Source organism: Furipterus horrens, unplaced genomic scaffold, assembly GCF_987537825.1.
Source record: "Furipterus horrens unplaced genomic scaffold, mFurHor1.1.pri manual_scaffold_3, whole genome shotgun sequence".
In the NCBI taxonomy this organism is placed as follows: Eukaryota; Metazoa; Chordata; class Mammalia; order Chiroptera; family Furipteridae; genus Furipterus; species Furipterus horrens.
Window position 1 is genome coordinate 144,890,289 of NW_028327173.1, and position 288,358 is coordinate 145,178,646.

The 288,358-nt window shown below is 38.1% G+C and overlaps 1 protein-coding gene and 1 non-coding gene across 2 annotated transcripts; both read left to right on the forward strand.

Annotated features, from left to right (window-relative positions):
- The first annotated feature begins 112,757 nt into the window (after positions 1 to 112,757).
- On the forward strand, positions 112,758 to 233,697 carry TMCO5A (transmembrane and coiled-coil domains 5A). Its single transcript, XM_090268337.1, has 10 exons — positions 112,758 to 112,855; positions 135,571 to 135,720; positions 136,145 to 136,268; positions 136,659 to 136,709; positions 137,431 to 137,502; positions 139,464 to 139,520; positions 139,962 to 140,021; positions 140,461 to 140,525; positions 141,583 to 141,640; positions 233,650 to 233,697. Exons 1-10 carry the CDS (start codon positions 112,758 to 112,760, stop codon positions 233,695 to 233,697), a joined length of 783 nt encoding a protein of 260 aa, XP_090124463.1.
- Positions 143,440 to 143,543, forward strand: LOC150016251 (small nucleolar RNA U13). The gene has a single exon (XR_016510375.1). It is a non-coding gene; the product is annotated as a small nucleolar RNA U13 (small nucleolar RNA).
- Positions 233,698 to 288,358: the final 54,661 nt, after the last annotated feature.

Sequence of the window (288,358 nt, forward strand, 5' to 3'; positions counted from 1 at the left end):
AGACTAATGATACATAGTTGGTGCATGAAGACATAAGCCAAGTTACTTCTATTTCTACCCATGGATTAAAGTACATTCTCTTATAACCTATTTTTGTATATTCATTTTCCCATTCTTTGGCAAAATCTATGAAGCAATCAGGTGAACAGCAAGTACATGAAAGAAAATACCTAAAATAAACTCTAAAGAATACATAGTCATATGTGAAGAGAAAGCAGGCTTGAATGTCAAGACATTTTCAGTGTGCTAGAGTGAAAAGTTGAGCCCCCAGATCATCTTTTCTTTTTCGATAGCATAATTCACATTTAGCTGCTTAAAGGTTCTTTTCATTATGAATCATCCTAACTCCCAAATCCAGCCAACCTTTCAAGTACTTTAATAATTGTTCTCAGTTTAGGAATCAAAATAAGTCTAATTAAAATTATAAGAGCCTTTCTAACCTTAAGAGCTGAGATTTTAAAGAAAATCTTTAGTGTGTTTATATTGTCATTCATTTTTTGTACCCAATTTTCTGTCTTCACTGGTTAGACAATTAACCAGTATTCATGTTTGTGAAATACTGAGAAGCATGAAATTTACATAAGTAAAATAAATTAACACAGTTAAACAATACGATATTGCCTCCTGACATCACCATTTTCAGATGTCATCAACAAGTAATCAAGATACCAAGTCGGCATAGGCATTGTTCCTTAATAATTGCTTAGATTGTCATAGATTTGCTAATCATTACAATATTATTCAGAAGTTTGTTTTTAATCCAGTGAACATATTGCTAATGACTGAAACATCTTAACGGCATCATCTTTTCTAACAGCAGCAAAATGGCAGGGAATTGTTTTTTTTTAGTTTTTAGAAAAAGAATTATGTGGGATTCAAATATGTCATTCAATTTCTATGTCTAGAAGACTCTAGGAACAGATTATGTGATTAACTGGACGCTGGGGTAGAGGGAGGTCTGTGTTTGGAATTCCACGATTCATTTTGAAAGCCCTTATGCACATATTCATACGGCTGTTGGGTGCCTTGTTCCAGTCTGCATTTTCCAGCAAGTTTCCTTCTCTCTCCTTTCTTCCATACCAAGCACCACCAAGGCAGAGCACTGGGATGTCTCAGTACCAAGAGAAATGATCACTGTTTCAAATCCATCTTTATGCAACCACAGGGGGCTCAGGCTTCAATTTAGTAAGGCAATGCAGAATTTTGAATTGAGAACTTATTTAATGAGATTTCAAATAAACAAAACCTCCCAAGCAGGTGAAGAACAGAAGGAAAATCAGGGAAATATCACTTCCATTAAAAATGGGCCATTTCAAGCTGTTGAAATGGGGGGAATTTGAGAATTAGATATGTCTTTATCCTTTACAATTCTAGCAATCCACATGCTTAATTACTTTAGATGACCTTTCAAGAGATGACAACAGTATTGTTTCTTGTGCATTCTGACCACCTTTGTTGCATTGGGACCTGTGAGGCTAATACCCACTCAGTAAGGTCCAGAAAAATTCTCTGGGCTTCTTTAAGAAAAATCTCCTAAATCAACACTGTATCAAAGCTACCAAATCTGGGGAAAACCTGACTAACTTTATGCAAATACATCCCAATGGCACCCATGCCAAGTACCTCTTACCTCTTTGCCTAGGGACTTCTCAGTTGACAGGACCTCTTAACACCCATGCATACAGGGCCCAGAATTGTATGGGAATCAATGTCACTTAGGATAAATTTTTGACTAGTGAAGATAGGAGCCAATGAAATAATGAATTCTACTTTTTTTTTTCTTTTCTCCTTTCCACACTATTTCCCATGGACTGTCTTGAGACACAGACTTTACACAGCCTCTCAGAGGATAGTTCCATCTGCACTTTCTAAGAGAAGTGGCTAGTTTAAAATGCACCCTTACATTAACCATTTCTCCTCCTCTGCCTCGCTCCTCTGGCTCCTCTGACTGCCCCTTGGATGACACCTCTATTAAAGCAATAGCACAGAAGCCTTTGCCTCAAACTCTGCTTTCCAAGGACCCACCCAGGCAATATGAAAACTTGCTCAGTCTCATTTGTAATCACTGAACTACCACAATGAGATGCCAAACACGTTGATTAGATTAGAAAAAAAAATTAACTTTCTGACAATACTGTTAGCAGGAATGTGGAAAAACAGAAACTCACTTGCTCTTAGTAGGAGTGAATATTGGTTGCAATTTGAAATATTACTTGACATTATCCACTAAAAGTGAATATTTGCCTATCTTAGAATTGAGCATTTCAGCTCCTGGTTATATACCCTGGAAATACACCAGATTTACCATCAAGCTCAACGAATTTAAGCTTCAAGGCCTGTCACTGGCATGGATCCCCTCCAAGAGTTCATACCTAATTTTGGGCTCTCTCTCTCTCTCTCTCTCTCTCTCTCTCTCTCTCTCTCTCTCTGTGTGTGTGTGTGTGTGTGTGTGTGTGCATGTTAAAGCAAATCCTTTAAACTGTATGAGCTTAAGACTCTAAAAAGTCTGGACCCACCCTTGCCTGATAAAATTGTTCAAGGCACAAGTATAAGAAGGAACATTGTTTCTAACAGTTCCAAACAAGACACAACCCAAATGAGCATCAACTATTGAATGACATGTCAGAGAACTCTGATTGGGAAAAGGGATTTATTTTAAGAATTCAACCTTATATAATTGTGGCACAAGCCAGGGAAATAAAGATCCAGAAGGAGAAGTTGGAGGATCAGAGGAGTCTAAGTATCACACATTCTGGAAAATGGACTTTATAGCTTACCCAAATTAGCACATCACAATCAAACACAAATGGAAAAATTATGAAATATACATGCAATGGACTACACTAATTATGAATAAAGTCCAGCTACATATACAACATGGATGAATCTTACAAACTGAATGTTCACAGAAAGAAATATGATACATCACAAGTTTCATTCGAACAAGAATTCATAGTGTATGATTTCACTTATGTAAGGTTCATAAAAGGGCTAAACTCAATGTAATGCAGGAGCTCCAAACTGGGGAGCTGTACTGCATTTGAGTTCTTGATATTCTGAAAAGAAAACCACCCAAAGGACCAGCAGATGTGGACATGCTATTTTATTACTCATGTTATAGGGGGCACTGAAGGCAGCAGGTCAGTGAGGCAAGACCTCACTTCCCAGAGTCCAAGCCTTGTTTTTAAGAAGTCCCAGACAAAGGAGGTACATGTCCTATGCATGACGCTGAACTATAGTACTTCAGTGTGTACAGCAGAAAGAAAACGTTAAGAAGCAGTCACGGGACAAGAAACCGCTCACAAAAGGAGATAAGGAGGGAGTTACAATCCATTTCCAAAACAATACATATTCCTCTGGCCAGTCTTCTATCACAGGTGGTGGAAGGGGCCATGTCTTGAGCTACCCCACACTCAGCTACATTGCCTTAAGCATACATAAGTGATAAAACAAAAGATAAAAGCAAGGAATCAATTATTGTGAGAGTGAGAATAACAATTACCTTTTTAGGAGAGGGCTGGTTATGATCTGGAAGGGATTCTGGAAAACTGGCATCATTCTATGTTTTAATCATGGTGTTTGTAACACAGCTTTGTTTTTAGTTATTCATTAATTTTGCACTTCTATTATATGCATTTTTACATGTATAATTCATGGAATTTAAGAAAAAACATTTAATAAACTGATCTTTCCCATTGTCTCCTTCAGTCACTGTAGGATCAGGTAACTGCACATCATTGAGTCTGAGAGGAATATGGAGGGAAAAGAGGGAGTGTTCCCTTGCAGAAGGTCCAGCAGTGGGGTCCTCACTCACAGTTCTGCTTTCAGCAGTTATGATGAATTCCAGACAGGTTGCTGTGCCTGGATTTGTAGCCTTATGAATACTATTTATTACTAACTTTACAGATTTAATGTTTGTGTCCCCCCCCCCAAATTCCTCTGTTGAAGCCCAGTCCCCAATGTGATGGTATTTGGAGGAATGGCCTTTGGGAGGTGACTAGATCATGAGGGTGGAGCCCTCATAAATGAAATTACTGCCCTTATAAAAGAGACCCCAGAGAGCTCTCTCACCTTTTATACCATCTGAAGACAGAGAAAAGAAGCTATGTATGAACCAGGCAACAAGTCTTCACCAGACACCAACTCTGCCAGTGCACTGATCTTGGACTCCCCAGCCTCCAGGTAGTGAGAAATACATTTCTGTTCTTTTTAAGCCACACAGTCTATGGTATTTTGCTACTGCAGCCCAAACCAACTAAGACACTATATTATTCTTCAAAACATGAAAGCAGTTAAAATGCTTCCTTCAAATAAACCAAGGATTGAAGAAAATAAAATAATACAGGGACATGTGAACAAAGAGAAAATAGCAGCAATGGTGTTTCTTCTAATATGAGCCTTTTGCAGCCTCAATACAAGGTAAAATCTATACTGATCAGCCCCAAGACTTTGCAACATTATCAAGAATATAATTTGATGAAGATTTAAATTAATAATTATTTCCAATGAAGCTTGCCCTAAGAGCATATTGCACATGAATTAAAATATCTAAACTACTAACACTTTCTGTTGACATTGAGCAAGTTAATTAACCTCTCCTAAGGCCTGAGTGCCCTATAAAATTAGCGATAAAAAGAGTACCTATATCCTATGTGAAAATTAAATGGGTTAAGCCATGTAAAATGGTTAGGATAGTACCTGGGAAATAGTAAACATTCAACATGTATCTTTTTTAAAACTGGTTTTGGTTTTGGGGGGTTGTTGTTTTCAAGGAGTCCATAAAGACCCTGAAGAAGGTAAGAATAGATGTTATAGAATAGTAGTTCAAAATACCCCGCAGAAAGGGAAAAAGTTTAAATCTAATCTTTATTTTCTGAGAAACTATAAAATCTACACGAAGGAAATCAAGTCCCTTAGACATTTAAGCGTGAAACAAAAGGAAAAAAAAAAGTTGTCTTATAGATATTTAGTCTCAATAGTCTCAACATCTGGTATTAAAAGCCAATAATTTCAACTTTTAAAAAAAGCACAAAATACTTTTTATATAAAAGCACCAACGGTAGTAAACTACATACAGTAGTCCCTCTCTATATCGCAGTTCACTTATCTCGGCCTCGCTGTATCGCAGGAATTTTCAAAATATTATATTTAATTATTTATCGCAGATTTTTTGCTATATCATGGCATTTTGTGGTACTGTATACATATGTTGTTAAAGTTACGTAGGTTTAAGAGTGTAGAATATGTTTAAGAACATAAGTAGTGTTTATAAAAGTGTGGAAAAGGTTAATAAGGGAGTGGGAAAGGTTAATAAGGGACTGGGAGTGGTTTATAAGTGTGTGGGAAGGGTTTATAAAGCCATAAAATATATATAAATACTAAAATAAATGTAAGGTTCCTACTTCGCAGATTTTCACCTATCACGGGGGGCGCAACTAGAATGTAATACCCACGATAAGTGAGGGAATACTTAATACACTTATGGGTAAACCTACCTATCTTCAGTAATAGTCTCTGATATAAACCCTATTTGCTTTCAGCTTAAAAATGGTACTATTTTTAAAGCAAGAATAAATTTTATTTGTTTTAAATATGAAAAGAATTTTTTTATTTACAAGATACAAAAACAAAACATTTTAGTAACACAATTTAGCCAAGAAATAGCTTTCAATGAAGAAACATATGCTTTTCAATGGGAAAAAAAATACTGATTTGAATTCCATTCAATTAGCTTAAAATGTTATCAGGAAAAGGGCATTTACATACATTACTAATGGAAAAAAATAAAGCATGTCAGCCAAATGAATGAGTAAGTGAGACTGTAAAAACCTAGGTCAACTTCAGATTTTGCCGGCCTAAATCTTATCATGAACTCTGTAAAAAGGATAAGGCATCATCTGCACATCGATGGCAATTTCAAGCAGAAGGAACAGCAACTATTAACTTAACATGGACAGCTTCTCCCCATTATCAAACAGGATAAAAAACTGGCCAAGTGACTAGTAGAGTTCGCTGAAAAAAGAATCACCTTCTGCATGTCAGTGGTACATACAAAAATTAAGGTTTTAGAGTCCAAGAACACTATACTTAGCAACTCAGCTGCTTAACTTGGAACATTTTTTAACCTCTATAAAATCTTAGTTTCCTCATCTCTAAAATACTATAGCCCTAATGTGTTGGATTATTGTACTTAGTACCTACCACTGTGCGTGTTCAATAGATGCCATGTCTTTCTTGAGGCCAGCAATTGTAACTAGCCAGCAATTAGGTCCCACACCTCTTAAATGAAGAACTGAGCTTATTTTAGGTCATTTCTGACCCCAATCTATTCTTTCATTGATACACATGGATAACTAACAGTGATTCATGTTAAAGTGAGTTAAATGTCTCATCTCTGTAGGACCTGCACAATATCCTGTCTTTATACTGACCATTTTCCTCCAGAACAGAGACTATTCAACCCCTATCAATTCACTGAATTTAACCACCCTTGACGTTCAATAATAAACCTAAAAATAATTGATCTATAATTTCAGTTTAAATGATCTGACATAGCCAGGCTACTTTTAAATGACAGCAAATGGGATTTTTTAATGGAAATATTGATAGGCCCTTAAGTGAATTGGGGAGTTGAGGACAATGGCAATGATATTGCACTAATAAACCTAATGCCATGGAGATTGTCTTTTTAAAAAATGTGTCTTTTCTTTATCACAGCATAATACCTAGCTTGACAACAGAAATGTCAACAGTTAGGGCTCTATTCTTCAAACCGTCATGCTCTATTAATGCTGTTTTTCAGTGGGATTTACTTTGTCAAGGAAAGAAGGACCAAAGAGGAAAGTCTATGGTCTTCCTATTCACTAAATCCCTTTCTCACTGATGCACAAATGACTGACTACTCCCAATGCCACAGAAAGAATGAAAGTTGAAAACAGGCTAAAATCGTCTAGGGAACAGGAGGAAAAAGCTAGCCTTGTATAAGCAAAGTCATGCTTAGACAAGAAGAAAAAGAAAACAGAGTAGGTGATAGGAATGCCAAGGGGTGCCCCCTGGGCTGTGTTTGTGCTCTTTCAGTTGTGGGGAACAGAAGAGAGACTCTTCACGATACAAATATAATTGAATACTATTAGTTAGGGCTACAGATAGTGCCTTAACTGGGTTCCAAAGAATCCCGTGCAGTTTAGTGCCTTTAATCCAAACAGAAGGAGGAAAATAAACTATTTGGCAGGCAGAAACATATAGGGATGTAAAGTGAGGTTAAGGGGGAGTTAAAGGGATTGCTGATGGGGGCTCTTTGTTGTAATCAGAGGGCATCAAGAGCAAAGAGGATGCAGAATGTAGTTTTGTTTAGCTTGGATTTAATTGTGAAATTTGGGTACAGAAGAGATTTTGGTGTACTTTTTGCATTTAGATAAGCAATAATCTAATAAACTTATATATGAAATGGACAGATAAACAAGTTCTAAATAAGGGTCCAGAGCTCATAAATGACTTGAAAGTTTAACTGAGTCAAAGAATCTGTTGCGTCACCCATCTGTATAGTAGCTCCGTGTCCCCAGACTATATTTGTACACACTTTCAATTTTCACAAAACTCTCATGAGACAAACTCAGCAGGATTTATCATCTCCATTTTACACATGATGAGAACTGAGAGTCCCTGAGGGTAGGAACTTGCCCAGAGCGACACAACCAGAAAATAGTGCCTATTGTTGGGCTCTGTGTCTATGCCCAAGACTCTCTCTACAGGAGATACTGCATTGCAAAAAAATTGTAAAAAATTATTTAGCAATGAAAAAATCCATATGCCAAGGAAGACAACTCCCCTACTATTTTTTAACTTGGTCACACAGCAATCTCTACTCTAATTATGAAATTTATCTAACTTCTATCCCAAATAAGTGTTGTAAGAAATAAACATACAAATTAGATCTTTTATAGCAAATTACTATAGAAATGAGAAATTACCCCTATGTTAATGTTATTATGTCTTATTTTTCTGTGTAAATGGTTGGACAAATTATGCTTTTTATCTACCTTCCATTTACTACTGAGAATTAGAAAATGTCCAGAAAGCATTTGAATAATTGCTACAGTGGCCAAATCCTAACATCTGTGGTTTTTAATATGCACTTATGACAAACTTCATTAGGATTGAACAATAACAGAATGTGTGATCTTTCTAGATATTTTTCAATATTCTATAGCAAAGGTTATATTCATCAAATAAAAGGCCAAGAGAGTTTTACTTCTAGCTGATGAGACAACCAGGATTTGAGGAACCATAATACTGGAGAGAAGAAAATTTCAGTGATGTAAGCCCATATTCTACCATGCTTCTTTTCTCCTTAGGGAATTTTCCAGATCTTTGCCCAGAGAGAGAATAAGAAGTTAAATGGAAGATTCATTGCTTAGCGCCAAAGAAGCCAGAAGAGCTTTGGGCATCACTGGGCTGGCGAGACAACAATTGGGGTTATGAAGGACTAAATCCCAGATAAGGGAGGCTCAAAGAAGTAAGCCTAGCACTCTACACTATTTTTCCCATTTCCTGCCCACCAGCCTTCCTCCAGTTTATTTGCTGATCAAACGGAAAAGAACAGAAACTAATGAACCAAAGAGAAACCAACTAAAAAGCAGAGTAGAATTTTTTTTAATTGTACGGTGTAGTATAGGAGGCAAAAATAGAAAATCAAAACCCAACAATGAAAAGGGATTCCAATAAAGGCACTGTATTCTCAGTTACCATATCCTAGGTAAACTCAGGGAAAACCAAGCCTTAGAAGACTGAAAATTATCCTTGAATTACATCAGTCCCTCACTGTATTTATGACTTGCTCATACTTTACCTGTCTGCCAGGGTCTGAGATAAATGTACTCTACAAAAAGAAAATGTTGAGACTCTCTAAAAGCATTCACTCAAAGCATTCATAATTTCATCAAAAATAACCAAGCCTCTAAAGAAATAGGATGAAGAAAGGAGAAAATACAGACAATAAAAATAGACCCATAGGTGATTCAAATATTATGAACACTGATTTTTAGATAACTGTGATTAATGTAGTCAAGAAAATAGCTAACAAAAATAGATTTTCGCAAAAGAACAGGAATCTATAAGTATAATCTAATGGAAATTCTAGTACTGGAAAATATAGTAACTGAAAATAAGAATTCAATAGATGGATTTAAAACAGTTAAAGAGCGAATGAATAAGTACGAAGATAAATCAGTAACATAGAGAACAAAAAGCATGAAAAATACAGACACAAAAAAGTGGGATACCAGGCTGGGGGTGGAGGGAATCTAGCAAACCTATAATTAGAACCTAAGAAAGAGACCAAAAAATAAAAAATAAAAATATAAGAACCAACAGCAAAAAAAGAGCAACTATGAAATCTCTAGTTATTTATAAATTAAACAATATATGAGGCCTGTCCATAAAGTCCAGCCATTGTTAATATAATAAGAACAGTTTGTGCAACATAGATGTAACCTGGCAGCCAAGGAGAATGGACTGGAATTTGTGCATACGTGAACAATGACAACTTCACTGTACTAGTCAGAGGGGGCAGTAGATGTCCAATGAGTGAGCATGTGTACTGTACTACCATCAAATTCAAAACAAGCAAGTAGAGCAATGAATCTGCATCATATTTTGCCTTAAGCTTGAACATTCCTCAGTGGGGACTATTCAGATAATTTAGAAGGCCACAGCTCTGGGGAACTGGTGATTGACAGCTTCATCATGATAATGCACCTGCTCATGCATCACGTCTCATTCAGAGATTTTTGGTAAAACATCATCAACTCACTCAGATGGCTCAGCCCTCCCTACAGCCCAGATTTGGTGCCCTGAAACTTCTGGCTTTTTCCAAAACTAAAATCACTTTTGAAAGGGATGAGATTTCAGACCATGGATGAGATTCAGGGAAACATTATGGGGTAGTTGATGGTGATTGGGAGAACTATGTGAGACCCCAAGGTGCCTACTTTGAAGGGAACTGAGGCAATATTGTCCTATCTACAATGTTTCTTATATCTTGTATCTTCTTCAATAAATGTCTTTATTTTTTATATTATGTGATTGGATACCTTCTGGACAGACCTTGTACTTTTATATCACTCATGGTCAAAGAAGAAATCATAATGGAAATTAGAAAATTATCTGAACTGAATGAAATTGGGATGAGGCTACAGCTATCTTTAGAAGAAAATGTAAAGCCTTACAATGTATATTTTTCAATAGAAGAAAGGCTGATATTAATAAACTAAGTACACAGCACTACCAAAGCACAGCAAGTTAAATCAAAAGATAAAAGTAGATATTAATGAAGTTAGAAATAAACTCAAAATACAGAAAAATCAACAAAAATAACATTTGATTCTTTCAAATGAAAACAAAAAAGTTAAACTCCCTAATAACACTGATCAAGAAAAAAGATAATGTACTGTTTATCAAAGTCATATAATTAAAAGGGGATGCCACTATTAGACTATAGGATATCTTAAAAGAATATAAATAATATTCTAAAGTATTTTGTGTAAGTTAATTTGACAATTTGGATAAAATAGACAAAATCCCAGGAAAACACACTTACCAAAAATAACACAGAGAGAAATGTTTTCTAAATTTTTTCTATATCTAAAAATATTAAATCCTTAATTAAAGACACCTAGAAGGAAAACTCCAGACTTCACTGTGCATTCTATCAAACATTTAAAGATATAATAATATAAAATTTACACAAACATGTTCATAAATGAGCAAAAAGTCCCCATGATACTTTCCTAACTCATTTTATCATCCCATAACAATCTTGTTGGAAAAATTTGATGTTAAAAGAAAAGTACAAGACTTCTGGCCAAGACGGAGGCCTAGATAGACACGCTGGGTCTCCCTCGACAACTAAGAAAGAATACAACTACCTCAAAACTAGAGACAACCAGAAGTTCCAGAAAATCAAGCTGCATGGAAGTCTAACAAATAAAGATACAAAGAAGAAATACTCACTTAGACAGGTAGGAGGGGTAGAGCCCAGGCGGAGAGGATGCACTGTGGTGGCAGGGGTGGCGGCAGTGTTGACGGCAATGGCAGGCTGGCAGAAAGCACAGTCACACATTTTAAAAAGTGGGGAGGGACACCTGGGGAGTGTTCCCAGATCCTCACCAGACCCCACAGTTTACAGTCCCAGCGCCAGGGAAAATAAAGCCTCATTGCTTCTGACTATGCAAACCACTGTGGGTAGGGGCAGAGGAAGGAGCTTCCAGTGTCTCAGCAGAGTCTGATTGTTTAAAGGGACCCCTCAGTCCTAGAACATCTGCAGACCCACCTACTCTGGGAACAATGGCCAGAGCAACAGCTAGAGAGGTGCCAGCCCCATACGAAAGTGCCTGGAAAAGGGGCGAGTGCTGAGCAAGTGGCATTATTCCCTCTCAGACCCCTCCCCTTCATGTAGCGCCACAACAGGGTGAAACGGATCACCCTGTACTGACGAATAACTAAGGCTCCGCCCCTTACAACATAATGGGAGCAGCAGCTCTGCCTAAGACACAGAGACAAACAAACACAAGAGCCTGTCAAGATGAGAAGATAGAGAAGTATGGCCCAAAAGGTGGAACGGATCAAGGTTCCAATGGGAGAACTAAGCAATGAGGAGATAGTCAACCTAACAGATGCAGAATTCAAACCACTGGTGATAAAGATGCTCACAGGCTTGGCAGATATGCTTGAGTATGGCAAATGCATAAGGGAAGAAATAAAGGCAATGCTAAATGAAATGAAGGAAAACCCACACAAAACCAATGGTGAAGTGAAGGAAACCGGGTTCAAATCAATGATTTGGAATATAAGGAACAAAAAACAGTCAACCGATACAGAATGAGGAAACAAAAATTGAAAAAGAAATGGGGAGAGGCTTAGGAACCTCTGGGACAATTTTAAATGTGCCAACATCTGAATCATACGGGTGCCAGACGGAGAAGAGGAAGAGCAAGAAATTAAAACTTAGGTGAAAAAATAATGAACGAAAGCTTTCCAAATTTGATGAAGGAAATGGACATACAAGCCCAGGAAGCACAGAGACTCCCAAACAAGCTAGACCCAAGGAGGACCACACCAAGATATATCATAATTAAAATGCCAAATGTTCAAGATAAAGAAAGAATCTTAAAAGCAGAAAGAGAAAAGCAGAGAGTTACCTACAAATGGGGTGCATATAAGAATCTCAGCTGGTTTCTCAAAAGAAACATTGCAGGCAAGAAGGGACTGGCAAGAAATATGCAGTGTGATGAAAAACAAGGACCTACAACCAAGATTACTCTATCCAGCAAAGCTATCGTTTAGAATGGAAGGGTAAATGAAGTATTTCTCAGACATGATAAAGCTAAAAGAGTTCATTATTACCAAGCCATTATTATATGAAGTGTTAAAGGGACTTATTTAAGAAAAAGAAGATCAAAACTATGAACACTAAAATGACAACAAACTTACAACTATCAACAACTGAATCTAAAAAATAAAAACAAAACCCAACTAAGCAAACCAGAATAGGAACAGAATCATAGGTATGGGGATCACTTGGAGGGTTATCGGCTGGGAGGGGGAAAGGGGAGAAATGGGGAAATGGTACAGGGATTAAGAAGCATAACTGGTTGGTACAAAATAGACAGGGGGAAGCCAGAGAACTTATATGTACAACCCATGGACATGAACTAAGGGGGGTAGGTTGCTAGGGGAAGGTGGGTACTGGGCAGAGAGGAGCAAAGGGGAAAAATTGGAACTACTGTAACATCATAATAAATAAAATACACTTTTTTGAAAAATACAACTATCAATAATACATATAAATTTTGTTAAATCTAGGAAAAAATAAAAAATTGAATCCAGTAAGAATTATCTAAATATGACCAAATGGTGATTATTCCAGAAAAAATAAGTTTAGTTAGTTTGTTTTTTTTTAATGTGTATACTTCTAGCCAAGATGGTGGCATAGGTAGATATGGTTCCCCTTATCCCTTGCACAGCCACAAGAAGAATTACATCTACCTAAAAACCAAAAATAACCAGAGCAACCACAAAATCAAACAACATGGAAGTCCAACAAAACAATTTAAAGAAGTAATACTCACCCAGACAGGTAGAAGGGTCACAGCCAGGGACCCAGGGCAGAAAAGACATGGAGTGGTGGTGGCAGCAGTGGCAGCAAGGCGGTGGCTATGGCCGGTCAGCAGTATGAGCAGTCACATGTTATAAAAGTCAGGAGGAACACCTTGGGAGTGATCCCAGCTCCACGCCAGACCACACAGCTCACAGTTTCAGTGCCAGGAAAATAAAGCCTCATTGCTTCTGTCTATGAAAACCAGTGAGGGCTGGGGCAGCTGAAGAAACTGCCAGTCACTCAGCAGACTCTGTTTAGAGGGTCTCCATGGTCCTAGAACATCCACAAACCCACCCACTCTGGGAACCACAACCAAGGCAACAGCTAGAGGGTCGCTAGTTGCATACAGGAAGCAGGTGAAGTGACTAGAAAAGGGGTGAGTTCCAAGCAAGCAGCATTGTTCCCTCTCTGACCGCTCCCTTACATACAGTGCCACAGGCTGTGAAACCAGTCACTCAGAACGGATGAATACCTAAGGCTCTGCCCCTTACAATATAACAGGTCTGACAGCTCCACCTAATACACAGAGGCAAACACAGGGGGCTGTCAAGTTGAGGAGACAAAGAAGTGTGGCTTTAAAAAAGGAGCAGATAAAGATTCCAGTGGGAGAACTAAGCGAGGAGGAGAAAGCCGACCTTACAACTAAGCAAAGAGGAGAAAGTCAACCTTACAGACACAGAGTTCAAGACACTGGTGATAATAATGGTCACAGAAATCGTTAGGTATGGCAAATGCATAAGGAAAGTGAAGGTACCCTAAGTGAATGAAGAAAATTCACACAAAACCAGTAGTGAAGGGAAGGAAACCAGGATTAAAATCAACGATTTAGAACATAAGAAATAAACAGTTAACCAGTACAGAATGAAGAAACAAGAATTGAAAGAAAAAAAAAGGAGAGGCTTAGGAACTTCTGGGACATCTTTAAACATGCCAACAACTGAATCATAGGTGTGCCAGGAGAAGAAGAAGAGCAAGAAATTGAAAATTTATTTGAAAAAAATAATGAAGAAAAACCTCCTTAATTTGGTGAAGGAAATAGACATACAACCCCAGGAAGCACATAGAGTTCCAAACAAGCTAGACCCAAAGAGGACCACACCAAGACACATCACAATAAAAATGCTAAATGTTAAAGATAAAGAGAGAATCTTAAAAGCAACAAAAGAAGAGAGTTACCCACAAAGGAGTTGCCATAAGACTGTCAGCTGATTTCTCAAAAGAAACTTTGCAGGTAAGAAAGAATTGGCAAGAAGTATTCAAAGTAATGAAAAGCAAGGACCTACAATCAAGATTACTCTATCCAACAAAGCTATCATTTCAAACGGAAGGGCAGATAAAGGCTTCCCAGACAAGATAAAGCTAAAGGAGTTCATCATCACTAAACCCTTACTATATGAAATGTTAAAGAAACACATTTAAGAAAAAGGAGATCAAAACTATGAAAATTAAAATGACAACAAACTCACAACTATCAACAAATGTATCTAAGAAACAAAGACAAACTAAGCAAACAGCTAGAACAGGAACAGAAGCATAGATATAGGGGTTATTTGAAGGGTTATCAACTGGGAGGGGAAGGTGGAGAATGAGGGGAAAGGTGCAGGGATCAAGAAGCATAACTGGTAGGTACACAACAGCCAGGGGAACATTAAGAATTATAAAGTAAATGGAGAAGCCAGAGAACTTACATGCATGATCCATGGACATGAACTAAGGATGGGGGATTGCTGGAAGGGAGGGAGGTACTAGGCAGAGGGGGCAAAGGAGAAAAAATTGGGACAACTGTAGTAGCATAATCAATAAAATTTACTTTAAAAGAAGTATAGTTAACCAACATAAATGAAGAATTAAGAAAAAAAGATGTTATCATATTTGCAACAAAAAAAGTAGATAAAATTTATCATCCATTCATGATAACAGTCATGCAATACTTTACATCTGACATTTTTGAAGATTTTATTTATTTATTTATTTATTTATTTATTTATTTATTTATTTATTTTAGGGGGGTAAGGGAGGGAGAGAGAAGGAGAGAAATACAAATGTATGAGAGAAACAGCAATTGGCTGCCTCTTGCATGTCCCCAACTGGGGACCCTGCCCACAGCCCAAGTATGTACTCTGACCAGGAATTGAATCAGCAACATTTCAGTTCACACTCCAGCACTCAATCCACTAAGCCACACTAGTCAGGGCTAAATCTGATTTTTAAAATGAGAGAGCTTTTCTATTTTTAACTATCAAAAAGTTTATTTTTAAATTTAGCATTAAAATTGTTACCCAGACCAAATGACTTCTAACTTTATATTTACATATATTTTTAGAGTAGTTTTATGTTCACACAAATATTAAACAGAAAGTAGAGTTCCCATATATCCACTGCCCCTACACATACACAGCTTCTCTCACTATCAACATCCAGCATCAAAGTGGTGCCTTTGTTCCAGTTGATGTAACTACATTGGCATGCAATTATCACCCAAAGTCCATAGTTTCCATTAGGGTTTACTCTTGGTGTTGTATATTCTATGGATTTTGACAAAAGTATAGTGACATGTATACACCACTATAATATCATACAGAATAGTTTCAATGTCCTAAAAAATCTTCTGTGCTCTACCTATTTATTGCTTCCTCCTCATTAACCCCTGGAAAACACTGATTTTTTTAAAATGTTACTGTCTTCATCCCTCTGCCTTTTCCAGAATGTCATATAGTTGGAATTGCACAGTAAGTAGCCTTTTAGATTTTTTTCACTTAGTAATATGTATTTAAGTTTTTTCCATGTCTGCAGGACTGATAGCTCATTTCTTTTTAGCACAGAATAACATTCCATTGTCTGGATGTACTACAATTTATTTATCCTTTCACCTACTGAAAGACATTTTGGCTATTTCCAAGTTTTGGTAAAAGATGCTCTATAAGCATCTTTTGCAGCTTTTTTTGTAGATATGTTTTTAATTCCTTTCAATACATACCAAAAAACACAATTGCCGGGTTGTGTAATAAAAGTATGTTTAGTTTTGTGAGAAACTGTCAAACTGTCTTCCAAAGTGATTATATCATTTTGCATTCCCACCAGCAATAAATTAAAATTAATGTTATTCCAAATCCTCACTAGTATTTGATGTTTTATGTTTTTGATTTTCACCATTTAATAGATAGGTAGTGGTATCCAATTATTGTTTTAATTTGTAATTCCCTAATGACATGTTGAGCATAAAAGGGAATTTTTTATATTATAAAGAATACCTACAAAACCATACACATCTGTAATAATGGAAAACTATTGCAATATTTTCTTGTGATATTGGGAATAAGATGAAGATGTCTGCCATCACTAATTCTATTCAAATTTTACTAAGAATTCCAGCAGTAAATATGGCAACATATAAGCTATTAGAATTGCTAATTGAGTTTAACGAGAGCCTTGATTCAATGTTAATATACAAAAAATGTTTTATAGCAGTAATAAAATTAGAAAAAAATTTATTGAGAACTTTATGGAAAATCTAAGTAATTGGAAAGATATATTATTCAAGAGATTGAAAGATCTAATACTGAAAAAGTGTCAATTCTCCTAAAATTGATCTGTAGAGTTATTATCTCAAACAACTTCTCACAAGTTTCTGTATGAGTGTGTGGTGAGGGGTATAACTTATAAGTTGATTCTAAAATGTATACAGATGTACAAAGGACCAAAAATAGTGAATAGTGAAAACAATTTTGAAGACTAAAAACAAAACAAAAGGGTGTATATTAAAATATATCAAAAATTATTGTAAAACTATAGTAATTAAGTATTGTGATATTGGCTTGAAGAAATATATATAGAATAGTGAAATATGACAGAAAGCCTGGGAACATATTCATAGATATGTGGTCATTTGAACTATGACAAAGATTACATTGAAGGCAATGGGGAAAGGATAGTCTCTTAAATCATCGTTATTGAATTAAATAACTGTCTATATAGGAAAAAATATTGATCCCTACCTCACACTATACCTAAAACTCAATTCCAGATTGATGGTAGATTTAAATATGAAAGTAAAAACAACAATCCCTCCAGAAGAAAACAGAATATTTTGAGAATGGCAAATATTTTTAACCAATGCACAAAATACTAATCATAAAAGGAAAAAATCAATAAATTTGACTATATCATTAAAAGTAAGAATTTCTGTTCATCAAAAGACATACTTTTGATCCCAAAACACCAATTTGAAATAATAGATGTACCTCTATGTTCATTACAGCATTATTTACAATCTTCAGGATCTGGAAACAGCCCAAGTGCCCATCAGTATATGAATAGATTAAAAAGTTGTGGTACATTTACACATGGCTGCAAAAAAGAAGGAAATCTTGTCTTTTGCAATGGCATGATGGACTTGGAAGCAAGTCAATGAAAAACAAATAACACATGATCTCACTTATATGTGGAATCTAATGAGCAAAATTAACCAATGAACAAAATAGACACAGAGGCATGGATACATGGAAAAAACTGACTGCTGTCAGAGGGGAGGGGGAAGTTGGGGAGTGGAAAAAAGAAGGTGAAGGGATTAACCAAAGAATATATATATATATAACCCATAGACACAGACAACAGTGTGGTGATGACCAGAGCAAATGGAGGGTGGGGGCTGAGTGGAGGTGGGCAAAGTGAGGAGAAGGGAATGTGGATATGTAACAGTGTCAACCATAAAAGTAAAGTAAAAAAAAAAAAAAAAGTATCATTTTGAAGAGGCAAGTAACAAAGTAGAAGTATATGTAATATATACCTGACAAATAAATTGCATCCAAAATATATAAATAACTTCAACAAATTGATAAGAAAATAAAAGTCAACAGAGAAAAAAATGGCAAGATTTAAAAGACACTTCACAAAAGAATACTGAAATGGCCAGTAAATTCATTAAAAGTATTCAACATCTTTAGTCATTAGGAAAGAAAACTAAAAATGCAATAATAAAAGACTAAAATTTAAAAGCTGACTATACCAAACGTTGATGAGAATATGGAATAACAGGAATGTTCATAAATTGGTGTTATCTCTTCAGAGGCGGATTAAGGTTGGTTGAGACCCCGGGTGCAAAAGAAAACATTGGACCCCTTAAAAAAAAGAGACAGGGAAAATAAAAATACATATTAGTCATATTTTTAAATAAATAAAAAATATTATGTACTATTAATTACTTTATTAATTATTTATAAACTATGAAAATGCAGGTACTGATGTAACAACAGGAATTAATTTTATCTTAATATAATTTCAACAATATAAATTAATTTTATTTTAATATAATTTCAACTTACCTGAATATTTATTTATACACACAGAAAACTATTTTTAAAACCGTAAATGAAACAAATACATATCCACAAACTAATTTGCATTTTTTTGTATTTGCATATATCGTAAATCTGCACTGCAGGAGAACCTTTGTAAGTACAAAATAGCAAATACGATTCTATTGCTCCTATGAGTGACAGTGCAGCCGCACTGGGCCTATGCAGCATAGTATGTGTACAGTATGCAGAGTGGTAATGAAAATAAGTGAATATAAACATACAATCAGGTTTTACTGCCGATTGTAAACTTGTACCTAATTAAAATTGCACATATGAAACCAAACTTGGTGTCATTAGAAAAAAGTGTAAATCAGGGGTTTTGCAGGGCCATTTAGAAGTCAGGGCCCAGGGCAAGCGCCCAGTGCGCCCAGTGCACCCACCATTAAATCCACCTCTGTTCTCTTTGGGAAATTGTTTGCCAGTATCTACTAAAGATAAACATAAATATATCCTATGGCTCAACAATTTCAGCCTTACACATACAAGGTCTGTCCTGAAAGCATCCTCCCATGTATTATGAAAAATAGACATTTACTGAAGAAAATACAAGATACAAGAAACATTGTACATAGGACAATGACACCTCAGTCCCCTTCAAAGTTATGACCTTTTTGAGGAAATCTGGCTCATTGGTAGCAGTTTGAATCAAATCATTAGCAACTGCAACACAGTGTTCCTTCTGCTCTGGTAGCAGAAGCCATGGAACAAATTTTGCCATGATGCATTTCACGCCAAGATCCTACATCAAAATCTCAGACACAGTAGTTTTGGGGATCTCCAGATCAGCCTCTAAATCTCCCACTGTCAGTCACCAATCTTTGTTGATTGTAGCCATACATGTTCAACATTCTCAGGTGTTCTGCTTGTTGCAGACCTTCCCGAATATGGATCACTTTCAACATATCCTCAACCATCTTTGAAGCATTTGTGCCACAATTCTATTTGTTCTGCACCCAATGCATCATTCCCGAAAGCCTTCTGAATCATCCAAATAGTTTCCACAGAGGAATATTCAAGCTCAATGCATAATATTATGCAGATTTGTTGCTCTACTCGCTCAGTCATTTTGAATGTGATGGCCACAGAGTACACATGCTCACTCAATGGCATCTACTACCCCTACTGACTAGTACAGTGAAGTCATCATTGTTCACACATGCAATTCTAGTCCACTCTCCTTGGCTGCCAGGTTACATCAATGTTGCACACTGTTCTCATTATATTAACAATGGTTGGGCTTTTTCTGGACACACCGTGTGTGTGTGTGTATGTATGTGTGCACGTGTGTGTGTGTGTATGTATCCAACAGAAATGCATCAACATACATTTTCAAATGTCCAAAGTAGCACTAAATAGTCCAAACTGGAAACAACCCAAATGTCTGTCAATAGGAGAGTGGACAAAAAATTTGTGTATGTGTATGCATTTCAATACCATATGGCATTGAGAATGAACCTACTATTGCTACTCAAAACAAAATGGGTGTAGCAACATTATATATCTCAGAAATGTTAAGAGAAAGGATCCAGACTGACAATGGCACATATTATATATAATTCCATATATAGTTAAAAACAGGTCAAACAAATTATTATGGCATCAGAAAGTTTCTGCTTAACTACAGGAGTATGTAATGAAGAAAGAGGAAGTAAGGAAGATATTTTTGAGGAATGCTAATAATTATTTCTTGAACTGAGTGGCAGTTACATGAGTGCGTTCACTTTGTGAAACAATTTGTCACTTGATAGTTTTTCTGTATGTAGTTTACAGTTCAGTAAAAACTACTTAAAATAGTCATAATAGGCTTATAGGAATATTTAGTTATAAGTAAGCAACTAATTTAAATTACAAAAAGAGGGATAAATACATTGTCTTTTAAATGGATTGAGTTTAAGCACTTAAAATTCCTAAAGATCAAAGCCAAGGTTATGTTTATAAATAATCTAGATGAGCGAGTATCTCATGAAATCCCCATGCTTGTAGACAATACTGGTATCCTTCAGACTGCAGAAAATCTAGTCAATGGGGATAAACTGCAGGATGATGTAAAAGGCTTTGAAAGTGAGCTGAATAATAGTAAATGTGTTTCACTGCGGTCAGTTAAATAGTGATGCAGGGAATAAAAATAATATAAAGATGTCTTATTCAACTTTAGATATGCATCATAACATACAATAAAGAGCATTTATATATAGTCAGTACTAAAAGTCATTGCTGATGAATGAAGGATTAAATGAATGAATAAATAATGGGCTTAGACTAAGCTACCAGTTTGAACTCAGGAAAACGTCAAGGCTATTTCCTAAAGAAACAGACCTAATGTGCTAATGGATTTTGGGTAATATTCCCAACAACAAGAAAGAATTTAACTTTAAAATAGAAAACACTGTTCAACTGAAGTTCTTCAAATAGACAAACAGGACCTCCAATATAGGACTAGGACCTCCAAGAGGAGAGTGGATACAAATGTCTGGCTTCTAAAGATGAAGGTAGGTCAGGAATATAACTAAAGGCCATATGATTATCACTACTATAAAGTATTAGAACATGGATATTAATGTCTGTTATGGGTTAGTTTTATGTATCAAATTAGGTAGGCTATAGGATCCAGTTATTTAATCAGAGACTAATCCAGGGGTTGCTGTGAAGATGTTTTGTAGAGATCATTAACATCCACAATCAGCTGACTGAGTGATAACCCTTGACAATGTGGTTGTGACTCATCCAATCAATTGGAAGGCCTTCAAAGGAAAAACTAAATTTTCCTAGAGAAAAAACTCTGCCTCAAGACTGCATTGTCAACTCCTGCTGAGTTTCCAGTCTGCTGGACTGCCCTACAGTTTTGGACTTGCCAGACCACACAACTGCATGATCCAATTCCTTAAAATAAGTCTTGGGGGAGAATGTCTATATCAATGGAGAGACAGATAGAAATGGAGACAAAGACAGAGACAGAGATAAAAAAGAGATAGAGATAATTTTCTATTGGTTCTGCTTCTCTGAAGAACTTACCTGATACAATGCCAAAGCACATCCATGCCCAAAGCACATCAGTTGAAATGAGATAAATAGGAACAAAAGAATAGGAAAATTAATTGTTGGCAGAGAGAATAACACATAAGATAATTTGAGGACAGAGCACGGTTCCTCTGATGATCTTAACTAAGGCTAGTGTGAAGAGAATTAAAAGAACAAGAGAGAAAGGAGTGTAAAATGAGTGTGGGTAGGTAGATGGGAGTCAGGATTATCCAATTCTAGGGGCCACTCTAACTCCTGTTCATTCTTCTGATCTCAACTCAAACATCACCTCTTTCAGGAAGCCTTTCCTGATTCTCTAAGCTCACACTAATTCTTCTATTGTGCTCTCTGAGAGGATGTCATACTTTTTCCTTCCTGGTTGTTACCACAGTTTATTATCATATGTGGATTATTAAGCAGGATCTCCCTATCTAGACCATGAAGTTCATGAGAGTTCAATATATGAATGCCTTGCTCAGGGCCTGAAACATTGTAGATACTCAAAGAATACTTGCTGCATGACTTAATAGATGTTCCTATTTATAATAGTAACATATTTCTGATTCACTTTATATGCAAGATTCAAGAATTTTACCACAGAATAAGGTAATACTCAAATTTTAGTAAGAGTTCTTGAGTTAAATCAACTACCAAGCATAATCTAGTTAGACAAAATGCACATTGAGCTGCCACCTTATGCTGAAAATGATATTGATTACAAAAACTTAAATAAGCTTTTGACAGCTTCCTGATCTCCAGAAGAGTATAATGGCAATATCCAGTTTATTTATAAGACATTTGAATACTGAGAAAATAATATTTAAATCAATAGAAAATGAAATGCATATATAGTGAAACAATCACAGATTGAATTCAGAAATAAAGACAAAAAGAATAGAGTTTGGAGCTAAACAGCTTGGGTTTGAACCTCTGCCACTTCTTAGCTGTGAAAACTGGTCTCAGAGTTTTTGTCTATAAAATGGGAAACCATTACTTATTTCATTTGTTTGCTGCAAAGTTTACAAAATCAATATACATAAAGCTCTCAGAACATTGCCTGATGCCTAGTAACTGCCATAGATGTGATTTTGTAGTAGTAGTTTAAGTTATTAATGTAGAAACTACACTGAAAGAATCATTAGAATGTTGTAAGGTAAATCAAGAAACGCTTTAAAACTTGGGACTTTTAAGTTGTGTTTTCATGGAAGGGTGAGTTAAGAACTAGAGATGAGATGGTGGATACTTCCTGATGGATAAAAGTTTTGATGGTGGTGATTTAAAAATATCAAAAGTTAAAATATTTTTCTTTTAGTTTATTGATTCAGTGACCTTTTCCCTGTAAGGCCTGAGTGTCTGTCTGTCTTGGGAATATTAGAAACGATACACAGGAAATGCAAAGAGAAAACTAATAGTTACCCTCTGGTATGCAATAAAACAGTAGGCTTAAGGCTAGTCTATTGTCTTAGGAATTTTTTCCCTCAAATTATATAATTTTCATTGAGCTGATCATCCTCCTCCCTGGTCTCCCTGCTTTCCACTGTGTTTTAGGGACCAGCTCTCTAATGCAAAGAAGAGTACTCCCCCATATTTCCTTTCCTCTGAGTCCCAGAACCCTCACACTTCTGTAAAGCAGAAGAAATCCAATCTTTCTTCATTAAAAAATAATCTTTGCCAAGAACCGTGAGATTCTCCCTTAAATTGTTTAAGAGGAGTCAACATCCCAGTCTGAACTACTGGCCCTCAGATGTTTTACCCAATGTCAAAAACAGTGAATGCCAAATTCATTAAGAGGTTTGTGCCTAAAACAAGAGAGCTCTCTATAGTAACCCCTTGCAGAATTGAGAAAGCACCTCCTCCCAAAATAAATTCATGTTCTTCATTTAGAACAATTAGAGGCCAGTTTCTTAAGTATGGGAATAGCCACTTCTCCTCCTCACCTCGTCATCAAAGGTGTGGGAATAGGCAGCTCGGGTCTGGTGATTATTCAGCCTTGAAAGGAAGAAGTGGCTAGAAATCATAAAGATTAACTGCAATCACACAGCTCTTTTTTTAATGAAGTCTATACAAGCATATATACCCAAAACCAGGCTTTACCTATGATGGCTTTTAACCCACAAATAAAAAGAGTACCTTTGGTCTTGGCCACATGGCTCAGTTGGTTGGAGCATTGTTCATGCACCAAAAGGTTGCTGGTTCGGTACCCAGTCAGGGCACATACCTGGGTCGCAGGCTCGATCCCTGGTTGGGGCACATAGAAGAGGCAACCAATTGATGTATGTTGGTGTGTTCTTACTGCTGAAGGAGCGGAAGGACAACAAACAAACCCCTTTATAATTATGGATGAACTTTCCCCACCTCTCTTCAGATTCTCCCATAATTAATCAAGATTAAAATCACTGGGATCTCTTCTTTGTCCATTGATAAATGGCTTAAGTATGTGCTGCCTGTTGCTAATGGCTAAAGTGGAATTTCTGAGTCAATCTTCCAAAAATAAAAATGATGAAGAATTCATCACCTGCCTGTCCCCACTTTCCTATTGTTTCCCATGCCTGGTTGTGCAGGGGCAACAACCCCAAATTCAATAACTCCCTGCCAGCTGCAGTCTTCATATCTTGCTCTCCATCTCCCAAGGCCAGGCAGATGTGCCACTGGGTAATTCAATGCCCAAAATGTCACCTATTATCCCCCTGTGGGCAGCAGATAAAAATGGATTCATTTGAATTATGAAGCAGTCAAAAAAATGCAAAAGATGCAGAATTGGAGATATATGGGAAACAGGTTGAATGCTTACTTGGAAAATATTTGCAAACATAAAATGAATAGACAGCAGTTCAATTACATGAAAAGCTCTCTAAATAAGGGACTCTATCCATCAATCAATCAAGAAGCATTCCTGTGTAACCCACTAATGTTCCTAGTGAATTGCAGCATAGGCTATGAGGGTATAAAACTAATGCTTAAAGAGCTAACATAGAAATAAGTGCTCAATTATGTAGCTGACTATAAGTTTAACAGGATTTCAGAGACAGTGAAGTGGCTATTGTCTCTCTCAGCTACATCCCTTTAACAACCTGACCCCAGCCCAGCAGATTGTACTGGCGAGACATAAAGTATTTTAGCAAATATTTTAACTTTCATATTTTAGTTCCCTCTTGTTGGGTGCTGGTCTCAGCTTGCCCATCACCAGCTGTTACTTGTTCACTAGGCCTCTTCTGCCCAGATCTCCAGCTTGTTTACATTACCTACAGCTAGTCCCTATCTTCATTTTTGAATTCAGATTCTATTCTCTCCTCTGATGAGTATTCCCTTAGACAAATAACTTGGTAAAGAGCCTCATTTGCCCACATTTGTTCAAACTCCTACACTTTTCTCACCCATTCTGGTCATGACTCAACCCTATGGGTGGGAAGCAGATTTTATTTCACTAGCCTCTCATCCTTAGGGCACATAGAACAGTGAAGTATAGAAGTATGTGAGTGTCCTGAGTATTCTAGTTCTCTTGGTTAAAGCCCTGTCCAAGAATACCTTCTCTGGGCAAAAACAGACCTCTTTCAGGACACTGAGTGTGGCTGACTGATATGCATACACACAACTCATTTTTGCCAACAAGGCACAATGCCACATCTGGCCACACTTTCAACAACTACACCTAAACAATTTTTAGAAAATCTGGATGTGCTGCCTTGGTTTCTCACTTACTTAGATAATTTTATGACCAGCTAATTTCCCAACTGAATCAGACCAAGAAGCATTTTTGATCTTCTGGACATGACCTAAATATATTGAAGTGCTAGATGGGAGCCTACTCCTTCAAATACTCAACCTGCTGCAGCAGCTCTGAGGTGGTCAAGCCTTGACGAGGCTGTATCTCCACGGGAGAATAACATACACTCTCAGAGGAGGAGGATGAATGGGAAGGCCAAGAAATACTTGAACCTATTTATTACATTCAGCCCTTTAGCTTCCCAATGTCCAAACAATGCATCACCACCTAAGGAAGAACATCGTTTACAACCTCTTACAAAAGAGGGTGAGGAATGGCATGGTGTTCCTGGATCTGGGTTTTATACCCATATACTCATTCATAGGACCTGACCTCCAGATCCTTTGGCAGAGATAGATCTAAGTTAACAGCAACATGTTATCCTGATGTAAAATCAAACTGTTCCTTTTTTAAATTGTGTTTCCAAAATTATATTCCTGAGCTATAGCATCCTTTTCCATTACAAGATGTGGCTGATGCCTACAAAAGTGGCTCAGATTACCTTCCCACATACAACCCACCTCCAGCCCTTAGTAACAAAGTGTTGGGTTCTCTGGGTCTACTCTACCCACTTTGAGTGAGAGGCGAAAGGGATAGAGAATTCTTTGGTCCAGATCCCCACAGCTCAAAGATTAGCCAGAAATCTCAAAAATTCTAAAATGTGAATTATAGAACAAATATGTGAGTAGTAGATGGGAGCAGAAGTTGAGAAAGAATCAGGCCCATTAATGGGTCACTTGCCAGCTGAAATGTAATGAAATTTACAGAAAAGAGAAAAAAAAACAGATTAGCGTAAAAGAATAAGGTTATTGAAAGTGGAAGAGGAAGACACAGACCCAAGTCGGGTTCAGTTCCTCTGGTAGTGGAGCACTAGACTAAACACCTAGTGACCCTGTGAATGGAATCTATATAGCCTCCTTGAAGCCAACATCACATCTGTTAGATGTTCTATTATTGGATTTCTATGAGATGGGTACCTGTTTTTTATATCCAGGACATCTAATATACAATTCACATTTTTTAAGTAATAGGTCCCTAAGCAATTACATATCTCCCTTGGTTTTATGCTTCAGAGATTTCTTTTATCTGTTTATCATATATGTTGCAAATCTAGCCCTCCTTCTGACTCATCTGTATTAGTCTGCTAGGACTGCCATAATAAAATATCATAGACTGAGTGACTTAAATAACATAAATTTATTTTCTCACAGTTCTGGAGGCTGGAAGTCCGAGACCAAGGTGTTATTAGATTTGGTTTCTCCTGAGGCCTCTCTCCTTGACTTCCTCTCTCCTTACATAGCCTTTCTTCTGTGGGCCTGAACTCCTGGCATCACTTCCTCTTCTTATAGTGATACCAGTCCTATTAGATTAGGGCCCATTATTTAACCTTAATTACCTCCTTTTAGGCCCTGTCTCCAAATATAGTCACATTGGGGGGTGGGGGCAGAAACAATTAGTTAGAGTGGCAACTGTTTTACCTCAAAAAGCTCCCAGACAAGGGTCTTACATGCTTTGTTTTGACTATCAAGGTAGTTCTAGAACACCAAACACTGTCTAGAGATTTTCTAGTCAAAACAATGGAGTTGAAGGATCTGTGGGCTTCCTAGGAGTTTGGAGGACCCATACCCTCAACAACATGGTTGAAGCACTTGTATATTCTAGGGACCTAGACCCCTGTCCCAGTACCTTGTCCAGAAGTCCCAGTCCTGGAGGTCATACTACCTGTGGAATCCCTGTCAGGAGAATGTCAGCCACACCAGCCCAGCCAGATCTACTAAGTCATGTCCTATATAGTCAACAGTTCTTACTCTTTGAGTTAGCAATAGTTGGTGGAATATCAGAATAGCATCTAGAACATTGTACGTGCCCAGGACATTCTTGAATGAACAAATAAGTGAATAAACATATCCATTTGGATATCTGGTGGCACTCTATCAAGTACAGTGCTATCGAATATCTCTGCATTGGTAACTTATAGTTGGTGTCTGTTCTGACAAGTGGAGCTCATGACCATGAGTTGCTAAATACTTCTAATATCACTTTTGCTTAATCCTGAAAAAGAAAATGGGAGTATTGGGGGTAAATTTGAGGATTTCAGGGCTGATCAAGAAAAAGACAGGACTATAAGTTAGCAGTATTATTACACAGTAAGGTTTATTGGGTAGTGCTTAGATAGAGTTACATGAAAGAAGCCCTCTTCCTTCTAAGGGGAGAGCAGCACAGGGCCAACAGCCAGAAGGGAAAGAGAGCAAGGGGACTCCTTTGGGAGAGGGGACTGGAAATGAGGCTCAGGTATCTAGGTGGTGTCACGCTGCAGTCTCTGGGCCAGAGAGCTCTTTATAAAAAACAGCAGTGCTCTGGAATCTTTTTTTTTTTTAATTTATTTTATTTTTTGGCTTTTCAATTACAGTTGTCCCATTTCCCCCCCATTGCTCCTCAACACACGGCCCACCCCTTCTCCCGCAATCATATCCCTCCCCGTTGTCCATGTCCATGAGTCATTTATACACGTTCGTTGACTAAACCCTTCCCTTACTTATCCCCATTCTATCACTTCCCCCTCCCCACTATTGACTGTTATTCTGTTCCTTGTCCTATTTAGTTCGTTTGTTTATGTTGTTCTTTAGTTTCCTATATTAGGTGATATCATATGGTATTTTTCTTTCTTTGCCTGGCTTATTTCACTAAGCATAATTCTCTCTAGTTCCTTCCATGTTGTTGCAAATGGCAGGAGTTTCTTCTTTCTTTCTGCTACACAGTATTCCATTGTGTAAATGTACCACAATTTTTTGATCCACTCATCTACAGATGGGCACTTAGGCTGTTTCCAGCACTTAGCTATTGTAAACAGTGCTGCTATGAACATAGGGGTGCATAAGTTCTTTTGAATTAGGGTTTTAGGATTTTTCAGGTCTAATTCTAGCAGTGGAATTGCTGCAGGTTCAAAAGGCAGTTCCATTTTTAGTTTTTTGAGGTAATTCCATATTGTTTTCCATAGTGCCTGCACTAGTCTGCATTTCCACCAGCAGTGCACTAGGGTTCCCGTTTCTCCACATCCTCGCCAGCACTTGTTGTTTGTTGATTTGTTGATGATGGCCATTATGACAGGTATAAAGTGGTATCTCAGTGTGGTTTTTATTTGCATCTCTCTGACAGCTAGTGATCTTAAGCATTTTTTCATGTGTGTATGGACTTCCTGTATGTCCTCTTCGGAGAAGTGTTTGTTCAGTCCCTTTGACAATTTTTTAATTGGGTTGTCTGTTTTCTTGATGTTGAGTCATATAAGCTCTTTATATATTTTGGAGATCAGTCCCCTGTCTGAGATATCATTGGCAAATATGTTTTCCCATATGGTTTTTTTACTTCTCATCATGCTGATGTTTTCTTTTGCTGAGCAGAAACTCTAGTTTGATGTAGTCCCATCTGTTTATTTTTTTTCTTTATTTCTCTTGCCTTAGGAGATGTATCCGTGAAAATATTGTTACGTGGGATATCTGAAATTTTCCTGCCTATGTTTTCCTCTAGGATTTTTATGGTGTCACAGCTTACATTTAAGTCTTTGATCCATCTTGAGTTTATTCTCATGTGTTGTGTAAGGTGGTGGTCTAGTTTCATTTTTTTGCACGTCCCTGTCCAGTTCTCCCAGCACCACTTGTTGAAGAGGCTCTTCTCACTCCATTTTATGTTCCTTCTTCCTTTATCAAATATTAGTTGACCGTATAGTCCTGGATTTATTTCTGGACTCTCCATTCTGTTCCACTGATCTATATGTCTGTTCTTATGCCAGTACCAGACTGTTTTGATCACAGTGGTTTTGTAGTATTGTTTGATGTCTGGTATTGTGATTCCTCCTGCTGTGTTCTTCTATCTCAAGATTGCTTTTGCTATTCAGGGTCTTTTTTGGTTCCATATGAATTTTTGGAGTATTTGTTTTAGGACTGTGAAATATGTCTTTAGTATTTTAATAGGGATTACATCGACTCTGTAAATTGCTTTGGGTAGTATGGCCATTTTGATGATGTTGATTCTTCCCATCCAAGAACATAGTATTTGCTTCCATTTATTTGTATCTTCCTTAATTTCTTTCTTCAATGTTACGTAATTTTCAGAGTGCAGGTCTTTTATCTCTTTGGTTAAGTTTATTCCTAGGTACTTTATTTTTCATGTTTTTATAGTAAATGGTATTTTCTTTTTTTGTCTCTGTCTCTCATATTTTATTGTTGGTATACAGAAATGCCTTCGATTTCTGTATATTTATTTTGTACCTTGCTATTTTGTCAAATTCACTTATTATATCGAGTAGTATTTTAGTAGAGTATAGGTTTTCTATGTATACTATCATGTCATCTGCATATAGTGATAGTTTTATTTCTTCTTTCCCAATTTGGATGCTTTTTATTTTTTTATTTTTTTATTTTTTTGTCTGATTGCTGTGGCTAGGACTTCCAACACTATGTTGAACAGGAGTGGAGAGAGTGGACATCCTTGTCTTGTTCCTGATTTCAGGGGGAATGCTTTCAGAGTTTGTCCATTGAGTATGATGTTGGCTTCAGGCTTCTCATATATACCCTTAATTATGTTAAGGTATGCTCCCTCTATTCCCATTTTGCTGAGAGTTTTCATCATAAATGGGTGTTGTACTTTATCAAATGCTTTTTCTGCATCTATTGACACGATCATGTAATTTTTGTCTTTCGTTTTGTTTAGGTGATGTATTATATTTATTGATCTGTAAATATTAAACCATCCTTGCATTCCTGGAGTGAATCCCACTTGATCGTGGTGTATGATCTTTTTGATGTATTGCTGGATCCTGTTTGCCAATATTTTGTTGAGGATTTTTAGCATCTATGTTCATCAGTGATATTGCCCCATAGTTTTCTTTCTTTGTTGTATCTTGACCTAATTTTGGAATTAGGGTAATACTGGCTTCGTAGAAAGAGTTTAGGATTTTTTGGAATAGTTTGAGGACAGTAGGAGTTAGTTCTTCCCTAAATGTTTTGTAAAATTTGCCTGTGAAGCCATCCGGTCCAGGGTTTTTGTGTGCCAGGAGATTTTTGATTACTGTTTTAATTTCCTTCTTAGTTATTGGCCTGTTGAGACCTTCTACTTCTTCTTGATTCAGTTTTGGAAGGTTATATGTTTCTAGAAATTTGTCTATTTCTTCTTGGTTGTCAAATTTCTTGCCATACAGTTGTTTGTAGTAATTTCTTACAATTGTTTGTATTTCTGTGGAATCAGTCGTGATTTCTCCTTTTTTGTTTCTGATGTTGTTTATTTGGGTCTTCTCTCTTTTTTTCTTGATGAGCCTGGCTAAAGGCTTGTCGATTTTGTTTATTTTTTTAAAGAATCAGCTCCTAGTTTTGTTGATCTTTTGAATTGTTTGTTTGGTCTCTATGTCATTCAATTCTACTCTGATCTTGATGATTTCCTTTTTTCTTCTTGCCCTAGGCTTTGTTTGTTGTTGTTGCTCTAGTTCTTGTAGCTTTAGGGTTAGATTTTTTATTTGAAATTCTTCTATCCTTTTCAGATATGCCTGTATTGATATGAACTTCCCTCTTAGGACTGCTTTTTCTGTATCCCATAGGTTTGGGGCTGTTGTGTGTTCATTATCATTAGTTTTCAGAAATTTCTTGATTTCTTCTTTGATGTCATTGTTAACCAATTCATTATTTAATAGCATGTTGTTCATTTTCCATGAGTTTGGATGTCTTTGATTTTTTTTTCTCTGAGGTTGATTTTTAATTTCAAGGCATTGTGGTCTGAAAAGATGCTTGATATAATTTCAATTTTCTTGAATTTGTTGAGGCTTGTTTTGTGTCCTATCATGTGGTCTATCTTTGAAAATGTTCCATGTGCATTTGAAAAGAATGTATATTTTGCTTCTTTGTGGTGAAACGTTCTATATATATCAGTTAAGTCCATGTTGTTTAGTGTGTTGTTCAATGCCTTTATATCCTTGATGTTTCTTTTCTTCAAAGATCTGTATATTGTTGATAATGGAGTGTTAAAGGCCCCTACTATGAGTGTGTTGCTGTTAATATCCTTCTTGTGGTCTTCTAGTATTTGCTTTATGTATTTGGGTGCTCCTATGTTGGGTGCATATATGTTTATCAGTGTTATATCTTCTTGATGGATTGTTCTCTTAAGTATTATGAAATGTCCTTCTTTATCTCTTTTTATTGCCCTTGCTTTGAAATCCATTTTGTCTGATATGAGTACTGCTACCCTAGCTTTTTTTCCATGTCATTTGCTTGGAATACTTTTTTATATCCCTTTACTTTCAGTCTGTGTAAATCTTTTGTTTTGAGGTGTGTTTCTTGTAGACAGCAAATATGTGGGTCCCGTTTTCTTATCCATTCTGTTACCTTATGTCTTTTAATTGGAGCATTTAATCAATTTACATTTAAGGTTATTACTGACATGTATTTATTCATTTCCCTTTGTACCTGGGTACCTCTCCTCTTTTTTTCTTCTTTTTCTTAAAACATTCCTTTTAGCATCTCTTGCAATGCTGGTTTGGTGGAGATGTATTCTTTTAGTCTTCCTTTGTCTGGGAAACTCCTTATTTCACCTTCCAGTTTGAATGAGAGCCTTGCTGGGTAGAGTATTCTTGGTTGTAGGCCTTTGTTTTTCATTGCTTGAAATATTTTTGACCATTCCCTTCTGGCTTGTCGTGTTTCTGTGGAGAAATTGGTCGATAGCCTTATCGGAGCTCCCTTGTATGTTATTTGCTGTTTTTCTCTTGCTGCTTTTAGGATTCTCTCTTTGTCTTGGAATGTTGCCATTTTAATTATGATGTGCCTTGGAGTGGGTTTTTTTGGGGTTCCTCATCATTGGGACTCTCTGTGCTTCTTGCACTTGCATAACTTTTTCTCTCATTAGGTTGGGAAAATTTTCTGTCATTACTTCTATCAACTTTTCTATTCCTCACTCCTCTTCTTCTCCCTCTTTTATTCCAATAATCCTGATATTATTTTTTCTCATGCTATCCTGTAATTCCCTTACATCTTGTTCATATTCTTTCTATCTTTTTTCATTTCGTTGTATTGTCTGGGAATTTTTTTCTACATCATCCTCTAACTCACTGATCTGATCCTCTGCTTTGTTTAGCCTGCTTTTGATTGATTCTACTGTGTTTTTCAGTTCAGAGATTGTATTCTTCATTTCTTCCTCATTCTTGTTAATAGCTTCTATATCCTTTTTTATGCTGGTGTAGTTCTCCATAAGTTCCCTGTAATTTTATTGGAGCTGTTGGTAACTTCCTTGGAGGTTGTCGTAGTTCTTTTTGAGGTTGTTGAGTATATTGAGCTTCTTCACCACCATTGTTTTGAATTCCATGTCTGACATTTGGGCTATGTCTATTCCATCTACCTCTTTTCCTGGGGATTCCTCTTTTCTTTTTATTGAGAGGTTGTTTCTGCATCTTACCATGTTGGATTCTTCTTGTTTGTTTTTGTTCTTTGGATTTGTCTGCTTTGACTTCCCACCTTTGTGGTATGAGATTCTTTAGAAGTGATCTGGGGGTTTCAGTGGTGCAGTCTCTTTGATCTCCTGAGCCTGATGTTCTTGGGATATCCTTTATGTTGTTTGTTTATGCTGTCTGGTTATATTTCAAATGCTCTTTGGTAGGATCTTCCCTCTGGCTAGTTGATTGAGAGTCGCTCTGCCCACTCTGTCTTGTGTTCTTTTGTGGAGATGCTGTTAAAAATATAAACACACAGCCCAGGCAGAAAACCCTCAACCTCAAAAATATCCCCCACCCTCTATCCTGCTATCGTCAGCAAATGAGCCAGTATTAATATAAATGTAGAGATATTAGGGCTTTTATACTATCAGGAAAATAGATAAGAGTTGTTTTAAAGAGGGAAAATATTATTTTTGAGAGAGGGTTTGATAGATTAATAGTAGTAGCAAGTAGTGTTGAGACTATGCAAGACAGTAGGTAATATTTACATTGTATGTTAATACTAAAAGAAAAAGAGGGAATAATGCAGAATATAGTAAGAAAGTGGAATTGTATAGTACTAGATTTATATAGCAGTTATATTCTATATATTTAGTGTAAGAGGCTAAATTAGACAGACAAACAAACAAAAATTAAAGAGGAAGGATGAGAAGGAGAGATGATATGAAACAAATTAAAGAGTTAGTTTTTTAATTAAAAAATAAATAAATAACAGTAAAAATTAAAATTAAAAATAAGAAATTTTTAAAAATTTAAAATAAAATAAAATAGAAATAAAAAAACTAAAATAGAAATAAAACTTTTTAAAAACTACAAAAGGAAAATTTTTACTCAGTTCAGCCTTTGTGTATCGTCTTCTATTTCTGGATCCACAGCTGGTCTAATGAGGTGGGCCAGAAGTTTCTGTTCCTTGTAGCAGTGGTGTGCACCCACGGTGGCCGGCATTCGTTTGTTGCCTGTTGGAGCCGGCCGGGGTGCTTGTGGGTGCGCGTGCAAGGTAGCCTTCCCACTAGCCTCAGGCCTGCTGAGTCATGCCCCGGGAGTCAGTCTCTCGCTTCTTGGGGCAGAGCCCCGGACACCCGTGCACGGTGGAAGTGAGCATCTGTGAGTCGCCGCTGCCTGCTGTTCCCCCGCCGCAGCCACCCATCGTTTCTGCACCCGCCTGGGTGGGCACGAGCAGAGCCCACGCAAGTGGTCTGCTCTCCGGCCTGGTGCCCACTGGGGCTGGCCAGGGGTGTCTGCACATGGTCTTCTACATGCCCAGCGGGTCCTCCCTGCGCCCGTTGGGGCACTGATCTTATGTCTGTTGGGGTGTGTCTGAGGGGCACCTGGATGCATGGCCCCAGGCGCCTGGGCCAGTGAATGAGGGCACTTCCCTGTGTGCGCCCGCGTGACCCAAGGGGAGGGTTGGGGAGTGGGTGAGCACACTTCTGCACCTGCGCTCCTCAAGAATGTCCTATCACCCATGACCTTTCTTCCCCTCTCCACAGTACACAGGAGAAAAATATAAAGGAAAATCACGTTCTCACATGCACAGCAGTACGTTGTTTCTTGTCTTTCAGCGCCAGATGCCACCTGGCCCATTCCTGGCTCTGCCAGCAGGCAGAGATCCACCCTCCTCTCAATTCCTCTCTAGGGAAGTCTGTGGTCACCAAAAAGCCTTTGTGTATTTCCAGCCACAGCTCGGGGAGCCAACCCAGTCATAAATCCTGTCTTGTCCCTTTTTCTTCTGCTATCTTCACCAAACAGGTCATTCCCAGATGGTTTTCTCTAATCCAGCAGTGCCAAGGCTCAACTCCTGCCAGTGTCCAGCTGCTCACTGAGATGTTCTGTCTGCAATTAGTCCAAACTACGGATGAGTGTCAGGAGCCAAAAAAGTGCAGCCTCCGCTCACTCTTCTGTCATCTTCCTGGATCTTCTGGGATCTTTTATAGCTACATTGGTCTCATCTATGGTTGGCAGATATTGGATTTAACTTTGTGAGACATGTGCTCTAAATGACTTAAAATATGCTTGTTTGAGTGATATTTAAATCAACTAGATAAGTAATATTTTGAACTTTGCACTGGAAGGCTTTGAGCTAACTCCTGGCCTGCTATGAAGAACGAAACAGCATAGAGGTTGATATACAAGGGCAATATGTATACAATATACCTCTTTAGCCCATTTATATCTTAGTATTCTATAACAACAACAAAATCATGTGTCACTATTTTCTCAGGCCCTCTGCAGAGCGATCTATCTCTCATTCTACAAAGAGATAGACATCAAAGGAGATAGGGTTTCCCTATAAGCCATAGAGAGATAAGTTCTGGTAGTTGAATGAGGATGGTGAGGAATTTCGGATGGCTATAATGAGAAGAATTCAGACTCTCTGGATTATCCTACACCTCTGTGAAATGGACTGGTCCTATGATCTGCTTTAATCATGAACCCCTTTTTATATCCCAGTTTTATATGGACCCTTTTAGGACACTTCAGGATAAGAACAACCTCTTCCTTGCATACCATCAATGTCAGATTGATAACTAGATGAAATGTGTAAACTGTACATTGCAAAAGCATCTCAAAGGCAGCTTTTTCTCAAGTCAGGATTAGCTTAACCCAGTCATTCATCACTTTACTTAGAGTGTACCATTTTACTGAGATCATGGGTCTCTCTCTCTCTCTCTCTCTCTCTCTCTCTCTCTCTCTCTCTCTCTCTCTCTCTCTCTCTCTCACACACATACACACACACACACACACATATCATTTCTTCCTTGCTCTCATCCACCACTTCCATTTCAAATCCAGAATATCTGGAAAAGCTTCACTCAAAACAAGAGGACTTTCCTATTTTCTTCTGATAAGTTACATAGACTTCAAGTTTCTATCTATCAAGCTTAGTACTCTAAGAGAAGTCATTCAGCTAGCAGCCTATTGCAACAGAGCTTATCAACTTGAACATGAATTCCTGAGCCAGGGGATCGATCTTCTTTAGTATCCCCCTTCCCTACCATCTTTCACCCACCCATCCCCATATCTTATTACTCCCTGTTATGCCCAGCCTGAAAGGAAGTATCATTATAGATCTGGTGTCTGCCCCCGTGATTAGGGAGGGGGAACCATAACACTTGTTGTGGGCCACCTTATACTCTATTTTAGGATGATTTTATTGCCATGTTCTAACAGAACCTTCTTTCTTGTGAGAAATTAGCCAGAGGGATCCTTTGTTTGGTGAGTCAATAAATTCTGATTAGTTTAAGGTAGTTTGAGTTGTGTTTCTGTAACTTACAACTTAAGAGTCATGAAATATTTACCCAGAAACAGAGAGGCCTGTAGCTTGTACAATGAGTGATACAGTGACCATTGGAGAACATATGGAAGTTCCAACCATCATAAATATATTTCCAGCTAACAGCAACATAGCCTTCTGTTACACACTAAGACCACCTTAGTCTGGTCTTGTTGGTAGGGGGAGATAGAAAGTTGATAAACAATCTCTTGAGATGCCCACTCTTACTTCCTCAGGAATGCTAAACTACAGGTAAAAGGGACATGCCAGGAGATACTTAGCAATCATGAAATTAGTCCTCATTTTGCCCACATATAACTTTCTCTGTTTTTTCTTTGGTTGTTTGGTTGATTGTTTATTTGTTTACCAATTATCAACTCTGTTTCATTTTTTTTTACCTCCTACTTGATGACTCCATGGTCAATTGTTAAATTTCAAAATCTGACTTCATTTCCTGAACCCCTCCGCAAAAAAAATTATTTCTTCTTCATCCCCCATTTATCTATCAGGCCTCCTACAAGTTACTTATGATATATTGGGTAATGTATATAAGGTATAACTCAGTTCCAAGTCCTTTAGTAAGAAAAGAGTCTTGGTGAAAGAGTTGGTCTTAGAGCTGGCTCTTAAGTAATGGCTAAATCAGACACGGGAGAGGAATAGGAGAAACCCAAGTTAAGGAATGGCATGAACACAGGCTCTAAGCTCAGAATAAACTGTTCAATTAGATCAGAGACTATCTAATGAAAACAGTTTTCACAGAGAGAGACTAAACTCTAGAAAAACATAGAGGCAGAGTAATTTGGACTTAATTCAGGATTCACTGAAAGCTCTTATTCTAGGGACACTCTAGAAATTTCAATTCATCACAGTAGCACAAAAAAATGGCATAGAATACCCTGATCTCAACCTTTAGAGAATGCTGTAAATATCATGACTATACCCAGGTACACACACAGGAAAACACAAAAGCTGGGGCCTCAAACAAAAGTCTGATTAGTTCCAGAGGCCTTTTCTTAACTTAAGAATGTTGCTTGGGAATGCATTATCCCCAAGAGAGTATTACCCCCTGCAAAGAACTTAAGCCTGGGAAAGTTTGAGCTATCCTTCATATTGCATCAGCCATTTTTTTAAGCTCTTACAGTTAGTGTTACTACAATGCCAAACATTTAGATGATATTTGGAAAATTATATTTAGGGCCCAGCAATTCCTAGACTTCTCAGATGCTTTCAAATTAAAGATCAATTGAAAACCACAGTCATGCATTCCAAATGTCAGTGATCTAATGAGCCATGGGTAAAGCAATATGTCATTATTTTTATAGTAAAAGAAAAGAAATAGACATTTTAAAACCCTTTCATTTTCTTCTTTTTGAACTTTTCTTTTTTCTAGAACTGGACATTGGTAGGTTCCAAAATTGCCAGGGACTTTTCTCTTCAAATGCAAGGAAGAAATGTTCGGATATAACATTTTTTGTGTGTCAGCACCTCCTGGTTTCCTATTACACACAGGGAAAGGACAAGTATAGACATTATGTAAGAACGTCAGAGAGAAAAGTCATTGAGGACAGAGAAAAAGAATGCTCACCTTAAATGAACCTAGACACTCACAGAGGTGCTATATGAGAGGAAAACAATTAAGATAAAAAGGTCAAGAGGAGAATAAAAATCTGTAATAAATTTTTATTGAAAATAAAATTCTGAACAAAGAGGCAAACAATCTGTTTTAGTCAGCATAAACTAGGTTATGCTGTGGTAATAAATAACTCCAAAACCCTGTAGGCATAACCCAACAAAAGTTAATGTTTTCCTCATGAAAAATCCACTACAGGTATTGGTGCCTCCCCAGAGCTTCTTCAAATGATTGACTTCATAGTGTTAATCCTACTCTTATAATTCAAGGCCTTCTCCACAATCACCAAGGCATGGAAGAAGTAGTTTGAGGTGTGTATGATAGCTTTTCAATTCTTCAATCCAGAAATGACACATTTCACTCTGCCCAACACTCTGTTGCCAGAACTAGTCATCAAGCTCTATCCAACAGCCAGGAGGCCCAGAAATATAGGGTACCAACATCATTTGTGTAAGAGAGTGGTCAGTGGACAGCCAAAGCAAAAAGAAGAAGAGGAAATGGAAAGAAAATGGAGGTAAATGAAAGTTATAGAAGGAAGAAGAAGAAGAAGAAGAAGAAGAAGAAGAAGAAGAAGAAGAAGAAATGTAATTTAACTATACACTTAGAACCAATAATCTCTCAATTTTGAATTCTAATCTCAACTCTACCCTATCCCAAGCCTTAGGATTCTTAGCCATGTAAAGAGAATTTATTGAGATAAATGTGCAAAGCAACTTGAAAAAATAACTATTCTAGAGAGCAAAGTTCTACATAGCTCAGTGGATTGAGCATCGGCCTGCGAGCTAAGTGTCGCTGGTTCGATCTTCCAGTCAGGGCACATCAGAGAAGGAAAACTCTGACTCCAAAAAACCTCCGCTGCCTTGCGGCATACCTCTTCAGGGGAAAGGCTAAGGGAGTAAACCCCGACAGAAAATCCGGAGCCGGAGTCCCTAAGGCGGTTTGACGTTGTAGTCAACACCGGCAACTCCTGCGGCGCACCTGAAGCCAAGCTGTATTGACTCCGTCTTTCCCTTGGACCCTTCAGCTGCGAAGAGAGGGGGGGTCTGCTGCATGGGCAACAGCAGACCCTCCATATCACCCTGCCCAGGCTCTGTAGCTTCAGCGTCATCGCAAGATGTCGATTCAACACGGGAGGAGACAGATACCATGTCACTCCCAAGTCGGACTGCACAGCCATTCTCGGCGGTGCAGATAGACTCTTAAGAAGCTACACCATCGTCTCTCGAGACGGACGGCTGCCGACGACGACGATATGTATATAAGACAAACATAAGACATAGGAGCTAAAAGTCTCATAGAAATAAAGAATATTCTTTATTTTCTATATAGATGCTATAAAGATACTTGAAAACATGATCTACATTTCTACCTATAGGCACCAAAACATTTAACTAAACGTTCTAAAGAACATCTCTGCTTAAGAAACCACAGATTTGACATAGACATCCTTGTGAAGGAGTCACAGCCACTGTTAGAACTCAAGTCTGCAAGTCTGTGGTAGTAACTAAGTCCTGTCACTATGACAGCTCTGTAACTTAATTTTCTCATGTATAAAATAGAATTAATACCATCATCATCTACCTGCAATAAGAAAATTTTTTGAGAAGCTCAGAGTGCTCTAAAAAATGAGCACTAACCAGAAAGTTGCCATATTCCCAAGGTGGCAGTGGCACCTACAGGTTTCTTCAAAGAGTACCCTTGCTTCTGAGAAAATTTTTAGGTCACGTGGTCGCAAAGCCATTTAATTTTTTGGTATTATTTCCTAAGTGGGAACAATCTGATAATATTACATGGTGCCTATTCAAAACGCTGTATATCCTTGCAGAAGATTTCTGGTTTTTTGAAGTCCAAAGTTATCTTGTTAAAATTAAATATATGTGTGTGTGTGTGTTTGCATGCATACATATATACAAACATTTATTGTTGGTGTATTTGCATATATGTTCTTTTCTCTATGCCCCTCCTTACCTCATTTACCTTCTTCACTGGAATCCAGCCTAGGGGACATGCAAAATGAATACAGGCCATATGAATTCAGCAGCCTCATGTATTTGGATGCTCAAAAGCAGCAGTCATCTATCAAAGAAAGTGTATTGGACTAAATGGAGAGATTTTTAATAAGAGGCAAAGGGGTGCACTTTACCTAATAAAAAGAGCATAGAGAGACCCTGGCTGTGGCTAATGTGCATAAAAAATTCAGCCTGTCAGATCCTCACTTTTCTAATTCAGTAATCTAAATAATTTATTTGACATTTTAGCTCAAGATGACCTTTCTTAGGAAAAAATTACTGTTTTAAACTTTTAGCAAGTGCAACCCCAGCCACAGAATCCCTATTGAAGTCTGCATTTTCCTAAATGAGCAAAGGTTAATCTGACAGTGCTCAAACACATTGCTGACCCTTTTAAACAGCTCACAAAATGTCATTTAATTTTTTAATCTAATTTCAATTATATTGTAATATTTGAGTTGAGTATTTGGTGGGTGTGGGGATGTGAGAAGTTGTAGGTAAATAATTCATTTTAAATAAAACAGGTACTAGACAGGGTCATGCACCCCTCCATGGCTTGAATACATATCTAAAATAAAATCATGCACAATATATAATAATATCACATGCAATTTCCCTGAAGGATTAACAAGTAGGCATTAAGATGGCTGATTCTCTAGAGAAACAATATGAGAATCCAGGGTTCTCAAAGGTGCTGTGTGATTGAGGCAATTAGCCTTTAAGTTAAGCTACTCAAAGGAAACTCATGCCCTAAGCTTCCCAGTGTCTAATTTATCCTCAGATTCGATTCTGGGACAACTCTGAATCAACGCAGGAGATCAGGAGGGTGACAGATGTCATAGACACCTCACTTTCTTATCCACTCCACAAGCAATAAGTGAAATCTCAACTTTTTCTCTCAAAAGCCATTCCTTAGCTTGCTAACAAGTCAGAAAAACAAAAAAAAAAAAGGTAAAATTGTTAATGGATGACTGGATCTTCCTCTGTACAATAAACTATCATTTCATCATTCCATGCTAGAAAGCTTCTTTAGGACATTTAGAAATGCTTAACACTTTGTTTACCAGGCTTTCTTCCTACCCACACCAAAGGATAATAGAATTTGATCTAATTTGACAAACATCCTGTTTTCTACAAAACCAGTCATTGTCATTTTTTAAGTAATGTCCTCATTGGAACACCGGGTGGTTTAAAAATCCAAAACATTTTCATTGGCAGCTGTGCCAATGATCTGAGTAGAATAAGCTGATGTGAACATCAAACCAAAAAATGAAAGCTCAGCTCCATTACTTCTTCATTATTATCGCCTCTTTTGATATAGCATCCCCCAGAGAATCTGAAGCTTCTTATTTTCATTATTCTGAAATACCATATTTCCCTTAATCAAAAATATCTATGAACCACACTCTTATAGAAGTAGTCTCAAAAATTTTTGTATCTAACAACCTACACGAAGATGAACCAGTTCCCTGCCCCTCCCCCTTGTTTCAAAACTGATACCGAACTTGCCTCCAAAGACACGTTTAGATGATAAGAAACACTAACACAAATACAGTGGTGCCTAGATATTCATTGTTAATTTGTTCCAGAACTGGCATCAGGTGACAAAACTGACCGGTGCCGAAACTGACGAGTACCTGAGTACCTAACGTGACTCGAACTAGTTCTAGTAAGTGCCACGAGTCTGGAGCAAGTGCCAAGGGCTGAAATATTTTTTTCTCATCAAAGTGCAATGAGTACAGGGTGTGACAACTTCTGAAGCTGATGAGATGTTTGCTCATCAGTTTTACTTTAAAATATACCTTTTTATAGGCACTATCATCAATGAGAACTATGTGAAGTCTAGCATACTATGGTGTTTCCTAAATAAAAAATAATCCATTTCTGTTATTTTAATTATATTCATCCGAAGGGTTCTCATCTCAAGGTGTGCCTCAGAATCGCTCTGGGAGCACTGTAAGAAACCACAAGCTGGGGACCCCCTCCCAAGTCCTATTGAATCACAATCTGTGGAAGTGGGCCCACACTCATGTATTTTTAAATAACTATTCAGATTTTTTTCTGCTTACCTATGCCTGGTTAAAAATCGATAACCAGGTAGTAAGTTTTGACATGGGTTATCTAGTGTAATTAAAATAGTGAAAGAGTAGGGAGCCTGAAGAAGAGAATTCCCACCATGCCTTAGTTAAGAGATAATCATTAAAAGTATCTGAATTATTTAAATAACATACAATACGAAAGTCCTGTGTAAAAATATATTCAAAACAATGCCTTATGATTTTAGTCACTGTTATAAAATATATCATATCCTTGGCTCTGATCATTGTTTGGAGTATCCACTATAGAAATTGCTGTTACCAGAAATTGCTGGCACTCACTTCATAGTAACACACAGCCAGTTTAGAGAATATAGTACCACACTGCCACACCACTCATGGAAGAGTAATGTAAGAAATTTTGCTAGGAATTACCATTGGATTCCCTACTCCAGATTTCTGGGTTCTGATTAAAGTACAAATGGAATAGACGTAAAGCTTGGAGAGAAAGCACAGAACATCAAAAGCTAGTTCCTAATATCTACCCCTTTTTCCCCTCACTCTTCTAGGAGATTATAGAAAATTCTTTTCATTTCAACATCTCAGATTCCAAGAGTCCAACAAGTCTCTCAATGTTGGATCCATAGAACACAAGTTCTGCAAAATATTTCTAGGATCAAAAAGGTTTGGGAGGCCCAGGCAGAGTAACTCAGTTGGTTAGTGTCATCCAGATACACCAAGGCGGGGGGTTCAATCTCCAGTCAGGGCACATGCAAGAATGAACCAAAGAATACATAGCTAAGTGGAGCAACAAATGAGTCTCTCACTCTCTCTTGCTCTCTCTCAAATAAATAAAATCAAATAAGTTTGGAGATCCAAATACATGTTAGCATAGTAAGTCTTTGGGAAACTTTTACTATAGAAATAAAACCTCTTTAATCAGGCTTTTCCTTTTTGTGAAAGAGGATCATTATTTCATATGATGCACTAACACCAATGAGAATATCCACAAAACACACTTTGAGAAACACATGAACGACTATGAATCAAACAAGACCAGGTTTTTGCTCTTCTACCTCTGTGAGTTTTTTAGAGCTCAATAGAATTAAAATAGGTGGCAAGGTCAGCAGTAAATAAATGTATCTGTATCTTCTTTTGGAATGTTGAAAACAGCTTGAAGACATAATTAATGAAATGAGAGAAAGAGGAGGTGAAAGAATATGCGCCTGAACAGGTATGCTATAGATTGAGAGTACAAATCCAGGAATCCTTTTGCTTTTGAAAGCTCAACAGCATCCTAATGTAATTAACTGTTGTTCCTTTCTTCTTAACTTTGTGTAAACTTGCTTACTATGCTTAAGGTAAGATAGAAAACAATTTAATTACAATGTGCAAGTTTCCGCAACCCATGACATAAACATAGTCATTAACATTAACATTCAGATCTCAGTATACCTGCAAGCTCCATTCATCCAGGTCCCACTCCCTGATGGCAATAACAAAGTATTACATTTTTCAGTGAGCTACTCATTATTGAGGGCTTTATTGCCTGCTTCTGGGCTAAAATCTTTACCTATATTATCTGAAATATTTAAGTTAAATCTTCAGAAAACTTCCCAATGAGGTAAGTATTATATAATCATCATTTTTCAGATGAGAGACTGAGACTTAGGGAAGTTCAATAACTTGTCCCCGTACTTGGGAGAGCGGTGGTTGCAGTTCAGTACTCTGTGCCTTTGAAGTACTCCACTCCACAGCTGAGAAGCACAATATTGGTCTTTGTGTTTTCCTGAATTGGCCCTGGCAAACCAAACCTGGAGTCCTGACTAGAATATTGAAAGCAGGCACTCCATCACCAGCACCTCCAATAAGTCTGCCATGGCCACCACAGCCACCGCAACCACCATCCACACAGCCACCACTGCCACCATCCACACAGCCACCATCCACACAGCCACCACAGCCACCTCCCACACAGCCACCACAGCCACCATCCACACAGCCACCACTGCCTGCATGCTGATTCCTGCTGAAGGGCCAGTGATAGTTTGTGCAATAAGAACACTCGCTCCTGCCTTGCTTCTGTGTGATGATGAGCTGGAGCTTCGTCAGTGTCCCAGCGTTCCTCCAGATCTCTATGAGACAGACAGATCTTTTTTTTCTCTTAGACAAGTCTTGCCATTCCTGCCACCAGCCAATCTGCAGCTGCTGCCTCGCCACCAATCAAAATGGAATCCTCTACTCTCTAAGCCTACCAAAGGCCAGAGGGAAAGAGCACCACTGTCCTTTTTGTGTTGAAGAGAAGGGAGAATGAAGACAACTTCCCTTCCCTATTGCTGGGTATGCTCATTCCAGAAGGGGCTAAGTGGCCTCGTCTCAACATCTTCTGGTGTTTAGAGAAAGAGCATGTTCAACAAGCACACACATCCCTTTCATCTATCAGTGCACAAATACCTGATGGGAGGATGGTTACACAAATTCCATGGAAGCTGAACACTGCCCCCCAAATTGCACTTAGCCCTGAAGCCCTGGTGCTAATTTAGGCTCCTGCAGACAGCACCTCTCACTATGTAACAAGTGGTCCTTTTCTTTCCTCTCACCTTTCCCCTAAAGCATGACTTCATCTAGTCCCTCTTCCCACCTCTCCCTACCCTGAACCATCAGAACATACTTGCCCTTTAATATGATTCCGAGCTGTTCTGTCCCCACCCCATCCCTAACCTCTATCATTCAAGTCTTCCCCAGACCCCTACCAATAAACTTCATAAACCCCCAGATAAATAAATGGCTACTGAGTCCCTTTGAGGGAAAGATGTCACCACTATTCAGATGCCCATTAAGACTGAGGCTGTCTCTTGATTCCATCCAGTCCCAACTCTTTCCCCAGGACTTGTGCTTTTTTTCTAGCTTCTTCCTCTCAGCCAGCAGAGGTTTATTATGCCCGTGGTTTTCTCTCCCACTTTCCTTTCCTTTTCAAATTCCACTCTCCATCTTTCCTCCTAACCATCATTTGCTCAGGTACTTCCAATAACCAGGCACCTAAAATCCAGGCATCTAAAATTGTTATTTCAATCCCCATTCTTAGTATTTAATATACCCACTGGCTACTTTTCCTTCTTTTTTAATCCTCACCCAAGAATATGTTTTTAGATTTGGGAGAGAGAGAGAGATAGAGACAGAGAGAGAAACATTGATTGGTTGCTTCCTGTACATGCCCCAACTAGGGGCTGAACCCACAACTTAGATACATGCCCTGATCAGGATCAAATCCACAACATTTTGGTGCATGGGACCATGCTCCAACCAACTGAGCCACTCAGCCAGGACCCCAATGGCTACTTTTCAATCCTAAATTTTCTTTTGAGCAACACTGCTGACCACTCCTTCTGTATTGATGACTCCCCCACACACTCTTCCTTCTCTCTCTTCTAGGCCATTTACCTTTTTGTCTGGTTATTTTCTTGCTCCTCTGACAAATGATCCCACTCTAATTTTTTTTGCAGGCTTTCATACTCTGCCTACTCCTGAAGCAGTGAGACTTCACCTTTTTATTACTCCATACACTCTCCTTGAAAAAATCTTGTCTAGTTCAAGGTTTCATTTACCACATATCACCCACATCTCTGTGTCCCACTCCATTGTCTCCCTTGAGCTCCAGACCCAAAATTCCAATAGTCAATTGAACAAGTAAGTGCATCTGGGTGCCCAATAGACACTTAAATTCTACTTGTTCAAAATAAAACTGTCTTCTCTATCTACTCTGCCTTATGTATTTATTTTAATGAAAAGCACCACCATCTACACAATTACCCACGAAGGAAAACTGGGAGTCCTTCTTCACCTTCTGTGTCACCACGTCATGTCAATCCATTTTCTCTCTCTCAAATCTGTTATGTCCATGTCATTCTCACTGCCACAGTTTGAGCACTCATAATTTTCTATCTTCCCCTGTTTCACACTTAAATAGCATTTGCCTGCAAGTATGGTCCCATATATTTATTCTGAACTGAATTCAATTCTTCAATGTGCCATTTTCTTTAACACTTCCATTACTTCACCTCCTTCTGTCCTTCTATTCAAAATTCACTCAGTAAAATACTATTTATTCTTAAAAACTTAAAACTTCAAATGTAAGTTCCTCCATGAAGTGATTCCTGACTTTACAATCCAGAGTTGTCTTCCTCCCTCATTCTGCCATAGTCCACTAAATACATACCTCTGTTAACAGAGATGTTTTCCCTGGTTGGCTACTCTGTCTTTACATATCTCCTCCAGTGGACAGTAAGTGTTTCAAGGGTATAAGAGAGGCTGTGTTCTATTTACCTTCACTTCCTCCAAACTTAACACAGTGCTTTTTCATAGTAGGTTTTTAGTGATTGCTGAATGATGATATGTCTGCTGTGCTTTAAAACAGGTGATGATGAGGGGTTTTGATCATTCCTGAGTTGGTTTCTCAGCCAGCCCTCTTCCTTTGTCTCACCCCTTTCATTGAGGTTCTGCATATTTTTTTTTCTAACGAGAAAATGTAGTGTGATTCTGTAAATGTTTTCTCGCTGTTGCATTTTTCAGACTATTTTCTTCCTTTGTTTTGGAGGTCTGAATCTGCCTTTCTTAACTAGGTAGGGCTTTCTAGTTGGGGGAGCAGCATGGAAAGGGTACACTCCTATGGGAAGAATTCTGGGCAACAAATGGTCAGGTGCTTGGGTTCTCTCACTCAGACTCTGCCATTGATTGTATGACCCAGATTCGGTCAATGACTGTCTCAGAGTCTTGATTTAATCAACTGAAAATAAATAAATAGGTAGACAATTCAGTTATGTCCAAGATCCCTCTCATCTCTGAGGCTTTAAATACAAGCCAGAATTAGCCAGAAAAGAAGGGGGAACTGAGGGACAGTCTAGCATAACACTCAAACCTGGATTCAAAACCTGGCTCTGTCAATTACCAGCCGTCCCCTTAAGTAGGCCATCTAACTTCTCTAAACATCAGTTTCCTTGTTCATAAGATATAAATAATAAACGTTCTCCCATCATAGGGGTATGTGAGGATTAAATTAGTTGATACATGGACAGCATTTAGAATAGCACCAATGCATGAAAAGGACTTAGCAAATAAAAGACAGACCGAGAATGAACCTAAATTGGACTTCTCAGTTTGTTACTTAAATGTTGACTAGCTGTAACCTTAGGACTCCCTACATCTTAAAAGTCAACAAACCTGTGAGTACCAAGATAGTCTGCATTTTATACCTCATATCTGCTGTTTCTGCCAAAGAACCAACCATTCTACTAACTGCTGATACAGAGAAATCTGGCATTTCTTGAAAATGGTGAAAATGGCAGGTAGGAGATTAAGGTTCTAGAAGTTCTTCTTGACACCTATCCTTTACCAACCCCAATGAGGCCTTGAAATAATCTATAATTGGTCTTCCTCAATTCTGGGGAAAGGAGTTAGAGAAGACAGCACTTAGGGAAAAGAGTTGATGCTTTCTCTCTTCCCGGAGAGGAGGCAGATCATCATAAGCCTGCTTGTAATCAGGAGATAAGAGTGAAAAGAAAGGTATATCTAAAAAAAGGAAATTTCTCATTTTGATGGCATCCTTTAGGCTACGACTACCATCTTCTCATTCAACATTTTTCCTTTTCTTCCAAGCCAATCTCTTTTAATGAGCTTTCTAAGAAGGACCTGCACCTCAGTCTTAACAGACCAACAGGTAATAGAAATGGGTGGGATTAAATCCCAGACTGAGAGGCTTAGAGTTAAGAACCTCTCACCTCCATGAAAGGGCTGACTCTCACCCTTCAGAGAAAAAATAAAATTACGTACCATCTCTCATACATCAGGCTGGTTCAATACTTAACTGCTCCATCTGATGCGTGGTATGACAGGTAAAGTAAAGGAGAAACCTAGCACTGTTCAGGACGTCCTGAGAACAAGTCGTGCAGCTGGCAATGGGATCCCCTAATCATTGTTAGGGAAAGAGCAGATGGGGCTCTTGACATATGCAAGTCTGGCCTACATCAGCAGGATAGATTTTTGGCTACAGATTGCCACTCATCCGAATTAGTAATAGAGAACTTAGGAGACGATGGAGCAATGCCGTTAGTCCTGGCTGCCGTTATTATTTTTAATATGCCTTTGTTTACCCTTATTTCCTTTTAAGAAAAAGGAAAGTCCATGTAAGAGTTCATAATTTTCTATCCTAAACTGGCTATAGATAAAGTGGCACACCTGAATGGCACCCCATTCCAAGAGGCTTGGCTTCCTGGGCTAGCAGACCCTGCCAGGCAGCAGCTCCTCCTCTGAGTCCAGCAGGAACAGTGGGAGTGGACTCAGAGACGGGGGCCCTCACCTGCCCACAATGAGGCAACCTTTAAAAGGAAAAGTAAGCAGCCCAATTTCTTTTTTTCTTTTTTTCTTCAAGGCAATGTGAGAGGTTTTGATCTTTCCTGGGCTTGTTTCTCAGCCAGCCCTCTTCCTTTGTCTCACCCCTTTCATTGAGGTTCCACAGTTTTGTGGGGTTTTTTTTTTTTTTTTTTTTTTTTTTTTTGGTGTGTGTGTGTTTTTTTTCTAACCAGAAAATGTAGTGTGATTCTGTAAATGTTTTCTTGCTGTTGTACTTTTCAGACTATTTTCTTCCTTGTTTTTTGGGGGCCTGAATCTGCCTTTGGTCACACTATCTGCTCCTCTATGGTCACCTCGGAGAAGATTAACCCTTTCATTAAAAAAGCCCAGCTAGGGTCAAACTGTCGCCTGGCTAGGGACTCTTACATCCCTTTGATCTCCCAGCTATGGAGAAATTATTAGCAAATTCTAAGCCTTCCCATGTGATTTGTTTTTGTAAATTTGTAGAAATTATTCCTAATCCTATTACGTGGCCTAGGGCAAACCTGCATTAAATATAGGAGACTTTTTGTTATGTGGCAGATGGATAATAAAGGAATGCTGAATGCGGCTCCATTCCAAGTTATGGGAATCTGGACACTTCATCAGCATTCTCTTAATCCTCTGCCATGGCTCCGCCTTTGATGAATGCTCTCATTTATGACCACTGATGCCGCTCACTTAATTTCAGAGAAGAAAAATAATACCTAGCTGTTAATGTGAATATTTGAGTTTATGGCTGTACAATGAATAATTGTGACATTATCAAAGGAACATCTCCTTATACATTATTCAGCTGTATAGACCACATTAACCAGAGATTGGAAACTTGCAATTTTGCATCTTCCATCTTCTTTGGAACGGAGACACCACACAGACAAAAGTCAGTGTCTCAAACCAAATTCTACCTGACAATGCATATCAGCCTGCACTATATTTTGCTCATTGTGGTGCCAATCTCCTATCTCACCAATGACATTTTTTCAAAGAAGGAGGGGATTTCCTAGAGACTCGACCCCATGCAACTTCCATAGTTTATTATAGAATAGGAAAATGTAGTCCTGGTTCCTGCTTCAGTACTGATGCCATGGAGGGTGTCTTGAGAGTTAGACTGAAAATTAAGACAGCACACCTTTACTGCTTATATTTATATAAACTGGGGGTCTTTTCAATGTATGTTTTCACTTAGAAAGCAGGAGAGAATGTCTGCAAGCCATCCATGAATCACTGGGTCTTTGCTGGGTTCAGCCAGGCAGAGATCATGCTGGTACCATTAGGAAGGATCACGCAGAATCACTGGCTTCTCTGTTACAGAGATAGATGGGCCTCGGCTGCTTCTGCATTTACGCCTTTGTTTCTCGGGAACTAGGGGGTGAGGAGCCCGAGAAAGGAGATAAAGAACAGGATGGAATATTTTCATTGTAAAAACCCCAATAAACAGTGTTTTTAACTAAGATATATGTATAGGATGTGCACAAGGATCTTGTTTGAAAATACCAGGAATATTTTATAAAAGAGTAAATTTTACTTTATACAGCAAAAAATACCTGTATCAGGCTAAAAATGGTACCGCTGAGCCACTGACTTTTTTTTTTAAGTACTTCAATTTTAATTTTATTTCAATAATGCTTGGTAAATAGACTTTGGGGTTAAGATCAGATTTCCCTAAAGATGCTTCCTGAGTTGCTATTTGGACAAACCTCGTGAGATCAGTTATAGTCATTGATGGCAAAACGCCTGCACATGGGCCTGTGAGAGTTGGGAGGTGCAGTCAGCTAAATGAAATCAGCAGTATGTGCCATTTTTTCAGTTTTAGTAGGCGATAAGCTAAATGTTTTCATATTCCGCTGGTTTCCACACAATACTCAATTTATTGGCACCAACCATTAACTGGAAGATTGTAGAGAAAAACTGTTTTAGCCCATTTTCTAAAAATTCATTATAGAAATACACTCAAGTGCCAGAGCAGGAGTAAACAGGAAGTTATATTCAAACTTTGTATGATTTAGGAATGCATAGTATAAGCAATACACAAGACTTCCAGGCAGTTAACAGAGGGGCTCTGGCTGGTCTTCATTTTACTATTACGTGAAATTAATGAAGTGAATAGTAAATCTGAACTTCGTTGGCAGACAAGGCTTTCTCACCCAGGCCTCCTAACGCTGATGTTGACACCACTGAGAATCAGGTGTGGCCTCTCCAAACCTGGAAAAGAAGCAAATTAAACAAAGACCCTCAGCTGAGGAAACTGCAAAGTTATTTCTGTAATGGGTGACTTAGTAAATGCCCTCAGCCCACAACTCACCATTTTGCCTGTGTTGGGTATCATCTTCAATAGCTAAAATGCCTGTAAAAACAATTCTAACATCGATCCTACCAGCATTGATAAGTGGCCATTCTGGATTTTATTTCTCAGAAAAATAATGGAAAAAGAAATCTTAGATGGAACAGCATATCTACTGTATTAAGAACCAATAAATACTGCATCTGGTGCCAACTTAACATAAACGTCTTATGTCTTATCGGAACTATCTTATTAACTAATCAAGAGAGAGAGGGAGAGCTGCCCTGTGCCAATGGGTCTTCAGGATGTGCTGTTTCAAAAAATACTAATGCCAGTGTCCCACCTTAAATCTACTAAATTCGATTTTCAGGAGTGGAAACCATGCGTTTGAATTTTTTTGTAAGTTCCATAGGGGTGATTCTGATTCACAGCTATAGTTGATAACTGCTCCTCTATAATAATAGATATTGCATTTAATAAATGCATTGTGGCAAAGGAAAAAGGACATCAGCTTTGAAGGAAGACAATCCTAGATTCATATTGCAACAAATTACTTTAGCTCTTTAAGTCTCAGTTTCCACTGCTGTAAAATGGGGATAATTCCCTTCACCTCACAGAGTTACTGTAAAGCTACTATTACAGATCTGGAACATGGTGGGCGCTCAAAATAGTTGTGACTTTTGAGTAAAGTTGAGCTAACTCCCTATTGCATCAGGAGGAGGCAGAAGAAAGGAGGAGGAAGGGGGATCGAGTTTGCCAAACTCACTTATGGAAAGTAAGCGGGCTTTATTGTCCAAATAATTTGCTATTAACTTTTATTCTGAAAATGGAAGGGCTTTTCAAACTAGCCCCAACTCTTTTTTTCTTCCAAAAAATGACAGTTTTATGAAAAAACTAACTAACCTAGAATTTGTTCCAATGTTACTGTTACTTACAGTGGGCAGGGAAGCAAGAGGGAAAGAAAACATCTTAACAATTCTTCTAAGACCTTTATCTCCCTCTGAGGAAAATTTAAAAGAATAAGTTAAAGCCCAATGAGACATCAGAGGTGAAGGCTGCACATATATATTTTTTCATATAAAAAGAAAATGCTCTGTGCTGTGGAATTGGGGTTGCATGTCACAATCGGAGGAGCCTGTCTGGGCAAAAAAATAATAATAATAAATCATACATCCACACACATGTACATATACACAAACATACAAACAAACATAGCACGGTAATAGAGAGAAATACTTTCTTCCCCAAACCAGTCTGGCATGCATCGTATTTAGGACCCTGGCGTGAAGCAAAGCCCATCTCCTGGACTCACTGATGGTTTTATAAAGGTAGAGCAGCCACTACAGAACTCAGGCTCACAGACCAACATTTTCTGCTTTAATCTACTGTGCCTGGTGTCAGTTTTCTTTTATGCAAACACATCTACAGCAAATGGTTTGGGAAGCTCACCATCTATATCATGTGCAATGAATTATACTTTCCTGAAATGTTGCCTTGCTAAAATATGCTAAGAAAGCTGTGAACAATATTTACAAATAGTTCAGACGTCACAACAAAACACCCACTACTCATGCATTCTTACATTTCACTATAATAAGTGTGGTAATAGAGAATATCGCTCTTAAAGATTAGAAAACTATTTTTATGGAGACATAGTTGAGAGAAATTCTTTAAATTTATAGAAAACTTTTTGTATTTTTTTCCTTCCTAAAGAGTCTGCTCCCTCAACTATCAAAACAGCAGCCTCAATTTTGCTTGTTTCTAGCATCTCATTACACAGCAGGCTGTTGGTACTTATTTTATTTTGGTACATCCTGACAAAGCAAAAAACTTTGTTTTTTGCTTTTATACACTACTGGCATGTTTAAAAATTGATGCAAATTAACAAATGCTATGTCACTTCAGAGAAGAATTAAAGAGTTGCCTTGCATATGAGCCAAGTGACCTGACTGTTGTTTAATCTGGGAGGCTAGTGTCAAGGTAGTGCCATTGGGAAACAGGGGAGTTAAGTAAAGAGAAGGGCCTATATTATAGCTTAGTTTTCCTTCCTCTAGTATCCATGTTATTTCAAAACAAGACAAGCAAGAGAAGGAGCTTTCAAAGTAAAATGCAGGATACTAGGGTAAGATGCTGTTCCGAGAAAAGTATCAACAATTTATAATGTGAAAAGTGTCAAAAGTAAGATATTTCAATATCAGGCATTTTAAAAATGAAATAGATACTTCTATGACATATCATAGAGATCAGGAAAAGTGCTCCACCAAAGAAGTACAAAAAGTTTTCCAATGTTGATTTTGTTCATAAAGCAACACTGTATTTCAATATTGTGGTGCTTACAAAAATCTGAAGTCCAGCTACTTATCCTATGTTTCTCTAACACTGAGAATCAGCCACATATTATGTAAGTAGTATTTATTAAAAAATGATGATGAAAATATACAGAGAATTACTTTTTTTAATCCAGGAAATCGAGTATTTTTAAAATAAAGCATGTGATTCATTGATTCATTTACAGCTACTTATGTACAAAAACCTCTCTTCTTGGGTCTGCTTTCCAAATGCCACCATTGGGTTTTTGTCACTTTATTACATTAACCCTGTATTTACATTCTCAAGTTGGGACCTGAAAAAGAAAACCCTCCATTCTTAATTCCCCCTGATGTAAGCACCATCCTCTCAGCTGCATCCTCTCAGTAAGGAAAACAGAATCAGGTGAAAAATAAATGTTTACCTACCATCAAAATACCTTTCAAGTCCAATACACATTTTTGTTCTTTTAATGCTAACTCAAATATGCAGGCACTGTGGCAAGGGGTGCTTTAAAATATAGCTAGACAGACTGATTAAAACGCACTGCTTTCTCTCTGCCAAATTCCTGCCTATGGGGAGCAATTAAATGTGCCGTCCGCACATTCGAATACTGAATAAGAAGTGAATCTTGCATCTCTGCCACTTAGACAAGTATCATTTCAATGGAAAGATTTATCAACAACTCACAGGCAGTTTGGGGTTTTGTTTTGTTTGTCAAACAGCACAAGTCTTCACACTGCATCTGGACTCTGTTACAAAGTCACACAGGGACCGGAAACCCAGGAGAAGGGCACTCATTTGGCCAATGAACGAGCAAATAAACCCAAACATCAAGGAGGCAGCTTTGAACAAATAAACCACTCTGTGCTAGACGGAACACATATAACATTACCCAGGAATGTAACCAAACAGCAGAAGAGCTACTTTATTGTGGCTTCTTTGCAGTTAGAGAAGTCAAATGTAATTGCAGAAGCCCATAATTAAATTTTTTAATGTGAATTTATTCCACCAAATGCCACATGAAATCACCAAAGTTTTCTTGGATGACAAAAGAACCCAGCATTTAAAAATATTTGAAAATAATAATAGGGTTACAAATTAGTTGGAAAACAAAACGATTCTAGAAGATTTGGTGCTGACATTTTTATTTTTAGGTTTAAAACTTCTTTGGGCTCCATTGATTATTTCATGTGTGTAGGTTTGTGATTGCCAGAGAGATAAATGGTTGATGGCTGTTATTACACTGCCCCAGTTATGACACTTCAACCAGACTGCCTGGCTTCAGTGATCTTTTGGGTATGGCATTTCAGCTTTGGCTTGGGTCCCCATCATCCTCCGAGGCAGAGACCAGGCAATGATCTTTCTGGGACCTGACTAAATGCCTAGTTAACTGCAAGGTTACTCACACTGGAGCAGGTCACAAAGAAATGCTCAAGCCCCAGATGTCTTTCTTCTTGCCTCAAACAAAGCAGATGTCTTAGATTTTGCAAGGCTGTGTGTAATCTATTTTGGCTTTGCAATTAAGAAACTATATATTTACCATGTCTTTGGACATTTTGTCCTTGTTGTTTCAAGGGGAATCTTTCTTTCAAGTGTATATAAATCAAATAACATTTGAAACTTTGTAAGTAACGGATGCTTCTCCAAGAAGATTTAGGATAAAATGTGGGAAGGAAAACTTTTTCTAATTTACCGATCAGTTTATTCAGATCACAGATATCACAAGATTATCAAGTGTTGTGTTGTTAATAAAAGGCAGATCTGTTAATATGACTGAAATCATTACTGAGCATTTTTATTTTGATATCTATTTTCAAGACTTACAAGCAGATGAATTCACACTAGGCTGAGAACTGGCAGACAGATTAATATGACAGAGCTTTGTTCTTAATGAATTTTGATGTTTCTGTTTCACTATATAAAAACATTTTAGCATGATCTTAAAAGAAATATCTTAGTTTCCTGGGAATAAAGAAAAATGAATGATAAAAAGTTACCTTAATTGACGTTAAGAATATTTGAATAAAACTCAATAGTTATGTAGGTTTTAAGTACATACATACACACATATATATATAACAAATATAAATGTGGGTATCATATTCTAAAAGGAGTTATATCAATTCAAGTAATTTGATATGTCTTCACAGGATCTATCCAAACCCCACTTACAGGTTTCTTTAAATATGTTTTTTTTATTTCATTCTTCATTAGTTCCAAACATCGCAGCCTAGCTGTTAAGTAACACTGTCTTTAAAGCATTATAAATATTCATTTTTAGACAATAAAGTCTTTAAAAATCCTCTCAAAGAATTTCAAGCTATTGCAAATGGGTAAATCGCCACACACCTAGCCTGTATTTGCATAGTTAAATTATGTATTACAACTGTGGAGTCTTTTACTTCTATTACGTAAAGGCCCACACTGCACTGTTTCCATGAATCTTTGCTTTAGGGCTGCAACATTATCATAATAAAGTCAAATGTCCTATGTGCTACTGTAGGTGCTCCATTTTTACCTGGGAGGGAATTGGATAAAAAAGCAAAAAGTATCAGCCCTGGAATCTGAATTCCTTTCACTTGGAGGCTTATGTCATCTTCTTCATGGTAATTGAATTGCTCTGGTTCTCTGGATTACTTTTAACAGACTTTCTCTGATTTGCATAACAGCAAAAGTAAAAGCACTTTTCAAATAAACTTAATATACATTATATTGCTGTCGTTTTTTAACTTTGCTTTTCTTTTTTCTCTAAAAATGCACTGAAGTGCTTTAAAGCTTTCTAGACTATCAATTCTGGGATAAAGTTTTAATAAAGAGAAGTTATGCCACCCTGATGTGTCAGTCGCAGGGCTATAGTCATTCTTTTTTAAATTTAAAACATTGCTAAAACACAAGCTTATTAGAAGTTAAGACTTTAGCCAGTTTTTGTGATTTCCTGCATATTTATGAGGTTCATTTGGGGGTGGGGTTATCTTTAACATGATGCAATCACTAAAAGTATCAGCTGAGGTTTCTGGCTGTCTCTGTAAATGTCTAATATCACAATAGGTTGATGAGAGAAACAAAATTTTCAACTAAAGAGAAGTCTACTTGTATAAAATCTCAAATTTCTAAAATATAAAATAATCCATAGAACATAATTGTCCTTTAACGTAATATATTTGAATCTTTGTTAAATTGTCGGTGGTGAAACAATTTTTTTTAATTTACTAATTCTTTGCTTCCGTTTAGTGTTTGTGTTTGTCTTTGTCTTTAAGTAAATGCATAAGGAGGAGTTTTGTATTTTTCCTTGATGACAGACTTGACTTTTACTTCTGGTGTTCTAAGAAATCAAAGGCAAGTTAGAGTACAATAAGGAATTACAATAAGGAATTAAAATGTGATCAATTGAATAATACCTGTGAAATCTGAACAAAGTGGAACTCTGAATTGCATCCCCAAGTATTTAAATAAGCTATTACAAAAGGAGTGTTAGAAATCATTATATTGTGTGATTTCTTGTGAATAATGGAGATGCTCTCCATCAGGTACTTCTATTTAAATGGAATAGATGTTTGAGAGAGAGAGTGTTCAGCCATTGTAACCTTCCAGATCACTAGTACTAGTACTGTTATAACTTCATCTTTTGAAAAGGAGACATATACAAAAACGAAATTCACAAAGTAATAAAAAAGAAGTGCAATTTAAATCTATCCTCCATCTCTGTCATTTGAGTGGATCATTTCTGCTATATAAGGACGCTGATGAAGACTTTCAAGCATCCTTAGTCTGAGAATTCTCCTGTCAGAGCTAAACAACATTATGGCACTCTTAAGGGTAATATGTCTCCTCCAATTCAGAATGCCACGTGTTGACACTGCTCTCAGAAGTTCTCAAAGAAATTAAAGATAAGTTTACTATATAAACAGACTACCAACACCTTTATATTAATTGCATTTGCCATCTCCCAAAAATCATTTCACGTGGTCATCTACAGGGTAATATAACTGACCACTATCCATTTAAAATAATCTAAATACAATCTATGTTGCATAGAATTAAAATCATATTTGGTGGCAATATTTATCAATAGGGTTCATAGCTAATCGTACTGGATGGCTCCCATTTCCCCATTTATAAATAACATTTCCAACTAGGGATGAAAGCTGGAGGAGGTATTTCAGATATTTCTCTGTTGGATTCTGTTTCTCCATAGGATTAGAAGGGGCACTGGGCAGAGTGTCAGGGGGCTGGTGGAAATCCTGCCGTCACCTCTGTGTGTGTCCACACAAAGCCCTGCATGTCTGTGGATCTCAGTCACTTTTTAAATAAAAAATGTCTGGATGATCTAGAAAGCTCTCTCCTCTCCTGTAACGAGGAAATGTTAGCAGGAGGATGTCTCCAGCAGACAGTGAGGGGTGTAAGCAGAGAGAATGTCATTACACAGGGAGTGGGTCTTCAGAAACGGTGCTTTCCCAAAGTCAGGGTGCCTCAGCCGCAGTCCAGTAGCATGTCGCTGTCACGTAAAAGACAAAATATGCAAACTTTTCATCTAAGTGAATAGAAATACACCAGGATTATTTAAAGTCATTTAGATGTTTTACCAGAATATTGTCACTTTTAATTTGTTATGTTTTAAATAACTTTTAGTAAGAATTCTGCATAGTTGCTCTGATGGCTTGCAGATCTAAAATTGTGCACACACCAAAAAAATAAAGCACACGTGAAAAGAGTCTTTTGTTGCTGTTGTTGTTTTCATAAATGAAGGAACATAAAGTGTCCTTTAAATAAGTATTGACAGGCCTCTCTTCCGAATACCATAGTTCAGATGCAAAGAACTTTTCCACAAGTGCTTTTTATTTGGCTGTGTGGTGGTAAAATGCTAGCTGGTGTTTACAGAGAATTTATGTGCTCGTTCCTGGGATATGAATTATAAGAGAGAAGTAGTAAATGCATTATATGAGGGAAGTGTTAAATTCCCCTTCTCACTTCTTAAGGGAATACGTGATGTCTGATAACTTAGTCCTCTATTCACTATACCTGAGAAATCAGAGTGTGAGAATCCAAACAGCCTCACCCCATCTGGGGCAAAGGGGTCACTGTTGCCAAAACGTGGAACTTGCCAATTTTGACTTCACACCCCACGCTTCTTTTCTTCTTTTTAAATTCTCCAGTCACTGCCGTGAACCATAAACCTCCCAGAGCAACTCAATGTTTTCTTGAAAATAACGATGCTATTAGAACACAATAAACACAGAAACAAATGAATAAAGGCAAAATGACAGAGAGTTTTGAATCATCATGTCTAGGTGGCAGAAAAATACTCTCATCCTTGAAACATACAAAACAATTTGAAGTTTGCAGGAAATATTTTTCATAATTTTCTTTGAAATTCTTTTTCATTTTACCTAAAATTATGTCTCTTAATAAAATTTTTAAAGATAAACACACATTTAGACAGAGTGGACAAACATAAAGCTGGTAAACCCTCATCACGGTTAGTCTTTATATCTCTGCATGTTTACATCTTGTAGCTAAATACCAGTTCAAGATTCTTTGACATCATGCTTAAATTATTCCATTTATTCTCATTTAGTGAAATCTGAATATATAAATTATCCACAAGATGCGCCCAGTTTCTTTCCCATTTCTCTAATTATGAATGCAGTGGTGCCTATTTAGCATGCAGTGCCTGCTTGATCTGAACTTGCCAGTGTATTTTAGATAACTCCGTCAGCTGCACAGCCAGGCTAGTTCAAAGAGAGCAAGAAGCCCTCGCATCCAAATGAAATCTATATTTGGTAATTCTTAAAATATCATTTTTCCGTGGCTTTGTAGTGCATATTGCTTACTCAGATAACATGCATGCCTTTCCCGTGAGGTACTTTTTTGAAATGTGATCATGGGTCACTTTATGTTCAACTTACTTTACCTCCACATAGGATGAGTAATGCCAGATAAAGTGCTGTCATTTAAAGCATTTTTATGAAGGGGGTTGGGAGAGAAAGCCTTTCAGCAGTGTTGTCGAGCTCTTTTGTTGAACCAGGTGGGACATTCATATGAATAGATTCTCTTCAGACCTCGACTTCAGCCACAGCACACCTGGTCTATGTTTGGAAAAGAAAGTCTCTCTTGTTTGGCTACACAGTCAGCTACAAAGAGCCAAAACAGCCTTAATTTATCCATTAAGAATAGAGGTCCATATTTAAGAGTCATCAGCAATAAAGGAAAACACACTGGATCATTTCAAGTGCATGCTAATTATTTAATGTAATAAATGGAGCAACTCTAATTATCTCCCGAGGAAATGATTTCACACTAAAACAATGGGAATGAAGAGGTTACTTCAGGAGCATAATACACAGCTGAAAATTACTCATGTGAATCTGGAGAGAGAGAGAGAGAGAGAGAGAGAGAGAGAAACTTTTCCCTCACGTATTCCTAAGACAGTGTTTCCTAAATTCTATGGGATAAAGTAAATGGGGTTCAAGATATGTGAAACCAGCCCTGCAGTGTTCTTGTTTTATAACCCCAAACAAAGCTTCTACCAGGCTCGAGATCAGTGTGTATCACAACTGCTTTGAAAGCTGCTTCATAATAAGAGGGTATCTGACTCAAACACAGCAAAACAATCGAATTAGTCTGTAGACCACTGTAGCCTCACCACTTTCTTTTTGCCTCCTCACCCCAAGTGATCAATCTGCCACTTACACCAACCATTACAAAAGGAGTTCCAGTGAGATGCTTGGAAGTGTATTTTAAATGTCTCGATCTGTTGCGACCAATGGTATTTTTTAAATTTTAAATATAATGCTTTTTGTAAAAAGAAAAAACCTGCTTAGGTGTGTTTCACTTTTCTTTTTAACATTGTAAAATTAAGACAAAAATGTAATGGAGAATTTTGGAAAAATAAAAGTTTTAATGATGTGGTTGATTCCCAGGCAAAAGACAGGTTTCACCCTAAGATTTACATGGTTTGCTAAATTCCATGTTTCCATTGCCTCGTTGCTCTATTTCCTTTGATGAGGCCCACAAAGTAAGCACCATCCTTTTAGGCCCTTAAAAAACATATTCACATTAAATAGAATAACTACAATGGGTGAGCACACAATTCCCTCAGCAATGATTTTGACTTCTTTCAAATCCTTCCCTTAAGCAAACACAAATCTAAAAAACAACAGCCAAAATATATCACAGAAACTTGATTTCTGGATAATCCTCCCCCCCCCCCCGATTTCTCATTCCCTTGCTTTTGGGCACATTAGAAGAATTTCCCTCTTCAGAGGTAATTGTGAATATAATCAGTGTAAATAAACTTACAGCTCTGTTTCTGTTTTGGTCATATTCAAACGCATGTTGAATAAAGAATCAAGTTGTTGTTAGGTTAGAATTCATAAACAAATTAGAGAACATAAAACAACTACACAAAATAGGAAACAACCCAATGCAAGACTGATTAATTCTCTCATCAGTGTGAAAAAGCCTGAGTGGATATCATAATTTTGAGGGAGCAGATTTGCATTTATTTAAAACTGACATTTATATTTCATAAAAGGGACTGCTTTGGCTTTCTCTTTACCCTAGGATTGCTGCTCTTTGCGTCCATGAAAACAACTGGTATCAGGTATGAAGTTAATTGGAATCAACTGCTCCTGTCTTGGGAGGCACACACCGGAATGTGTACCACTCAGGCTCGGCTTACCATAATATTCTCTATGGAATAGTTGACCACAGGATTCTCATTCACAAACAGCCAGGTTAAACAGTTAAATGCTAGCAAATCCTGCATAGCCCTGTGGGAAATTTCACTTTAATCCCGAACTTATAAGAGGACAATCAAAGCCCAAAGCCTGGTAACAAATCTGATCCTCTGTTGCAATCTGCGTCCTCATGGGAAGCAGAGAGGTGCTCTCTGTACAAGCCCGAGATGGATAAATACCTAAATGATGAGATAGATGGGGAATGCAGAAGAGGCGTCTGGCCTCAGCCATTCGCTTCCAATTCCATATTACACTGTGAGAGGCAATTCTTGTGCAGCTCAGGAGCAGCCAGTCCTGATTACTAGAAGTTGAAGTGTGGCTTAAGGAATGATTAATGACAGTGTCGGGAGAAAAACAAAGCACAATGAGAGTTATCTCTAATCCACCTGCTTGCAGATGCTATAGTAAGGGAATGAAAATGGCCCCAGTGAGCCCTGATGATAAAAAAATCAAACTAGAAAGGTGCAAAGCTGTAGATATGTATTAATCTGATATATAAAAACTAGGTCTTAGCTTGAATAAAGCATTAGGCATGAATGGAGCCCCATAGGTGATAGATACTGGGCCATAGTGGACTTCACATTGTCTGTATTTTTTAAATCAAACAGAACTGTTCCCTTCAGTATTGCCTTTGACATTAATAGGTTGGTATTTGAAAAGTCACAGTTCACTAGATGAGCAGGCTTGTGCGTGCAAGCTCATTAAACAAACCCCCTTTCCTTGTTGTTCTTAAAAAATATGGTGACACCATACCACCACCTTGTGGTGTGTCCGTGCATGTGCATGTCACCCCTAGGGAGAGGCCTAAAATTCAATCACATTTTCCAAACATATCAATCCAGGTGGAAGGTAATTATTAGATCGATGGTATAATTTATAAGCAAGTGCATTTATAAGCAGCTTTCACCTAAGACAACACATTGCCAATAAGATCGTTGGAGTTGCATAACGTATTTTTGAATGCAGTATGAGCTCTCGGCCTGGTCATTCCAATTTACCTCTGTTCTAATTTTAGGCCACCAGCACAGGAAAGACCAGAAGACATCAAATGTCCGTCTCTCTGAGTAAAATGACCAGGAAGCCCTTCACCTACCCACTCCCCTCCAAATAGTTACTGATTTCCAAAGTTTAACGTAGCCAAATAAAAAAACACTTAAAGTTTTCATAATTTTTCTATTTCTGGAAAAGATTTTAGAAAAGTATATGTGCTTTCTTCTAAAACAAAGGCTGTTTTGCTCATGTCTCCACATATATATCAACAGAACTGTAAGGACCTTTATACGCTGAATTTTCCTCTTCAGTTTGTTGATTCACCATGCGTTAGCCCTTTCAGGTGAACCTAATTCCATGGATGCAATAGCATTCAGTAGTTCTATTTGGGATGCAGTCATTCCTGTTAAAGTTAATATGGATGATTCCCTGATTCATGTGGCCTCTGGAGGCCAACTTTTATTCCTGGGTTTGGGAGAGCTGATTCTGCTTTTGTCCAACCTACTAAATACCTATTTCATTCTCTCCCCTTTAATCTAACTAGCAACAAGTTAACTGTTAATTCATATTTCATGCAAGTTTTTTTTAATATTGAAAGTCTAATGAAGATTTAGTATTCCGTTTTTTAACAAGGCTGACATTACTGTTGAAAGAAAGCAAATACATTATTTTAATTAATACCAATTCATAAGTGCTCCTGATTTATACATTAAACAAAGAGAGAAAGTGTCTTGTCATACACTACAATTGATTCTGCATTCACCCATCATTTACGCCGAGCCCGGTTCCCCCCTTCTTCCATGGGAAATGCATGATAGAAGCTGCCATGTAGAACTGTGTGTCTCTCACGCACAGTTAATGCCATTCTGTGATCACCTCGCCCCTTATTTCCTCATGACGAGCTTCAAGTCAGCTCTAGCCAACTGTGCTTGTCTCCGCCTGACATCTCCCACTACCAAGTAAGCAGCCTCTATTGTTTTAAGCTTAATTCTTTTGTGTATAGCATAGCCTTTCAATAATCGCAAAAGCCTGATAATATGTGTGTTATAAAGCCATAATGTTAGGCCAAAAGGAGGTAATTAATAACAGCAGTTTAATGTAGCTGGGAACAAGAGTAGGCTTACACACCAGAACATCTTCAGCCATTTAGCTAAGTACAGAAATAGCAAGGTGACAAGGCCCAGAACAGAGAAACAAGTACCCTGCTTTGCGTGTAGAACGTTAGGACAATTCCAGAATTTTGGAAGATGTTCTGATTCTATCAGACCGCCATTCAACTAAATATCATCCATAAACTAAATTCTGTGCAGTTTTCTTTTTCTTCCCTTCAGTTCACTCAATTGCAGCAAATAATCTTCTTTTAAAGTCAAAATTGTGTTTTCCTCTTGCGAAGTCCCTACCCCACAGTAGGCGCTGCTCTCATTCTGCTTCCTTACCTCTTCCTAATCCCGCCCCCACGCATGCACTCTGTCAAGTTACTTATGACAATTGGGGGGGGCGGGGGGAGACACTAGCGCACTTCACATTCAGAGCTTTGAATAAAAAATATTTTTCTCTGAGAGCTCCTGCTAATCCCTGCCCCAGAAAGACCCCAGAAATAAAGGCAGAGCCCGGAAGATACCCTGTGGGTGGGCCAGTGGGAGGGGGAGGAGCCCCAGTACTTAACGTAGAAATGTTTTTAAGCCAAAGAACGGATTTCATTTCTTCTTAATTGTTGGGCTGCGGTACAAGCCAGTAATTATTTTGTCCCTAGTACCTCGACAGAAAAAAAAAAAAGAAAAAAAACCACTACCCTAATGCTTCAAGCCTGAATCACTCCGACTGATAATGCTGGCTGCTGTGTCCGGGGAGAAGACATTCCAAGGCCCCAAGTCAGGATGTTAATCCCATCTCGTTTTTAAGAGAAGAAATCCTAAATCATTTGCCAAGAGCAAGACAATTGGGACCATGAGAGAGGACCTGACCCGAAATACCACACAAATTCCTCTCCAGTCAAACCCAGTCCCTTCATTCAATCAGTTTAAATCTAAAGGTATGTGTGTGTTTCTGGACTGTCCTGAGGCTCCATCCGCTGGCTTCCTCCCCCAGTTTCCTGAGAGGTAGAAATGGCATGAACATTCTATGCACATATTTGTTGCTCTGCAGGGTCAGCTAGGACTGGGAAAGAGCTTCAGAAATCAACTTTCAAGTGCAAGCTCAACCCCAACAGGAATGCAAGTTACATTTATGCTCTATAAAATTGGGCATCTCCCAATTTACTTATCCTGCCATGATTATTTATCTGGCATTATATTGCAGCAGTAACCCAGGGAGTTGCTTCGTACTTAATCTGTTACCACTCTTGTTTTGCAGTAACTCTGTAAATAACTTGTGTCACTATTCTATGTCCCATTTCCAGATGGAAGATAAGACGTTATTTCTGCTTCAGTGCAAAATCTTAACAGCTGATGTAAGGAGGTGTTCAGATTCCTATCTAAATTACATGCCAGACATTCTGCATTAACATTGTTAGGTGGGTTATTTATCTACAGCCAGAATATATTTCCAAGATATCAAATGATGACTTATAAGCTATCTTCAATGGTGTGATGTGCATGCCTAGAGCAATATAAGAAAAATTTTAAAACACTTCTACTGAAGATCTTAGCTTAAAAAAAAAGTAGATTCAACATTGTTCTATTTACCTTAATTAGTACAAATCCTAGCCATATTTGTTTATAACACTGTGTTAGTGATTATATGAAACAGTTATGAAGCTGTCTACAAGGCCACTGGGTATGCAAGGAAAACTACATGGTCATTACTACCCAGTAGAGGGCAAACACATTATATTTTATTGCTAATTTGGAACAAGTCCCCATAATTTGGTGTTTAAAGATTGTGCATGGCTTATGAGCATAAAGTTGTTGAATAAATGTACCATGGTATGTTTTTAGCTTCTGTGGATATTTTAATTGAATAATAGTCTCCTTCATGTATAGCTTAATAAAATGCATTGTATATTTGGGAATTCAAACAAGGTATATTATTTGGAAAATAAATCAAAAGAATCTGCTTATGCCATCTAAAACTCCCACACGTGGCTAGAATCTAGGGACTGGGAGAATTTTTAAAAGCTACATTCAGGTGGACAAATATTTTTGTAAAATTATCTTCATTCTCCCTTTGTTAAGAACAAAGCTCTAAGCCTCCTCTACTCCACTCCAAGGTTTTCTTTCTCCCGAAGTAGAAGATAGTTTGGGCCAGTGTTGTGTTATTCCATTAGTTTATGTTTTAAGACTAAGATGAGATATTTCTGTGTTATAAATTATTTATAAACACAAGAACAAAGGGCGGCTGTCAGGGCTGCTGCTACTTTGAGAAAATAAAAAAGAAGTGATGAATTTATGGGGAATCCAATTTGATAAAGAGGGAGGAGATGCAACGGCTAATTATTAACATCCATCTGCAATCCAAGAACTGAGAGTCTAGAATAAGATGGATACATTTACATCTGTCTGTCACCAAGAGAAATCTCACTAATGGTATTCCACACTGTCACCAAACTCTCCCCATCCAGTTTAGAGAGCCTTAGTGACGTGTGATGATATTTTAATCAACAGCAGAGGATGGAAGAGACGCAAAGAACTTCAGAAATAGACATTCAATAACAACTTCACTTCCTCCTGCACTCGTTCTTTGCTTTTCAGAAACAGAACATTTAAAAAAAAAAAAAAAGTAGTGTGGCCTTTATCTTTGTACCTCACTGATACGTGGGCCAGCACGTTTTGAAAACTTTTTAATTTACACAGCTACAAGCCACACCCCCACTGATATGAAGTCCAGTGTAGAGGCAGAGGTACAGTAAAGAATGACCAGTAAAAAAAAAAAAAAAAAAGGTTTATGATGTGAGAAATGCACATATATTTTATTTTATTTTGACACTGAGCCTACCTCTCGTCTTCTGGACATTGCTTTCATCAGCAGTAGGGAACTGAAAATGGCATGCTTTTGAAAACTCAGGATCCTGAGCAGCTCGCTGCCTTCTTTTCTTGAAAGAAGTAGAAGGGAAGGATAAATATATTAAGAATTTGTCAAGTAAAAAGAAATGCTTCTTGCCTGTGTGCAGCTTACTGATGGGGGGATGGGGAGGGGTATATGGAATGAGCCTTTCTTTCCTGAACATTAGTTTAAGTCTGTAAGACCCTTGAAAAGGGTCACAATTTCAACTTTGCCCTTGTCATCTTATTTTCAGTAGCAAGGACATCTGTACTTGGGAGGTTTCAAATCACCTTTGAAAAATTTAGGGCACTATTTTTATCTGTCACCCTTCTACACGCAAGCCTTGGGCTGGTTCCCATATCTGCTATTCATAGATTTGGCCGTTTTCAGCCTGGATTTTTGATATGTTGTCCATCATGTGATTTTTCCCAGTTGGTCTGAATTAGCCAGCCAGGGTATGGGAAGAGGCATTTTTTCCAATTCTCTTACTTTGTCACATATTTTTACATCAGGCAGGAGGAAAGAGTGGTGTGGCTCTTTTCAAAATTTTGGAGATGCTAATTTATTTATAGTCTTCTGCATTGCGGACCTTCAGCGAAGGAACTAAGGCTTTCTGACAAGATCACACAGCTGTTAGTCCAAGCCAGATTTGTTTTTCCTCTAAACATCATTGCATTTTTTTATTGAAATTTTCCCAGTTAATAAAGCTGCTTTACAAATTTTCATGAACTTTAAAGGATTTGGGAATCATGGATTTAAGAAAATACATATGACTATCCATTTCTAAGATTTCTATAAATGTTTCATTTAGTATTTAATGTTGGAAATAATGACTGTCCACAGGAAGCTATGACTAATATCAGAGACAAAGACAAAAAAAAAAGCTGACTACAACTTCTGTTTTTTTCTGCCAGGACACTACCTCAAATATGGGACAGATGGAAAGATTGATATATATATTGCAATTTCTACCAAGTAGATTTTAATCAAATCATTTTCAAACATTGTATAATAATCTCTAAAATGTTTATGTTTAAAAGGTATTTTCCCTCATGTTCAATTATTATTAAAGTCATTGGTTTTTACCAGGGAAGTTAAATGCTGGAAATAAGCCTGGAAATTTCTATAGAGTTCTATACAATGGAAAGCTGGCTATGAATTTAATGGGGTCACATGGTGAATTGGAATAAATGGGCCTATTTTAAATAGCAATTTTGTTAGAAAGGTACAGAAAGGTCAGCCAATACATCAATCTAAATTAAACCTTTGAGAACTGTTCACTTCTCATTTTTCTCCAAATACTTTTCAGTTATCTGGAATGTGTGTAGGGATGTATAGAAATTCCAGAAGAATTTAAGTCAACATGGTTTACCAGATGGCAGAGTTAGACCAGGGAGCTTAAGGACCAGAGGCTCAGGAAATACTGTAGAAGGAAGAGACCTGTGTAGGGACACATGCTCTGGAGAAGTGGCGCAAGATAGGAGTGGTGGGAATTGAGCCCTGCCTTCCAAAGGAACACAGTTCCTACTCTTCAAACCCATGAAACTACGTACAACAAAAAAAGAAAGTAATTGAGATCTTGGGCAAGAAATGAAAGGAATGAAAGTAGATTAGAAGAAAGCACTGAGGAGGGAGGGAAGATTACTTTGTGGGGTCAGTGCCCCAAAACATGGCAACTGAAATCAGTATCCCTTTATCTGAAGAGCAAAGGTCCAGAGGCATATCTCAGGGGCTTACTTCCACTTACATGTGTAATTCAGATACTGAAGTTTTGATAATACCTTCATGAGCTCAGAGAGAAGCAAGAGAACCTACTGGAAAAGAAGGGGTGTTAGCATGAGGAGCAGAAAATCTGCCTCTAGCACCACCACCTAGCTGATGACTTGAGCAAACCACTTCACATTTCTGGGCCTTTGTTTCTTCATCATCTGTATAAAGAATTTGGATAGCAGTCTTCTTGTAAGATATCTTATTACTGTAGGCTGCATTAGGTCATCCAGAAAAAAAAAAAAAAAAACTAAAGAAAAACCACCTGCTTTAGCTCTTAAAATAATATGTTTCTAAGGCTAGGAATACTTTAATATCTCTCTCTCTCTCTCTCTCTCTCTCTCTCTCTCTCTCTCTCTCTCTCTCTCTCTCTCTCTTTCTCTCTCTCTCTCTCCTCCCACCCTTCTCCCTGCCTACCCTGTACATACACATGCACACTTGAAAAATAAACTAACCTGGACAAAATTCTTTTGGGTGTGAATTATACCATGTATTACAGAAAAGTAAAAAGTGAATCTTTCATTTTTTCTATTTTCTCTTATCAAGACACATAAGTTTTACAAAATAAAATCATATTCAAAGACTGACAAATCTTCCACTAAGTTTCTTTCATCTAGTTTTGAGAGACCCAATCAGTTTTTCAACAACTTAACTGTAGGTCTGCAGAAGGCATTGGATTCTCAATATAGTAGACAGCACAGTAAATGCTTGATGAAGGTACTTCAGATCCTGAAAATAGGAATGACATAAAGGGAAACACATTCTTGCAAAGAATTACTGCAATTTATTAAAATTAATATTAAGAAACTAAGATAAATTTGTTAAGCTTTTTATCAAAAAACTTTATTCAAGTTACTAGTATTACATTTTTACATTTGCTTCTCTCCACAACACGCATTGAGCTTACCTGCTCCATGTCCCCAGCACCTCTGCCTTTGCTCATACTCTTCCTGCACTTCCCCCACCCCCAGGCTGTGTTCTTTACTGAGTCTCCTCTTCCCCACCTCCAGATTCTCTTTAGCCTCCAGGTGCAGCTCCTGCATAGGGTAAACATATCTCTAGTTGCTCCTAGGACAGTACTAGTTTATGTGAATATTAATGGCTCTCCCTTTTGCTTTCTAATTTGGACAATAAATTTTATAGTCACTGTGCCAGTTACTGATGTATCGCTTCTTAGCTCCAAATACACCCTGGTTTGCTCTCCTTTGTAACAGTGGGACTGGACCCTGTAAACATTCTCCTTTGCCATATGCCTCGGTTTATCAGTCAAAGGCATGGAAGGAATTAGACCAAAGGACCTCACTTTCTGATTCTGGTTCTTTTCTTCTCTCTCCTACCACACAGTGATCAGCGGATGGCTGTCTGGCCAGTGGTGTAGAGAGACCCTCCAGCAAATCTATCCGCACCCAAGCAGGTGCCTTCTCCATGAGTTTTGGTGGCAACCAAGACACCGTTTCCTGCTCACCAGCACCTCAGCAAACTTCTTCACCATCCAGGTGACAAAAGAAAATTCACAGACTCAGTTTCTGCTTCTTCCAGAAGAACTAATCAATTAAGGCAATAGGCAAACATCTAACTGCCACCACCCTGGGATATTTGTCCTGAAATTTACAAAGGTAAAGAAAATTTCTAAGACCTAATACTAAAGTAAGTCAATGTTAACAAAACAGCACCCCTTGGATTCAGGAAATATAATGTGATTTAAAAAATAGATAAAACAAGTGTTTCTAATGATACACAAACCTAGAATTCAAAATCAAAACCATCTGATAGATTCAATGAGAAGACATTTTCTAGAGTGTGGAATTACAAATACATGTGCTTGCCTAGCTCGTTGATTGTACATACTTTTAAACCATTGTATTGCAATTTCTCTTAAGCCAGGCTAGTATTTTAGCTTGGTAAGTTACACCTAGCATTCGATAAGAAAATATTGATTGGAGAAGAGACATGCCAAGTAGCACTGAAATTTATTAAGATGAGAATCTTCCAGTTTTTAGTCTAAACTGCTTTTGTAAAGTCAAATTGGGTCCCCCAAATCCTCACCTTGCTGCCGTCATGCTTGGCCATGTGACTTGCTTGGGACATACATAGGAAAGCAGAATGAAGGTATCAATTCCAAGACAGGCCTTTTTGGAGCCAGTGTGTGATTGGTCATTTCCTCTTTCCCTGGGCCATGAAACTGTCCCTGTGTTCACAATGGCCGTCCCTTCAACCTGGATCCTAAACCAATGATAACATGGAGCAGTCAACTCACGGGTACATGCAAACAGTAAATCTCTGTAGTTCTAAACCATGGAAAATGTCACATTGTTACCACAGCATAACCTAATTTATTCTAATTTCAGACAGCAGTGGATCTTTGGAATTGAGAAGAAAGTGTCAAAGAAATAGGTGAAGAGCCTGAAAGACAGGGAGAATAAGTGGTACCCAGGGACATCAGAGGCACTTTGCCAAACACATCTTCACAACACAAGTCCAGACACCCTGTTCTTAATTACCGTACTTTATCCTGTCTCCTAAGTTGCTAATTTTATTACATATTTGGGAACCCTCTATACCTCTATCACTCTAATTAAAGCACAAAATATTTTAAAGTCTATATAATATATAAACCAAATATGTAAGGGATAGATTGGCAATAATAACAAGAGAATTAAGGCAATCAAGTACAAAATCCAATAGAGAATGTAAAAAATTTGACAGTATGTTCATACCCAGAGTTATCAACCCACCAAGGCAAAGTAAGATAGGTTTATATTTTTCCACAAAATATGTAGAGTTGTGTTTATAATTGAGTATAATAATGATGACAGATGGATTATATTGAACAAATTAAAAGTATGTCTCCCTTATCTATAAAGTGGAGAAACTATTAAGCCATTTAGTATATATAAAATACTATTGTAAATATGTATAATGATACACAGAAGCCTCTATTATTTGGCACAATAGGGTACTTAGTGCTTAAACTAACTGAGTATTTGTCTTCTGTAGTTTTCCAATTTCTAAAAATAATAATAAAACAAAACAAAACAAGTTCACCTAACACCAAAACTATGTTGAATACAATTCATTTTTGTGAAGATTCATATGGCACCACAATCTTGCAATGCCTCATGATCATCATTTATTATGACCCTACTAACAAAGGGAAGATGTGGCAATTATATCTTTTGAGATCATAAAGACCATAGAAGACCCAGATATAAGTCCTCACTCTGTCGCTTATTAAAAAGTGGTCCATATACTCTGTTTTCCCAGAATGGTCCCAGTTTGTGCTGTTGAACTGACATACTTGCTAATGCTACTCTCTTCCAATCTCAAAACTATCCTCATTGAATAATAAATGATATGGACACCTTACTTACATCTGACCTTGAAGATTCATTCAAGGATTTGAAAACCTGGTTTCCTCAACTGCAAACTAAGGATCAGATTGAGACAATATACACAAAAGGGATTTGCAAGCTCAAGGACTACATACATGTAAGGTATGATCACCTTTACTGGAAACGCTTTGTCAATAGAGTATCAAATAATAAGGTATGCTGTCTTAAGAAAACACTGTATGTCTCAGTGGATTGAATTCCAGCCTGCGAACCAAAAGGTCACTGGTTTGATTCCCAGTCAGGGCACATGTCTGGGTTGTGGGCCTGGTCCCCAGTTGGGAACATGTGAGAGGCAGCTGCGCATTGATGTTTTTCTTCCGTCTCTTTCACCCTCCCTTTCCCTCTCTCTAAAAATAAATTTAAAAAACAAAAAAATAAAGAAAACATGAGCACTTTTTACTTCCTTCCTTCCTTCACTCATTTGAAAAATATTCTTTGGGTTACTAGTATAAACCAGGGGCTGGACTTGTCACTGGGGCAGAATTGGAAAAAAAATTGGTCCTTACTTGCTCATAGATTTTACACTAGTGTGTTTGTGAAATTAACCCTGTAAGAAAAGTCCAAGTGAATAAAGGTATACTTACTGTTTCCTTTCAACTGGGAAGACAACAAACACACAGAAAGGTGGGGTTCTTAGTCCATTTTGGAAACAAGATAAAACGCAAGAATCCTGTTTCACATTCATGGTATGGCCAGTTAATGATTTTGTTTTTAAAACATTAATGGAATTTCTGGTAGCATCCTTGATCTTACCTCACCAGATCTCCTAGTTCATCCTGGCCTCTAGGCAGAATTGCCCTTAAAGGCAAAACAAAAATAAGGCTAATCTTTGCAATTATGAACAAAGTTGGTCAGTCATGTTTATACTGGCTCCACAAACCAATGTTTGGGATGTTATTTTCAAGCTTAATGGTCTCATATTCAGAACATGAGTTGCCATAGCCCTAAAGAATTCAAAACAGTCTAACTTTCTCAGGTGCAAAATGGAAGACTTCTAGGGGAAATAAATAAAAAGAAGAAAGATTTCTATAGTCAAATGTCCAAGTTAATCATAACTGAACAATGTTTTGGCAGCGGATCTATAAAGGTAAGTCTTCTGTGTGAAGATAAATATTAGTCTTTTTTTCTGCTACATTCTGTGGCTATCAAGACAGCAGCTCCTTTTAACACTACTACTACACTATAAATACAAAGATTATAAGTCACTAATATAGATGCACCTACATAAATGTGTGTTGTAAGTTTCAAAATACCAAAGCCAGAGACTAGCAGCATCTTCCACATCTCTTCCAGGTTCCAAAATATTTTAATCATTTTTGTCTGGGAGTCAGGAAATATCCTGACAAATCTGAGCTCTGTACCTGTTTTGATGCAGCTGTGACAGCCGTTCAGAGAGCTCCAAGTGCCCTCTTTTGGCCTTCAGAGAGAATTACAATCCCCTTCTATTGTCAAGAGAGCCCTATGGAAAAAAGTGTGCATACAACAAAGCCCTTTACTTATGAGAAAACCACAATGAAGACCAAACAAGTGGAAGTTGCTTCTAGTCAAAGTATTTCTGCTTTCAGAAAGTCTCATTATATGAGTTTCAATTATACATCCCTCTCAACCCTGGTTGGCAGGCACAGCCCACTCTTAACCATTTTAAAAAAGACATCCTTAAGCACTCTTAAAATATCTTGAAAAATATACTAAACTAAGTATTTTTTCAAGCAATCTTCACATCAACTTCACAACTCTGATTAATTCTTCTGCTAAGTATGGTGAATGGTTGTTGGAAATGCTTGCTTGATAAATTACAGTAAAATATTTTAATGTAATGTGTACCTCAGATATTATTAAATGTGACTTTCTGAAATTCCAAAGGACAAAGTTGGCTGTATGTTCCATCTACAGCCTAAATCACACACCATAATACAAGTCCACAATAACTACCTATATGACCAAATTAAGTTTTATTAACATTGTCTCAAAAGAAATTTGAAGATGCATTTGGGCACCCTTCAATCAGAAAGGGCCATTCTTTGTCATGAGTTGGCATTTACTGAGCACCTGTCAGATCTAGAGCACCATGGCAGTTACTTGACTGGAAAGGGAATAGATGGTGCGTAGCACCATGGTCCCCAACCAGAGCAACTCTAGGTCCACTTAACTGATTTACTCACTTACTGGTGAACATTTATAGAAAGTAATTGAAACACAAGCTCAACTAGAGACACCCCAATTTAAATGACTAGATTAAAACCAATTGTAGCAAAATAGTAATAAATGGCACACGCAAGCCTACTCAATATCTGTACAGAGAAAGTATATTTTAAAATAATAAACCTTTTGAATTATATTTGTTGGAAGGGGTAAGAAGAAAATATAAATCACCTCTGCCTTTCCCTAGTTCAAAAAAACTTTATAAAATAACTAAAATAAGAATGTTGCGTTCAATTAAGAGCTGTTGCAAAGGATCAAAAGTAAAGTGTCTGGATAACAACATCTATAGGGTAATATGAGGTTGGTGCAAAAGTAATGTTTGACGTTTTTAAAAGAAAGTTTTAGATAGGATTTATTAAATGTGTGCCTCTTCTTATAATTTTTTGATGTCACAGTGACTAATGTATATCTTATTTTTTCAGATTATTGAAGTATTGTTCATAATCATCCATGATATTTGCACCCATGTACAAGACCACATTAGAAATGTTTTACTCTATGAGTTTCTTAAAGGTGCCAATGCAAGTACAGCAGCAAAGGCTAGTCAGAGCGCTTATAGGGATGATGCAGTGACTGAAAGAAGTTCCAGGAGGTGGTTTTCCCATTTCCAAAGTGGGGATTTCAGTTTGAAAAATGAGCCAAAATAGGGTAGTCAAAAAAAAACTTGATTCTGAAGTGTTGGAAGCTGTTGTTATGGAAACCACCATCATTACTGTTACAGAAACAGGGGAGTCCAAAAATCCCTGGAGTTTGAGGCTGAGGGATGGGGAGAAAGAAGCAGCTTTCAGAATGTCTCCATGTGCCTGAGGCTGATGGCTGGTGTCTTTCATTATGTAAAATTGCTTGGATGCTTCCAAGGCCTCGGGTGGATGGGAAGAGTCTTGAACCAGGTGATGGTATGAAAAGCACACAGAGCCTACGTGGGGTTCTGTGAATGGTCAGAACTATTGGCAACACCCACTGCGTCAGAGGACGCAGTCAGGGATATATAGGCAGCTTCGAACACTTTAGGGAGGGCACACTCTGGGGCTTTCTCCCTAGCTGGTGGGTGTTCGCAGAGGTGCTCTGGAGAAGGAGAGGAGATCCACATGGTTTACAGAAAGAAGACAGTTTGCAAGGAGGCTGAGAATTCAGGTGGTCCTGCATTGAGAGCTGGAAGGCACCACAGCACAGAAAGGACCTCCCCAATCAGATTGAGTGATTGGCAGCTGCTGGTAAAGCTGAACTGTGCCTAGGAAGTAGGGAAACGGTGTTTCTGACCTCCCTAAAACTGGCTAGGTTCGGTAGAGGGGAGGCAAGGATATGTGTAACTGTTAAATAAACAATTTTCTTTTCACTCAACTATAATATTCAGAGTTATAATTCTGGCAGTGGGCAATCGAACCCCTAACTAAAGAGCCCGTGGGTTTGTTTTCGAGTGGAACAGCCCAGGGATTCTGTAACAATTTGGTGACCCAGATGGGACTCTGTAACAATTTGGCGACCACGAAGGGACTCTGTATCATTACCTCTAGGGAACTTGCAGAACAATTTAGCATAGCCCATACAACCATGCTACGCCAACTGAAAAGGATCGGAAAGGTTTCAGTAGTTGGAAAATGGGTCCCACACGAACTGTCTCCAGAGAATCTGCAACAGCATGTTGCTTGTTGTGAATCATTGCTTTTGCAACACCTTCAGGCACCATTTTTAGGAAGGCTTGTTACAGGTGATGAGAAGCGGACCCTTTACTATAACGTTAAACACTGCCAATTGTGGATCAGTCAAGGAGGAAGAAGAGTTCAACAACCAAGAGGAGGACTTCATCCAAAGAAGATCATATTGAGTGTATGGTGGGATATGGAAGGAATTGTCCATTATGAACTGTTAGACAACAATAAAGCAATTACTGCTAATCTTTTCCGTGAACAACTTCGTTGTTTGAAAGCAGCTTTGAACCAAAAGCGAACCTCCTTAGTCAACAGAAAGGGTGTCATCTTCCATCACGATAATGCTCATCCTCACACAGCTTGACTCACCAAAAATTTCTTAAAAGAGCTTGGTTGGGAAATATTGCTTCATCCTCCATATTGTCCTGACCTTGCTCCTTCTAATTATCACTTGTTTCGGGGACTATAGAACCATTTTTATGGTCTTAGGTTGACATCAAGAGAAGAGGTTGAAAATTAGTTGGATTCATATTTTGCTTCAAAACCTAAAGAATTTTACAAGCGTGGCATTTATAAGCTAGTTAAAGGATGGGATGAGGTTCTAGAAAGCAAAAAAAGTTGTTAATGAATAAATATTTTCATAATTATGGGCTTTTTCTTTTTTTTATTTTATATTTTATTGTTTTCTTATTACAATAGTTCCACTTTTTCCCTCATTGCTACCCCCCACCCATCCCACCCCTTCTCCCACGGTCCATCCCAACCCTATTGTCCATGTTCATGGGTTATTTATATTAGTTCCTTTGCTAAACCCTTCCCCTACTTAACGCCTTCCCTCCCTACCCCTCCCCCCTGATAACTGTTACTCTGTTTCTTGTTCAACTTTGTTCATTTATTTGTGTTGTTCATTAGTCTCCTGTATTGGGTGATAGCATATGATATTTTTCTTTCATTGCCTGGCTTATTTTGCTAACCATAATTCTCTCTAGTTCCATCTATGTTGTCGCTAATGGCAGGAGTTCCTTCTTTCTTTCTGCTGCATAGTATTCCATTGTGTAAATGTACCACAGTTTTTAATCCACTCATCTACAGATGGGCACTTGGGTTGTTTCCAGCACTTGGCTATTGTAAACAGTGCTGCTATGAACATAGAGGTGCATAAATTCTTTTGAATTGGGGTTTCAGAATTCTTCAGGTATAATCCTAGTAGTGGAATCGCTGGTTCAAAAGGCAGTTCCATTTTTAGTTTTTTGAGGAAATTGGCTTTTTCATTTTTAAAATAGACCTCAAAATTGGACATTATTTTTGCACCAACCTTATATATAAATAGAACAAATGCCTTTGCCAGAAATAAAACATTCATTAGAAAAGTAAATTTTTAAATCCAAAATTTTACCTCTTTTTTCTCTACTAACATTTGAAGAACTGATGACTAAATTGCAATGTGACATAGTAATATGATCTAATGGGACAAAGGTAATTAATTAGTGGAGGTTTTACACATTTATTTTTTTAAATCCCCAATAGATAAGAAGTAGAGAGATTTGTAAATGGGGAATACTAGTCTTTAAGGCAACTGTAAACTTTAATTTTAAGTCTTAGCTTTAAAGTAAATCATTAATAAAAATGACTTTTCACTGCACAGTATATAAAACTTTGATATCTATTATGTCCATGCATATGTATATAAATATAGACCTGTATGTATAAATGTACTTGAATATATATGTATACCATACATAACCACAAAACATATTGCTTGGGAAATATTTAAATTAAGAAACAATCTGATGAATCTCTTTTGCAGAAACTATCTGCTGAGATCTGTGGATCCTTTCTGAGAATATTTTTAAGTGTATATAATAAACTACAGAAAAGAACAAAAATTATACTCATATTTAAGTACATTATAATATTTTAAAATAAAAAATTATGATAAAATAGCATATGTACTTTTTTACTTTATTAAATATAAATATCTAGTGATGAATTTAATAGCCATCATAATTAGAATGTAGTGATAAGCATAAATGACATTTTGAGTGGTCTGCAACAACTATAATATGCTATTAAAATTATCTACAATATCTCAACAAACAACAAGTATTGGCAAGGATGTGAAGAAAAGGGAACCCTCATGCACTGGTGGTGGGACTACAGATTGGTGCTGCCACTGTGGAAAACAGTGTGGAGGCTTAAAATTAAAAATGGAATTGCCTTATGACTCAGTGATTCCATTTATGGGTATTTATCCAAAGAAATCCAAAACATTAATTTGAGAGAATATATGCACCCCTATGTTCATTACAGTCTTATTTACAATAGCCAAGATATGGAAGCAACCCATGGGCCCATCAATAGACAAGTGGATAAAAAGTTATGGTACATATATATGATGGAATATCAGCAATTAAAAAAAGAAATGAAATCAGATGGCAGGAGATCCAAGATGGTAGACAGGTAAGTGGAAGCTACATTAACCTCCTCTCAGGACCAATCTGGAATTACAACTAATTGTAGAGAAATCATCTGGAATAGCCAACTGAAAAATAGCTGGAGAGAAGGCTTATAACCATGGACAGACAGAAGAAACCACTTCACCACAACCTGTCTGGTAGAAAGTGCGAAGGAGGCACAAGAGGGCTGGCTGGGCTCCAATGGGTGGCAGCTGAAGTGCTGGAGGTAAATTTCAACAGCCAGGGGGTTTCCCCTGAGAACTGTGGGGCCTGAACCCCAAGCTGGGCTCCCCAGCCTATAGTACCAGACCCAAAAAGGAACCCAGATGACATCCAGCTGTGAAAAGCAATGAGGTTTCTGTCTGCCAGGGAGAGATGGCTGGAGATGCAAAGAGCCTCTTAAAGGACCAACGTATAAAATTTCATTCACAGCTACTTATCCTGGGCTCTGGCAAAGAGGGTGCAGAGTAGACTAGATATGCTTGAGGAGATCTGGGGATGGTGGCTTTGGGGAGAGAACTGAGGGAGCAACCAATAGGATTCCTGTACTGAGTCATTCCCCATACTTCAGGAACCATCTTGCTCAGGCAGAGCAGTCCCCATCAAGTGGCAATCAGCCTGAGGGGAAGTAATAGCCTACCCACAGGAATTATTCTGCCCTACCCTGTGTTCTTAAGCCTGACTGCTGATTACAGATTGACTAGGTTAACAACTGAAGAAGATAGCCACAGACTGTGTATAGCTGGTAGTCTTGAACAGGCTGCGTAGGGCCAGACTGGGACACCATCTGACACCACCAGGGGTGGACTCAGAGAGAAGACAGTGCACCTGTACAACAGCATACAAGATGTGGTGGGCAGAGTGTCTCTCAATCAGCCAGCCAGAGGGAAGGATCCACTAAAGAACAACACAACAACCAAAATCCAATTACAGCCAGAGAGCCCACATATGTTGCTTGAAGTGTTTCCCAAAAGCGTTAAGTTCAGGAAATCAAGGAGACTGCACTACTGAATCCCATATGTCTCCTCATACTGAAGATCATACCATAAAGACAGGGAGTCAAAGCAGATTAATCTAAGAAGCAGAATCAAACAAGAAGAGTCACCTAATTTGGGGAGACAAAGAAACAACCCCCAATCAAAAGAAAAGGAGGAATCCCCAGGGTATTAATTGAAATAGAGGCAAGCAAACTATTACACAATTAGTTCAAAAATTTTTTTATAAGGATGTTGATGAGCTCAGTGAGAACTACAAGTAACTTGAGGGAATCTAAAAGGAACATACCGTGAACTACAGGATGAAAAAGGACATAGAAACTATCAATAAGAGCCAGGAAGAAATGAAAAATACAATATCTGAAATGAAGAACACAGTAGAAGGAATTTAAAACAGGCTTGATAAAGCAGAAGATCAAATCAGTGAGCTGGAGGACAATGTAGAAAAAAATTCCCGGAGCAACAAAATGAAAAAAAAAAAACTCACAAAGAACAAAGAGGATTTAAGGGAGCTACAGGACAATATGAATGTAATAATATGCATATCATAGGGATACCAGAAGGAGAAGGAGAGGAGCAAGGGATAGAAAACCTGTTTGAAAAAGTAGTGACAGAAAGCTTCCCTAACATGATGAGAGAAAAAGTCATGTAAGTCCAGGAAGCACAGAGGTTCCCATCAAGATGAACAGAAAAAGGTCCACTCCAAGACACATCATAATTAAAATAGAAAAATTTAAAGACAAAGAGAGAATCTTAAAGGCAGCTAGGGAGAAATAGCAAGTCAGATACAAGGGAGCACCAATAGGCTATCAGCTGATTACTCACCAGAAACACTACAAGTCAGAAGAGAATGGGAAGAAATATTCCAAGTAATGAAAGACAAAGACCTGCAACCAACACTGCTCTCCCCAGCAAGGTTCTCATTTAAAATGGAAGGTGAAATAAGCAGTATCCTAGACAAAAAAGAAAAAGAAAAGCTAAAAGAATACATCTCTACCAAAACAGCATTGCAAGAGCTGCTAAAAGGGCTGCTTTTAGAAGATGAAGAAAAAGAGAGAGAGAGAGTAATACAGGTACAAAGGGAAAAAATGACAATGAACAAGTACCTATCAATAATAACCTTAAATGTAAATGGATTAAATGGTTTAATCAAAAGACATAAAGTAGCTGAATGGATAAAAAAAACATGACCCGCATATGTGATGGCTACAAGAGACCCACGTCAGAACAAAAGATCTACATAAACTGAAAGTGAAGAGATAGAAAAAAATATTCCAAGCAAACAAACATGAAAAAATACTGGGGTAGCAATACTTATATCAGACAAAACAGATTTCAAAATAAAGGCCATAAAAAGAGACAAAGAAGGACACTTCATAACACTTAAGGGGACAGTCCATCAAGGAGATATAACCCTTGTAAACATATATGTCCCCAACATAGTAGCACCCAAATACATAAGGAAACTCTTGGAAGACTTCAAGAAAGATATCAACAGCAACACACTCATAGCAGGAGATTTTAACACCCCATTGTCAACAATAAATAGATCTTCCAAGCAAAGAATCAACAAGGATAGTGTGGCGTTGAACAACACTCTAGATCAAATGGACTTAATTGATATATACAGAACCTTTTACCCCAAAGAAGCAGAATATTCATTTTTTAAATGCATATGGAACATTTTCCTTTTTTTAAGTATATTTTATTGATTATGTTGCTACAGTAGTTTCAATTTTTTCCCCTTTGCTCCCCTCTTCCCACTACCAGCCTTCCTCTAGCTATTCCACCCCCCTTAGATCATGTCCATGGGTCGTGCATATAAGTTCTTTGTCTTCACCCTTCCCTATATTATTCTTAACTTATCCCTGTCTATTTTGTACCAACCGATTATGCTTCTTAATCTCTGCACCATATCCCCATTTCTCCCCCTCCCTCCTCCCAGATGACAACCCTCCAAGTGACCCCCATACCTATGATTCTGTTCCTATTCTGGTTTGCTTATTTGGATTTTGTTTTTATTTTTTAGATTCAGTTGTTGATAATTGTGAGTTTGTTGTCATTTTAGTGTTCATATTTTACATCATCTTTTTCTTAGGTAAATCCCTTTGACATTTCATATAATAATGGCTTGGTGATGATGAACTCTTTTAGCTTTACCTTTTCTGGGTAGCACTTCATCTGCCCTTCCATTCTAAATAATAGCTTTGATGGACAGAGTAATCTTGGTTGAAGTCCTTGCTTTTTATCACATTGAATACTGCTTGCCAGTCTCTTCTTGCCTGCAAACTGTCTTTTGAGAAATCAGTAGATAGTCTTATAGGCACCCCTGTGAAGGCAACTCTTCACTTCTCTCTTGCTGCTTTTAGGATTCTCTCTTTACCTTTCACACTTGGCTTTTTAATCATGATGTGTCTTGATGTGGTCCCCTCTGGGTCCAGCTTGCCTGGAACTCTCCATGCTTCCTGGACTTGTATGTCTACTTCCTTCACAAAATTTGGGAAGTTTTCCTCTATTATTTTTTCACATAAGTTTTCAACTTCTTGCTCTTCCTCTTCTCCTTCTGGCACCCCTGTGATTCGGATGTTGGCACATTTAAAGTTGTCCCAGAGGATCCCAAGCCTCTCCTCATTTTTTTCAGTCCTGTGTCCTCATTCTGTACTGGTTGACTGGTTTTTTCTTCCTTATATTCCAAATCATTGATTTGAACCCCGGTTTCCTTCCCTTCACCATTGGTTTTGTGTGGATTTTCCTTCGTTTCACTTAGCATAACCTTCACTTCTTTTATGCGTTTGCCATTCTCAAGCATATCTTTCAAGCCTGTAAGCATCTTTATCACCAGTGTTTGATTGGCTATCTCCTCAGCACTTAGTTCTCCCAGTGGAACCTTGATGTGTTTCCCCTTTGGGACCATACTTCTCTGTCTTCTCATCTTGAAAGGCTCCTGTGTTTGTTTGCCTCTGTGACTTAGGTAGAGCTGTCGCTCCTGTTATGTTGTAAGGGGAGGAGCCTTAGGGATTCGTCAGCACAGAGCGACCTGTTTTACCACGTTGTGGCGCTGTATGTGGGGGAGGGTTCTGAGAGGGAACAATGCCGCTTGCCCAGCACTCGCCCCTTTTCCAGGCACCTCTCCCACTTCCATATGGGACTGTTGTCTCTATAGCAGTTGCCCTGGCTGTCATTCCCAGATTGGATGGGTCTGCGGACATTCTAGGACCGTGGGGCCCTTTAGACAAGTAGACTCTGCTAAGAGACCAGCATTTTCTGCCTCCACTCCAACCTCCACAGTCAGAAGCAATGAGGCTTGATTTTCCCTAGCTCTGGGACTGTCAGCTTTGCAGTCCAGTGAGGAGCTGGGAATACTGCCCAGGTGTCCCTCCTGAGTTTTAAAACATGTAACTGTGTTTTTTGCTGGCCTGCTGCTGCCACCACCACACTACATCCTCTCTGTCCCAGTGCTGGCCCTGCTACCTGTGTGGATGAGTATTTCTTCTTTATATCTTTGTTTGTTGGACTTCCATTCAGTTTGATTTTCTGGAACTTCTGGTTCTTTCTAGTTTTAACATAGTTGTATTCCTTCTTAGTCGTGGAGGGAGATGCAGCATGTCTGTCTATGTCTCCATCTTGGATGGATGTCAGAACATTTTCTTTTTTAAAGTATATTTTATTGATTACGCTATTGAAGTTGCCCCAATTATTTCCTTTGCCCCCTCTACCTGGTACCCTGCTTCCCTCCAGCAATCCACTCACTTAGTTCATGTCCATGGGTCATGCATATAAGTTCTTTGGTTCTCCATTTTCTATACTATTCTTAACATCTCCCTGTCTACGTTGTACCTGCCAATTATGCTTCTTACTCATGAACTTTTTACCCCATTCTCCCCTTCCCCCTACCAGCTGATGACCCTCCAAATGATCTCCATATCTATGGTTTTATAACTTTTCTAGTTGTTGCTTAGTTTCTTTTGTGTTTTTGTGTGTTTGTTTGTTTTTTAGATTCAGTTGTTGATAGTTGTGTTTGTTGTTATTTTACTGTTTGTAGTTATGATCTTCTTCTTTTTCTTAAATAAGCCCCTTTAATATTTCATATAATAAGGGCTTGGTGATGATGAACTCCTTTAGCTTTACCTTGTCTGGGAAGCACTTCATCTGCCCTTTCATTCTCAATGATAGCTTTGCTGGATAGAGTAATCTTGGTTGTATATGGTTCCTTGCTTTTCATCACTTCAAATACTTCTTGTCAGCAAAGTTTCTTTTGAGAAATCAGCTGAGAGTCTGATGGGAACTCCTTTGTAGGTAACTCTTCTTTTCTCTTACTTCTTTTAAGACTCTCTCTTTATCTTTAACCATTGGCATTTTAATTATTATGTGTCTTGATGTGGTCTTCTTTAGATCCACCTTGTTTGGGACTCTCTGTGCTTCCTGGACCTGTATGTCTATTTCCATCACCAAATTAGGGAAGTTTTATTTCATTTTTTTTAATAAGTTTTCAATTTCTTGCTCTTCCTCTTCTCCTTCTGATATCCCTATGATTCAGATATTGGCACTTTTGGAGATGTCCCAGAGTCTTCTTATTCTCTCCTCATTTAAAAAAAAATTTTTTTTTTTCTTCTTGCTGTTCTGGTTGACTGTTTATTTCTTCCTTATGTTCCAAATCATTAATTTGAATCCTGACTTCCTTACCTCCACTGTTGGTTCCCTGTGGATTTTTCTTTATTTCACTTAGTGTAACCTTCATTTCTTCCTCTATTTTTCCCCCATATTCAAGCAGTTCTCTGAGCATCCTTATAACCAGTGTTTTCAACTCTGCATCTGATAGATTGACTACCTCCATTTTGTTTAATTCTCTTTCTGGGGTTTTGTTATGTTCCTTCATTTGAGCTATATTTCTTTGTCTCCTCAACTTGTCAGCCTCCCTGTGTTTGTTTCTGTGTATTACATAGAGCTGCTTTGACTCACTGTCTTGGCATACCTGTTATGTTGTATGGGGTGGAGACTTTGGTGATCACCAGGGCACAGCAACCAGCTTCACTGCTTTGTGACTCTATATGTGGGAGCAGGGTCAGAGAGGGGACAATACCACTGACTGGCAGCTGGATGCTTGCTCAGAACTCGCCCCATTTCCAGTCACTTCACTCACTTCCCATATGTGACTGGCACCCCTCCAGCTGTTGCCCTGGTGGTGGTTTCCAGAGTGGGTGGGACTGTGTGGTCCCTTTAAATGGACATGCCTTAGAGGCCAGCAGTTTCTTCCACTGCCCCAACCCACACTGGTTTTACAACTAGAAGTTATGAGGCTTTTTTCCTGGAGCTGGGACCCTGGACTGTGCAGTCTGGCCTGGGGCTAGGATAGCTAATTCCCATGGTGTTCCTCTTGATTTTTATCCATCTCAGGTGAATGTGGGACCCCCATTACACTGGCTGCTGGCACTATCTCATTGCCACCCTACTGCGTCCTCTCCTCCCCAGCTCCACCCCTTCTACCTGTCTGTATGAATATGGTTTTTTTAATTTCTTGGTTGTCAGGCTTCCATAAAGTTTGATTTTCTGGCAGTTTTGGATGTTTTTTGTTTTGAGGTTAGTTTTGATCCTTTTTATGGTTGTGCAAGGAGGTGAAGCATGTCTACCTATGCCTCCATTGTGACTGGAAATCTGCATGGAACATTTTCAAAGGTTGACCACATGGTAGGACACAAAATGAGCCTCAACAAATTCAAGAAAATTGAAATCATATAAAACATCTTCTCATATCACAGTGGCTTGAAATTTGAAATCAACCTCAAGGAAAAAACTTAAAAACATTCAAATACATGGAGACTGAATAACATGTTATTAAACAATGAATCGGTTAACAGTGAGGTCAAGGAAGAAGTCAAAAAGTTTCTGGAAGCAATTTAAAATGAACACAGAACAGCTCAAAAATTCTGGCAAACAGTGAAGGCAGTCCAGAAAAGGAAGTTCATAATAATACAAGCCTACCTAAAAAATATAGAAATTTTTCAAATAAAGAACCTAATCTTACATGGATAAGAACTAGAAGAACAACAATGAACAACACCCAGAGCAAGTAGAAGGAAGGAAATAGTCATGATCAGAGCAGAATTAAATGACATAGAGACTTAACAAACAATTCAAAGGGTCAATAAATCCAGGAACTGGTTCTTTGAAAAGATAAACAAAATCAAGAAGCCTTTAATCAGGCTTACCAAGAAAAAAAAAAGAGAGAGAGAGAGAGAAGACACAAATAAATAAAGTCAGAAATGAAAGAAAGAGGAGAAATCACAACCGATACCACAGAAATACAAAGGATTGTAAGAAATTACTATGAACGACTATATGTCAAGAAATTTGACATCTTGGATGAAATGGACAAATTTCTATAAACATATAATCTTCCAAAACTGAATCAAGAAGTAGAAAGCCTGAATAGACTGGTAACAACCAGTAAAATTGAAGCAATAATTTGAAAACTCCCAGCACACAAAAGCCCTGGACCAGATGGTTTAACAGGTGAATTTTACAAAACATTTAGGAAAGAGCTAACTCTGATCCTTCTCAAACTACTCCAGAAAATTCAAGAAGAGGGAAGACTCCCAAACTCTTTCTATGAGACCAGTATTACCCTAATTCCAAAACCAGGTAAAAACACAAAACAAAATTACAGGCCAAAATTGCCAATGAACATGGGTGCTAAAATCCTCAATAAAATATTGGCAAACCAGATCCAGTAATAATTTTAAAAGGTCTTATACCATGATCAAGTGGGATTCATCTCAGGGATGCAAGAATGGTATAATATTAGCAAATCAATAAACATAATACACCACATAAACAAAATGAAAGACAAAAATCATATGATCATATCAATAGATGCTAAAAAGCATTTGATAAAATCCAGCACCCATTTATGGTAAAAATGCTTAGCAAAATAGGAATAGGGGGAGCATACCTGAACATAATAAAGGCCATATTCGAGAAACCTACAGCCAATATCATATTCAATGGGCAAAAACTAAAACTTTTCTCCTAAGATCAGGCACAAGACAAAGGTGCCCACTTTCTCCACTTCTATTCAACATAGTATGGGAAGTTCTAGCCACAGCAATCAGATAAGGAAAAAGAAAAAAGGCATCCAAATTGGAAAAGAGGAAGTAAAACTGTCATTATTTGCAGATAACATGATAGTGTACAAAGAAAACCCTATAGACTCTGCCAAAAATCTAGACCTAATAAGCAAGTGTGGAAATATAATGGGATACAAATTCAATATTCAGAATTGAAGATATTTTTGTACACCAACAATGAAATATCAGAAAGAGAAACAAGGGGGGAAAATCCCATTTATTACAGCAAAACAAAAAAAATAAATAAATAAACTACCTAAGAAAAAACTTAACCGAGGAGGTAAAAGACCTGCACTTGGAAAACTACAGAACACTGAAGTAATAAATTAAGGAAGATACAAATAAGTGGAAGCATATATTGTGTTCATGGATTAGAAAAATTAACATCATTAAAATGTCCATACTACCCAAAGCGATCTATAAATTAGTGCAATCCCAATTAAAATACCAATGACATATTTCACCGATCTAGAACAAACATTTTAAAAACTTATATGGAACCAAAAACAACCCCAAATTGCCTCAGCAATCTTGAGAAAGAAGAACAAAGCAGGAAGAATCACAATACCTGATATCAAACTATATTACAAGGCCACTGAAATCAAGACAATCTGATCCTCGCATAAGAACAGACACATAGATCAATTGAACAGAATAAAGAGCCCAGAAATAAACTCAGGTCTCTATGGTCAACTAATATTTGACAAAGGGGACAGGAGCATAAAATGGAGTAAAAATACCCTCTTCAACAAATGGTGTTGGGAGGACTGGAATGGTACATCAAAAAAAATGAGACTAGACCTCTAACTTACACCATACACCAGAATAAACTCAAAATGGATAAAAGACTTAAACATAAGCTGTGACACCACAAAAGTCCTAGAGGAAAACATAGGCAACAAAATTTCAGATATCCCACATAGCAATGTTTTCACTGATATATCTCCTAGGGCAAAAAAAATAAAGAAAAACATCAACAACTGAGCCTATGTCAAATTAAAAAGCTTCTGCACAGCTAAAGAAAACATCATCAAAATGAAAAGTGAACTAACCATAATGGAAAACATATTTGCCAATGATACTTCAGACAAGGAATTGATCTCCAAAATATATAAAGAACCTATACAACTCAACACCAGTAAGACAAACAATCCAATTAAAAAATGGGCAAAGACCTGAACAGACACTTCTCCAAGGAGGACATACAGAGGGCCCATAGGCATATGAAAGAATGCTCAACATCACTAGCCATCAGAGAGATGCAAATAAAAACCACAATGAGATACCACCTCACACCAGTCAGAATGGCCATCATCAACAAATCAACAAACAACAAGTGCTGGCGAGGATGTGGAGAAAAGGGAACCCTAGTGCACTGTTGGTGGGAATGCAGACTGGTGCAGCCACTATGGAAAACAGTATGGAATTTCCTCAAAAAACTATAAATGGAACTGCCTTTAGATCCAGTGATTCCACTGCTGGGATTATATCCAAAGAATCCTGAAACACCAATTCAAAAGAACCTATGCATGCCAATGTTCACAGCAGCACTATACACAGTAGCCAAAAGCTGGAAACAACCTAAGTCCCCATCAGTAGATGAGTGGATCAAAAAACTGTGGTACATTTACACAATGGAATACTATGCAGCATAAAGAAAGAAGGAACTCCTACCTTTTGTGACAGCATAGATGGAACTGGAGAGTACTATGCTAAATGAAATAAGCCAGGCAGTGAAAGACAAATACCATATGATCTCACCTATAGGAGAAATCTAATGAACAGAACAAACAAATGAGCAAACTAGAACCAGAGACATGAAAACAAAGAACAGAATGATAGTGCTTATTGATTTTAGAGGGAGAGAGAGAGGAAGGGAGAGAGAAAGAGAAATGCCAATTTGAGACAGAAACATCAAACAGAGGCCTCCCATATGCCTTGACTGAAGATTAAATCCACAACCTAAGTATGTGCCCTGAATGGAATCAAACCCATAATCTTTTGATTTGCAGGACAATGCTCCAACCAACCGAGGCACCCAACCAGGGTATGAGAGTGTATTAATCATAGATGGTACCTAGAACCTAAATAGTAATATATTTTTAAATATTAATAACAGAACTTCATTATATATAATATTGAACAGAACTTTACAGTTTACAGGATTTTCAATATGCATTTTTTAAGTATAGAGACTATATATTTATAGTTTATTTTCCCCCAGTCATTACTACCCACTTTCTCTGCATTTTACCTGATCATAAATTTTATCTATTTTATCTATTTTTATTTAAATCATATATAGAACAAGAGAAAAAGAGCAAGCCAGCTAAATATAGTGGGTGTATATATACAAAATTTTATTATCCGTATTTTTCAGGTAAAGAAACTGAAACTTGGAGAGCTTAATAAATATGTCCAAGGCTACACATCTCACTAAATTATAAAGCTGAGGTGCATATAGAGATGATCTGGCACATGCCCTGTCTACCAAACCACACTTTTTTTCTGTGATATGTCATCTGAGCTAGTGTAATGCTTTGTCCAAAATGTTAATCAGTATCAAATATCACTTGTGTTGTCCTTATTTGTACAAAGCTGTCCCTCCAGCTGCAGTATAAACTCTTTGAGGTTTCATATGTGTCCATGAGATGGCCAGTCAGATTGGCCTCTCTGCATTTAGCCCTGGGAGAAGCCCATGTCTGGACAGCAGTATTCATCTTGGCAGACTGCATGGCTGTGTGCATGCACACACTTAGAAGTCAATCTCTCCACCTACTGCTCCTCCCAGTCTATAAGCACTTACCCAAGTTCATTAGCATGTACACCAGGCTAGTGTCCAAAGGAATTGCTGGACTGAATTTAGGAATTGGGGCTATCTTATCCTAGTGCAGCTCCTGGCATACAGTGGATGTTCAGTAAGAATAGCTAAATTACTTAAAATGATTGAAATATTTAAAATAAAGGATCCATGGACTGGAACATGGACATTTACATTATACCCAATATTTTTGATATTCTGATAATAACAGCCCTAGCAAGATTTCATTTATCGTGACATCATAAAGCTCCCTTTAAAATCCAGATGGATCAGGTTGTTTCCCAGCACAAGCATTCAGGCCAAATGAGGGAAGCTCCAGCAAAACCCCTCAGAAGACTCAACACACAGCCTCGCATGGAGTTTGGAGGACAAAGACTGGAGGCTGATACTAGTCTAGAAAGAGGGCAGAAAATGCGGCCTTTTGTGACTAAAGAGAAGAGAAGTCTTTGGCAGGACCAACCTGCACTTCCAGAGTTTACAATACAAAAGAGCCAAATGCTTCCTTTGAGCCAGAACAGATGCCAAGGGAAGTTTTGGGACTTGAGTTACCATCAACAGACCATGCCCAAGAGGCCACCCTCTAGGATTAGGTGACTCCAACAAAAGAACTGGGACCAGGGTCAGCCAGAGAGTAATATCTCCTCTGCCAGGGAACAACAGGAGTATCTAGGAACCAAAAAAAAAGTCTTCCATCAGACACTCAGATGGCCACAAAGTCATGAACTAATTAATAAAGACTTTTACTTCTCCTTCCCTACCTCTCCCTCACCTCATCCTGACCTTATGTGAGTAAGACAAAGGGGAATACACAGGCAAAGGTAGATTACACGTCCTCTTTCCCTACAGCAAGTTTCTGAGCCTGAGTCAGTCTGGGAAACATGAGGTTTGAAGCTGAAAGAGGATCCTTAAATTCAGTATGATAGATTGAATATTTGACTTGCCAGATACTGGACTTCCAAGTTGAGCACTCTTTGTGTGCATTGTGCTTCTTACCCACAGCAATTTCCTCTTCACAGACCACACAGTGTAGAGCTTAGGAGCTCTGGCTAAGGAGGCAGACAGCTGTGACCTTGGGCAAGTTAGTTAACCTGTGTAGGCCTCAGGCTGCTCACATACAGAGAGAGAATAACAGTAGCACTACTGGATCAGGTTGTTGTGGAAAATGTGGCAGTTCTGCGAAGCAGTAGAAGATTCATGCATCAAAATGTATTGAATATACTGTATTCACTTCCTAGGGCTGCAATAACAAAGTCCACGACTAGGTGGCTTAGAACAACAGAAATGTATTGTTTCATGGTACAGATTTTTAAGCCAGGTTTGAGAGCCACTGCTCTAGTCTAGATGAATATTAACCCCAACAGGTATGGATTGGTAAGAGCAACCTCTCTCACTATTCTGAGACCTTTCAACGTGACCTTGCTCTGCTCCATGGAATCATTTTTATCTAACATGAGTATGAACATTATATTAATTTCTCCTGTATAAAGACAATCAAGTGATTTCAATACTGGAACGAAAAGTTCAGCTCTTGCTGCCTTGGAAAATGACCAATAATACGTCCTGCAAAAAGGTTAAAATGTCAAATGACGTTGCTTTAACATTTGAGTGTGACTTCAAATGTTAATATATGCAGATCTTTCCTCTGCCCTTAGAAGGTCAAATACTCACAACAGTCATAAAATCTGCACTGCCCTATCCTCCCAGGATTTCTGAACCTGCAGAAATAAATTATAAAATTTTTTAAATTCCCTATTAAAGGAACTGTATAGTCTAAGAAAAAGGAAGACTTCATGAAAGCACAGCTAAACAGAAAAACATATCCCCGTTATCACATTGATACCTGGTACTTGTGCCATGCTTCACAATTTACAAAATTTTTTTGTATCTGTCAGTTGATCTTCACAACAGCTGTATTTGGTGATAATTATTCATATTTCCATTTTTGAAATAAGGAAATAGTGATTTCAAGAGGTCACGTGGGCTCATTCAATTTTAATGGCACAGATAAAACCTGAACTCAGGTCTTTCTTATTCAGGAAATTTTGATTCTTTTCATCTTCCTTTCCCAGGATGTGGGATGCTACCTACAATAAAACTTCCTTCCCAGACCAAATGAATGCAAAGTCTATTTTTAAATTCTATCAATTATTATATCACTCATAAGTCAGAAAGGATGAGTTTATTCACTAAAATAGTATTTTTCACAAATGTCCAGATTACTGGACATTTTCTATACTTTTGTTAACAACAGTTTAAAACCAGCAACTCTGCAGTAGAACCAGTTTGAGGCAGATTCTTTAAATGCTAGACAGCATTTCTAATAACCTGTTTTTCTCAGTATTGTCTCTACTGTAAGTCGAGTAAACTAATAACTGAAAAATCTAACCAAACATACATGAATGCAATCACTCCTAGGAGACAATTCTATGTCCGATAAAGAGGTACATGACTAAATTAAAAAGAGCTCTCTAGCATTTCATCTAAAAATCTGAACAGACAAACAATATAGTAATGGTAGCCCACATAAAAGGGAGTACTTTGAGTAATAGTGATGAATATGAAATGCCCCATTTTAAATAACATCTGTAGCTCTTTGTAATCAATAATAATAAAATGACTCCCTATTTTGTGTTCTCATGTAGAGACTAAGGTACAAATAGCCCTCAGAGTGACAAGATGGCAGGGGCACCCTCTTCTTTAATATTAATCCTTAAAATAGTGGTCAATTTTTACAGAATCAAACAGTCAAATGAAGCCTGTACAGAATAACAGACCAGGGGCAACAGAAAAGCAGATGTTTTGGTGAGAAGACAGGCTATAAATGTTGATTTCCCAAGATTGTTTATCTCATTGAAAGCAGGAGTGTCTATCTTATTGAAAGAAAGATCTAATTGAATGAAAGAGTTTTTTAAATAGTGGGCCATTAATTAGGCAGCATGGGGTAAAGACGGGATTCAGTAATGTAGGAGGCTTCTGGGACCCACAGGCTGCACTCATCGATTCTGTCACAGTGCCAGAGAAATGAGAGAACCGACTGTTTTGCCTCCTCTGGAAACCTACCTGATACATTTGGAAGTGGCTTCCCCATGCATTGCCTCTGTTCAAATCATCCCATAATTACTCTGGCACTGTAAGCTGCAAACTTGGCGGGCTCTGAGAGATATCAGATGTTTTTCTCATGCTTGCTGAACCTCTTTTAGACAAATTTTGCATTGTTTTTTGTGTCAGTTTTATCGTGGAACATCATGTTGCCATCTGGGAAGAAAAACAACATGGTAGAGGAGCAGCTGGTGAATGGCAATGGCCAAATAAACATTGGCAGGCACCCGCCATTAGGTGAGATAAGAGGGATGGGCGGCCGCCAACACAGACAATCCCCTCACCATTGGAATATCTTTCACTGTCCCCTTCTCTCTTATCTTCATTCATATTCCTGGCAATTTTTCATTCAGAGGCTCTAGCTCTCCAAGTGTCAGGTAGGTATTGAGCTTTCCCTTCTTTGTCATAGAGGAACAAAACAAATCTATAAAGTGCCCCACGAGGTGAATTTTTCCCCTGGTCAGGACAATGGGCTTGGCGAGCAAGGGGAAATCTTTTGATACCTTAGCAGAAAGGCTCCCTTTAGGAAGGAGAGGGTACCAAAACTCCCACCAAGCTTTTCAACCAATTTGATGGCCTTTATTTTGGTCACAGCCAACATCACTGGTATTCATGGCTTTCAAACCCTTTAATCTTTTAAGGACCTTATATGTGTAGTCAATCAAGGTAAATAATACTAACATGTCTTTGGGAGCAGAACAGAAATAGGAAGTAAGTCATATTTGATTAACGAAGTTATCCCTCATGCCTTCTTGTTTCTAAGATGTAATTTTTTCCATTGTAACATTTCTAGAATTGCATTTCTATATGCATAGAATAAATGTCTAGAAAGATATCTAACAACATCCAAGCAGCAGAATAAGTTGTGAAGTACCAATAGTCATTATTGCCTGCACATGTGTGAATGGTGAACATTTGAAGGTGGACATTCATCCAAACATCTCAGTTGTGTTAATTCCATTGTAAAAATCAACATTATTGAATTTTTAACTTAAATTAGGGTTCCAAGTTTTGGCTTAAAATATCTTCAGAAAGTTACATTGAATACACCATTAAATTTTTTTAATGTTTAGTTTACAGTATTTGTTTTATACAGGCAACATGATCAAAGGCAATGAAAATTATTAAATCACTCAAAATAACTTTAAATTTGTTTCACTAGTGGCAATTGGAATGTTGAGCATATATAAGGTCTGTCTGGGAAAAGTCCAGCCATTGTTAAGATAACTAGAACGGTTTGTGTAACATTGATGTAACCTGAGAACCAAGGAGAGTGGGTTGGAATGTGCATGTGTGAACAATGATGACTTCATTGTACTAGTCAGTGGGGGAGACTAGACACCATTGAGTGAGCATGTGTACTGTGTGGCCATTGCATTCAAAATGACTGAGTGAGTAGAGCAACCAATATGCATCAGATTTTGTGTTAAGCTTGAACATTCCTCCATGGAAACTATTCAGATGATTCAGAAGGCCATAGCTATAAATAACTGGTGATTGGCAGCTTCATTACAACAACATACCCATTCATACATCACGTCTCATGCAGTTTTTTGGTGAAACAACAAATCACCCGGGTGACTCAGCCCCACTACAGCCCAGACTTGGCACCTTGCAACTTCTGGCTTTTCCCAAAACTAAAATCACCTTTTGAAGGGAAGAGATTTCAAACCCTTGATGAGATTCAGGAAAATATGATGGGGCAGCCGATGGCAATTGGGAGAACTGTGTGAGATACCTAGGTGCCTACTTTGAAGGGGACTGAGGTGATATTGTCCTATGTACAGTGTTTCTTGTATCTTGTATCTTCTTCAATAAATGTCTCTATTTTTCATATTACATCGCTGAATACCTTCTGGACAAGCCTCATATGTCATGGAGACTGACATTTAAGATAGAACATCTATCTGGCAGAAACCTTTTATTGACTTTCAATATATAATTTAATTAAGGTAAAATTATATATATGAAATAATTAAATTGTATATACTTTAATTAATTATATATAATGTATACAATATAATGTATAAATATAATATACAGTATAATTAATATGTAATTATATATAATGTAATTAATGTTGCATATAGTTTCTCTTAATTCCATTATATATTGAATATATATTCAATAATACATATGTGAAACACAGACCTAATTCTTGTATTATTATTATTCATTAATTATTGTATTATTTTCCGTATGAGCAACTGTAAACCTACTTTTGCCTACCCCTGTATTATGTATATATAAATTCAACCAGAAAGAAAGTGGAAATGCAAACAAAACTCTGGTACTCTTTATAAGATTATATTCCAAGTCTTAAAAAGGATGAGATTACAAGCAAGAAGACTAATGTACAACTATGACATTTATGAAGGCCAGTGGCTGAGAACCTTAGAATGCTGGAGTAAAAAAGGCTTAAACACAAATTTTGATTGTGATAATCATGAAAATAGCATAAAATTATATGCATCATTGATTATAAAAACATCATATATAAAGCCTATGCATAGTTAATATCAATATATTGTTTCTTCCACCACTAGCAGCAAAAAAAGTCAATGGGATATTAGAGGAAATAGGCTGACTTTCATAATTGTTGGAATCATCTTATTTATTTCTTTGTTTTGAAGTGTAAGGTCCTAAACTTCCACAGCTCAGTTATGACAGAACTCAAGCTAGAAATTATGAGCAAGACTGGGGCAGGGGGGGGGGGGGGCTTCATGAAAGGGAGAATGAGAGAATGTCAAATGAAAGGCTTTGACCTAATAGATAAGCCAAATTAGGACCAACCAGTAACTTCCCTTAAATGACATTAGAACAAGTTCTCTGAAAGAGTCTTCACTACTAAATCAATGCTCATTTATATGTCTATGGTTAAACATGACCAAGAAGATTACTGGAAAAATCTATCAGACAAATATATAAAGAAAACCTCCTAAAAGTTTGTTTAGATTCACTCCAATATTATTCATGAAAAAGTCAGTCACTCTGAATACTTTTATAAATAATATAATTTAGCCAGTTTTTTTGGTCAATGTACTATTCATTCTTTTGACATCTGTCAGGTACATATATGACAATTGTTATTACCCTGAGTTGCACTCCAGTGAGTTTGTATTAGTCTCTCATTATATCATTAATTCAGAAACTTTGAGATTGTAATCCATTACTCCATAGTCCTTAGTCTATGAACTCCATAAGATTTTAGCCTACAGACTATTAACATTTATAAGAAATTTTGTCCTAAAGCAGCAGGGAAATATTTTCTAAAGTAAACCCGTCATTGGCAAACAGAAGCACTTCCTATATTCTTGAGCATCACTATGTCTGTCACACTAGACTCTGTAGCGGTGACGAAAATGGTTATTCCTGACTCATTTTGCCAATGAAGAAATTTAATTTTAAAAATGGTAAATAGCCCTGGTCGGGTGACTCAATTTGTTGGAGTGTAGTCCTGTACACCAAAAGGCTGTGGATTTGATTCCTGGTCAGGGCACATAACCAGGTTGCAGTTTCAACCCCTGGTTGGGACATGTATGGGAGGCAACCATTGATGTTTCTTTCTCACATCAATATTTCTCTCTATCTCTCTCAAAATCAATATATCCTCAGATGAGGGTTAATATATATGTTAAATTAATTAATTCATTAATTAATATGAATGTACATATTAAATAACTTGCCTCAAGATCAAGCATTGAAAACATAGAGACTCTATCTCAAAGGCCTGTGACCTTAACCACCACGCTGTGATGCAGGTGTTTAATAAGTAAGTACCCAATTAGAACCTGTACTATAACTTTAAAGTCAGTAAATGTAGTTCAGGTAAGCTTCCTGGAAGAGCTGGAAAATGAATAGGATCTTGAAGAGTCAGTAAGCTTGGTTAAGATAAATTTTGTCAAAGCAAATAAACAAGACTCGTCGGCAGCCGTCCGTCTCGAGAGACGATGGTGTAGCTTCTTAAGAGTCTATCTGCACCGCCGAGAATGGCTGTGCAGTCCGACTCGGGAGTGACACGGTATCTGTCTCCTCCCGTGTTGAATCGACATCTTGCGATGACGCTGGAGTGTCCTCTCCAGTGAAGCTGAAGCTACAGAGCCTGGGCAGGGTGATATGGAGGGTCTGCTGTTGCCCATGCAGCAGACCCCCCCTCTCTTCGCAGCTGAAGGGTCCAAGGGAAAGACGGAGTCAATACAGCTTGGCTTCAGGTGCGCCGCAGGAGTTGCCGGTGTTGACTACAACGTCAAACCGCCTTAGGGACTCCGGCTCCGGATTTTCTGTCGGGGTTTACTCCCCTAGCCTTTCCCCTGAAGAGGTATGCCGCAAGGCAGCGGAGGTTTTTTGGAGTCAGAGTTTTCCTTCTCTGATGTGCCCTGACTGGAAGATCGAACCAGCGACACTTAGCTCGCAGGCGGACGCTCAATCCACTGAGCCAAACCAGCCAGGAAATAAACAAGACTAAAAAGCAACTATTAGATGACAAGGAAGGGAAACTCGGGAGAGAATAAGTGGAATTTTGTAGAAGGCCTAAAGGAGAAGCAATTGGAATTGCAATTACATGCTGGCCAAGGCAGTGCAAATCAATTTGTAAAGGATGGATGTCCCCATTGGAAAGCTTCCAGGGAGACACAGCAGTATGGACAGGAAGTAGCAACCCCCTCTTGATGACTAAGTCAGAGCCTTCCTGAGAAGGGCAATAGCCTCACCACTCAGTGGGGCCCAGATGACAGAATGTAAGAAGGCAACAGAGCTAATATGATCATTGCAGGATAAATTAAAGCATATAATCACATAGATATTTTTCACCCCAAAAGACAGGATCTTGTCACTTAACAGGATCAATGAAGAAAGAAGCATATCCCTGGCCACTGAGAAGCACCCAGAGCTGATGAATTTCTGACTTGTTAAGAGGGAGATGGTTTTGACACAGATACATGCTTATCTTCTGACTGACCAGAAGGTCTCTGCTAACAACAGAATTCCATAGGAATAATGTGAAATGCAATGATTAAGTACCCCAAATTCCATGAATGCAGCACTATGGCTATGTAAGTTAAAGCTCAGGCTTCCCAGATTTAAGATCTTTATGGTAGGAAAAACTTGTCATCAACATTAGAAAAGGGACACACTAAGTTTGAAAAACTGGCAACATTGCACACTTTCAAAGCCAAGACTGGGATGGGGGTAGGGGTACTGGAGAGGGAAGAGTCCCTGCCACAAAGTGGGCATAGGTCGGAACCCTATAGGTGACAGAACCTGTTAAATATGGAAGGATCATTTCTCAGGGTTAGGCATCACCCTCTCTCAGGCAAATGACCCTCGAAGCAACAGGTTCATGACATCTAACCGACGTCACTCTCTGAAGCATGAGTGCCATTAATCGTCTGATTTGGAAAAAGCAAGCGAAGCTTGCTTGAAAAGGAGCTGCCTACTTAATTTGCCTTGAGCTCCAGAGAAGACAGCATGTTTTGTAACACACAGCCCCCACCATATTTTAAGGCAGTAGCAATGTTTAGATTCTCTGACCCTATGCACCCCCTTTCCTACTCTCTCCTTCCTTTCAATTGTTTTTTAATTACAGCTCCAGGGGCCCATGTGCACAGGCAGCTGCTTCTGGGTGAAAATACTCTATTGTGGTAGGTAAAACTACTGGCTCCAGGTATTTGTATTCCCTCTCATTCAAGCTACCTACAATTTACTTGCCCCACCAAATATCAAAGCATATTATATAGCTACTATAACTAAAATGCTGTGGTGCCCATGTAAGAATTGCCCGAAAAAGTTAATAGATGACTTAGAAATAGAAAGTAGTGTTTACTAAAATTTATATATTGTAAATGTGATAACTCAAATCAGTTTCACCAATAAATGGTATTGAAATGTTTAGTTAACTATTATAGGCTTTTAAATTTATTTAATTCCTAGTCTACTTGAAATATAAGTACAAAGATTGAAAGTAAGAAGTGATTTAATCAATTCTGTAACTTTTTAAGCTTTGAAATTAAATAAGAATTACAGAAAAAAAAAAGCTAAATTTGACATGATACTTTGAATCAGAAGCTTTCCAATAGGGACTTCGATCCTTTACGTTTCTTTAGGCAAACTGTGCTCCCTCTCGGCTTATTTGGGTCTACCTTCAGTTCCCCAAAAATGGTTGAGTGAGGGAAGTGTGCAGCCCATCCTGTATTCTATATCCTTGGGTAGAGTGACTATTTGGAAATGGGAACATGGTCATGTCTACCCAGTGAGACTCAATTCAAGAGATTGTACTAAAATGGCTGAGAAAGAGAATCCTTCACAGGGGTGACTGAGGGGTCTGAATCCCTCTCTCTGCGTGGTCATCTACCACAAATAGAAAAAGTCTGCTTGAATGAGGTCACTCCAGAGGAAATCTGAGTTGAGCGATGGACAGACCCTGAGTCTGGATAATGCTATTAAGCACCTGAACTGAGCTTTACCTACAGACAGTTCTCTGAAGCCTTCAATGAACCAGTAAATTCCCATTTTTATTCAGCTATCTTGAATTGGCTTTCTGTCTCTTGTAACCAACAAAAGCATTAAAACTCAAAACCAAGGAGGCAGGAAATAGAATATAATAATGCATAAGGGTAGTGATTTTATGAGTATTTTAATTACTCATAAAAATTAATAAGTCTTTTACCTCAGAGAAAATTAGCAATTTAATAAGAGGATAAAATGGTTAATAAAAACAAAAATTTAAAAATATACCATATTAGTAATCAAAGAAATGCAATTTCACCTGTCACCAAAGGGCTGTAACAATCATCCCGAAATGGAAGCAAAGGTGAGATAAGAGAAGCACTGCTTGTGGGAGCCCAAGTCTGTACAGACACTGTTGTTTCAAGGGGCTTCCCACATGAAATACGAAACTGGCTTGTGTGCATCACGTGTAGGCCGCTCCAGATGGGCACTTCTATTCAGCAAGGGAACTTACATATCAGGCTTGCTTTGATGACTTCTCAGTCACCCCAGTGAGGGATTCTCTTTCCCAGTCATTGGAGTACAATCTCTTGAACTGAGTCTCACTGGGTAGACATGGCCATGTGCCCATTCCTACAATAGTCATTCTGCCCAAGGATATGGAATGCAGGATGGCCCACACACTTGCCTCACTAATACACCTCCACATTCACTGGACAGAAACTTAAAGTTTATGTAGGGGCTTTAACTGGGCTCCATCATGTGTATTGTCTAGATGGTCTCAACAATACATTGCTCTCTCAAGGCTGCATCCTTGAAAATCCACTGTAAGAACAATAGATAGTACATACATTTCAAGAACAGGAAGAGGTTAGGAGCCTTCAATTGCCCAGGTTCAGCAATTGGGTCAATCAGTTGTCGTGTCCTCTAGATAACCTTTGCCAACAACTTTTTAAGAATTATTAGCACACATACACACACACTTAAAGGCTCTAACATTTTGTTAAAATAATTCCACATTTAGGAATCTATCCTAAGGAACAATCTGAAATAGAAATAAAACTTTATGTTTAAGAAACTTCAAAAATAATGTCATTAAAAATAACATTTACAAAAAGTTTTAAAAGCATAGTAAGATGTGTTCATTATATCCTTAAATCAAAAGGCAGCAAATTTGTGTTTAATATGATCATGACTAAAAAATTAGGTGAACAGAGGAAAAAAAGGAAGAACATAAACCAATGTTCATAGTGACTAACACTGATTGGATGCATAGCTAATATTTTTTTCTTCATACTACTTCTCTGAATTTTCCAAGTTACCTATACAGTAGTCCCTCTCTTATTGCAGCCTCACTGTATTGTGGGATTTTAAAAAATATTATATTTAATTATTTATCACAGATTTTTTGCTATATTGCAGGATTTTGTGGTACTGTATATGTATATTGTCAAAGTTAAATAGGTTTAAGAGTATAGAATAAATGTAAGGTTCCTACTTCATGGGGGGGTCTAGAACGTAATACCCATGATAACTGAGGGAATACTGTAATAAGTACAATTTTGATTATCAAAGCAAATGTTTTTAATTATTTGAAAAAACTTACTTGTCCTTTTGTTGCATTTTTTCGGAAGTATATGGACTCAGAGGACACAGAATGTCAGACTCAGTGGGTACTCTAATTGGAAACGATTTCAGAGATGATGTGGGTTAACATTTCCCCTAACACAGCTATGACATCTACAACATTTCTGACACATAGTACTTCCTCCTCTATTTGAAGACCTGCAGTAGGAGTGGAGAGGCAAGGCATAAACTTTATTCATATTCAAGAAAACTCATAACTCTTAAGTCCTGGACAGTTCCCCCTTACACTGGCTCAGCATCTAATGCTGAATTTACTTATGTTGACTCACCTCTTAGTAACCCCAAGTTATTAATCCTAGTTCTGTTCTTTGGAGAATGAAATTATGTCATGGGAAGATCATGGCATTATCATCAGGTAGATCAAAGTCTGAATCTCTTCTATGTCATTGTACTAGTACGATCTTGGGCAACAACTCTGAACTTGTATTTCCTCACTTGCAAAGTGGAAATAATGATCCCCATTTCTAAGTCAAATAAAAGAGATCCTATGTGTAAAGCACCTAGTATAAATATATGCAGTACTTATTGAATGTTAATTCTCCCAATAAATTTAATTAAGCAAAAAAAAAAAACCCATCAAAATTTATGGGATGTGACTTTGAACAAAAGTTAATTCTCCATTCTTTTTTTCCTGAGGGCTAGGCATATTGCCTAGAATACAACAAGAATTCAAAAATACTTGTTGAATGAATGGTTTCTCAAACAGCTGTGAATCCACCTATGCAAACAATAAACTGCCCAAGTGACCCCACCATATATTTGAGAATGCAATAAGAAAATGTGAGAAGCTTTATGGAATTTAGTACACAATATTATTTCAGCTTCACTCTATAAAATTACAAGTTTAAAAGGGGGAAAAGACATCTGAGTGGTCCAGCTAAAGTTCCTCTTGAACCCCTTCTTCCCCTCGTGGTCACCCTCCCTCTACAATTGCTCATAAACCAACTATACAATACTTAATAGTTTAGTCAAGTATTACAGTTACAATAACATCAAATTGTTAGGCTCTACTTTTTACAATTATTTTCCTTTCCTATGTTTTTATTCATTTGATTTTTAGGCATTTTCTATGTAATATGAAACAAAAAAAGAAAAAAGAAGAAAAGAAAGCACTCTTAGTGATGGTTAAAAGGTAACCAGAAATTATATTTGTTGGTTCTTTGCATTCTAGGGTATAATGTTCTATGTTTTCCCCACTCTCTTGCAATTTGATTCTCTCTTCATATGTTCAGTTCTCTTTCCAGGAGGGAAGTGAGGCACTCAGAGCCAACAGGACTTTTGTTCTTTCTGTTAACTGTTAATATTATATCAGGTGCCCTTGAAAGAATTTTCATCTCTCTGGACTCCTTTTAAGATTTCTGTCAAGGCTTTCCCTCTCTGGGCCAGCAAATTTCTCTGTATGGCACATACTTGGTTTCTGTCCACTCATCTTTAGTTATCTGACTCTGATTTCATTCTTTTAAAATAGGAAAAGCAGTAGTGATTTTAGTTATTATTCTCCCCCTTTTCCTTTCCCTTTTCCTCTGGGTTAAAGCAGAATATCAAGTGGGAATTTTCCAACTTCCCCAGAACTGTATTCAAGATCAAAGTGGAAGACTAAAATATGCTAAAACTCCCATATTCTAATATATAAAATATCCCTATAGGGCTTACTAACTGGCATTGGTTTAGAAATAGCCTTACTACCACCGACCATTACCACTTCTTCCTGAGTAATGTAAGAAGAGAAGAACTTGGAGGGTAATGAGGAGAGTAACCTTTTAAAGAGACACTATGCCATGAAGGAAAAGGAAAGTATTTTATGATGTTACTAAAACCCAAAAGAAAAGAGGTTCAAAGGAAATCCATGTTAAGAATAGGGGTGACTATGAAGGAAAGATGGACAATTCATTTTCCAGCTAGCCATCTCTTTGGCCACCACACCTGAGCTACCCAAGCCAAGGCAAAGAGAATTAGAGAGCACAGTAAAGCTGGGATAAGAGGAAGCCATTAAGCTATCTGCCCCATTGTTTGAAATGTCATGGATAAATGATTTCCCTAAGGGACAAGGAGAAAAGTATTGAATTCTAGCTATCTTCCCAGACTTCACTAGGAAAGTTATCTCAATTTTGAGGTGGGCAACTTTGGCCAGCATTTGGAGGGATTAAAGGAACAGAAAGGGTAAAACTAAATTTCTCTCTTATGTATTAAGAAGGGGAGGATTTTGAAGATCCTCAGAAGAACCTACATATGAAAGGACCAGTAACTACATGCCTGCCACACAGAAGGCATTAATGATTACCCTGAGGCAAACAAATGAGAACAAATAACCAAGCAGGGAATTCTCCCTCTCTGTGGGCAGTCAAATAAGGGGGAATTTGCCCCTGTTCCTCTTCCACAATGCCTAAATATCACTAAAAAACTCTTGACCAGAAGATAGACAAGAGAGAAGCAATTTTTTGTAGAATTCATGGAAGAAATGAGCTTTTAATCTAATATAAAATTAAAATTTTGAAGCAACAAAAGACTATTCAAGCCCTGGCTTCTGTGGCTCAGTGCATTGAGCATCGACCTGCGAGCCAAGTGTCGCTGGTTCAATTCCCAGTCAGGGCACATGACTAGGCTGCATGGCAGGTCCCTAGTTGGGGACGCAAGTGAGAGGCAACCACACAGTGATGTTTCTCTCCCTCTCTTTCCTCTTTCCCCTCTCTCTAAAAATAAAATAAATAAACAAACAAATAAATAAATTATTTTTAAAAATAAAGACTATTCTATTAATTAAAATTGTCTAGAACATTCTGCAATTCAGCCAACATATTATTTAGATACCTGTTATCAATTGCATGTAACTAGGTATAATGAATAAGAGCAGTTATTGAAAGTTTATACTCAAATCAATGTAAATTCTTTAACAAATATATTTAGCTGTCTCTCCCCATGCTTTTATCTTCTTTTAGAATGGAAGCAGTCAGATTGTTATTATTTGATGTTCTCTCCATTTTTCACCCTTTTCTGAGTTATTTTGTAGCTGTGCACTCGGGACACTTAGGCGTCCCGGTAGCCCCTATAGCAAGCAGCACAGAAAATGATTTGAAGGAATAATATGAAGTGAGAGTCCTTAAAGGGCCCTAGTTCTTCCTTTGCAATGCAAAACTTCAAACACACCAAGGGGCCTCTGTGTAGACTACCCAGGACTAGAAGATTGTAGGACCTTTATCAAGGATCAATGACAAGATAGGGTAGAGATATGGTTACATAAACATTCCAGAGAGGGCCTTGGAACTCCTTGGCAGTGTGAAATGTGGAGGGAATTCACCCTGATGGTAGATTCAAGATGCCTGTTACAGTAGGTGGTCAGGCAAAATCACTTAAAATCTCCCTACCCATTCTAATAATAACTTGCACCAAAATCCACAAGATGGGGTGATACAGGAAATCAAAGAGGTGGAGAGGTGAGTTATTAACTAAAATAAATTAGAAGATCAATAAGCATACTAAGAAAATGAAAACTCAAGATCAAATTATTGTTTTTTAAAAAAAGTTGTACTAGTAAAAAGAGAGTTCTTCCCCCACTCACCAGAGTACCACTAACCACACTAGAATGTGACATTCATTTCAAAAGTTGTGCCACCCTAAGGCAAGGACAAATCCTGCAGCCTGCATGAAAGTTAGCCCACCTTACCAAAGAAAGCCAGCCCAAAGAAAGAGCAAACTAGAACAAAACACATGTTCAATAAACATGTTCAAACAGAATGAATGGTGGAGTAGGAGTACTTTTAGGGATAGCAAAGAAAATATGACCTACACTAAAGACCCTGCCAGGAAAAGGGATTTCAAAAATTATACCAATAGGGATTTATAAAGAGTCGTCGGCAGCCGTCCGTCTCGAGAGACGATGGTGTAGCTTCTTAAGAGTCTATCTGCACCGCCGAGAATGGCTGTGCAGTCCGACTCGGGAGTGACACGGTATCTGTCTCCTCCCGTGTTGAATCGACATCTTGCGATGACGCTGGAGTGTCCTCTCCAGTGAAGCTGAAGCTACAGAGCCTGGGCAGGGTGATATGGAGGGTCTGCTGTTGCCCATGCAGCAGACCCCCCCCCTCTCTTCGCAGCTGAAGGGTCCAAGGGAAAGACGGAGTCAATACAGCTTGGTTTCAGGTGCGCCTCAGGAGTTGCCGGTGTTGACTACAACGTCAAACCGCCTTAGGGACTCCGGCTCCGGATTTTCTGTCGGGGTTTACTCCCCTAGCCTTTCCCCTGAAGAGGTATGCCGCAAGGCAGCAGAGGTTTTTTGGAGTCAGAGTTTCCTTCATAATATTTCCCTTTATTGTGTATTAATCTTATCATTTTGGTTATATCGAATGCCCAGGCTAATTTTGGTATGAAAGATTTAATATATTATAATTAAGGTGTCAAGCTTGAAAAATTAGCATTTGTGCTTTAACTGGGCCTTTCAATATCTTAGCCCAAAGTCCTAAGTAACAGGAATTTTAGGCACCACTGAAGAGAGAAGTAAAGTCTTCTGAGAAAGAACTGTGTATTTATAAAACCCATTATTAACAATATTAGCAGACTACTGTATTATACATTAAAATGCTATTCTTCTACAAAGCCACCGTTTCTGACCAGTGTTATCAAGACCAATGTTTTGAGGTTTTTCTTTTGTTTCACACTCACTGGCGATGAATTTGAACTGATCTAACACACAGCTCAAACCTTCTGTGACAACTGAATAAATGAAAGAGCAGAGCCATAGCTACACAATGCTCAGGTCATGCTATTCTGATTTTTTTAAGTCTGACATGAAATTTCCTATAGCCCATGAATAAAACAAGTTTGACAAGTTCTGTTTCAGAATGTTCCAGCTGAATATTTCATATCCAACTATTTGTAAAAAGTCCTAAAGTAATACTGTAAAAACTAAGTGATGACTACTCCATTTTGAATGTTTGCGTTGCTTAAAAAAAAAAAAGAGAGAAAGGTGAATATTCCGTTATAGGACTGATAGAAAAGTGAGATTTAGTACATTCCAATCTAAGTAATAGTCATCAGTTGGGAATTCAAAATACCTCTGAATTATAGCACTTTTGGGAAAGTGAACAAGGAATTGGACAAGGGTGCCATGTCTATCATGACGGGAGAGAGGGTAACTGCAAAGTGAGTAACATGCACTTTCAACCCCAAAGACCTGGGAAATAAGCACAGACTGTACATCCCACGGCTTACAGTTAAGGAGTGGGAAATTTACTGCAGCTAAATAGAAAACAGCTGATCACAGGGTAAGCAAGTAGATGACAATGGAAGATGCAATTAAGAGTAGTGGCTAAGTAATTCACCGTTACTATTTGTTTAATCCAGACACTTTGAGCAAAGGTAGCTACAACAAGGGAATTGTACTCTCCATTCCAGTATCCGGGGAATTCAGGGATTTCTAGCACAAAGACCCATCAGTTGAAGGGCAATGCGACAGAGGATTCAGAGAGATTGGTTGGCTAATGGACAGGGGAATAAATTCTCCCAGAACGCTCCCCGCTCGAACCATTGGAAATGGAGTCGCCCTTCAGATCATCTGTGTGCCTGTTTCTTTTTTCCATTTTTAATTTATAATAACAATAACGACCTAGACATAGGACATTTCCTGGGCTTTAATGACTGTCTGGGGTTAATGGCCCTCAACTACACCTCAGGCCATCAACCCCTCCCAGCTAGTCATTAATCTCCAGGAAATATCCTGTTCCAGGGTCATTATTGTTTCAATATCAACTATACCTTAAAAGCTTTATGGATTCTGCAAATACAGATCTTTTGCCAATAGAGGTTATAAAACCTGTTTAGAATTCCGAAATTATCTTGAGTTTCACCTTCCAGTCATGTTTTGTTCAAAACTACAGTTGGCTTAAGAAAAAATTCAACTTTATCTGTGTTTATATTTTCTCAAGAAAGAGGACTATTAAATATTACAAGGACCCAAATGAAAATCAGTGATTATTGGAAGAAAAAGATCAGCTTTAAAGGGAAGCACCCTCTGTCCTCAGCAGTAGCATAACTCAGCCTTTGAGGACATTGTTTTTTTGAAAATAGCTCCCTAAAATAATTTATATGTTTAAGTGTCATCAGACTACACCCCATGCATCGAATTTTCAAAATACATCCTAATTCTAAAATCTCGTTTTTCACTTTCATCAGAAGTACCCCTATTTACACATTAATATTATTACAACAAGCATTTTTACCCACAGCTACTGAAACATGGGTGAAATACAGCTTTTAGAAGGAGGCAGTATCAAGGTTTTGATTCAGCAGCAAAGGGGAGGATGGTTGCCTGAGAAGCATTTGAGACTAGAGAGCTGATATAAACAAAGGAGGAGGGCAGAGCAGGCATTTAGAACAAGGAAACCCAAAAATGGTATGCAGGGCATGCCCCAATAAACAGGCAGACGTGGGGACTTGGGCAGGCAGGGCATTGGACAGATGGGGAAGCTCTGGAAGGGCCCCGCTTTGGGTCAGAGATCCATGAGTAGCGTTTCTGACAAGATCAGAGTCTAACTACAGAATTAGCCAGAACCATTATTTTCAGGTAGACTTATGACAGAGCTCCAGACCCTGAAACCATGGAATAAACTAGGTCATTGGTCACAGGAATAGGTACAAGCTGAGGTGCCAGACCAGGAGCACAGTCAGAGAAATCAGGAAGGCAGGCTAACTGGATTCTACCTGCGTTAAGATTCCCATGATCAGCAAGGGAGTGATTCTGGAGCCTGATTCAGATCTGAACCTGTAGCTGTTGGGTGACACACAGCTATCCACCTCAATATTACATTTTCAAAAAGGAAAAAAGACCCTTTTCTTTGAAATTCCACTTGAAGATTTTACTCTAGGTCACTTAAATGTGAAAACTGCAAGTATTAGGACTTGAAGTGGGGAGTAGAAAAAAACAATAACCTCCCAGAATTTTCACATTAACTCTTTATCAAAGGGAAGTGTATCATTTAACACATAAAAACATGAAAGGATATGTTATTGTTTTCCTACTTGACCACAATTATAACATTTTCAGTAAGTACCAAATTTGACAAACCAATTGCTATGGGAATATTTTAAGAGTGAAATCAGAAAAGTATAATACAAAAATTGAATTTGAAACAGACCCAGAGATAAGGACTTGAGTGTAAATAGTTTATCTGGAAAACTTCTTAGATGATTCTTAAAACCCCCTCACCCACTTCTAGAATTATAATTGAGCCAAGATTAGAATGCACATTTCTTCAGAGGGCTGTTCCTGTGAGTCTGTGCCCACAGTGGGGAGGGTGAGTACTACCTCTCCCCAGCCGAGTGAGATGTGAGTGCCAAAGGAAAGATGGGAGCAGCTTCTCCCTTTCCTCGAGATAAGTGAGGTAGGCCCCAACCACGCCATGTCCGAATGCCCAGGAATATGTTGCTTCAGACATACCCCACCATACTGGTCCCCAGGAGGAACTGGGCCACACAGCAGGAGGTGAGTTGTGGGCAAGTGAGCTAACCAGTCCCTGGTGCCAAAAAGGTTGTGGACCATTGTGCTGCTTGATACAGCACAGGGTCTTTGCCAGTGTGATTAAGGATCTGGAACTAAGGAGATTGTCCTGGGTTATTTAGATGGACCTGAGGTCATCTTTTAAGGGTCTTTATTACAGGGAGGGAGGAAGTTCAGAGCAAGAGAAGGCAAAATGATGACAGAAGCAAAGTCAAAGAATCAGAGACTTGAAGATTCCATGCTGCTAACGATGAAATTGAAGGGTGGGGCCGTGAGCCTCAGAAAGCAGGTGACCTTGGGAAGCTGGAAAAGACAAGGGAAGAGATTCCTTCCTAGAGCCTCCGGATGGAATGCAGCTCCACCAACACCTAGATTTTACCCAGTGAGAACCATGTCAAACTTCTGACCTCCAAAACTGTATGGTAATAAATTTGTGTTTTGTAAGCTGCAAAATTTGTGATAATTTATTATAGCAACAATTGGAAACTAATACAAGAGAAGGCTTTTAGAAGCTCACTAAAAGACCTTACTATGTGTTCACTAAAGTATAGGAAATACTTGGAACTGTTGCCTGACACTCATCTAGAAAAATCTAAAGACATGATACAGGCTAGCTAACTGCTTTGACAGCCGAGCAAACAAGTGGGAATTGGTCTGCATCCTGGAGCCTGTTTAGACCAAGAATGCATGGATGTGTGCTGCCTACATAGGATATCTTAGTCTTATTCATAAAAGCCACTTGCAGAGCCAGCTTCATGGGCATGGGACTTATGCAGTCACACAGGAACCTGCTTTCAAAAGGAATCTGTACTTGGTTTAAGGTTCTACTGTCACTGACTTGAAATTTTTATTAATTTTTGAGCAACAAGTCCTACATTTTCATTTTGTACTGAGTACAGAATATTATGTAACCAGTGCTGGCCACATGGAAGGGCCAAAGACCAGCAGAGAGAAGCTGGCAGAGTGACAAAAGTCTTAGTGGTTGAAGGAGAGGCAAGTAAACAGCTTGATTAGATGTGCAATTGCCAGGTCAGAGCTAGTGATTCCAGGTGCATCGCTACTGTGGTGGGGCAACACCCACAAACTTTGTGAGAGCACCTCCAAGAGAAAGAATCAGGTTTAAACACCAACCAGGCCATGGGACACAGGGCCCCTGGGCACAATTGTACTCATCAAGTAGAGATTCTAAAGTACCCCCTTCCTTTTCTCCCCACTAGGTGTCTGAAAGTGTAGCCAGCTTAGTGAAAAGGAGAAGTATTGGATATGTGCTGCATGTGGAAAGAGATAAGTCAACCAAGTCCATTCCCATTTGCTGCCAGAAGGAAGAACCCTCAACTCTACACCAAATTCAGACCTTTGATGATGACAGGGTACTGGATCCTTTGATTACTAAACTGGAATGTTGTTTGTGACTCAAAACAACCAGAAAATGTCATGATATTACCAAATTTTCATTGGGGAAAGAATTAGCCCTAATGAAAACAATTTAAAAGAACAATGGGAGACCAAACAATCTATAGCCTACAAATCAATGCAACAGTCACCTACGTCAAGGTGTAGGAGTTAAGAATAAAAACCTTTTCAGTGCAAGTGGTAGACATTGTTCACCACGATGATTTAATATTGCCTTTATAAATCAAACAGAGAATAAATAATATAAAGGGGACCTCCATTTCAAATGGAAACATAAGGTAATCTATCTCCCCTCAGATGTCTGATTGTAATGCACAGTATGAGTCAGCACTGAGGCTTCTTCCTCTCATCCCCGCTTCATTGCCCCAGAATTATCTTTCTTAAATACAATGACCATGTCCTTCTTCCACCTAAAAAGTATCTGATGCCTTTTGGGTGTTTCAAGATGAACCCAAAGTCTTGAGCACAAGTATATACAGTGCTCCCCAGCTGACCTCATTGTCCCTTCTCCATTATGCCACATATGCTCTTAAGAGTACTGATTCCTGATATTCAGTTACTCACATACCACCTTCACAGTATTTGCTACATTCACATTCTTCCATAATAATTTTCTTCTTAATGTATTTCCATTAACCAAGTCCTGTTTTACTCAAATAAATTTATTCTCATTCACAGCTATATCTTTAAATCAAGTTTTAATGCACTACGTGTAGATTTACTCAATATTTATCAACTGATACTAAAACTCATTTTTAATTTTTTAATTTTTTAAAATTTACTTGTTTGTTTGTTTGTTTTTAGAGAGAAGGGAAAGGAGAAAGAGAGGGAGAGAAACATCACTATGTGGTTACCTCTCACTCACGTCCACAACTGGGGACCTGATGTGCAACCTAGTCATGTGCCCTGACTGGGAATCGAACCAGCGACACTTGGTTCACAGGCCAATGCTCTATCCACTGAGCCACAGCAGCCAGGGCTAAAACTCATTTTTTAAATTAAAAGTGTTACATCTGTGTCCCACCTAAAACCATCGTTACACCACCAATTGTTCATACAACATACATCGGGACATGCTACTCTAGGCAGAAACTGCAGTGAATTTTTATCACTGAGCATACTATGCCTTTGAACTAGCTGTTCCCTCCTCTTAGTATATGCTTTCCTATTATCCGTAAACTTACTCTCCTCCTTTAAGACTCAATGCAACCCAAAAGATACCTCCCCTTTGAAGCTTCCCTAAGTCATAGTTACATGTTCCCCTCTGTATTTCTAAGCATTTTCTACCTGCCAATACTATAACATTTTATTACATGGTAGTGCCTTATGAAATATACTAGTACTCTAGTCATTTCATTATCTAAATCAATACCTATTGGGTACTCATAAAAATGTTTGCTAAATAAATAAAGAATGATGGAATACAGTCATGCCCCACATAATATTTGGTCAATGATAGAGTGTGTATACAACAATGGTCCCATAAAATTATAATGGAGCTGAAAAATTCCTATCACTTAGTGACATCATAGCTATCACAACATCCTAGCATAACACATTACTCATGTGTTTGTAGTGGTGCTGGTATAAACAGACCTACTGTGCTGCAAGTCATATAAAAGTATAGTACATATAATTACAGTAGTGAGCTATCACTTTATGATCTTTGCATTACAGCAAAACCACCTAAGGACTCATTTCTCAGAACATACCCCTATCATTAAGCAGCGCATCTCTGTGTATAGCCAAAACTAATCCAATCGTAAGTTATTTATGGTATGAATATTCTAGTATACTACTACTTCTGCTAAACAAAAGACATCTCAAATTTCAGTGTCTTAAAGACTTCTCAATAATTATCAAATGGGACTAACAAGCAAATTTAAAGAGTTGTGTTTCCAGTATACCACAAAAGAACACAGAAAAATTGAGAGACTAGTATAAAATTGCACCAAATTTTTGGGTAAATTTTCAATAAACATTTGCTTACAGAGACTCTAGGTATCCTTTTTAGGAATTCTCCATTTATTAATCACTTTCTAATTGCAAAATTTTTTAATTAAAGCTAGAAAAGTAAATTTAAAAATAAAGCAAAAGGTGATTAAAGCAGAGATCAAATATCAGTTATTTCAAAAGAAATGATCTTATTGAAAACAAAAACGATGTCACTAATATGTAGGGTATACTGAACAACTGCTCTGTAATACCAGCTCCGTGGTATAATTAAGGAAGTTTCCCCTACTGTTGTACTTTCCCAGGCTTGCAGAAAAATAAATCAGAAAATTTTGAGGCGTGTGGTTTCAGGTATGGAAGATTTTTTTTTAAATATTCTTTTTTAATCCCAGCAAGACATTTCCTCGCTCTTGTCTTTATTTTCCTAATTTGTAAAATAAAAACAGTTGACTGATCTGCTAATGAACAGAAATTCAAAATGGAAAAATATCTAAGTGCATATTTTGGTTACACCTTTTAAAATTAATGACTATACAAATACATTCTTCGCAGTACTCTTATTGGGGCAAGGTTGGGGGACAACCTGAAGGTTTATACATTTGGTCACAGGGAAACATTTGTTGACTACCTCATGTAGATTATGTCCCCAAAATTCCTATATTGAAGTCCTAATCCCTCAGAACGCGACTTTTATTTGGAGATAGGGTCTATAAAGAGGTAATTAATTTTAAATGAGGCCATTAATGTGGACCCTAATCCCATATGACTGGTGTCCTTGAAAGAAGAGGAAATTAGGACAGACACACACACAGGGAGGACCATATGAGGACAGAGAACACAACCATCTGCAAGCCAAGGAAAGCAGCCGCAGGAGAAACAACCCTACCAACGCCTTGATCAGGACTGTGAGAAAGTGTCTGTGGTTTAAACCACCCAGTCTGCAGTACTTTGCTCTGGCAGCTCTGGCAAGTTAATACAGGACCTCTCCTGGCCCTCAAGAGGAGACAGATTTGTAAACAGATAAATCATATGGTAAGAAAGGAATTGTGAAGCAAATATGAATATGATCAGCTACAAAATTTTATGCAGTGAATGAAATAATAAGTATAGAGATTATGTAGCAACCTGGAAAATGTTTATAAAAACATTAAATGAAAGGCAAAGTACAGCAATATATCTATTCTATAATAACTATAAAAGATGGTTTGGTCATAGACAAAAAATAGAAGAAACTTGGAAAAACACATGGTTCTTGCTAAGGTGAGATCCTTGATGAACTGTACTTTTTAAAATTGCTGTTCTTGTAACAATGGTGCAATAAATTTTAAAACATTTAATTTTAAAAGAAAATATTTAATACATAATTTTTTTTGCCAGTTCAAACTACACCAGTTTATTGCTAATGGCTCTCTCTTTCTCTCTGCCTCTCTGTCTCTCTCTCTCCTTCACATTGCTTTTGAGAAAACTATTCTGAGAAGATTCTGAAAAGAAATTCAAAGAAAGTGTATGAGCCTAAACACTGTACAGAAATAGTCACTAAAAACAAGTAGAAACATAAGGGAAATAGCATAATTGATTTTGTATTGAAAAACCAGTGACCTAAAATGAAGTTCTAGAGCCTTGCATGGATATGAGCCTCAAAACTGGGCTCATGGATAAAATTAAGAAAATTTTGCCACAGTGACATGCAGACAAGCAAGGCGAGTGGAAGAAATAGCTCTCCATCTCCCTGAGGCAGCAGGATGGCCAGGGCCCATGCACCTCCCTTCAGGACTCCCATCTCTGGCCAGTCCCCTCCCAGCAGAAGGGCAAAGGCCCAGCAAACAGCTTAAATGCCCAGCCTGGAAAAAGAGCAGGGGTTTTCACAACAGATTTCCACACAAAGGCCACTGCATTCTTGGAAGCAATGCAGCAAAATCCAAAATCTCTGTGACTCTTCTGTGCAGGGCAAGGCCTGGCATGGAGAACTTAACGAGGCGAAAACAGCGACTCTAAAGCTGTGCTGGGTGTTAATCAAGCCACCTCCTCAATAGCAGAAAGGCTTATAGCAAGGACCTTAATTTGCCCCCAAAGCCCTGTTTTTACCTTGATTTAGCAATTCTTACTAACAGCCATCTGTTGTCCTCATCTCACACAAGGCCCCAACCTTGGGGTTCTGCTTCTCCTACGGGACTGCCTTTGGGAGTCCCTCAAGGAGAAAAGCTCCCCAGGAAGGAGGAAGAGCTTTATTTTTATCCAAGTTAAAGTCCCTACCCAATCCATTAATACCTACAATAACCTTGGTCCAGGGCATTTCCTGGAGAAGCTATAACCTGCTGGGGTTAATGAACTCTCCTTACCATTAATTCCTGGGAGAGGCCATTGGCCTGAATTGTTACTTAATTACTCTTCTGTGTACAGCTTCATAAAGCAATGAAATGCCTTCTTTCAGGAAGAAGGGAGATGGTAATGGGGGTCATCAGAGGCCATTAATTTTACAAATAGTTTGTTAGAAACTACAGTGTGTTAAGAAGTCACTCTGGACCACAAATCAACTCAATGCGGTACTTATTAAGTCAAGATCCGAAACCTTCCAGGTTAATATGATTCAGACACACACAAAAAAGTTACAAACAGTGAAGAATCTGGCCAAAATGTACATATTCCATTATGCAGAAACATATTCACTATGGCATTCTGCAATTGATTTTATATCTTCCCCCTCTAGCTCCTATGGCTAAAGTTGGCAAAAAAGACTCAATGGGGCTAATTTGAGATATCATGAACTTTCCCCAGTTAAATAACTCTTTTGGGTAATTTCCCAGTGTTTTAGGGAGATTCTCCCCCTCCAGAGCTCTCTTCTTTTACAGAAAGTAAGAGGAGCAGGGAAAAACTATGTATCCTTAAAAAGAGGAGCTTCGGGTCTTCATGCCGCCTCTTGGTGCTCCTGGACCTGCTGGCCTTCGGGCTTCCTGCTGGTCCATGCTGCTACTCCCCATAGACTTGCTATTGCCTGTTATTGTAAGGTCTGTGGATTGTACCTCCATCTCAGCAAGACCTAAGGTGTCCCATTACTAGTCCTTGTAACACATCTACACTAAAGGGTCTGAAAATGCTCAGCTGCTTTCTTCGCACCACCCTATTTAAAACTGCAGCACCTTCCCTCCCACACACAATGCATTTTTTTCTTCCCAGCATTCTCCTTTTTTATTACACCAAGTAAAAATAAACCTACTCATTTATTTTTCTCCCTGACTTCCCCCTCCCCCCACATACACACACCCTAGAATATAAATTCCATGAGAGCAGATGCTTTTTGCTGTTTTATTCACCGTCTGCCTGGTGCTTAGGATAGTGCCTGACATATATAGGTGCTCTTTCAGTGTTTCAGTGTTTATTGAATGAATGAATGAGTGAATGAATGAATGAATGAATGGTTAGTTGGCTATATGATGAAATTAGATGACTGGCCTTAGGACCCAGGATTCCCATATTAGTCACACTTGAACAGGAAGGGAGCTCAACCTCGCAGAGAAATAGAAGTAAGAGGTTACCCCTTTATGCTATGCAGAAGTCAGACCCGTTAAACCTACTGCGACTAGAGGAAAGACTCGGCTATGAAACACAGGCACCCATCTAGGCTCTGAACTCTGCACCAACGATGAGAAATCATTGTCATCCCCCCCATTGTGACACGCTGCCCCACCCATCCAATGTCAATAAGAGTCATGACCTATTGGAAGGTTCTGAGATTCTACTGGATAACTCCAGTGGGGAAAGATTAGACTTTTCAGAAGCAAATTGACTAGGGAAGAATCAGAAAGACCATACACATCAGAAGGGAGGTAGAGTTTGTTGAAGTAATGGAGATAAAGAGGAGAAACTAGGGCAGAATGAGCCCAATTACTTAATTCTGCTTGGTTTTTCTTTGCCTGATGTAATACTAAAGATCTCAATATCTAGAGATCCTTACAGAGGCCAGGCTAGAGAGCAGACAGATTACTTTTTAGGGCAGCTATGCACCTACGCCATTCCCATGGGACCTTAAATAAATCAGCTAGGTCTAGCGCAAAAAAGGACTTAAGAAAAATTGATAACTTTTATTGATTCTTACTGCTGTTTATAAATTTCCAAAGGGTTTTTGTTGGTGAACCATCCGTGAGTATACCTGCTAGCAGGACGTACACTCAATTTGCCAGCATTATCCCTCTGTCTTCACTGTATCCTTACTAAGGCATAATCTAATCATGGGCAGAAGAATCAAAAGGCTGGATTTTGTCACAGCCAAAATGAGAGGGCTGGAGGGAGAAAATCAGTTAATTTTGTTCCTGTATTTCTGGACTCTTGACTGCTTACTCCACAAATGGACTCACTTCCCCAACTCATTAGATACATCTCTGTTGGTATTTCAGGGGATCTACAATGGAAGAACACAAAGAAAATCAACTAGACTATGAGTAAGTAATTATGGTTATGCAAAACCACACCTAGAACCAAAATATGAAGTAGGTTTGCTATTGATGCTTTTCCTCACTTTCTAGTCTCCCTCTCTCCTTCTATTTCTACCTATCCATCCACGCCAAGGTCTCTATGCTCTCCTGAAGAGAATATTTGTAAATCCTCTACCAAGCCAGCCTTTCCAAGGTAGGATTTTCTGTTCCAAAATCATCCCATTCCTACTCAAAAGTCCTTTTGTCTCACTACCTTATTCTTGGATAATTATTTCAATTAATTAACTGACACACAGAAAGAGAAAAGTTTCTTGAGAGCTTCCCATGTTCCAGGTACCTTTCCTAGACTACTCTAGCATTAACATTCTTTTTTTTTTAAATTTTCTTCACAAGAGGTGTTTGCATTTTTATTAAACTTACTGGAGTGACATTGGTAAATAAAATTATATAGGTTTCAAGTGCACAGGACTATAATACATCATCTATATATTACATTATGTGTTTTCCACCCAAAGTAGATCTCCTTTTGTCACCATATATTTGACCCCCTTTAGCCTTTACTATCTCCCCTGCCACCTTCCTTCCCCTCTGGTAACTACCAGGCTGTTGTCTGTGTCTGTGAGGTTTGTTTATGTATTTATTTTTCTGGTTTGTCTTGTTTGTTCATTAGTTTTCAGTTTTATATCCCACATGAGTGAAATCATATTGTTCTTGACTTTTTTTCTTCTGACTTATTTCACTTAGCATGATATTCTCAAGATCAATCCATGTTCTCACCCATGAGACTATTTCACCTTTTCTTATGGCCAAGTCGTATTCCATTGTATATTTTTACCACATCATCTTTATCCAGTCATCTGTTGAAGAACACTTCAGTTTCCATGTCTTGGCCATGGTGAACAATGCTGTAATGAACACAGGGGTGCACCTATATTTACAAAGTAATGTTTTCAAATTTTTCAGGTTTATACTCAAAAGAGGGCTTGCTGCGTGATATGATAACTCTTTTCTTAATTCTTTGAGGCACTTCTATCCATACTGTTTTAAATTGATTGTACCAATTTACATTCCAACCAGCAGTGAATGAGGATTCTTTTTTCTCCACATTTCCAACACATTTTATCTGTCTTGTTGATGATATAGCCATTCTAACAGGTGTGAGGTGGTATCTTGTAGTTTTGATTTGGATTTCCCTAATAGCTAGTGGTGAGAATCTTTTCATATACAGTATTCCCTCACTTATCACGGGTATTACATTCTAGACTCCCCCACCCACACGCAATAGGTGAAAATCTGTGAAGTAGGAACCTTACATTTATTTTAGTATGTATATATATTAAGGCTTTATAAACCCTTCCCACACACTTATAAACCGTTCCCAGTCCCTTATTAACCTTTTCAACACTTTTATAAACACTACCTATGTTCTTAAACATATTCTACACTCTTTAACCTACGTAACTTTAACAACATATGTATACAGTACCGCAAAATCCCGCAATATAGCGAAAAATCCATGATAAATAATTAAATATAATATTTTTTAAAATCCCGCAATACAGTGAGGCCATGATAAGTGAACCACGCTTTAGAGAGGGACTACTGTATCTGTTGGCCATTTGCATGTCTTCTTGGGAGAAGAGTCTGTTCAGGTCCTCCACCCACTTTTTTAATTGAATTTTTTGTTATTGTTGCGTTGTATGAGTTCTTTATATACCTTGGATATTAACCGCTGCTGGAGGTTTTGCTTGCAAATATCTTTTCCCATTTGATTGGTTACATTTTTGTTTTGTTGACAGTTCCTTTTGCCATGCAGAAGCTTTTTAGTTTGAGATAGACTCATTAATTTATTTTTGCTTTTGTTTCCCTTGCACTGAGGTCGAAATTATAAAGTCTCTAAGATCAAGGTCTATAAATTTAGTACCTATTATTCTTCTATGTAACTTAATGCTTTGGGCTTCTATTTACATCTTTGATCCATTTTGAGTTAATTTTGTATGTGGTGACAGATAGCAGTCTACTTTCATTCCTTTGCATATGGCTTTCCAATTTTTTTTTAAATGACAAAAGTCAACAAAGTTTTATTCTATGATAGTCAGATGACCTTAGAGTAGACTTAACAAAATGTTACACATACAAAAAAAAAAAAAAATACAATCATCTGTCTGCTTTACTTCAAAATTTTCAATAATTATGCTAAATAGTTAAATAATTTATAGAAATTCTTGCACACTTGTCCCTAGACACATTTCCAAGGTTTTTTTGTTCTTCAGCTCCTCTTTTTTTAAGTATATTTTATTAATTATATTGTTATAATAGTTCCGTATTTTTCCCCTTTGCTCCCCTCTGCCCAGTACTCCCCCCCAGCAATCCCACCCCACCAGTCCATGCCCATGGGTCATGCATACGGGTTCTCTGGATTCACCCTTTCCTATATTATTCTTTTTTAAAATAATTAATTAATTGATTGATTTTTCATGATAATAAAAAATAACAATCCCCCCGCTCACACTTAAGACCCTTTATAATCTTATAAAGGACATTGGGCAAAGGTCTCATGCTCCTCTAGCTGCTTCAAGCTGGACATGGTCGTTGTCCTATCTACCATTGGGTCCAGAAATTCCTAATAAGAGTAGGGGTGTGGAGGGGAGGGTGGCCTTCCCATATGGAGAAGGATCGTGCAGATTCCAGGTCAGTTGCTGCCCCCAGACAATGCTGCGCTTGGTTTAACAGGCTGGCATCCTTGTTGTATTCTGGGGGCAACAGATTTGGCAACAGGGTTAAAGACATCATTCAATCCATAACAACTGCATGACAAAAGGCAGGGATTAATTTTTCAATGTCCCACATTAGGGAAAAAAATTGCTTCTTTGGAGGAAGGTATGCAAGGCACGTCTCACCTGTCCAAAAGCCTTTTGCCCACTATACTTAGTTTGAGCTGAGGGGAATATTTTACGTTCCCTCCCTTTCAGATATCTGGGCCCTTTCTGTCCAAGCCATTAGGATAGAAAAGAGAAACCAGTTTTAAAGTGAAGCCCACAGACCACCCCATACTTCACCAACCCAGCCACTTAGTTCAGCCAAACCATTGAGTTCTAGGAGGCAGTGATGCAGACAGGATTAAGTGAGGCCTATATGTACAAACAATCACTCAGGTAATGAGATCATAGGCTTATGCCCTTTGAAAACAGAAAACACATGTTAATTTATGTAACATAACCCACATACAAGTCTCTAAATCTGTAGGACTGTCTTATCGGAAAGACATCCAGTTGCAAGGCCTTTGACATTCTTCTTGCCTGTAAATTAAGCATCTTTGATGATGCTACAAACCTAGTTTAACTTTCAAATAATAACAAACTTTAAATGGAAAGAAACTTTAAAGACAGTTAGCTGTACTACTTTATAGTCTACCACTGAGCATTGTGATTTTCCTTGAATCAGATTTTTCTCCTTAAGATTACCTTCCTTGTCATTAAAAGGACTGCATTAAGTCCAGTTTTAATTTATCCTGTTCATTTGCATAAATACAACAAGAGCAGCAAATGATCACTTATGATCTTTAAGTCTGCTTTGCTGGAACTTACACAATGAACATTTAGGGTGACCTTCAGTCTGCCCTTCAGAACACAGAAGCTGAGTCACATACCTGCTATTCAGCCTTGCTTGTAAACACCTGTCTTTTCCAAGTCCTTCAAGTTTTGCATTGTGCCTTAAGTTCCCTTCTAGCCATCTTTCAGGAAAGCAACCTTTGTTCCTTTCCTGGAGAGATTTCCATGGACCATGCAACCAACCAAGGTGCCAAGCCTATTTTCTTGTGGGCTTTTATTACCTTCAAAAGTCAATCCTAGTTCCTAGCAACCAGAGCCCAAGCATGTCTCCTTTAGGAATGACATTCCAGTCAAAGTCTTGGTCACCAAAACCTCTTTAACAACTGGTCTTATTAGTTTTATGCAAAGAACCTTGTGTCATTACTTATTTCTTCAGAATACCAAATTCTGGAGGAATCAGGTAGGGAGAAAAATATACAGCGTGATGGAAAACACTTGTCCTTCTAATATTCACTAAAATTGCTTTTCCATTCTTTTTTTTTTTCCCCATTAAAAATTTTTGTTTGTTTTTCTATTACAGTTGTCCTACTTTTGTCCCTATTGCTTCCCCGCACCCTGCCCACCTCTTCTCCCATAGTCAGTCCCCATCAGTTGTCCATGTCTGTGGATAATTTATACATGTTCTTTGACTAGACCCTTACCCTTCTTACCCCCTTCTCTCCCTCCCACCTCCCCCCTTGTTACAGTTAGTTCACTCCTTGTTTACATACCTCTGGTTCAATTTTGCTCATTTGTTTGTGTTGTTCATTAGTCTCCTGTAACAGGTGATAGCATAAGGTATTTTTCTTTTGTTGCCTGGCTTATTTCGCTAAACATAATTCTCTCTAGTTCCATCCATGTTGTTGCAAATGGTAGAAGTTCCTTCTTTCTTTCTGCTACATAGTACTCCATTGTGTAAATGTACCACAGTTTTTTGATCCACTCATCTACAGATGGGCACTTAGGTTGTTTCCAGCACTTGACTATTGTAAATAGTGCTGCTAAGAACATAGGGGTGCATAAGTTCTTTTGAATTGGTGTTTCAGGATTCTTCAGATATAATCCTAGCAATGGAATTGCTGGTTCATAAGGCAGTTTCATTTTTAGTTTTTGAGAACATTCCATACTGTTTTCCATAGTGGCTGCACCAGTCTGCATTCCCACCAGCAGTGCACCAGGGTTCCATTTTCTCTGCATCCTCGTCAGCACAGGTTGTTTGTTGATTTGTTGATGATGGCCATTCTGACTGATGTGAGGTGGTATCTCATTGTGGTTTTTATTTGCATCTCTCTGATTGCTAGTGATGTTGAGCATTCGTTCATATGTCTCTGGACCCTCTGTATGACCTATTTGGAGAAGTGTTTGTTCAGGTTCTTTGTCCATTTTTTAATTGGGTTGTCTGTCTTCTTGGTGTTGAGTGGTATAAGTTCTCTATATATTTTGGAGATCAATCCCTTGTCTGAGATATCATTGACAAATATATTTTCCTATATGGTTGGTTCCTTTTTCATCTTGCTGATGTTTTCTTTTGCTGAGCAGAGACTCTTTAGCTGATGTAGTCCCATTTGTTTATTCTTTCTTTTATTTCCTTTGCCTTAGGAGATATATCAGTGAAAATGTTGCTATGTGGGATATCTGAAATTTTCCTGCCTATGTTTCCCTCTAGGATTTTTATGGTGCCACAGCTTACATTTAAGTCTTTGATCTATCTTGAGTTTATTCTGGTGTATGGTGTAAGTTGATGGTCAAGTTTCATTTTTTTTGCATGTCCCTGTCCATTTTTCCCAACACTGTTGGAAAGGCCCCCTGTTGAAGAGGCTCTTTTCACTCCATTTTATGTTCATTCCCCCTTTGTCAAATATTAGTTGACCATATAGACCTGGATTTATTTCTGGGCTCTCTATTCTGTTCCATTGGTATATGTGTCTGTTCTTAGGCCAGTACCAAACTTTTTTGATACTGTGGCCTTGTAGTACAGTTTGATATCAAGTATTGTGATTCCTCCTACTGTGTTCTTCTTTCTCAAAATTGCTGTGGCTATTCGGGGTCTTTTTTGGTTTCATATAAATTTCTGAAGTATTTGTTATAGGTCTGTGAAATATGTCATTGGTATTTTGATAAGGATTGCATTAAATCTATAAATTGCTTTGGGTAGTATGGACATTTTAATGATGTTGATTCTTCCCATCCATGAACATGGTATGTGCTTCCAGTTATTTGTATCTTCCTTAATTTCTTTCTTCAGTGTTATGTAGTTTTCTGAATACAGATCCTTTACCTCCTTAGTTAAGTTTATTTCTAGATACTTTATTTTTCTTGTTGCTATAGTAAATGGAATTTTTCTCCTAGTTTCTATCTCTGATATTTTATTGTTGGTGTACAGAAATGCCTTCGATTTCTGAATATTGACTTCGTACCCTTCCATTTTGCCAAATTCACTTGTTAGGTTGAGTAGTTTTTCGTGGAGTCTATAGGGTTTTCTAGGTACACTATCATGTCATCTGCAAATAATGACAGTTTTACTTCTTGTTTTCCAATTTGGATGCCTTTTATTTCTTTTTCTTATCTGATTACTGTGGCTAGAACTTCCAAGACTATGTTTAATAGCAATGGAGAGAGGGGACATCCTTGTCTTCATCCTGACTTCTGGGGGAATGCTCTAAGTTTTCGTCCGTTGAGTATGATGTTCGCTTCAGTTTTCTCGTATATGGCCTTTATTATATTGAGGTATGCTCCCTCTATTCCCATTTTGCTGAGAGTTTTCATCATAAATGGGTGTTGTACTTTATCAAATGCTTTTTCTGCATCTATTGACACGATCATGTAATTTTTGTCTTTCGTTTTGTTTAGGTGGTGTATTACATTTACTGATTTGCGAATATTAAACCATCCTTGCATCCTTGGGATGAATCCCACTTGATTATGGTGTATGATCTTTTTAATGTGTCGCTGGATCCTGTTTGCCAATATTTTGTTGAAGATTTTAGCATCTATGTTCATCAGCGATATTGGCCTTTAGTTTTCTTTCTTTGTTGTGTCTTGACCTGGTTTTGGAATTAGGGTAATACTGGTTTCATAGAAAGAGTTTGTGAGTCTTCCCTCTTCTTGGATTTTTTGGAATAGTCTGAGAAGGATAGGAGTTAGTTCTTTCCTAAATGTTTTGTAAAATTCACCTGTGAAGCCATCCAGTCCAGGGCTTTTGTGTGCTAGAAGTCTTTTCATTACTGCTTCAATTTCACTAGTTGTTATTGGTCTGTTCAGGCTCTCTGCTTCTTCTTGATTCAGTTTTGGAAGATTATATGTTTCCAGAAAATTATCCATTTCATTTAGATTGTCAAATTTCTGGTGATACAGTAGTTCATAATGATTTCTTACAATCCTTTGTATTTCTGTGATATCGGTTGTGATTTCTCCTGTTTCATTTCTGATTTTATTTATTTGGGTCTTCTCTCTTTTTTTCTTCATGAGCCTGGTTAAAGGCTTGTCAATTTTGTTTATCTTTTCAAAGAACCAGCTCCTACTTATGTTGATCTTTTGAACTGTTAGTTTAGTCTCTATATCATTCAATTCTGCTCTGATCTTCATGATTTCCTTTCTTCTACTCGCTCTGGGCTTTGTTTGTTGTTCTTCCTCTAGTTCTTGTAGCTGTAGGGTTATATTTTTTATAAGAGATTCTTCTATCCTTTTTAGGTAGGCCTGTATTGCTATGAACTTTCCTCTCAGGACTGCTTTCACTGTATCCCATAAGTTTTGGGTTGTTGTCTGTTCATTATCATTTGTTTCCAGAAACTTTTTTTATTTCTTCTTTGATGTCATTGTTAACCCATTCATTATTTAATATCATGTTATTCATTCTTCATGAGTTTGAATATTTTTGAGTTTTTTCCTTAAGGTTGATTTCCAGTTTTAAGCCATTATGATCTGAGGGTGCTCAATATAATTTCAATATTCTTGAATTTGTTGAGGCTTGTTTTATGTCCTACCACATGGTCTATCTTTGAAAATGTTCCATGTGCACTTGAAAAGAATGTATGTTTTGCTTCTTTGGAGTGAAAAGTTCTATATATATCAACTAAGTCCATTTGATCTAGAGTGTTTTCAATGCTTCAATATCTTTGGGTTTCTTTGCTTCGAAGATGTGTCCATTGTTGACAATGGGGTGTTAAAATCCCCTACTATGAGTGTGCTGCTATCTATATCCTTCCTGAAGTCTTTCAAAAATTTCCTTATATATTTGGATGCACCTATGTTGAGTGCATATATGTTTACAAGGATTATATCTTCTTGATGGATTTTCCCCTTAAGTATTATGAAATGTCTTTCTTTGTCTCTTTTTATGGACTTTGCTGTAAAATCTGTTTTGTCTGATATAAGTATTGCTACCCTAGCTTTTTTTTTTTTTTTCATGTCCATTTGCTTGAAATACTTTTTTCCATCCCTTCACTTTCAGTATGTGTAGGTCGTTTGTTTAAGGGGGGTCTCTTGTAGACAGCATATATGAGGGTCATGCTTTCTAATCCATTCAGCTACCCGATGTCTTTTGATTGGTGCATTTAATCCATTTACATTTAAAGTTATTATGAATAGGTATTTATTCATTGTCATTTTCCCCCTTTGTACTTGTGTTTCTCCCTGTCTCTCTCTGTTTCTTCATCTTCTTAAAGCAGACCTTTTAACATCTCTTGCAATGTGCGTTAGGTGCAGATGTATTCTTTTAGCCTTCCTTTGTCTTGGAAACTCCTTATTTCACCTTCCATTTTGAATTAGAACCTTGGGTAGAGTATTCTTGGTTATAGGCCTTTGTTTTTCATTGTTTGGAATCTTTTTTGCCATTCCCTTCTGACTGTAGTGTTTCTTCTGAGAAATCTGATGATAGCCTTATTGGAGCTCCCTTATATGTTATTAGCTCTTTCTCTCTTGCTGCTTTTGGGATTCTCTCTTTGTCTTTAAATGTTGCCATTTTAATTATGATGTGTCTTGGAGTGGGCCTGTTTGGGTTAATCTTCATTGGGACCCTCTGTGCTTCCTGTTGTCCTCCTGCTCATTGATCCAATCTTCTGCTTCCTCTAGCCTGGTTTTAATTCCTTCTACTGTGTTCTTCAGTTCAGAAATTGTATTCTTCATTTCCTCCTGGTTCTTCTTGATAGCTTCTATGTCCTTTTCCATGCTGGTTTAATTCTCAGTAAGTTCCTTGTAGTTTCCCTGGAGTTCCTTGTAGTTTCCCTGGAGTTCTTTGTAGTTTTCTTTGAGCTCACTGATCTCATTGAGCTTCCCTATAATCCATCTTTTGAATTCCATATCTGGTAGTTTGCTTCCCTTTATTTCATTTAGCACTCTTTCTGGGGATTCTTCCTTTCCTTTCGATGGTTGGTTGTTTCTCTGTCTCCCCATTTTTGTGACTCTTCTTGTTTGTTGCTGCTTCTTGATTGATCTGCACTTCTTGGATCTGCCCCTGGTGGCATCAGATCGTGTACCAGTCTCGGCTTTCCAATTTTCATTGCACCATCTATAGAAAAGGCTGTCTTTTCTCCATTGTATGTTTTTGACTCCTTTGTCAAATGTTAGTTGCCTATACACGTGTAGGCTTATTTCTGGGATCTCAATTCTGTTCCATTGATCTGTGTGTCTTTTTTTCTGCCAATACCATGCTTTTTAAAAAATTATTGTCACTTTGTAGTACAATTTGAAGTCTGAGAGTGTGATACCTCCGTCTTTGTTCCCTCATCCCCACCCCCACCCTGCTCCTCAGGATTGCTTTAACTATTCAGGATCTTCAGTGGTTCCACACAAATATGATTTTTTTTGTTCTATTTCTTTAAAAATGACATTGGGAACTAAATGGGGATTGCATTAAATCTGTATTTTGTTTGTATAATATTTAACTACGTTGATTCCTCCAATCCATGAACACAAAATATCTTACCATTTCTTTACATCTTCTTCAATTTTTAAAAATAATGTCTTATAGTTTTCAGTGTATAGGTCCTTCACGTCCTTTGTTAAGTTTATCCCCAGGAATTTTATTCTTTTTGTTGCACCTGAAAAGGGAGTTAATTGAATTTTTATTTATTTTTCTCAAATTTCAATGTTAGTACATTGATTTTCTATCTTGCAACTTTACTGTATTTTTTTTTACTGCATGTTTATTGTTTCTAATATTTATTGGTAGAGTCTTTACAGTTTTCTAAATAAAGAATCTTCTCATCTGCAAAAAAATGACATTTTTACTTCTTCATTCCAAATTTGGATGCCTTTTATTTCTGCCTCATGCCTGATTACTCTGGCTAGGATTTCCAGGCTTTTTGAACAGCAGCGGTGAGAGTGGTCAACCTTGTCTTGTTCCTGATCTTAGAGGGAAAGCTTACAGTTTTTCACCATTGAGTATGCTATTAGCTAACTGTTGTCATATATGGCCTTTATTACGTTAAGGTGCTTTGCTTCTATACCCATTTTAGTGAGTGTTTCCATCAGAAATGAATATTGTGTCTTGTCAAATGCTTTTTCTGCATTATTGATATGATTATATAATTTCTACGTTTTATTTTGTGAATGTGGTATATCACATTTATTGATTTGCATATGTTGAACCATCCTTGAGTTCCTGGAATGAACTCCAGTTGATTGTGATGTATTATCTTTTGTATGTATTCTTGTGTTCGATTTACTAGTATTTTGTTTAGGATTTTTGCCTCTGTATTCATCAGAGATGTTGGTCTGTACTTTTCTTTTCTGTGTGTTATTCTTGCAAGGTTTCAGTATCAGGGTAACATTGGCCTCATAAGATGTGTTAGGAAGTATTGCCTCTTCTTTAAATTTTTTTTTAAGAGTTTGAGAAAGATAGGTAGTAATTCTTTGAATAACTGACAGACTTCACTATTAAAGCCATCTGGTCCTCAACTTACTTTTGGGGAGGTTTCTGATTGTTGTTTCAATTTTCTCATTGTTTAATCAGTCTGTTTAGATTTTCCATGTCTTTGTGATTCAGTCCACAAAAGTTAAATATTTCAAAGAACTTGTTCAATTCTCCTAGGTTATTAAATTTAGTGTCCTATAGGCTTTCATAATATTCTTGTATGATCTTTTGTATTTCTATGTTGTCTGTAGTGACGTCTTCTTCTTCATTTCTGAATTTATTTGAGTCTTCTTTTTTTTCTTAGTGAGTCTCAGGGGTTTGTCAATTTTATTAATCTTTTCCAAAAGCCAGTTCTTTGTTGCATTAAGTTTTTGTATTGTCTTTTTGTTCTCTATTTCAATCAATTCTGCTTTAATTTTTATTATTTCCGTCCTTTGGCTAACTCTGGGATGCGTTTGTTCTTCTTTTCCTAATTCTTCAAGATGTAATATTAGGTGATTTATTTGGAAATTTTCTTGTTTCTTGATAGCCTATAATGATATAAACTTTCCTCTTATTACTGCTTTTGCTGAATCTTAATAGATTTGATGTGTTGTATTATCATTCTCTTTTGTGTCTATGTATCATTTTTTAATTATATTTTATTGTTTATGCTATTGCAGCTGTCCCAGTTTTCCCACCTTTGCCCCTATCTACCAAGCCCTACCACTCTCTCAAGCAATCCTCACACCATAGTCTATGTCCATGGGTCATGCATATATGCTCTCTGACTACTCTATTTCATATGCTGTACTTTACATCTCCATAACTATTCTGTAACTAACAATTTGTACTTCTTAATCTTTTCACCTTTTTTTCCCATCCCCTGACCGCTTTCCCATCTGACAACCATCCAAATGTTCTCTGTACTTATGATTCTGTTTATATTCTGCTTGTTTATTCTGATTTTAGTTTCAATTGTTGATAAATACATATTTATTTGCCATGCCATTGTTCATATTTTTTATCCTTTCTTTTTTTCTTCTTAAAGAAGACCCTTTAACATTTCATACAATACTGTTTTGGTGGGGATAAACTCCTTCAGCTTTTCCTTGTCTGGGAAGAACTTTATCTGTTCTTTGATTCTAAATAGTAACTTTGCTGGGTAGAATAATCTTGGTTGTAGGCCCTTGCTTTTCATCATTTTAAATATTTCTTGCCAATCCCATTGAGCCTGCAGAATTTCCTTTGAAAAATCAGCTGATAGTCCTATGGAAGTTCCCTTGCAGGTAACTAACTGCTTTTTTCTTGCTGCTTTTAAGATTCTCTCTCTGTCTTTAACATTTGGCATTTTAATTTTAATGTATCTTGGGGTGGGCTACTTTGGGTTCATCTTTTGGGGACGCTCTGACCTTCCTCGACTTGTATGTTTATTTCCATCACCAAGTTAGGGAAGTTTTCAGTCATTATTTTTTCAACTAGGTTTCCAATTTCTTGCTCTTTCTCCTCTCCTCCTGGCACCCCAATGATGTGAATGTTTAAATGCATGAAGTTGTTCCAGAGACTCCTTACACTATCTTTTTTTTTTAATTAGGTGTTTTTGCTTCCTTATATTCCAAGTTGCTAATTTGATTCTTAATTTCATCCACTCAGTTGTTGTTTCCCTATAAATTGTTCTTTATTTCAATTAGTGTATCCTTTGTTTCTGATTGGATTTTTTTATGCTTTTGAGATCCTCACTAAGTTCTTTGAGCATCCTTATAACCAGTGTCTTGAACTCTGAATCTAGTATATTTCTAATCTCCATTTTGTTTAGTTCTTATTTCTGGAGTTTTGTTCTGTACTTTCATTTGGCTCATGTTTCTTTGTCTCCTCATTTTGGCAGCCTCCCTGTGTTTGTTTCTATGTGTTAGGTACAGTTGCTACCTCTCTCAGGCTTGGTAAAGTGGCCAAATATAGTAAGTGTCCTGTAGAGTCCAGTGGCACAGCTTCCCCTATTGCCTAAGCTGGGTACTCAAGGTGTGCCCACTGTGTGGGCTGTGTGAACCCTTCTGTTGTAGTTGAGCCTTGATTGCTACTGGCAAGTCCAAGGCCAGCCACCAACTATGTTCTATCTAGGGTCACACAGCATAAGCTACTAAGCAATCTGCAGATGGCTGTTACTATGCTGGACTTAAAGGTGCCTGAGTGAGACCAAGTTGTGAACAAAGGCTGGCTGCTGTTAGTACCAGGCCTGGGACAACATGGTGAGAGGTGTAGGGTCACTGAAGTCAGATGCTGCTTTTTAAGATAATTTGGGAAAATCTGAAGCAAGGGCCAAGACAAACCATTCATATGGAAAAGCCACTGGAAACAGCTTGGGTGGACCAAATAGTTGCGTGGGGCAGGGCCTCAGAGAATCACCAAGGTAAAGCAAACATTATGAGCCAGGTTCATGGAGTCTCGAATATGACACCTGCCTGCTGGCTCTGTGGATCTATCGGGGGAGGTCTCAAAAAAGGAACAATGGCTTCTGCTAGCACTTCTTTCTGGGAGAAAGTTGCCCTCCACCTCTCACCCTATTGCCAGAAAATTATTTCCTTCCTTGTACATCTCTGATGCCTTTCAATCTGCTGCCCCTATGCTTGAGCTCAGAGGGAGTGAGTCTGACTAAGTCTGTGTGGACATTTAAGAGGAACTGCCTGAGACTCCAAAGTTTCTGTCTTCAACAGCTTCAGTCCCCACTGGTTTTTACAGCCAGAAGTTACAAGGACTTCTCTTACTGGCATTGGAGCCCTAAGCTGAGGGTTGAGTGTGGGGCTGGGACCCCTTGCTCCTCAGATAAGCCTCCTAATTTTTATCCAGCACACATGGGTGTGGGGCCAGCTTTTTCCATGTCTTTTCCCCTTCTACTAGTCTCAGTGTGGTTTCTTCTTTAATTCCATAGTTGGTTTCTTCTTGAATTTTGTAGTTGCTGTAGTTGTAGGACTTCCACTCAGCTCAATTTTTGATGGTTCTGAATGATGGTTGTTCTATAGCTTAGTTTTAATTTTGATGTGGTTGTGCCAAAGGGTGAGTCGTGTTCCTCTGCATATCTTTGATCTCTTTTCTTATTTCTCCTTTAACCAGTTATTTTTTAGTAGCATGTTGTTTAATCTTCACATATTTGGGGGATTTTTTTCCTGCTTTCTTTGTGCAGTTGTTTTCCAAAGTCAGAGCAGTGTGATAGAGGAATATACTTGGTATGATTTCAATCTCCCTAAATCATTGAGGCTAGTTTTGCATTCTAACATATCCTTGAGAATGTTCTGTGTGCACCAGAGAAGACTGTAATCTGGCATTCTGGAATGAAAGGCCCTGTAAATGTCAGTTGTGTCCATTTGGTCTAATGTGTCATTCAAAGCCAGCAGCACTTCCTTATTGATTTTCTGTTTAGATGACATATGCATAGCTGTTAATGGGGTATTTACATCCCCTACTATAATTGTGTTTTCATCAGTTTTTACCTTTAATTCTATTAGTAATTGCTTTATATATTTTGGTGCTCCCTCATGGGTTGCATATGTATTGAGAAGTGTATGTCTTCTTGATGTATTGTCCCCTTTAACATTATAAAATGCTCACCTTTGTCTCCTGTTACATTTTTAATCTTGAAATCTATTTTGTCAGATAGAAGTATGCACAACCACTTTTCTCTGGGTGCCATTTTCTCAGAGAAACTTTTTCCACCCTTTCACTTTAAGGCTATATCTGTAACTGCAGCTGAAATATGCCTCCTGAAGGCAGAATGTGGTTGGGTTTTATTTTTTGGTCCAATCTGCTACTCTGCCTTTTTGTTGCTAAGTTCAGTCTATTTACAGTTGGGTAATTTTTTAAAGTATATTTTATTGATTATGTTGTTACAGTCCCATTTTTTTCCCTTTGCTCCTCTCTGTCCAGTACTCCCTTTCCCTCCAGCAATCCCAACCCCCTTAGTTCATGTCCATGGGTTCTGCATATAAGTTCTTTGGCTTCACCCTTTCCTATATTATTCTTAGATTCCCCTTGTCTATGTTGTACCAACTGATTATGCTTCTTAATCCCTGCACCATTTCCCCATTTCTCCCTCTTCCCCCTCCCAGCTCATAACCCTCCAAATGATCCCCATACCTATAATTCTGTTCCTGTTCTGGTTTACTTAGTTGAGTTTTGTTATTATTTTTTAGATTCAGTTGTTGATAGTTGTGAGTTTGTTATCATTTTAATGTTCATAATCTTGATCTTCTTTTTCTTAAGTAAGTCCCTTTGACATTTCATATAACAATAGTTTGGTAATGATGAGTTCCTTTAGCTTTACCTTGTCTGGGAAGCACTTGATCTGCCCTTCCATTCTAAATGATAGCTTTGCTGGATAGAGTAATCTTGGTTATAAGTCCTTGCTTTTCATCACCTTGCATACTTCTTGCCAGTCTCTTCTTGCCTGTAAAGTTTATTTTGAGAAATCAGCTGATAGTCTTATAGGCACCCCTTTGTAGGTAACTCTCTGTTTTTCTCTTGCTGCTTTTAAGATTTTCTTTATCTTTTACCTTTGGCATTTTAATTATGATGTCTCTTAGTGTGGTCCTCTTTGGGTCTAGCTTGTTCGGGACTCTCTTGCATGTCTACTTCCTTCACCAAATTTGGAAAGTTTTTCTTCATTATTTTCTCACATAAGTTTTCAGTTTCTTGCTCTTCCTCTTCTCCTTCTGGCACCCCTATGGTTCAGATGTTAGCATTTTTAAAGTTGTCCCAGAAGTTCCTAAGCCTCTCCTCATTTTTTACAATTCTTGTTTCCTCATTCTGTACTAGTTGACTGTTTAGTTCTTCCTTATGTTCCAAATCATTGATTTGAACCCTGGTTTCCTTCCCTTCATCATTGATTTTGTGTGGATTTTTCTTCATTTCACTTAGCATAGCCTTCATTTCTTCCCTTATGCATTTGCCATACTTAAGCATATCTTTCAAGCCTATGAACATCTTTATCACCAGTGTTTTGAACTCTGCATCTGTTATGTTTGCTAGCTCCTCATCACTTAGTTATCCCACTGGAACCTTGATTTATTTCCTCTTTTGGGCCAGACTTCTCTTTCTTCTCATCTTGACAGGCTCCTGTGTTTGTTTGCCTCTGTGTCTTAGGTAGAGCTGTCGCTCCTGTTATATTGTAAGAGGTGGAGCCTTAGATATTCATCTGTACAGCGTGACCTGTTTCACCACGTTGTGGTACTGTATGTTGGGGTGGGGTCTGAGAGGGAGGGAACAATGCTGCCTGCTCAGCACTTGCCCCTCTTCCAGGCATCTCTCCCACTTCTTATGGGACTGTCGCCTCTCCAGCTGTCATTCCTAGAGTGGGTGGGTCTGTGGACATTCTATGACTGTGAGGGCCCTTCAAACAAGTAAGCTCCACCGAGAGACTGGCAGTCTCCTCCTCCACCCCAACCCCCACTGGTTTGCACAGTCAGAAGCAATGAGGCTTGATATATCCTGGCACTGGGACTGTGAGCTGCACTGTCTGGTATGGTGCTCGGAGCACTCCCCAGGTGTCCCTCCCTTTAAAACGTGTGACTGTGCTTTCTGTCAGCCTGGCACTGCCATCGCTGCTGCAGTGACCACACTGCATCCTCTCCGCCCTGGCTCCACTCCTCCTACCTGTCTGGATGAACACCCATTCTTTATATCTTTCTTTGTTTGACTTCTATGCAGATCAATTTTCTGGAACTTATGGTTGTCTCCAGTCTTGAGGCAGTTGCATTTTCTCCCAGTAGTGGAGGGAGACACAGCATGTCTGTCCAGACCTCCATCTTGGCCAGAAGTCTCCCTCACATTTGGGTAATTTTTGATGTATGAGGATATCCTGTAGCCATTTTATCTTTTGTTTTCAGGTAGCTCAGGGTCTCCATTGTTTCTTTTCTCTTGTGTGTCTGTGTGTTGTTTTAGTTTGGTGGTATTCTGATTTTTTTTCCCTCTGTTTTCTCATTTTTATGTAATGAGTCTCTGTTTTTGACTTTTGTGTGTGTGATTACCATTGGGTATATCAAAAGAAATTTTCAAATATACAATAGTCCTTTTTCTTCTGAATGCTTCTTATTTCCATTCGCCTTTGAAAATTCAGAACTGTACTACTACCACTTTTATATTTTTATGGTGCCCAATTATTCTTATTTATGCTGTGAGTTCATTTCTGAATTGCAGTAGCTATTGTCTTATACGTCTCTTTATTTTTAATGTTTTACCTCCTTTAACCTTTATATTTAAATGTATAATACCCATTTCTGGAAAAAAAAAAAAGGCTGCAATATCCTGCTTCAGTCTATCAGTTAATTGTATTACTTATAATTTGTATCCTTTTATTTATTTATTTTTGTTTCAAGTAGAATTAAACCCCTTCAGGCTCCTGTAATGGAGGTTTTGTGATGGTAAATTTGCTCTGATTCTGTATGCCTATGTAAGTCTTTATCTCTCCTTCATAACCAGAAGAAAACTTTGCTGGATATATTATTCTTGGCTCGTAGGTTCTCTCTTTCAATAGTTTAAATATTCAATTCCACTCTCTCCTAACTTGTAGGGTTTCTGCTGAAAAATTCAATGATCATTTAATGGGCTTATCTTTATAAGTTTCTGTCTTCTTTTCTCAGTCTGCCTTAAGAATTCTTTCTTTATCATTAATTTTTGACAGGTTTAATATAATGTGCCTTGGAGAAGGCTTTTATGGATTGAATTAATCGAATGTTCTGTTTGCTTCTTGGATTCAAGTATCTACCTCTTTCTATAAGTTTGAATGTTTTCGTCAAGTATTTGTTTTGTTTTGTTTTCATTTAATCTGCATTGTATTTTTTCCATTATCATTTAGTCCCATTATATCCCCCTCCCCCACCAATCATCACATTGTCGTCCACATCCATGAGTCCTTTTTTCCTTTTTGCTCAATTCCAGCTGTCATCCTGATCTCCAACTATGAGTCTGTCCCCATTTTACTTATTAGTTCAGTTTGTTCATTAAATTTCACATATGAGAGAAATCATATGGTATTTGTCTTTCTCTGACTGACTTATTTCACTTAGCATAATGTTCTCCAACTCCTCCAACCTGTCACAAAGGGTACATTATTCTTTTTTTAAATGGCTGAGTAGTATTCCATTGTGTAAATGTCCCATAGTTGTTTTATCCACTCATTTACTGATGGACACTTGGGCTGCTTCCTTATCATGGTGATCATAAATAATGCTTATGTTCTTTCAAAGTAGTATTTTGGGTTTCTTAGGATATACTCCCAGAAGTGAGATAGCTGGGTCAAAAGGCATATCCATTTTAAATTTTTTGAAGTAACTCCATACTGCTTTCCACAGTGGCAGCACCAATCTGCATTCCCACCTACAGTGGAAGAGGATTCCCCTTTCTCCATCCATGCCAGCACTTGTTGTTTGTTGACTTTTTGATGATAGTCATTCTGACCAAAGTCAAATGATACTTCATTGTGGTTTTAATTTGCATTTCTTTGATGATTAGTGATATTAAGCATCTTTTCATATGTCTATTGGCCATCTGTGTGTCCTTTTTGGAGAAGTGTCTGTTTAAGTCCTTTGTCCATTTTCTAATTGGGTTGTTCATTTTATTTGGTGTTGATTTTTGTAAGTTCTTTATACATTTTGGATTTAACCCCTTATTAGATGTATCAGCAAATACATTCTCCCATTCTGTGGGTTGTCTTTTATTTTATTGAAGATTTCCTTTGCTATGCAAAAACTTTTTAGTCTGATGTAGTACTATCTGTGTATTTTTTCTTTTGTTTCTCTTGCCTGGGGAGATATATCAAAAAAAATATTGCTATGAACAAGGTCTAATATTTTTGCTGCCTATGTTTTCTTTTATGATTTTTATGGTTTCTGGTCTAACGTTAAAGTCTTTAATCATTTTGAATTTGCTGTGTGAAGTATAAGACAGTGGTGTAGTTTCAGTTTTCTGCATTATCTGTTCAGTTTTCCCAACACTATTTATTGAATAAAATATCTTTAACCTAAGGTATGTGCTTGCTTCCTCTATTGAATATCAATTGACTATAAAGGTGACTATGCATACTGATCTATGTATCTGTCTTTATGCCAGTACCATGCTGTTCTGATTACTATGGCCTTATAGTATATTTTGATATTAGGTAGCATAATTTTTACAACTCTGTTGGAATAATTTTTCCAACTCTGTTCTTTTTCTCAGGGTTGCTGCTGCTATGCGGGGCCTTTTGTAGTTCTTTATAAATTTTTGAGATATTTGTTCTAGTTTTGTGAAATACATTACTGGAATCTTAATAGTAATTGCACTGAATTTATAGGTTGCTCTGGGTAGTATAGACATTTTAATGATATCAATTCTTCCTATCCATGAACATTGATTGTGCGTCTATTTATTTGTATCTTCTTCAATTTCTTCCTTCACTATCTTATGATTGTCCATGTACAGGTCTTCTACATCCTTGGTTAGGTTTATTACTAGGTATTTTGAAGCACTTGTGAATGGGATTGTTTTCTTAATCTCTTTCTTTTAGTTTGTTATTGGCATATAAAATGCAATGGATTTTAGGATATTAATTTGTTTCCTGATACTTTGCTAAATTCACTTATCAGTTCTAGTAGTTTTTCGGTGGAATCTGGGGTTCGCTGTCTATAGTATTATGTCATCCGCAAATAATGTCAGTTTTACTTCTTCCTTTCCAATTTGGATGCCTTTCATTTTTTCTTCTTGTCTAATTGTTGTGGCTAGGACTCCTAGTATTGTGTTGAATAAAAGAAGTGTAAGCAGACATCCTTGTCATGTTCCCCTTAAGAGGAAGGCTTATACTTTTTGCCCATTGAGTATGATGCTGGAAGTGGGTTTGTCATATATGACCTTTATTATGTTTAGATATATCATTTCTAATCCCATTTTGCTGAGAGTTTTTATCATAAATTGGTGCTGGATTTTATTAAATGCTTTTTTTTTTTTTTGCATCTATTGGTATGATCATGTAGTTTTTATCATTCATTCTTATTATGTGGTAGATCACATTTACTGAATTGTGAATGTTGTACCAACCTTGCATTCTAAGAATAAATCTCATTTGATCATGGTGTATGATCTTCTGATACATTGCTATATTTGGTTTACTAATATTCTGTCGAGGATTTTAGCATCTATGTTCACAAGGGATATTGGCCTATAATTTTCTTTCTTTGTAGTGTTTTTATCTGGTTCTGGAATTAGAATAATGCTGGCCTCATAAGATAAGCTTGAGAGCCTTCCCTTTTTCTGAATTTTATGAAATAATGAGAGGAAAAGGTGTTAGTTCTTCTTGAAATGTTTGGTAAAATTCACCTTTGAAGCCATCTGGTCCAAGGCTTTTGTTGGTTTTGAGTTTTTTTATTATTGTTTCAATTTCACTGACTGTAATCTGTCTATTCAGAATCTCTGGTTCTTCCTGATTTAGTTTTGGAAGACTGTATGTTTCTGGAATTTATTCATTTCATTCATGTTGTCTAGTTTTTTGTCATATAGTTGTTCATAACATTTCCTTAATTTCCTTTGTATTTCTTTCTTAATTTCCTTTGTATTTCTTTGGTGTAAGTTGTTATTTCACCTTTTTCTTTTCTGATTTTATTTATTTGGGTCCTTTCTTTCTTTTTCTTAATGAGTCTGGATAAAGGTTTGTCAATCTTGTTTATCTCTTCAAAGAACCAGCTCTTAGATTCATTTATCTTTTATATCATTTTTTAGACTCTATTTCATTTATTTCTGCTCTGATCTTTATTATTTGCTTCCTTCTACTCACCTTGGGCTTTGTTTGTTGTTCTTTTTCAAATGTTAAGTTAGATTGTTTATTTGAGCTTTTTCTTGTTTTTGAGACAGGTCTGAAATGCTATGAATTCCCCTCTTAGGACTGCTTTCCCAGTGCCCCACAGGTTTTGGATGTGCATCCTCATTTTCATTTGTTTAAAGGTAGCTTTTGATTTCTTCCTTGGTCTCATTGTTGACCCATTCATTGTTTAATGACACGTTATTTAGCTTCTGTGTCTTTGTGTGTTTTTCAGTGTTCTTCTTGTGATTGATTTCTTCCAAGACCCACAGTGAGCTCCAGGCTGTGTCCATCTGTGACATTATCCTGGCTCTTCTCCCTTCCCTCCTCCCTGTCTTGCTCCCACTCACCCACCTTCAGAAATTTCAAAGCATGGATCTCTGAGGCATGTTTGTGTGCTAAGCAGGGAATCCATTTTGAATTACAGCTGTTTAAATTGTTGTAACTTCAAAGGGAGAGACAAGGGAACCTCTCATGCAGCCATTCCTCTGATGTCACCAGTGTTTTCATTCTTAAAAGTGAATGGCTGGTTCATATGTGTGTGTGTTTAATGGAGTGATTTCCCATGGTAGATTCTCAAGCTTTGTAGTGGGCAATGGCACAGTTTTGAGATGGAAGAAGGGAGAGAAGAGCTAATACCCTACCTGCTGTGGAAACGTCTTCTGGCTCTGCATAAAGCTAGGCTCATCCATTAGTGATGTGCCAGCTGCCTGGATAAAAGGACCCAATAAAAATGTATTGCATGATCAGCTTTTGTGGAAAATTTGTGTGGAAAACCATTCTCTTCAATGCAAGCTTCTCCTGGAATCAGAGTGGAACAGTTTGGATGAAAAAGCCTGGGAGGGACCTCCTTTCCTGATTGAGTTTAGAATTATTGAAACAAATTGTAGAGCATGATTGAGAAATACAATTTCCTAAGAATCAAAAAGAAAAAGTGTGCTCCCAGAAACAGTCATATTAATGAATTATAGGTTCTAGATATCACATTTGGCTCAAAGTTTTTTATCTTAAGATAACTGGCCCTTGTTCATTTGGGGGGCTGAGCTTACAGGTCCAAAAAAGTGGAAATCTTAAGATTGGCCCAGTCAAAGAGGAACATTAACAGTTTAAACACAGACCTTGAAAAGGATATGCAGAGAATAGATGAAGCAAATCAGGACCTTCTTCTCAAAATCCATGAGAAAGAAGATGAGATTCAGAGGTAAGTGCTGGGTTTTCATAAGGGAAGCTCCCAATCCAAAAAGGGGGGGAAAGGTGAAGAAGAAAAGACAAAGCTGAATTGCAGCTTTCTCTAGAGACCTATGTCTTGTATAGCAAAAACTTTCTTCTTCATTCTTTGGCATTTCTCTTAGGCTTAGATCCTGAAATATAACAACTTTAAAATATATTTCTAAAAGACTAAGTGATGTTCACCTGAGCTGAAAGAACATTCGGTATTTGACTTGGGAAGTAGGGGAATCTTACTGTTGATACCTTTAAAGTGAATCTGAGTCTAAGGATCCAGGAAAGAAGGGTTCCAAACTTGCAATTTGTATTTATTATCATTGAGATACCCTTAAAATTGATACGTGTTTTGTCAGTTCTGAAACTGCCAGCTTCTTACAGTGTGTGCTTGTGCCATCCAGGCTGGAAAGTGAAATAACTCAGACCAAGGACTCAGCAGAAGACGAGGAGTGGGAGAAGGAAAACTGCACCACACTGGAAAGGGAAAGAGCTTTGCAGGAACTAGAAGAAGAAACAGCCAGACTTGTAAGCAAGAAGCTGGGAAGAGCCATTTGATAAGTTTTATTCCTCATCAATTGCCAGATAAGCTGGTCCTCCCCTACCCCCTTTTTACATTCAAAGAAGAGTCAAGTCAAAAGTCATGGCAGAATGGATCCATGCATGAAAGGGGATGGGGGGGTGGGGCATAGTTTCTTTGGTAACATTTAATAATAGTAAACCCTACAGGTAAGCATCTCTAGTCCTGGAAACTTGGTGTGTATATATTGAGATCAAACCATAGTTTCTTTATCTGGCATCATGAAGTAAGATGGAGTTTCGTAGGAAATTATCACTGGAGTCAAATGGAGAACAATCAACTGAAGGAAGACAGTTGGTAGTGTGCAGAATCACACTATACTCTGCTTCTTTCAACAGGAAAGGAAGAATGAGGCTCTGGTCCACAGTATAGAAGAACTTCAAAGAAAGGTGGGATAGAGTTCTGTGTTCCCTGGTGTCCCCATACCACTCCTAGTCATCAAAGAGGCAAGGGAGGGAAAATGATTATATAAGGACCCAAATGTCAGGGAGGCCTGCGCTGAGATGGGTACTACTCCTGCTCCACTCTTCTGAGGCTGAGTTTTATGATCTACATGCATTGATTCTCCCTGGAAGCCTCAGGCAAAAGCAGTGTGTGGGGTATTAAGGGCACTCTGTGATCTCATGGGTTCTTCATTCTACCACAAGAAAATGAATTCCAACAGGCACTCTTTGGAGTAATTGACTGGAACCTTTGTAGTGAGAGATTAATTTTACTTTCAACAGAGATTTTTAAAAAATAATTCCTTAAAATTCCATTTTCCTTGTCCAGCGATTCCCTCTACCTCGACCCCTAATCATAACATATTGGGTTTTCTATGATGATCGTACTTTCTGAACCATGCCTGCAACTCTGAGTGACCCAGCATGGGTTAGGGGTTCAGGGAAGTACTCCTGTCTTGAGTGGACTCTAGCTTTGGTGGCTACGGTGGGTGAGAAGATAGGGGTAAAATAAAGATGTTCCCAAGTATCTACCAAAGAGCTATCTCCTGGAAGTTTCTATCAAGGCCAAGTTACTGGCACCCATACATCAGAGAATGACTCTGTCTTCTAAATCTTTTAATTAGATGTATTTTTATTTGAAATGTATTTTTTTTATTTGCAACCAAAGCTTACAAGGAAATTACCTAAGGTGACCCAGTGTGAAAAAGGCAATCCAAAGGGAACACCAGAAGAGTCAAAGGTAAAAAAAAAAAAAAAATTTAAATGGGTTTGGGGTATGTGACTAGGAAATAAGCCTTCACGTGCAAATATGGGATAAACTCTTTGTAGTTTTAGTCTATGTTAGGATTAAGCCTGAGGCACTGAATGTTGAATTCTCCTCTGCCAAGAGTAAGAAATTGTACTCTGAAGCCATATATTTTATTTGTGTTCTCTGTTCCAACTGTGTGGTTGCATGAGGAGATAAAGCATGTTTACCTATGCCTCCATCTTGACCAGAGGTCTTATGCAGGAAACTTTATATCAGAAAGAAACTGAAGCTAAGATTTGAAAGGATTATGAAGCCCCTTGACTATTTTTCCATAAAACTACAGCACTCGGGAGTTTTTCTTCCTTCTCCCCAGAATAGGACTTTCTGGCTATAACCTATTCAGAACCTAGTGGTGACAGTTTAAGTCTGGCTCTGCTGGCTAAGTCAGGTAAGCTGAGTTGATAGACAATAGACAGAGAGTTCCAGACATTGTCAAAACAATGGCTATACTTTTCTTGGTAATGATTGACCCAGCCCTAATGAGTTCTAGAGTATTATTAACCATTTTAATCATTCCCTTTTGCCCCACTGTATTTTAGAATTATCAGGTGGTATCTCTAATTCTATGAAATACACAGCATTTCTTTTGCTTCTGTTCCTGTTGCATGAGGGTGATCAGTTCAGCGGTTGCTTCAACTCCTTGTGACTCATACCATTGTCTTGAAAATAAAGTCCTTATCACATTTGGCTATCTGGTCCTGATTGGAGAGAAAAGGAACTGCTGGAAGGGTCCAGATGTAAAATAATGCTATCTAGGTGAAAGTGGGAACAATAGAGTTGAAAATGGAAGGAAGGAAAGATGCAGTCACAGTCAGGTCTGCTCTATCTACAGAATATATTCCAAATGCATCCATTTCTCTCTATCTACTACTACTATTACTGCTACCCTTTTGCAAGGTACCATAACCCCTCACCTGGACACTGAAGTAGCCTCTTAACTAGTCTTCTTGCTTCTGCTCTTACTCCTAAACATTCAACTTTCCACACATAAGGAAGTCCTCTTTAAAAACACAAACCAGATTTTGTCTTTACTTTTTCAAGCTCTTTCTTGACTTCTCACTGAAATTAGAATAAAGAACCAATCTCTTTCTAGAAACTCACAAAATCTCATTCATGTCTAACATTCCTCACCTAATTTTTTCTTACCAGTCTTCCCTATGTTCCAGCCATGTAACTTCTCCATACACACCAGATTGTGCTATTTCACAGTCTTGGACCTTGCTGTAACTTCTACATTGAATATATTTCTTCCAGATATCCATTTTTGTAATATCACTTAGACATCAGCTCAAATATCATCACATCTATAATAGCTTTTCTACCATCACTCACTCTCATTACATTACTCTGTTTTCATTTCCTTCATAGTATTTATCATTATCATGTTGACTTATTTATGTTCCCCAACTAGAATGTCAGCAGTGTGAATCAGAGTGCCTATCAATCCTATTACCACTGTATCCTTAGTACCCCGCTGCTTCTTCCCTGTCATTCCAGCTTGGTGGCCTACATATTTAAGGAAGGAAAAGAGGGAAAAAAGAATACAGAGAGGGAGAAGAGAGTGAGCAATGACTATATAAAAGGAAAATGAAGAGTGAACTTTTTCAAATTTGATGGTTTTCCTAAGAGAAAAGGCTAAGAAAAAAGCAAGAATTGAAGTTTAGGGGTGAAGGAAGCACTGATGGAAGGGAAGAGGTTGGAAGTATAGAAAAGCAGGCTTACCAGGCAGCTGCAAAGGATGCTGGATGGGTTGGCTTCTCCATCCAAAAGACATCTGAAATCGTGCCTGAGTCTTCCAGCTGCCTGTGAGACAATATCAAGACAGCATTTCAGAATGGAATTCTGTATGGTTTTCACTTTGCTGAGTTACCAATCTCCATTCCTTCCTACAGCTTAAGATTCAGCAGCTGGAAGCTTCCTGTGCTGACCAAGAGAAGAAACTGACCAAGGTAACAAAGTAAACACTACTCCTGAAGGAAGAGAAACTGGACCTTGGTCAGACCATCTAAGACATTCTTCAAATGACTGAGTTTTAAGGTTCCAGATCCAGACCATTCTGGGGCCAAGGAGAGATGAAAAGAAGAAAGATTAATACAGTCCCCTAGGTTTATGTTTCTTTAACATTTTTACAGGGTACATTCCATAATCTACAAACCCAACCAATTAATGTGCGTTCTTCACCCAACTGTTCCCAAATATTTCCCATCGGGATTGTAAAATTCTGCTTGCTTATCCTCAGAAAAAGGTAATAAGTTCATGCGCACAGCAAAAACAAATTTAGAACAATTAGAAAACTACATTTAGGATATGGACATAGAAGGTAACAAGTATACTTTTGTTTGTATAGCAGTTTACTGAGAGAAATTTAAAGCTGGATTTTTGTTTCACAGGTAATAGAAGACTTTGCATTTGTGGCCCAACTCTGTGAAGATCAGGCCCTCTGCATAAAGGTACAGCTGCTAAGTCAAGGGGCAGCAAAGGGTTTGTTAAGGTATAGGATGAAATGTATCCAGGCTTTTAAACTAATACAGTCTGTAACAATTTTACCTCTTCAAGGCGGTACTACAAAAGGACTTTAGGGTCCTTGAAACTCCATGACCAATATCATTCTATTACTGCCCTGATCTCCCAACCTCTATGCTCTTAAATTAATAATAAGCACTCTTTCTATTTATTTAAATCCCCATTGCCCCAGGGACCTGCCCAATAGTGAAGTATGGTGAGAATCAATAGTGGGGTGGGGTGAGGGGGTGGGGGGCTAGGGAATATAAAATGGCAGTGGGAATATCAAACATTCATGTTACAATGGAACAATACATGCTTACCATGATTAGAAAAAGCATAAAGCTTCCAATTAGTAACTGTGGTTTCTTCTCTTTCTCTTTGAAGAAGTACCGGGAAACTTTTAAGAAAATAGAAGAAGAACTAGAGATTCGGTTCCTTGAGAAAGAAGTGTGAGCTTTGGCAAACAAGGAACATTCTGGTTTTAGTGGTAACTCCATTTCAGCCTGGGTCAGAGCAAACATTTCTCTGACCAGTTCCTAGTTGGAACTGAATGAGCCCCAACACCATATGGCTTTCCCCAGTTAGTGGTCTGGCTGGCCCCCATCAGACTACACCAACTTAAAAGTGCAGGTTCTTCTCCCATTCATCTTAAAAGTCTTAAGGAAACACATCTCCCTTTATAATTTTATCATATTATCAATTATTCAAGTTTATATTAAGGCCAACAACATAAGCTTTAAAAAGGGTTATTGGTCAGTCACCTTTAATAGTAGGACATTCTTTACAGGTCACAGAAAATGGCTTAAAACTTAATACCATCCTTACTTCCCCAAAATATATGAGAACTGAACCATTTGGGATATAAATGAAACCTAATCTCTAGGCTCAAATTAAAGCTATCATAGTATAAAACTTAAACTATATTAAACCATGAGCATTATAAATTATAAATGATAAATAAGAGTCTAAATGATGAGAAACCAAAACCAAAAACCTCACTTCCATTTCTTGGCCCTCTTTAGAAATCAAATCTAATTTCAATCAAGAAGTATTTCTATTTATTAGATATTTTGGAATCTTGGGAATCAAGAGAAAGAGACCCAAACTGCATACAGACTCTAAATATGCCAAGTACAAACTATGGTCTGGGGGTAAAGGCACTGTGACTTGGAGATCCTCACCCCTAAAGAAAACCTTCAAGTCTCCCTAAATTCTGCTTGAGCAGTAGGTATGGTTTGACTGCTAAGCTAAGATCCTAGAACAGGACTGCTCAATAGAACTTTCTCTGCTATCCAAGAGGTAGCAACTAGCCACCTACTGCATTGCAACTGAGGAACTGATTGTTTTTTATTTCAATTAATTTAAATGTAAATATCTACATGTACCCACTAGTTACAATAGTGGACAGCATAGCTTTAGAATCAAAACTGGTTTTAAATAAGCACCACATAACATGAATATTTGAGAGTACTTTATTTGATCCCTGTTTTGATTCTTTTCCCTCAGATCAAAAGTCTTGAGCATGAACTCTGAGAGAAAAGATTTTAACAGCCAACATAATCAGGTAAGCACTCCACTCCATCTTCAGTGTCTCAGTATCATTGCCTTTCAAAGGAGTTTCCCAAATACTATGATACAAGCCACCATACACCAATCTTCCCATGTGCATTTTCCAAGAACAGTACCAGACACAATTCCAAGGCATTCCAAACCTAAATAAGCAAAGAGGATACTAAGGAACAATCATCTTCACTCTTTTTGTAGACACACTAATGACATATTCTCAAATAAAATAGCCTAATATCTAGGATAATTCAGAGTAGAAGTCAGAAGGAATATTTAACTGAGGGTATGCTCCAATGAGAGGAGGCCAGCACATGCCACACACACCACTCATTCATTCCTGCCATCTCTATCAATCACAGTACTGATGATCCCAACCAGAAATTTTATGTTGTTGAGATAACGTAGGCTTTATAATCTCGGAAAAGAAGCAGGTATCAATAATTAACCATTGATTGTCCTTGGAGTCATCCAGGTGTTTGGATATATGTTAGACAACATTCATAGTGGCCATGGTTCCCACTGTCCTGGACAGGTTATCCTGGCCTCAAGCTTGCTTATCTATTCAACAAACAAAACTCATGAAATTAACCTCTCTAGAACCAAGCTTGGCATGCTCCCCGATGTGTCCCGTCATCTACCTGCAGTGGCTCATCAAAGTACTCCCTCTGACCACCTATCAGAAGAATTGTCTTTATCAAGATTATCAGTCCCATGAAGGTTTGATTACCTATGATGTTTGAGCAATCCTTATGGAGAGGCTAACTGAGCAACCAACCGGCTGGCATGCCACTTAATCTCACTTAAGCTGCAGAACCAAATTTGTAACCCCAAAAGTTTCTCATTCCAGTTCCATGAGCTTCACTTCCACAATTTTAAATGATCATAATTTCTCTTTCTTTTTTTAATCTCACAAGGTAGTTAAAAGAAAAATGAACTAAGAAAATATTTTAGAAAAGTGGTGCCACAGAAATCCAGGAAATATTCTTACCTTTACATTTTTACAACTTTTAAAACTAATTCCTTTGGATAAGTCTGTATGGTTTTCATAGCCTATAAAGTTCTCTAAGGATTACTGGCTAAAGAGAAGGTAAGGGTGTACTTGAAAGAGGCTAGAATCAAAATACCCAGTCTCCAGGCACACTGACCTCAGGCAACATACTTTTCCTCTCTATGCCTTCCTTTACTTCTATCCATATATTTAAAAAGGTAACATAAAATTTTATATATGTACATATATATATATAGTATCTTTGAAATTTTTACCTTTTCTTATGCATATGAAAAAATGTGTATGATATTATCTAAATATAATATTTAACTAATGGTTCACTGAATATTATTTGGCAGTGATGATAGCTTGCAGAAATTGCTTATATATCAATGTCCCTTCTTTTTCTCCCAGATTACTTCTCTCCAAAAGAAGGGAATATGGTTCTGTAAAAAGTAAGTAAATATCTTTGGGTACATTTTCTGGGAGTTATGCTTAGCCATCCTGGCAGAAAGCAAAGTATAAACAAGAAGAACCTTGTATACACACACAGACACACACAGTCAACAAAGTAGCATCATTAATGACTGCGTTTCTCAGTTCTAATATTATGACTTCTGTTCCAAGGCAATTACTAATCTCAAGTTTCCAGTATTAAAAACCAATGGCCTAATAGCAATCAGAAACAATAATCATATCACCTAAAACAGATGTGGTAAATCTTATACTTACTCCCCTTTTCCTTTAGCAATTTGAATTCGCTAATGTATTGGGTTCCCCAGTAACTTCAGTAGGTTAGAAATAGGGAGATCCTTTTGTAGTTCATAAGCATGATGATTCAGCTTTCACATTATAGTGTGTTAGATCCCTCTCCCAAACCTTGTTACAATGTTAGTACATTACCCCTCTGACATGAAAAAAAATACATAGAAATGGGGAGAGAACTTCTGAATCCAAGCATACCACTGCCTATCAGCAGATAAATAGAAAAATGACTATGAAAAGGAGATAGCACTAATAATAATTGCTAAAAAATACTTTTTAAACTAAATAAGAACTCAAGATTCAAACAACTGAGAAGATATTATTCCTGAGGGAGTCACCATGATAGCAAAGTAAAATTGCTATTCATGAATCCCCTGCATTTTCAAGAAAAGGTTAAATTATGTTCAATATAATATGTTTAAGAAGGCATAGAGAAACATATACTCAAAGTGGTATGAAATAGGATTTAGAAAGAGTTCCATCAAAATGGCTAACATAAAATTATTGGTGTTTAAAGGTCAGCTTCAGTTGTCTGGTAATTTTGTTTAAGGGACATATCCCTTCATAGCGGGTAAGTCAAGTATTAGTTATTTTGATAGCTCTCAACACAAAGTTCCCAGAACAACTAGCAGAATTTTCATTAAAACTTCTAGGCTGTCTTTAAGATGTTCTTTAATACCAATGCCCAGCATGAAATTGCCCATGTTGAATTCCAAAATAAGAACGGTCTGCCTTGCAGAGAGTTGGTATTCTGGAGAGAACCTCACAACATCCTGCAAGTCTAGCTTATCACATCAAACTACAAATGTCTTTCCTCTTATTCTGCTCCAACATCCTGTGGGGGCACTGATATATTGGGCGCTGACTCAAGATACGAGAGCTAGATGATTCCTAGGATTTTCCCTGGAAATGTCATCCCACAGATGTCATCTCCAAACCTCATGAATGTCATATCTAGCTTCAGGGACAGTGGTGGGAAGAGATTTGCAAAGGGCTTTTGATTCTAATTCTGACCAAGATGCTGTACTAGAATGTATCCTGGCTCCCATCACCAAGATTTACTCCACAAGAAAACTTTAAAAACAGGGATGGGGGAAGAAGGGGTTATTTTCAACTGGTGAGTGAAAGTGGGTAGTGAATTTGTCCTGGGGCAGGAAGCAACCCAACACAGCTGAATAAAGGTAATACAGAAGAAAACGAAAGAAAGAAGGAAAGAAAGAAAGAAAGAAAGAAAGAAAGAAAGAAAGAAAGAAAGAAAGAAAGAAAGAAAGAAAGAAAGAAAGAAAGAAAGAAAGAAAGAAAGAGAAAGAAAGAAAGAAAGAAAGAAAGAAAGAAAGAAAGAAAGAAAGAAAGAAAGAAAGAAAAGAAAGAAAGAAGGAAGGAAGGAAGAAAGAGAAAGGGAAGAAAGGGAAGAAGAAAAAAGGAAGGAAAATAATGGAGGCATCCTCCTACAAATCATATTAAAAACACAAGGGCAAAATAATACATCAGTTATAGAAGAAATTAAGAGTACCATAGGGAAATTTATAAAAATTTATTAGGAAATATTAAAGGTAACATGAATGAAAGAAGAGAATACCATAGTCATGGATAGGAAGCTTTAGTATCATAAATGTATCAATCATCTCCAAATGATTAAGCAAGTCATTTCAGTTCCATACTCCCCAAAAGATTTTTCATGCCCTTGAATAAAATGATTCTAAAAAACACTGTATGTGAGACTTCTGATCAAGATGGAGGTATAGGCAAACATGCCTCGCCTCAGCACACAACTATATCAAAAAATATAATTAGACTACAAAACAAATTTCACCCAGAATTGTCAGAAAATCAGGCTGTGTGAAAGTCCGACAAGTAAGGAATTAAAAAGCCACATTCATCCAGATGGGTAGGAGGGACAGAGATGCAGAGTGGCTCAGAGAGGCGCAGTGATGGAAATGGGCGGTCCCATATCCATGTGTGGTGGATTAAAAATGGGAGGGATACCTCAGGAGCCAGGGATCCCACCCTCAGTCCAGACTACCCAACCTAGGGTTCCAGCACCAGGAAGGTAAGTTCCCATAACTTCTGGTTGTGAAATCCAGTAGGGGTTGGGGCAGCAGAAGAAACTGCTGGATTTTCAAGAGATTTCTCTTAAAGGGCCCACAATGGACTTAGGATTCACACAGACCCACCCCCTCTGGGATTCAGCACCAGGACAACAGCTGGAAAAGGATCAGTGACATATGGGAAGAAAGGGCAGGTGCCAGGATATAACTTCCTCACAGGCAAAACTCCAGAAGCTAGGCAGCAACATTGTCTCCTCTGTGAGTCCTCCCTGACCCAGATAAATAGAGCAGTGACATGAGTTGCCCCACCCAGGGGATTACCTAAGGCTCCACACCATACAACTTATAGGTGCACTATTCTACAATAGGCCATACTACTAAGACAAGGAGTCAAAGCAGCTCTTCCTAACACAGAGAAACAAACACAGGGAGAATGCCAAAATGAGGAGACAAAGAAATATGGCCCAAATGAAACAATAGAACAAGACTCCAGAAAAAGAAGTAAATGAAATGAAGATAAGCAACCTATCAGATGCACAATTCAAAATGCTGGTGAACAAGCCCTGGCTGGTGATTTCTCAAAAGAAACTTTTCAGGCTAGAAGGGACTGGCAAGAAGTATTTAAAGTGATGACAAGCAAGGACTTATGACCTAGATTACTCCATCCAGCAAAGTTATTTAGAATTGGAGGGCAGATAAAGTGCTTCCCAGAAAAGGTAAAGCTAAAAGAGTTCATCATCCCCAAGACATTATTATATGAAATGCTAAAGGGAATATAAGAAAAAGAAGAAGATCAAAACAATCAACATTAAAATGGCAATAGATTCACAACCATCAATAATTGAATCCAAATAACAAACTAAGCAAACAAGCAGAACAGGAAGAAAATCATAGATATGGAGATCATGTGGAGGGATTCAGCACCAGAACAACAGCTAGAAAAGGGAGAAAATGGAAGGAAAGGTACAGAGGTTAAAAAGCATAAATTGTAGGTATAAAATAGGGGAATGTTAAGAACATTATAGTTAATAGAGTATCCAAAGAACTTATATGCATGATCCATGGACAAGAACTAATAAGGGGATTGCTGGAGAGAATGGGGTACATGGCTGAAAGGGGGAAAGGGGAAAAGGGGAAAAAATTGGGACAACTGTAACAGCATTATCAATAAAATATATTTTCAAAAGGTAGAGGTAAAAATAAAATAAAATCAAGCAGTAGGAAAAAGTCCTATGTGTGGAAGAGTAAAGGATCAAAAATAAACTGGACAACTTTAAAGAAAAGCAAGGAGTGGGGAACATGCCCTTCCAGATATCAGGACTTACTATGAAGCTACAGTAATTTTGATAAGTGTGGTATCATCACAGGATCTGGAAAACTGACCAATGAAACAGAACAAAAAGTTCAGAAACAGTGCACATATTGAACTCTGATATGTGACAGCGACTGTATGTCAGAGGGGAAAGAAAGAATTGTTCAGTAAACATGTTGAGGAGGAAATGATTATCTAGATTGTTTTTAAATAAAGTGAGAATACTATCATATAGTATATAGAAAAAGCAAGCCCAGATGTGTTGAGGCCATAGATGTCAAAAAGATGGCCATTAATTATCCACTGTCACATAAGAAATGAGTCTAAATCTTAGAGGCTTCAAACAACAAATATTTGTTATTTTACAGTTTCTATGGATCAGGAATTTGTGAATCACTTAGCTGGGTGGTTCTAGCTCAGGGTCTCTCATGAGGTTACAGTTAAGATGTTGGCTGAAGTTACAGTCATTGGAAGGCTTGGCTGGAGCTAGAGGATCTACTTTTAAGGTAGTTGATACACACATCTGGTAAATTTTATTGGTTACTGGCAAGAGATCTTAGTTTCTCATCACATGGACCTCTCCACAGGACTGATTGTGTGTCCTTGCAACATGACAGCTGGCTTTCTACTAAGAGTAAGAAGGAGGCTGCAATGACTTTAGTATGTAGTCTGGGAAGTCACACACTGTCACTTCCACAATATTTTATTCTTTTGAAGCAAGTCATTAAGTCCAATCCACACTCTGTTTGAGGGAAATCTCTGGAACGGTGAAGGATCAAAGAATCTGTGGGTATATTTTTAAACTACCATAAACTCTTAATGGAAAATAGTATCTTTTAAGCCCCTGGGGAAGAAATGATTTTCTTAAACAAGACACAAAAAAGTATCAATTCTAATTAAAGAAAGGGTTGATAAAGTAGACTTTATTAAAATTGATAACCTGCACTTTAGAGGGAAGATACTAAAATATACACAATGGAAAATAATATATAAAGATTTCCTACAATTAATGAGAAAGACCAAACAACCTAGTAGATTAACGGACAAGAGGAAACACATAAGACCAACGAACCTCTGAACAGATGTCAGCATCATTGTTCATCAGGAAAATGAAAACCAAGACCATAATGAGACATTACTTTACACGCCCATCTAATGGGCCAAATTTTTAAAAACTGAGCAAACCAAGTGTTGGAGAGGATGTAAAATCATAGAGGCATATGCCAGTGAGTTATAATTTGGTACCACTACTTCATAAAACAATTTTCAGAAACAAAAATAAAAATAAAACAAAAACTAAAGGAACAAGATAATTTCAGACAGTGATAAATGCTAGAAGAAAATAAAACATAGTAAGAGGAGAGAGAGTAGCCAGCTGGCAGGCCAGCATATAAGAAGGAGCTGCCTTTTAAGAGGGTGTTGGGAATAGAGGCAACAATGCCTGGGAGACATCTGAATACCAAGAAGGAGCCAGACATGTATGTACATCTGACTTATTATTCTGTTCCTGGTTTTCTAATATCTGGTTAACAGTTTCTTGGCTTTCTCTTTTCAGGATTTTTCGATACTTCTTTTTCACCACCCTGTTTTTCATCAGACTGCTGGGCTATTTGTTCTTCCATATAAGTTTTATAAATCCAGATGTCCTTATCAACATACTGCCCAAGATACTGAGCAGAGGCATCCTGTGGAAGCTACGATGCTTCCTCTTCCCATCTCTCACGCTTGAGGCAGAGGACATGTTACCTCACTGATCCCCAAGAAACATCCTTGAGCAAAAGAAGCAGTGGTGTCAGTCTAGGAGACAGCAGGGCTGATGGAGGGAAAAGGTTTTCTTCAGTTTTCCCTGTGGGGTTTGCCTCCTTGGTTACCTTTCCTCCCAATACTGTCTTTCCAAGAGTGACTTGCCCAGCAAAGAGCTCTGTCAATAGATTTGTGTGGCTATATGAACATGCTAAACAGTATCAGACAGTGAACAAACTAGATTATTTTTAGAAAAATGTCATAGATGCTAAGCAAAGTTAGTTTATCAATTCTTCTAATGAATCTTAATCTAAGAAACTGGGTCCCTGCAATGCAGAAGATTGCTCACTACTTATATTAAAACTCTTTGGTTGCAAGTGACCTTAGCTTAAGCTAATTTATAATTTTATAGCAAAAAAAAATCATTGGCTCATGCAACTAAAAATCTGGGGTTTAGGCATGGCTAGATCCAGAAGCCTCGTAGCAATGTTATTGGGTTTCATCTCCCTCTTCTCTCTTTGAATGCATTCTCCTCTTGATGGCAAGATGTCTTTGGGAAGGTGGGAAGGAGAGACAAATATATCACATGCATACCTGATGAGCCCTATGGTAGAGAAAAAGAGGAGGGAGTGATTGCCCATGCCTATGCCCAATAGGTGACATCAGGTCCGTGAATTATGCTAACTTGAGAGGAAGAGTGACATGCCAAGCTCTAAATAAACTGACCATATGTCAGCAAAGCCATTCTTAACTGAAAGACTAAAAAGCACGTTGTACCCTAGATGAATATTTTAAATACAAGTAACTAAGCAGAAATACCAAAAAATTAAGCAACTTTCTTAATCCGATAAATTGCCTGTACATAGTGGGTAAATTCTTAACTCCAAGCTTTAGAGAAAACCAAAGCCTTTCTCCTGACAATTACTAGAGTAATGCACAGACACCTATAGTCTGACCATACAAACAAGTGTGAGTTATTTACCCAGCACCCTAAATGGAAATACCCTTCACCATGTCAATAAGATCTACATTGCACACACCATTTATTCCTGCAATGAATGGTAACAGAATTCTGGGATCCAGTGGAATCTGACAGTTGCTTCCTATGGGGTGGTCAATGCTACATGAAACTGGACTTTATTTTTGACAGAAGGGAAAGATAAGATGTAACCAGGTTCCATTTATCAGCACCCTGCCACATGATAGAGCAAAAAATGCATACCCTATAAACTCATAAATTTGAACTTGGAATCATGAAAGAAAAGGCACTTTCACACGTTGTAATTCCAGTCATTTAAGAAAACGTTTTTTTTTTTTAATTTTCTTTCACATGCATTTCATTATCCATCTCTATATTTTTTCCTCTGTAGCTAAATAGAATAATGCTGAAGAAACAGCTCAAAGGTTATTGTAGAAGAGGCAAATCCCTACTGCAAGCTTGAAATACTCAGAATCCCCCTCTTTGTTGTTTAAAGTAAAGATAAATGTTGGCTCTGGTTTGGGGTCATATCCAGAATACAGTAGTTGTGAGAATTCAGAGCACAGATGTGTCTGCTCAAAGGCTCGGGAGAGCCAGCAATAAAAAAAAAAAAAAAAAAAAACTGTTCCCAGCTGCAGCTCATGTGGCTCAGTGGATTAAGTGCCAGCCTGCAAAACAAAAGGTCACCAGTTTGGTTCCCAGTCAGGGCAGATGCCAGCCAGCGTCTTGACGGTTGCAGGCAACAGAGCAGCTTGCTTTGGCTCTGGAACAGTGCTCTTCCGTCCATTTGACCATGGCTGCATGGTTTCCTCAGGAACAGTAGAGGGCACTGTTTCATGATGCCTGCGGATCCAGCTATTTACATTATACTCCTACTAGATGCAAACCAGATGGAGGAAGGTTCATGATAAAGGCAAACGTGTCCTTTTTTCTTCACGGGTTCCTAGACCGGAGAGGTTTGAACATTAAGAGCACAGATGATACGTGTAGTACCCTATCCCAAGAGCTGAGCCACTACCTACAATTATAACCTGCCTATAATCTTCAAAATATGTGTCCTGAGATTTCCTTACGTACTCTCTGTCCTTAAATCTGTGTTCATCTTGAAGCAGAACTCCACATTTTGATAAATCCCCCAAATAAATCTCACTCCTCAGTGTTAAATCTATTATGTTTCATAAATATATAAACTTAAGATTCATGAGGACAGAAAAAGGATGCATGTTGTTCATCGTTTTACAGAGACTGAATCAAATTCCTGCTTGGTAATGTTGATTTTTCCTTTTCAAAGTCCTCTCTCTTCCTGACTCTTCAAACAATCTACCTCCTTCTTCCTCCACACAGCCTTTTTAAAAATTGCTGCCTAGAATCATTCAGCTCTCCCTCTCATTGTATTTTCCACACAACAAAATCAAAGTTTAGGAGTTACCTGTACAGTAAACTGAATTCTTTCTACCACACACACTAAGATGCCTCAGCAGATTCAAAAGGAGCACAGCCTGAGTTTGCCATGACACTCAGCCAGTCCTTTTTATAACAGAAATGATGTTAATGATCATAAATTACATTTACTGAGCTCTTATTATGTGCCAGGCACTTTAGCGTTTCACTTGCACTATCATATGAAACACAATCTTACAATGTATGCACAGTTTACAAATAAGGAAGCTCATTCTGAAAGCAAATAAAACAACTGAACTTCTGAGTTGAAATAACCAAGATCCATGCCCATGTCTGGCTCCAAAGCGTGGCCTGGAAAACTTCTATTGTTGACAGCAGGTGTTGACCAGACCACTGGCCAGGGAGAGCATGGGGCATAGTCCAGAGTGTGGGGATGTTCACCCACCCATTCTAGGACTTTCAGTACTTTGATGAATAGAAGTAGTGAGAATGGGCACACTTTTTCTTATTTTAGAGGAAAACCTTGCAGCTTTTCACCACTGAGTCTTAAGTCAGCTGTGAGCTTGTCGTATATGGCTTTTATTATGTTGAGGTATGTTCCTTCCATAGCTAATTTGTTGAGCGTTATCATGAAAGGATGTTGAATTTTGTTAAATGCTTTTACTGCATCAACTGAAATGATCAAACTATTTTTATCCTTCATTTTGTTAATGTGCTGTATCACATTCATTGATTTATACATGTTAAACCATTCTTGCATCCCTGAAATAAATACCACTTGACCATGTTGTGTGATCCTTTTAATGTGTTATTAAATTTGTTTTGCTAGAATTTTCTCAAAGATTTTTGCATCTGTTTTTATCAGGGATACTGCCCAGTACTTTTCTATGCTTGCAGAGTCCTTGTCTGGCTTTGGTATTAGGACATTGCTGGTCTGATAAAACTAGTTGGAAGTATTCCCTCCTCTTCAATTTCTTGGAAGAGTTTGAGATGGATTTGTATTCTTTTTTAAATGCTTGGTGAACTCATTGGTGAAGCCATTGTCCTGGACTTTTCTTTGTTGGAAGAGTTTTAATTACTGATTCAATCTCCTTACTTATTACTGGTCTCTTCCTGTTTTTCATTAACATTTCTGTTGTATTGAAATATACATACATAAAATATACTATCTTAACCATTTTTTAGTGTATAGTTAAGTGGTATTAATTACATTATGTTGTGCAGCTATCACCACTATCTATCTCCAGGATTCTTTTCATCTTGAAAAACTGAAACTTTATAACCATTAAACAATAACTCCCATTCTCCCTTCCTCCAGCCCCTGGAAAACACCATAATACTTATATTTCTATGGATTTGACTACTCTAGGAACTTTATATAACTGAAATTGTACAATATTTGTATTTTGTAACTGGCTCATTTCACTTAGCATGATGCTCTCAAATTTTATCCATATTGTAGCATTTGTGTAAATGTCCTTCCTTTTAAGGCTAAATAATATTCCATTGGGTGAGTATACCACATTTTGCTTATTCATTCATCCATCAATGGACATTTGGATTGCTTCTACATTTTAGCTATTGTAAATAATACTGCTATAAACATGGGTGTACAAATATCTCTTTAAGACCCTGCTTTCAATTTTTTTGGACATACGTGTATATCCAAAAGTAGAATTGCTGGATCATATTGTAAGTCTATGTTTAAAGATAAGGAACTGATATACTGTTTCCCAGTGATTGTACCATTGTACATCCCACCAAGTGTGCACAGGGGTTCCAATTTCACCACATCCATGCCAACACTCATTATTTGCTGTTGGTTTTTTTTTAATATAGTATCCATCTTAATAGGTGTAAACTGGTTTTTATGGCTTTGATTTGCATTTCCCTAATAAATAGTGATGTTGAGAATATTTTCATGTGCTTATTAACCATTTTAATTACTTATATGGCCATATCTCTTTTGAAGAAATGTCTATTCAAGTCTTTTGCCTATTTTTGACTCAAGTTATTTGCTCTTAGTTGTTGAGTTTTAGGAATTCTCTACATATTGTGAATATATTATTTGCAAATCTTTATTTCCATTTTGTTGGTTGCCTTTTAATCTGTTAATAGTGTTTTTAATGCACAAAAATTTTAATTTTTCATGAAGTCAAATATGTCTACTTTTTCTTCTGTTGCCATGCCTTTGGTATTACATCCAAAGAATCATTGCCAAATTCAATGCTGTAGAGGTTTTATGCTATGTTTTTTTCTAAGAGTTTTATAGTTTAAACTCCTATGTTTAGGTCTCTGATCCACTTTAGCTAATTTTTGTATATGGTGCTGGTAAGGGTCCTACTTCATTCTTCTGCATGTGTGTAACCAGTTTTCCCAGCACCAGTTATTGAGGGGGGAAAAACCCTGACCTTTCCTGATTTAATACATATACAAGGATTTATTTCTGGGCTCTCTATTCTAATCCATTTCTCTGTGTGTGTGCCCTTACCCCAGGACCACACATAACTTTGGGGTAAGTTTTGATATCAGGAAGTGTTAGTCCAACGTTTTTATTCCTTTTCAAGATTATTTTGGCTAGTCACTGTTCCTTGAGAGTCCATATAAATTTTTGAATGGGATTTTGTGTATCTGAAAAAATAAGTCATTGAGATTTCAGATTTTGTTAGGCATAGCATTGAAGCTGTATATCACTTTGGGTAATAGTGGCATCTTAATATTAAGTTTTTCAATTCTTGAATACAAGATTTTTTTTCCATTTACTTCTATATTCTTTAATTTCTTTCAGTGATGTTTTGTAGTTTTTATGATAAAAGTCTTTCACCTCCTTGCTTAACTCCTAAGAATTTTATTCTTTTTGAAGTACTGTAAAGGGAATTGTGTTTCTGATTTTCTTCCAATTGTTTTTAGTGTCTACACATGCAGCTGATTTTTGCATGTTGATTTTGCAGGCTGAATTTGTTCATTAGTTCTAATAGGTTTTTGTGGAATCTTTCGAGTTTTATATAATTATATGTGTATATATATATTCATATAATCTGTAAATAGAGAGAGTTTTGCTTCTTCCTTTCCATTTGTATGACTTTTTATTACCTTTTTTTTTTTTTTTTTCTTAATTGCTTTGGCTAAAATTTCCAGCACTATATTGAGTGGAAGTGGCAAAAGCCAGTATCCTTCCCTTGTTCCTGATATTATTTTTTTCACTTTGCACCTGAAGTCTGCTTTTTTAATGATTTTTATTGTGTTTTTCCCATTACCATTTAGTCCCCTATACCTTCCTCTACCCCCACCCCATAATCACCACACTATTGTCCATGTGCATGAGTACTTTTTCCTTTTTGCTCAATCCCTCCACTCGTTAACTTCTTCCCCTTAGCCATCACCTGCTCTCTATCTATGAGTCTGTCTCTATTTTGCTTGTTAGTTCAGCTTGTTCACTAGATTCCACATATGAGGGAAATAATATAGTATTTGTCTTTTTCTGACTGGCTTATATCACTTAGCATAATGTTCTCCATGTCCATCCATACTGTTGCAAAGGGTAAAACTTTCCTCTTTTTTTATAGCCAAGGAGTAATTCATTATGTAAATGTCCCTTAGTTGTTTTATCCACTCATCTACTGATGGACACTTGGAGTGATTCCATATCTTGGCAATTGTAAATAATGCTGCAGTAATATGGGATGCTTATATTCTTTCGAAGTAGTGTTTTGGGTTCCTTTGGATTATTCCCAGAAGTGGGATCACTGGGTCAAAAGGCAGATCCATTCTTAATTTCTTGAAGTATCTCCATACTGTTTTCCATGGTGGCTGCACCAGTCTGCATTCCCACCAACAGTGCAAAAGGGTTCCCCTTTCTCCACATCCTCGCCAGCACTTGTTGTTCATTGATTTATTGATGATAGCCATTCTGACAGGTGTGAGATGATATCTCATTGTGGTTTTAATTTGCATTGTCTAATGATTAGAGATGTTGAGCATCTTTTCATATGTCTATTGGCCAGCTGTATGTCCTCTTCGGAGAAGTGTCTATTGAGGTCCTTCGCCCAGTTTTTAAACTGGGTTGTTTGGGTTTTGTTGGTGTTAAGTTTTGTAAGTTCTTTATATATTTTGGATATTAACCCTTATGTTCTCCCACTTTGTGGGTTGTCTTCTTTGTTGTTGATGTTTTCCTTTGCTGTGCAAAAACCTTTTAGTTTGATGTAGTCACATATTTTTATACTTTTATTTTGTTTCCCTTGCCTGGGGATATATATTTGATAAAATATTGCTACGACCTATGTCCGAGATTTTGCTGCCTTTGCTTTCTTCTACAATTTGTATGGTTTGGGGTCTAACGTTTACGTCTTTAATACATTTTAAATTTGTTCTTGTGTATAATGTAAAAGAAAAAAATCCTGATTTTAGAGGAAAGGCTTTCAGTCTTTCATCACTGAGTATGATATTCATTGTAGGTTTTTCATATATGGCTTTCAATTATGTTGAAGTACTTTCCTTCTATTTCTAGTTTGTTAAGTGTTTTTACCTTCAAAGAATGTTTTCTGTGTCAGTTGAGATGATCATGTGCTTTTATCCTCATTCTGTTAATGCGGTGTAATACATTGATCAATTTTCATTTCAATCATGTTTGCATTCCCAGATTAAATCCCACATGTTCATGGAGTGAAAGTCTTTTCAAGAGTTGCTGAACTTGATTTGCCAGTATTTTGGTGGGAATGTTTGCGTCTATGTTTATAAGGAAATTTGTCTTTAGTTTTCTCATAATGCCTTTGTCTGGCTTTGATAGCAGGGAAATGTTGGCCTCGTAGAATGAATTAGAAAGTGTTCCCTCCCCTTCATCTTTTGAAAAATTTTGAGAATGATTAGTATTAGTTCTTCAAATGTTTGTTCGACTTCACCATTGAAACCATCAGGTCCAGGGCTTTTCTTTGTCGGGAGATTTTTGATTATTGATTCAGTCTCCATATTTGTCAGATCTATTACATAGAATAGGTCTTCTATTTTTTTTCATGATCCAGTCTTGGTAGATTTTGTATGTCTAGGATTTGTCCATTTCATCTGGGTTGTCTAATTTGTTGGTGTACAAAGTTTATAATACTCTCATAATATTTTTTTAAATTCTGTAGCATTGGTAGCAATGGCCCTACTTTTATTTCTGCTTTAGTTACTTAATTCTTCTTTTTTTCAGTCATCTAGATAAAAAATTTTCAATTTGTTGATTTTTTCAAGAACTAAACTTTGATTTCATTGATTTTCTCTATTTTTATGTTCACTATTTACCTGTGTTCTAATCCTAATTTAATTCTAAATCTGCACATATAGCTGGCTCACTCAGCTTCCTGTCACAATTAAGTTCGATAAATGGCTTTCTACAGAGGACAGCTCCACAATGTGTCCCTAGAAACTCTCTCCAGATTGGCATCAGCCCATATGAAGCTCTTTCAATCTGAAACTCCAGATATATTAATGTCTACAGCTGTAGCAGCAAGGCTGGTTATGGGAAAGTGTAAAGGGGGTGTGCTAAGGCAATAGTGAGAGGTGTGTGGCAAGGAACCATTCTATACATTTTCCTATCACTTTAGTAGCTCATCAGAGAGGGGAAAATGTTAGCACATCTGGAAGAGTGGACTATTAGGTACTAAATGGTAATAGCTTTTTAAAAGCAACAGCTCTCCCTACCTCCACCTATCAGAGTCCACTTCTTACATACATACCAGCCAATTTGGAAATGACGAACCAACCCCTCGGAGAAGTAGGCCTTACCCCTCTCCAGGGATCTTGGTGCCAGTGGCACAGGAAATGCTACTTTGGAGGTTAAAAAGAAAAATCTTCTATCTTCCCCCCTGTGTTATTAGAACTAAAGCCAGAGGCAATAATGTTTCTAAGTGTTCTCTTCTTTCTTCTTCATTCTCCCAAGAGTCAGGGGGAAAAAAGAAACATAGTTTGATAAAATTCTTTTGCACCTTACAACCAGATTTTATTTCTCTTCCTTTTCTTTGATTCAGCCTGCATCTCTTGGGCAGTAAAGGTCAGAAAGTTGCCTCAATAACAGCTCCTGGCATTTCTCACAGAAGCCAAATCAGCTGATTCCAAATGAGGTGTCTGATTTCCACTCCGCCTGACACAAAGCTGCTCTATGAATCTTCCACTGTCACCTTTCTGCTTGCAGTTCAGTCGTTGTATAAAAGCAGAAGATCCTTGAGAGCGGTATCACACTGCTGAAAAAAAAAATTTTTTTTTATCCCTATGTTGTTCTCAATAACTAAAAAGATATAAGACATAGGCAAGAAGATACCAAAATCACATTTCCAAGGGCACGATTTGGCCTGTTATGCAAGCCAAAGCAAGTCTATAACCATGTTATCCACATGGTGGTGCTAGCCTCAAAAAAATTACTGAAAAAGGAAAATAGTTTCACTTTCCTCTCTGTAATGGTAAAGTTGAATGCTACGGTCAAGACACCAATCACTGAAAGCACTTACATTAATTCTGCAGATGAGCATCTAAAAATATGAATTCATGCTAATCTTTTTTTAAGTATATTTTATTGATTATATTTTACAATAGTTCCAATTTTTTCCCCTTTGCTCCCCTCTGCCCAGAACCCCACTCCCCCAACAATCCCCACCCCAAGTCCATGCCCATGGGTCATACATACAATGTCTCCTGCCTCACCCTTTCATATATTCTTCTTCTTTTTTTTAAATAAATAAATAATTAATTTAACAATAAAAAAGAACAATCCCCCCGCTCACACTTAAGACCCTTTATAATCTTATAAAGGACATTGGGCAAAGGTCTCATGCTCCTCTAGCTGCTTCAAGCTGGACATGGTCGTTGTCCTATCTACCATTGGGTCCAGAAATTCCTAATAAGAGTAGGGGTGTGGAGGGGAGGGTGGCCTTCCCATATGGAGAAGGATCGTGCAGATTCCAGGTCAGTTGGCTGCCCCCAGACAATGCTGCGCTTGGTTTAACAGGCTGGCATCCTTGTTGTATTCTGGGGGCAACAGATTTGGCAACAGGGTTAAAGACATCATTCAATCCATAACAACTGCATGACAAAAGGCAGGGATTAATTTTTCAATGTCCCACATTAGGGAAAAAAATTGCTTCTTTGGAGGAAGGTATGCAAGGCACGTCTCACCTGTCCAAAAGCCTTTTGCCCACTATACTTAGTTTGAGCTGAGGGGAATATTTTACGTTCCCTCCCTTTCAGATATCTGGGCCCTTTCTGTCCAAGCCATTAGGATAGAAAAGAGAAACCAGTTTTAAAGTGAAGCCCACAGACCACCCCATACTTCACCAACCCAGCCACTTAGTTCAGCCAAACCATTGAGTTCTAGGAGGCAGTGATGCAGACAGGATTAAGTGAGGCCTATATGTACAAACAATCACTCAGGTAATGAGATCATAGGCTTATGCCCTTTGAAAACAGAAAACACATGTTAATTTATGTAACATAACCCACATACAAGTCTCTAAATCTGTAGGACTGTCTTATCGGAAAGACATCCAGTTGCAAGGTATTTGACATTCTTCTTGCCTGTAAACTACACATCTTTGATAATACCACAGACATAGTTTAACTTTCAAATGAAAACAAATTTTAAATGAAAGGAAACTTTAAAGACAGTTAGCTGCACTACTTTATAGTCTACCACTGAGCATTGTGATTTTCCTTGAATCAGATTTTTCTCCCTAAGATTGCCCTCCTTTTCATTAAAGGGATTGCATTAAGTTCATTTTTAATTTATCCTGTTCATTTGCATAAACACAACAAGAGCAGCAAATGATCACTTATGATCTTTAGTTCTGCTTTGCTAGAACTTACGCAAGGAACATTTAGGGTGACCTTCAGTCTGCCCTTCAGGGCACAGAAGCTGAGCCACATACCTGGCATTCAGCCTTGCCTGTAAGTCCTTCTGGTTTTTCAGTGTGCCTTAAGGTCCCTTCTAGCCATCTTTCAGGAAAACAACCTTCATTCCTTTCCTGGAAAAATTGCCGTGGACCGCACATCCAACCAAGGTATCAGGCCTTTTATCTCGTGGGCTTTTATTACCTTTGAAAGTCAATCCCAGTTCCTCGGGGCTTTTTGGTAACAACCAGAACCCAAGCATGTCTCCTTTAGCATGACATTCCAGTCAAAGTCTTAGTCAAAAAAACCTCTATTAACAACTGGTCTTATTAGTTTTATGCAAAGAAATTTATGTCATTACTTACTTCTTTAGAATGCCAAACTCTGGAGGGATCAGGTAGGGAGAAAAATATACAGTGTGAAGGAAAATCTTTGTCCTTCTAATATTCACTGAACTTGCATTTCCATTCTTTATATTTTCATTTTTCCCCCACTAAAAATTTTTTTGTTTGCTTTTCCATTACAGTTGTCCCACTTTTTCCCGCCTCTTGTTTCCCTGCACCCTGCCCCCCCTTCTCCCACATTCAGTCCCCACTCAGTTGTCCATGTCCATGGGTCATTTATAAATGTTCTTTGACTAGACCCTTCCCCTTCTTACCCCCTTCTCTCCCTCCCATCTCCCCTTTTGTTACTGTTAGTTTATTCCTTGTTTACATACCTCTGGTTCAATATTGCTCATTTGTTTGTGTTGTTCATTAGTTTCCCATAATAGGTGATAGCATAAGGTATTTTTCTTTCGTTGCCTAGCTTATTTCACTAAGCATAATTCTCTCTAGTTCCATCCATGTTGTTGCAAATGGTAGAAGTTCCTTCTTTCTTTCAGTACTTATTCATTGTCATTTTGCCCCTTTGTACTCGTGTTCCTCTCTGTCTCTCTCTGTTTCTTCATCTTCTTAAAGCAGACCCTTTAGCATCTCTTGCAATGCTGGTTTGGTGGAGATGTATTCTTTTAGCCTTCTTTTGTCTTGGAAACTCCTTATTTCACCTTCCATTTTGAATGAGAGTCTTGCTGGGTAGAGTATTCTTGGTTGTAGGCCTTTGTTTTTCATTGCTTGGAATATTTTTTGCCATTCCCTTCTGGCTTGTAGTGCTTCTGCTGAGAAACCTGATGATAACCTTATTGGAGTTCCCTTGTATGTTATTAGTTGTTTCTCTCTTGCTGCTTTTAGGATTCTCTCTTTGTCTTTGAATGTTGCCATTTTAATTATGATGTGTCTTGAAGTGGGCCTGTTGGGGTTCATCGTCATTGGGACCCTCTGTGCTTCCTGGACTTGCATGATTCTTTCTCTCTTCATGTTAGGGAAGTTTTCTGTCATTAGTTTTTCAAAGAGGTTTTCTATCCCTTGCTCTTCTTCCCCTTCTGGAATTCCTATGATACGAATATTATTACGTTTCATGTTGTCCTGCAGCTGTCTTAGAGCCTCCTCAGTCTTGTTCAGTCTTCTTTCATTTTGTTGCACTGTCTGGGAGTTTTTGGTCTACATTGTCTTCCAGCTCGCTGATCCGATCTTCTGATTCCTCTAGCCTGCTTTTAATTCCTTCTATTGTGTTCTTCAATTCAGAGATCGTATTCTTCATTTCCTCCTGGCTCTTATTGATAGTTTCTATGTCCTTTTTCATGCTGGTATAATTCTCAGTAAGTTCCTTGTAGTTTTTCTGGAGTTCTTTGTAGTTTCCTCTGAGCTCATTGAGCTTCTCCATAATCCATGTTTTCAATTCCATATCTGATAGGTTGCTCCCCTCTATTTCATTTAGCACTCTTTTTGGGGATTCTACCTTTCCTTTTGATGGGGAGTTGTTTCTCTGTCTCCCCATTTTTGTGACTCCTATTGTTCATTGGTGCTTCTTAGAATGACCTGCACTTCCTGGATCTGCCCCTGGTGGCGTCAGATCCTGTACCAGTCTGGGTCTAGGCAGCCTGTTGGAGACTTCCAGGGATCTACTGCCTTTGTCTGTCTCCTTTAGTTGTTAATCTATTCAATCTGTGCTTAGCCGTCAGGCTTAAGGACCCTGGGTGTGGCAACTTAATTCCTGTAGGCAGGGCTTTTCCTTCCCCTCAGGATGACGCCACTTGGAGGTGGGGGAATGGTCTGCCTGCAGCACTGGGGATGAGTCAGCACTGGGACCTGGTTGGCTGCCTCCCCAATTCTCCCCTAAAAGCCACCACACCAAACTCTCCCCAAGCATCTCTAGTCCTCTCTGCCTTTCCTCCGCTCGAGCCCAGGGTAAGTGGGGGCCAAAATATTTTTGTATGTGATCCGCTTAAGAGCTTTTTTCCTCCCTCTGTTTCTCTCCAGCTAGCAAGAAACCCTGTGGCTTTTCACTTTTCACAGCTGGATACTATTTTACTTTCCACTCTGTTGCTGTAGGCTGGGAAGCTCAGCTGGTGGTTTAGACCCTGCCCTTCTCAGGGGGAACCCCCGGCTGCTGAGCTGTTTCTCAGTCCCTTCAGCTGCAACCTTTGTGAGCCCAGTCAGCCCTTCCGTGTCTCTGCACTCCCTACTGGTCACGTTGTGATGTAGTGGCCTTTTCTGTCTCTCCATGGTTATAAGACTTCTCTCCAGCTGGTGTTCGGTTGGTTATTCCAGATGATTTCTCCAAAATTAAGCTGTAAATCCAGACTAGTTCTGGGAGGAGGTTAGTGTAGCTTCCATTTACTCTTCCGCCATCTTGTTTCTCCCTCATGCTAATCTTTATCTCCACTCTACTTGCCAGTGGAAATAAAAAGAGCCAAATCACTTCTTTTCAACTCACTGATTCAATTTTTACCAACATTGGGGTAGAGAGTGACTCACACTGCAATACTGGCACAGAACCTTACTCTGCCTGAGACGGAGCTGGTCAGCTAACCACCTAAGGCTCTTCAGTGGGCTCTTGTAAGTGCAGCTGGCAGTCAGAAAAGATGTGAACAGCAGACATTTCACTGGTATCACTGAATAAAAGAGGGTGGGTTCAATGTGGGTGCCTTCCAAGCCAATAGGCAGAAAAGACTAGAAAGTCTGTTTTGAGCTTCTCAACCCAAAAATATGCTCTCCACCTGTCATACAACCAAGTTTCACCAGCTGCCTCTTCTTTTTGTGGAATCCAAATCTTTCATTTAAATATTTTTAAAGTTCACGGTGGCTGGTGTGGCTCAGTTGGTTGGAGCATCATCCTATAAACCAAAAGGTTGGGAGTTCAATTCCTGATCAGGGCACATGCCTAGGTTACCGGTTCAGTCCCCAGTTGGAGCATGTAGAAAAGGCAACCAATTGATGTTTCTCTCTCATGTTGATGTTTCTCGCCTCTCACCATTTCTCGTCTAAATACAATGAAAAAATATCCTCAAGTGAGGATAAAATAAGTAAATAAATGTTTTTAAACCTCAAGGGAGTCTCATTAAATATGCTCAATAGTACTCAGGCAATGTAGAAGATGCCAAATAGAAGCAATTACCAGGTGTATAAACAAGTGATTTTTTAAAACATGGTACCTGTCAACATTAAACAGCACTCTCAACTTTAGAAATGGAGAACTGACAAAAGCTCATTAATTTCCTCTGCAAATCAGCCCTTACCAGATGCCAATACTGATAGCATGACAACCATGAGCACAATGATACAGGTCCAAGGTGTATTCAGACCTGGCCCTAGACACAGGCAGCTTGCTGATGCCTGTGATTTGGGAGGTAGCACAAGGTGTCACTTGCCAATATACCCAAATAGCCCCTTCTGGCCTGCCATAGACTTCCGATCCTTTTTACATGTTTAAAATCCCCAACTTTAGTGAAGAGTTGCTAAGAATATTATTTCTCTATCTTCATTCATAAATGTACATTTTAACAGAGAAGAAGGAAAGACCCAGGGAAAAAGTACCATTAGAATTAATGAGTTCATTAGATTGGCTAATTCACCTTTAGAATAGCAAGAAGCTGGATTCTGAGAAGAAGGCATATGGGAAAATTAAGTATCGACAGAGGGCAAAAGGTCTGGCAATCATAAGTTCTGAAGCCAAGGAATAACTTGGGGTACAAGAAATAATTAGTCTGTATGAATTTTCCCGTTTATCACAGAATAGACACAGCAAAGTAATGGCTTACAGGCTCCATCAAATCCACAGCTGCGTTTTTTTAAATTTGCATTTGTTGCAAATATTTAAAATTCTGGAGGTGTCACCTAAATATCTAGATTTGGGGCTTCTATTCACAAAATGAAAAGTTTCATCACCACTGGACAGAATTCTCATGTGACAATAATTACTCAAAGCTGAGAAATAACGGCTAAGTCGACAGAGTATACGGCCACTTGTTCACCCTCATCCCTATCACCACACTGTGTCCTACTCGGCTGCCGTCAGTACCACGACCCCTCCCCTTTAACCCCTAATTGATCTTGATCCCTAAGGGCCACATAGAGACAGATCCTTACAAGGAAGATGATGATGGGGAGGTACCAAAAGACAATTTTCTGAAAAAGACAGGGTCATACCTGACAAAACTAAAGAAAACACCTAGAGAAAAATTAACATAGCATAGCTCATACTGGGCTAAGTAGAAAACAAAGGGGCTCCAGGGACTCAGAGCAGTGTAAGGAGGAGAGACAACTGAAAAACCATATGATGTGATGAGAAAGTTTTCCTGGATCTCAGCTTTCGATTTATGAGGATGCAAACCACAAGACTTACTAATACATCACATGAAATGGTGCGAGGCCCCCTAAGCAGGAAGGGTGCAGCCTACGTGTTCGCTTTCCCACAGCTTGGGGATGAGGAATGATGGAACTGAGCTGCAATAAAGATGGTTTGGCCTAGGCTGAACATCAGGAACAAATCATGTTCTAGAATGATATGCATTGAACTCTGAGATAATTGCACAGAATTATAAATTACCTGTGCTTAAACAATTGGTGTCTGAATCTTTATTTATAGAGGTGACTGAATGATGACAAGAAGAGGTCAGTGCTATCGAAAGAAAAGTTTTTTTTATCACAAGTCCCCTTAGAGACAAGAGGCATGGCTCACCACATGGCCACCTGAGGAAGAACCAGAGTCACACAGGAGATAGAAGCAGGGGAGAGAAGAAAGAATGGTCTACAGCCTTGATTCTGTTTTTCATGGAAAAGGCAAGGCAGGGAAGGGAAAGTAGCTCAACTTTGGCAAGTTTGCATAATGTTGGCAGCCTCTGAGCTATGAGGGGTGACCTCTACTTGTCCGGTATCTGGCCCTGGGTGATTAGGCAGAGGAAATATTGGTTTGGTGTAAGTTAGATGAAGGAGTTGATTAAGAGTGTGCATTCAGAATAGATTAGAGAATTCGTGATATGATTGTGGCAGACCTGTGAAAGCTGGATCACAAGAGAGATATAAACAACTCTCTGGCCATTAGTTTGACCCTGTGACTGATTAGTGAATACTAAACAGACTAATACAGAATCTAAGAAAACATTAATGGGGTTTAAGAAGCCTTCAGTCCAGTCCCCCCATATTATAAATGAGGACAATGTTATTCAAAGATGCAATGTCATTTGTCCAAATGCCAATGAAGCTTGTTAGCAATACAGCATAGAATAGAATTCCCATGCACAACTCCCAACTCTCTGACTTCTCCACTACCATCTGTTGACTTATACTGATATGCATACTGACTTACATAATTCCCTTCATCACTTTTTAAGGATCTAAAGAAAGGTTTGGCAGAATTTTTCTGTAAAGGATCAGATAGTAAATATCTTAGGCTTGTGGATCATACAGTATCTGTTATGACTAGCTCTGCTATTGCTGCTATAAACAATGCATAAACAAAGTGGTGTGTCTGTGTTCTAATAAAACTTTATTTATGAACACTAATACTGGAACTGACATTGATTTTCACCTATCATAAAATACTCTTTACAAAAAAAATATTTTCAACCATTTGAAAATGTAAAACTATTCTTAGCTTGCCGGCTATACAAAAATAGACAGCGGGTTGAATTTTGCCCACAAACCATAGCTTCTAAACCTTGAGCTAAATAATGTCTGCATACTTCCCATGAAATCTCAGATGTCTGAACCAGATGACAGTTCACCACTCTAGGTCTTAATTTCTCCATTGATAAAACGAGACGACTAAACCCTTGCAGACCTGTGACCTTGAGGCTTTGCCAAGGGCACTCAAAAACAAAAATGAGCTGTGAAAGGGAATCTATGGACTCGCCTTCATGGGACACTATTAAGAAATACCTCTGAGATAGTTCCAGAATCCAAAGTAATTCAGGAATTATATTGTGAAGAAGATTAGATACACAGAATTTTAAAGTAAAAAATAGATCCATGGAATAAGTTTAGGGAAGAGGATAAAATGAATTTCTCTACTCCAGAACTTCTCAAACCTAATAAGTATTAAGACTATTCAAAGGAGGGGTTGTCCAAAAGGGGACTCTCAGACAAGAACTTGGATGCAGGTAGTTTTGGTCAGAGGAAGACATAGGAAACACAGATGGGACAGGCAAAATTGAGAGAGGGAAATGAGAACAGTCACATAGCTTATGTTAATGAGCAAGTTACTGCTGTGAATAAGTGGAGCTCAGTTCTACTGGAAACTCTCTGAGAAACTATGGTGTGGCTTCAAAGTTATTCCACAGAGAGTGGGGAAGTGTAGACATTTATCTATCACATCCAACCGTCCAACCTTCCAGTGGTTGAGGGTTGTCTTGGGGGCATAAACAATCCCACACTTTATGTTGCATCTGCAGGCAACCCAGAAAAGCTCCCAGAGTGCTAAAGAAAGCCCTCAGGGAAGAAGAGAGCTTCAGGTGGGAAGCTATCAACATGCTAGAAACATCTACCAAGGCTATATTCACAGAGGTGTTGAAGAGCTAAAGTATGAATGTCAGCATGTTGGCTATAGAGGTAATGGAGGGTTGACTTTTTTTTTTTTACCTCATCTGCGCTCAAGACACATTTTTCCATGAAGATCCCAACTAATTTGACTAGAATTTCTTAGTCCTTGAAGCCTCTGTCCTAGGAGAAATGCGGCTCTAATGTAAATAAAATAATGCCAGAGACTGAGTGATCTCAATAAAATTAGAGGAGCACTTCAGGCATTATTTTCTAAAATCAATATGACAAAGCATACACTAAATACCAAAAAGCCTCTGTTATCTCTGGGGCAGAAACTAGGCCAATACATTTCACACAGTGCCAGGCATGAGGTCAACTCCAATGTGGGGGAAAAAAAAAACCAGTGAAGAACAATTCACCTCCAAATGAGGTTGCCATCTGAAATGATGTAAGTCTAAGGGGAACAGAATGTTCGAAGTGTAGTTGGAACCATGACAAGGCATCGCCATCTGCGATCTGAGTTTCATCTCCCTAGTCCTTTAACCATCTGCACACCTGCTCAGGCATGTCACATGGAGAGAGGGATGCCACCATTAATGCAGTGGTAAGAAAAACAAAAGCTCAAGATTAGCTCCAAGGCCTCCAACACTATTACTTTCTTAAATTTTGAATCTGTTTCCATGAAGAAACATATGGAAAAGAAATTCATAAGCCTAAACCTTAAATCTACAGAGGGCTGAAGTTTCCATGTGATTTGGAATTTTTAGACTACCAGGTCATACATAGAAAAGCAGCAAATTGTTAAAGGAATAACATTGCAAATGCTAAGCAGAACCTGGTCTGGAATCCATTACATACATTCTCATTTTGAACATTGATCAATGAAAGCATCACCTCTTCTCTTCTCTCTCTTCATTCAGACTTTGTCTCTAGACCTGCATTCCCCAAGAAAGATAAAATAAATCCACCCCAAACTAATGATGGAGAAGTGACTCTAAGTGCCAAAGCAACCAGTTTTCCTGGAGTCTTGCACAGAAGAGTGCAGTTTTGGCTATTCCAGCTCTTTAGACCTTCCACACCAGAGACTGTCTTATGTAAATGTGGCACATCCAAAGAGGAATAGACCATGTTCAGCATCCATTCTGTATGAAAGCTGAGTTAGTTGGTCTACCTTGAATAGAAAACAGGATTTTTATTCTAAACATTAAGTAAGCGCCTCTCTGTTTAAATGTCTCTCCTTAAAAATAACTGAAAGGATTCATTTAACTTATGAATTTAAAAGATACCCAAAGAAACAATGTTAATAAGAACTCATTAAAAAATTGTATGCAGTAAAACAGATACACCCTTTTCTAATTAGGTTAAGCATATGAACCTATAGAGATGCAATACAACACAGCAGTTAGAGGTGCAAATTCTAAGGTCAGATGCTTGGGTTCACCCTGACTTCACTGCTTACTGGTTGTGTGAACATAGTCAAGTTACATACATTCTCTGACACTCAGCTTCTTTGTACATACATGAGGGGTGATAATCCATGTAAATAAAATAGATGTAAATGAAAATACATGTAAAGTATTTACCATGATATCTAGAGCATAATAAGAGTTTTTAAATGTTAGCTATTTGTGGTAGGCTGAAAAATGGCCTCCCAAAAGATATCCATGTCCAAAAACCTGGAACTTGCAACTGTTACCTTACACAGAACAAGTATTTTTGGAGCTGTTAAGTTAAAGATCTTGAGATAAAGATAGTATTTGGACTATCTGAGTGGGCTGTAAATGTAACCATAAGTATTCTTATAAGAGGAAGGCAGAGGGAGACTTCACACACACACACACACATACACACGCATGCACACAGGAAAAGCCAATTTGAAGATGACACAGAGAGATTTAAAGGAACTGGCCTTGAAGATTGGAGTGATGTGGTCAAAAGCAAAGAATGTCAGTAGTCACCAGAAGCTGGAAGAGGCGAAGATGCTCCCTGAGCTTCTGGAGGGAGTCCAGCCCAGCTGACAGCTTAACCTAAGCTCAGGGATGCATTTTTGAGTTTGGGCCTCCAGAAGTGTGAGAGAATAAATTTCTGTTGTTTTAAGCCACCAGGTCTGTGGCAATTTGTTAGACCAACCATAGAAAACGAATAGGCTATCTATATATTTATATTCATTCTCTCTTTTTTTTAATTTTTGATTTATTTATTGTTTTTCTATTACAATTGTCCCACTTTTCTCCCCATTGCTCCCCCCAAGCCCACCCCTTCTCCCACAGTCAATCCCCACCTCATTGTACATGTCCGGGGTTATTTATACTAGTTCCTCTACTAAACCCTTCCCCTACTTACCCTTCTCTTCTCCCTCCCCCTCTTCCCCTGGTAACTGTTAGTCTGTTCCCTGTTTACATGCCTCTGGTTCTATTTTATCATTTGTTTGTGTTATTCATTAGTTTCCTGTATTAGGTGATATCATATGGTATTTTTCTTTCATTCCCTGGCTTATTTTGCTAAGCATAATTCTCATTGCTGTGTAACAAAACTTAATGGCTTAAAACAACAAATGTTTATTCTTTTCACAGTTTCTCTGGGTCAGGAATCTGGACACAGCTTCATTGGCATCCCTGCCTCAAAGGCTCTTGCTTACAAGGCTATAACCAAGGTGTGGGCTGTGATCTCAGCTTAAAACCTGAATAAGAAAAATCCAGGCCGGACCTGGATTCCAGCTTTCATGAGCTACTAGACTGAGGGCCTCAGATTCTCACTGAATGTTGGCCAGAGGCTGCCCCCCATTCCTTGTCACATGTGCTGCTCCACAGGGCAGCTCACAACATGCAACTGATGTCATCAGAGTTAGTAAGAGATCAAGAGAGAGGGAGAAGATGGAAGTCAACATTTTTTAACCTTTTCTCAGAAGTGATGTGCCATCATCTTTGTTTCATTTTCTTGACTAGAAGTCATTCACTGGGTCTAAGACCACGAACTTCCCAGAATAAGTACTGCACACAATCTTTATATTTGATAGTTGTCCTGGCTTTTCTTCATAATCAGCTGATTTAAAAAAAAAAAAAAAAAAAAAAAAGACACTGAACAAATCTAATTCACATTGATCTGCTTACTGTAAAATGTAGGACTATTAATAAAAGAAATTCCCAGTCTTCCAATCTACAAATGCTTAACTTGGACTTTAAAATAAAAGAAGTATCAACAATACTTATGTAACTTTACATCTGTTTCCACGTGTTTCTGTGTAACCACCCCAACCCTGAATAAAATATTAGCTATGTAGTTGCCTAGAAATAGCCTCTACCTACCACTGTTGTGATGACAGGATTTTTCTAGATTTCTCTGCTTTTTGGCACAAGGAGAATAGCTTCCAGCTCAGAACATCTCTTCTCATTCTCAATGGTTATTCTCTGTGTCTCACGGTCACGTGTGTCTTTCTCCACCCCAGAATCCATGCTTAGCCTTCAAAACTGTCCCATTGTTTCACTAACATTTTGTTGTTTGAATGTTCATACCACTTATATCAAACCTCATAGAGCCTTTCAGCTGAAAATATCTTCCCTCTAGATCAGCGGTTCTCAAGCTGTGGGTCGTGACCCCTTGGGGGTCAAATGACCCTTTCACAGGGGTCGCCTAAGACCATTGGAAAAACATATATAATTACATATTGTTTTTGTGATTAATCACTATGCTTTAGTTATGATTGGGGGTCACCACAACATGAGGAACTGTATTAAAGGGTCACGGCATTAGGAAGGTTGAGAACCACTGCTCTATATAATCAAACTCTGTAACAGAAAAGCTCGGAGTGATTTCTCTCTGATATTTTCTTTACTCTCAGAGTCCATGTTGAGTCTAGAGACTATTGTCTCAATTCCTAATGAAATGACTGTGTGTTTGTACAATGTTCATGAGGCACTTGCTTTTAGAGATTCTGATTAGTTCTCAAGTACACAAAATATACTCAGAAAATGTTTGTCAGCAAGATCAAAATCCAATATATATATATATATATTCCAAAAGAAACAGAAAACCGTGATGAGGATTCTGAAAGGAAGGGAAGCTAATGTGTGAACTTAGCCCCATGTAGAACATTAATTCTTTCCCCGGCTTCCTGTCCTAATATTAGCCAAAGGTCACTCAAGAGGCAAAACATCCCATAGTAATTTGAACAGGAAAGGTTTAATATTAAGAATTATTAACTATTGACAGGGGATTAGCTACAGAGAGGGGCTAGAAGAGAACTCTAAAGATTACCCTTGTCCTGAGTGAGAGAAACCAGGGAAGGAAGGGCCTCCAGCCCCGAGGCTGGGCATCAGAGCCGGTTAGGGAGCTATGGGGGTAGCCTGCCTGATGGAAGGGAAAGCTGCTGGACTGCTGTAGGCCACAGCTGCTCAGCAGTCATAGGGCCAAGGCTGGAGGGCAGGGAACCATCATTGAGCGCCAATGGACGCTGCCAGCAGAGGCAGCTGTGGAATTCGCGGGGAAGCTGTCAGAGACATTCACAGAACTCACCTGGAAGCCACCCACAGGGATGCCACTTAGCTCAAAGAGTAGACAGCATTCTAGGAAGCTGCCTGCAGTTGGGACCACTGGCTGTCCACTGGCTGTTCTGTGGCAGGACAGCCAAAGACCACAGGAAGAAGGAGAGAAAAGCACATCTGCACTGGGAAGAAAAGCCTCTGCCTGTAGGATTTCCTCTTTGCCCTCTATTGACAAAACTTAACATGGTGCCAGGAGGTAAAGAAAAAATGTTTGCAAAATCCATTTCAAGCATATTGATGCAGGGTGGATTTGGAGCTGAGAGGCAATAAATCAGTAACAGGCACACTTCCATCATCAGTGAAGAGGCATAAACTCTAGTCAGCTCTACGAACTTGCTAACACTCAGAGATGAATTAAATACATAATTCCATGCATAAAGCCTTGGTATCTCTTTACTTTCCTTAATCCAATCTCTGAAAGATTTTGAGTTTAATAGTCATTCTATTAGGTCATTGAGTTTGATAGCCATTCTATTACTTTAACACATAGTAACTGAAAATAGCAAAAAGGCAAAACATGCTTATCTAGATTCCTGGAGTTCACACTAATGGTATTTTTTTCTATTTTATTTTGCCAGATACCAAACTTTAAGAAAGACCATTATTGCTTGATTTCTGTTGCTGCTCGTGATATTGTGATTATCATAAGAAATACATATTTGGTCTTTGTCCCCAGTCCCTGATACAAAAGTTTCTGAAACCCTTGGAATTTCCTGGGTGACAGAAGGAGGCTCTATGGGAGAATCCATCTCCTTTTTTGGCTTCTAGAGGCAAGCTGCATTCCTTGGCTCATAGCCCCTTTCTCTATCTCCAAAGCCAGCAGTGTAGCATCTTTTTTCTTCCTCTCTGGCCACTTCTCCTGTCCCCACATTTTCTGTCTGATGTTTCCCTCTTGCCTCCCTTTTACAAAAACCCTCATGATTACATTGGTCTCACCAGAATAATCTCCCCACCTGAAGGTTGTTAATTTAATCATATCTGCAAAAGCTTTTGCTAAGGAAGCTAATATATCCACAGGTTCTAGAAATTCAGGTATGTATATCTTAAGGAGGCCGTTATTCTGTCTATCATACAATCCTCCCTAAACTTAAAGTCTTGACTATGACCTGGCCTTTGCTTCATGAATATTTTCTCATTTAAAAGGGTCTCTAAACCTACCTACCCAGTTTTCAAGATGCTATAACAAATCACCTTTGGCTTCTCTTCAGGTCCACTATTCTTTATCTTCCTAAGAAATTTTCATTTAATCATCTTTCTTCCTGTAATTCCTTTTAATTCAATAGTAAAGTAGATAATACCTGAGGTTATGAATTTACTAGAATGACACAAGCCTCCCCACAGACCACTGAATTACTCTGTCAACTTTCTATATGTTCTTGGATTGTCTTCCAAGAGTTGGAGAGATTTCTGGATTACTGAATAGAAGTAAAAATGACTACTGAGCGTGAGCACACATGCATGCACACACACACACAGAATCATGCCCAAAGAGCTTACTTCATGTCCTTCTTGGTCCATGTTCTCTTTACTCTCATTGTGCTTCTCAATACGTATATGGATGGCAGTATAGAGGGTGGAAAACACAATTAATTCTAGGGCATCTAAAGATTTTCTAAGCAAAGACATTTTTTTAGACAGTGTCAAAATGAGATTAGGAAACAACAGTGAGATATTACTACACACCTATTAGAATGGTTTCCAAAACACTGACCACACTAAAGGCTGGTGAAGACGTTGAGCAATAGGTATTGTAGTCATTGGTGGTGGGAATGCAAAATGGTACAGCCACTGTGGATGATACTTGGCAGTTCCTTACAAAACTAAATATACTCTTACCAGATGATATGATTATCTACCTAGAAAACCCTAAGCACTAATCAGGGTAGGCTAAGCTGCCCTGATAAATAAACAACAAAATTTCAGTTGCTTAAAGAACAGGAAGTTTATTTCAGTTTAGAGAAAGTGCTGCTGGTCAGCAGGCAGTTCTCCATGATGTCATATAACAACTCGGGATGCTTCCACCTTGTGCCTCCACCCGCACCTGGGGACTTAGTATTATATGCATGAAAATACTTGCAGCATACATAATGAAGTGTTGGCTTCCAGGATGTATTAAAAAATGACTACAAATCAATAAAAGCTTTTCAGATAGCTAAATGGAATCTCCTTAGAAAACAATTCAGAGACTCTTTTACCTAAAGCAACTTCATTTGGGGGTACATCCCCCTCCTTAAGTCTTACCAAATATTTTCCCACGAAAAGAGTTGCTTTCAAGAGTTTTGGCAAGAGTCACTGCAGACATAGCTAATAGAGATATAAATTAGTTACAGTTAAAATGCACCTGGCTTTTGACCCAGCTATAACACATCTAGGAATCTTTTCCATAGAAATATTAACCCAAGGACGTAAAGAGAATTACTACTGATCTCTCTGCTTGAAACATATTCTTTTTCAGGGATTCATTGTCTCTGTCTCACCTCCTCCTGTTCTTGGCTCAGACCTCATCTTCTAAGAAATATTTATTTCCCTAGACCATCTTATTTACAATTGCAACACTGCTGTTTCCCTTCCCTGTTTTATTTTTCTTTGTAGCGCTTACCCTCATATGATGTTCTATATAATTTAATTATTTTTATGGTCTGACTTGTCCCAGTGGTATGAACCTCCATTTTTTCTGTCATTGTTCATTGTTGTATCTCCAGTCATAAAACAATTCCTGGCATAGTAGGTACTCAATAAATAAATGTTAAGTAAATAGGTAAATTTCAGCATTGTTCATAGTAGTGAAAAAACTTAGAAACAACCTTAATACTAGCTAGATAAATAATAGTAACTCTACTACTAAAAATATTAGGTTACCATTTAAAATATATTTATGTCTACCAACTGACAAACATATCTATATGTTTACAATAAAAAAGCAATTATTAAACAATATATGCAAATGTATGGAAGAATATATCATCCATTTTCATTGGTTACCACTGGAGAATGAAACTGGAGAGGAGAAAGGAGGAGGAAGATGGTAAAGGAATGCCTCTAATTTAATTGTATCATTGCCTTCTACCAGATGCTGAGCTTTATTCAGGCCAACAGACCTCAAGAGCTTCACTTCACCTTGAGTTTGACTCAGGGCCACCCTTAGACTCAGGCCCCTGGGCACCCAGCACTGTGCCTGTCATCTGGACAGTCCCTCTCGACTGTCATCAGGCTGTGCTTCTTTCCAAGGGTCAAGGAGTTCATGAGAACATGCCAATCTGATGCGCATATTCCCCCATACTTAGACAACAATCTAGGCATCCAGAACCTCAGAATTACCTGCCCAGCCAATAGCCGGAAGCTCGTTTCCAATCCTGCCTGGACGTTTTCCCAGGACAGTCCTCCCGGGCAAGGACTGAGCCAACACTGTCCTCTCCCCTAGGCCTGAATGGCGGCCAAGAGGCAGCTGCCAGGATTTAGTGGACAAAGCTTGGATGTGTGGGATGGGGAATCCCCAGGACTCCTCCTGTTACAGAACAAAGCCAGGGCTGTGAAGACAAAGGGGTGAACAGGCTGGGGGCCTTCATTTGTCATTTTGCTTCAGGCCCCACGAATGTTAGGAATAGGACAACCGACCTGAACTTAACCATGTCAACCTTCTCTACCAAAACCTGAGTTTTGCCAATGCTGGAAATATTTTCCAATCTCATGTTGGCCTAAATGTACTTCCCATCCTTTGGATTGCACTTTACTGAAACAGAAACCAACTGTTTTCTGAAGGCTACAGATCACTGACCAGGACACAAACAACATATGTCATCCTGTCTCAGACACCACCAGGCCGTAATGGCTCTGCCAGTCTAAAAGCCATTTGATGGCAGAAATCCAGTCAGCATCTTGAAGCCAGTTAATTCAACCATGTCTGTCACTCACCACCATCCTTCACCACCATGCAGAATGTAAGCGCCTCTGGTCATGTGTCCTTTCTTCTATTCTCACCCCCAAAACACTCCCTGTACCTGCTTGTTTCCACTGCCCAATCCTAAGTCACTTGTTGTCTCACTGTCCATACAATGAGACAGGGGACATAAATCAAATTTTTCTTGCTCAGTGTTGCTGCCTTCATATTATTACCCTTCCTCCTTTGCAGAAAAACACTTTCTTTAAGGGTTATACCATCTGTCTGTAAACTCGCACTCTCCCCTTTGTCATTGTTATTATTCACTTTCCAGTTACTAGTCACATTTATTACGTATTTGGGCCCCCGACTCATATTTATTACCTTCCTTTCTTGTGTAGTACTATCATAATTCTAGGTTCCAGATGAATCTGATGTCCATGTGCACAACCTATCTGACCACAGTTCCTTGACTCTCCAGTCTATTTCAGCAATTTACTCAAATTCCAAATTCAGTTCTTGGCTATTTTTTAAACTAGTCCGCCTCTTAAACTAAAATCCTGATATCCACCCCCAGATCGCATCTTCCTACCTTTTCTTAGTCTTTATTCTCACTATGTCTATTATTATGCCATGTTAATGCCTCCAAACATTTAATCTCACATTTCCTTCCCCCAGTCTGTCTGCCCCATCTATTGATTAGATTTCTAGTCATCCTCCAATTATCACTGTAAACAAAAATATGATTGTCTCACTCTGCTACTTAAAATTCTTCAAAGGCTCTTCATAACTTGTAGACATTTCAAATTCCTTAAACAATGGCTTTGATAATTCGGCCTTGACTGACCACTCCAACCATATTCCCCACTGAATGCATACCCTGCACTTCAGCTTTGCTGACCAGTTTCAGTTCATTTCTCCATCTACCTAGAATGCCTTTCTCCCCTAATCTCCTCTCAAAACCAGTTTAATTTTGTAAATTAAATTTTATTGTAGATAATTATAGATTCACATGTAGATATAAGACGTAATATAGAGATAAAAGACAACCCATGTACCCTTTACCCAGTTTCCCCTAATGACATCACCTTAGAAAACTGTAGTTATATCAGAACCTAGAGATTGATATTGATATAGTCAAGATACAGAAGAGTTCCATCACGAACATTCCTCATATTTTCCTATGATAGTCAGATACTCACTTCCTTCCCACCCCTATACCTCCCTTAATCTCCAACAACCACTAATCTGTTCTCCTTTTCTATAATTTTATCATTTCAAGATTGTTATATAAATTATGTTACACAGTTTATAAACTTTTGAGATTGGTTTTTTTCATTCAGCATGATTTTCTGGTAAATCACCCATGTTGTTACATGTATCAACAATGCATTCTTTTTTTTTTTTTTTAACAATGCATTCTTTTAAAAAATTATTTATTTGTTTGTTTATTTTATTTATTTATTTATTTATTTTCGAGAGAGGGGAAAGGAGAAAGAGAGGGAGAGAAACATCACTGTGTAGTTGCCTCTCACTCGCGCCCCCAACTGGAGACCTGACGTGCAACCTAGTCATGTGCCCTGACTGGGAATCGAACCAGCGACACTTAGCTCGCAGGCCAATGCTCAATCCACTGAGCCACAGCAGCTATGGTATAACAATGCATTCTTTTATTGCTGATAATATTCCTTCGTTTGTTCAATCACTTACCCATTAAAGCCATCTGGACTATTTAATTTTTTTTTTTTCATGAATAAAGCTACAATGAACATTCATGTAAAGGTTTTTGTGTGAAAATAAGTTTTCCATTCTCTGGGATAAATATGAGAGAGTATAATAGCTATATCATATGATTGCTGCATGTTTAGCTTTTGTTTTTGTTTTTGTTTTAATAAACTGCCAAAGCATCCACCAGAGTGGCTATAATTTCTCACATTCTTACAAGCAGTGTATGAGTGATCTGATTCAGTTTCTTTACATCCTCACCAGTATTTGGTATCATTTTTTTTAGGTGTAGACTGATAGCTCATTGTGGTTATAACTTATATTTCCTTAGTGGCTAATGATATTGAACATCTTATGTGTTTACTTGCCACTTGTATATCCTCTTTAGTGATATATCTTTTCATGTTTTTTTAAATTTTATATTTATTGTATTTTTTCCATGGATTTTTCTCATTGGATTTTTAAAAAATAATTGAGTTTTAAGAATTTTTAAAATATATTTTAGGTACTCGTCTTTTGTCAGATAAGTAGTTTGCAGATATTCTCCCCCAATCTGTAGCATGCCATTGAATTTTTTTCTTACTTTTGTCAAAAATAAGCTGAGCATGTTTGTGTGTATCTATTTCTCGGTCCCCAGTTCTGTTCTATTGATTTACTTGTCTAACCTTCCACCAATACTACACAATCTTGATTACTGTAGCTCAATAAGTCTTGAAATCAGGTAGACTAGTTTTTAAAAATTCCAAATGTTTTTACTTTTTTCAAAATATGTTTTATTGATTCTAGTTCTTCTGCCTTTTCTCATAAATTTTAGAATAATCTTATCTATATATACATAAACATCTTGCTGGAATACTGATATGGAGTACATTAAATCTGCATATCAGTTTAGAGAGAATTGTATCTTTACTTTGTTGGGTCTTCCAATCCATAAAGACAGTATGTCACTCCATGTAAGTAATATTTTTTTATTTCTTTCATCAGCACTTTGTAGTTTAAGCATGTGTGTCCTGTACAAGTTTTGTTAGATTTGAGTGATAATAAATAGTAATAGTATTTTGTAGATGTCTATCTACTTGTCTGTCTCCACTAAACTTGGTGAAATGCAGACAGTATCTTACTTGTGTTGAATCCTTACACTAGAATATAGTGTCTGACATGTAAATGTCACTCAAGAAATATATTTTTGGAAAGCTATCATTTTGACCCCCAAATTTTTTAGGAGCTTGTTTATAACTTTCATGAGGAAGTTCACCTTCAGTTTATTATTGAAGACTCTGCAATCAGGCCTATAAGCTCTAGAAATGAAGCTTCCATCACTATCCTATATACATCTTTTCTTCAACCAAAATGATCATCTTGTCTCCAGAACCCACCTACCAGCCTGCATTTCAACCTACCAGTCTAAAGAACTGTGTGAGTAGAAGGACCTTGTATTATGCCTTATTTCTACCTTTTCTATAATCCTTTTTCAAATGACTCTGACATTGTTTTTTATAGTATTTGTGAATTGGAACCATCTTGACATATACTGACTCATTTTATTTTTATCTAAGTATGTTGTTATCCCCAGGACCTACACACCAACAAGGCACATGCAGATAGGATCTGTGTCTTTAGTCCTTAGCATGTGGCATAGTGACTTGCATTTCTTGCGGATAAGAACTCAGTAAACACTTCTTATTGAAGAAAAAGAAAATTTAAAATTTAGAGTGCTTTGAGAGAATCTAATATTAAGCCACAAATTAAGGAAATTGGTTTTTCATCTAGCTCAACTCTTTACTGCTTGTAACATAGTAACTGCCTAGTCTTCATTTTCTTCATCATTACAATGGGAAAAAAACTTGATTATATGTAGACACCTTAAAAGATATTTGAGAGAGATCAGGTTATGATGGCAGCATAGGCAGATAGGGGTCATCTCTTTCCACAACCACATCAAAATTATAACTAAAATATAGAACAACCATTAGCCAGATTCATCAGAAATTGAGTTGAATGAAAGTCTGACAACTATAGAATTAAAGAAACCACATCCATTGAGACTGGTAGGAGGGGTGCTGATGCAGAACAGTCTGGTCTCTCACCCATATGTGGTGGATAAAAATTCAGGAGGGATATCTCAGGAGCCAGGAGTCCCAGGCCCACACCAGGCACCAAAGCCCAGAGTTCAAGTGCCAGGAAGATAAGTCCCCAAGACTTCTGGCTGCAAAAACCAGCAGGGGTTGAGCCGATAGAAGAAACTTCTGGAGTACCAAGCGGTTCCTCTTAAAGAACACACACAGTGACTCACCTACTCAGACTCGCTCCCTCTGAGCTCCAGCATCAGGGTAGCAGCTTGAAAGGCACTAGTGGTCTACAGGGAGAATCTGATGCATCTGGCATTAAGGCAAGCAGAGGCCGTTGTCCCTTTTCTAAGCCCTCCCTCCTCAGAGCCAGCAAGCTGGTGCCATATCTGAGACTCCATCAGCCTGGCTAACACTGTTTGACCTGAGTGGAGATCACCAGAGATTCTGCCCCACCCAACTTAAGGACCCACCCAAGCTGCTTTTCCGTATGAATAGTTGGTCTTAGTTCACGCTTCACAACTTCCGAAATTCTATCAAATAAGCAACAGCTGGCCTCAGTGAACTGCAGGCCTGGCACTAGCAGCAGTCAGCTTAAGTTCACAGCATGGTTTCACCTAGGAATCTCCAAGCCCAGCACAAGTAGCAACCATCTCAGATTGCTTTAGAGCTGAGCAGGGTGCAGCTAAACTTGGCCTGCACCACTGGGGAAACCCCAGGGCCAACACACCCAGTAGACAGCTACAGACCATGTCAGAGCACCACCACCCTGCCCCTGCACAACTGATCCTCCATGGAAGGTGGAGATTTGTGGTCAGTCCTTGCAGCTAACTGGCCTGGGTAAATCCCTCACATGGATCTGCCAATGGCAACCAAGGCTCAACTACAAGAGGGGGGTGTACTCAGCCCACATGAAGGATGCACCTCAAGTACTCAGCTTGGGTGATAAGAGAGGCTGTGCCACTGGACCCTACAGGACACCTACTACATTAGGCCATACTACCAAGACACAGAGTCAAAGCATCTCTACCCAATATACACAGAAACTGAGGAGGCAAAGAAATATGGCCCAAATGAAAGAAAAGAACAAAACCCCAGAAAAATAACTAAATGAAACAAGGATGGCCAACCTATCGGATGCAGAGTTCAAAACACCAGTGATTAGGATGCTCAGAGAAATTATTAAGTACGGTCACAAAATAAAGGAAGAAGTGAAGGTTATACAAAGTGAAATAAAGAAATATATACAGGGAACCAACAATGATGGGAAAGAAGCCAGGATTCAAATCAATGATTTGGAACAGAAGGAAGAAATAAACATTCACCCAGAACAGAAAGAAGAAACAAGAATGCAAAAAAAAAAGAGAGGATTAGGAACCTCTGGGACAACTTTAAACATACCAACATCCAAGTCATAGGAGTGCCAGAAGGAAAAGAAAAAGAGCAAGAAATTGAAAATTTGTTTGAAAAATAATGAAAGAAAACTCCCCTAATTTGGTGAAGGAGATAGACATATAAGTCCAGGAAGCACAGAGTCCCAAACAAGTTGGCCCCAAAGAGGACCACACCAAGACACATTATAATTAAAATGCCAAAGGTTAAAGATAAAGAGAGAATTTTAAAAGCAGCAAGAGAAAAGAATCCAGTTACCTACAAAGGAGTTCCCATAAGACTCAGCTGATTTCTGAAAAGAAACTTTGCAGGCAAGAAGGGGCAGTCAAGAAGTATCCCAAGTGATTAAAAGCGAGGGCCTTAAACAAGGCCACTCTATCCAGCAAAGCTATCATTTAGAATAGAAGAACAGAAAAAGTGCTTCCCAGACAAGGTAAAGCTAAAGGAGTTCATAATCACCAAGCCCTTATTATATGAAATGTTAAAGGGACTTATTTAAGAAAAAGAAGATAAAAACTATGAACATTAAAATGCTAACAAATTCACAACTATCAACAACTGAATCTAAAAAAATAAAAACAAAAACAAACTAAGGAAACAACCAGAACAGGAACAGACTCATAGGTATGAGAATCATTTTGAGTGTTATCAGCTGGGAGTGGGAGGAGGGAGAAAGGGAGAAATGTTCAGGGATTAAGAAGCATAATTAGTAGGTACAAAATAGACAGGGGGAAGTGAAGAATAGTATAGGAAAAGATGAGCCAAAGAATTTACATGCATGACCCATGGACATGAACTAAAGTGGGGGGATTGCTGCAGGGAAGGGGAGTACTGGGCAGAGAGGGCCAAAGGGAAAAAAAATTGGGACACTTGTAACAGCATAATCAATAAAATATACTTTTAAAAAGATATATGCGGTTGGTGGTGATTATGTTCAAGTGGTATTTAACAGAATTTTTTTTTTCTGTGGGTTTTTTACAGATAGCTCAAATGACCAGTTTCAGAGGTAACAGGGTGAGAACATGGGTTCAAGAGTTCAGAAGAGAATTGCTAGCTCCACATTAATTCAGTCAGTATCAAGCCTCATTATATGGCAGCTGTCCCATAGTGACTTGAGTGACTGGCTCAGACAGTGCTGATGTTCCATTCATTAATTCTCAGCAGATGCATCTACATGTACAAACTCACTCTTGCTCACAGATTGATTTCTCTATGAAATGTCTCAAACATAAACATTTTAGAAGTGAATACAGCACAGGTTCTGTTTGCAGAGTCACTTTTTGAAGAAAAGAAAAAGAAAAGTCAAGGTAATTGTGGTTGCATAAAGGGTTTCAAGCATTGACAAGCAATGGGAGACAGAGTTCACAGAGCTGCAATGGGAGAAGGTGAAAGGAAAGGGAGAGGGCAGCAGACAGCTCAAAAAAACTGCTTTTGCTGCCAGAAAAAGGTCCCCAGCTCACTTGGTGCACAACAGTGAGTCCTACTGGACCCCAAAAACCTCTTCCATAAGATCAAAGAGTGGACCACACAAACAAGCAAGTCAGAAAAATCATCGAAAGGGAAGACTTTGTGACTATTCTCAATGGAACCTAAAGATGGAGCTTGGGATTCTAGAGAAGGCTGTTCTAATTCAAGAGAAAATAATTTTAGCAGTTTGTGTAGGAGGAAAAAGAAGCAGATGAATCAGACTAGCTTGGGTGTATTAAAAAACCAGTAGGAGTAGTAATGATCTGGAATACAATGGAGAGAAGGAGCCACATGGAAAATTTTATGGCCTCTATGTTTGAGATAATTTTAGCTCTTGACCCCAATGTCATTTAGGTCCGAATTGGGGCAATTATGTATTATATATCTACACACACACACACACACACAGTGGTTGCGGCTAATGTTTCAGTATTCCAAAAAGCATAATTTGGAAAATCAGTATTGTAAAGTGAATTTCATCACTAATTCAACTCTCAGAACTGAAACTCTTGAAGGGAAATGTATGAACTAATGTACATATATAAACAGGAGATTTTTATTCCATTACAAAGATTGTAGTTTCTTACTGGAAGCAAATCTCTGTTACAGAATGTTTCTAGTAAAATATCTCAGGTAAGAATTAACTTTTCTTTTGTCATCATATAAAACTCCATTGTCCTCTGGGGTATATAATCATTCTTTACTGCTTTGCCTTGAGTTGAAGTAAATCCTTGAGTTAAAGAAAACACTTTATTTCCTGCCCTCTAACTCTTATGGTAAGAGGAGCTACTCTACATTTGCAGGCACCCCTCTTCCCAGAGTATGCAACATAACTCTCAGAAGATTTAAAACAAAGTCAAACTTACTGATGATCTCCTTCTACCACCATAGCTGAATCCTTGTAACCAGATCAGTTAACTTGTACCTCAGTTCCAATTATCATATCCCTTGCTGCCTTCTTTTGAGCCAATCTTAGTCACTGCCCTGAACTCAAAAGATTAAGCCATGATCTTGGGCATTACCCTAAACTTCCTCTTCCTCATCTTCCAACTGCATAATCATCAGAATCTAGCAACTTTACTCCCTAAATATCTCTCAAGTCCAATTGTCACTAACCTCAATGTGGGCCACCATTAATTCACACCTGTATTATTATTAGCATGGCCTCTAAATTCCTCTCCCGGCCTCCAAATTGTCTGTTCTCAAATTATTCGCCCTGTTGCAGCCAGAGTAATCATTCTAACATGTCTATTCTCATCTTAAAGCCCTGTAATAACTTCCTCTGCTCCCCCAATAAAGTCCAAACTACTTAACAAGAATAAAGGGCTCATCCTGGTATAACCCCAGTTACCACACTGACTTTGTATTGCTCACCCTTCCACCCACACTCACCTCCAATTTAGACTCCAGACATATTGAACTACTTTCAGTTCCCCCAAACAAGCTATTCCTTTCTCATTTCTTGGCCTATGTTCATACATGGAACATTACCCTTTGCCTACTCATCCTTCATGTCCTTGTTTAGATGACACCTCCTCCAGAAGTCCTTTCCTGACTCCCCAAAATGAGTTATGTATCTTTCTAAGTGTTGCCATAGAAACCTGTACTTTACCCTATTATAGAAGTTCTTGTGCTAGAGTATAAATGCCCATTTACTAACCTCCATCTTCCCTTGGACTATAAGCCCCAGGAGGTCAAGGTACGAATAGGTCTTGTCATCTCTTATTCTCACATCTTGTACATATCCTGTCACAACCAAACTCCACAATAAATGTTGGCTCAATGAATTAATGCACACCAGGCCTTAGGAATAAGGTCATGCTTCCATCTTGCTGCTCCCTTACACTTTTCATGAACAGTAGTGTTGTCCTTAATCTCCAGTCCTGTGGCTGGACCCTCCTTAAAATTCTTCCAAGTCTTCTCATTGCTCTTAGAATGAAGCTTAAAACCCTTAATATGACCTAAAAACCCTATTCCATCAAGCCTGTGTTTCATTACCATTTGTGGTAGCCAGCCTCCAAGATGGTTGCAATGATCCCAGCCTCCTGGATTAACATCCTTGTGTAGCCCACCCAGTGTTGTACCAGTATTAGTCTGGGTGACCAATTGCATACAGTAGAAGTGATGACACACCACTTTTGAGGCTACATCATAAAAGTGATTACATCTTCTGCCTCTCTCTATCCTTCTTGTGGGTCACTCACTCTGAAGAAAATTAGCTGGCCTGTCATGCACAACCCTGCGGACCCATGTAGCGAGAAAACAAGGTCCCTGGCCTACAACCAGTGAAGAACTGAAGAACCCAGGCTGTTGGCTGAACCTTCTTGGAAGGAAATGCTCCAACCCCAGTCAACCCTTCAGATGACTGCTGCCACAGCCAATACTGTTATTAAAACCCCTTGAGAGACCCTGAGCCAGAATCATCATCTAAGCCACTCCTGCATACCTGACTCACAGAAACCATGAGATCATAAATGCTTGCTGTTTTAACTCACCAAGTTCTAGCTTCATTTGTTATATAGCAATAGACAACTAATATAACATTCTAGCTCCACCATTGCCCCCTGCCCCTTGTTAGACTTTTCACTTCCAGAACAAAGGTAGGCTCCCTGCTGCCTCAGGGTCTTCTCACATGTGGTTCCTTTGCCTTGCACTGCCACAATTGCTTTATATATGAGCCTAAATAGCATTTCCTTAGGAGCTTGCCCTGTCCTCCCAGACCAGGTTTGGCCATCTTTCATACGCTTTCAGAGCAGCTGGCAATTTTTCTTCTGAGCCTTTTTTTAACATCTGTATCAGTCAGTAACTGTTTGTGGATTTGCCAACTATTTGCCAAATGCTGTACTATGTAAGAAGCGAAAACAAGTGTTATCCTGTCCTTATAAACTTTATAATCTAGAGCAATTCTTACTTAATTATTCACACTTAATCATTTACTTGATTATATACATTTGATATTTATAATTACTTGTTAACTGGCATAAAATCCCATGGCAACTCTGGCTCAGTGTTTCCCAGGACTGCCCCAGTGTCTAGCCACGCATCATTCGTTCAGAGCCGGTTATGACAGGGCCATGGCAGTAATCATCAGAAGACTGCACAGCAAGCCAAGACTGGAATTGTTAGAAAACCACATCACAAAATTCAGTGTTACTTTCCTAGCAGACTCTTGTCACGCCTTTCACGTGCTTATCTTCCTTTGACTTCTCCCCTCTCTCTCTCTCGGGACATGAAGTATCCTTACAGTGTAAAGGGCTGCAATAGCAGAAGAAGTAGACCAAGTCTTTGGACCAAGGCTTTCAATCTGTCTTTGCCACTAAGTAGTTGTAAATTTTAGGGTAAGTTCTGCACCCTCTCTTTCTTTATTTGGGAAATAGATGAGTCAGACTAACTGAGCACTAACGCCCATCCAAAGCACTGAGCTCCCTATTTGAGATTCTTCAAAATGAAAATATTAGAATTGGCCCAATACATCGCATCTATGTAGGACATCTAATGTTTGTCAAAGGGCTTTCCTATATATTATTGTACCTGACTCTCACAAAGGACTAACGATGATGTTATTAATCTCTTATCAGTTAAGGACATGGACGCCTAAAGACATCTGAGGGCTTAAGAGCTAAGGGATTTCCTCCTTGATCCCATATTGTTGGCCTAAATATTATATTAATGCTTCAAAAGGCACTATACATTTCCCCAGGTAAAAAGATCTTGTTTCATGTGGACACTGAACATTAGAGTCCTAAAAATCCCAGACAGCTTGGTGACTATAATGTGAACAGTGATATAAAAATCTACATACATAGGACATTGAGTGAGCATAAGGAGAAAATACTTTGATTCTATCATGCTGCTTTAGGAATTAATTTATATTTGCCTTTTGAGTTTAGAAAAATAAAATTCCTTGAAAATGTCAAGATGGAACACTGACTCACTCCAAGAGGCTGTTCTTCCTTTGTGTCTTTCCCTGGTTTTTCCTCTTCAGCCACCCCCAGGGTTCTGTTCTTGGACCTTCCCTACTCACTTCACCTTATCTTTCTGGTTGAGTCCATCTAATCCCACTATTCAGTGACAACCTATATACTGCCAACTCCCAAATATTTACAAGTTCCAACTTCTCCAAGCCCCAGATCTATATTACTAATCACCTACCAGACAGCTCCACCAGGCTGCATCATGGCCACACCCATGCCTAAGCATCGCCAAAAGGGCCTCCTGAGTCCCACGATATAAAGCAGTGATTTTCAACTGGTATGCTGTGGTAGGCATGCTGACATGCCACAAGGATTGTTAAAACATGCAATACTTGACTATTTAGTCAGGAGCACTGACCTCTTTTCCCTTAGATTGTCTAATTTAAAAAATGACAACAGCCAACACAATAGTCATCCAGTGTGAATGAATCAAAATTATGCCTATTTTTTGTCATATCAGTAAAAATATATATATTTTTATGTACTAGCAGATTTTTAGTAATTAGTTTATGTGTTCCATGAGATGAAAAAGTTCAAAATTTCTGGTCTAAAGGACCCCAATGTGGTTCTCCTCTATGACCTTCACCATAGGGTGAGGATTCTGTAGGCCAATGGGACCTGCCCACCCAGAGTCCCTGCCCCCACTTCTAAACCATCCTCCAGGTACCCAGGACCCACTTCCAAAGCATCCAAAGTCCTCCTTCCCAGGTTGATGCTCCTGCGGGTAAGCTGCACCACTTTGTACACATCCCTAGGTGGTTCTCTATTAGGGATGTGGACAGCATACGCAGGCTGGAGGGTCCACACATGGTGTGTGATGTAGACAGTGGTGGAAATAGAAGAGAATGAGTGTGGTGGGCCTGGGCATTCTCACATAGCCACACACCAGCACGGAACTCAGAGGACTCCAAGAATTCTACTTTCAAACATATGCAAGTATATGAGAGAATATATAACATTTTATTTAATAATGTGTTAGCTTGACTTATAACTTTTAAATATTTAGATATATGAAATGTAAACCTCCATTTGTACCCTTTAACAAAGTCAGAAAAACGCAAGCAGCGGGTCAAGCCACCACCTACTTAACTCATCCACCATCAAACCAATCTTTGCCTCTCCACCTGTCTTAGCTTAGATTGCTTGAAAAGTTCCACCTGAAATAAGAACTTACTTGCAAGTAGTTTACATGAGAGGTGATTGATCCCTAAGGAGCAGGAATGTATGCATGGCAAGGTTGAGACAGGGGGGGAAAGCTAACATTAAAGTGTATTACTGAGGTTCCACTGTGAGCATCAGAGTTTGATTCTGACAGACGCTCCTAAGAAGGTACAGAATGCCTCCCAAAGGAGAGAAGTGGGAGCACTGATGCTCTGAATCCCTTCTACATTGATTTATAGCTGTATTACATGCATGACCACCCTCAAACTTTATGTGCTTGGACTCAGGAAGCCCCAGGGCAGAAAGTGAAACCTGGAGGAACCCAGGAGGCAAGATGTTCTCAGTACAAGTAAACTGAAGCTGCCCTGTAATGATCTACCCCAAACATGGTCAAAAACAGAGTGGAAGTCAGCAATACTGAATATGCTTGCTATTCCACCCTACCTTTTTCCCTCCCTCCCAGTCTAAACTTCTGTTCTCCTCCTGTAGTCTATTTTTATTAATAACACCACTAACCAAAGAGGCTCCCAAGGAGAGAACTCTGGAGTTATCCTCACTTCCCCTCTCTCATCCTTCTCACCCCATCAGTCACAGTATCTTGACAATTTTACCTCTGAAATATTTCTCAGCTGCAGGCATTCTTCTGCATTTCCTTCCACTTGACTTATTAAGTCCCAGCCCAACTGCAAAAGCCTCACACCCAGATCTACTAGTGAAGGACTCCATGGCAGCTGTCTTTTGTAGGCAACATTAACTGACTTTTTATAGAGGCTCCCTCTGACCCATCTCTCCCAACTTCTAGTCTCATCTATACACTTCTATGTGTACTATCACGTAACTATTCTGCTTTAGGACTTCACATTCCCCCATTGCTACAGAAGCAAATCAGAATTCCACACCTAGCTTACAAATATCCTCTCTCTCTTTCCAGATTTTCCCCATCCCCAGCTCATCTCCCAGAGATCAACACCACACACACACACACAAAAAAAAACTCCACGCCCAACTTCCAACTTCTCATTGTTCTCTAAGGCATCCTTGTCCTTTCATGCCACCACATTATTATTTATGCTGTTTTCCCAGTCTAGAAATCATTTCTGCAGCTGCCACCCCCTCATACCTACACATCTGCTAAATCCTTAGGCATCTGTCAGGACCCAACTGAAACGTTACTTTCTCTGACTCCTCCAGGCTGATTCAGTGCTCTTAGCCTTGCTGGGGCACTTAAATCATGTCGTAATGATGCACTTGCATGACTTCCTCCGTCTTTGGAAGTTCTTCCAGGTCAGAAGATCATGTTTTATTCATCTTTGTATTCTTAATACCCAGCACAGGGGTTGGCACGAAACAAAGTGACAGGATTGTTAGGTGAGTGTCAGAATGAACAATTCTGAGTAAATCAAGGGCAACTCCTTTACATACCTCTAGTTTAAGAAACACTTGGAAGGGGAATTTAGAAGGCAAATAGTGCTGAACAGAATCTGATGCCCGTAACGGCTGAAGAGGTGAAGTCAGCTGAAAACCAGCTAAGTCATTGTTATTTCTTATTGAAGCAGCAAACAAGCATTAATGTGGTATTTAACACATGAGCAACAAGTAACAGCAAAGAATGAACTGGAATAGTCAGGGCTAATTATATGAAAATAACCCAGCACAGCCTATATTTAGGAGGAAGAGAAAAACAGTAAAATATTTAGAATCAGCTCTATCTCAGTTTAATCCTCATGACCATGTATGCCCTTTACACTTAATTTAAAAACTTGCTTTACAGAACATTTAAAATTTTGTAACTGTAATGTTAAATTAGCTTATTTCTGTTTAGGTCTAAATTAACAAGAGCATGCTTTTATTTGGGGGGGTGGAGGGGAGATCTGTGAAGTATTTGGAATTACAAATGCAAAGCGAGGGGTGGGGGCTTGGCGGTGATATTCCCAACTCAGGAGGGCTGAGGATCTAAGCACCGGAAAGAGCAGCCATCTAGAAAACTCATACCAGCCACCAAGAAGATCATGAACTTCTGTTGTGGAACTGGAGATATGGGTAATGGAATGAGAAAGTAGGGCAACATCACAACATAATGTCCCAGCATTGTAGAGAGGTAAACAAAAATTTTGACAACCGTTAATGAAGATAATTGTCAAATGTAAATGAAATCAGCTACGTAATTATAAACATTATCCCAGTTTGTTCTGTAAAAGTGTAATCCACACTTTTTAAAAAATCAACATAGAAAATAAAAAGAAAGAAAAATAATGAGACCCTATTCATGGAAAGAGCTGCCTCTACCTACCATATCCAAGTAATCCTTGCTTATTTCCCAGTAAACTTGTTCTATGATGTAATAACCTAAAAAATTATTCCATCCATTTTATCTCTTTTCCTTATGACTAGAATATGGATGGTATTGTTGTGATTATAAGGAGAAACACAGTTGATTTCATCTTTAACAAAATTATGTCTTGCTTTTTTATGAGACCACTAGTATGTGACATATAGAAGATGGAAATTTCAGTGATGCTTGAATCTTCCATTCCCCTGGGAATCAGACATTCATTTTCCATCAGTTTCAACTGCTTCATTCCCCTACCTAGGAAACTCCCTAATCAAATGAGGAATGTCAGCTTAATTATTTAACAGCATGTTATAAGTGGCATGATTTTTTTATATTAGTTCCTACACATTGAGTCACCTATACAGCATTTGAAATTAAAGGCAGATCACAGAGGAAGTAAAAAGGCATTCCACATGTATTTCTGGTCTACAGGATAAAATCCAGTCTACTCTCCTCACTTAAGTCAGTCAGGAATTTAATGCAACAAAACAAAATGGTATGACAAAGACAGGCAAGACGGTCACATAATCAACTGTATCCATCTGTTTGGGGGCAGTAGGCAAGACTGCAGGCTTTAAAACTGAAGAATAAGGGATTTGTGTGAACTATAAGTTAAATATTCTGAGTGTAAGAGTTGTTAAATATAGAAATGAATGAATGCAATAGTAGTAGGGGGTTCTAAAAACAGAAGTGGTGTTTACCAAGCTGGGAATGTTTGGTTATTATGTGGCTAATGAAGTGTAAGGAAAAGTCAGTATCAAGTTCAAACTTATGTCCACGTAGAGGACTAGGCAAATGAGAACTATTCCAAACTCTATCAGGGCACAGCTTCAAGTTCAGGCTTATTTTCACCCCAGTACTTCCTAATTATGGTAGTATTCACCTATAAATTATCATTTCTCCTTCATTCTGATTATTGTTTCTTTTTGGAACAGAGTGTCCAGAAATGCATGAGTCCCACATAGCAGAGTGGAACTCTGTTTCTTACTTCTGCCATTTTCCTTTTTCCATTCTACAAACTATATCCCAGGTATAAACTACTTCATAGCCACAAAGCACAAAGTTGAGCTTTTATGGCAGTTTATTCTTTTATACTCACCATACTGAAAAATAACAGGAATATTTGCCATGACAAGTGAACTCAGTGGCTTCCAGCTCAGACAGTATAATGGAAACAACTCAGAGGATTCTAAATTAATGTTATATAACAAATTACCACAAACTTAGCTACACTCAACACCACATATTTATTATCTCATTTCCCATGGATCAGGAATCTGGGAACAACTTAGCTGGGTCCTCTGCTCAGGGTCTCACAAGGCTGCAATCAAGGTATTAGCTGGGCTATATTCTCATCAAAGGCTCAACTTGGGAAGAATCTACTTCCAAGTTTATTCCAATTATTAGCAGAATTACTCTCTTTGCGGCTGTATGACTCAGGCCCCAGCTTTTTGCTGACTACTGTCCTCAGGTCCTGGAGGCCACTTGTCATTCCTCACTGCACGAGTTTCTCAAGTCTAGCTGCTTGCTTCATCAAGCACTCGATGAGAGGCTCTAATCTACTAAATTAGAGCCTTATACATTATAACACAACCACCAAAGTGTCATATTCTATCGATTAGAAGCAAGTCACAGTTCCCACCCAAATCAAAGGAGGAAATTACACAAAGATGTGAACACCAGGGGGCAGGGGTAACTAGAGTCCATCTGCCACAACTTCTGTAATGGTGTCTTGACAACTAAGGCTACATAACCACTGAAGAGGTCACCAGGCCACAAGTCCTGGCATTCTCCAGGAATCACAACCTTATTCTTCTGCAAGCAAATGGAGTTACCGTATGACCCACCAAGGCCACCCCGAGAGAAATGAAAACCCATCCACACAAAATATTATACATGAATACTCATAGTAGCATTATTTATAATAGCCAAAAAGTAGAAACAACCCAAATGTCCTTCAACTGATGAATTTATTAATAAAATGTGGGGTATCTATACAACAGAATATTATTCAGAAAGAAAAAGAAATGAAGTACTGGGACACATTATAGCATGAGTGAAGTTCAAATACATTATGCTTGGAGAAAAAAACCACTCACAAAACACTGCATATTGTATAATTCCATTGATATGAACTGTCCAGAATAAGTGAATTTATAAAGACAAAAAGTAGATTAGTAGTTACCTACCAGGGGCTTGAAAGGAGAGGAGGATGGGAAATAACTGCTAATAGATTTATTTATGGGATAATAAAATGTTCTAAATTAAGATTGCAATAATGGTTGCACAACTCTAAATATACTAAACAATTTAAATGGGTAAATATTGTGGCATGTGAATTATATCTCAATAAAACTATTTTAAAGAAAAAGGCACAGAAGAGTGTCATTTAAATAAGCAATCTAAGACATATTATTTAGATACTAAAATATCAAAATACTAGCATTTCTCTGACATTTAAATGATTTTTAGGCACTATATATATTCAAAATTGGGACCATCTCAGAAAATCTATGCTGTACTAAGAGCTTCCTAAAGTACAGATATGACAAGGTGAGAACAGGGCATGTAGATGGCAAGTGGTTTTCCAAACAGTCTAGCAAAAGTAATTTAGTTTTTCCAGAGTTTGTGCCAGAACCTATATCTACATTCTTTGAGGGAGGACTTCTCCTTCTCCCTTATTAATTCAAGTATTAAAAAGATACTAGTATAGTTTAGGAAAAGTAGTAATTCTCCAAAGATATTTTACTGTGTTTCAGAATATGGAAGTTCAAAAGAGAATACGTATACCAAAACATCAACCTTTACACCTTAAATATATATAGAATTTTGGTTAATTTTACCTCAAAAATAGAAACAAAAGAAGAGAAAATTCAAGAAACAAATCAGAAGACAGTACTAAGGTTAGCTTCTCCTGACACACACAAGGCACCAGCTCTAGATACCTTTAAGCATGAAGTATACAGTAGTCGCCCCTTTATCTGAGGGGGGTATGTCCCAAGACCTCCAGTTGATTCCTGAAATCAATAAAAGTTCCAAACCCTATATACTATCTTTTTTTCCGATATGTACATATACCTATGATAAAGTTTAATTTAAACATTAAGCACAGTAATAAATTAACAACAATAACTAACAGCATGAACAATTTTAACAATATACTGTAATAAAAGTTATGTGAATATGGTCTCTCTCTTTCTCAAAGTGTCTTGTATACTGTACACATCCTTCTTCTTGTGATGATGTAAGATGATAAAATGCCTATGAGATGAGATGCGTTTGGGGTTAGAGGTATGATGGCAAAATTAACACAAGTTTCTTTTACCCTCCTCACAATTTCACAGATAGAAGATTCATTTTTCCAGAAAAAAAATACAGTAAAGATTAAATTTTTAAAAATCAAAATTAAATAAACAAAAGATTCATTCTTATCATACATCTTAGCAACCTCAGTATATAATTTTTTTTTTTAATTTCCTTATCAAGTTGTGAACTTTTACCTTTTTACTTAAAGGAAGCACTTGGTGGCTTCTCTTTGGATATTGTAATTGCCAAAATCACCACTGCTTGCACTTTGGGGTTATTATTCAGTAATAAGGGTAACTTGAACACAAGCACAGCAATACTGCGACAGTCAATCTGATAACCTAGTTGTCTCCTATGTGACTAACAGGACAGGAGCGTATTCAACCTGCAGACAGTGGACAAAAGGATGATTCATGTCCGGGACAGGACAGAGCGGGACCGCACAAGATTTCATCATGCTACTCAGAGCAGCATACAATTTAAAACGTATAAATTGTTTATTCTGGAATGTTCCATTTAATATTTTCAGACTGTGATTGACCATGGTTAATTCAAATTGTGGAAAGCAAAACCACAAGTAACTGGGACAGCAATAGCTGCTTTTTAAGATACCAATTTCAGCAGGGATCTAGAAAACTTGGAGTGGCAGAAACCTTAGCCAGGCACGCCTTCTTATCGTAGCCCTTTAGAGATAAATTTAAACTGATATGAGTTTAGAGATGTAGCTAACACACCTATGGACTTGTACATACATTCACAAGCTCCCTCTCCATCGAATTGACCTAACGCTTCCATTTGCCTTTTTGCCCAGATCCACATGGAGAAAGGACTTTATCCTGAGAAAGAGTGGTTAACCAGAGGCTTAATATGTGTAAGTGGCCTAGTTGCTACAGATGTGCTAGTTTTAAAAGCAGTGATATTTTCTGTAACTTTCTCAGTGTTCAAAACCATGCCTGCCCCACTCCATTATCACCTTATGGAAACAGGAAAAAAGTTAAAGTATGTTCTATCTCCTGAGGCAATCTAGCCTTTCAAAGATAACAATACAGCTTTTCATGCAAAGCTGTTACCTAATACCTGGGTAGTTTTCTAAAGTTGTTCCAGAGAAAAAGATATAACTTTTTGTGAGCTGCATTAAATCCTTCAGGAAACATCACCATTTTAGGAACATTCACATCCATAGGCCCAGGGAATGGATTCAACTTCATTCAAGACTCCAATAGTTGATGACTGCCGGCAGCCACCTAAACATGGGATTTCAACCATCTTCTGAGCTCTTTAGGGAAAAACTTGAGAGTATGTCATTCTGTCCCCTGTCTCTAGCATGGACGGCACCTCAGCCACCTCTGACATGCTTCAGTCCATTTTCTAAGAAATCTATAGCAAAGGGGCTTTCTCTAATCATACACCTGTGGAGCTAATCTATACATTTGTCATTCAGAGTTGGACCCTGGAGCTTTTCTCTCAAACCCAGCAAGGTCCCATGGTGCCATCACTTGAATATAAAAAAAGTCCTCTCCCACACCTCGCTGGTCTTGAGACAGGTGGGAAGTGAAAGAGTATTCTTTCTAGATTTCACTAAAAATCACTTGGAATTTTGACAATGTTTAGGTGTTTGTAAAATTCCTAAAGATAAAACCAAATTTTTATGGGATCCTTTTCATAATTCTGTATCACAATTTTACTATTTTACCTCACAAAAATAAAAAGACATTTCCCTGGTGTGGACTATCTTCCAATGAAAAGGCCTGCTGCCCTAGTGTTGACACATGGGAGGAAACAATGAGGGGCACGGGAGAAGCTGAGGCCAAGAGGAAGCCATCTAACAAAGCGCAAGTATCAGAATCAGAAAGCACAGCTCGACAGAGCTCCCTGCAGTGATCACTGTGACCCTCTGTCACTCTGAAGCCCCCATTCCCACCTTCCACTCCTCCGAGGTTGTGAACTCCAAAGGTGCTGGCGTTAAACAGTCTCAGGGAATCTCAGCCCCGACATGCTGTCTCCAGTTCCGCTTTATTGTTCCTCTCAAACCGGCTGCTTAGAAAAATTATGTTTGTTCTTCCACTTCCTTTGTCAATACTTCCCCCCAGCAGCCAAAACAAACATTCAGCAATCCGGCAACACACCAATCCCAGAACCAGAAAAAAAGAAAGAGAAAGAAAATGAAAACCTCACTGCACACATGTGGCACTGGAACAGAAAAGCTCAATTTCTGGGAGAACAGAAAACAGCTAAGCTCTGTATCCCTGTTTTTCTCCCCTCCTTCCCCACCCTCATCTTCCTTCCCCATCCCACATCAAGAAACCCAGCCTGGGATTTTTGCCAGAGTGTCAAGGACACTAGCTGCTCCAAACTCACAGCCCTTCCGGCCCTGCTCCACCATTCACATTTGTTCCCGTGGGGCTGGGCAGCTGGGCTCAAGGTCAGGCACACTGGAGCTTGTGTGTTCCGGTGTTGAAAGTGTTGCAGTGAGGCTCCAGAAGCCTGGCCCATCTAAGGTTTGACCTTTCCTCACAATGGCTCCACTGACGGGGCTTCAGAAACTGTGATATGCACTTTGAGAAGGAACACACCGTGCTAGGAAAAGGCCATTAATGGGAGGAAGTTGACCTCAAATCTGGTCAGTCTCCTTCACTGGTCTCTCTTCAGCCCCACCTGGGGCAGGGAGGGGGGGACGGGGCAGATTATTTAAACTGGTAGGATTTTGCTATAAATGGGGAAATCAAATATTGACCTGACTAAAAACAAACCCAGGGCTCAGTGACCTCTTGAGGACCCTTTTGGCTCCAGTATCAATGATTTCTTGATAGTCTAGACCAGGGATGGCAAACTGAATTGCCAAACGGCAGGTGACACAAATAGATGACTTAGCTGGAGGAGGCATGCTGTCTCTAAAGGGGCAGCCACTATTTAACTCCAGCCAAATTTGGCCATTTAAGAATGTAGGCTTGGTTTTGCCAGAAATTCTGTATTTCAAGAAAAGGCAGATGTATGATTTTTTATATATGTGTGACATCTTTTGATTTTAAAATTTTATACCTAATTTTACAATTTTACAATTTTGTAAAGGCCAAACAGAAAATCTTCTAGCCATTTCTAGCCTCCACAAGTTTGTGAACTTCAGCCTAAAAAGTGACTCTCAACTAAAAATGATCCCCTTGGGGACTTCTGGTCAAGACAGGGGCACAGGTAAGCAGGATTTGGCTCCTCACTATTCAAAACTTTGGACCTAATGACACAACCATTCTGACCGCAGCTGATTGGAATAACATATACCATGGCCAGACCATTACCTATAATAAAGATAGTTGTTTGTCCAAATGAAATGAATGATCCACTATTAACCATCTTTCCATAAGAAATGAAGCAGGAAAGGAAGGGGAAGAATCCCTCTATCTTTGGGGGTTTGAAAAAGTAGGATCAGATTTTGGGTGTGGAGGAGGAAGTCAAGAAATTTAACACTGGGGTGAGGTAAACTGGCCCACCCTGAATGATGTGACTCAGGCTGAAAAGGAAGGGAGACCGAGAGGAACTCTCTGCACAAGGCATGGCCAATGGGCTCAGGGTCTGGGAAAGCTATTATGAGGTTTATATTTGCTTTTTCTTCATTGGAAACCCTCTGTTATCCACAAGCATTTAGTAAAAAATTTAAATGTCATAATCTTGCTTTATTTGCAACTGTCCACACTTGGAATGAAGTAATTCAGGAAAAATGGAAAACATGATGCTGTATATCTTCTGATTGCCCCTCTATATCTGCTCTCTGTCCTTCTCTAACCTGCCCTCTACCCTGAGGTAGAGCTGTACGGACAATATCTATGGGCGCTCTTGCTCTCAGAGCTCTGGTTGGGTTTGTTCAAGGAGGAAATCAGAGGTAGGGAAGGAGGAGCCTGAGATTAAGGTATTTATTCCCACATGATTGAGATTTACTGGCTGCATCCCTTGACCCAAAGCCCCAGCATCTTCCAAAATGGCCTCCATTTGGCACATTTGGCACATCACTTCTGGTAAAGGCTCCTTTCCCTTGCCTCTTCATTATAGAAGTGGTAATGGGAACCCAGGTTCCAGACCTGGGGTGCTACACCCTACTGGCGCTTTCGTAAATTGGTCTTTTATTTAACTCTCTTCACATGACCCAGCTGAGTGTTTATCTGTTTCCTGCTAGGAACCTGATTAACAAAACCACCTTGTTTTAGTTGTTGTTGACAGATCAGAATGAGGAATACTTTCCATAGACAAAATCATATAGATCTTAAGCGTTCGCTTCAGTAACTATTGACAATAAACACTTATGAAACCAACATTCTGACAAAAATGAATGAAACTTCCATCACCCAGAAAGTACTCTCATGTTCCTTTCAGAGCCACCTGCCCCAGCCCCAAAGAAGCCACCGCTGGATTAAACAACTTCTCACAAAATGGAAAGAGGAAGACTAACTAAAATTAAATGTAACAAACAGAAATGACTCATAGAATTAATAACCGTTTTATTACTTATTAGTAATAGGTACTTATTGGTACTATAGTACCAGGACAGTGAGAGAGAGGAAGCTGATAAATGACTTGACTTCCTAAAATCATCTGGAATGCAAGGTTCAGACTTACTTTTAGTTTGGCATCATAGGTTAGGGTAAACCTGAGGTCTGAAGAATTTTATTTGATTTATACACAGATTACTCATTGTTTACCACAGGATTTTGTCATCCAGAAGACAGATGACTAGAGAAAGGTATCTTACACAAAGCATTCATCTATAATTACCAGTGATCTATAATCTGGTCTGGAATAGGGCTTTCAAGCAATGAAGGCCCCCAAACTATGGAAGAATCCTGTAAGTTCACCTCAAATACACTCTCTTTCTTGGGGAATTTTAAAGGGAAACTTAAGAGTAATTCAGCAGATAGCAAAATGGCACAGAGACCTTAAGTCAGTAGAAACTGTAATGACTAAACAGAAGTCATGAGTAGGCAGTTCAGAAAGAGAATGTGTGTTAGAGAAACTGTATTAGAAAACAGCTGAGTTACCACAATGGTCAAGTCCTCGGCCAAGAGTACTGGATGCCCAATTCCAAAGCGATCAAATACAGAAATTGCTACAGAGTAACATCAGATAGTGATGGAATATTAGAGCTACTGCTACTGTTTTACCCTGAACAATATTCCCATTCTCTGTGAGGCCTGTATGGATGGGGGCTAAGATATGTTTTTGCATACAATAGACTCCCAATAATTGAGGAAACTTGACTTTATATATATTGCTAACCCACTGAAAAAGCCTAGCAAACTGCAAGGAAGGTTTATAAGACTAAGAGAGTTCAATAAGACACAGGCCCAGGAGTTTTCAAATCTGTGTGGGAGAAACTAGTTTTATTTCCCCCATGTCTTTAAATAAGGCTAAATGGGAGAAAATTCCAATGAAGAGATCACTGAATCATTGGTTGGTTATGGTTTTTAGCCATAACCCCTTCCCAAACAAGAACACTTGGCAGCCTATACAAGGAGTTGCAGAGGGTTCATGATGAGAGCCTGGGCCTGAGCCTGAGGCTAGAGTGTGGGCAGTGGCCAATAATTTTAAAGAGGGTAACATACAAGACTTTGAAGACAGAAGGTGGTACAGGCTAGAAACAAGATCTGAAAGGGAGACATAAACTGCTGAGTGAATAAGAGGAGTCATTCATTCAACAAACATAGACGAACACTTTGCCATGGGATACAAAACAAAACAAAAAAAACATGAGTCTGTGCTTGGGGATCTTGTAGCATGATCTGATCATTCTGCACTGATTTTACTGTTAGCAACCCCCGCAGCAAGAAAGCCCACAGGTTTAGTTTGTACAGCTTAGCCTCAGGGTAGAGAGAAGGTTAGAGAAGAATGAAGAGCACATCTAGGGAGGCAATCAGAAGATATACAGCATAATGTGTGTGTGTGTGTGTGTGTGTGTGTGTGTGTGAAGTAGATAAGCCATTTAACACTAATACATGCTATGTGAATACTTAGTAAATGGGAGTAATTATTAATGTAATTATTATTTTATTGTAAGACCATTTTGATTTTTGGTGTTCCTTTGTCCCCTCTTCTTGAGAGAATGACCTCTGGCAGATATCACTGGCTGCCTGCCCAGTAACTGTTCTTTCTTTCTTGTAGGGTAATAGAAGCCTGATTTTGTCTGGGGCAGAAATATATCGGGACTGATCTTATAACACAAAGCCATTACGGTTATTCTCTTCACCTTTGTAACTTTTCAGTTTCCCAAGATCACTTGTAGCCAGGAGTTACCATGTGACCTAAATCTAGCCAGTGATATGCCAGAGCTTGTCTGCTGGGAGTAATCTTTTTCTTCCTGGATAAAAAAGAGATAAGAGAAAAAGACTTTTGCTCTGCCCCCTTACAGGTATTAGGGGTTGACAGCAGGAGCTTCCATAGGCCCCTTATGACCATGAGATGACAAGCACAGAAGAAGACCCATGAGGTAAAAGGCTGGAAAGATCCTGGATCTCTGATGACATCTTTAACCTTTGGAGCAACTTCCTACCTCCATTATCCTTGTTAAGTAAATAACAAATGCCCTTTCAGCTCAAGCCTTCTTGATAACAGATGATAACAAGTTTTCATGACTTTTAAGACAATTTCCCTGCTTTGATAATATCTACCACCTAGAGCTGCTCATTCCTATCCAAGGGCTTTAGATACATATGACTATTGAGCAATTGAAATGGGCTTAGTTCAAACCGACATGTCCTATAAGTATAAAATATACAGCTGGTTTCAAAGACCTAGTACAAAAAAATAAATAAATGTAAAATATTTTGTAAACTCTTTTTTATTACTGAAACAATATTTTGGATATAGTAGATTAAGTAAAATATATTATTAATTTTACCTGTTTCTTTTTGCTTTCTTAATTGAACTACCAGAAAAGTTAAAAATAATGCATTTAGCTCACATTATATTTCTATTGGACAGCGCTGTCTAGAATATAAAGGCAGAGCCACAAAAATGTTTAGCTGTGTTGGGAAAGTAGAAGAAGAGAAAGCCACAGATATTAGGACCTGGCAGTAGTGGCTCATTCCATGAGATGGCACTACTTGAACTTTCTTTTTATTTTCTGTATTTCTAGATAAACTTTTATTTCTATGTATTCAGAAAACAAAAAATATCAGGACTTGTACTGCATAATGTACATACCGGGTTTGTCTCACTTTGGCCCTTTCTATCACTTAACCAGTGTTAACAATATTGCTCCTCTCCTTGGCTGCTGTGGTTCAGTGGATTGAGTGTTGGCCTGACAGCCAAGTGTCGCTGGTTCCATTCCCAGTCAGGGCACATGACTAGGTTGCACATCAGGTCCCCAGTTGGGGGAGCGAGTGAGAGGCAACCACACAGTGATGTTTCTCTCCCTCTCTTTCTCCTTTCCCCTCTCTCTAAAAATAAAATAAACAAACAAATAAATAAATAAATTATTTTAAAAAATACATACTGTTCCTCTCAGTAGGAGAGAGGACAACATACGCACACCCCTTTGTAAATTCTCCATCTTGATGCTACATTAAGTTTGCAGTTTAGAATTACACCAAATGACAAAGTGAAGGGTCTTCCTATCCCCACCTCCCAACTCTCCTTCTTGGTCTCCTGATTCTCTCTGCATTCCTGAAGACCTGTGATGTCCTACCTGAGGCCTGACCCCACAGCAAGTTCCAAGTTTATTTCATCAGAATTTTATCTCTTCACTGCAGCTGATTTCAGTTGCGTATACAAAAGAGATAACCAAACTCAGAGTGCCTTAAGGTACTGAAGTTTCCCTCAGGAATGCTTGCACATTGCATTTTTTCAAAAGGTCTCCAATTAACCTTCATGATTTGCTCATTGTTTATGTCATAGCTCGAAAAATCCAAGCAGTGGAAATAATTTGGTGCAGCAGGTCACTTCCATCAGCTGAAAGAGACCAAGTCAGCTTTTACCTACTAGGCCTATGCATGATGCTGTTTCTGCTAATGAAAAGGAGTGCATCATCCACTTAATGCCCCTATCTCAGTCCACTCAGCTAAATTCATAGACTGAGCGGTCTATAAACAACACGATTTTATATCTTACAATGCTGGAGTTTGGAAACCCAAGATCAAGGCACCTGCAGATTCAGTGTCTGAGAAGGGCCTATTCCTAGATCATAGACAGCTATCTTTTTGCTGTGATGGCATATGAAGAAGGGCATCAGAGCCCTCTGGGTTTTATTTTATAAGAGGATTAGTCCCAAAGGCCCTAACTCCAAATGCCATCACATTGAGGATTAGGTTTCAACATATGAATTCGTGGGGATCTGGACACTTAGTCTATAGTACCCTACAAGCCACAGGCTTATACGACAAAGGAATAAGAACTGGTCCTTTCTATACCATTTGAATCCATTGCCAATCTCCAACCCTGACCAATACACACAGAAAAAAATAAGTTGATTAAATATTTATAAAATTAGTGGGGCCATAGGGAGTGTAATGAGAAAGCAGCTGGAAACTAGGTTCAAGGTTTGAATATGAAAAACATAAAATGTAATGACTTCCTAAGAAAGACAAGGAGGCAACAAATGGGTGGGAAATTTTTCAAAAGATACAGATAGTATTCAATTTTAGATCCTGTGCTGCTCCTATCAACAACATGAAATCAAGTTGAATATTTCAGCAGCATATATGATTCAGCTAATGAAAAAAATATGCAAGCAGTTGAGCAGCTGTCTTCTAGACACACTTTAATGTATGGATCTGGAAATCATCCCAAATTCTCAGGCAAAACCAAATCAATCAAAAAGCCATTAGGGTTATCTTACCATACATCATCAAGGCAGTCCTATTTTCAAAAAGTAACATCCTTTGGATCCAAAAGAAAGTCTCGAGTTACCCTTTATTGTAAGAAAAAAAGCACCAGATCTGGAATCTTGATTCAGCTCTGTCTCACTAACTCCATTGGTGTTGAACAAATTACTTCACCTTCCCAAAAATATAGTTCAAGTTCTCATCTTGCTAATCTTAATGATTTGATTGTCCTGATGTTTTCTAATTTGTAATAATAGCTATTATACATTTTAATTGGGGGAAGAAAAAAGAAGTGATGAGTTAACATTTTTATGCCTAACTTATCTAATATTTATCTAGAAGATTCTATGCCAAAATGTTTAGTGTTTTTTATCAGATTAGTGGCACAGAGAATGAATTTGTCTTCACATGTGTGAGAAAGTATTTACAATGGGCAAAGGACCCAAAAAGACACTTCTCCAAAGAGGACATACAAATGGCCAACAGACCTATGAAAAGATGCTCAACATCACCAATCATCAGAAAATGCAAATTAAAACCACAAAGAGCTACCGTCTCATACCTGTCAGAATAGCCATCATCAATAAATAAACAAACAAGTGCTGGTGAGGATGCAGAGAAAGGGGAACCCTTTATGCACTGTTGGTGGGAATGCAGACTGGTGCAGCCACTGTGGAAAGCAGTATGGAGATACCTCAAAAAATTAAAAATGGATCTGCGTTTTGACCCAGGAACCTGAAATGCTACTTCGAAAGAACATAAGCACCCTTATGTTCATCACAGCATTATTTACCATCACCAGGATATGGAAGCAGCCCAAGTGTCCATCAGTAGATGAATGGATAAAACAACTATGGGACATTTACACATTGGAATTCTACTTGGTCATAAGAAAGAAGAAATTTTTACCCTTTACCACAACATGGGTGGACCTGGAGAACATTATGCTAAGTGAAATAAACTAGTCAGAGACATAAATATGATTATTTCCCTCATATGTGGAATCTAATGAGCAAACTGAACTAACAAGCAAAACAGAGACAGACTCATAGATGGAGTGCAAATGACAGTTAGTAGGGCAGGGGTTAGGGGGTGGACAGATTGAGCAAAAAGGAAAAGTCCTCATGGACAACAGTTGGGTGATTGCTGGGGGAGGGGGTATAAGAGGACTAAATGGTGATGGAAAAAATGCAATTAAGATTAAATGAAAAAATAAATAAATAAAAGAAATTAATTTTTAAAAAGAAAGAAGAAATATTTACTGAGGGACAGGATGATGAATGGAATTTATCTCTGTGTAGTCAAGTATTTGGTCTTGTTCAAAGAAAACATCTGACCTATGCCCTTAGCTTCTAGAAGTAATCTTTGGATCCTCCAGATAGGAGTGTCTTGTCTGGAGGCAGTGAGTCATACTGGATAGTCTAACGATGTGATTTAGGCAAGGGCTGGCCATACCCATATAGTCTCTGAGGAAGGAGGAAAGGGGCTGGCAAAACCAGCAATGTGATTTAGGGTTGGGTTTCTGGGTCATGCAAGTGACTTGGAGACTGAAGTCCACCATGTGGACCCAATAAAATGAAAGCCCAATAAAAACTCTGAGCATTAAGGCCCATATGAACTGTCCTGTTTGGCAGTATCCCATGCATATTGTCACACATTGATTCCAACAGACTAATGTGTCCTGATTGCACAGGGAAAGAACAATGGAAGCTCCCTGTATATAGTAATTCTCCTAGACTCTGCCATATAAGCTTCTCCCCTTGGCCAATTTTAATCTGTATCCTTTTCCTACAATAAATCATACTATGAGTATAATAACTTTCAGTGAGTTCTGCAAGTTCCTCTAGTGAATTATAAAATCTGAGGATGGCTTATTGGACCCTCCAGACTTGTAGCTGATAACAGATGTGAGGGCAGCCCTAGGAGCTGTGCCTCTATTTTGTTGTTGGCCTGAAATACCTGAAACATCATAGCAATAATTTTTTTTAATTAAAATGGAAGCTAGATATTCTTCCTAAAAATCCACTGGCCTTTGACTATCTCCCACAAACCAGACAACAGCCTCCCAGGATATTTTCTACTTGTTCTTCCTCACTCTCCTCTGTCACTCTCCTTTGTTTCTGTTCTCCCCAAAATAAATTCTTGTTTATTTATAATGAGAGTAATTTTTTCTATTTCTCTTTATTTTTTACTCCTATGTGTCCATTTCACTGGAATTTCATTTTTCTATTAAGAGTTTCCTGGACTTATTCTAATTATTAATGTATATGTTCAAAATTTTCTACCATGAATATGTGTCTTTTAAATAAAAAAGTAACTTTCTCAAAACCTGCCCCATAGATTTTCTAATTTTGACACAAATTCATACATAAAAATATAACTTCTAATCAAAAAAATTAATTTAAGGGAGTTTATATATGACAGTTTTTAAAATGCTCTTTTCCAACTTTTGACATTACTTCTCTTGCTTACATTCCAACTTCTAATCCCAAAATTTTCTCCTTGCTTTCAAAATTCTCTTTCAACTTTGCCTGAGAAACTTGTCACATCCTGTCACCTCTTCCTATCTTCTCTATATCTACTGTCTTCATTTCTACTATTCTCTATCCTTTTCTAGGTAAATCCTGATTTTCTATTTACCTTTCCTTCTTTTCCTTCTCACAAAATGCCTCTAATATGTCTTAAAAGTGAGAACCAAAACCATCTACACCCATACAGCTTACTGACTATATTAACAAGACTTGATTTTTCTAATGTGTTTAACAACATAACTTTATTATTGTCAGAAACCTGTCTAAGAGATAATAAAAGCTACAAAAAAACTTTACCCTTCATTTCAGTAACTTTCTGAAAGACCAATGAATTCTTCAATAAAAAGGTCAAAGGATAGTATGCACCCTAAGACTCTTGGACTTCCTTTCAATATCCTCACCTTGCTATGCCCACCAATCCTAGGTTATTATATCATGATTATTATTCAATCCTAACCAAGACCCTGTATTGAGAAACCCACCTTCATCTAGGTAGATCTTTAAAATGTCAATAAATATCTAGGCTTTGTCTACTCTCTTCTAAGTCTCTATTTCTACAATCAAGGCTGTATTCTCCCTTATCCTGGTAAGAACATACTCAGTTTTGTACTATCACAGGTAGTTTGGGTGATATTTTAGGAAACCATCATTTGACATAAGGACCAAGAGTAAAGACAAAGTAGTCAGTCATAATTTCACTTTGTGATTGAGCATTTATGTGTGTGCTTTTAGTAGAGATGGCAGTAGGGAAATGTGTTTCAGGATGATAGAAAAGAGAAGGAGATATACAGATGTATGCTACCTTAAAATTTATAAGAGACTTCTACAACCAACGTATCATTTGACTCTTATGACAATGTTATGTGGCAGGCAGAGCATATGTTAGGGTCCTTATTTTAAAGATGGAAACACTAGAGGTTAAGTAGTCTAAGATCTGGGACACATAACATGAGCCAGCCAGAGGAAAATTCTAAATCTGGAGTCAGCAGACTGCATCTTATAGGCTAAATCTGGCCCCATGGCCATTTTGTGTAAATAAAATTGTATTGGAACACAGCCATGTCCATTTGTTTGCACAACTGTCTATGGCTGCTTTAGTGCTACAACAGCATTGTTGAGTAGTTCTGACAGAAACCATATGGCCTGCAAAGCCTGAAGTATTTACTATCTGGCCCTTGACATGAAAAGTTTACCAACCCATGTTCTAAAGCAAGACATAAAGTTAACTCCCAAATAAAGGGAATAAGATGATTAAACTCTAAAGGCCTTGAAGATATTAATCAGATAATCCTTCACAGGACAAAGGAATATTTAATAAAATGAATTGAAAAATTACCAGGTTCTAAAAATGACACGAAAGAGTCCTTCCCCATAGTTCTCAACCCAGATATCAATTGCATTGATATTGCAAGTTGAAATTGCATTGGTAAAGAATGATCATTTAGCCAGCAGCCAATAGTAGGAACATAAATGCAATAACAAAAATATTGTTGAAATTTGCACTTTGAAAAGACTTGATGGGGGGGAGCAGTGGGGAAAAAAATGGGACAACTGAAATTGAAAAACCAAAAAATAAAAATAAATAAATAAATAAATAAAAAGGCAAGACTTGAAGCAACAGAAAATATTGAGCAAACTCTATCATTGCTGAATCAGCTGAGAAAGGAAAGCAGCCTGACGTGAACAGGCATGAATTATCAGGAAACACATCAATAGCTCAGTGGATAATAGAAGCAGCTTTCCTGGATCTCACAGAATAATTTATGTCTGCCTTCTTACTTTCCCTCTGCAGCCTGGAATTGAGCCTCTGCACATACCCGCCTGCTTCCAGGCTTGCTCTTCTTCAGTCTCCTCTCTAAAGTGGTCCTTTTACAATAGCACTTAGACCATTTTACTACTTTGCTCGAAACCCCCCAATGGCTTCACATCTCACCAGAGGAAGATTTTCCTTGGAGCTAATAAAGCTCCAGATTCAAGACCCTTTGCACCGGGCCCTTTCAAACCCCTGGGAGAGGCCTGGCAATATATTCATGTGGTCATTTTGTTTTCTTAATTTGCAAACATGAGCTATTATAAACACACTGTATATTTTCATTTTCTCCTCTGTCACAATTCTCTTTGAGTCAAGTGGTGTTAGAATAGACACCAACACTTTCAGATTTACTTAAGAAGTTGAATTAGAAAAGCATGTAATTTGAGCTAGTGGGATATATGAGTATTATTGTGATTCATGGTTATTTTGATGTAAAGGTTTTGCTGATATGGGAATGATTTCCAGGAATGCTTCTACTATCTTACCTACCAGCATACATTGTGACATTAAGTTCAGGGTTAGAGGTCATAGACAGGAACTTGCCTTCATCACACCAGAAATGCTTAGTTAGCAGGGAAGAAAAGGGGTTTGAAATGTTTGAAGCCAGAAATCAGTCTGTGGAAAATTCTTATAAATCCTGTATTTCATATAAGAAAGAAATTTGAGAAAAGTTTTCCCAAATTTGACAACAAATCTAAAAATGTACATGGCATTACCAATAAGTTGTGAAATTAAAGAAAATTTTCTACACTATGAATAAAATATAAATATTGACCAAATTAAAAGACTGAATTATCTTTCTATTCTTTCCATAGAAAAGTAAATTACAAAATAATGTGTAAAGAGTCAATCAAAGAGATTTTAGCCTAAAATATGAAGGGGAGAAAAATAATACAGAGGGGAGTCACAGTTACCTAGTAAAATTGTTTGGTTTTTTTTTTTGATCTCGTGGTATATGTGATGTAAAGGAGGGGGCAGGGAAGCTCTTTTCCTCTAAATCTCCTAGGTTCTACCCCTGGGGCCCTGGAAATTAAATAGACAAAAGACAGATTAACAAGAGAAAAACAGTTTATTAACTGGAGCCATGCAATACTCACAGAAGAAACTCAGTGATGAGTTTTTCAAAAGGGTGGTTACAACTTGGGGTTTATATGGCATTTTTACAAAAAGTAATAAATTTGTAGAAAAGTAACAAAACAAAGCAAATGGGATGTTGGCATTTAGGGGTGGCAAACTGCGGGAAGGTAAAAATATGGGGGAAGTAACAGAAAATTGTCCCCTCTATCTCTAGGGCTAGTAAGAGTCTCTGGTGTTTAAGAGTCATTTTGCCCCTTCTGGTAAGAGAGCAGGGAGGACAGAGTTTTTGTTTATTTGTTTGTTTGGTTGGTTGGTTGATTGTTTTGCATCTGCTGTTTCTCATTGTGATCAGCTCAAAATAATTCTTATGCCAGTGTGGCATATTTGGGGATGGTATATTCTGATCTCCTGCATTGGTATTTGTCGCTGTTTAAAGTTGATTATTTCTTGTGAATCTTGTTTCATTACAAATAACTATTTAGGTTTGTATCTAATTTTGCACTCCTTCACAGACAGAAGGCCCCCAGGATTGTAAAAGTTCAAATCCCACAAATTCTGGATGCACACTTAAATCTTGGAGTAAAATAAAATGCCCTTATAATTAGCCTGGCCAGCCTTGCGAAAGGGGGACCTGCCACCCTCTGACTCCTCTCCAACACTCCCACCTTCCCTTACTATATTCCAGCTGCTATAGCTGCTTGCTATTTATTCTTAGATCACATGAAGCACATTCCCACTGCAGGATTTTTGCACTGGTTGTTTCCTCTGTCTGAAATACTCTTCCTCCTTATACAATATCAGCATGACTTTTTCTTATTATCATCAGGTCTCTGCCCTGACAGAACAAACTTCCCTGTTACCATTATAAAAGTGCACTATCCTCTAGCTCCTATCACTTTCTATCATCTTACCTTACCCTACTTTCCTCAACAATTAGCATTTGGTACTTTAAGTAATGATTTGTTTATTACAATTTCCCCAAGTAGAATGTAAGCTTCAATGAGAGAGAGACTCTTGTTCATTGCTGTATCCCCAGGACCTAGAGAAATTCCTGGCTCTTATTTGATTCTTTCAAATTATTTGCTGAGTGAATGGGTAAGTAAACAAAAGAATGAATGAGTGAATGAAGTTATTATTTCCCAGATTTAAAGGGATTAGTAATGCACCTCTAGGCTCATTGCAATGTTATTTACAATAGCCAAGATATGGAGGCAACCTAAGTGCCCAGCAATAGGCAATTATATAAGGAAGATGTGGCATATATATATAATGGAATACTACTAGGCCACAAAAAAAGAATGAAATCTTACCATTTGCAACAACATAGATGAACCTAGAGGGTATTATGCTAAGTGAAATAAGTCAAACACAGATAAATACCATATGATTGCACTTATATGTGAAATCTAAACATAAATAAATAAACAAACAAACAAACAAAACAGAAACAGACTCACAAATACAGAGAAAAAACTGATAATTGCCAGATTGGAGGGAGCTTAGGAAGCTAAGTGAAAAAGATGAAGGAATTAAGAAATACAAATCAGGGAACTTCCGGCCAAGATGGAGGCTTAGACGGACACGCTGGGTCTCCCTCTACAACTAGAGAGGAATACAACTACTTCAAAACAAAGGATAACTAGAAATTCCAGAAAATGAAACTACACGGAAGCCCAGCATATGAAGTTATAAACCAGAGGTGCCATTCGGGCAGGTAAGAGTTAAAGAGGGCAAAGCTGTTTGCGGAGCAGCGGGGGGCGAAAAATCCCGGCGGCAGTCTAGCCCCTGGCAGTGCGCGACCCCGGCGCTGGGGAGAGCGGCCACCGCATCGCCTTGAACAGTGAGGCCCAGGGGGGCGGGAGGACGGATCCCGGTCTCCTGGCTGAATAACTGTGTGAATCCATTTTGGACCCCCGCCCCCAAAGAAAGAAAGCACCACAGGGCTGCGAAATAGGTCGCAGACAGGCGCCGGTCGCTGACTTGTGACGCGTACACAGGCACTGCCCCCGACAGCCGGCCCAAGAAAACAAAACGCATCTGTCAAAATGAGGCAGACAACTATAGAAATACCGGTGACACAGCTCACCAGGCAGCAGATAGAGAACCTGACAGATGAACAGATAAGAAACCTGTCAGAGGCTCAGTTCTGGGCCATTGTTATCAGGTGGCTTACAGAATTCACAAAAGAGCAGGAAAAAGATAAGAAAGAAGCGAAAAAATTTCATAACGAAAGGAACAAAACCGCATACGAGACAGATGGTGAGGAAAAAAAATCCAGAGTTCATTTCAACAAACTGGAATATGGAGAAGGAACAAGCAGTCAACCAATGCAGCGAGAGGAAATGGCAAGCAACAATGAGAGGATCAGAAACCTCTGGGACAGCTATAAAAGGCCCAACATAAGAATCATTGGTTTGCCAGAGAATGAGGAAGATGAACTAGAACTTGAAAAATTGAGTGAAAATATAATAAAGGAGAACTTCCCAGACTTGGGGAAGGGAATAGACTTGCAGGTCCAGGAAGCAAGGAGAGTTCCCAAGAGACTGGACCCAGGGAGAACCACTCCAAGACACATTATAATCAAAATGTCAAAAATTAAAGATAAAGAGAGAATCTTAAAAGCAGCAAGAGAGAAGAAAAGAATTATGTACAAAGGGGTCCCAATTAGACTATCAGCAGACTTCTCAAGGGAAACCCTACAGGCAAGAAGGGACTGGCAAGAAATATTCAAAGTAATGAAAATCCAAAACCTACAACCACGAATACTCTATCCAGCGAAATTGTCATTCAGAATAGAAGGACAGAGAAAGTGTTTCCAGGACAAAATAAAACTGAAAGAGTTCATTAGATCCAAACCACTGTTATATGAGATGTTAAAGGGACTGGTTTAAAAAACAGAAGCTAAGGAGATGAAACAAAGGCAAACTAAATAGGCAACGAGAGTGGAAAAGGAACCGTGGGTACGGGAAGCATATTGGGGGGAGGTCAACAGGGAGGGGGAATGGGGAAAGGGAGGGAGATGATATAGGAATTGGGGATCAAGGTAGGAGGGAATGGAATAGACGGAGAGAGGTTGGGAGGAACTGTATGCACAACTAATGGACATAATCTAAAAGGGGGGGACAACTGGAGGGAGGGGGGCCACCGGGTGGAGGGGAGCAGAGGGAAGGGAAATTGGCACAAATGTAATATTTTAATCAATAAAACACATTAAATCTGAAAAAAAAAAAAAAGAAATACAAATCAGTGGTCACAAAATAGCCATGAGGGTGTAAAGTACAGCACAGGGAATATAGTCAACAGTATTGTAATAACAATGTATGGTTCCAGGTGGGTACTAGACCTGTAGGGGAATCACTTCATAAATTAGATAAATGTCTAATCACTGTTACATACCTGAAACTAATATAAAATAATATTAAATGTAAACTGTAATTGAAATTTGTTTAAACAATTAAAAAATAAAAGGATTAGTAGTAAATGTAAGACCAGATTGTGGTCATGCCTTATTTTATTTGCAAATTGCTATGTATATTATATAGTTTAATAAACTATATCTAATTTATTGGAGAGCACAGATTTAGTTCTTTTCAAGGAAACTTTATAGTTTCACATAAAGAGACCAAAGTAAACAACCTTTTCAAATATAACTGAGGGCAAATAATAAAACTATGTAGACACAGTAAACCAGGTGAGCATTATTTTTATCAAATGAGCAAGTAGCACCCAATTGATGTCCATTCCTATTAGATAATGACATCCATTTTACAGTCTTTTAACCTTGTGGTACAAACAGGATTTTGAAATATTCTTAAAACTGTGACTTATCTCTCATCTAATTAAGCATAAAATTTGACATCCTACAATCTGGAAGAAGTTTCAGAGATCACCAAGCCAGCTGTGTATTATGAGGATCTAGGTGCTAGCACATCAGAATCTGGTAGTGGAACATACTCGTACATAGCTATATTTTTAACAGGCTCTCCTTTGAGTGTTATGCAGCCTTCCTGACTCACCAGTACTTGGAAACTACTGAACTTGTTTGCTCCTCTTACTTGTGTTTCACAAATGGTGAACCTAATATATATAAACCTTCAATGGGACGTGGAGAAAAAGAATCCAATACCATCTGAGATGGAATACATAAAATCACCTGGAAAACTTTTACTCCAATAGCTACACTCTACCCCAGGCTAATTAAATCAGAATCTCTAAGTGGGACCTATGGTAGTGCTGTTTTTATAAACCCCACAGTGAGTCTAATTAATATACAGCCAGATTGAGAAACCCTGATCTACAAGAAAAGAATTTCAAGAAACAGAAACTATTACTGTTTTCTTCTTAGGGATTTTCTAGTTTCTGAGTCTTAAATATTGGCAAAAAGCAACTTGGAGACATCCCATTCTATTGACATATTTATAGCTGAGAATCTTGGATTGTAAAGAGACACTTGCCCAAGGTCAAATAATTAGTTAGAGGATGATTTAAAACCTGAATCAGGTATCTCGTTTTGAGAGTTGGCACCACTGTTACTACATCAAACTCCTCTAATTCATTGTACTTTACTCCATAAGCAAGTCTCTAATGACCTGATATAATCTTATTCCATCTCCTGGTCACACCAGGTCTTCTGCCATAAATCACAAACAGAACCAATTACAGATCGGGTTACATGGTGGCTAGCTGAGGAGCTCCAGGATATATCAGTCTATAACAGTATTTCCCCAACTTGCCTGGTCAAAAGACTCATGGAGGGAAATGGTTAAGAATGCAGATTCTCAGGTCTCTCCATTGAATACTCTGACTCAGTTAACTCACCACAGGACATTGGAATATATAAGTTTAACCAAGGTTGCAGCCCATCCATATGCTCTGCAAATTTGTGAAAAGACAAATAGTATTGGAATAGAAAACATTTATATCCACATTATGCCTCTTTACAAGAGGAGTCGGCAAACTTATTCCATAACAGGTCTGATAGAAATAGTTTAGGTTTTAGCAGGCCATGTGGCCTCATTTAAAACTATTCAACTTGCCTTTGTAGTGTGAAAGAAAGCAGCCATATCGGCAGCCGTCTGTCTCGAGAGACGATGGTGTAGCTTCTTAAGAGTCTATCTGCACCGCCGAGAATGGCTGTGCAGTCCGACTCGGGAGTGACACGGTATCTGTCTCCTCCCGTGTTAAATCGACATCTTGCGATGACGCTGGAGTGTCCTCTCCAGTGAAGCTGAAGCTACAGAGCCTGGGCAGGGTGATATGGAGGGTCTGCTGTTGCCCATGCAGCAGACCCCCCCTCTCTTCGCAGCTGAAGGGTCCAAGGGAAAGACGGAGTCAATACAGCTTGGCTTCAGGTGCGTCGCAGGAGTTGCCGGTGTTGACTACAACGTCAAACCGCCTTAGGGACTCCGGCTCCGGATTTTCTGTCGGGGTTTACTCCCTTAGCCTTTCCCCTGAAGAGGTATGCCGCAAGGCAGCGGAGGTTTTTTGGAGTCAGAGTTTTCCTTCTCTGATGTGCCCTGACTGGAAGATCGAACCAGCGACACTTAGCTCGCAGGCCGACGCTCAATCCACTGAGCCAAACCAGCCAGGAAAGCAGCCATATATAATACAGACAAATAGGAATGGTTATATGCCAATACAAGTATTTACAAAAACAGGTGAAGTGCTGGATTTGGACCATACATTATAATTTGGCAACCTCCTGTTTTATAACTACCAAAATATAAGTTTATAATTACATCATTTAGAAATATTTGCTTACAAGAAATAAAAAAAAGAAAAATTAACAGTGACTTAAACAAATAAGGATGTATTTTATGTCACATAACAAACTGAGATTTAAATGTTTGCTAATGTTAGTTTAGTAACTAAATATCTTAAAAGTGGTAGCATCTATCTCCAGAAACCTCTAAAAGACATCTCTTTATACATTGACTAGATTTGGTCACATATCTACACCAGGTTCTTGACGAAGTTCACTATCTCTGAAAGTAAGGGAATTCTTCCCAAAATCTGTGTCTGTTTTGGGATGAGAGGACAGTGTAGAGATCTGATAACAAGAAATAAAGTTGGGTAAGTAGCGCTTTTAGGTTAACCAGCTAACAATGTCTGCCACAGTTCACCTATTTGGCAATCTAATTTATACACACATCCCTTTTCCTACACAGGCAATTTATGTAGATGTACTTACCTCCTCCCCAACAGGGAAAAACCATGAATTCACATCTAGTTACTACATCAGGTGCAAATCTAGGATCTTGAGGTGATGCTCAATTTTCTTCATTTGGTCCGGAGATATCTTCATGGAGATCTAGAACTTTTCTCTAAAGAACAGGCTCTCTACCTCCAACACACCTAACATACAATGGTGGGGAAAGACTAAGTAAGTAGTTAACTTTTACTATCATATGTTCTATCCTGTTAGAAAGGAATAGTGGTAAATGCCTGTCCTCTCAATGGACAAATGTTCTTGGTTAATCAATCTGACAGCTCCTAGTTCTGTACTCCTTCCATAGTCTCTGGTTCTTCCTTCTAGTAAGATATTCTTTAATCCTTACTTTCAATGCCTATATCTAAGATGGGGATTTAGGAGAAAGTTTTTTTCTAATTTTACCTTTGCATGTTGTACAAGTTCAGATATGTAAGGATTGCCTTTGAGGTTCAACAATTAAATACAGTAGTTGGCAAGGCTTGCATTATTTTTAACAATAAAGTTTCTCTCAGAAACTTAGTTGATTCAGTCTATTTGCTTCTTGCATTAGTAACCACAGTTAAAGATTTTGTCTAGACATAGTTTTAGACTAAGATTTCTTCTCTCCCTTGTGCTAGATCCTGTGCTCTTCCAAATCCTCTGGCATTGAAGACACATAATTAGATCTTTGTGGTAGGAAGCTCCAGTTTTGTCAGTCTTCAGGGTGCCACTTTCTTGCCCGTGGTTGTTTTAACTTGGGTACCAAAGACACTTTTTCCAGCCCTGCATGAGTATAAATTTGTGGACCCTGTACATTTAGACTAGAGGTCACAATGAGAGAGTAACTTTCAGAGCAAAATCATACTTTCTTTCCACTCTGCTTAGAGATTAGCTATCTAACTTAAGTTTGCCTCTCCTAATAGGACATTTTGCTTACAGCCACTAAAATAAGCCAACACACATAAACATCCTGAATTTTTCCTTCCATTTCCCATGCCACTACAACCTCTGTCAACATGTGGTCTGTGTTCTAAGATATATCAGGCAACTGGTTGTTTAAATGTTTTGCCATGTCAAAGGTTTCCAGTTTAAGAAAGCTGGGTCCTCAATGCCTACTCTGACCTGCCTCTTAGAGCGTGTTACTTGCAGCATTCCACTTTCAGGGCCTAAATTCTATGTCAGTTAGATATTATTTCAGTTGTAAATTATTAAACTCAGTTAACCATAGTTTATTATATGGTTATTTTTTTTAATATTTTATTTTTTAAAATTTAAAAATTATCTCACATAAGAAATCTAGGTGTACAAGGGGGCACCAAAAAAAGCCTATAATTTATTTTTTTAATTGTGTATTTATTCTTACATGTTTAAACTTCATTCACCTTCAAAGTACTCTCCATTTGATGAAATACACCTCTCAAGATTTTTTTTCAGTGCTCAAAACTGTTTTCGAATGTGTTGATTTTTATGTATTTTAGTGCTTCTACATTTTTTGTTTCACCTCTTTCACGTTGGCAAAATGTTTCCGTTTGAGGACTTTTTTTTATCCCAAGAAACAAACAAACAAAAAGTTGCTCAAAGTGAGATCGGGTGAATAGGGAGGGTGGGGCATCGGGGTCATACTGTTTTTGGTCAAAAACTGCTGAATATTCAGTGGTGGGTGGGCAGGTGTGCTTGTAAATCCCCCATCATTAAGTGGGCAAACACAATAAAAGAGTCTTCAAAAAAAATTCACTGAAGCCAAACAGAGCCTCTCACAAAAATGCCAGCTGGTACAGTGATACAGCTGTGCTCCTAGAACACTCACCTAGCAGGGGAAGACTGTATTACAAGAGGCCCACCTTCCATAAGATAATCCATTTTGGGGGGTTCCCCCCTCATAAGTGAGCAGTGGTATTGGTTCAAAGGCATCGAGGCCCTGAATCAGCACTTCTGTGATTCTTTTGACCTCTTCATTATGTTTGGGAAATGACCACAGATACCATCATACCACATTCAAAGGCAGGAAACAGATAGCATTGTCACCTAGAGCATTTTTCCTTGGCTCCTGCCACTTATATTAAGACGCAAAATCCTTCTCAAATCCTCCCAGCAGTCTCTTTTTTTTTTTTTTTTTTTTTCAAATTTATTTTTAGAGAGAGGGGAAGGGCGGGAGAAAGAGAGGAAGAGGAATATTGATGTGAGAGAGAAACATTGATCAGTTGCTTCTTGAACACACCCCAACCAGAAACTAAACCCACAAATCAGGCATGTTGCCCTGACTAGCAAGCAAACTAATGACCTTTCACTTTGTGGACAATGCTCAACCAACTGAGCCACACCAGTTAGGGCCCAGCAGACTCTTACTTAAATCTCATTGACCAGAATTGGATCATAAGCCTGCTTACCCCTCAATCCACAGTTGGGCCTACCTTCTATATAATTAAAGAATCTCTGTCAAAAAAACTTGGGTTCTGTTAGCAAAGAAAATGGAAAGGTAATATTTTTTGGTAGTCAACCATTACTGTCTGACATAGCACTGTTCCCAACAAAGTTGTCAAGAGCTTCAAATGAAAAAATTTTTTAAATAAAAATAAAAATAAATTAAAACTCATCATAGACCTTTTCTCATGCACTCAAAATTGCACGGTGCCACTACAGGCTAAATGGAAACTCCCGAAACAAGCTATATTTATTTTCTATTGCTGCATAACAAATTACCACAAACTTAGCAGCTTAAAACAATACCTACTTATTATAGCAGAGTTCTGGAGGTCCGAAGTCTAGGTGATCTTGACTGGTTTCTTTGCATTTCTCACATGGTTAAAATCAAGGGCTCTGGGGAAGAATCCACTTACAAGTTCATTCAGGTGAGAGGCAGAATTCAGTTCTTTATGGTTATGGGACTGAGGTCTCCTTGCTGGCCGTCAGCTGGGAGTCTCACTCATGATATCTGGTCCTTGCATGTGCCCTCTTCCATCTTCAAAGCCAGCAATGACATGTTAAGTTCCTCTTGTCCTTCCACGTTTTTACCTTCTTTTCTGCTACCATCTGGAGACTATTCTTAAAGGGTAATAAGTTAGATCAGGCTCCCCCTGATAGTCTCTCTCTTATATAGCCTAGTGATTAATAACCTTAATTACATCTGCAAAATCCCTTTTATCGTGTAAAGTAACATAATCACCAGGGTAACTCCAGGGGCTCAAAGGCAATGGCAGCCATTGGAATTCAGCCTACCACACCCGCTCTTACAGCTGAAATTCTAAAAATAAATCATTTATGATTACTGCCATATACTAGAAATAAATTATTTTATTATTGTCTCCAAAGAAGCTATCTATTTTTGAAAATTACAAAAGAAAGCTGAAGAAACAATAATGTTTCGCAAACAGGAACTGTTTTAACATCAAAGAAGTTAGAGAATAAACATGTGTTAAACAGGACTTGGTAACTGTTTCCAAATAAGTCGAATCTTTTGTCAGAGTAAGAACACTATCCAGCTATGAGAAGCACAAAACTTGGAAATGAAAGATAATTTTCAACACATTTAAATTTTATTACATAAATGTACATCCCCTATTTTGAAGGGAAATAGATACACAAGGTTTATGAAAAGAAGATCAGATGTCTCCCTGATTCCAATTAAATATATGTAAACAAATATTTAAAGAATATTAACCTGAAGTCACCAGCACAAACTGGTCCCATTTCATAATTCAAACACTGTGATTATAATACAAATACATGTGCTAAAAGAATAATTGTCAATAATTTATCCAATGAATCTGGCACACAGGTTAAGCTGCCCTCCTAAGACAAGGATGGCATGGTGTTTCACAGAGCTATAGGTCCCAGAGACCAAAACCACAGAGCTGAGGGTTGGAGAGACAGGTAGGAAAGGCGATGCCAGGGGGAAAAATAGGAAAGTTTCCCAAAAGACCACAGCCAAGAGAAGCTACACACAAACTAAGTGTCCATACATTTCCAATAGTCCCTAACTTTCACCCCATCCTTTCCCCAATTCCTAAAGCAAATGAAGAGGTTGCTTTTTCTCCACATCATCAGCCTGCATTTTGACTTTTGGGATCCCCTTTCCCTTTCACAGCTGCACTTTGAATTACTAAATTGAACTAAATTTCACTGTCTGGGCTTTTCTGTCAACTAATACTACTTCTGTAAGACTTGACCAACAAGCAAGTCATTTTCTAAATAATCCTCTTAAAAGTTCACCACCATCTACTCCACTCACCTATAAATCCACCACATATACATACACACATACACACACACACACTTCCCCTTCCAACCCAGACCTAAAAGAATGCCTATAAAGCTTGTTTTGCATATATCAACATATTTTGGTTTGTCCAGACATATCCAGCCATGTACCATGTACTATGAAAAAGAGACATATATTTAAGAAGATACAAGAAACATGGTACATAGGACAATGATGCCTCAGTCCCCTTCAAAGTAGGCACCTTGGAACCCCACATAGTATTCCCAATTGCTATCAGCTGCCTCATCATATTTTCCTGAATCTCATCAATAGTCTGAAATCTTTTCTCTTTCAGTGGTGATTTTTGTTTTGGGAAAAGCCAGAAGTCACAGGAAACCAAATCTGAGCTGTAGGGGGGTTGAATCACCTGGGTAATTTGATGTTTCACAAAAAAACTCTGCATGAAACATGACACATGAGTGGGTGCATTGTTGTGATGAAGCTGCCAATCACCAGTTGCCCATAGCTGTGGCCCTCTGAATCATCTGCATAGTTCCTGTGGAGGAATATTCAAGCTTAACACAAAATCTGATACGAATTCATTGCTCTACTCAGTCATTTTGAAAGCAGCAGCCACACAGTATACATTATCACTCAACGGCATCTACGACCCCTACTGACTACTACAGTGAAGTCGTCATTGTTCACACATGCGCATTCCAGTTCACTTTCCTTGGCTGCCAGGTTACATCAATGAAGTGCAAACCATTATTATATTAACAATGGCTGGACTTTTTCCAGATGGACCAAATAATATATATATTCACAAGTATGTATTCTACAATATGGAGGGACTTTCTTAACTTACTTTTAAGCTTTGAAAAAATTCATAACCAGTAACATGATGCAAACTATATCCCTCAAGAATTTTCTCTCATTCACAGCTCCCATGTTATCTTGCTATGAAATTTCCAGGGAAGCCCATATGTCTGTTGCCTTGAACCTGCTGGAGGATGCTCCGCAGACAATATAGGTCATATATTTGTTACAAGTCAGGATGAGGTCAGTGAAATTGTATTATTTGTAAGTCAGAGTGAAATGAAAGAAAACTAGTGCAGGGCATTTGGTATTTGGGGGATAAGCAAAATGTTTGAACAGTACCAACAACCCATCCAGTTACCTGAGTTAAATGAGACAGGCATGGGATTTTCAACCAATGGCAAAGATCAGTACTTTACCTTAGAGGAGCGTTTTACAAAACCAAAAGCTCTTCCTCCAGACAAACACACACAAATCCAATTCCATTCAGTTCCACTGATACCTAGCAGCATGTCAACTCTACAGTTTTACTTTTTGTTAATTTCAAGATATATAGCTTTGGTGTTATTAAGACTTCCAGATACCTTAGAGCCCAAGTGCATTTATATCTAACATGCATGTCTCTGTAGACCATATAGTCACTTTTTCAGGAATTTTTTTCTTAATTCTCACCCATGGGTATGTTTATTGATTTTAGAGAGAAAGGAAAGGAGAGAGAGAGAGAGGAATATCAATTGGCTGCCTCCCATTGTCACCCTGACCGGAGATGAACCTACAACCTAGGTATGTGCCCTGACCAGGAACTGAACCCGCACACTTTTTGGTGTACAGGACTATGCTCCAGCCAACTGAGCCACCCAGCCATGGCAGGAATTCTTAAATAAATGTTGGCCTCGGTTTTTATCTTCTCTGTTTAACCTCTACATTAAAGATGACCCAGAAAATTACAGAGCAAGCATATATTTTAATACTGGGTAAAGAGGGGAGAGGATGTAAATTTTTAAAGCCTCTCAAGAAACAGAACTAGTTAAAAACTGTTGTTAGACTTAATTTAATGACTTGAACATTTAATGAGAGGTAGACATAAGTAAAAATGAAATAAAATGGTAGTGTTGTAGCTTTTTATCCTTATTTTAGAAGTAAAATCTGTTTTTTCAAACACATTTTCACAAGGAGACCCAAAAAAAGTAAAGATTTTCTGGTTGAAATAAGGATATGGAACCCAGAGTCCCATCCAATGTCTAAACTGATTTAACCTCTAACTTGGTCTTTACATATCTCCAAGGAAGCTGAAAAGATACTTGAAGCATAGTTTGAAAATCATAGATCAAAAGCACATAACCATCTTATGAGTAAATTACCTAAAAACTTGACCTCATATAAGTTACTTAATTTTTTATTGGCAACTGAGTAGTATGAGGGACAGTTAGAAGTGTTTTGCCAAGGTCATTTCAGGGCCAATACTCTTTATATTTTCCCAAGTGGCAGAAGTACTGGAATATCAGCCAGGAGGAAATAGAGTAAGTGATGAGCACCTTAGCAAATCAATTGATATATTTAGTATAAATATTTAAAAATCTGCAAAAGAATTTGAAAATGAGTAATTTTCCCTTCACAAGGCAAGGAAAAAGATGTGCAAACCTTCCCTGATTGCCTCATTTATTCATTTATACTGTTGAATAGCCCATTGATATTTATACATATGTATATATACAGGTGTTGGCAAATGTAAGTTTACTCTTGCGAGTATGCAAAATAGACTTTATTCTTGTATTACTATTTATTAATTATTGTATTATTTATTTGTAAACTGTAAGCCTACTTTTGCTCACCCCTGTACTTGCAGACCACCTCAAATTTTTTTTTTAAAGAGATGAGAAATGAAGACTAGTGAAGGAGAGGTTCCAGTTCAAGATGACGACATAGAGTATGTTGAATCACCTCCTCTCACAAGCTGACCAAATCTACAGATGCATATGGGACAACTTCCTTTAAAAAATAAAATATAATAACTGGCTGAAGGACGCTGAGGCATGGGGCCAAGAAAGAAGGCCCACACAGAAGCAAGTAGGAGAGGCCCAGACACCATTTCGCCATACACACCGAGCCCCACTCTGTGACCTACAGTCAGGAGGGAACTCAAAACCTGGAGCTTCAGAAAAGGGCTCAAACCCTTTAGGCACCCCTAACTTTTAAAACCTGCACCTGAGAGACCAGACCCCAAAACATCTACCTTTGATGAGATATCTCTGGCCTAGGAAACCCTCAGGGCTATCACCATCTGCGAATGCCCTGATAGGCGTTGCAGGGACTCCCCTGCCCAGGGCCAAGTGCAGCGCTGGCCAGGCCTTGGGTGGGCGGGGCTCCTTGCAGCGCCGGCCTGGGGCCTGGCATCTGATTTGACACACATATGGGGGCCTGCCTGGCTGCTCTTCTAGCCTGAGACTGGCAGGCATTCTTTCTCTGATGCACTCTGAACAGTGGGGACCACTTTTTATTTTTTTAGCTCTAAACTTTTTTTTTTTTTTTTTCATTTTCTCTGGCAGACACCATCTTTCTGCTCTCTCTCTCTCTCTCTGCCATATTCAAGAGCGCCAGTATCTCCAGGAGAGGAGCTTCCACACACCTCTGGGGAACTTTTACATGTGAGCCATGTCTGCTAACTCCGCCATCTTGACCAAAAGTCTCAGTGTAAACTCATTTTAATTAAGACTAAAATGAAAACAAAATGTCCTGCTTTTTCTTTCAGGACTGAAGACAATTGACATAGAAACCACTTCTGAACGCTTGTCCCCTTACCATATAGAAACACCAAATGCTCTATAAAAACAACAGAAATTTCTAGTAAAGTTCTTGCACTTTATCCAACTTCCCTTCCCTTCTGCACAGTATGGGAAAGTCAAAAGAAGTTTCTAGGACAAGTCAGCAATTTAGTGGAATTTGATACAGGTTGCAGTGCCTTCTTGCTTCAGTATTTAAAGTTTAGAGGTGAGAAAGGTTAAGGTAACAATTAGCCTCTGACTCACTCAGTGGTAGAACATGAAATGCACAGCACTTCTGCTGCAAAAAGGGTATCTTGTCTACAACAACCTCAGGATCCAGAATTTGCTGTTCTGCCTTTCCCAACAGAGGCACACTGGACAGAAGAAAAAGTAGTTTTCTTTACTAATTGCTCAGCCTAAAGAACAACATTCCTTAAGACTGAAGCAACTTTAAACACTCAACTTGTATGTAGACCTAAGAAGAAAAAAACATAAAGCCAAGGGCTTTACTGTCTGATGTCTTACCCCTTTTAAACTAATTTAAACAACTGCCAAGCATGTTTCCAGGGTGTAGTATTTCCTTAAGTCCCATGATTTATTGCATGGGGCAGACAATAAAAGGCTAAATATGCTCAAAATGTCAGCTTCATCATTTAAACCTCCTAAATACACTTTTAAACGTGTGTGGGATTTCCCACAGGAAAGTATAGCGTTGTTGCTAAGTCTATGGTCTCTGAAGTCAGACTTCTTTCGTATAAACTCTAGCTTCACCTCACCTTCCTGTATAGCTTTGGCAAGTCACTAGAACTCCCTAAACCGTAGCTCCCTGAACTGCAAAATGAGACTAACAATAGCAGTAACCACCTCACAGAGGTGGGGGCTGGGGGCTTTAGAGACGATTAAATGAAATGATCTGAGCAAATAACCTTCCATATCTTAATGACTCAATAAATTAACTTTTTCTCCTCATTTTATTCCTGATATTTTCACTCTAAATTGATGGTGGAAACAGAGATTCATGAGAGTGCTTGGGTCTTAGTATACTTGCACTCTAAATTTATTTGGAGCTGCTTACATTAATAGCAACAAAATATCTCTATTTTATTCCTAATATTAGAAAGCAGTCAGCAACCAATTGTCACAGAGATCACACGGATAAAGTGTGAATGTATGCAGGAATATCTGAGAGAAGGAATAAGAAAAAGAAATAAAAATCAAAGGGGTACAAAAAAACCTGAAAAGTGGCAATTGTATGTAGAATAGTCTTCCAATTACCCATAAGGATCATTAAATATGGGAAAGATAAATCAGCTGACTTTCACAGCCCCCGATCACAGTTATGCTGCCTCTCCACAGGTTTGGAGTACCCTGGAATCAACATTTAGTGTGTATTGAAGTCACCCTTACCCAATCAGCACCAGGTCTGAACCTCACTGTCAATGACATGGGCCCAGGTTTATATGGATCTCCATAAGGCCAGCTAACTCTAGGCAGTCTAGAGTCTAGGTAGGGAACAGATGTTTTAAGATTTTTTTAAAGGGGTGCGGGGCCGTTGTTTGGGAGCAGAAGAGTAAATAAAAAATTTAACTCCAAATAGGTGGATGCTGCTTTCTGTCCTTGATTTTAACTTTTTCTTTTCTAGTAAGAAAAGTGTCCCCTGATAGAGAAATGACTTGTGACATAAGAAAGTACTTGATTAATAACCATCGTTCTGTCTCCAGCTGTGTAGCCAACTCATCTTTAAAAAACCTTTGGGAGGTTCTACTTGAAGCTGTGGTTTATTGAAAAGGAAACCAAAAAGTGGGGTTAGAGGAGTGAGAAACTATAGGAAAATCTCTTCCTTATGTCTTTTGACTAGTCTAAAAGGACAACACGAAAAAGAAAATACACAAGTAAAATAGATCCAAGTGTGGTAAGAATCGTGGTTTCTAAAGAACAGTGAAAGGGCAATAATTCGAGAATCGATAAATCTATTTCTAATGTTGTCTTCAGCTGTGACTCATTATGAAATGTTGATGAGGGTCACAGAAACTTTCAGTCCTCGGTTTCCTCACCTCTAAAATGAAGATTTGAATAACTGGCTAACCCAAATTATATCTGAGGTGCTTTCAGAGACTCAGAATGAAAATTGTGAACGTGTATTAATACAAAGATAAGGGCTTCCCTGCTGAGAAAGACTAACCAAGCAAAAAAATAAATAAACATTTACATTTTGATGTTAATTGGATGTCCCAGATTAAAGAAATTTATCAAAAATTATTTGGAAGAAAAATTTGGTGTTAAAAAGAGGATTTCTATAAGAAGAGACAGACAAGATTGTAGAGATTCAGCGACTTTCATTTACTTGGTAGAATTAAAATGCTTCCTCTCCATCCTGTATGAGAAATCCTTGAGAAGTTTGCGGACTGTCACCATCTGTTCAGCAAAACATGCATGAACATAATATTTTCCACATGTTACATTTTTTTTAATTTTGAAAACAAATTAATCATTTTGCTAGGCAAAATGTTTTACTATAACTGCTGTCAAAGGAAATTCAGTAGAGAGCCTCTGTTTTGATCCCACTCCTCTCCCTACCCACTTCCCACCACCAAATCATTTGCATTTTCTATGGCAATGTATGGTTAAAGATGAAAGGAAACTAATAATTGGCTCCTTTTTAAATCATATCAAGTTTATATTCCATAAGTCTGTAAGATTCCTGCTCTGAAGATAGTTCATGAGTTTGCAAAGTCATCTCTCTCCATTTGCCTCATCAGAACTCTATAGTGACTCCTACCAACAGCTTGACCAAGGTCAATAGTACCATCACCACCTGGGTGTCCACTCTTGGCTGTGCTATAGCTGCCAACCATACCTTTTCCTACTATCCTCCTTCCACCACCGCTGCTCTGACCAATGCATTCAGCAACCAGGCCTGGCAGTCAACACAGTAGGCCCACCAGGGCTTACCAAGCCCAGCTCTGTACCCAACACTAAACAAGGCACAAAAGGACATGAACAAACAGTGCCAAACATATTTCCTACCCCAAAATAGCTCACAAATTTGTTGGGAAGAAGATATAATCTTTAGAGAATAAGATAGCAAAAACATTCAATGTGACACAGTAAAGATGATGACAATGATTGGGCAAGGACCACAAATTTAACTTTTTTATTTCATTTGTGCCTTCTCTTCCAAGTTTCTAGACATTGGTTGGCCAGAGGTAAATTAAATTTTAATCTTGTCTGGTTTAAAGTTTTGTCTGACCCAATGATTCTGGTAGTCCTATTTGGTAATGCTCAGCTGTTTGATACCCACCTTCCAAAAATGGTAAAATCTTAGAAAACAGTTGTCCTGTCTATCTAGGTGGTTTTGTGTCGCTCTGACCAAATCTTGGTCCATCTATGACCTTTGATAATATTAGAGTCACCCCAGAAAGTGGATTTATTTACACCTAGCTGCAGTTACCGGTCCAAAAACTAGATTTATTTCTATCTAGCTGCAATATGCATAAAGAAAGAAAAAAGAGATCTGTTTATAACAGGTGTGGAGACCAGGCATTATTATTATTTTTAAACAAGTAAACTGAGACCCAAAGAGATCAGCAATGCTTTAGAATAATTGTTATGGGCTGAATTGTGTCCCAGAAATTCATGTTGAAGTCCCAACTCTCACTAAATCAGAATGTGGCAATATTTGGAGACAGAGTCTTTAAAGAGGTAGTTGAAGTCATTCAGGTAGGCCTTTATCCATTACCATAGTATCCTCATAAGAAGAGGAAATTTGGACAGACAGGCACAGCCAGTAGAAAATGTGAAGACAAGAGAGAAGACAGCCACTACATGCAAAGGAGAGAAGCAAGCGAAACCATCTCAGATATAGAAACCATCTAGATCTCAGATGGCTGGCCCCCCAAATTTGTTTAAGCCACCCAGTATGTGGTAGTTTGTCACGGCAGTCCTAGCAAACTAATACAATAGGAAACCTCTAAAAACATCTTTCTAAGAACAGTACAACAACAACAAACAAATACAAAAAACAAAAAAAACCAGGGTTTTTGTCTTCTTTTCATCCAGTATTAGCTGTTTTATACACTTCAACAGTATCTGGCACGATGGATGTTCAACAATGTTTGTTGAATTAATAAGTTAATATTATCCTTTTAGTTAATTCAAAATATTATCTTAATACATTTTAATAACCCAAATAAAAAACCAAACTGAAAAAATAATTTCTTCCAGTTACAAAAAATAGTCACAGATATTTAAAGTATAGCGTAGGTATAGTAAATAATATTGTAATCACTATGTATGATGTCAGATGGGTACTAGACACCATGGTGATCATTTTGTAAGTTATATAAATGTCTAATCACTATGCTGTACACCTGAAACTAATATAATATTATAGGTAAACTGTAACTGAAAAATAAATTTTAAAAATCATTAAAAAATTAACTTACTCATTTAAAAAATTCTACATTTATATGAAAGCTAATTCCTAATCAATGTTAAATAAACATTTTTGAGGTCAAAACAGCAACATGCTACAAGTCATCATGTCTACAAATGTTAATAAGTTACTTCCTATAGGTAAAAGCTTCAGATTACAGAGAGGTGACTAATAAGAGTATTTTATTTGAATTTTCATATGTGTTCCTATAGCCAGAGCCCTCCTAAGAATCAACACCTTGCTTTATTTCTATCATCTAATTGATCTCTTCCAAATCCGTCTGAAGTTGTTAGAAGTACAATTTTCTCCAACTGATAAATGGAGGAGGTGAACTGGAAAGTCAAAGAATATTCTTCAGTATTGGAGAACAGGCTCATGAGGAAATCAGTTAAACAGGATAAAGACAGTTAAACATATACACTTGGAAGAGGCAGGGGAGAGGAGAGAGAGGGAAGGAACTGAGGGAAGCAGTTTTGAGTTCCCCCTCCCTCAATGAATTGGATCATATCTAGAGCCCAACAATTTAGAACGTTTTCACACTCTATTAAAAAGGGTTTGGTTCCTGAAGTATCTCCACAGTATCTCCAGTATTTAATTAGAAGACCTTGACTTCTATGTACGCAGTCCCATTCATTCATTTACTCCATAACTACTTGAGCATGTACTATGTGCAAGAGACTCTGGTGGGCCCTAGGGATGAGACAGAGGACAAAACAGACAAAAACATTCCTATGCTTACAGAGCTTACATTCCAGTGGTGGGGACAGAAAAATAAAAATGATAAATGTGTAAAACATATAACATATTAGATAGTATTTGGTGCTAGGGAGAAAAAATAAAACAGGAATGAAGGATATAAAATGTGAGGGATGGGTTGAAATATTAGATTAACGAAAAATGTTCTCATGAAGTTGGTTTAGGAGGCAGACTATATGAGAAAATGCTGAAACCTTTTCTTACCTTCCCAAACAGTATGCTTAGATCTAGTTTCAAGGAGCCTGGCTTCCGTTCACAGCTCCACTCCTTATTTATTGTGTGAACTTGAGCAAATTTCCTGCGTTTTCTGTGTCTTAATTTCTTTATTTGTAAAATGGTGATAATTACACTTAACTTGCAGAGTAGTACCAAGTTAACGCAAAAATAAAAAATATATATGTCAAGTGCTTGAAACAGTGACTGATATATAAGAACTTGGTAAATAATAGGTTTTTAAATTGTTCTTATTTTTTAAATTATTTCTGAAAATTGATTTCAACATTGTTAAAAGGAGATTCATGCCAGACTACCTCACTGCATTGCTGTGGTAATCAGATAAGATATAAAGAACTCTTGGAGCCTGGATCACAGTAAGTGCTAAATATATGCTTCCTGCTCTTTTTACTGTTGTAACCAAGTAAAATACTTATTCCTTTTTTTTTTCTCTTTAAAGATTTTATTATTTATTTTTAGAGAGAGGGGAAGGGAGGGAGAAAAAGAGGGAGAGAAATGATCGATATGAGAGAAAAACGTTGATCGGCTTCCTCTCACTGGGCCCCCACCAGGAACTGAACCTGCAGTGCAAGACATCACCCAATCAACTGAGCCACACCCATCAAGGCTAAAATACTTACTTCTTAACAACCGAAATAACATTTCTCTTGGAAAAACAGATGTTGGAAATAGAAGATGAGATTCTAAGGCATGGATATGTGTCTGCAATAATCTAAGCAAAAAAAAGAAGAGCCAGTTAAGTTGATCCGTGCTTGAAAACCAGAGGTGAGGAGTTTGAGAGGGAAAAGAAGCAGAGGAGAAAAGGTAGAAGAAAGAGGGAGAAGGCCAAGGAGTTGTGAGGCTACAGATTTATAGGGTGAGGAAATCGGGCATATTCTCTAAGGAATGAATGGTAGACACACATTTTACAAACAGGGGTGTATAAAATTCAATAGAAAATTATTTGTTTTCTTGCTACATGAACTCTTCTGTCTGCTCATGACATCAAAGTCTTTAGTAAAGACGGTTATTATTCACAAGTGCTTTGTACAAATAAGTCTTTTGTGCAGATTAGGAAGGATTTGGTGAGCCAAAAGTGACCATGAAAACGTGAACTCCACAGGAATTTGGAGAAATCTTAGAGAGGACTTTGAGCTTCTCTAAGGAGTAGATAAAGCCTTTAGACAATCCTACCTAATTCTCTGGCATTTGAATGACAATATTAATAATAATGACAAGAGCATTGTTGTGTGTGTGTGTGTGTGTGTGTGGTGTATGTGTGTGTGTGTGTGTATTCTGGTGGTGGAGGGGAGTGGATATTAAGGTGACCTTACACAATGGTGGGACCCAGCTAAGCAGCCTCTGTAAGTCTTTTGTCTAAGGCTGAAACTTAAAGTACACAGGGCAGGCAGGTCATCAGGAAGAAAAGACATATAGTAGGACTGAGCAAGTACACTCCAAAACCCACAAGGATGGAGACAGACTACAAACTGCAATATTAGTTATAGCTGCCTCTAACTTTGATGATGTTGGTGTCCGGGGCCCTTTGTCACATAACTAAATATACATGTGACTCAAGTCATAGAAAGGATCCCAAGGAAGGTGGATACTGTCCTGTGCCAATGACATAAACCAACAGGTATCCACAAAGTCTGTTGGTACAAACTACGAGAGCAGCTGCCCAGCTTTCCAAGCATAAAACACAAAATGGTTGCTGTTTTGCTTTCAACTTCCAAATCTATTGCAGACATGTCTCTTGTGACCCATCCAAACCAGACACATTTAGGGGAGGGATTTCTAGGAAACAAATTTCAGTCTAGCTGAGTTGACATATTACAAGGCCACCATGTTAATAATTCTCCATATCACCTGAGATAGATGTTTCGTATTCATTTGCAATTAAGAAAAATGAAGCTTGGGTGAAGATAGGTAATTTACCTGGAGTCACAAAGCTAGTAAGTGGCAGAGGCAAAATTCCAAATATCTCTACCTTCTCTAACTTGGATATATTAATTAACAAGGATCCAAATGAAAATAGTGATTTAATAGGTATCCCCAAAGAAAGCCTCTAATAATATTAATTTTTATGGTAATAAGCCCTTACAAATGTAAAAACACTTTGTAGTTTTCAATATTGCTTCTTATAAACTTTTCCTCTGAATTTTCAGAACAACACTGTGAAAAATGTAGGTGAGTTTACCTACACTATATAGATGAGGAAACTAATTCTTTAAAACCACACAGCTAGTGGCAGAGCCAACTCTGGAATCCAAGTCTCTTGACTTAGCCTATTATTTCAGAGCCCCATTTAAATTAAAGTAGCTGGCTAGAGTTGACAAATCATCCAGAAAAGAAAGGAAAGGAAAAGTGATAATAGACCATAAACAGTAGATCTGGTGACAGTTCTGTTAAAAAAATTCAAAACACAATGCCACGGACCTGCTCCTGGATAGCAAGTGAATTTGCCTACCTCATCCTTACCCTCATCCCTTTGAGAACAGGAACCATTACCCATTACCTGACATGGTTTTCCATGTCCAACCACTAGGTTCTGAGGATGGTAGATGGACATGGGTTGGTCAGTTTTAGGGAGAAACAAGGGTGTTGTGTGTGAAAGGAGTCAAAATCTTATTTTATAAAAAAACTGAAGTTTTCTCTTGTCCAGACTTCATGATAAATGTAACTATTTAGAATGTTGTAGCTAGAATTTATCCAATTCTTCTACAAGCATTTGTGGAATTTCTATCATGGACAAGCATAACGCTAAGCACTCTTGGACACAACATGAATCAAATGTAGATTCCAACCTTGAGTTACTTACAAGAAATAAGTCAATGAGGCATGAAGGTAAATCTACATACCTTTAGATGCCATGAGAGAAATTATAAATCAAGTTCTATGGGAGTTCAGCTAGAGATCATTACTTCTGGCTAGGGATAATAAAGGAAGGTTTTGTGGAGCTAGAACTTGAAGATGGCATCTAAAGAAAGCAGCTATGAAAGAGAGTTGTTTAAATTCCCTGGATCATAGGGCATGTGAGGTGAAGAAGTGGGATATAGGTTGGAAGGGTAGGTTGGGAGTATTAGGAAATAAAGTTAGAAGGGTAATTGAAGCCAGATTGAGGTAGGCCTTGAAAGTCTTGATAAGAAATTCAAAATTTACAATGGGGGACCCAAAAAAACCTGGAATTATTTTCTGGAAGGCAGGCCCCACTTAGTAAAGGCTTTGCCCACTAAATGAGTGTTCTAGGAACCCATCTGTATCAGTGTACCAGCTGGTGGTGTTGTGAGAGGCTGTGTTCAACTTCAGTGAGCTGAATTTTTTTTTAAGACTCTTTCAACACACTTGCCTATTTCATGATGGGTGATTTATGAATGCACCTGCCCACACCATGCTGAGTGTTCAGCAGTTTCTGACAAAAAATAGCATGACCCCTGTGCCCTACCCTCCCAAGTCAGGTGATTTCACTCCTAAGTGACTTTTTTTGTGTTTGTTTCCCAGGATGGAAAAAGTCCTCAAAGGGAAACATTTTGCCCATGTGGAAGAGGTGAAACAATAAACAACAGAAGCACCAAAAAGTATCAAAACTGACATGTTCAAAAACTGTTTCAAGCAGTGGAAAAAACATCTTGATAAGTGTATTGCATCAAATGGAGAGTACTTTGCAACTGAAATTCTCAAAGAGTTTTGGGGCAACTTGAGACACTTATATTAACTATAGTTTGCAAAGTTTGAAGAAAATCAAACCTCAACTAATTTACATTTAATTATTTTCAATCCTAATTGTCATGTAATACATATTTATTCATTCCTTTTAATCAAATGTAATTTATTAACTCTAGCAATATTCCTTTTGACTAGTCCCCCATCCTCAATGATGATTGCCTGGGTTTGGCTAGAGGAGTCAGAACAGTCAAGGAACAAAAATGTCCTATTGCTGACTAGATCCAATGCTCAGCTTAGTCTGTTCAAATGCCAGTATAATATTGTTTTGTTGTCTTCAATTATTGTGTTTTATAATTTGATGGCCCTTGATTGGAAGAGAAATCTCTAGCCCATCAGTACCTCATTATTCTGATGGAGAGAATTTATTACAAGGATGGTTGCCTCTGAAAATATCTCAACAGGAGTCACATTGAGTCTTTTCACTTCAATAACTAGGAAAATGAATGCACTTAGGCGAGACCGCTCATGAAATTATCCATCCCTGCATCATCCAACAGTCATATGATAATGTCCCACGCTACGGTGACTGCATAACACTCACATGAAACTTCATTCTCATGGGAGAGAAGAAATCAAGTCATTATACTGGCACTGTTTCTTAAAGATTACACAGCATGAGACAGTGAAAAAATAGGGAAAATTTTTAAATTTTTAAATCTTTAAATATACATTTGTATGTGTAAAAATACCAAAGTATATTATTCAATATATTAATTTAATATTACATTATTTAATTTATTGTTACATTTTTTTAAATTAAAATAATTCCACTTTCTTCCTGAAAAGTGCAAATGACCCACTCTCAATAACATGTTCCAAAGACCAATGGACAAATATCCAATTATCTTATTTGTTCATTTTTGTAGAAAAAAACACAGATTATAACAGAAACCAATTGCCCCCTTCCCAATCAAGTATAATATATTGGGCTGGCCAAAAAGTCCACATGGTTTTTTCCATAAAATAAAATACACATTTTTCATTTTCACCAATAACTTTATTGATTTGGATATTTTGAGTATGTCGGCTACCTCTCACATGGTATAATATTGGTTGTTCCCAATTAATGTCTCAGTTTCATCACTATCAACTTTAACTGGTCTACCTGACCACGGAGCATCGTCCAGTGAGAAATCTTCAGCATGAAGCTTCGCAAACCACTTTGACACATTGTCATAGCACCTTATCTATACACTGAAAAAATCTTTTTTTGTGTTTCAGTTGCATTTTTACCTTTCTTGAAATAATAAAGCATAATATGCTGAAAATGTTTCATATTTTCTTCCATCTTCAGCATTAAAGTGGCTACACAAAATTTCATTAATTTTTACTCCTTTTTTAGATGCATGCTGATATGACAGCTGTCACAATACAATCTAACAAAATTGTCTCAAATGAAGTTAAAGACAACAAAGCACTACTAGAGCCATCATACAGAAACAGCTAAACGAACTTTTTGGCCAACCCAATAAATAGATGATGATATCTAGCATTTATTTAATTATACATTTTTATACAATTAGTTACTAATTTTGGCTAAAGCTACTTTATAAATTCCATTGTCTTCTTTGACAGGTATGAAAAGGTAGAACCATTCTCTAAAAATAAATAAAATTTTTTAAAAAGAAAAGAACAAAGAAAAGGTAGAACCAGAACCCCAAGTGCGGGAGAACTGGAGAATTCTCCTAGAGAGGAAGGAAAGGTAGAGAAGCAGAAGGACAGCCAAACCAGCAGCAGCCAGGGAGTCGTGGAGGGTTTTGGTCCTCCTCAGTCCCCCCCCCCCACCATTACTCCCCAGAACAAACCAACCCTCTAACAATTCACCTTTTAAGCTTTTATTTAGTCTTTACTATTATTCTCCTCAAATGAATACTATTCTCTATCCACAAAGCCTTCTTATCATGTAGCTAAAACATACTGGGTTCAGAGAAGAATCAAATGAAAAAGCAAATCTCCCTCTAGCAAAACTGTTGAAAACACATTCCTTTAAGGTTAAAATTAAACAGCCTCATCTGACTTTTTTTCCCATGCAGCAAACACTGGGTCTGTCTCCAGCCTTTGCTGGCTGCCCTGCACATTTATAGCAGTCCACAGAGACCTCCGAGAGGCAAGGAACCAGCAGAATGAAAATGGAACAAATGATCCACCACCCCAGAACTTTGTTTCTAGGAGCAACTAGTGTCCCCTTCCAAATCTCTGAGGCTATAAATGATGGGAATTAGTAGGGGGAACGATGTGGTCCAGAAAAAAATATGTGTGGACCTGAATGGCTTGTTATTATTAAATTTCCCTACTGGGTCAACATACTGCCTCTTCAAAGTTTACCAGATTTCGCCTAACCTCATCCACATTTAAAGTCTATGGAAAAACAGGAGGGCCTTTCAGGGGGAAGTTCATTCATGTTTGGATTCAGGCAGACGTAGGGACCTTTAATAGCACTGTCATTATCCTGCAGGGCACACCACAGAGCAACCAGTGAGCTCTCCCTCAATGGGCAGAAAATTTCCTCTGGAATTTACAGAGCAGAAACCTTAAACACACATCACCATAAGAACCAGATTACATAATGTCTCCATCACCCTCCTGACAGCTACAATTATGAGTCAATCCCTGGTTTAAATATGAAACCGGAAGCTCTGTGTTTCCCCTCTGAGTATGTGGCAGGCTAAGTCGAGCTCTCCAGGCCTGTCAGTTTGGAGATTTGAGCTGCTCCCACAGTCACTAATTTAGTATGAGACCAAATGACGGGGTAATTAAAAGCAGCGCTGTAGAGACCTACTCCAGGACCAGATGTTCTCCTTGTTTAACCATTGCCCACATAAGAAACAGAATAGCCCCCCTCCTTTTATTTTTCCTTTTCTTTTTCCTCCCCAGCTAATTTCCGTCTTCTGATCTTTCAATCCCACAAAATAAAATAAAAATACAAGTCCCATTACCGAAAGATGACATGCTATTGAGCACATACCTATAAGTTGTAATGTGCCCCATAGTCTGCTCTTTATACTTCTTTAAGCCTCCCGGTTCAGAAGACTAAGTTGCCCAGGCAACCTCACATGACTAACAGCTTCATGTAGCCCCACCTAGCTGTAAGGACTCAGATTTGAGTCAACATGGGCCACCCTGGCACTTAGTAGTCCAGAGACTAATTAAATAGCATTGCTTTTTGGTGTTTTATCAGTCAAAGACTGGCTGAATGAGGCATCCCCTCCCCTTTTATTGCCCAAAAGGCAGGACAAATAGAAGTCTCCACCTTAACTTCTGGAGAGCCTTGGCTAGAAAGGCCATGGGCCAACTGGTAAATAAAGAAGAGATCTTCCCTTCACCTTTCTAGCTACTGGACAAATAACAAGAGAGAGAGAAAAGGGGAGCTAATAATTTAAATCTTCCAAAAATGGAACAATATGTAATACAGGTAATCTGATTTTATCAAATTAGATGAACTAGCTTTAATATGTCCTTTGGGATCCAGAGTCTGGTCACTATCTAAACTACAGAGTTCTCTAGTATTAAATACATAAAAACAGAATCTTTGAGCACCAGACCTGCAGCTGAAGCACATGCCCTGACCAGGAATTGAACTTGCAACCTCCTGGTTTATGGGACGATGCTCTAACCAAGTGAGCCAGCCACACAGGCCAGAGCTTGGGGTCCCATTTTTTAAATGGACTATTACTCACCACATGATCACTGTTTGTCAGGGGTGGGGGAACAGTAATGGGAGTTGAGGGTAATGAGAAGAGCTCTATTTATTTATGTCAGTGTCACTTAAGTGATATTTCCCGCAGATACCTGGAGATGTATTTGAAGTAGAATGTATTTGAATGACGGAATGATGGACTACTCACACTCCTTGCAAATATAAAACATGATTCACGCTTGCCACTATTACCCATCCACTTGCTGGCAAAGAATGACTCCTCCACCTGAGTGCCCCACATTGCCTTGGGTCATTTCAGGAAACATTTGTAGCATGTTTGTGCTCTCAAAAATGGCTTCCTACTCTTCAAACTTCTCTCGAACTTCTGCCTGGCCAAGGTTCCCCAATACCCACCTAGTTCCCCCTATTTCTTATTTAGATTCATAAATGACAAAAAAAAATACATTAAGTTAGTATTAATTCCTTGCATCCCTGGTTTTATTCATTTGTTTTATGTATTTGTTATGCACTTATGATGGTCAGGGACTGCTCAGGGCACAGGGGACACTGGAATAAGAAAGATAGTTTAGTGTTTGCAAGAAGGCATATTCTTGTGGAGCGAGACCAACTATTAGCACTAGCAATGTGTTACAAAGTCAAGAAAACAAGTACTCATATAAACATTGACTGGAGTTCCATTCCCATATATCTTTCATGTGTGCCAGTAGGTGAGTTGCTCACTTCCAATTTAAAAAGAATCCCACAAGCACCCAGACCTTCGTGGTATCAATTCTCTAGCCTTTTAATATTCATTTTAAGAAATGAAAAATATGAAGCTCAGAGAGATATGTAGGGTTTGGTGGGGAGAGGGGCATACATTTGTACCAATGTAGGCAGTAGGAAAATCTTAGAAAATCATCTGAATATTAAAATAGCTATCCCATCTTAGTCCTTCAACATTTGCTGGCTACATCATTTTTACAGCTCTGGCTGTGACCACTTCTGGACCTGAGACATGGCCCACACCACCTCTGAGAAAATGGAAAATGAGGAGTAGTGACCTCAGAAACAACTTCCTCCTCCAAATGCAGTTTCTTGTCCGCCGAAACCTTTACAGCAGGGCAGGTGGTGTAAATCGTACCAAGGAGCCTTTCAAAGCAGCCAGGCCCGCAGGTCAGCCTGGACCTTGTCCAAACTGGGTTCCACCCACGGTGAAAACCAATCTGTTTAAGGGTGCCCTTTTATGATGTTACAGAACGTCTGCGAGAGAGTGAGCTCAAGTTCCTGCCTGCTCTCTAAGTAACCGTCCCCACAAAGGTGCACACACACGCTCTGAGACAGAGAAAAGCTTGACAGGGCTTCCCTCCTCCCAGTCCTGCAATGAAATGCGCTTTAATCGCATCAAAGGGCTCTTCTCAATGGGGTTTCAGAGCCGCGAGAGCGGCGTTCCCAGCGAGGGTTCCTTTCCGGCTTGCCAGCATTCCTGCGCACTGCGAAGGGAAGGGGATGGGGCTCCTTCGGGAGGGCCAGAGGCTCATTTCCATTCCTGTCGCATACAGCCTCCGTTGTGCGGGCCGGGCCTGCGGAGGACAGCCGCGGCCGCCGGCGAACAAAGCGGCATTCATCCCCAGGGCCGGCTTCCTCCCGGCCGCTCGCAGCCCCAGATGGGCTGGCTCCGGCACGCCATCCTGCAGACCCGGGCGCGCGGCCCGGCCCGGCGCGCACAGGGCCCGATTCAGGAGGCCGGCTCTGGCCGGGGCGACCCGGGCTCCTTTCTCAGCAGACACGACCATGAGGCTCGCCTGAAGCCCGCCTTCCTTTCTGGGCGGGGGGTCAGCGGACACTGAGTCTTTTCAGCGTGGAAATCCTCAGTTTACTCACGGCTCGTTAAGAACGAAGATGTCAGTTTCCATGGCCCTCTCCCCGGCTCCCCACCCCCGCCCTTCGGGATGGTACGGCCCGAGTTCCCAAGTTGTGAGAGGACTTTGTTTCTCCTCCTCGGCCTCTGAAAGCCCGACGAAAGGGTCACTTCCTGACTTTTGTGTCTCTTCAACCCAGTGCCTTGAAAGTTCTTACCCTCTTGTGACTAAGTACATAATTGCAAGCCTTCTCCGTAACTTTTTTTCAGGACTTAAACATTCCTCTAGGTTGAAGCTTTGGGACTCTGGCTTCACAACAAAGGCCACTGTTTTTCCTCTCCCATCTCACTCCTGGGAAAAAGAAGCACAGAAAAGAAAATGTACTTGTTCAGCACCCCTGTTCTCAGCCTTCAAGCATATTTCCTCTGCCGCACACATTAGACCAACAACAGGTTAATGCTACAGAGTTCTCACGTCAAATAAAAGGGTCTCAGTATCTCTTTTCCTTAGCTCCCAGGCAGCTGCGAGGAGCTGGGGCTTGATTCCTACTTCACAATCTGAAGCAGAAACAAGCTCCAGACCCACATTCCTGGGACGCGGATTAAACAGGGAATGGCAGAATGAAAGAACGCCAAATATAGGAAGACTTATCAACCCTAATCCACTCATTTTACAGATAAGAAACAGATAAGATCTGAGAAGGGAAATGACTTGCCCTCCCTCAGAAGGAAGCTGGTTCATTTTAGGGCATCTTAAACAATTGTCCTCAAGCAAACGTTCAAAAGGAACTTAAAAATAACTTTTGACACACACACACACACACACACATAAAAACTCCAAGAAAAAAATACTGTTCAAAAATATATTCTATAGTGGGGGGGGGGCGTGAAAGGGCCTCCCCTTGAATTAGTGGGGAAAAGATGTGAACCCAGGTTTGAAATGAGGATTAGAAGAATATCAAAGTATTTTCACCAAGAATGCTCCCTGTTTCTGTTACTTCCTGCATTTGGAACATTGCTGACCTCTCTTCTTGAAGTAATGTATTGCATCCTTGATGTGGTGAAAAAAAATTTTTTTAATTTAAAAAAACCAAAACTGGTCACTCACCACTTTAAGACTCTTTCACTCTTGCTAGAAGAAAAGTCCAGAATCTTAAAGAGGAGATAGGCTTACTTTGTAGTGGTTATTTGTGAAGATACAAATAAATCAGTGGATAAACAGATAAAGGATAGAGTGCTTGCCATGTACCAGGCACTATTCTAAGCACTTGACATGTATTACCTCATTTAATCCTCATAATAATTTATGGGGTTTACTATTAATCTCCCATTTTACAGAAAAGAAATCAAGGCTGAGAGGTTACCTTTAAGTTTATCAAGATCACACGAATGTTAAGTGGCCAAGCCAGACGATCTGCCACCTAGGTCTGATGTCTTCCACACTAGGCTTTACTTTATGCACAAACACATGGGAACACACCCTGGGCTAGAGGTCTGGAGTTGGGATCCAGAGTTGCTGTAGCCAGACATAGCTCTTTGTGCTTCTGAAAGAGGCCACAATGGCATGCCTGAATAGGAGGGAGAATCTGCTTCATCCTGTCTGGCCTGGAAAGAAAGAGAGCCCTTCTGAGGACTAATTTAACGCTGAAACTCCCCTTTCAGAATCCAAAATAGTGTGAGTTAATAGTCACCACCTATTTCGAGCTGCCTTGTGATTTTTTTTTTTTTTTTTTTCCCTAAGCAATGCTTGGTAAACTACAACAGTGTCTCAGTTGCTGTGTCAAACAAAACTTGGCTTCAAGTTCGGATCTGCCATTTCCAAGATACGAGATTTGGGAAATATTTAAGCACTATAAATCTTAGTTTCCTCATCTCTAAACTGGTGAAAATAAGAATATCTGCCTCATTGGCTTGATGTGAGGATTAAATGAAATTATTCAAGGAAATGTTCACTAAGGCATTTGTCCTACGGAAAGCATTTGTATCAATTCATGTAGACTAGGCTACACTATGGTTTAAAAAAATCTTAATTATAACGACACAGATTTACTTCTCACTCACTCTATATACCCATCTCAAGTTAGCTGGAAGTTCTGTTCCGTATCTTTTTACCAGGGAAGTATCTGCTATCTCAAACCTTGCCAGTTGTCATGGCAAAGGGGACAAAAAAAGAATTGGAGGGTAATTAGACTGATAATGAAATGCTCAGCCTCGAAGTAACACACATCACTTTTCCTTATAACTCCTCAGCCAGAACTAACACACTCCCTCCCATCTCACACCCCAACTATAATAAGGCCATGTACCCAGTATGGGGGAACATAGTGGACTGCAAATGCATGTGGCCAGTGCTAATGACTGCCACCACATTCAGTAAAAAACTGCTATTCTTATTCCTTAGGATAGCAAATACCAGTTGTTTGTGACTTCCAGATTCATAGTTAGTCCATGAGACTTAGAGCAGCTTTAATGCAGCTGTAATCTCAGAGGTCATGTTTTGACAAGATTCGGCAATGGCTTCTGTCTGCACGAGCCTGCAAAGGTATTCTCCAGCTTCTCAGGGGCTCCACCTTCCCAGGAGAGGAAGAAAAAAACACCGTCGAAATGCTCTTCTTTGGAGTTTGTAGTGGGAGGGAGCAGAAAATACACAATTAAGAGCAAACACAGGTTTCCTCGACCACTGAACTTATAGGAAAGACGCTGTAGTGACAGAGCACATCACTGACCTGATTTTCTCCCACATCAGATTTACTCAGCTGTGTCCTATGAACACGATTCCTAACCTCTCCTCAGCATTCCCCAAGTCATTTTAAATGAACTTGCCTTTGTTCTCTGAACACTTCAAACCTCACCTGGAGTTAATTAGACACATACCTTGTTGATCGACTGACCTACACAGAAATGCTTATCTACTCCTCTCTTTGACTTATACTCAGTTTTAAATTATTCTATTCTATTTTTATCTGGCCATGCCCCTATTTTTGGGTATTTTAATTTTTTATTTATTGATTTGAGAGAGATCTGTTGTTCCACTTATTTATGCATTCATTTGTTGCTTCTCATATGCGCCCTGATCAGAGATCAGACCCACAATTTTGGCATATCAGGACGACACTCTAATCAACTGAGTTACCTGGTCCCCAACCAAGGTTATTGGGCATTTTAGACTGTTATTAATTTGTCAATATCATAAATATAAAAAATAACATTACAGTAAATATTCTGCTACCCAAAATCTCCATCTGCATACATAATAAACTCCTGATGCTGAAATCTAGGTAAAATCTCGTGAATTTTACTCCAGAAAAGCAATCTGACCCATGTGGCAGCCCTCACTTCTATTTGCCTAATTACCTGACATCACAGGAATTCCCTGGCCCATTGACATCATGGACAACAGTAGGACCAAATTCTCTGAGAACCTTTTTCAGAATGGTATATATACTTCAAAATTTCCCCATTTAAAAAATATAGTGTAGAAAAGTAGCCTGATTTAAAATAACGATTATAGGACTATATAGCAACAGAAAAGAATGCTTCTGATTCAGTAAGTGAAAAAAAGCAGGCACTTAAAATGGCAACCATATTTTTTTAAGTGATTACAAAAAGGACTGTGGAGGACTACATAAAAAAGTATTCATGTATGAAGCTAATAGGGACAATTTTTTTCCTTTAATCTTCCAGAATTTTAGAACATGGTTATATTGCTTTATAATAATCTAAAAAACCTTAAGGAGAGCAAAGGATCCTTCTGATGAGAATGCTCCCCGGGAAAGCTGTGTAGCAGCTGCTCTTTCAGAAGTTCCCGGCCATCATTGAACTTGAGCCAGCCCCAGTTGCCTGAATGTGGAGGACACATTTGGGTTCCCTAGTGTTTTCTTGTAGCTGCTTCCTTTCCTTCAAACAGGGAACTCCCCGGGTGGCAAAGCAAACAATACAGTGTTGGACATCACCAAGCCTGATTGGGAGGTCTCCTGAAGGCTGAAGACCTCCTCTGAGAGTGGGGACTGAATTTAGGGGGGAAGGGTGGTTCGGAACAAAATGGTTTCAGAACAAGAAACCATTTAAAAGGAACGGGAAATGAGTCCCTCAAACCCAAACCATGTGGAAAGACAGGCCACATCATTTAAACAAACCAGCAATAATACAAGTCTATATAAAAGCCCCGTTACTCCCACAGTCCTGAAAAATCATTTGCAGTACAATGGGGGAAATCTATTTATTTAACTAACACTTCTTAAGCACCTATGTGACCCAGGAATTGGGATTATTTTAAGGTTTCAAATTAAGTATCATCTCAGCCCTACCAGGATATACAGTCTGGACTCTGAAAGAGATAGACATACAAGTAACTAACCAAGTCTGCGCATGGGATAAAGTTGATAAAAGAGGCAGCACATGCCTCTATGTTAACAGAAGAGGCAACTGAAAGGGCCCACCTGATTTGGCAATTGCAGAAGAAATCCCCAGGGTAGAGGATGAGAGTCAGATGCGATTTGAGAGATAAGATGGTAGAGGCTGAGTAAAGACTTTCCTACTTAGAAGCTTACCCAAGAGGAAAACAGAAAAGATAGGAGGATAGATAGTAGCTTAAGTTGGAATTCAGTATCAAGGGAGGGTAATTTCTCAGGTAGGAGAGGCCTGAATATGTTTATAGATTAAGAGAAAAAATTAGGCATAGAGGGAGAAGTTGAAGACCCAAGACGGACAGGGGAGGTGGGAAGGGATGGCATCGGGCCCACATGTAACTAGTGCTATCTCTTTCTCTAGGGATTTTTACCCTGTCCAACACAACTTGCCAAACATCCCTCTCTGTATAAAGAGCTCATACATTCCAGCTTTTCTCCTGGCATGGTTTTAACAGGGTATTAGATCTAAGAGTCTATCTTATGTAAAGCTGGCACTTTTTAAGTAACAATGATTTTATTGAATGTATAGATTTTTGTCTACTCTGAGGCGTCAAATTAATAACAATTTGATACTTCCCTTTGCCTTTTCTTCCTTCCTCAAGATGAACCTAAACATGACCTCAGAGTTGCAGGTGCAAGGAAAAAAAGATGCACCTCAAGTCACTGCATTCAGAGAAACCCAGGAACCCATACGCAAGAATAAAAGAGGGAAGCAGTTGTCTTAGGGAGTATTATGTTTTCTTTTCTTTTTCAAATGTTTTAGTTTTTAGTTACATTGCCTTTTAATCCATTTTCAATTATTTATTCTTTCAAACTTTATTGGTTTATCACAGATGTACATCTGGTGATGAAACATGTAAAATTAAAATGATGCAAATATTCTTGTTAGAAATAATGCTTTTACTATTAATTAGTTACTTGGGTTTTTATTTTTTCCTTCAATTAATCAAACTAATGCTCATTCTCTAAAAATAGATATTTGAGTAGAAAAGACAATAATGAAATGAAATAATTATTTGTAAGTAATTTTCTGAAGTGTTTTAAAATATAAAACTTTCTACAGAATTCTAGTGGTCAAAGGAAATTACAGGATACAGGGTCTAGTCAACTTAAATAGCAAATCTTATTTTATCTTTTCTCCATCTTTTAGAGATAATGTTACAGTCTGAAAACAACCACTTCCTGTTGCTAAGATCAGTAGACTATCATTTTGTACTAACGTATGAGATACTTATTTTTTCACTCTCACTCAAAACCAGCACCCAAACTAGCATTGATTAACTAAGAGGCTATGGAATGTGGTATGGAAATAGAAAAGATGAAAATACTAATGCATTTTTATTCATAAAAGGTACATGGAAATTTAATATTTTTTCCTTTTAATTGCATTACTGCTTTAAAACCTTGTGAAGGTTGGCCTTTTAAACCTCCAATAAGTAAATTGTTAATTCACATGTCTAGGACACTGAAGCCTTCTCTGAGAAAAGCCAGCACAACTCATAAAAGGCATTTTATTTTATGTAAGTAACCAGCTCACCTATTTCAGTGAGGACCAATCAATATTATAAGGTCGGTAGGATTGACAGTAAGTGTTATTTACCTTGGATGAATAGTTATTTTAACATCTGCAAGAAACTATGGTCTAAAGCAAACGTTGGGGCATTATAGTCCATGGGCCAAGTCCCACCTGCCATCTATTTTTGTAAATAAAGTTTTATTGGAGCCCAGCCATACTTATTCATTTATATATTTCTATGACTGCTTTAAGGCTTCGATGGCAGAGTTGAGCTGCTGCAACATTGACCACACGACTCACAAAGCCTAAATATTGGCTCTCTGGTCCTTTACAGAAAAGATTGACTGCCTGTGCCTATTTGAAATATTACAAAAACAATTACACAGTTTTTTCAATGTGTGTCTCAAAGAGTACCTGTACCTTTCCCCCCAAGAAAGAAGAGCAATTCAGGGCTTACTCAAATAAACAGCTGTTTTTTAAGCTAAAATTTTCTGTTTATGTCAACTATAGTAAAAACTGATAATGCTTTCTGTAATACACTCCAAAAATTCCTCCAAATCACTCCTTAAAAAGCATAATTGGCCTTCTCATACCACTTTAGAATTTGAAGAGCCTGATCTGCTACTATATGTACATATTTTGGTCAAAGTGGTTTCTTCCCCCACTTAGTGTTCAGTTTTATTTTTCAACATTTATTCTTCTATGTGAGATTCTTCCTCTGAACAATAGATAATATCTCAGCCCACTTAACTATTATTTCTATCCTTGGATTCCTTTCAGTATATTTGGGTTGGGTTTTTCCTAGTGTGTTTCTGGAAATGTGCTTTTCTATATTTACTCTGCACATGACTGGTTCACTGTGCTTCATTTTACTTCCTTCCTTAACAAACTATTTTGTTAACAGTGGTTTTTTTTTTTTGTTTTGTTTTGTTTTTTCCTATTCTTTATCCTGTTGCAGTTAATTTTAAGGTGCTACTGATTCCCTGACACCTGAACTTCAAGGTAGAGTATGTCAGTTCTACTTTTCATGGGGATTATCTAAAGGTCACATGAATCTTTGATTCTTTTAAGACATTTTCCCTGAAAAACCTGCCTTTTTATTAAAGGTCCTTTCTAATGGGATTCAAACTACAGGTTTTACTGAATAGCTAAGTTACTTTTCTTATATATTTTTGGTAACATGTATGGGTATGTGTTGCTACACTAATAACAATTCCAAGGGATTTTTTAAAAAGACCAGCAAACCCACTTTATATTAAATCACCTGTGTTAAGTATTATCATGTGCCCTTTATATGCAACATGAAAATGAAACTACCACCTTTTCTTTAAAACGGAAAATATGAGCTGGATTATGGCCTTTTAAAGTCCATTTAGCTGAACACAAACAGCTGTTTGGATACAAACAACTGAAGAATTATGCCAAGACAACATTAAATATTTGACGTCAACCTGTTCAAATGGAATCATCACTAGTGATCAATCACAATGTTCTGCAATCAAAGCTACCCTTTCTAACATTTTGATTCTGATTTAAATAAAAACATCAGAGACTTGCTGGCTATACTGATAGCAAGTTAGAAAGGATACTTAACAGGGAAGCACCATGCTGAAATAAACAATGAAATTAACAATGATAAGTGTTTAAAGAGTAGCTAAATGGCCAGAGATCTGTGGGAAAAACTAAAGTTTAGACATAAGGCTGAGTGAGATTACTTCTAATGTCCCCACAATTTCTGAGATTATAAAACTGAAACAGATCTAACAATACCCATGTCACATGTTAACATTTCCAAAGCTGTAAAAATTCATTCCCTACAGCCTTGTAATATATTAGATGAAAACAAGTACATATATGATTATTTCTTCTTAATAATCATTGCCAAAACCCAGCAGCTCTCCCAAAGGCTTCCAGAAACCTTGCCTTTCCCACATTAAGGTCCCCAAGTAATAGCTTTGAAGCACTAGGCTGCTTCCATTGATCTACAGCTCTCTACTGAGAGATAGTTTTACAAAGATTTCTGTCGCCTCCACAGTTTTAGGAATGATGGCTTTGGTTTCATCCCTGACAGATCCTGTAATTTGAAATTAAATACTAAACTTACTTGCTAAAGTCTCTTAGGTAATGAAGTTTCTAATTTCAAAAATTAGTAATGGTCTTGGGAAAAACTTGTGTGCATCCCTGATAAAGAAGCTTAGGAAATGCCTTTGCATAGACCTTGAAACAACTTCCTAGTTTTCAAAATGAAAAAATTTTTAAAGTGTATTTTATTGATTATGTTTTACAGTTGTCCCAATTTTTTCTCCTTTGCTCTCCTCTGCCCAGTAACCCCCTTCTCCAGCAATCCCACACCCCTTAGTTCATGTCCATGGATTGTGCATATAAGTTTTTTGGCTTCACCCTTTCCTATACACCAGCCCTGGCTGGTTTGGCTCAGTGGATTGAACGTCGGCCTGCGAGCTAAGTGTCGCTGGTTCGATCTTCCAGTCAGGGCACATCAGAGAAGGAAAACTCTGACTCCAAAAAACCTCCGCTGCCTTGTGGCATACCTCTTCAGGGGAAAGGCTAAGGGAGTAAACCCCGACAGAAAATCCGGAGCCGGAGTCCCTAAGGCGGTTTGACGTTGTAGTCAACACCGGCAACTCCTGCGGCGCACCTGAAGCCAAGCTGTATTGACTCCGTCTTTCCCTTGGACCCTTCAGCTGCGAAGAGAGGGGGGGTCTGCTGCATGGGCAACAGCAGACCCTCCATATCACCCTGCCCAGGCTCTGTAGCTTCAGCTTCACTGGAGAGGACACTCCAGCGTCATCGCAAGATGTCGATTCAACACGGGAGGAGACAGATACCGTGTCACTCCCGAGTCGGACTGCACAGCCATTCTCGGCGGTGCAGATAGACTCTTAAGAAGCTACGCCATCGTCTCTCGAGACGGACGGCTGCCGACGAGTCCCTCTCTATATCACGGTTCACTTATCACAGCCTCACTGTATCGCAGGATTTTTAAAAATATTATATTTAATTATTTATCCTGGATTTTTTGCTATATCGCAGGATTTTGCAGTACTATATATGTATGTTGTTAAAGTTATGTAGGTTTAAGAGTGTAGAATATGTTTAAGAACATAAGTAGTGTTTAATAAAAGTGTGGAAAAGGTTAATAAGGGAGTGGGAAAGGTTAAGAAGGGACTGGGAATGGTTTATAAGTGTGTGGGAAGGGTTTATAAAGCCTTAAAATATATATAAATACTAAAATAAATGTAAGGTTCCTACTTCACAGATTTTCACCTATTGCAGAGAGGTCTAGAATTTATACCCACGATAAGTGAGGGAATACTATATTATTCTTAACTTCCCCCTGTCTATTTTATACCAACCAATTATTCTTCTTAATCCCTGCACCATTTCCCCATTTCTCCCGCTTCCCCCTCCCAGCTGATAACCCTCCAAATAATCTCTATATTTATGATTCTGTTCCTATTCTGGTTTGCTTAGTTGGATTTTGTTTTTATTTTTTAGATTCATTTGTTGATAGTTGTGAGTTTGTTGTCATTTTAATGTTCATAATTTCAATCTTTTTCTTAAATAAGTCCCTTTAACATTTCATAAAATAATGACTTGGTGATAATGAACTCTTTTAGGTTTATCTTGTCTGGGAAGCACTTCATCTGCCCTTCCATTCTAAATTATACCTTTGCTGGATAGAGTAATCTTGGTTGTAAGTCCTTGTTTTTCATCACCTTGAATAGTTCTTGCCAGCCCCTTCTTGCCTGCAAAGTGTCTTTTGAGAAATCAGCTGATAGTCTTATAGGCACCCCTTTGTAGGTAACTCTCTGTTTTTCTCTTGCTGCTTTTAAGATTCTCTCTTTACCTTGAACCTCTGGCGTTTTAATTTTGATGTGTCTTGGTGTGGTCCTCTTTGGGTCTAGATTGTTTGAGGCTCTCTGTGCTTCCTGGACTTGTATGTCTATTTCCTTCACCAAATTTGGGAAGTTCTCCTTCATTATTTTTTCACATAAGCTTTCAATGTCTTGCGCTTCCTTTTCTCCTTCTGGCACCCATATGATTCAGATGTTGGCATGTTTGAAGTTGTCCCAGAGTTTCCTAAGCCTCTCCTCATTTTTTTCAATTCTTATTTCCTAATTCTGTACTGGTTGACTGTTTTCTTCTTCCTTATGTTCCAAATCATTGATTTGAACCCTGGTTTCCTTCCCTTCATCATTGGTTTTGTGTGGATTTTTCTTTATTTCACTTAGCATAGCCTTCACTTCTTCTCTTATGCATTTGCCATACTCAAGCATATCTGTCAAGCCTGTGAACATCTTTATCACCAGTGTTTAAATTCTGCATCTGCTAGGTTGTCTATCTCCTTGTCGCTCACTTTTCCCACTGGATCCTTGGTCTGTTCCCCCTTTTGGGCCATACTTCTCTGCTTCCTCATCTTGACAGGCTCCTGTGTTTGTTTGCCTCTGTGTCTTAGGTAGAGCTGTCACTCCTGTTACATTGTAAGGAGTGGAGCCTTAGGTATTCATCAGTATAAGGTGACCCATCTTGCCATGTTGTGGTACTGTATGTGGGGGAGGGGTCAGAGAGGGAACAATGCCGCTTGCTCAGCACTTGCCCCTTTTCCAGGCATTTCTTTCACATTTGTATGGGACTGGCTCCTCTCTAGCAGTTGCCCTGGCCGTCGTTCCCAGAGTGGGTGGGTCTGTGGATATCCTATGACCATGGGGACCCTTTAAACAAGCGGACTCTGCTGAGAGAATGGCAGTTTCTTCCTCTGCCCCAACCTGCACTGGTTTGCACAGTCAGAGGCAATGAGGCTTGATTTTCCCTGGTGCTGGGACCGTGAGCTGTGCAGTCTGGCCAGGAGCTGGAAACGCTCCCCAGGTGTCCCTCCCCACTTTTTAAAACATGTGTCTGCGCTTTCTGCCAGCCTGCACTGCCTTTGCTGCTACCGCCACCACACTGCATCCTCTTCACCCCGGCTCCGCCCCTCCTGCCTGTCAGGATGAGTATTTCTTCTTTACATCTTTGTTTGCTGGACTTCATGCAGCTCGATTTTCTGGAACTTCTTGTTGTCTCTAATTTTTTTTTTTTCAACTACTTAAATTAATTAATTTATTTAGGGTTTTTTTTGTTTATTTATTTATTTTTAGAGAGATGGGAAAGGAGAAAGAGAGGGAGAAAAACATCACTGTGTGGTTGCCTCTCACTCGCGCCCCCAACTGGGGACCTGACGTACAAACTAGTTAGGTGCCCTGACTGGGAATCAAACCAGCGACACTTGGTTTGCAGGCCGACGCTCAATCCACTGAGCCACACTAGCCAGGGAATTGTTGACTCTAGTTTTGAGGTAGATGTATTCCTTCTTAGCTGTGGAGGAAGACCCAGTGTGTCTGTCTAGGCCTCCATCTTGGCTGGAAGTCCAAAATGAAAATTCTTATGCTGATAGGATATAAACCTACCCCCAATGCATTTTAGAAAGATGAATAATCCCAGCATTTTTATTTCCTCTAAGATACTGATAGAAAAAAAAAAAAGGCATAAGACTTCATGGCCTTTTTAGACTACAATTTGTTAGTAATGCTAAGCACATTGAAAGCATTAAAACAAAAATATTAAATATTTTGCTAAATTACAGAATCTGTCATTTATATTGGCATAATTGCATCTGTCAATATTCCATTTGCCTCTGGTATTTAGCAATACTCTATAACTACTAAAAACACTAAAAGAAGAAATACAGCAAACACTTTATCGCAGTTTGTTGTATATAAAAAATTTTTTTTAAGTATCAAAGGTTAATAGTCTTTTGTTGTAGCAGGCAAAAGTCCCATAAGGAGCCAAGTATAGCAGGGGCCTCAGACTGGTACCAGTCAGGGCCTGTCAGGAACTGGGCCGCAGAGCAGGAGGTGAGCTCAAATGTAATGCACTTGAATCATCTCAAAAGAATTCCAGCCCCCGCACTGTCCGTGGAAAAATTGTCTTCCACGAAACCAGTCTCTGGTGCCAAAAATGTTGGGGACCACTGAAATATAGGATAGATCTTTTCAAAGAAGCAGGAGACAGACCTTAGATGTGGACAGATTGACAAAGGTCATTATTAAAACAATATAGAGCAGTGGTTAAGAACTAGACTCAAACAAAAAGCAGACTTAGGTTTTCATCTTTGCTTCATCAAGACTAGCTATCTCAACTTGGGCTAATTATTTAAACTCCATAACTGTCAGGTTCTTTATCTATAAGGTAGACATGAAAATACTATATACTTTTGAGTGTGATTCTATGAGTGAATTAAGGCAATAGGTTATCTCTGTGCCTCATAGTAACTGTATCAATTACTTACTATTATATAGCAAGCTACTCTAAGACTTTGAGGCTTAAAGTTTGTTTATTTGCTTATGATTCTAGATTGGCAATGAGGGTTGGGCTCATCTGGGCAGTTTTTTCTCTCCACGTGTTAACTGAGTTTGCAGTCCGTTGACACATTGGCTGGAGTTACCTGGTCCTGAATGGCCTCACTCACAAAATGGAGACTCAGGTGGGATAATTGGATAAACCAGAATGGCTGGGATGGCCCCTTTCCAAATGCACTCTCTCTCTCCATATACTATTTCATCCTAAATGACGTTAGCCTGGGCTTGTTTACCAGCAGCAGTATTCCAAAAGGTCAAGGCTCAGTGCATGCATGCTTCATCAAGCTTCAGCTTGCATCACATTTGCCGTCATCCTCCTAGACAAGGTAAATCACACAGTCAAGTCCGGAGTCATTGTAGGAGCATACTAGACAAGTTTCAGAAACCAAGATTCACAACTCATTGGAGGCTATTCCTTTTTACAGCACTACAAGAAATTAGTAAACTAGTTTAACTTAGTAAATGCTAGCTATCTTCATCATTGCCACCACTGTCACATCATCATCATCTTTATTTGAAATGAGTTACCTCTGAATAAATAAATTAAGAGTTTCATATTTCCAAGGTCAGCAACATGGCAGGCAAACAAAACTCACAAGTATTTATTGAGCACCTGTGTACACCTAAATCTTTCCTAGATGCTTGAAGACCCTACCCTCAAGGAATTTAAGTTCTAGTGGACAGAAAAGAAGACTTCAGAAAGAATGGTAAACATGTGGAATGTTCAGGAAGAATGGACCATATTAGGGCTTTTATATTGAACTTTTGAACCTTCAGAGAAATGTCTCCTATCAAATATATATCCTGTGGAAACTGTTAAGTCTTAGTCGGCCAGGATTAAATGAGATATAAAATCAGAAAGCAGGACAGTGTATAATAAACTGTGTGTCGTCAGTAATCTCTGAATACAATAATTTCTTTTTACTCCTTTAGGGAACTTAATCTCCTTTACCATGAATATGCCTTTACCTTTAGTATTATTTAAATAGTGTCCTATTCTTAGGCGAGATGGATTTGAAAGGAGCATCCATGTTTTAGTCTAGAGCTATTTGAAGGGATTAGTTCATAAAGCAATGTGATCAACTTTAGTGTTCCTTGAAACTCTCCTAGGCAATTTTCCACCATAAAGGATTAGAGGTCCAGGGCCCTAAAATCCAGGACATTTTTGGACCATCGCCCTGGAGTAAATCAGTAGATTATCTGATTTAGAAGTCTGAGAATCCCTGGAAATTATAAGGATATCCAAGGACTGAGTGGGCAGTTTAAAACAAACCCCACAGACCCAGGGCCACGAGGAGCTGTAGCAAATGTTCCAGGTATCACATGGGGACAACAGAGCAGCAGGACCTCTGCCAACTGATTATGGACCGGACTCTGACTAGAATTGGGAAACAAAAAAACTCCAACAAATAATTTACTATTAATGTTAAAACTGAGGATAAATGTAAGGTTAAATACAAAAAGGAAGGTCTATTTTATACATAAAGGAATAAGATTGGAAGCTTTTCAAAGACATGAACCATAGTCATTTCAGCTTAACATTGGTTGGGGACCTATTATGTGCCAAACACATAAATCCTGGTCCAGATTTTAGGATTATACAAATGAATAGAATGTAATCTTCAGGTGTACTGGTCAGCCAAAGGAAATGAAGTTGGGTCAGTCAGGAATCAGAATACAGGAACTAGTTGATGTCATACCACAAAATGTGTTGTTTTGACATGGTCTGGAGTCAGTTCCTCTGGTTGAAGCCTTTCTTGACCGCAAGCAATTAGTCACTGCTTCCTCCGTTTCTACAGTTCTCTGTTCTTACCTCGAGCATAAAATTTATCCTGTTCTATCTCTTTGTGTCTGGTTTTCCCTGGATGATATCCCCACCTTCTAGCACAAAGTCTGGCACACCGCAGGCATCCAATAGAGACATTTTAATTATATGCTTGATTAAATGAATAAACGAGTGAAGAAATTACCTTCTTTGGAGCCTTTCTTTACAGCCACAGGCCTTGCCCTGCGGGGTTAGAAAAAGCTGTGCTCAGAAACAGGTTCTGAGTTGAAATGAAATACACCATTCACTCATCTTACAACATTTTTTTTCCATCTCTTCAGTATAGAACTTGATGTAATGCTGCAGAACATCATAACTAAATTGATGACTAGCTAAGTTTAATAGTTAATTATTTAGAAACCTACAGAAAATAAATCTTTTTATTATAGTAACTTTATCAAGTGTTTCTTAAAAGCAAAAGAAAAATATCACATTTAAAGCAAAATAAAAGTTAAACACATTAGGAAAATTGATACACAGTGAGCCTTGTTTTTCTATATAATGTTTTTCATATCCACTCCAAGGATGGAATTTTGCTCTCTCACACACATATACACACATGCTGTATAACTTTAGTCTCATTAACAGGTGCTTTTCAGTTACTTCCTTTTTCTAAAACAAGAAATATTGAGTCAGCGATTTGGCCAAGGGGGAAGAACTCTAAGCAATGACTATTAATACTGAAGACTTCCTAATGTTGGCAAAACCCATTTCCCCTTTAGAAGACAGAGAGAGAACTACTGAAATTAAGTCTCACTCATAGAGTCAGAGATTTAGGAAAAAGTGCCAGAAGTCTTGGTGTAGTGAAAATTTGGACCACGTATTTTGGGACGTGTCCCAGAGTCCTTTATGATGGCTGTTAACAGAGGCACTTGCATTTCAGGGTAAAAACTAACAAAAATTAAGATGTATTTAGTATTTCTATGTTCCAAGTACTATGATAAGTTCTAGTATAAAATCATTATTCAACCCCAACAACCATGAGATAAAGTTGGAAGTGGATTTAAAGGATGTGATCTTTATAGCTACTTATACTATATCCAGCTGACATCCCTAATTCAGGATAAATGTAGTTAAAACATGGATGAAATTTCTTTTCAGAAGAACTGTTTCACAAATTTCTCATTCTTCTAGCTAAGAGAAGCAGAGAAAGAATGTCAGTTTCCCAGATGTCCTGACCATAAGATCCAGTGACTGGGACAGAACATCAGACGACCTATGACATACTTCCTCCTTCTGCTTACATTATAAGGTGTTGGCTCATCTTTGAAAGACAAAGGCATTTAAACTATCTCACTGACAACCCATTCTGGCCCAAACCACCCCATTCACTTGAAACAAGAAGTGTGTACAGTGGCTCAGGGTGGCCCAGTTAAAGAGCAGTCCCATTGAAAGCTATTAAGTGTGGTTTCTTTTTCAGTGAGGTCATCCTGTTTAATCCCTCTGGACTGAAACAGCCTATAAAGCAGTCTCAGCTTACCTCACTCCATTTCTTGGTGGACTAAAGGGCTCAACTATTCAAGTAAGAACAAGGAAGACGCTGGTAGTGAGGGGGAGGATAGGTAAAAGAATGCAAGCAGTAAAATGCTGGTACGTGGCGAAACTATTCAAGGGATTGCAAAAGGACACAGAACATGGTTGGGAGTGCATAGAAGGAGGAAGTGTGAAGATTCCTCATCCACTTCCTCACCATTCAGTAAATTTGTCCTTGCTTAGAACCAACTATTAAAAAAGGGGGGGAGATACAGGAAGGACCACATTTGTTCTTGTGTTCCATCATGGGAAAATGAATAACTGTAATTGCTCAGAGCAGTTTCATCTTGTTTATAAAGCACGATAGTGATGCCTTCCTGGAAACCCATGTAAAATAAAAAGGTATATTCCTCTGATGGAGTGGGAAGGATGTGACCAGCAATCTTTAACAGGCCTTTCAGATAAAGTTAGACAACTAATGGCTTATATGCCTTTATCTCTCTCATACATTTTCAACATAAAGTGATAAAGGCATAGGAGTTTTCTTCAGTTTAGACTATGGGATATTAAAAAGATAAAATAGATCTGTATTTACTGATTGCTACAGTGAAAAACATAAGATCCAGATAGTGTGGAGGGCATAATATCATTTATGTAATAAAAAGTATTATCTATCTATCTGCTCTGTGGTGGAGGAACTGTAAACCATATTTACATCTAGGGATCAAGGTATTTGGAGATGGGAGAGATGAGGGAGACGTTTACTTTTTATATTTACGGTCTTTTAAACCTTTGTTTACCATAAGAATTCCTCCTTTTTATACTTTTATATTTTTAAGTTTTCACAGTTGACTGATGATTAGTTGGAAGTAAGAACTATAGAGAACTGGTTCTTAGGTTCCATTAGCTTGGTAGCAATGAAGTAGCTGTTTAAACATTATTTGTTTATTGAACCTGTGGATTATCTCATGCCCACTGTTTTCTGAAACTTCTTTAAAATCCTGCTCCAGAAATTATATGCATTCAAAGTAGAACCACCCTTGGGCTAATGTCAGTTTCCCAAGACCAGTTAAGGAATTCTGCATCACAGGAGCTTCTCAAATCCATTGTACAGACAAGTCCAAGATTCCCCACACTCAGGTGAGCAGCAGATTCAGGATGAAAATAACAGAGAAATGCAATTTGGTTTACGTGGGTGAATTTAATTAGCAAAAAAAAAAAAAAAAAAAAAAATTATCTAAGAGGGTCCAGCTTGCTCCCTTTATAGCAATTAGCATGCCCTATTGGGATCCAGGAAAGAAAATAATTCTTCAGAGCAGAACAAATCTGTGACAGCACTCTAACAGGCTGTCCTTGTCATTCACTTAGAAGTAGGAAGAACCCCAGGCAAAATTTTTAAGTACCCTTAACTTATCTTCAGATCTTTTTACTCTCCTCTTTCTAAACCTCTCCCAACCTCTTACTCTGGGAGAAACTTGACCCTCCTCATCTGTACCCTGGAGTCCTCAAAACTGACAGCTCAGAAACTCTACTGCAGCACTCATCTATGCCTACCCACCATAAGACGTCTTCAAAATTATTCTTTCCAAATTGCACCTCCCAGTACCTTCTTCCTCCCTTTTCCATTCAAATGTTCAGTCTTTAATATTCTACTCTCATTTAGTCAAAACTGAGGAAGGCAATTCCAGAAAGTCACACCAAGGGTTACATCAGTAGTTCTCAATCTTATTGTCCCCAGCCTCACACACCTGGGGATTATGGCACATGGAATAATGGGAAGAAAGGGGCGAGGAAAGGGACTATCACAGAATTTTAAGGAGAATGAAGTATGTGGCTTAATTGGAAGGAAAGGGGGAGAGGAGAGGTACTAACTCAGAATTTTAAGGAGAATGAGCATGTGGTTTGAAAGCACCCCCAATTCTGATTTATAGAAAATGAGTGACTTCTTTGAAAAGTCACTGATTTCATAGTTAACTTCCCAGGGCTATTTATGTGTTAATGGAGCAGTTCTTTTTCTTTTTTAATTAATGCGGCAATTCTTTGAAACTAAATCTCTAGTTATGGAACTACAGATATGTTGCTGGTGGGGAAGATATTTGGAATAAGGGAGCCTTCCTGAGTTTTCCCAAATACATTATAGTCATGAGTGTATATCTCACCTAAACGTTGGGCTTTCTCCCCTGCTTGAAACCTTGCTAAAGATTTGCTAAAAATCTTGCAGAACCTTCCCAGAAAATCACTTGAAGTTCCACTTATTAGGCCAGTCCTTCCTAATAAGGCAAGAAAAGGAAACTGCGTTCTATCAACTCCTCATTTTTAATGGTATTGACTCTTGAAACCCAAAGGAATGCTAGCTTCTATAAGCTTCTCTCTACCAACTGATATTTTAAGTCTGGAATGCTAAGAACCAACAACCTTTATTGTGCCCCTGCGGACAGGACATAGTTTACCTGACCTAGAATAGGCAGCTCTGTTTTTCTGATGGAAATCTTGGAAACCAACATGGAAAATATAATGACAGTAGTCACAAAACAAGGAAATATTCACCCACAAATATTTTTTACAGCCCAAACCCCACAAATGCTTGGCTTCCATTTTGAATGGTCACTTTTCTTTCCCTACAGCACTTCAAAAATACCCAATTCTTTTTTTCTTTAAGATTGTATTTATTTATTTATCTTTTTAGAGAGAGGGGAGGGGAGGGAGAAAGAGAAGAAAAACATCAATGTAAGAGAGAAACATCAATCAGTTGCCTCTCATACCCACCCCAACCAGGAATCTGGCCTGCAACCCAGTCATGTGCCCTGACTGGAATCGAACTGGTGACCTTTTGCTTTGCGAGATAATGTCCAACCAACTTAGCCACACCAGTTAGGGCAAAAAAAAAATCCATTTCTGAAACTCCTCTAACTCCACTATCAATATGAAGTTTCACTCTCAATATCGGTCTACCCAACATCCTCTAAATCAATCTCCAAATATCTTTGCTATCACAAAAACTAGAAATGACGTCATTATTAGAAATGTAAACACTGCTTCTATAAGTGAACTACAAAGACCTTACTAAATGACTGTTTTGGTTTAGTACAATTTGACTGGGATCATGTAGATCCAGACTAAATACTCTTCCTTAGGGTGAAAAGATAACAGTCTAAAAGTCCAATCACATTTTTCAGAAGAGTGACCACAGAGAAGCTGAATGCTAATAATTCCAGCCATTAAAATTCAACCTAAGATCTAGAGGATGGATCTGTTGCCATTTCACCAAGAAAAGATGCAGTCATTTATTAGAAGCCCAAATGTTGACCAAAGCACCAGAGTGGAATTCAATTAAAATTCTGGCACTCAAAAACCATAACCTTGAGCTGCCTAATAGGAATTTAACAAGTGTCTTAAAGCAGTTTTGGTTTTACACAAGTCACATTGGTTGCAAATAATAGAAGTCCACTCGAACCACCTTAATTAAAAGAGCGATTATTATAAGATTATCTCATGGATCCCAAAGGTGGGAAGAAAAAGCCCTATCAGGACTAGACTTAGGCACCAGAAAATTCTAAGAAATGAAGGTAGTAATATTCTCTCTCTCTCACTCTCCCTGCCTTCCTCCATCCCTCCCTCTTTTTTTCTCTTTTTCCCTCTCCCTTCCCCTATGGTTTCTTCTCTGCCTTTCTCTGATACTTTTCCTTCATCTTATCTCTCAGCTAAAGCACTTCATTTGCTTCTCTATGCACAAGCTACAAGACCACCTCTCAATCAGCAGAAACAGACCAAAAGCTCCATTACAAACTCCCAGGGAACAATCAGATTGGCCCAGCCTAGGTGAACTCTCTCTGAGTCAATGGAGACGTATAAGGGCAGAGTATTATAGTACAAACATGGTTTCTGGAACTTCACTTCCTGAGGGGCTTGGGAAGATATTAGTTATCCCTCCCACTGAAAAATATTTTTAAATCTAAAGGTCAACAAATTGACAAATGGAAAAAACATTAGGCTAAACCTTTGGGAATTCTTTCTCTCCCTAGTTTGTTATGAGAACTTATAAAGTATCCTTTAGTGTTCTTTCTTGGGACAAAATACATACATACCAACAAAATTAATTTTTTGCTGTAGTCAAAAAGTCAGTATACTCGGAGGGTTCAGGAAATTCAGGGGCCACCGCTAAGAAGTAATGTGTACCCTTGCATGATTCACTGCAGCTGCTGAGTGTCTTTCCCTTATGCCAATCTGCTCATCTCTAAATCCTCTTCCAGCTGTAACATGCTAATTCTTCTGGGATGTTAACTTCTATTCTTATAACAACTACTTGCAGAGAAGGGCTGTCTGGTCTGTGAGGTGCCTTTTGGAGGAATATTTATTCAGCCCAGAGATCCAGCAAGTCTGCATCTCATTTGATTTTGTCATTGGTATTTTGGGACTCTAGAGATTAGGATTCCTGGGATAAATTGCTTGCATATTGGTAACTTCATTCATTCTTTCAAGCTATTTGGGCCCCAATTATGGAAGTCTCTAAAAGAATTGGGATAAAAAAAGTGAGTTAATTTATCTTATGTTCACCAACAAAATTAGTTTCCAGAGCATTCGAACATGCTTCTGTTAAACTGGACATTTTTAGTGTCACTTAGGTCCCACTGTGCATTCAAAATAACCCCAATAACAATACACATGGCCTTATTAAGCTCTGTTCTGGGGATTCATGCAGGAGTGATAGTATAAGAGCTTTAAACATAGAAAGAAAGCATCTTAAAGCCTGCTAACTCATTTCCTCTGCTGGAAATCAATAAGCTGTGACCACCACCAACTCTACCAAAAAGAAGATGCTCAGCAGACCAGCCATACTGTAGATTTCGCATCCTTTCCCATTAGAACTGCTGAGTGTGGCTTTTAAATAGGCCGGATCAATCAGATACAACAGCAGATATTTCTAGTCTCCTCTAGCACAAATTTCCGCTCTAAGAGGAAAATGGGTTCCTATTTTTAAAGTTCAGTAATAAATCAGGAAGTGTTATATCCATTGTGCCAACCGTACTTTTTCTTGCATATATTCTGCTTTGCAATTAAGGATATTTAGAATAGTCAACCAGAGACTTTACTGCTAGAAACATTATTTTTTAAATGGCCTCTTACTCAAAGAAATACTGTTATTACCAAGGAGAAGGTATTTTGTTCGTATGTTCAATTGCAATGAACATAATGAATTGAGCACAAATTCTTAGAACATAGTTGGTGAGCAATAAATATATGTTTACCTTCTCTTCCCAAGTTCAATCACAAGTGCAAGAAAGAAAGAGAGAAAGAAATCTGTAATTTTTCAGGAATTTGTACAGAAGGTTATAAAATGTTCTCCAATTAAATTGTAATTTTTTCCCATGATCTCCAAGTACTTTCACATTTATCATTGATTTTCACAACCAGCGTGTGATGGAAACAGGTTTCAATATCAACAACATCATCCTTAATGAAAAATTTTAAGCATAGAAAGGACAAGAGACCTCTCCAAATTTCTAATCACTTAATAGTAGAGTAGAACTCAGAGTTTCTGAGTCTGGTATATTACCCAAGTTGCAATGCCTGATTAAGAATCCTATATTGTACCAACAAGCCCTGTGTAACTGGCTGTAGATGTTTTCCTTAAAGAACTAGTTTATTTTTATTTTTTAGAAGGCAGGTCACCAATAATATCACACCAATAAAATAATAGCTAACTTTGACTCTTGGTTTCTCTGTCCCTGTGTGTTTATATTTATATAAATGTAATATATGAGGTCTGTTCAGAAGGTATCCAGCCATGTAATATGAAAAACAGAGACATTTATTGAAATAGATACAAGATACAAGAAACATTGTACATAAGACAGTGATGCCTCAGTCCCCTTCAAAGTTGGTATCCTGGGACCTCACACAGTTCTCCCAGTCATCATCAGCTGCTTGGTCATATTTGCCTGAATCTCATTGATGGTCTGAAATCTCTTCCCTTTCAAATATGATTTTAGTTTTGGAAAAGCCAGAAGTCACAGGGCACCAAATCTGAGCCGTAGTGGGACTGAGTCACCTGGGTGATTTGATGTTTCTCCAAAAAACTCCGCACAAGACGTGATGCATGAGCAGGTGCATTATTGTGATGAAGCTGCCAGTCAGCAGGTGCCCATAGCTGCAGCCTTCTGAATCATCTAAATTGTTTCTGTGAATGTTCAAGCTTAACACAAAATTTGATGCAGATTTGTTGCTCTGCTCACTCAGTCATTTTGAATGTGACAGCCACACAGTATATATACTCACTCAACAGCATCTAACCCCACTGAATAGTACAGTGATGTCTTCATTGTTCACACATGCACATTTCAGTCCACACTCCTTGGCTGCCAGGTTACGTCGATGTCACGCAAACCATTCTCATTGTATTAACAATGGCTGGACTTTTTCTGGACAGGCCTTGATTTGTGTGTATATATATATACATATACATATACATATACGTATACACTAACTGATTATATCCCAGAATTGCTTAAGAGAAACCCCAGTTCTAAAAAATGAGATAAGTTTAAATGTGAAAAATGAACAAGATTTGACATAGATGTGCCATTCAATTTGTAATCCCATCCCGGGATTGGAACCCTCATTAGACATTCTGATGAAGTTTTTCAGCTTGAGCAAAAATAATACAGAATTTTAATAGTAAAGCAAAATCAATTAAGATGAAAAACTGTCATAGCTTCTAATTGTATTCAGGGGTCTTTGTGAGAATTTAGCAAGTCTCAATAATGAGCAGGAGGCCGATTTTTACTCCGTGGTTTGTAACAGTTTGACCGTTATCATCATTATCATATATATATTTGCCAGACACCCATCACACGAAATCTGATTCATAGCAGCATTCAGCACTGTTATCATGGTCCCAGAGATGCCATTTACCCACAACCCTACCTACCGCCAAAGCCTTTATGAAAATGAGTACGTGTTTCAGTAAGAACTTCCCCCTTCCATTCACAATCCCTATTCTATTCTTTCTTACGTTGCAGTTTGTACCAGAGACTGACCAGGATGACTGGCACATGCCTATAAACTTGAATTTGCCAAACACACTGTGAGGAGAGGAAATTCATCCTCTGCTTTCAGCCATCTACCAGACAGCCCTCTGGCCTATTTCCCACTTTATTATATACCTTTATGTGTGCATATGCCCTGTACAGCTATTCCTCTTTATTTTTCTCCTTAAAGTTTTGAGTAAAAAATAAATCTTTGTTTTATAAAAAATACAGGTATGTGTGTCAGGTCATATAAAACATCAAATAGTACCAAAAACTTAACAATTAAAAATATTGGTCATCTGCCTTGTCTCTGCCCAGAGGCAACCATATTCTACTCTTTCAACTATTCCTTTTGCTTCTTACTTTGTGTTTCTGAATAATTTCCTTATACTGTTAATTCTTCATTTTTCTCCTTTATATATTACCTATTGGCTTCCTCCTGAAGAAGACAGAATTTAACTCTTTTTTTATAAACCCCTTACCAAGCACGTACACATGAATTTTCTACCCTACCCATATTGAACTTTTTATTAGGTCAATCTTTAGTGCCTACATTATTGTAATTGTATAAATATCGTTCACACATAACACATGTAATGTACATTGATCATATTTTCTTCCTTGTAAAATTTGTGTTTTTCTTAGAGTGAATAATTGTCACTATTTTTCAATGCCCAACTCTCTAATAGTTATAAAACTCTCAATATAATTAAAGCACACAAGATAATCCATAATTTTTTCTCCCTTTCCCCCAAGGATCCATCCCCTGCTGAAACTCTCTCCTCTCTTGCCAATCTGGCCCATTTGCTCTCTAGGCCTACTGTGCAATTGTTATCCTGGGACTGCCCATCACTGTCATTCTGGAAATTTCCTTTATTTGTCTTCTGTGTTGAGTTCCATATTTCTGAAACCTATGTCTTTGTTTTCTTAGTGTTATTACTTCATTTTAATAGAACACATCTTTCAGTAAGTTGCTCAGAAAGGTTACATGAACAGTAAATAACAAATGCATGCCTAAAATGTCTTTATTCTAACTACACAGTTGGTTGTAGTTTGGGTAAAGAAATCTAGTCTGGAAATAATTTTTATGCAGAAATTTAAAAGATTGCACCATTGCTTTCTAGCTTTCAATGTTGTTTTTGAGAATGTTGTTATTCTAATTCCCAGTCATTTGTAGGTTGAAGTTTTGTTTGTTTAGTTTTTGTTCAGGGGGATTCATTTGCCTTCACTGGAAAGTCTCGATTTTTTACTTTAACTTTGAAGTCCAGAAATGTCACAATGATGTGGCTTGGTGTAGGGTTTTTACATTCCCTGATCTAGGCAGCTGGTAAACCCTTTCAACCCAGAACTTTATATTCTTCAGTTCTGAAAACTTCTTTTGTATTATTTCTTTGATAATTCCTTTCTCATCATTTTCTTCATTCTCTCTTTGTGAAATTTACTTTGGTTGAGGCTGGATCTCCTGGACAGAACCTCTAATAGTTTTGTTCTCCCTCTCATTTTTGTCACTTCCTTCCCTGGGAGGTTTCTTCAACTTTATCTCCCAATCCTTATTTTGAATGTTTTTAGCTCTGCTCTCACATTTTTAATTTGTAAACAATTTTCCTTGTTCTTTGCACTTTTCACAGTGAAACTTCTTCTATCTTTCCAGGGATTTTTTCCCTAAAATTTATGAAATTTATGAATCTAATGTTTCTTGCATAAACCCCAATATTTAGCTCTACCCACACCCACTTCCAGAGCAGCTTACCTGCAAATACTGCATTTTCTCAAATTTCTCAGCAGAAATCCCCTTGTTTTCTTTTATTCTACTTCCTGCAGGCACTTACTTTTTGCCTCCCCCTAACTAATAATGTCTTCTAAACCTTGATGACATCTCTTTTGCACTTCACATCTCTTCTCTGTTGGATGGATTTAAATCTTTGTCATTTCTTTACTGTCATTTTGGTGGAGTTTGGGGAAATGACTCATGTGTTCCATCTGCCATGTTGACTAAATGTGCCTCACTTCTTTTCCCACCATACTCTCAGCACGACTATGTATTTGTGGATAGTAAGAGATACAAAAATATAACATATTCTTAGCTTGAAGGAAGCTTATACACAAGTTGAGAGACAAAAAAAAAATACATTGACATTTTTAAAAAATTAACACAAACTTTTAGAAATGTGATAACATCTTAATTTAGTGCTATCTCTGAGTAAGTGGAAGGGAATGATATAGCTAACTACTGCAGGTGTTCAAAATTAAGAACTATCTCCTTGGTCTAGAATGAGAGAGCCGGCTTCACTAAGAAAGTAGTACTTAAATTTTATAGGACTTGGAAAGTTCTCATTGAGAATGAGGGAATTCCAAGTGAGATCAACAGGAACACAAAGAAGAATGGGAATGGAAAATGAAACTGGCAAAACCAAAAGGTTCTTACAAGTAAACTATAACCAGGTTGTCATCAATACCACATTTTAGGTGAGAACTATGCTAATAAAATATGGATAGTAATAAAAAAAAACACTGTACTGAGACTTCATTGAATTTGTGGTCCTAGCTACATCTTGGACTTGATGTACAGTTAGGGCAAGTCACTATAGGAAAACTGCCTCCCAAGTGCCCATCCATAACCTGGGAATTATACCTAACAAAACTATTCTTTCTTCTTTATAGTGGAACTTCTAGGTACAAAAATTAGCCTCTCCTGTACAAATTAGCAGATGAAGGAGCAGATTCTGTAACATCAGCTTTCTTAATATTTTATTCAAAAATTTTTCAATTTTTTTAAATTGGTTTGAGAGAGAGAGAGAGAGAGAGAGAGAGAGAAACAACAGTTTGTTGCTCCACTTAATTATGTATTCATTGGTTGAGTCTTATATGTGCCCTGCCTGAGGATCAAACCCTCAACCTTGGTGTATCAAGATGATGCTATAACCAATGAAGCTACCTGGCCAGTGCTATACAACTGATTTTTAGATCTATTAGGTCAAAGGTTAAAAAAATAAAGGAGTGGGTGGATAGATTTATAGCTCTAAAGAAAATGGTAGTGAACTTTGAGGAAGAGAAAAGGTAAGTGTGGGATAAAAGATTCTCTGGGACAGCAAATATGCTAAAGATGGTACCTCCATAAGAGTTCAGAGTATTGCTTAGCAAAGGGACAATGACCATTATTCAAAAGAGAAGAGGGATACAAGACGAAACAACTCAAATTGGAACACTGTACACTTAAATCAACTAAAATGCAATCAGTTTATGCTTGCAGAAATGATTTTGGCTATTGGTGGCAAAAATTATATTATATAAATATTGTAAATAGATGGCATGCCAGTATCACCTATAACAAACTAAAATCTGGATAAATCATCATGCTGAGTGCTAACAAGTTTTGTTTCTTCAATTTTTTTTTTCTTGTTCTCCTCTGGCAACACTGGTATTGCTGTGTTTCCCACCCAGGACCTTTCCAGGATCCTTCAATGGTCACAACTCAATATTCATTCTTCCATTTTCTTCCATTATATCTAAACACATACAATTTCTGTTTAAAACTAATACTATATGCTTCCCTTCTCTTACTCCATTCTGTCTTCTTCCCTCCATTTTTTATTTACAAAGGAAATTTTATTTTCTTTCTCTCTTCACCTTGTCTCTACTCCTACTACACTATTGCTTCTCCTTCTACTCTGTCAAAATCATTTTTCTTTCAGTTAATCATCTCATATTCATTTTTTCTTTCTTATAATTGTCTTAATACATTTACACCATTATTAATATTGGATTATTTGCTGTTTATAGTGTGGTTGTCAGTGGGAGTTATGTTTGCAGGTGTGAGTTTGTTTTGTGGGCTGTTTGATTTTGTTATGGCAGCACCTGTATGACAGCATACAAGATATGGTGGGCAGAGTGACTCTCAGTCAGCCAGCTGGAGGGAAGGATCCACCAAGAAACATCAAACAACAACCAAAACCCAATTACATCCAGAGAGCCCAAATAATCAGCATGAAGGGCATCCCAAGAGCATCAAGTTCAGGAGATCAAGGACACTTCACCACTGAATCCCACAGGTCTCCTACTACAGAACGTCACACCACAAAGATAAAGAATCAAAGCAAATCAATCTAAGAAGCAGAAACAAACAAGAAGAGTCACCTAAATAGGGGAGACAAAGAAACAACCCCCAATGAAAGGAAAGAAGGAATCTCCAGAAAGAGTGCTAAATGAAATAAAGGCAAGCAAACTATCAGATATTGATTTCAAATTAATGAGTATAAGAAAGCTCAATGACCTCTGTGACAATTAAACACAACTCCAGGGAAGCTACAAGGAACTTACTGTACGAAAAAGGACATAGAAACTATCAATAAGAGCCAGGAGGAAGTGAAGAATATAATTTCTGAAGTGAAGAACACAGTAGGAGGAATTAAAAGCAGATTAGACTTAGCAAAGGATCAGATCAGTGAACTGGAGGACAAGGTAGAAAAAAGTTCCCAGACAGAGAAACAAAACAAAAAAAGACTTCAAAAGAATAAAGAGGGTTTAAAGGTGCTTCGGGACAACATGAAACTGAATAATATCTGCATCATAGGGATACCAGAAAGAGATGAAGAGAAGAAAGGTATATGAAACCTTTTTGAAAAAGTAGTGACAGAAAACTTCTCTAACTTGAGAGAAAAGTTCATGCAAGTCCAGGAAGCACAGAGGTTCCCAATCAAGATGAACCCAAAGAGGCCCACTCTAAGATACAACATGATTAAATGGCAAATTTTAAAGACATAGAGAAAATCTTAAAAGCAGCAAGGAAGAAACAGCTAATCATACAAGGGTGCTCTAATAAGGCTACCAATTGATTACTCAACAGAAATACTACAAGCCAGGAGGGAATGGCAAGAAATATTCCAAGTAATGAAAAGCAAAGGCTTAGAACGAAGACTACTCTACCCAGCAAGGCTCTCATTCAAAATAGAAGGAAAAATAGAAGTTTCCCAGACAAAAAAAAGAAGGCTAAAAGAACACATCTCCATTAAACTAGCATTGCAAGAAATACTAAAGGGACTGCATTAAGAAGATGGAGAGAGAGAGAGAGAGAGAGAGGAACACAGGTACAAAGGGAAAAAATGGAAACACAACAAAGAAAGAAACTACAGGCCAATGTCACTGATGAACATAGATGTTAAAATCCTCAACAAAATATCAGCAAACCAGATCCAGCGATACATTAAAAAGATCATACACCATGATCAAGTAGGATTTATTTAGGGGATTCAAGGATGGTATAATATTCACAAATCAATAAACATAATACACCACATAAACAAAATAAAAGATAAAAATCTCATGATTGTATTAATAGATGCTGAAAAGTACAACACCCATTTATGATTAAAATAACCCTCAGCAAAATGGGACTAGGGGGAGCATACCCCAACATAATAAAAGCCATATACAAGAAACCTACAGCCAACATCGTACTCAATGGGCAATAACTAAAAGCTTTCCCCTGAAGATCAGAAACAAGACAAAGGCACCCACTTTCTCCAGTTTTATTCAACATAATATTGGAAGTTCTAGCCACAGCAATCAGACAAGAAAAAGAAATAAAAGGCATTCAAATTGGAAAGGAGAAAGTAAAACTGTCATTATTTGCAGATGACATGATAGTATACATAGAAAACCCTACAGTCTCCACCAAAAACCTATTCAAACTAATAAGAGAATATGGCAAAAGAGTACAATACAAAGTCCATATTCAGAAATCAAATGCATCTTTATACACCAACAATGAAATATCAGAAGCAGAAACTAGGAAAAAAATCCCATTTACTATGGCAACCAGAAAAATAAAGTACCTAGGAATAAACTTAACCAATGAGGTAAAAGACCTGTACCTGGAAAACTACAGAAAACTGAAGAAAGAAATTGAGGGGGATACAAATAAATGGAAGCATAAACCATGTTCATGGATTGGAAGAATTAATATCTTTAAAATGTCCATACTACTCAAAGCAATCTATAGATTCAATGCAATCCCGATTAAAATACCAATGACATGCTTCACAAAGTTAGAACAAATATTTTGAAAAATCTGTATGAAACCAAAAATGATCCCAAATAGCTTCAGCAATCTCGAGAAAGAAGAACTAAGCAGAAAGAATGATAATACTTGGTATCAAGCTATTTAACAAGGCCACTGTAATCAAGAAAGTCTGGTACTGGCATAAGAACAGACACACAGATCAATGAAACAGAATAGAGAGCCCAGAAATAAACCCAGGTTTCTATGGTCAATTAATATTTGACAGAGGGAGAAGAAGCATAAAATGCAGTACTGTAAATATAGCCTCTTCAACAAATGGTGTTGGGAGAACTGGAATAGTATACACAAAGAAAATGAAGCCCTGGCTGCTGTGGCTCAGTGGATTGAGCGCCGGCCTGCAAGCCAAGTGTGGCTGGTTCAATTCCCAGCCAGGGCACATTATTAGGTTGCACATCAGGTCCCCAGTCAGGGGAGCAAATGAGAGGCACCACACAGTGATGTTTCTCTCCCTCTCTTTCTCCTTTCCCCTTTCTCTAAAAATAAAACAAATAAACAAATAAATAAATTATTTTTTAAAAGAAAATGAAACTAGACCATTAACTTACACCATACCAGAATAAACTCAAAATGGATAAAAGACTTAAATATAAGCCATGACACCATAAAAGTCCTAGAGGAAAACATAGGCAGTACAATTTTAGATATTCCATGCAGCAATATTTTTGTCAATGCATCTTCTAGGGCAAGGAAAATAAAGGAAAGAATAATCAAATGAAACTATATCAAATTAAAAAGCTTCTGCATGGATAAAGAAAACATCATCAAAATGAAAAGGGAACCAAACATATGGGAAAACATACTTGTTAATGATACCTCTCACGAGGGTTTGATCTCCAAAGTATATAAAGAACTGATGATACAACTCAACACCAGTAAGACAAACAATCCAATTAAAAAATGGGCAAAGGACCTGAACCGACATTCTCCAAAAAGGACATACAGAGGGCCCATAGACATATGAAATGATGTTCAACATCACTAGCCATCAGAAAGATGCAAATTAAAACCACAATGAGATACCACCTCACATCTGTCAGAATGGCCATCATCAACAAATCAACAAACAACAAGTGCTGGCGAGGATGTGGAGAAAAGGGAACCCTAGTGCACTGTTGGTGGGAATGCAAACTGGTGCAGCCACTATGGAAAACAGTATGGAATTCCCTGAAAAAGTATAAATGAAACTGCCTTTTGATCCAGCAATTTCACTGCTAGGTTTATGCCCAAAGAATCCTGAGACAACAATTCAAAAGAACCTAAGCACCCCAATGTTCATAGCAGTGCTATTTACAATAGTCAAGTGCTGGAAACAGCCTAACTGCCCGTCAGTAAATGAGTGGATCTAAAAACTGTGGTACATTTATACAATGGAATACCACGCAGCAGAAAGAAGGAAGGAACACTTACCTTTACCAACAACAGGGATGGAGAACTGGAGAGTATTACGCTAAGTGAAATAAGCCAGGCAGTAAAAGATAAATACCCCATGATCTCACCTGTAAGAGGAACCTAAGGAACAAAACAAACAAGCAAGCAAAACAGAACCAGAGGCATGGAAACAGAGAATAGACTGACAGTGACCAGAGGGGAAGGGGGAGGTGGGATAAGAGGAAAAAGAAGGGAAAGTATGTAGTCAAGGAAAGTCTATAAATGACCCATGGACATGGACAAGAGTGGGGATAGACTCTGAAAGGGAGTGTGGGTAGGTCAGGGAAGAGCAACGGGGGAAAAATTGGGACAACTGTAAAAGAACAACAATAAAAAAAGGCAAACAAATTAAAGCAATCAATGAATAAATGCAGAAATAAGTGGAACAACAAATAAATGCTTCTCTCTCTCTCTGTTTAAAATCAACAAAATTTTTTTAAAATAAGTCTATAGTTGAAAAGAGGTAAAATCAATACAGCAGGTGAAAACATTACAGCTCTTAAGTCAAAGAAACATTGGTTCAAATTCTAGACCATCCTTTTATAAACTGTGTGTCCTTGGACAAGATACTCAAACTTTCAGAATCTTAGTTGTTTAATTTTTAAATAAGATGATATTAGTACCTACATCACAGAATTGGTATGAAGACTAAATAAAATAATTTTAAATGATGTTAAATAATCCAAGTAAGGCAAGTTCTCAGTTTCTATTAGCTAATAAAATAATCACAATATAAATATAAATATTTGTTAGTTAACAACTAATTCTTCTGCAAGAGGCTTAATCCAGAAGATAGATTTTAGATCTTAAAGACTGGGTACCTGAAAATTATGTTTGTAAGATTAAATAGAATTTATTCAGGACAATTTTCTTCACACGGGATATAAGATCTGTTACTTTAGTGTTCTAGTTGCAGACTTCAGAAATAAAGTTTCCTTGAGATTTTGGCAGAGAATCGAGATCAAAAGTCACTTCATTTGTTGTCAAATATATTGACCCCTTTGTCCAGAGATCTTCGTCAGAATGGTCGTACACAAGTACCATTGCACATATCTGTGACTTCATTCAAAAACGGAACAAGAGCCACCATTCCCCTACAAGAGCCATGAATTAATCACTAGCTTTAATTAAGAATCACATTACAGAGACCTCTATAACTGGAGAGTTAATTTAATGAGCTATTTCAAGTTAAAGTAATTTCCACTTCCTTGAACTTAACTGTGGTGAATGGAGTTTTTTCAGGAAAACATCATTACCTGTTAGATTATTCTAAACCTTCCAGACCAACTACTTTTGATCATGCCTGTCTCCAGTCCAGGGAACAAAATCCGGCATGGGTTTGAAATTGGAAAGATGCTGACAGCACATCCATGAAGCAGATGTACTTTTGTTTTACAAAGTTTACATATGTTAATAGATTTAAATTGGTCTATGAACAAAGTCAATTGCCATTTCTTGATTATTTACATAAATTAAAGGATGCCTTAACTTAATTCCTACCATGTGTGCCCTCTGGCAATAAAAGTTGCTGAAGATTTCAGTCCTTTTCTTTTCAAAGGGTTGAGGAAGAATGACTACCAACTATCTGCCAACATTTAGCTGTACTTCATAAGGGGCAGTTTATTTTGGAGCCTATAATGATCTAATCAAGAAAACCATGAATCTGATGTAACTTCCCCTAGTCAGCTCCAGCACCTCTGCTAGAAAAGACCACAAACAAACTGCAAACAAAAGAAGCAAAACTGTGTAAGATTTCACCACTAGGCACAGTCCCAAACCAAGACATTCAATTTTAAGGATCTTGACATCATGGCTAAAATAGACAAACTAGATGTGGTTAGGTTGGCTGGGCATGGATTATTGGGATAAAATGGCAGAAGAATACATGATCCCCTGCACCTCAAGGAACTGAGATGCTTTTGAAGACAAGAAAAAGAGGTTTGTGAATCTTTACAAGTACTGACATGTACATATTTGAAAACAAATGTATTTGTTGAATGTTATATGTAGCTCTTTTCTAGCATCCTTTTGATAGAGGATCTTCAATGTGACAAAATACAAAAGAAAGGAAATTTTCTCATTTATTTCATATATAGCCCTATCAAGGCTGGCTTTCCATAAATAGGCTTTAAAGTTGTTGGCCTGGATTTCTTAACCCAAGATAGATATATGCTAACTCTACTTACTCTTGTCATCTATCCTAAGGTAGAGGTAAAGAGAGAAGACCACATCACAACACCACAATCAATTTTAACCTCATTTCTACCCCTAAGTCACTTTGTAGTTTGGGGCAGGTAACATCCTTTCTGAGTCCTCAAATGTAAAGTGAGATTGTTTAGTGCAATGAAATAGTATATATACATGAATTTTAGAAATTCTAAGGTGCTTTACAAATGATGAAGGAATAATGAAAAGCTTAGCTCTCTGTTTCCATTTCTCAAAAGTGTCCAATTAATAGCTCAGTAGAAAAAAGGAATGCAAATTTTCTCATTGACATTCTTATATGTAATAAAATAGGTAATGATAGGTATAAGTCAATACAATTATCCATTTAACATAAAATATTTTATGTTAAAATGCAGTTTATAAACTTTTTTTATTAATAACCTTCATGGAAAAAAGGTCTTATCAATGGCTTAGATAAAATCAAGTGTAATAAATCCATGAGTGGTAACTATGGAAATTGTGATATAACCTATACTTTACTTTTAAAAATAACATTTTGAATCTGATTGCAAGAATAGTGCGTGCTCATTGGAGGACATTTAGAAATTACTTTTAAAATTAACTTTTTTTAATATTATGGTTCCTTTTATTCCCTAGTCAAATGTACATACGTACTACTTCTTACAGAATTTTCTCTCCCTCACCAAAGTTGAGATCAAATGGACGAAACCTTCCCAGTACTACTGGTACCACAGTTTAAGTGCAGGTACACAGTGGACTAGCTCTGTACCTCTACAGCAGTTTTCTTCATATGCTCTATGTTTGGACAGGACAAAAAAAAGGGGGGAGGGGTTAAGTTAGGAGTCATGAGAGGCAGAATTCTAAGCTGTCCCTCAAAATTCTCAGGCCCTGGAATGATGTGTCTTTTCCCAGATAACTAAGCAAACACTAATCCAGGTGCTGAAGTGAAAAAAATTGCAGATGTAATTAAAGTCACTAATCAGTTGATATTTATTTAGAGAGATTATCCTTAGTAGGCCTGAGCCTATCAAGTTAACCCAAGAAAAGGACACAATTCTTCTGACAGAAAGAGATTTGAAGCATGAAAGGGAAGCCTCTAGGAACTGAGACTAACCCCTGGGGCATTGTTGGCAAGAAAACAGGGATCTCAGTCCTACATCCACAAGGAACAGCATTTAGCCAGCAACCTGAATGAGTGGAGAAGTAAATTCTCCAGGGCCTCCAGAAAAGAACACAGCCTGGCCAGGTTAGTACCTGGATTTCAGCCTTCTAAGAACCTGAGCAGAGAAGCCAGTCATGCTCATGCTTGGACTTATGACCTACAGAAACATAAGGTAATAAATGAGTATTATTTTAAGATACTATGTTTATGTTAATTTGTTATGCAACAATAGGAAACTAATGCACAAGTTCTATTTGTAAAGATCTCCAGTTTGCTTTGATTAAGGAAAGCAGTTCATTCTTTTCTATTGCTGCTATAGTATTATTGCATGGACATACCACCATGTGTTTATTTATCCAGCTGTTGAGGAACATTTGAGCTATTTCCAGTTGGAGGCTATTCTGAGTAAAGTTGCTATGAACACTTGTGTACAGGTCTTCTTGAGGAAGTGAACATCAGGTGCTACTTTTAAGTTCAGCACAAGAAACATATAAGGAACCATTAACTTAGGATACTTCAGTTCTACATCTCTTATTCAGTCACCCTGTATTTGATTTCCGATCCTTGTGAGCATGTACCCTGGGTCTCATGAAGCAGCCACCAAGTGCCCTGGCTGGGTCCCTCAGCCTATTTCCCCACCAATTCCAGGCCATGCTCCATAATCCCTGCTTTGAACATTTTCAGCAATCCTATAGATATAAAAAGCCTAAAGATATCCAGAGACCATGGTAGTTACACTTAAACTAGCTAGCAGATGAAAAGGAAGCAAATAAACAGAACAGACACCATGTGCTCTCTACACCATGATTTTCACCATGGATGCTAATTCTAGGACAAATCCAATACAAATCTAATGCTCTTAGCAATGCTATTGAGACTTCCCACAAGTTTTATTGTATTTGTTCCTCTAAAGAAACATAAGAAAAGTGTTTCATAGTCACTAAAACCATATTTGTCACTCAGTGAATTGAAGGGAATAACAATTTCACAGCCGTTTTAAAATATAAAAAGTGGAGGAGAATAAGTTTGGCAACTTAACTACAAATTCAGTGAGTCAAAAAATAGAGTAAGAATTCAGGTGCCTGGAATTTTCAGTAGGTGCACTTCACATCAGCAGATAGTTCTTTTCACTTGAAGTAGACCTAGAACCAGAGATACCAGAAATACATTCAACCACAATGAATACTTAGGTAGTTTTGGCTTAAGCTACACTTTCATGTTTTGGTGGGGAGCTGTTAAAATTTTTTTAATCTAGCTGCTTGCTTGATTGAATGTGACTTGTTCTTTTGTTTGTTTGTTTTGTTTTTTTCAATGCCAAAAGCCACAATAAGGAGACAAAATAGAAAAGGGGAGGAAGAGATACTGACTTGGGTGAGTGTAACGAGATGACTCATTCCAAATTTATATTGTCTCGTTGATAAGATTATCAAATTTCAGATATACAAGTATACAGGTTTTAGAAATGATGACTTCAAGAATGGTCGTTGGTCATCGAAACTAGTGCTTTGAAGTAACCAGAATTAAGGGAAAGAGATGTTTTTTATAGAAACTGGCACTATGAGCCCTGACTAATGTGGCTCAATGCGTTGGGTGTAGTCCCGCAAACTGAAAGGGCACTGGTTCAATTCCTGGTCAGGGCACGTGCCTGGGCTGCAGGCCAGGTTCCCGGCTGGGGGCATGTGGGAGGCAACTGCCTGATGTTTCTCTCACATGTCAGTGTTCCTCTCCCTCTCTTTCTCCCTCTCTTCCCCTCTTTCTACAAATAAATAAATAATATCTTTTAAAAAAGAGAAAGAAACTGGCTCTATGAGATGTATGATTTACCTGAGAATAGAAAGACATGTCGTCGGCAGCCGTCCGTCTCGAGAGACGATGGTGTAGCTTCTTAAGAGTCTATCTGCACCGCCGAGAATGGCTGTGCAGTCCGACTCGGGAGTGACACGGTATCTGTCTCCTCCCGTGTTGAATCGACATCTTGTGATGACGCTGGAGTGTCCTCTCCAGTGAAGCTGAAGCTACAGAGCTTGGGCAGGGTGATATGGAGGGTCTGCTGTTGCCCATGCAGCAGACACCCCCTCTCTTCGCAGCTGAAGGATCCAAGGGAAAGACGGAGTCAATACAGCTTGGCTTCAGGTGCGCCGCAGGAGTTGCCGGTGTTGACTACAACGTCAAACCGCCTTAGGGACTCCGGCTCCGGATTTTCTGTTGGGGTTTACTCCCTTAGCCTTTCCCCTGAAGAGGTATGCCGCAAGGCAGCGGAGGTTTTTTGGATCAGAGTTTTCCTTCTCTGATGTGCCCTGACTGGGAATCGAACCAGCGACACTTAGCTCGCAGGCCGACGCTCAATCCACTGAGCCAAACCAGCCAGGGTAGAAAGACATGTATAAACAGGTAATAGTGGCCTACATAAGGGAACCATACTAAAAGAAGTACTGGAGAAAAAAATTTGTCTTTTTAAAATTAAGCTGATTATAGAATGAGCACTTTTGACTGAAAACAATATCCATTTGACCACATCCCTGATCCTTGAATTGCTTTCTTCTATCTCAAGTCAACAATAATGGTCACTTCCTCTCAAAGCTCCCACCTAATTCAAGCATTTACTCTCCCTCAAGAATTCAGCTCATGTCCATTCACCCTCATGTGAATATGTTCTCATAATACCAAGATGCCAGGCTTGTTCCCATTCTTTCAGTACTGGTTTCTTACCCTGAATCCCTAAACCACTTCCCAATGTCAACCCCTTGAGTGGTAGCAAAAGAATGACACATGCAGGAGAAAACTTGCAGTGAAGAGTCCTTTGACCTCTTCAGCCACACTGGAAAAAATGAGCGTATTCCAAGTGAGTGGGACTCCCGAACTTCCATGCTGATTGTTAGTCTGATCAGAATCTAACCACACCTAGGGCCTCAGGGAATGGCTGGTTTCCTTTTGGGATGATTCTCATATCATTTGAGCTCACCCTCCCCAGGTAGCTTATAATGAATTTCCCACCTGCTGTGAGTGATGTGTTATAGACTTTATAACCCAAGGGCCCAATGCCATGGTTTTGAGATTGTCCTATTATTCATTGTAGAACAGTCCCACAAGTGACTTTAGGCAATACTCTTTGGCCTGCAGTGTGGGAGGACCAGTACATTTTATAATAATAATAATAATAATAATAATAATAATAATAATAATAATAATAATAATACCACCACCACCACCACCACCTTGGATTTCCCAAGGGAGTAACCTTATACTCCACTGGAGCAGGCAGCTTTTATAAATTTTCTAGTCACTGAGATTGAGACTCACAGAGGGAGATTAGTAATTGGTAGCATCTGGCTGGGATGAAGGGACTCCAGGTTATGTGTGTGTGTCCAGGGGAAGAGCAGCAGCTTCTCACAGGTAAAAGTTTCTTCCTCATAGTGACACTTTGGAACCATTTTTCTTAATCTTTCTTCTCTATTTGCCAGGGTTTGGTAGTTTTCTGAAAAAAAGACCCCCCACTGAGTGATGTGCTGTAATGGAAAGAAAGGGCATGTCTCATTTCTAATCACTGGTCACCAACTAACTGTGTGACCTTGAGCTAATACCTTAATTTAGTTACTTCATCTATAAAATGGGGAAGTCCCTCCCTAGACCACATGATCTCCTAAGGATTTGTGACTATATGATCTATTTGTCTGCTATATATGCCTAAATATATGACAATCCTAAGAAATTTCTTTTGGCCATAAAGACACACACTTTTGGGATGTGGAAATTAGTCAAATGTTTCTTGAAAATGTTTAGTTTCCTAGTTAGTTATGTACACATACTTAAAATCATGTATAAAGTAATATATTGATTTTTAAATACTGTATTTGTCCACTATATTTCATAAAACAATGTTATTCCTCACCAGTGTCATTTTGTGACCAAGCCAACAGTTTTTTCAACATATTATCATCACTTCCTTCAAAGTTGTTTGAGAGCTAACACTTTTTTTAATATACAGACAATTTACTTGGGATTACAAAATGAAGACTATAAATCATAGGATTTTTTTGTTTTTTTTTAAATATATTTTGGTTTTTCAATTACAGTTGACATACAATATTATATTAGTTTCAGGTGTACAGCACAGTGATTAGACATATATATACCTTAGGAAGTGATCACCTGGATAAGTCTGATAACCATCTGACACCACACATGGTTGTTAGCACAATATTACTGACTATATTCTCTGTGTTGTACTTTACATCCCCATGACAAGAGCTAACACTCTTTAGATCCATGTACAATACTGTCACTACAAATGTTGATCCCAAGCACCCATTTGCATAGCTCTTTCAGTTCCTGTAGGTGTATATTCATCATCTCCATAATGTTTCACTTGCTGAATTGCATCTTATGTGTTCTCTAAAAGGCCTGTTTTAAAAAATATCTGACACTTGCATCTCAAGGCTAATAACTTCAAAAAATAATCACTAAGTCAGTGATAAATTCCTTTTACTTTCTTTAACGAGTTCTGGCAAATGACCACCATAAGCATCCAGAATAGATGTTAGCTTAGATCATTTCACCCCCAATGCATCTTCCTCTAACAGCAGTTTGTTGTTCCAAATCCAGATACTGAAAGAGCACCAAAAAATGACTTTATAGGATGTATATTGAAGGTGACTTCCTTTTTTCTGGGAAATAATTTTGAAGACAAGAAATCCATCTTATATTTGAGTAAGTGAGGGTTTATATAAAGCTACTAGTTCAAATTAATTCCAGAAATTTAGAAATAACCTATGCTTTGTTTTTCTCTCTTCACTTGGCTTTGGAATCCAACGCCACAACACTTTGAAATTATATTACTATTATTCTCCTTTTTAAAGGAAGAATTAGAATTTCATCTATCTACTGCACTGACAAGACTCACTCTGAACCACAAGAGAACTAAAAGGAAGCCCTTTAACAAGTAACCCCCAGCCCTGGCCGGGTAGGTTAGTAGGTTAGAGTGTCGTCCTTATAAGCCAAGGTTATGGGTCTAATCCCTGGTCAGGGCACATAAAAGAATGAATCAATACATGCATAAATAAGTGAAACAACAAACTGATCTCTCTCTTTCCAAAACCAAAAAAAAAACTAAAAAAAAAAAAGTAAGCACCCCACTGGTTTACCACATTCAGCCCAACATAGACTAAGGAGGTAGAAAAAGAAAAGTTCACCCTCAGTGTTTCATGCTCTTAGTTTTTCCTCTGAAGCCAGTTTTCCAACAAAAACTTTGGCCTTGTCTTTTTCTTCTGATTTTTGTCCTTCACACGGAAGAGGGGGAAATGCTGTGCCTATAATAGTGGCTGGTAGCTGCTGTCTTTAATTTGCTCTCCTGGTCACTGGAGAAAATGTTGCCAGTTTAGAGGGGCCCTTCCCAAGATACTAAGGCATTCCTGCCAGGAGTTGACTATGGAAACTTTTTCCAATCAGGCAGGAAATGAAAAGAAACCTGTCCTTCCATTTGGCTCAAAATAAGAATGAGTGTATACAGAAGAGTTTTAGAAAAAAAATGCAAGAAAAATAAACCCAGCTTTCCACCACCACCACCTCCACTTTATTTTTTTTGTCCCCAAAAGAAACCTACAGGCAAGCTGTTCTCAGTGGATGTTAAATATTCAAAATTATAGGAAGCAAGTGTTATGCATGATTAGAACAGAAAAGAGGAGCAGAGCTGTTGTGCTCTCTCTTCAGCTCTGCAACACACAAAAGTTCTGTGATGGGTTGTTCAAATGTCTCCTTCACCTACCTCAGCTGGGAGGATGGGAAGAACAAAGAGGCTTTTAGCTCCAAAGATAAAATAAGTCCATTCTAAAAAGAGACTGAGAGTTACTTTAGTAGATCCTAACTCTAATTTCCATCAGAATGGAAAGCTCAGTCTGAGGGGAGGGCATCCTCAGGCAGCCAATCATGGGGATTCCTTGTTCCTAAGACTTGATAGTCACAGGGGAAATCCCACGATAAATGCCTGCCCCCTCCCTAGACACTGCCTACTGGATTTCATCAGACCTCTGTTCCCTGTTTCAGGGGGAAAAAAAAGTTTGCCACTATTGTTATTAGAAGAATTCTGAATAAAATTCTTTAAGGATAGAGTTAATACTGACATAGTGTTTAAGATGGCCAACTCTTCCCCCATATAAAAAATATGAAAATAATTCTGATAAAAAGAGCATCTCTACTTTGTGAGCAAACCAGATGGCTACACACCCCATCATCAAGTCTGTTAGTTTTCACATTACCGCCTTGAAAGTTTCTCCTCAAGAAAACATATTAGACATGAGACTTTTTTACTGAGTTAGGAATCTGTTTTAAAACAAGGTCCATCCACACTAACTTCTGGGTCTGCCCAACATAATTGCGTGCTTCATTTTCTTCAGTATATTTTCCCTGGCAGATTGACTACCCTCTGGATAACTAAATATATCACTTATGGTCAACAAAGTGAAAACATTGAGGCCTCTTTGTGGAGAACTCAGACCAAAGCTCGGTGCTTGCCTGAATTCTCTGCTTCTATGCCATATGTTGAGGCTGGCTGAACTCTTAGAGTATTGAAGCGCTGGTATTTTTAAAATGTCTCAGATTCTGCTTGATGGTTTATTTGTAGAGCTGCTCATTAAAGGATAAGTAGAAAGAACATTGGAGGTCACTTATTAAGGGAAACTTCTTGTTTCATCAGGAAGTGGGAATTGAATAGTTTATAATCCCACACAATCCCACTTCCTCTAAGTAATTGTCATATACCGAAGAGACATGATAATTAAAGTCCAATCTTGAAACTGACACAGTTAGTGCTAGGATGGGAGTCCATTGCCCAACATACTGTGTGAGTACATTTAAAAAATTAGCATCTCTGCAAATATACAATAACTGACAATGGTTTGAATTGATCAAAATAAGTGTTAGTGTGGACTGAACTATTCTTTATATAGGTGAAGAGTTCTCAGCATGGGGTAAAGAGTCCAAGGATAAACTCCAGAGTGATCTTCCTAAAACTTCTATGGAAAAAAATTTGCCATCTGGATGTGTGCCTTTTAGAGGGAGGGTCCATATCTTCTTTCATGGTCTCTGAAGGGTATTTGACAAAAATTGTTAAGAACCAGAAGTATTAGTCTACATTATAAACGCCATACAAAAGTAACACATCTTACCCTCATGACTTGGTTTAGAAATTCAGTCTTTGAAATGAATTCATTACCCTCTTCTCAAATCCTGACCCTGCCATAGGCTAGCAACCATGTGCTACATACAGTTCAAGTAAACAAGTTTAAACCATAACTGTGCATAAAATATTGGTAAACAGACTTTCTTCTCCCAGTTAATCTTTAATAATAACCACTAATGAAAACAAAATACATCTTGTGGAACAACTTTAAAATAAAATGAATGATAATGATATAGTTTGGTACTCCTCTCACTAGTTCTAATTTAACATTAATCATCACTATGAATTATAATCTTATAAAGGGATAATCTTGTTTATCATCAAAGCACTCTCAAATTATGTATTACATGTGAAAACAAAATTTAAAAACATGTCAGTTACCTATTGTAGCTGCTAGATATAATCAAAGAGATCCAGTATATGGTAAGTTTTAAGGAAAACTAAATTTAAATAAAACTTCAACACTTTATCAACTTTATCACTTGACCGTTGCTTAATTCCATTTTAACTTCTCTATCTCAGCATATTGATATACCAAAATTTTAACAGGAGCTTCTCAAAACTTTAAAATTATTTTTCAAAACCAACTTAACTGAGATATAATTCACATACTACTTTAAAATGTACAAGTCAATGTTGTTTTAGTATATTTACAAGGTGGTACAACCATCACAGCTACCTAATTATAGAACATTTATGTCACCCCAAAAAGAAACCTCACATTCATTAGCAGTTGTTCCCCATACCCCCTCCTCCAGCCTCTGGCAACCACTAATCTACTCTTTGTTTCTTCTATTGATTTGCCTATTATGAACTTTTCATGAAAGTGAAATCATACAATATGTGGTCTTTCATGTTTGGCTTCTTTTAGCATAATGTTTTTGAGATTCATCCAATGCTTTAGCATCTATTAATACTTCTATCTTAGAGGTTAGTATTTTAAATTTTTAAATGAGATTTTATTTCGGCTGTTGCTAAGTATACATGGTATTATAGTGATGTCTGTCAGGTATCGTTTTGTTGAACAGGTCTTGCGACACAGTGAACAGCAAGATGCAATGATAAGAAGAATGGCATGGTGCCAAGCTGGTCCTAAAGAGAGCCCAGAAAGGGCACTGAGCCATCGGATCTCCTCACAGAGTAGCCAAGTGCTGATGTCAGTCAGGTGAAAAGAAAGTAGTAACTGTGTGGCTTTTAGGGCATGGGGACATGGCTCTTGGTCCTTCTGAGTGTTTTAATCCCTTTCAGTGTGCTGCCAAAAGTTCTAGAGTACAAATGTGTGCAGAGGACACAAAAAAGTTGAGAACCACTATTTTGTTTACCTTGGCTTTCTCTGTTTGGCTAAATGGTAATTGCCATCAACATATAACAAATCCTTTTGGGGATAAAAACAAAATGCTCTTGATCTGGCTCAATATAAAGTTTGCCTATCATGCTTTGTTGGGTCATGACCTCAGGTGGTCTATTTATCATGGCTTTGGCTTTCTTTTTCCAAGATATAGGCTGAGTAAAGACAATCTATACATACAGTGCTACGATGTCACTGAAACCATGAAAGGGCCACCTTCCTTTCTCCCTATCACAAAGAGAGCCCCTTCCACTTAATTCTTTTTAAGGATCATACCACTCCCTTCTCTTTCTTATAATGCATTCACTAGTCATAAGACTTTTAATTGATTTACTTGGAACCAGGTGTGATTTTATTTGACAGCAGTTACAGGATTCTTGCTGATTTAAAGCACAATTCTAGAGTAATCACTTCCATATAAACCATGTGATCACATAGAAAGCTTGTTTAAAATGCAGATTTTCTTGGTGTGATTTTGATTTGGTAAATGAGGTAGAGGCAGAAAATTTCATTTTAAGTATGCACCATTGGCCTATGTTAAAACAGAGAAGAGCCTTTAAAAGAGTCTGAGAAATACGACCCTACTGGCTTCAGTTTCTGTACTACTAAGACACTACTGTTTCAAAAGTATCCTTCTCAAATGTTTACATATTCCATAAAACAATAAACTTGCAGAAGAGAACATAAAGTTTATGTTTTTGTTATTGCATATCACTTAGTATGCCCTTTTTAAAAAATATTTATTTATTTATTTATTCAGAGAGAGAGAGAGAGAGAGAGAGAGAGAAGAAGGGAAGGAGAGAGGGAGGGAGAAAAACATCGATGTGAGAGAGAAACATCAATCAATTGCGTCTTGTAAGTGCCTCGGCTGGAAACCGAACCCACAACCCAGGCATGTGCCTTGATCAGCAATCAAACCAGCAACCTTTCACTTTGCAAGACAACGCTCAACCAACTGAGCTACTCTGGTCAGGGCCAATTAGTATGCCCTGCTGATGCCAATTTTTATCCATGGCTTTTTCCATACACAATGTAAAATAATGGCTATGTTGTTGCTGTTTGACGGGAAGATGGTGACTATGGAAAAGACTCTATCTACATAAAGTTAGCTCAAGCAGGAAAAGAAGAAAAGACGATTTAGCATGCTTGTACTTTGAGAAAATTGGGGCATGGAGGACATGCTCTTCGGTATTTCTATTTTGAGGAAATAAATGTTATTTGCAGCAAGAACATGCTTTTCAAGTAGGGATTGTTTGTACAACAATGTCTATTTCCTTTAAAACTTTTGCAGAAAGCATTCTCAAAATACACAGAGTATGATATGTGGGTGTCTGAAAGATTCTACATCAGTATTCAGTTTCCTAACTTCTCCACCCATTGATCTTTGGCCCTGAGGTCCTTCTTCAAGTCTCCAGATCAAATCTTTTAGGTAGCACATTGTGGAATTTTGAATAACATATCCACAATGGAACTCACAGTGGGTTTTGGCAATGATGGAGGGCATCTGGTGACAGCAGCCTGACATCATCTTTTATATTCACATGTCACCATTAATTTTGTTGAAAACTGAAGGAATGTATATCACTGTCAAGTAAAATTGCCTATCTGAGTCTAAGGCATTCCCCTTTCATTGAAATCCTATGTGTCCATTTGTAACAACATTAATGGTCAAAGATTTTTGATAATATTTCTGCCCCAAAAGTGTTCTCTGTTTAAGGAAGAGCACTTACCTCATGTCTATATCTTACTTTGGACTCTATTCTTGAGTATCTAGCACTGAGCTCCATCTAATTCCTAATTGAAATAGTGGGATATTTGAGTACACAAAGCCAGAAGCATTGAGACAGTGTGTGAACCAAAAGGCAGAAGTATACTAATGTTACAGAGTTGATTAAATATGGTTAAGCAAGTCCAAAAGAAAACATAAATCAAATTTCAGAGTGAACAGAGAGATAGGAAACTAAGCAAGGAAGCAGAAATCAGATCATGTAATTATATGGGGGGGTTGGCTAACAAAGGCAAAAAGAGAGAGAAGGCCAACACTAGAGGACAGCTCAGGTAAGTGGTCAGGAAATCGGAGATCTGCCTGCAGAGAAGGCTAGGGCAGTCCAGTCTCAAAACAGATGGGGAACATCAGATGGAAAGGAAGGAAGGAAGGAAGGAAGGAAGGAAGGAAGGAAGGAAGGAAGGAAGGAAGGAAGGAAGGAAGGAAGGAAGGAAAGAAGGAAGGAAAGAGGGAGAGAAGGAAGGAAGGAAGGGAGGGAGAGAGGGAAGAAAGAAGGAAGAAGGAAGAAAGGAAGGAAGAAGGAAGAAAGGAAGAAAGAAAAGAAAAGGAAAGGAAAGGAAAGGAAAGGAAAGGAAAGGAAAGGAAAGGAAAGGAAAGGAAAGGAAAGGAAAGGAAAGGAAAGGAAAGGAAAGAAGTAAGGAAAGGATCAATTGAGATTGATCCCAGAATTTAGCGTGTGAAATTAATGGAAAGAAAGACATGATCGAGAAGTAAGACAGATTGTATTATTAAAGCTGTATTTATAAATTCAAATGTGCATGAGAGGATAAGAAGTGATGTGGAAATGGAAAACACCAGTTATAAAGAGTTTAAGTTCTGTACCATGTCCTTGGAGAAGACATCCTAGAATTTCATACCTAGGTAAGGAGCCCCTCCTGCTGCTCTCACAGTATCCTGATCTTTCACTTCTTATGACATCTGCCCTATGGGGATTGTCCAGTTCCTCATCCAGGCTGCAATCACCTTGAAGGTAAATATATTACAGCTGATTTATCTTTATATACTGTGTAGATAATGATTTTACAATATAGGGTTATCAAATGTCAATAGTTACCTTTGTTTTATCAAACCATAAGTTCCTCACAGAGAGGAAATGCACTTTTATGACACTTCAAAGGCACCATAATTCAGTTGATAAAGAAGAACATTTCATCTAATGGCCTTTATTCTCTTACAGCTCACTCAAGTAGTATTTCATAGACAGGTAGGTACTCAACAGTCCCACCACAGACTCCTCATACTGACATGACTAGCACATTCCTCATACTGCCTATTTTGTTAAAAGTGCTAGACTGACTTAGTGGCCAAGTTTCAAGTGTTCAAGTCTTTTGAAAACATTCCATTCAACTTAATTTTCTATAAGGGCCCTTGATCATTTTTCAAAGAGGCAATATTGCATAGCAATTAAGAACACAGATTCAAGAGACAGACTGCTGGAATTATATTCCAGCTTTTCCACTTACCATATGATGACCTAAGTAAGGCACATTATATATCCTCTTGGTGCCATCTCTAAAATGGGGATCAAGGTTGTTGAGAGAATTAACTACATTACAGGTAATTTTTTAAATACCTAAAACAGTGCCTGGCAGATAGTAAGCTGTACATATTATATAAAAATTAGCTACTGTTATATTTTACTTTGCCAGATACCACTGATTATTTTGATTAATAATTATAATATCCACAATATATTTGGGTAGTTCCTCAATCCAGTACTGCATTTTATTTCATATTTTGCCCCAGTTTTTGGTTAAAGATATTTTATTATAAATATAGGAAAATGTGCTAAAATGGAGAAGAAAAAGTGTATATTACTTCATTTATCATAAAATAAGCTAAAATAACTTTTTGCATTTACCATATAAAGCTCCAAAAATTTATCTGAAGAATCTAAGATGGGGTATTGAGTAAAGTGTATATATTTTGCCTTAATCGTTTTTTAGACATTCCTAAACCTCAGGTCATTATTACTTAAACAGAAAGAGAATCTCTTATACTCCTGGAAAATTTCAAAACATCACCAGCATGTATTCTGATCATCCCTACTTCCTGTGGTGGGGTTTGAAAACCATGCCAACTTTCATAACTGCTGAGATTTACAGAGTGAACCCTCATTTGATAATCTTGCAAAAATGGATAGGCAGTACTCTCTTCCTTTTCTAAATTCCACATATGCCAGCTTTTACAGAATGTTAAAAAAAAAAAATTCCAACCAGCCTCAAGCTGGCTTCAAGCAGGTGCACACACTTTCTTAGCTCCATCTCCAGGACAGCTTGAAAAATTCCTCTTTTTCTCATGATCACCCCTGGATCTGGTTAATTTCCAACCTGGAATCTGTTTTACTAGAGGAGAAAAAGGTTTTATTTTCAGCCTCCCAGGATCTGGCTGGCATCTGTGGTAACTAAGTAGTGAAAAGTGAAAAAGAATGGATCAATAATAAAATTTTCATTTACCTAAAATGATCAATAGCTGGGATGTGATTAAAAGTTACCATTAGTAAGTTTTCCAGAATTAGCAATTTTCAAAAAAAAGTTTAATAAAGGAAAATAACATATGATACTAAAATCACACTTGACTATAACTTGATTTTTCAAAGACCCAGGCTGTGCTTTATGATGGTTTCCAGGAAGAGCAGTCATTATTTAATAGGATCAAAAAGACAATAGAACTACAAATAAGTCATTGTAGCATCCTTACAAAGTTGCTTTTTTAAATTATCGTTGTTTTTTTTTAGTTTGCCATTTGTCTCCAGTTGGGAGGAGATACAAATTTCACTTATTTAAGGTTTCTAGTTTTCTGATCTTTAAAATATTCTTCATCTTGGCCATTTTATGTAGTATGGTATGCTGAACTCTGGTTTACAGATGGGTTAATAGACATTGGCAAGCCAGTAATATCTCCTTTGTAAAATAGCAAAAAGAACTGGTTTTTTTTTTTTTAATAAGTCCAACCAGTGCTCACTATTAAAAGTATTGAGTACAATTGAGTCAAAGTCCTCTTCCTCAGAAACCCCGTTGTTACCATGGGAAAACTGTGAAATGCTCGAATGTGGGCATGTTATAATTAGAAACAAACGTGGGCTTTCTGGGACCTGTCATGATGTTTCTAGGAAGCTAGTTCTGCGTCGGCTTCGTAAGACATCCTTTTCCTACAATCATGACTCATTTGTGACTTCCAAGCCTCACTCCTCCTCCTCCTAACTCACCCCCCACTTGTTCTGGGGTGGAAAAATGCCCAAACCCTCCAGAGACGGTGAGTAGGCGGGTGTCCAGTCCACTAACGAGAACACACTTCTAGGCATTGAGGAAGTGGGACAAAGGATGTAGCTGGGCATAGTCAGAGCTAACCATGCGATGGGTACATGTTAATCATACATGGGGAGAGTCACTTTTTTTGGCAACCCCAGCCCACTCACTAATCCATCCAAGGCCTCCCATTCCTCCCTCCTTTCTTCCTTTCAGGAAAGCATGTGCAAGTTCTCCGCAGAACGATGAATCTGCTCCTCAGGGGACTGCACAAGTCAGAAATGCTTTTAAAAAGGGAAGAGGAGCCAAAAGGCTTTGCATAAACAGGCCAGCTGCAGAGCCTCAAGGGGCAGAGTTGGGGGGAGACCCCTCCTTGTGGCTGTGGCCCCAAACCTCCCACTGCCACTTGTTTCCATTGTCTGGCCACAACCCCAAACAAGCCAGCCCACACCTCTGTGACTACACTCACTGTCATTTTCAGGAAAAGGAATGTTCTAAATCCTTTTTGGCATTTTTGTGAAATCATAGAAATAATTCGTTGAACCACAGAACTGAAAGAGATGATATAATCACTTTTATTTTCAATATTATGAAAATGTGATCAGGAGAGGTTATGTGACCTGCCCAAATTCACACAACTCTCCATACATAGAACCAGAACTAGAATCTACATCTTTTTATTCCTTGTCCTTCGCCTTTGTCACATGAGCCTGTAAAAGCAAACCCTGTGATAGATAAGCTCTTTTCACCTCTGTTCTCTTCCTGTGGTTGCCATTAATGCTGTCCTGTCATCTGTATAATGTGTAACTAGCATACAGTGAGCTGAGTCTGATGATGAAGACTTATTTGTAGTACTTCTTCAAAATAGAGATTCCTAGAACTTTCCTTAGGAGTTTCTCAGGTGGGTCTCAGGAATCACTTAACAAGTTTCCCAAGTGACTCTTATGATCCAGTCAGTTCAGGGGGAAAAATTGTTGAGCAAAAGTCGAAAAAAATGTATTTTGAAGGACAAGGTGTCCCAGCAAGAATAGAACAGGAAGATAGACAGGACCAGGAATTTTGCCTCCAAGCTGCTTTTTTCGTGGGTTAACCGCTAGACCACACTTCCTCTCTAGAAGAGGCAAGGAATGAAAACCAAAGGTTTACCACTGATTCATGCTGCCTGCTAATGCTGCTTATTGCGCCATGCTGTGACCTTAGGGTCTATGACTTGGAAACAGATGTGGGGAGTGAGCAGCCTGAAGTACTGAGGAATGGGGGAGGCAGGGAGAAGGCAGACGGCCAATAAAGAACTTCCTCTGCTGTTACATTTCAGGCAGGAGTGGAAGTCGGTCTAAATTGTTACCATGCAGATCTGGAATCATTTTTGCAATTGCCTGGCTCCAATTCCAGGTTTGTTCATTCTGCAACCAGAACTGAAAACTTGGTAATGCTCCTGACCTGACTTTTGCCTCTGCCCTCATCTGAATGCATATTATGAAGTTACATGTTTAGCCTGACAGTCATTTCATTAGGCAAGAGAGTTTGGTCTTGCCCCGCACCCTCCCTCCCTATGTACACTTTATAAAAGGAAGTACAGAAAAGTTAAGCAATTTGACCAAGGTTACACTATTCTTAATTTTGTGGTTGTTTGATTAAAAGCACAACTAAGCCATTTTGACTAAGATTTACAGATTCCCTTTAATGTATTCTTATCATCAGGCAACTAAAAAAACTGGGTTTATTTTCTTCCATAGGATGAGTACTTAAATGTACCCTTAGACATGTAGTTTGCCATGTCCATATTTATAAAAAATGCATAGTTTTGAGCATTAACTGCTGATTCTAGAAATAGTTTTTGTGACTTCTTTACTAAACCAGAAGCTCCATGAGGGTGGGGCAGAAATTTCAGCCTTGGTTTTCATTAGACATTGCAGATGTGGCACTACTTACTGCCAGGAGGTATAGGAGCTGGATTTTAGTTGCACAGGGGTTAAGGTTCTAGATTTGGCAAACAAAAATACAGAATAGCCAGTTAAACTTGAATCTCAGATTTTTAAAATATTAGTATAAACATGTCCCATGCAATATTTGAGACTAATACTAACAAATTGTTCACTATTTTTCTGAAATTCAAATTTACTGTGCAATCCATTGACCCATCTTGCAGCTCTAGCAAGCGTCCTCTCCTTTAGCATTACAGTCTCCATAATTCTTTCAGAGATGATTGAAATGCAAACCCGTCTCTCCAGAAGTTTTCTAACTTAGCAGCTGAGGAAAAAGCAGTCTATCTACACCACTGTTATACTTCATTGTGTTAAATTGTATAATAGAAATGAAAAGAGGCCCAGAATCACAATGCAAGGGGCAACCAAACAAAACAACCATGGTCTGCCCTGGCCAGGTAGCTCAGTTGATTAGAACGTCATCCCAGTATGCTAGGGTTGTGGGTTTGATATCTGATCGGGGCACATATAAGAAGTAACCAATGAATGAATAAATAAATGGAACAAATTAATGACTCTCTCTCTCTTTCTCTCTATAGTTAATAAATACAAATTTAGAAAAATAATTATGGTCATGAAGTGTTCATGACATTCAATTTGGTCTTAAAGGATAAGAAGTTCATCAGACAAGGTATGAAGGCTTGAAAGAGTATGATAAATTCAGTGTGGCTGAAGCATATGCTGTGTGTGGATAGGACTAGGAGTAAGAGTTGATGAACATCAAGAGGTGAGGTTTGGAAGGTTGACTGGGGTAGCCTTGTAAAATGCCTTTATGCCAAACTGAAGTTTTGAACATTTTCTTGATGGATAGGGAAGCCAGAAAGGGTTTTTTAGCTGAGTAGCATAACCATTTCTGTTTTTGAAAGATAATTGTGTTGGCAGATTGGAGTGGGCAGAACTTGTAGGCAGGGAGACTAATTAGGCGGCTATTGAAATAACCCAGGCAAGGAAGAATTGAGCTTATTTCAACAAAGGCAATGATGGTGGAAATAGTGAGGGAAGCAAAAATTAGAGTGACATTTAGGTGATAGAATCAATACAACTTGGTGATTGATTGCATAAGGGTAGTAAAATAGAGGATAGAGTTAATGTAGTGTAAGTCTTCAGACAAATAACAGACATTATTTTTACTCTAGTTGTCTCTAAAGAATGGACCAGTAATACATATTCTATTTCCTTCATTAGGCTACTATGAAAACCAGTTAGAAAAAGTTATGTGAAAGTCATTTTTTAAGTATAAAAAGCTATAAAAATGTTCTGCTGTTAAATGAATATATATATATCAGTAGACCCTGAATTGTTTCTGGGTAGAAGTTACATTTGATTCATCTTTCGTACCCCCTAGCATACTTCCTTGAATATATAGATAACCAACACATGTTTGTAGGATTGTATCAAATTTGAAATTCAACCATGCCAAACCAAAATAATATAAACAATATTTTTTACCATATTGTTGGTGTGTGCCTGGAAGTATATAATGGTCTAGGTTGGTGAAAATGCCAACAAAATCAGGGCCACAAATTCCAGGAGAAACACTCACTTGAGTAATGCTGATGCTGATGGAAATCTTCCTCTCTTTGTTTACAGATACACACAACACTGAGGACATTTTTAGATGCCCAGGAAGGTTTCCCTTTTTCTGTCCCTTCTGTTAGAAAGTATTAGTATCCTAAAGAAGTTATCTGCTTAAAGAAGGTGATATTTTTAAAATTTCATTTATTTATTGGAGAGAGAGAGGGAGAGGAAAACAGAGAGATTTGTTGTTCCACTTTTACGCATTCATTGATTGCTTCATGTAGGTACCCTGCCTGACTGGATATTGAACCCACAACCTTGGCATATCAGAATGATGCTCTAACCAACTGAGCTACCCAACCAGGGTTCAGGAGATGATTATTTTTAAATTTAGTACCACTCAGACTTTGAATATGACTGAGTCGCTATTCTGGACCAAGCCAAAAAAAAAAAAGTGTCATTTAAAATTTTATTATTGCAAAATATGGGTATCACATTTTCAAATAAGTTCATATTTTTTTCTCCCTAAAATAAATCCATCTCCCTCACTCTTTTTCCTTCTTGTTTTCCTTTTCTTCATTGATTCTGCTGTTTTGTAAGCTATTTTAATTCCAAGAATGATCTTGTTCTCTTTCCCTGTAACTGTTTTTCTCTCTATTTAGAGTCAAAATAATATCCAGAGAGAACAGAAGTCTCCTGTTCCCACCAGGTAGAAATTACTATATTATTAGTTTCATTATTATTGTGTTATTGACTATTGTTCATAGTTATTATTTATTAAGCACATATCATGGGTTACTTGTTACACTAGAAGCTTTACCTAAGTTTTCTTATTTAAATATTAAATAGTCCTATAAAATAGTTCCTACTGTCTCCTTTTTATTTGAGGGACCTGAGGATGTAACAAGTTATTCTAGGTCAAGGAATTTGACACAGGCAGGATTCAAACTGGATCTTGCTGACTCCTGTCATTTCTTAGCTACTGAACCAATGATTCTCAAACTCAAGTAGGCAAGAGAATCACCTGGAGCACTTGTTAACCATAGACTGCACCTCTCACACCTCCACAGCAATTCAGAGTGATTCAGTAAAACTGGATGGGACATAAAATGTATAGCTCTAATAAGTTCCCAGGTGGTACTGATGTTGCTGATCCAGAGACCACACTTTGAGAACTGGACTGAACAGCACTGCCTAATACTGGCTCATTACTGTGCTTCAACTCTGTGACAGTCACTGACGTGAGCAGTGAGGGTGCAAATGTGAGAGAGGCACTTTTTGCACTTAAGAATTTACAGTATTTAAAGAGAGAGATAAGAAAACAGAATATCAATGGTACCAATATAAGCTCTATAAAGTTGTATGCACATACCTAATTTTTAAAACTTTCAGAAATCTAAAAATAGAGGAAAATTTTAAACCTGGAATGGCAGCTAGGAAAAAATATGCAGCTATAACTTCATACTTAATGGTAAAAGGCTGAATGTATTTCCCCTAAGACTAAGAGGAAGGCAAGGATTCACAGTCTCATGACCTCTATTCAATACTGTAGTAAAGTTTCTAGTAAGTACAATAAAGAAAGGGGAAAAAAGGTATCCAGATTGAAAAGGAAGATAAAAAACTATTTTTTTAAAAGGCCATGTTATTGTCTATTAATAAAATTTTACAAAACCTACAAAACAATACTAAAACTAATATATGAGATTAGCAAAATTGCAGCATACAAGATCGAGCTATAGAAATCTATATTTTTATACAAGAGCAATGAAAATAGAAAATTTAAATTTAAAATATACAATTTATAATAGCATAAAAACAGTTAAGGATAGATCTGACCAAAGATATGTGTGACCTGTACACTAAAAATTACAAAATATTGCCCTGGATGAATGGTTCAGTTGGCTGAAGCATTATCCTGTGCACCAAAAGATTACAGGTTCAATTCCTGGTCAGGGCAGATACCTCGGTTGTGGGTTTGATTTCCGGTTGGGGTGCATCTGGGTGCATCTGGGAGGCAGCTGATCAATATTTCTCTCTCGCATCAATGTTTCTCTCTCTCTCTCCCTCTCTTCCACTCTCTCTAAAATCAATAAACATATCCTCAGGTAAGTAATAAAAATTTTTTTATTACAAAATATTGCTGAAAAAAATTAAAGAAGGCATAAATGGAAAGAAATACCATATTCATGTACCACAAGATTCATTTTTGTTCTTGTAAACTGTCTCCAAACTGATCTATAATTTCTTTGTAGTCTCAATAAAAATCCCAGCAGGCATTTTTGTTATTATGTACTTTAAAATTCGTATGAAAATGTAATGAACCTAAAATAGCCAAATTAACTTTTAAAAAGAGGAACAAATTTCAAGGAATTATGTTATCTTTCAAGACTTATTTTGATTGACAGTAATCTGATTGTGTGATATTAATGTAGAAATAAACAAATACATCAATGGAACAGAATAGAAAACACACAAATAGATCCATGCATGTATGGACAACTGATTTTTGACAAAAGTGTAAAGATAATTCAGTAGAGAGCACAGCATGTTTGACAAACAGTGTTTGAACCATTGGTTAGCCATATATATAAAAAAACAACTTCAACCCCTACCTCCCCACTACATACAAAAATTAACTAAAATGTAAAACCTTAATCTCCTAAAAGAAAATATAGAAAAAGATCTTTACATTGCTACATTAGGTAAAGATTTCTTAGGTACAACAACAGAAGTAGAATCTATAAAAGAAAAAATCTGATAAACTTGACTTTATCACAATTAAGAACCCTTGCTCTCTGAAGGACATTGTTAAGAGGATGGAAAGTCAAGTCACATATCTGTTAAAGGCCTTGTATCCTTGAATATACCATATTAAGGAACCTCAAAACTCAATAATAGTAAAACAGACAACCCAATTTTTAAAATGGGTAACAGACTTGAACAGTCACTTTACCAAAAATATATACAGGTAGAAAATAAGCACATGAAAAGATCATTACTCAACATCATCAGCAATTAGAAAATTAAAGTAACAAAACGACAATGACATATCTATTCATGTATATTAGAATGATTAAAATTTTAAAAGGCTGACCATACCAAGTATGTGGAGCATCTGGAACTCTCCTGCCTCAAAGGTGGAAATGTAAAATAGGACAACCACTTTGAAAAGCAGTTTTGCAGTTTCTTAAAAAGTAGGTCCTACAGTTACTATATGGTCCCACTATTCTACTTCTAGGTATATAACCAAGAGAAGTGCCCATACTGAGACTTGCACACAAATGTTTGAATCAGCTTTATTTGTAATAGTCAAAAACTGAAAACAACTTAGGATCGAAGAAAGTATACTCATTTTATAATCTATTTCAGGTAGAACACAATTTCTAGATATTATTTATAGAGAATAATTTTTTGACATTAGTGACATAAGTCCATAAATCACAATATCATAGTCTCTTACTCTATATAATAATAATGTCACAGAAAGGCCCAACATGAGTCAAAAGGCTGTGATTCTAGTTCTG

Bases quoted from the DNA above. Each gene is read 5' to 3' on its own strand.
- TMCO5A (XM_090268337.1), top strand. From the start codon at position 112,758: ATGCCGCCTCTTGGTGCTCCTGGACCTGCTGGCCTTCGGGCTTCCTGC. The intron at 112,856-135,570 runs GTCTGTGGATTG...CTGAGCTTACAG, and splicing joins CTATTGCCTGTTATTGTAAG to GTCCAAAAAAGTGGAAATCT. The intron at 141,641-233,649 runs GTAAGCACTCCA...ATGATGTTACAG, and splicing joins TTAACAGCCAACATAATCAG to AACGTCTGCGAGAGAGTGAG.